The sequence below is a fragment of the Anopheles nili genome, chromosome 2 (genome assembly GCF_943737925.1).
Source record: "Anopheles nili chromosome 2, idAnoNiliSN_F5_01, whole genome shotgun sequence".
In the NCBI taxonomy this organism is placed as follows: domain Eukaryota; kingdom Metazoa; phylum Arthropoda; class Insecta; order Diptera; family Culicidae; genus Anopheles; species Anopheles nili.
In genome coordinates, this window is record NC_071291.1 from 31,082,988 (window position 1) to 31,366,773 (window position 283,786).

General features: G+C 45.0%; 24 protein-coding genes across 26 annotated transcripts; 12 read left to right on the forward strand and 12 right to left on the reverse strand.

Annotated features, from left to right (window-relative positions):
• Window positions 1–22,471: 22,471 nt before the first annotated feature.
• Window positions 22,472–23,788, reverse strand: LOC128731795 (beta carbonic anhydrase 1). Its single transcript, XM_053824936.1, has 3 exons — window positions 23,676–23,788; window positions 23,337–23,609; window positions 22,472–23,244 (listed from the first exon to the last, which is right to left on the reverse strand). Exons 1-3 carry the CDS (start codon window positions 23,766–23,768, stop codon window positions 22,843–22,845), a joined length of 768 nt encoding a protein of 255 aa, XP_053680911.1. The 5' UTR covers window positions 23,769–23,788; the 3' UTR covers window positions 22,472–22,842.
• Window positions 23,789–25,395: 1,607 nt separating this feature from the next.
• Window positions 25,396–27,477, reverse strand: LOC128726887 (ras-related GTP-binding protein A). The gene is made up of 3 exons (XM_053820732.1): window positions 27,466–27,477; window positions 27,263–27,362; window positions 25,396–27,199 (listed from the first exon to the last, which is right to left on the reverse strand). The coding sequence occupies exons 1-3, from the start codon at window positions 27,475–27,477 to the stop codon at window positions 26,178–26,180; spliced, it is 1,134 nt and encodes a 377-aa protein (XP_053676707.1). The 3' UTR covers window positions 25,396–26,177.
• Window positions 27,478–28,458: 981 nt separating this feature from the next.
• Window positions 28,459–29,472, forward strand: LOC128720702 (uncharacterized). Its single transcript, XM_053814395.1, has 4 exons — window positions 28,459–28,510; window positions 28,577–28,887; window positions 28,952–29,135; window positions 29,205–29,472. Exons 2-4 carry the CDS (start codon window positions 28,678–28,680, stop codon window positions 29,207–29,209), a joined length of 399 nt encoding a protein of 132 aa, XP_053670370.1. The 5' UTR covers window positions 28,459–28,510; window positions 28,577–28,677; the 3' UTR covers window positions 29,210–29,472.
• Window positions 29,473–30,186: 714 nt separating this feature from the next.
• LOC128730711 (GILT-like protein 1) lies at window positions 30,187–31,882 on the forward strand. Its single transcript, XM_053823790.1, has 5 exons — window positions 30,187–30,322; window positions 30,403–30,534; window positions 31,240–31,401; window positions 31,470–31,610; window positions 31,689–31,882. The coding sequence occupies exons 1-5, from the start codon at window positions 30,245–30,247 to the stop codon at window positions 31,776–31,778; spliced, it is 603 nt and encodes a 200-aa protein (XP_053679765.1). The 5' UTR covers window positions 30,187–30,244; the 3' UTR covers window positions 31,779–31,882.
• An 8,683-nt stretch (window positions 31,883–40,565) lies between these two features.
• On the forward strand, window positions 40,566–76,476 carry LOC128730543 (serine/threonine-protein kinase Pak). The gene is made up of 9 exons (XM_053823596.1): window positions 40,566–40,725; window positions 41,079–41,233; window positions 52,821–52,832; window positions 66,441–66,612; window positions 72,167–72,435; window positions 74,372–74,609; window positions 75,120–75,955; window positions 76,035–76,253; window positions 76,365–76,476. Exons 1-9 carry the CDS (start codon window positions 40,566–40,568, stop codon window positions 76,446–76,448), a joined length of 2,145 nt encoding a protein of 714 aa, XP_053679571.1. The 3' UTR covers window positions 76,449–76,476.
• A 4,459-nt stretch (window positions 76,477–80,935) lies between these two features.
• Window positions 80,936–84,723, reverse strand: LOC128721937 (structural maintenance of chromosomes protein 6). Its single transcript, XM_053815741.1, has 7 exons — window positions 84,622–84,723; window positions 84,290–84,530; window positions 83,370–84,228; window positions 81,813–83,288; window positions 81,533–81,734; window positions 81,095–81,456; window positions 80,936–81,032 (listed from the first exon to the last, which is right to left on the reverse strand). The coding sequence occupies exons 1-7, from the start codon at window positions 84,721–84,723 to the stop codon at window positions 81,008–81,010; spliced, it is 3,267 nt and encodes a 1,088-aa protein (XP_053671716.1). The 3' UTR covers window positions 80,936–81,007.
• Window positions 84,724–85,050: 327 nt separating this feature from the next.
• Window positions 85,051–92,129, reverse strand: LOC128721939 (methionine-R-sulfoxide reductase B1). Of its 3 annotated transcripts, none has more exons than XM_053815744.1 (3): window positions 92,004–92,129; window positions 88,366–88,665; window positions 85,051–85,791 (listed from the first exon to the last, which is right to left on the reverse strand). In XM_053815744.1, exons 2-3 carry the CDS (start codon window positions 88,616–88,618, stop codon window positions 85,634–85,636), a joined length of 411 nt encoding a protein of 136 aa, XP_053671719.1. In that variant the 5' UTR covers window positions 88,619–88,665; window positions 92,004–92,129; the 3' UTR covers window positions 85,051–85,633. The 3 variants fall into 3 exon arrangements, with proteins under 3 accessions (XP_053671719.1, XP_053671717.1, XP_053671718.1); XM_053815742.1 differs by having other exon boundaries at window positions 85,051–85,824; XM_053815743.1 differs by lacking the exon at window positions 92,004–92,129 and adding an exon at window positions 90,645–90,748 and having other exon boundaries at window positions 85,051–85,824.
• Window positions 92,130–92,545: 416 nt separating this feature from the next.
• Window positions 92,546–95,022, forward strand: LOC128720845 (uncharacterized). The gene is made up of 3 exons (XM_053814544.1): window positions 92,546–93,043; window positions 93,112–94,864; window positions 94,943–95,022. The coding sequence occupies exons 1-3, from the start codon at window positions 92,546–92,548 to the stop codon at window positions 94,996–94,998; spliced, it is 2,307 nt and encodes a 768-aa protein (XP_053670519.1). The 3' UTR covers window positions 94,999–95,022.
• Window positions 95,023–98,036: 3,014 nt separating this feature from the next.
• On the forward strand, window positions 98,037–99,483 carry LOC128721423 (thiamine transporter 2-like). The gene is made up of 2 exons (XM_053815178.1): window positions 98,037–98,162; window positions 98,236–99,483. The coding sequence occupies exons 1-2, from the start codon at window positions 98,037–98,039 to the stop codon at window positions 99,481–99,483; spliced, it is 1,374 nt and encodes a 457-aa protein (XP_053671153.1).
• Window positions 99,484–109,083: 9,600 nt separating this feature from the next.
• Window positions 109,084–118,687, reverse strand: LOC128730694 (E3 SUMO-protein ligase RanBP2). The gene is made up of 7 exons (XM_053823770.1): window positions 118,619–118,687; window positions 116,993–118,171; window positions 111,972–116,885; window positions 111,755–111,897; window positions 110,783–111,678; window positions 109,747–110,709; window positions 109,084–109,669 (listed from the first exon to the last, which is right to left on the reverse strand). Exons 1-7 carry the CDS (start codon window positions 118,685–118,687, stop codon window positions 109,362–109,364), a joined length of 8,472 nt encoding a protein of 2,823 aa, XP_053679745.1. The 3' UTR covers window positions 109,084–109,361.
• Window positions 118,688–119,716: 1,029 nt separating this feature from the next.
• LOC128730740 (BLOC-2 complex member HPS5 homolog) lies at window positions 119,717–122,658 on the forward strand. The gene is made up of 4 exons (XM_053823820.1): window positions 119,717–119,809; window positions 119,893–120,282; window positions 120,351–120,497; window positions 120,574–122,658. The coding sequence occupies exons 1-4, from the start codon at window positions 119,717–119,719 to the stop codon at window positions 122,584–122,586; spliced, it is 2,643 nt and encodes an 880-aa protein (XP_053679795.1). The 3' UTR covers window positions 122,587–122,658.
• Window positions 122,659–122,963: 305 nt separating this feature from the next.
• LOC128730741 (cytochrome c oxidase assembly protein COX16 homolog, mitochondrial) lies at window positions 122,964–123,448 on the reverse strand. The gene is made up of 2 exons (XM_053823821.1): window positions 123,327–123,448; window positions 122,964–123,258 (listed from the first exon to the last, which is right to left on the reverse strand). The coding sequence occupies exons 1-2, from the start codon at window positions 123,446–123,448 to the stop codon at window positions 123,072–123,074; spliced, it is 309 nt and encodes a 102-aa protein (XP_053679796.1). The 3' UTR covers window positions 122,964–123,071.
• Window positions 123,449–125,813: 2,365 nt separating this feature from the next.
• On the forward strand, window positions 125,814–128,956 carry LOC128731084 (protein AF-9). Its single transcript, XM_053824181.1, has 2 exons — window positions 125,814–125,994; window positions 126,075–128,956. Exons 1-2 carry the CDS (start codon window positions 125,814–125,816, stop codon window positions 128,954–128,956), a joined length of 3,063 nt encoding a protein of 1,020 aa, XP_053680156.1.
• Window positions 128,957–131,342: 2,386 nt separating this feature from the next.
• Window positions 131,343–132,917, reverse strand: LOC128730367 (uncharacterized). Its single transcript, XM_053823412.1, has one exon. The coding sequence runs from the start codon at window positions 132,783–132,785 to the stop codon at window positions 131,640–131,642; it is 1,146 nt and encodes a 381-aa protein (XP_053679387.1). The 5' UTR covers window positions 132,786–132,917; the 3' UTR covers window positions 131,343–131,639.
• LOC128730368 (tubulin-specific chaperone A) lies at window positions 132,908–133,454 on the reverse strand. The gene is made up of 3 exons (XM_053823414.1): window positions 133,424–133,454; window positions 133,118–133,337; window positions 132,908–133,043 (listed from the first exon to the last, which is right to left on the reverse strand). Exons 2-3 carry the CDS (start codon window positions 133,324–133,326, stop codon window positions 132,908–132,910), a joined length of 345 nt encoding a protein of 114 aa, XP_053679389.1. The 5' UTR covers window positions 133,327–133,337; window positions 133,424–133,454.
• Window positions 133,455–134,234: 780 nt separating this feature from the next.
• LOC128721432 (dynein light chain roadblock-type 2-like) lies at window positions 134,235–134,670 on the reverse strand. The gene is made up of 2 exons (XM_053815190.1): window positions 134,644–134,670; window positions 134,235–134,588 (listed from the first exon to the last, which is right to left on the reverse strand). Exons 1-2 carry the CDS (start codon window positions 134,668–134,670, stop codon window positions 134,235–134,237), a joined length of 381 nt encoding a protein of 126 aa, XP_053671165.1.
• Window positions 134,671–134,944: 274 nt separating this feature from the next.
• Window positions 134,945–139,535, reverse strand: LOC128721442 (glutaminase liver isoform, mitochondrial). Its single transcript, XM_053815201.1, has 4 exons — window positions 139,360–139,535; window positions 138,920–139,006; window positions 137,137–137,233; window positions 134,945–137,039 (listed from the first exon to the last, which is right to left on the reverse strand). Exons 1-4 carry the CDS (start codon window positions 139,533–139,535, stop codon window positions 135,432–135,434), a joined length of 1,968 nt encoding a protein of 655 aa, XP_053671176.1. The 3' UTR covers window positions 134,945–135,431.
• Window positions 139,536–141,470: 1,935 nt separating this feature from the next.
• Window positions 141,471–142,695, forward strand: LOC128730561 (dynein light chain roadblock-type 2). The gene is made up of 3 exons (XM_053823628.1): window positions 141,471–141,611; window positions 141,706–141,784; window positions 141,901–142,695. Exons 1-3 carry the CDS (start codon window positions 141,609–141,611, stop codon window positions 142,110–142,112), a joined length of 294 nt encoding a protein of 97 aa, XP_053679603.1. The 5' UTR covers window positions 141,471–141,608; the 3' UTR covers window positions 142,113–142,695.
• Window positions 142,696–143,390: 695 nt separating this feature from the next.
• LOC128730979 (AP-1 complex subunit gamma-1-like) lies at window positions 143,391–167,126 on the reverse strand. The gene is made up of 8 exons (XM_053824074.1): window positions 167,071–167,126; window positions 147,123–147,190; window positions 146,676–147,006; window positions 145,223–146,180; window positions 144,956–145,154; window positions 144,438–144,558; window positions 144,116–144,362; window positions 143,391–144,041 (listed from the first exon to the last, which is right to left on the reverse strand). The coding sequence occupies exons 1-8, from the start codon at window positions 167,124–167,126 to the stop codon at window positions 143,391–143,393; spliced, it is 2,631 nt and encodes an 876-aa protein (XP_053680049.1).
• Window positions 167,127–175,682: 8,556 nt separating this feature from the next.
• LOC128720349 (sugar transporter SWEET1-like) lies at window positions 175,683–177,117 on the forward strand. The gene is made up of 4 exons (XM_053814012.1): window positions 175,683–175,869; window positions 175,928–176,213; window positions 176,284–176,403; window positions 176,474–177,117. Exons 1-4 carry the CDS (start codon window positions 175,694–175,696, stop codon window positions 176,570–176,572), a joined length of 681 nt encoding a protein of 226 aa, XP_053669987.1. The 5' UTR covers window positions 175,683–175,693; the 3' UTR covers window positions 176,573–177,117.
• A 596-nt stretch (window positions 177,118–177,713) lies between these two features.
• LOC128720098 (sugar transporter SWEET1-like) lies at window positions 177,714–178,566 on the forward strand. The gene is made up of 3 exons (XM_053813743.1): window positions 177,714–177,883; window positions 177,987–178,392; window positions 178,458–178,566. Exons 1-3 carry the CDS (start codon window positions 177,714–177,716, stop codon window positions 178,554–178,556), a joined length of 675 nt encoding a protein of 224 aa, XP_053669718.1. The 3' UTR covers window positions 178,557–178,566.
• Window positions 178,567–180,790: 2,224 nt separating this feature from the next.
• On the reverse strand, window positions 180,791–182,338 carry LOC128721453 (KH domain-containing, RNA-binding, signal transduction-associated protein 3-like). Its single transcript, XM_053815213.1, has 4 exons — window positions 182,069–182,338; window positions 181,388–181,994; window positions 181,161–181,306; window positions 180,791–180,948 (listed from the first exon to the last, which is right to left on the reverse strand). Exons 1-4 carry the CDS (start codon window positions 182,277–182,279, stop codon window positions 180,791–180,793), a joined length of 1,122 nt encoding a protein of 373 aa, XP_053671188.1. The 5' UTR covers window positions 182,280–182,338.
• Window positions 182,339–241,604: 59,266 nt separating this feature from the next.
• LOC128731002 (uncharacterized) lies at window positions 241,605–262,690 on the forward strand. Its single transcript, XM_053824097.1, has 10 exons — window positions 241,605–241,698; window positions 247,966–248,072; window positions 248,349–248,465; window positions 248,602–248,748; window positions 260,382–260,445; window positions 260,532–260,872; window positions 260,935–261,061; window positions 261,316–261,417; window positions 261,849–261,981; window positions 262,582–262,690. The coding sequence occupies exons 1-10, from the start codon at window positions 241,605–241,607 to the stop codon at window positions 262,688–262,690; spliced, it is 1,341 nt and encodes a 446-aa protein (XP_053680072.1).
• Window positions 262,691–270,659: 7,969 nt separating this feature from the next.
• LOC128721464 (antigen 5 like allergen Cul n 1-like) lies at window positions 270,660–272,414 on the forward strand. The gene is made up of 3 exons (XM_053815224.1): window positions 270,660–270,914; window positions 271,691–271,935; window positions 272,054–272,414. Exons 1-3 carry the CDS (start codon window positions 270,660–270,662, stop codon window positions 272,319–272,321), a joined length of 768 nt encoding a protein of 255 aa, XP_053671199.1. The 3' UTR covers window positions 272,322–272,414.
• The last annotated feature ends 11,372 nt before the right edge of the window (window positions 272,415–283,786 follow it).

The following is a 283,786-nucleotide window of genomic DNA, read 5'->3' on the forward strand; positions in this document are numbered from 1 at the left end:
GTAGGATGTAAAGGTGTAAAGGTAGAGCGCAGCGGTAGCGTAGCGTTAAGGCAAGCGTTTAGTTCCGTAAGTACCCCTTCCGGAAAAAAAACCACAGCTCCCATGGAAAAAGGACTCATCTATATAAATATACGAATGTAGACAAGCATAAAGAAAAAATAAAACATAAATCTTACCTACGATTAGGCGATGCATGTAACTGCGGCACCGGGTGGCGTTCTCTCCGAGGCCGCTATCGAAACACGGTCAGGGCGCAGCGGTAGGCGCGGCATTAGGGGTGGAATTTTCCGGCCCACCCACGCACGGGGCTGAGTTCGCGAGATTAAACCGGAAGGGATCCGCTCGAAGCGGTGCCGTTCGCTCCCTCGATTGGTCTGTTCTGTTTTTCATGCTCGATTGAAATGATTGAATAAACGATCGATCACGCGGAGGATCGTGTTTGATAAAAAATGTACCCACGGTGTGTATGTGTTTCAGTTTTTTTTACAGCATGGCAGCATCGATTTAATCTTTATCGGATGGAAATTTAGGTTTATAACTTTTTCCACAGGGACCCCCGGAAGGAAACTACGGATGCCTCAATTACACCGAACGGCCTACGTGCTCAAAACCCATAATAACAGCGCAAAACGGGCCGCCAATTGGCAACCGCGGAAGTGTTGCGTACTTCAGTTTGTTGCAAAAAAAAACCACCATAGCAACATAAACAGCCCACGATCATTTTCAGCGGGTTTCTCCTAAATCGTTCCGCTAATTTTGCCAATCGCTGGAACTAGTTTCATCCGATTAGGCCGATTTTTTGAACACAAATAATCCTCGATCAGTGATCAGCGCGAGAAAAAAAGGAGCCACAAAACCCGGAAACAGCCACAAAACCCGGCCACAGCCACAAATCGTGCACCGAAATGGTTTTTGCCATTCACGCGTGCCTACCGGGTGGTTTCTTTCCCAACGGAAATTTAAATGCACCACTCTCGGGCGGTCCATCCCGGAAAAAAAAGCAAATTTTAATTAGCTTACGTCGCTAACGTAACGCCACGCGCCGCCCTTCGCATAAAGTGGCCGGTGTGGTAAAAGCAGAAAGAGCGATATAATCCTACGCACGATCGTCGCCAATGAAAATGCAGCGCACTGTAGTCAAAAGCGATCACACCGCATCGATGGGCCGGTCTGTTCCGGATGGGATGCGTACGGTTTGGCGATTAGATACAGCCATCGAAGTTTCGAAGGCCCACCCCGGTTTATTGCGTGTATTATTATTCACTGGTAAGCCACCGCGTCGGGCGCGTTTTGCCACATGGTAGAGGAAAAAAAAGGAGACACAAAAACCCCTTCGATCGCTCAACCACCCAGACCCACGATATTGGTTCGCTGGAATTGGTTTAATTGGAAACGCGCGCGCGATTGAGGCAACCACCTTGCGCGATTCGAAATGTGGCTGCGCGTGGAATGGATGCAAAAGGGAGAAAAATAACAGCTGATCCCAATGCGAAAGCCCTCGCCAACGGTCCACAGATTATTACCATCGAAGCGGTGGGCTGATTATTATGATCGTTGCCAGCAACTTCATGAAGCAACGTCAACCAGCGTGTACCTTTCATTACGGCGGCGTTTCAATTGCGCGCTGGCAGAGCAAACCTCCAAATGCGCGCTCACTGAGGGCGCCAATCCGAGAGCTAATCAGCGCCAACATTAGGGCACATAAATGATTATCACCACAACCGGACCGGTAGACAGGTGAAGCGGCACACCATCGCGACGCACGCCCTATAATCCTGGTCAATCGCTAACTGCGCTTACGTTTCCTTTTTGCAAATTCACCTCACTCGTCACCCGGGGGTGACTTCAATGCGGCGGCAAGTGACGAACCTCGGGCCACGGCTTTCGCTCCGAAAGTAATCAGGTGAAGCAAACGGCCACCGAAGTAACGGCGGTGAAAATGAAGATCTCTGCATCGAATTGGATCGCCTCGAATTACGACCGTATCGAGGGGCCCTTGGCTTTGGGGGGGGGGGGGGTTCGTTCGGACTAAATGATTGGCATTAGATGGTCCGTTTATTGGCCGGGGCGATCGATTTACTTTTCGTTTCGGCAAACCGTGGCTCCACGAAACCACCCGCCAACGGTGGACCCGATTCGATCGGATTCGAATCTCGAGAAAAGTTTCACTTTTACAGAGGGGATTGATTTTTTTTTTTCACTTCTTTCACACACTAAGCTGGGCCCTTCAAAAGCAGTTGCCCTACAGGTGCGGAAGAATGGGAGAAATTAGCCTCCCGCCACCCCTGATCGCCCGGTTCTGATTCGACGGTGACCAATCCGTCACTCACGGACCGCCAATAATGACGGTCGTTATCGAGAGCGTTAGGAAAGTGATTGACAAATTAGTAATTCGGTGGACCGCGCGCAACTCGACCTTGCTGCTGGCTTGCCTGCTGTTGGAGCCTGCGCTTTGTCGATCGTCGCCAAGCCCGCGAGGTGGAGCGTGAAAAAGAGTGAGTGAGAGAGAGAGAGAGAGAGAGAGAGAGAGAGAGAGAGAGGGAGGGAGAAAAAAGTAAAGCGAAATGCGCCACAATCTTTCCAAACGTCGCGATCGCTCAATCTCAATCATCACTTCCCTGTTCGAGCACGCCGATTAACGAGCCAAGCGTCGAGCCGGGAAGTGGGGCAATTTCTAAAAAAGGGGGGAAAAAGAAAAAAATAAGAAGAAAAAAACGCAACTAATAACAACGGGGCGCAAGTGCGAGCGGTGGTGCGCCCCCAAAATGGGTGTGCGGTTTTCTCCTTCCTTCCACTCTTTAATGAGTCGAATCCGATGCGAATCAGTGCGCACCTTACCCGCGTTTAGGTTTTCCTAAATAATCTTAACCCCGTTTTACTTCGCCTCACCCCTACCACCATACGCCGCCTTCTTCCTGCCACCTGTGCAATACGGCGCAGTATTGTTGGTAGTTGTTTTCTTTTTAGTGGCAAATTGACCTTAATTCGCCTATTTCATCCGATTTAGTAATTCATTTACGTCGCCCGGGTTACAACAGAGGTCCGCCGGCTAGATCCCGCTGCGTTTGGAAAGTACACGAATGGAAGGGGTTGGGAAAAATCGCCCATTTCGGACCAGATCGGTGTCTTACCGAAGCGTGCTAGTAAAAGCATGGGAAATGAACGAAATGGTCAGATCGGAAGAAACACAACAGCACCGGAAGTGCCGATTGTGACGATGGCAATACGACGAGATGGAGAGAGAGCGTGAGAGAGAAAGAGACACTATTTTATCTGTTCGATGAGGGAAATGTTACGTATTCAGCTAGTAGCTTTCCTTTGAACTCCTTTATCCTTCAACATCCGATCGAATATAACGTTGTTTATCGCATGATCTATGAAATACAACATTGATCTACCTACTCCAATGGGCGATTTTCTTCATAACATTGCACCTTTTCCAGATCGCGTTGGAGAACTGGATGCAAACTCGAAACACTTGGCAGCACTTCGTAAGATTAGGATTTATTATGTAAATTACACCCCTACTTCATCCGCTTTAGCATGGAACGGTAATTTTGCAACACAATATCGGCAACCCGTTATTAATAGGGCACGGAAAAACGAACAAGCGAGCAAAAAAACGCGACACATTTTATTAACCCACAATAGCTGCGGCTATGGCTACGATTGGTGGAAAGCAACAAAAAAACAAATATCACAATTTTGCACGCATTCGCGCCCACACAAGCGCTCGGTAGGACGTGAGCACGGAAAACGCAACTAAATCAACTCCCTCTCGAGCCCCCGACAGGCAAAACGGAACGTATGTAGAGCTCACTCGAAGCGCAGACGAGGATAGATGAAGCAAAATCACGCACCACGAGCGGTGATCGATATGGAAAATGTTTATTTACCTTCGCGGCGTTAAACATTCTCAAGCCGAGACTCTTTTTCCAGCCTGGAACGTGTCACAAAGCCCTGCAGCAGCGTACCATTGTTCGAAAGCCTCCCTTGACAGTCCTTACTCTACAGGCTCATTCTATTTCACGTACCGCGATCAGTCGTCTTTTTCTGTCGCATGAAACCACAGACTATTCGCTGGCCCACAGGCACCGTAGGCACCTTAGGCAAGCTATTTTCCTTCGCGTGGAAACAATGACTTTATCCCGCGATTTACAGTAGTTCCCGGGACTCTCGCCCCCGTCTACTCAGGCTGTCCTACTTTCTGCCGCCCTGGGTCGTTCGCAAAGAAAGCTCCACCGCCTGGGGTTCGCCGCGGTGCATCATGCAATCGTGGTGTGCCCGCGGGAAAGGCTCACCGAGACGCCCACCAGCAGTCTTGCGAGCCAGCGCGGGCACGCGTGTGCAATCGAATTGCATAAATTGTGTCACTCAATTTAATTGCTAATGCGCAGCTGCGAGGCGCTCGGTGCAGCTCTAGATGCACGTCGGCAGATCGAGTGCATGCGTGCGCATTCCCGCCCGGTCATCAATTTGTTTGCCCGTTTGTTCCTTTCGCCCGGTTCAAGCATTGCCGCTGGGTGAGAGGATTTGCTTGTGAACCCTTGGGTGATTTGGAGGACGTTTGTTTAAGCACAATACTGAATGGAATTTAAATTTCCTTCAAAGGAGAAGCGTGCCAGTTTTTTAAACAAATGACAAATGAGTAATGTTCAACATTTTTATATATAAAAGATTACAAAAACGAATCACGAAATTAATTTTAAGACACCTCCTAATCCTGTTTGAAATAATTGATGCGCATAATGATGTATATAATGGAATCTTTAATGAAATGATCAGCCTAAAGATTTAAAGAACTCAAAATTTTCAAACATTTATTCTATTCGATCTATAGCTATTCAAACAACAACTAGGTATCTCCATTACGTTAGTGACTATGATTTAAGTAATTCACTAAAGCACATTTTCTACGTTCGTCTCCCGAGGGTTGATCGAGCCCACCATCGAGTCCCCGCACGAGCCACGGCCAAGCCCCTTTTTGCTGGCACACAGTCGAAGAAATTCAATAAAAAAAAACCCCCGGGCAGGCAAAGCACCCGCCAACCCCATCGTTCGCCAATCGGTCAGATCTGAGCGCACGAGACCGCACAATGGGAAAACGGCCGTGATAATGAAAATTTCGCGCTCGTAAACCTCCTCCCCACTGTGCGCTGGGGCCGCCTGCCCCGTGTCACGGTCAGTGTCACCACCGACCCCGCACTACCAGGTACCGGTTGCTGGCGATGCTCGTGATGGTGTTGGTGGTGGGTGAACGACTCGACCATCGAGTGAATGACCGGCACGATGCAACAGCTCACACCCCCTAGCTGGGTGACGTGACGGAGCTGGTTGATGCGAATGCACCGCTTGATGCTGCTGGATGCATTTTCGCACCTTTAGAAGCCGTGGCGTGGCACTGAGATACGAGCAGGCGTTAAGGTGGCATACTTGCACGAAGACTCAGTAGACATTAGCGCGCTCGATGACGTATTTTGGTACACCGTTTTGAAGTCAAACAGCATACTGTTGGTTTTTTTATTTCACACGTTTGTTTTTGCTCGTTTCATTTAATTAAAGCTAAAACGTGTTTAATTACATTCTCACCCGACATCGTGGGGCATGTTTCGCTCACCCATCCATCCACTTGCACGCGGTATCTTCTCTGCGGGATGTGGCCGCTTCGTGATCGATGGTTTGGATCCCACCATTTCAGCTCCAGCATCGTCCGGTTTCGTGTCACCGTCCACCGGACCCATTGCCCCGTGCCGAACCCGGGAAACCTTCCCGGAAAAGTACTAACAATTTGCCGCCAAAACACACGACGACTAGGCGACGATGCCAAGGGCCTCACGGTTTCGACGCGTCACGGGCTTTTGGTTGTGTTTACCCAACCATCCGGCAGACCCACTCCATTATGGGAAACTAATCCGCCGTGTCTAATCCCTGCGGTACCGTTAACAAGGGACGGAATATTTGCAGATCACTTCCAAGACGCGTCCCCACCCGTGCCGTCCTTTCGCAGCCTCCCGCAGCCGGGGTGCCCTCGTGGCGAGGGCTCTAGCGATCGTTTCGGGAAGTCGTCGTAATTGAAAAATTGAGGTTACGACAAAGTAGATTTTCGGTCACTTCAGACCCGCTCGCCGATGTGAAGAGTGTTTGCCGGGGCCTGTTTGCAAAACATCACCAATAAGTGCTTCGGGACAAAAGGGAAACATCCCTACCCTGACCGCATGCGCCGTGTTGTCAGGGTTTTCTTGCCGAAAAGGAGAAGCGAAGACAGCAACCCATCCCAGGGGAACGCGGAAAAGAAAACGCACCTTTAACCGAGTGGCTTAGAGGGCTGATTTTTTTCCCTGAGGATGGCAAACGACAAACGCCTAGCCTTCGGGCGAAAAGAGCCTCGAGGCGCAGTGACGTGGACATCGTTTAAAATGGCTCGTAAAGATAAGGCTCTCGGTTTTTGGGGCAGGACGGGAACCTATGCCGCTTTCTGGGACATCTTCATGAGTCGTGAGGCACGCCGCTGGGGCAGAAGTTCAGAGTTGAGTCTGTTTCATCGGGCCCAACAACAAGTGAACCGTTGTTTGCTTCCTACGGGATTGCTTTAGCCTACAGGAGCACAAGGCTGTGCATGGCTCTGAGATATTCTTCCACCTAGTTTGTGATCGAATTTAGGCATCGTGCAAAGTGTCTTTCGTTTTACAAAAGGCACCACAAAAGAGGCGCTTTTCTTACACACAAATGTGGCTCTTCAACCACCGAGTCAGGTGATCGAGTTGAGCAGCAAAAAATAAAATTCCCCACAAGCTCGAGCTCGCTCGGTCGCATGCATTATGCATTAGCGCTCTTTCCCAAGCCGTACACCCATTACCCATCCCGGCAAATCACGCATATCCGTGTGACCTTGATACTCGGCGTCGATTAGTGCGATTATGTTGTGCCGTTTCACCACCACCCGCCATCGGTCCCTCGGCTCACCTGTTTAATTGTGCGCCTAGGCCACAAGCGTGCAGCGGACGCACCCAGGCTCGTCGGATTGATTGCTATCATTTGCGTGCGCCACAACGGCAGCCCAACAGCCACCGGGACCGGGGGTGTATGCTCGATCGGTCGATCGGACGGTTGATCGGACACAAACAGCATGGCGGCCTCCCCTTACGGTGGGCGCCCACGCCCGGTGGCTTCATCTAATGCTTGGTGCAATTATACCGCACAGCATGCAATTACTTCATGTCCGACTTCCACGGCGTGCCAATCGCGAATCGAGCCACGTTCGAAGTGGTTCGCGCTAATAATTAGCATGCGCACTGTTTGACCCGCCGGAGGTGCCTTATTTTGAGGTTATTTCGGTGCGCGATTACCATCCACGCGGCTCGTGAATGTCAGCCACCCCCAAAAGGCTGCGACTGTGGTCCAAGGTGTGAGTGGAATGTTATTTAAAAGCGTTCGGCACTCCGAAAAATTCAGGGTCTCCCTGTGTTGGCTGCCGAAGGTTGCGTTCTGGTGAGTGAGAGGCGTCTGCCATTTGGTTCTGGCATTAGCAACGGGCGTGTTAAACAACTGTAATTTAGCGGATCATTGAAACTGATGATTCATGAGATGTAAACTTTATTAATCATTGACTTTATAAAGCAGATCGCTTCGTTATTCGGACATTCATGAGGCGCTGAAGACAAACTATGCTCACGAGCAAGCTCATCATTTCATGTTCCATGGTCATTTCATTACCATTCTTTTCCACTGGTCAACCTCAATAGAACTGCATTTTCCTTTCTAATCGCACGGATAATATGCAACGTGACATGGCACGTTGCAGGATAAAGAAATACTGTCCGAATAGCTCATGCCAGCTGCCGATCGCTCCATCGCCATCCTTTCTCTAGGCCTAAAATGGGCTGTTAGCTTACCTTTCATTTCCTTTATTCTCGATTTCAATCAAAACCGAATCCGCTAATCAACCCTCCCGGCTGGCATCATGCACCCGGTGGTCGAAACTCTAGGCATTCGCCCTTCTCACAACCCCAGCGAGATGTATTTCCCATTTTCCCATCGTCACACAAGCGGTCCCACGAGAACATGACACCGATGCGACCGGTGCCGGGAAACACTAGACCGCCGGCGTATGCAAAGCCTTCCAGTACCGTAATCGAGCAACAATCTCCAAGCCCTCGATCCTCGATCCTCAACTCTGCCACGCAATAAACCTCAACCGTCGCAAGGAACCCCTTGTATGGGCCCTTTGGTACACCGTGCTCGGCTCGAATGCAGAAACGCATCTTCAACGCCATGCCGGCCAATCGATGGCCCGTCCGAGGTTGATGGCTGTTTTAGGCAAATTACCAGCCCATTCCCAGCGCCACTCGCGTGGTTCCAGGAATGCACGCGAGCAGTTCACGCCTTTTCACACCTTTTTCATCGGTGCCCGGCTCGGTACTCGGCGGTTCATTGGACGATGGTGTTTGGCTTTGGTGCCACGTCGTTGGACGCACGGTGAATTTCAATTCCGACCCATCGTCGATAGTGGGCTTCCACGATCTTCGGCACTGAGTCATACTCATACTTCGGCACTGCACTCATAACCTACATACGGCGCTTATCGGGCGTCCGGGGTCTTATTTTTTGGCTCAATAAAAAGCACCAACCCTGGGACTCTTAAATAAAAACCGCCTCCAGAGCCACCAGTTCGGATCACAACGTGGCGGACACAGGGCACTTTGCTTAACAAAACTCGAAGGAAAAAAGAGCCCTTATCGTTGCCGAGTGCCCACGCACGGTAGAAAGAGTGTGCATGTGTGCTCGAATCTGGACCCGGCCCAGGGAAATGATGTTCAACCGAGTGAAGGATCTCGTACCGTCCCATTCATGCGGCGTGATCGCTCACTATTTCACCAAACACATATCCCACACATATTCCCAGCTCGCTTAAAGCATCCCCATCCTCCTGGCGATCGTTACAGTGAGCAGCAAATGCAAGAGCGAACCCAAACCCTGTGTAATGGGGGCTGTAAAAAGCCGTGATTTTCATGCGTTCCGCCGTCCATGCCGCTAGCGAGGCTGAGACAGCAAGCAATCCAAACGACCCATTATGTACTCATTAAACACCTCGAAACGAACGCACGCTAAGGAGCTCACTTTGATCAATTTTAATTGTTATTCAAAAAAAGTATAATTCCTCCAGTACCAGCCCCAAGCAAGGCACACGAAACATGCGATCGGCTTTTCCCCTGCGGGGCCCAAAAAAGTGGCCAAAGTGTTCTTCCTTTTCTGGTTACCTTTTTACCTTTCTTCCGACCGAAACGCGCATAAAATAATAGTAATAATAAAAGAAAAGCCCGCGCCCAGCCGCCGAACCCGAGAGGGCGAATAAAAAAGCAACGACAAGAAACGCCCCACCCGCCATCGATCGAATACAACGCATACCCAGAGGACCGCGAACGTTTACGATCGCCCACAAACACACGAAAATGATGATAATAAAACCCGAAACAAGGCAAGGGCACGCTGGCCCTCCTCCGGTCTAAACAACGGCTGGCCCGCGGAGGCTGTAATCGGTCGGCCGAAGCTTCACGCGAGCCCTCGGACTGGGGTCAGGAATGTCCGGCCGCCCGGGAAGGCTGCCATTAGTGGTCGGCGTCCAGCGAGAGGGAAACTGTTGCTCCAGCAACCAGCAACAACATCAGCAGCAGTACCACCTCGCGGAAGCCCCAACTCACGCAGGACGACGGCGTCACAGGGGTGACAGTAATGAAGCACGAGAAACCGGCGGTGGCTCACGGCCAGGGCTGCAACCCCTCCCGGGCGACTCTCCTTCACCGCGGGTCAGCAACCAGTTTTGGAGCCACGGCAAGGCACGCGGCCGGTACCTACATCGCCACCGTACCGTACCCGGGCCGGCACGGCGCAAAAGGAAAAAGTGTGCCGTAACCTAAATTTCTTCTTTCCTTCATTTCTCTTTCGAGCCAGCTTTGGTGGAGCTGGTCCGAAGAGGAGGGAGTGGTGAAGAGGGGAACGGAGGGGAGACGACGAGACCTCGCGTACTGCACGGAGGTCTGGGTCTAGGCCATGGCGGCGCAGTCTTGTGCCGATACGCCGCGAGCGTCAACCATCTTTGAACGCGAGCGTATCGAGATGCCGCAGGATATCGGAGAGCCCTCAGGAGGGCTACAGAATCGCACTATGGCTTTTTAAACGCTCTTATGTTGCTGACTTGTGAGTGCTCGTGTACCGTGCATTAGCCGGCATACTCTCGAAGGCATCTACCCCATCAGGCTGCGTTTTAGGCCTCGAGCGCACGAGTTTTCCCAGTCATTCTCACCCGAAAGCACGCAACCAGAGAGTCCTCTCCAATCGTCGAATGGATTGCTCCGAGTTTCGGGGAGAATCCTCCCCAAAAAAGGGGCTCCAGAGGTGGGCCGTAGTGGGGTTGTGATTTGAAAAATGATTCCCCATACCTGCGAGACTCAAATGCCTTCCCAAAAGCCGTGCCAAGCCCGTGACCCTTGCCGGCGGTAATGAAACAGCGCCCGATCCGTGAGGTCGCACCGTTTGTTTTGGGCCAAACGGTCGCCACTCGGTCAGCTCCGTCACAACACGGGCGTCCCTTGGGCCCTTGGGCACCTGGTCGGTAACCACTGTAATCGCGTTCCGGCGATTGGTGGCCGCCCCGAATATGCGCGATCGAGCGGGTCAAAAATAACGCCCCAACCACGACCGGACGATCGCCTTCGTCATCACCCCGCTGACTGGCAGCTTATCATTAGTTCTTGGGCGGCTATCGGGCCCGGAGTCGGAAGTGGGTCAACCGTCAAAACGGCTCGATCTCACCGATGGAAGGGGTCCACCAGGCCGGTTGGGACACCGAGAGGGCCCGAAACATCCGCTGGCCGCTGTCAGCTACGATGGATCGATCGAGTTCTTTGTGCGGTGTGACAGTTTATTAACACCGACAAGTTTGGCACCTTCAGAAGGATCGAGTAGGATGGGGATGTGGAGTGTGCTGCATCCCAATTGGGGAACAGATTTCCGACCAAAACTATCGGACCCTGTCAGATGCTATCGAAGGGTCGTACATCATCACGTTGGGCCGTTTCGCACCTTCGAACGTGCGTTTGGGGAGCTCGGTATTTTTAATCTCGTTTCTAATCGCGTTAATACCTCGCCAGTTGGCTGCACGTTTGTTGGTAGGTGCTTGGTCTACATAGTTGCCTCAGCTTGCGCCACTGCCGATTATTCCGGGTCTTGTCAGACCATTAAGAGGAAAGAGCAATTAATTTACTCTCCAGTTAAAGCGGAAGGTAATGCTATTTATTTTTAAAAAAAGCTCCTTTAGCATTATTATGCATAATACTTATGCTTTAGGGGAATCTTACTACATTTACAGAATTGAGATAGCTAAACTAAATATAATCTGAATCTTTTTCGCGATGAAAAATTTTAATCAATGCTTAAGCCGTTCTCTTAATCCAAGTCCCGCCAAACTGCTCCAACGTTGCAATGTGTCCCTACACAGTTTACTTCGCGTAAATTGTGCATGAACCCATGCAGAAACCCGCACCAACCGGCTCCAAAGTGGCCCCCGTGGGCGCCGGTGAAAATTTTCAACTCAATTCACATTTTCCCCCGGAGAGGCAGACCAATAATCAGATCCAACCGGTGCAAGTTTTGGGCCGCATGCTAATCGCAATCTAACTGCAAACTGAAGCGAATTGACCCGGAAAACAATGGTCGCGTACTAGGGCCAGCGCCACGGCCAGTTCCAGGTGCCTTTTTTTGCAACATTAAAACCAGAACAAGCAACCAAGGTGAGTGAGTGAGAAAGAGACAGTTTTTTTTCTCCCATTGCTTAATTTAAGCTATCAAAAAAAAAAGCTCGCGCCCCCCCGACAGTTACCGCTACGAACAAGAACTGAGAGGGAATTGGAACGAACCCACGCGGACACCGAGCTCGGCCGTGATCCTTCGTTGATTCAAGTTCAAGCCTCGCGTGTCCAGTCCTTGTTTAGCACGGGGCAAATAAACGCAACGCATAACATAGAGACAAAAAAAAACACACACAACAATTCACGAGCACCTCCGAGAGTTTCTCGATTGCGTACAGAGAAAGCATTAGCAATTGAGTTTTTTTTTGCCTGCAATCCGCTCGCGATCGCATTGACAGCCCAATGCCATAATGCGGGAAGCGACGGGCATGAAAAACTGAAAAACTCCATCTTTGCTACTGAAGAGAAAATACGCAATGTAGCAAAAAAAAGCCAACAGCCCGCCCCAATCGTACGGTACGCGTTCATGCGCAACTCATCCACCGATCGGCAATCTTTTCTATCGTCTTCCTGCACTATCGTTGCCGGCTTCCATCGCTTATTGTTTATTTGGGTCTCGACAAATCGGGGTTTCTTATCGTTTTATTCCCTCACCCGTCCGCTCAGCCACCTTGTGCGTCAGATAATTCAGCCTCGATCAGATCGATCGTTCAGTCAGCGAATTTACGTGTGGTGCGCGATTCGATCAACCCGCGCTCGACCTGCTCCGATGGGCGCAAATAGCGCCAGGTGGTGTTTTAAGTGTGCCCGAGCTTTTTCGCCATTTATTTATCCCTCCATCTACCACCTCTCACCCTTCATTACTCGAGCGCACGCAATTTATTTTATTCGAAGCCCACCCCAATCACCCTCAGTGGTACCGAAGGGTGAGCGAATGGAGCCCGTGCTGGCGCCTCGATGCTATTGATTTACGCTGCTGCAATGGAGTTGAATGCATGAGTGTGACAAAATAAATACGAGAAATATATGGGCATTGAGAGGGTGCACACTTTCATATTGATTGTGCCTGAAATAAATTTATAGGCGAATTGATTGACATTATTGGCAGTAACGGATATTTAGAGGCAGAATGTCTGAAACGATCCAAGTACCCAAGCCACACGTATTTAAGCCGCAAGTTTGCTTATGAGTAGCATTTTACTTTTTTCCAAAACAAAAAAAATTACATTTCAAGTTCATCATTCATTCATGTCTATACGCACGTTTTCATGAATGGATTTACATAATCTATCCTCTCACAGTTTTTTGCACCTAGTTTGAGCTAGTTTTAAATGATTTTTTGTCTATTTCTTCAACGCTCATGGATATGAGTTGGCATAATTTATATTTGTGAAGAGCAAAACAGGGTTTCACGACGAAAGACTTCAACGACAGGTAAGCGAGAAACGGTGGAAGAGTCATAATTCGTTTCTCAATTTGATTTGAGAAACACGATACCGGTTTTTAGACCCTTAATATAAAAAATTTCCCTACCAGACACATCGTACCGCCACTGATGCATCAATTGCAATCGCTGTGCGTGTAATACCCCCAACTGGACTAAAACCATTGGTGGTCCCCGGCGAACATCAATTGTTCCATCCCACACTGAGATGTCGTTGTATAAATTGTCGTTGCAAGCACGGGTCCTTGCACAGAACCGACAGCCGCGCACGACGGCCCCCAAGGAATGTTACAATTTTCCAACGGCAACAGATTTATGAGCGCCATCCGGAATGGCGCTTCGGAGCGTGACCGCGACGCCGTCTGAAGTAGTACGCTGGCAGGGACACTCGAACGCGGGGCGATTGGGCGGAACCATTGTTAGCTGTCGGTTTCTGGAACACGTGTAACCAATCGGTTTTGCAGAACCATCTCACCGCGTTGGGCCATCGATTCGATACCGCTGTCGTGGCGCAAATCCGCATTCAGTCGACGCACGCGGGCGACACGATGCACGCTCTCGCCCATTTACATTGTAAGCGCCGTTGTTCGATGCAGTCCGGTTCTTCCCGAGTTCGCGCCACCCAGCCGGGCCATGGGCTGTAATGAGCAGAGAAGTTGCTTAACCCGCGGAAGGATTTTCGAAGCGAGCGGTAGAGGAGACGGATTCGAACATGTTGAAGGCTAATATGCTGACATGGATAGAACCGGTCAGAATATTCAACGCCGACCCCAGCGAGACAGTGCTCGTGTCTGCAACATGAAAAACAAAATATTTATGAGGCCGAGAGTGACAACGGTTTGTTGCCCTCGTTTGTTAATTTGCTTGTTTGCTAACATTTTTGAGTTTTTTTTTATGCTACGCTTCTCGCATTTGATAATATATCTATAATATGCACGAGCTGCATAAAATGTTGCATGATATTCAACTAATCATACGTCCAGAAAAGAATATTACTTTAAATAGCGCACTTGAAACCATCGAAAACAACACGTTTGGACATACATGACTTACATGGCGATGTAATGAGCCCCTTTTTATATTTATATTCCAGTGTTGTTGTAACGGAAGCACAGAAAACTAAAAAAAAATAATAAAAAATACCCACAACAGTCATTACTCAAATTTTTGGTTGACGTGATTTAAACCGAAAGAAAAAATTAGCACATCAGATGTTAGAAAAAGGTGGCCTTTTCTTCCTAACTCGTCGTCACAATTGCAACTAATCAGCACATGTAGCGGTCCGGCCATTTGAAGTAGCTGCCGTGGCTGTGTATATGTGTATGTGGTTGGTTTGATTGGCTTTCTTTCGACTGGCGCAGGCTCGTCTCTGCCCTCTAACGGGCTCTGGACGGTACAAATTTGAATAAAAGAAACCCCGCGGCAAGCGAGCAGGCTTTTGGGGTGGCAGTTTTGCACTTTTCTAATTAATTATGCACGACAATTTATATCGCTTTCGTTGCGCCACTGCGGAAGGGGTTGAAACGCGGGCTCAGCCACCTTTATCTGCCTCTCCGCAGCGATCGTTTGGGTCATTAGTCATTCTTCAATCAGTCCCTGATTGGGAGGCTTCGGGACGCTGGCCGACCGAATGACGGATGGATAAATGAAGCGCGTGAAGGCGCTGCGAAAGATGGGTAAGGTGAAAATGCAAAGAAACCCTCGATACTCCTTGGCATCGATGGCGATCGTTAGACGGCCCCAGATCGCTTGGTACGTGTGGACTACGCTTGTTGAATTTAGAGTGCCCCAAAGCCCGTCCAATCGGCGGACCATTTTCTCGCTGAAAATCCTTCAACACCGATTCCGATCAATGCGCGATGGAAAATTATGTGGATCACATAGCGATTAATCCGCTGGCCCCTCGCACTGTTGACGTGTCGTTACAGCCCTTGAAACGGAGGCTCGTCCGGTTTGGCGGACGCGGGGGAAAAAATTAAGACCACGTGAGGAAAACCACCCGCGAGAGAGGCATCAAATGCAGCACGGGTGGCTTGCTTCGAAAAGCAAAAAAAATGGCTTCGCATTCGCCCGAGAGAATATCCGCTGGCCAATCGGCCTTCATCGGAGGATGTTACCACAGCCATTACCTTGAGTTTTCATGCACGCATACATGCAAACGTGCACCGGGGCGTAGGCGCGGGTGCCGACGGTGAAAGGTTATTCACCGGGCCAAGGTCAATAGACCGAATACGGTCGTTCGAGCAAGGTAAGGATGCTGCTAGCTCAACCGAACGTAGCTGAATTAAGCCCAATCACCCTAATTCCGAAATCCTGTTTGAGCCCCTGGCAGCCTCGCGAAGGAGTAAAAGAATAAAATGAAAAACAATCATTTCATTCCTTTCCTTCTTCATGTAACTATCGAAGGTTCCAGCTCATCACCCTTGAAGGTTCTAGATATTTGTTTGCTAGAATTCTGGCGTGACTTGCGAGCTTGCAGTTTCATCAAATCAAATTAAAACTTTACCAAGGATTCTTTAAATTGTTTTATTTAATTTACAGTTCATACAATCAACATTCAGCGCATGGTAGCAATCCAGCGAAGCGTCACTCTTTACTATGCTTCAAAAAGATTATTACGCACGAGAAGGTGCGTCGTAAATACTTTTTAATAGTCGAAACTGAGAGAACCAGAAATCTCGACCCGACTACGAGATGCTGTCTTGCCCGGACATCCCGAATCGAACTCCGGAAGGGGCCAACGGCGGAATCATTAAAACACACGCATCTATGTTTCTATTAATGCACCTGAGCGACCACGACGTCCGAGCCGATACCCAGGACTCCCATGAACGGACCGCAAACGACGGAAAAACAAGGCTAATAGGACGAGAAAAATTAGAGAGAAAAATTCTAACCAATTCTCGGGGATCTAATCTTCTTTTGGTCCTCCTTTTCCAACATGGTACATCCCGTGGACGCATAAAGCATCGGCTGGGGCCCTAACCTCCATGCGTGCGAGCCCGATTACGATGTTTATCAAGGAGTCAACGTACCTTGCGCCTCCCTACTGACCAAGTTCCATGACCTTTTCGGGACCGGCTCGAGCCTGGACATGTTTGTTGTCGTTCCTTTGCCGCCTTTTTCATCGGGTTCCTTTTTTCTCACTCTTTCCCGGGAATGCTGCAAAAGGCTCTAGATGCGATGGAGCAACAAAAGGGCCCCAGGGCGATTTTGATCCATCCTCTGAATTCCGTGGTCATCACGGCGGCAACAACTGTGAAGATTCGCAGCGTTGTGGGTTGAAATAAATTTATTTCGATAAAAACATTAAACGACCGAAAAGTGACGAACCCGAAAGAAGGAACGAACTATCAATAGTCAATTTCTTATATTGAAACTTCGTTCGTAAAAGCAATTTGCGATATAGTTGCGATTAAAAATCGCCTATCTTAACTCTCAAATGCAGTAAGGAATTTTCCTAATAATATATAAAACTATGTTAACCAAAATTTGTCCTAAAGAGAGTGACTGGTCGTATTTTTCTTTTCAGGCAGCAACTCATAAACCGGTCCGTTTTATTGAACAACGATGGATCTGATCAGTCCCTCCATACCCATCTTTCTGGGCGTACCGGACGAGCAGGAAAAATCGAATCAAAAATAATAACAATAAAACCCGATCCCAGCTTCACGTTGCCATGGGAACGCAACGCGCACGATTCACCTATTAACACATTGCCCTACAGGTTCGGTACAGGTCGTTCTCTTGCCCGGCTGTACGTACACAAGCTGGCAAAGGGAGACGACGATTTCGAAGCTCTGTGCACGGTCGATCGTTGGACCATCTCACCGGCATCCTGGTAGTCACCGTGGGTTCCGGATTGTGCCACAGGAATCGTCAGCGAGCCTGTGCGTTTTTTGTTCGCATCCCCTCCAATTCCATCGTTGGGTCCCTTCGGTCAGCCCCATGTGGTCAGACAAATTGGATGCAGTCCGGTTTTTGGTTAGTTTTGTTTTGTTCCCGAACCACCCGACCCAGCTAGAACCCGATACACCGGCTGGGGCCTGATAGCGTGCCTGGTTGGAATGGGTGAATTAAGTAAATTGATGATCCATCCGTCCGGCGGCCGGAACGGCGATTATGATGGTGAAGACAGCCAGCCGGGTGGAAAAAGGACAACGACGAAAGCCCATGTCCAGTACCGGCCACATCACAACGACCTCACGGAGCCGGTGTGAAGTTGGACCATCACACGAGGATGAAGTGAGAAAAACGCATCCCAGCTTCCGAGCTTCAGTTGAGTGACGGAATTTATTGCTTCGAAATATTTAGGGGCTCCGTAAGCAGGATATTGAACTTAAATGTGTTTAAATCGTGCAACTAAAAGCGATATGCATTGATTCGACTTTGTCATGCTGCATTTGGGCTCTGGAAAATCCTCTAAAACTCGTATGTTGGTAGCACATGCTCTAATCAACTTTCTATCCTATAGATGTTTTATTCCACGATGTGATAGTTAGAAAAATTGCAATATATTCGGATTGTACAAACTGTTAAAAACTTCCATACTAAGTGTTCCTTTGTGCAGATCCTTGTCTTGCTCCCAACCAGATTCCAACCGGTGTATCAGGTGTATCGGAGAGCTCCCCCGTCAACGACTCATCAGGCCATTAATATTCAGGCTCAATTTTGCTCCACATCCACCAACCGTCCTTCAACGACCGCTGTCAATTATTGCCCCGGGGCAATGGCAGTGTCAAAGATATAAAAACCCAAATTCGCTCATGAAACCGCGAAGGCTGGGTGCGGCCTAACGGTATCCCCCAACAACGAGTTCTGCCACCTAATCCGCTTATGACGTGTCTATTTAGGCGACCGCCTTGCCCAAAGCGGCCAAGAACCGAGGAAGAACGCGAAGCGTCCCGTCACGGAGGAACGTTGCACGTTGCGCGGTTTGCACGCAAATTTGGCCCAATTTTTTTCTCCCCACATCGCCCTATTCGGAAGGGTAACTACGCCGCAAGGGTTGTTGGCCGGGTCGGTTCCATCCCCCTTGCCAGCCGGTGACCGCAATTTTTCCCGATACGTCAAACAGATCATCATCGCACACCGCTCGATCATCCGATTGACAGCTTGACGGGCGATCTTGAGGGCGCAAAAGGGGGCGCCGAGTGTTGCCCTGCATTGTTGCGGTTGCTAATTCATGCTATGTTTTGGCTCCGGGGTGGGATGCGGTGGTTTCAGCGAGATTTTGTTTTTATTTTTAGGTATACACCTACCGGTTTTATAGGTTCACAAATTAACATCGGCGCAGGTCCAGGATTTGTATCGGATTTATTTTTTTTGTTCAGTCACGCAAAGTGTACCCAAAAGACTTCCCACTTCAAATTTAAACGCTTTCCTTTTAACACAACGGCTCCCATCCGTGACCTGCCCCGAAAGGACCAAAACGCCCCCCGGAAACGATCAACCAAATCGCAATCATTATCCATCTCCCGATCGACCATCCATCCGAAGGATGTGCGTGTTCGAGCCCTTTTTTTGGCTAGCGGATCGATTCCCGGTGGCGACATCTTCCGCGTACGGAATGTAGGTCACGCAGAATCCATCCCCTTGGTTTTCCTTCCCCGGCCGAACCATGGGACGGGACCAACGGCACCCCCTTTTATTCTACCGCCCGCGGCATCCCACCCCGACTCGTCACCGTCGAAAAACTTCGCGATCGATCCTCGCTCAGGCTCACGCACAATTCGCGCGGCCCCAAGCGGCCGAATCCAATCAAAACGGCATCGGCGTCCCACCCTGCGCGGGGGTATGCTCGATTTATGATTACATTTTTCTTCCTTGCGCCTTGCGCGGTTTCGGCCGGGAGGGTTACCTTTTTGGAGAGCGCGTGTTTTTGTTTTAACCCAACCGCGAAACCAGTTCCTGCCGATGGTGCCAGCACGCACTGCCTGGCTGGGGCAGGTGAATTAGTGGCAGGTTCGTCTTGTTTATCCCGTTGGGTGCGTACGGCAGTTGGGTGGTGTGTGCCTTTTTTTTTCGCCCAAAAATCTATCAGCATAACGAACAAGCGCTTTTGAGGCCGGCTACTAAGGTGGCTGAATTTGGCGTTGAAAACGGGCCACCTCCGAGCGTCGGTGGAATCGCATGGCTTGCGCTCGTATCAGTCGGCACGGCGATCGGGGACTCTCGCCCTGGGGCAGGATTGATGATGTTTTCCACCTCCTGCACACCTCGATCGCGTGCGTAAGCTCAGGAACAATGTCAATGCGTGCGTGTGTTCCCGTTATTGGGTGCGCACGCTTCAAAGGGACAGCCGAGGGCAATGCTGGGATGCTGGAGTCCGCGCTGGCAGCTCGACTGGATCATGTCGCCTGGAGCGATTCCCGAAATCTGGGAGGTGCCATGAAGCAATGGCATTCCAATGGTTTCTCCAAGCACGAGCTAGCCGGATTGGAATAGTGGAGAGTCCTTTTAGCTGTTTGTTCCGACACATACCACAAGCACACAGTGTCAATAAGTGGTAGAGAAATTAATTCCCACGAATTGATTTCGTTTTGTGGATAAAGGTATGGCAAAATTCTTTCATATTGCTGTTTAATTTTAGATGTGCATCCAACATCTGGCTTCTGTGAGAGTCTCATAATGCATGACTTGCTTTAAAAGCGCGCTACGTCTCCGGAAATATACGTAACACCGCTTAGATGAGTCAAGCAAATCGCGTAGCTTGAAATTCACAACCCAGGGAACGCACTTCATTAGCGTTCGTTTTCAACGGTTGGCCTACTTTTGGAAAGCACCGGAACACCTTACCTGGTCGATGGGTAAACAAAAATCGCCTAAACATGAAAAACTTCTATCACCGTCTTTCGTCAAGATTCGATTTTCAAATCTCAACCACCAACCATACTCACCCATTTGCGACACGCACATGAACGCCAACGGTCCGAGGACGAAAAAAAACGGAAACGGGAGCAGCTGAAGGCAACCGACGGCTGATGGCAACGCGGAAAAGAGAAGTGCTAATTCTCTCCCAGCTACCTCCATAAATCACGCCAGCGTCCGGCGGTACGGCACCCAAATCAAGACGGAAAAGAAGAAAGCAACACCATCGTTTAGGCCCACGGCCGAACCACCCAAGGTGGGCCGATTTTGATGGGCCCAAAAACTCCGGGAAGATGCGACGGTGCGTTCGCTGGCGGCGGTTCTGCTGACCTACTTGGATCCGAGCTGGCTCCACCCAATGGGGTGCGGTGACCAACAACCTGCCGGGGAGCCCTGGTTAGCTGGGGGTACCCAGCTAAAGTGTACGAGAAAGGGAAGGGTGTGGGTTAAGGAGAGAGAAAAAAAAAGTAAAACCTATTTCGCAACTAAGCATCACTCTGTGAGTGTCACTAATCGGAAGCACAAACCAGCCCAGTCACTGGCTGATTGACGCACGAGCGAAGGCGAAATTGTACTTTCAATTTTCAGTTATGCATGCTTCAGAATCTTTCATTTTCCACCATTCAAAGCATGGTTTTCCTCAATTCGCATGCAACATGCTTGATGTGTCATTAAATCCTACAGAATTTACTGCTACAACAGTGGCTCCTAAAGCCTGACGGATGTAACCTTTCGTGATGCTTCTAAGCTCCGGTTCCCATCCAGTTGGCGGACAAATGTTTCAAATTTCCGGTTTCCCGAGCCACACCGTAGTACGTATTTCCATGAGCGCCAGCAGCCATGCTCCTGCAGCTTCTTTCGACGCTTTCCTCTTTCCATTCTTCATTCGCGACCGCCATCACGATCGCGACTCTTTTTCCCTACACAGATCGTCTTTTCCTTCTTCGTCAGGCTCTCGCTCCGTTTCTTTCACTCCCTCTTTTCTTTTCTTTCACGGCAGCTTCTCTTTCTCTCTTTCAAGCTCTCGCTTTCTCTCTCTCTCTCTCTGTCTCTCTATCTCTCTTTCTCTCGTTCTTTCCCCTACACCGGTCCAGGCGGCTCCATCGTGCTGGAAAAAGTTGGTCACGAAATCGCAAGTGACCCACTTTGCCCAAGCATGCGAGAGCAGCGCTGTATGTCCGGATTCCGTCCCGAGCATGATCTTCACGCGGTTGTTACCGTTGGCAAGTGGGCAGGGAGGCTTAGGGGGTCTGATCGCGACACGAGAAGCGGTGGAAAAACATGCGGGCCAACCACAAGTGCACGAACGGAGCGAGAGACGAAACCGCTGGTCCGGGCGAATGAACGAGCAGGCAAAAGAAACCGCGGAAAATGCGTTGACAACGCGCGTATGCATCTCGTCTCGCTTGGGCGGGTTGCTCAGTGGAGTGGGAGGCCGTGAGGGAGTAGGGCAGTTCCGATGGGATGGCTTCATTTGGCCATTCCGTCTGCCGTCTGCCAAGACACGGCGTGTTACCGCGCAATGGAGTGTTGCATCGTCACAACATCCTCAACAGCCTGCCACCGTGTGCAGCCTGCATAAATTCCTCTCCCTCCCACTCATTTCCCTCCCACCCCCTATGGATGTTACGGTTGTGCAGTGCGACGTGGCGTAGGGAAGAAAATCGCGGCCCCACCCGTGAGACACAACGAGATGCGAGAAGAAAAACATGCTTTGAAAGGGAGAAAGAGTCGACAACACCTCTGCACAAACCCCCTGGCTGGTGGAGCGTTTTTACAAGTAGCAAAAGAGGCTTCTTCCCGCACCATGTCCGACACAACAGTTTTCCTTGGGGTCTTTCCTGGGGCAATTTTCACGATGCGCACGAAGCAAATCTGCGAACAACATGCCGTCGGGTAGCTTCATGGCGATATCATTTTTAAATGCTCGATTCATCAACAAGCCTGCTGTATGTTCCTGTGGCTCGGTGAGACGTCTACGGTGCGCCTGGGAGTCGGTGGGTCCGTTTTTCCACTCCAATTCCCCTAGTGTAGGGGAGCGATGTAATATTACAACCTGCGGCTCCCACAGTATACTTTTTATGGACGATGACATACTAAGAATGAGCTGCATGCTCTGGTGATACTTTTTTTCTGACGACCATAAAAGGAACAATTACATTATTGACATGACATGACATGATGGGGGTTGATAAATGCACTTTTTTCCATTTGCAGTATGCGCCTAAATATAGGCAACAAGCGTAACACGTATAACAAGATCAAGTTCGACCAACACATGGGTTAATGTTTATTAGATAGATTTTGCTCTTAGTAAAGTGATTAACAACCATCGCTAAACTAAACTAAATTATTTCGATTTTTGTCACTAAGGTTTTTGTCAGTATACACGACTACCTGCTCGACGCTTGCAATGCTTCAATCCACGTTTACTCGCGAACCTTTGAATGGAAAATACAATATTCACCGTTAAAGATCTGAATCGTTTTAAATCATTGTGTTTATTACAAAACAGTGGATTTAACACGTACACAAAGCGACAGTATAAAAGCCGTTTATACGTTCACATAGTTTCTAGTATGCTTCATGATACATTTACGACAATCATATTTACAATAACGGTACACAATTTAATATCTTATACACGTGACTTTTGAAACGATTAAACTGCTACCAGTCAGACAATAAAGCCCTTTACTTTTACCCGTATGTTTCGTACACAGGAGCTTTTAGCTCTACTAAGCTGTATATGGAAACTAAAACAATCCCACAAACGCTCACAAATCACGAATAGTATCGTCGTACCTCATCAAGCAACCGTTCGATCGTACTTTCGTCGATCGCAATAAACCGTTTCGAGTTGCGGCTGAAGAAGTAAATGTCCCCAGTGTAGATGTCGAACCAAAGCGCGTGGATGTGCAAATCATGCGATTCGAGCCGACGTTTAAGGAACCCGTACGAGGCAACGTTCTCGATCTGCTGCAGCGTGTTCACCTGCGACAGTTTATCCTCGATCGCGAAATTATTCTCCGGATCGATGTACGCTACGAATTTACGTAGCGGAGTCTCGGAAGAAAAAATAAGCGGTTTATCTAGCCCTCTCTCCTTCAGATTTTGGAACTTGGACAAGCTCGTGTTAGCGTGCTCGCAAAGCCACGCACGCAACGGTGATATGCGTCGATTTTCCTACGGCGAGAAAACATACCAGTTACAGCACATATAACTGCTACAGTTTGAATTATCACTGTCTGGCCTATGAACCACTCCCAGTTACCAACCAAAGAAGAAAACTCTGGATCTTTCAACTGGTACAGCAAATTCATTGCCTTGCAATCGCTATGCCCGCAGACAATGATGTGCTTGATATTATTCACAACGCAGCCGAGCTCCAATGCCGCTGGTTCGCAGCTAAAGTATTCGTCCTGAAAATGTTCAGCGTGTGGCACGAGATTGCCAGCATTTCGCACCACGAACATATCACCGACGTGCGTTTCCGTGAATCTGGTCGGTATCATTCTGCTGTCCATGCAGGTGAAAAATACAGCTTTAGGCTAGTGACGGGAATGAACGAGCATTAAAAAAGGCAATTATTTAAAAAAAACCATTCTCGAACATACCTGGGGATTGTCGCGGACTTTCCTAAACTCTTGCACCATCTGTTCCCGGGTGGTGTGCCGGTAACGCATTACTCCACGAAGAATTCTTTCCATGACTCACGCCGGAATGAAATCACAGCGTCAAGCGACGATCGGTTAATTGGAAAAGTGTCTTCTAGCTTGATCCTCCCTGCAAGTCAAGAATAGCCGATCGTGCCGGAACACAACACTTGCAAGCACTTTGACACGCAGCGAAGATCAGGTCATCGAGTGCTGACCATGGTGGTCACAATCTATTAGCAGCAGTTACCTTGACCAACAACAAAAACACAACGATCATAAAATTAGCACTTTCCCAGGGCACCTTCGGTCACACTGCTCCAGAAAGCGCTTTGCTGTCGTTTAAGCAAGCATATTTCTGCTCGATTATCCCATACTTTGGCGACGCTACGTCCGATCAATTAAACCCAGCATATAACACTCAAAAATAGCAAGATCATAAACAGTGCCGTCGTCGTCAGCCACGATCACCGATCGCGTCCACGAAAACTATGACGCCAACCGTACGCTCCACTGGCTCCATCAGTTTACGCACACGCTCATATATTGTAGCCCCAACATGTACGTTGGGGATCGAAGGGATAAGAGAAAAAGGAAGGTGGGCTGGTAAACAAACGCTCCACGGCAGGCGTGCGTAGGGTTGCGCACGCACACAAGTTCCTGCACGTGGCGACTCGATGGAGCCGCCTTGTTCGGCTGTCTCTTTCCGATGCACCATCCCGCTGCAGCTGGAAGCCGCACGAACGCGGTTTCTTATCGAGCGAATAACTGCGATGGTCCGTCGCACGCTAAAAGCGATAGTGTGGACCAGTAGAGCGAAGGTCACTCTCGATTTCGAGCATAAAGAATCTATTCATTTATGATTCCGTTGCAAAGAAATGACAATCTTTAGTGAAATTTAAGAGCGTTTGCAACAAGAGCTAATAGCCTTAAGCAAGACAATATTTAAGAGAAGCCACTGAAAGAAGGGCATAAGCAAACACAACATCGTCCTGCAGCCTGCTGACCTGAAGAATATATTGAACGAAAGAATGCACTCTGTTCATCGAAGGTGGACACTTATAAGCCATAAACTGCAGTATGTAATGAATCTCGACAGAAGTAACACCAGATCAAAGAAAAGGACTGGCACAGGAACTATTTTACCACGACTATGCTCGACCCTTATGTGCCCACTCGCAATGCGGCACAAACTGTTGCGATAGTCGGAATAACGTGCTGATAAGATTTGATACAATCAGCGAAACGCTAGCATTGGTAACTCGTACTGTGTCAGCTGTCGGTTAAGCAGAGAGATTGTAAGATGAAAAATGTGCAAGGGGTAAGGCCGAGAAAATAAGAAGAAAATGGTCATCTCCCAACTGTTTCCGCATCGTTTCAACACGTGCCTTGCATTTCGTAGACGTAAACATCGCACTCTCCTTTCATGGTGAGATTTGTTCTGCCCAGGGAGAGATTTGAAATGAGCGATTGAAGCTGCATCAACCAACTAAATACGGCTCCATCATAATTAATGAAAGATTTCAATCATGTTTGTTGCATAATTGCAGTTTGGCTTTATTTCAACAATCTTGCTATTCGCTGCAATACATGATCTGTTTCTGTTCGACTCCTTATATTATTCGTAACATCTGCAGGATACACTCATTTACTTTAGTTCCAGCACAATTGAAACACTTCATCCATTCTCAAATTTATCCTTTTATTCGGTAAGTTTTCTGTATTTTTCGTTCCCTAGTCACAGCTTAGGTATGTATTTTGTTCCACCGACTGTTGTAAATCGTGATGAAAAAAACTGGAGAAAGCCGTTGGTCCATTATTCACATTTCTCAGGAATCCGGATTTAATTCCGGAAAACGTGGATCATATATATTAGCTGTGACTACTGCCATTTTTATTTCCCCAAAGAACTTTTTAAAGAAACGGAAGGCTTCATAGTATTAGAGCTTGCAACGTGCAAATATGATCTAAGCGCTACAAAATATGTGAAAGCTATATGGCGGGAATGAGCGGGAGCATTCAGTGCGCCTATGTACAATTATTGAATCACTCATAATCATTATAAAATAGTATAAAAAATCACCCACCTACAGAATGATATTTCAACAAGAAGAGTTTCAGGAACACATCACTTTATAACAAGAATGAACCGCTCTGCCAAACGACCGTTCGGCCCATAATATGAAGATTGGTTGGGAAATAAACAAAACAAAACAAACCACCAAGCTCCTACCGATATCGCGAATGGAGAATTCATCAAAGTCTGACTTAGTTACGGATTTTGCTCTTCCAATTGGCTATTTGAGGACGACCCAGATCACTAGGATAGCTTGATTATGCTTCCATGACGAAGCGCAGGGAAATGTTGGTGTCGTATCCGGCTACAGGCTACTGGAAGATCACGTCCATGTATTCTTATATATTTGCTTACCGGAAGTAGTAGTACTTCTTCCGGTACAGGTATCAGTGATAAGCGTTCGTTGTTGTGTTATGATGATAAGACTGATATTGCGTTAGATGATGTGCTTGCTGTTGCTGCGGTTGTCCAACGTACTGGTGGTAACCGGCTCCACTTCCGGCGTAGTAGTTAGGATGCGTTGCACCATTAACCAAGCCATGTCCCCCATGGTTAACGGCTGTGTGATGCATATGATGACTGTTGGCACGGTTTCCGCCTGCGCTGCTGGTGTTCATGGTGCTGTTTGGGTTTTCCAACTCCTCAAAGTACTTGCGCGCGTTCCGAATATTGATCAACGTCGCCTCGGATGGTATAGACGGATCGGACATCACGACCATCACGTATGTGTTGCTAGTAAACGTATCTATGAAGGCGGCGAACACACTGTTGCGTACCTCCATCGACGAGAATTTGGCACCAAGCTTCGAGCAGGACAGCTTGAACTGTTTGATTATGTTCGATACCTTCTCAAAGCGATGGCTGTCTCGATGTTGCTTTCGCTGGCAGTGCGAGATCACCAGGAATGTGGCCCGCTCAAATAGCAACACTTCGTCTGCGTCCACGACGTTCGCAAAATAATTCAGCGAATGTTCGAGTGCCTTTACATTCGGTATCAGCTGGTACACGATGCTGCTCCAAGCCCGGTACAGAGTTTCATCCCAGATGCTTGTCCGGAATGCCGTGCACTCTAGCGGCCTTGAGCAGCGCTTAAGATCTTCTTCGCGCTCTTTGAAGATTATGTCACGCTGCTCTTCGGCTACAAGATCCATTTTATGGACGAGGCAAAAAATTTTCGCCTCCGGTGAATTCATAAGCAGCGCCTCCAGGCAGGACTGATAGTAATGCATGTCCTTGTCCAACTCGCGACTTTCAACGTCAAACACGTATATTAAAACTTCTACATTGCGAAAAATGTTATCCTTCTGCGATGCGAAGTACTGCTCCATGAACGACTCCTGTCCACCGCAGTCCCATAAGTTAAGCACAAGATTTCCCAGGAAGCGTACATGAGAATGCTCGACATCGACTGCGGAAATACAGAGTTAGTTTTAGATTACATTTTACTGTAAGCCAATAGTAGAATATTTACTTGTGGCTCCCAGTCTTCGAGTGTCCCTGGCGATGTAGTTGGCGAAAATGATCGATCGCATGCTGGTCTTGCCTGAGCCGCTCTTCCCCATTAGGAGCACCTGTACCCATGGTAAAGTGTGTTAATTAATTAAGCATGATTCATAATTATCCTTGAAACACAATCACGATGGCCGCCCATCATATAGCAGCAAGGTTACAAACCTTTTTCTTCATTGTGTTTAGTTTTGTTTTCGTTATTACGCTGTAGGAATAAGAGAATTGCACAACGCACAGTTTGAGAGAGGCGGAAAAAACACAACCCTCAAAGCACTACCAAAAACGATAGGAAAATGATTATTCTCGAGGCCTACTCCCGATCGTTCTTTTTCGTGTCTATACGCTTATCTTATTCTTTCCAGTTCACTTCGTTTTATTTTCTTTGCCTCTTATCCTTTGCGATTATGCCACGATAGGGCGAAAGAAAAACTGAGTCCTGAATTCCACCTGCCTCATTCGCCTACTTAACGGCAAATAAAAGACCCCGGCGTTGAAAACAATAGTTCAAATTATGTTTATCCACTAAATAGTTGCTTTAATCCAGCAAGAATAAATTATAAAACGTGCAAGCGCCTCGATAATAGAATATGTTTTGACAGTCATATGGTAAACATTTGCGTCTTTACAAACATGTATTCTGTTTATAATATCAGCTTCGATGGTTTACAATTCATAGGTGGGCTGCCCACCTCTAAAAATACACGTCAAAGTTTAAAAATATATAAATTGAAACCATTAAATATTTCGATTTTTCTCTATTTATTAACTCTTCTTGAAACGGTAGATCGTTCCTAGTTTGAATCCCCGGCAAAACGTTAGCTTTATAATATTAAAATCATTGAAACATTTTGAACGCAGATTGTTTGAGACATCAATCACGTGTTTCTAATGGCTGCATAAAACGTGGTACATAAATGTCGCAACAAACTAACTTCGTAAGTATGCAAAACAATAAAACATTCACAATGGCATTTTCTGCATTGCTCAGTTTACAGGTGTTTTTAGTTTTGTTCTAATGATAAATGATAACAAAAAATGGTAATAAATCATTTATCGTTGCGTTACTTACTGCAATCAGAAAAATCCAAATATTTTTAAAGTTAGCTATAAAAGTGGGAAACTTATGTCTACAGTTGATTAGTTTACAAGATGAATTTCTCTTTGAAAGTAGTCATCTGTTATTTACTAGTTTTTGTGTCGATTTGTACATGTAAGCTTAAGAAATATCTATAGTTCTTTAGAGCTTATTTTTCCTCACAAATGATTTTCTATACAGCAAGTTCGTCCAAAATAACGAAATCAACGAATCCAGCCATCCGTAGCATCACCATTGAAGAAGTTCAATGTTTCTTGGAGTTTGACGAATTACTTCTCAACATGTTTGCTAAAGTGATATTTCCGCCGGACCAATCGCCAAATAATCTGTTTAACAAACACGATTATATCAATTCTGAAATACCATCGGCTTATTTGGAAACCGGACCATATAATACGGTTAACTTAATACATGTTTTAGTTCAAAAGCTAGTTTTTTCAAACCAGGATTTCAACAACACACTTTCTACTTTCGCATCTTGCTTGAATCACGTAATTACACAAAATTGAAACATTGTTCAAAATTGATTTGATTAGAAAACTTTCCGTATTCCAGACCTCAACGCAGGAGAACACGCCGGAGCAATTTTTCAAATTTCAACAAGGAATGAAGATGTCTTGCCACGAATTTCCTTTCATTTGTTCCATAATACGATTTTTGTTGAGGGTTAACATAGGACCAGTATATGATCTAACCGAACTAATTATCTGTTGGATGACGACAAACTCATTTTACTGTAGTAAGTATAAAATAAGTAAAATGCTTTATGAGCTAATAAAAAATCATTTTATCCTTCCATTTATTTCAGATTAAATGTCGCTACGTCATCGTAACCAGATGGTTTCAATGGACGTAGAAACGATCCCGACCCCGACAATATTATAACACCTGTTTTGATAAGGATTTATGGTGTCTTATTGTTTTCAGCAACGCTTGATTAGCGTTTTTGATTGATAACTGCAAATAAATGTGCGTAGCTACTCTACGAAAAAAAAAGAAAAGAATTTCTGGTACTGCTCAAATTACCCATATGTACATAAAATTCAATTAAATAAATGGTCATGGAATAAAAACCAGTTATTCATAAATATTCTCTGATGAGTATATCTTATTAGAGCGTAAGGATCAACCAATTATATCACTATAATTGAGCCACTAAGCCTTACAAAATGAGAGGTTTAACGGCTGCTGCAAATGAAAACTCATGTGCATCACATAGCAATTAAAACAAATAATATGCATTTAGAAATTAATGATTATTTGCATTGATACAAGCATAATGCATTAAAATACTACAAAATCTACATTCCTGTATGCATTACATACATAATTTTATTTTATGAATTGGCAGTCCTCGTAACTTTTCAACATGATGATGCCATTCCCACGCATTTTATCTCCCAACGCGATCAGCGAAAGCGATATGTAAACGAACACTCCCATAGCGCTAGCGATCAACATAGCCTAAACTTGCACAACCGCGTCTAGCCTAGCCCACGGAAAGCCGCAGGCTCCCATGCTTAGGCTCTTCTCAGCCACTTGAGCCTAAACAACGCACACCAGTACTCTGCGCCACGTGCTACACGAAGCCCAGCTAGAACGGGCTCAGAGCTCCACTGTGTCGTGGTATCGGCCATAGCGCATTGGTCAGCGACTCCATCGCATAGACGGCTAGAAACCGCTGAAAACCGCTGATCGGTCGCGTTTCGCGAGTGAACAGAAAGGAAAAACGTTACGCACGAAACGATTCGATTGTAGTCGGCTCGAATCTTTCAAACCCAGCGGATCGGAGTTGCACCTTCTCACGTCTGTAGCATTGAACTGCAAGGTTTTTTTTGTAGATTGACCATGAAGCAATCTTTGGCGACGGTTCTGGTTCTGGCGGCGTTCGCCGCTAATGTCGGCCAGCTGCGAGCTAATACTCCGGTAAGGTTATCTGGCGAATAAATGCTGTCGTTGCTTTTAGACTTATTTTATTGTTATTATTATATACGCTCTCGTAACAGGTTTCGGTTGATGTGTACTACGCTCACCTCTGCCCAGACAGTGTACGTTGGGTGCAGGATCAGCTGCTGACATTGAGCCCGACCCTTCTCAACAGCATCACCCTTGACTTCATTCCGTTCGGCAAGGCGCAAGTAAGTAGAGCCTTCCAGATGCAACCCAATTTGCAGTGATTTTCGGGCTCGTGTGGGTAACGCATAACGGCACAAACACGCCGCGGGAAACCTGTTTTGTTTCATTTTTCATCTTCAATTATTCGTGTCGACCGTGTCCGAGTGCCGACGATTTGCCGAGATTTAAATTGAATTAGTGTGACCCCACGCTGGTAGATCGCTCTTATGGTCCCGCGAAGACAGGACACGCAACCAAGAAATCAAGAAACCGGATTAACTCTGCAACCTACCCCCGTTGCACTGGAGCTGAATCAAGTTGTTTGCTCTGCAGCAGCGTTGTGTGCTTAAGTGTTTCCACAGTACCAAGTTCTGAGAGAATATCATTCGTTACGATTACTTGTTCCTCAGCATTGTACCAAAAAACGGTAACGCTCGAACAACAAAAACAGATAAAGCCTCAAAACGCCCTCGACAAACGCTCTTACAGCATCTAAAATTAGTAACGAGTAGATTAGCACAATTAATGAAGTTTCCCACGACCTGCACAAGTCAATGTAAATCACTCGAAACTCTGCAAACCTTCACTGTTCTCTCGTGAAATGTGGCGCAAAACGTCGGTTTCGAAATGGTTGCTTCCGTTGCATTCATGCGCCAAACAATGCGGTTGCGCCAGCATTGGGGAAAATGTGGTCAACTCATCGTCGTTTGAATCTATCGCTTTTCCAGAGTGTCAACAACGGCCAGAGTTTCATTTGCCAGCATGGTCCGGCGGAATGCGAGGGCAACCGAGTGCAGTCTTGCGTTCTCAGCTTGCTGCCTACGCAACAGGCCCAGGTTAATTACGTCGGCTGCCAGATGAGCTTCACGGCTGATCCCCGCGGATGGGAGGTAAGTGAAGTGTTTGTCTCGTTTTTGGCTTTGTGAAACAACTAACACCTAACGACACATCCGCTCAGTGTGCCTTCCGGTCGGGAGTAAACCTAAACGCTGCTGAGGCTTGCGTACAAGGAGCTCAGGGAACGGAGCTACAGTTGGAAGCGGAACGTCGCACTCAGCAGATCGCTCCGGCATTTATCCCAACCATCGTTTTCAATGGAGTAAGCTAGGAAGGAGTTGCTGCTGATATGGAGCACATATTTTAAGTTTCTAACGATATTGCTACTATTCCTTTACAGCAATTCGACCAGGCTCTTCAGGATCGTTCCCTGACGGACTTTGCCGGTATCGTGTGCGAGCTGGCTGGTCTATCTGGCGTGGGCTGCTAACTACCAGTACTTTTGGAGTGTGAACGAATAGCGGTTTACCAGAAATTTTTTTCTATCCGTTATGAAAATGCATGTAACAATTGACGCTTAAAACAAGCTAATAATAAAACGTGATGTTTTAAAGTGATAACAGTTTTGACTTGGAAAGATAAAACCGAAAGAACGCCAGTCAGCCACGCAATGGAAACAGTAATAATGTTCAACCTTTGATATGATTAAGGAGAAACAACTTATTGCTCGCTTAAGCTGCTATCGAATCGGTAGCTATAAAATATTCCTGATAAAGTATCAAACGATTAGTATTTGTTTTTTTTTTTGTTCAACTAGACGGTTAAGTTCAGATAAGCTACAATGTACTTAACAAGCAGCGTTAACGAGCCTGAAGTAAGTAACTAAAGCGCACTCATCAAAATTCAAATCACTGAAATAATGATTGAATAATTCAGGTGCTTGCAGTTAAAATTAATGGTTGATAATTGATAAAAAAAGATTGACAAACAATCAAAAAACAAAATAATGTAGATATTTTCTTACTTTCATAACAGGTTTTATTATTATTCTAACAAAATATGTAATAAGGTGGAAATGTTAAAATAGTATTATAAACTACTAAATTTTACCAAGATTACATACTGTGTGGGCTTATTTCACGCATTGTCGATTTACGAAAATGTGGTTGGGCATTCAGTAGACGACATTAACATAAACCAGAAGATAATAGATTGGTAACAGTCAATTGTTATTTTTATAGATCCACTCTATTTAAAAAAACAGTTATTGTAATATTTTACTCCGTAACGAGTTTATTTTTAATTATATACGATTTAAACCTTCACTGACAACTGAAAAACCGTTGCTCTGTATTCTGTAGAAGTGAAATACTGACAGGTCTAACCTTAAATATATGTTAAATGAATAGATACAATTTTCAAGGGATAAAAAAGTACATTTAAAGACTTTGTTCTTTGTTTGTTGATTGTAATCTTTCAATAAATCAATTCCGTTCAATGTGGAATGTGGATTTAGTTCCGTAGAAATTGGAGAATGTGTCAGCTAGAAGAATTTGGTCCAACCCATATTATATGGTTTGTCTTTACATTAATGTCAAACGCGAGTGTCAAATGGGTATGTCAAAACACGATGAAAAATTGTAATAATTACCGTGTAAAGCTACGAAATTAGTTCAAAAATTATATGTGACGCTATCCAAAAGGTATCGAATACCGTACATTAATCGTAAGGTGGTAAAGTATATAAATTATCTGCGATTCTCGCGGCGTCTCGTAGCATTTTAACTTAGAAGCAAATGGACAAGAACAGTAAGAAGAAGAGCATTGTAACGCAAAGAGCAAGCAGCGGAAGACGCAAGGCGTACGAGTGTAGAAAAATCGAGACATACAGAACGGTACCGAGTCGTGGTATACTTCTTAAAGGGCTGGTCGTTCTTGCTCGAAGAGAAAACGGTACGTTTCGTATTTCGCGATTTTTACAAGTGACAACCTCCGGTTTGGTTCCCATTTTCAATCCTTCCGATGTTAGCTCAGATCTGAGGTGAGGATGAATTCTAAATGGAGTTTAACCCATTGTGGCCAGCGTGGTGACAATGATTGCACAAATCCCCGTGTTCTAGCTGTAACAGCAACGAAATGAGTACCACGAGGTTTCCACATGCCCATTCCAATTTTCCCGAGTGTTTCGCAAATGGTTCAACTCTTCTATGCAACAAAACGGAAAACCATCGTCAGTGGTATTGTGCGTGAGTTTGTGTCAGTAGGTGCTGCTTGCTGCCGAAAGTCTGCTTCGCATCGCATTATCGCTAATCGATGCAATAGCAGCTTCCATTGCACGTCAGCGAGAAAATGTGCAGAATCTGGGAAACAAAAAAGAAATCCACAAAAGAAATTATATTTTGTTCGAATTAGTCGTACGGTCGCATAGTCGACTTATAATTTGTTGACCCGTGCTCTAAAGTAGTTAATTTATGCAAGTTTGCGTAGAATCAAACTAGTGGTCCACTAGAATCGCGACATGCTGCGGTGAGGTGCGAGAAAAAAGAATTGGAAGTGTTGAAACACTGGGGCACGATGGAGGATTTTCCACCGCGGCGCCTCCTTCCACTGGCGTGGATGGAAGACGAGCGCAAGCGTGCATGTGCAGCTGTGTGTGAGTGTGTGCACAACGCACGGAAGGACTGTGTCGCGACCATCGCACGCGAATGGGGTATCGATTTAGAGTGAAATCCGGATCCGGTTGGGGCCAAGCCCTGACGTCGCCAAGGGTCCTCCACTAGTCATCTTAGCTTGGGACGTTCCGTCAGACGCTGAGAGATGGGTTAAAACTCGACCAAGATCCTACCAGGCACGCAGCAACCGCTACAAACGACAGGAGAACCGGACTGGTTTTGCCCTGTGCGAAGGGGGGAAAAGCCACAGCTGCACGGTGTTAAAGCTGGCATGTCAAGGGAGAATAAATCCAGCAGGCACGAGTGGGTGGAGAAAAAAGCGAACTAGAAGGCACCGTGGAGAAAGAACTGCAACGGGACGAGGAAAAAAATGCTCAGTCAGCACCGACTAGATGAAGGTGTGTTTACGGGCAAACTAGAAAATCGGTCTCCTATGATAGTGTGCGTACGGAACGCGGTGTACCTGTGGAAATAGTCAATGTCGATGTCATTCCGCGAAATCATATGCTCACGTCAACCAAGCGAAGTGCACTCCACGGGAAATAAATATACTTTCAGTTAACCGCTAAATGTGAGCTTATTGACGTGCGAGTGTTGCAAGAACCGCCTGATGTGTCACTTCATTGCGAATGTGCTAAACGTTACGGTGCGGTATAAATTCGCGTGTGCATCAGTAACGCCGCGCAGATAATAAAAAAAGAGGCGCGTCGTTGTATCGCGGCATGTTACATTTGGGCGATAAAATTCGGCCGTCGAAAAGTGTAATGGAACACCATGTGCCGCGGCTGATAAATGTGCGATCCCGCGGCGATGCACCGCTATTAGACATCCCAGTCTTTGGGGAGCAATTAGTAGTGTCGGTTTTATAAGAATTTCTGTACCACACGGGGACTAACTGCAGCATCCGGTGCAGACTGGACGGATAAAAATTCCAGCTCAGGGCGTCACAAAACGTGAGCTCCAATGCTCTTCTGAGGTGCCAAGCGTACATGTGGTAAGTGCAATCGTTCAAAGTGTGAGTCATCATTTTATTGCATTTTTGTAGCATAAAGAAAAGAAGCGAAGACCGGTGCAAAACGACACATTCGAGAAGCACTGCAATTTCATTGTGATTAGTTTTTAGGACAATTGTATTTACCATGAAAATCTCGGTAACGAGATTGTGCTTTTGAGAGCACAACTGGCGTGGAATTACAAATGCCATATCCAACTTAGCGTTTGTAAAGAAAATTTGAATATATGATCGGTATTGCTTCAAATAGGAATGCTATATTTTACCCTTAATGATTCATTTGTTATGAACATAAGCCTTAACAGACCGTTGACTCATGGAAAAATGAAGGTTTGAACCTCAACGCATGTCTCGAGACACCTTTCTAGTAACGACATATTTTGGAGCATTTCTAATCCGTTTTTCATGGTACCAGCTCTTAGTCGCCTTGGCCAAAAAGTGAAGGCTTGCCTTCCTAGTATGCGCGTTTTGCAGGCTGTTGCAGGAACCGTTTGCTTCGCATCCGATCTAAAGCCATGTTCTGAAGTGGGCGCAGACTCTCCCTCGCAGCTACCGGCGCTATCGCACGGTCCGTAGTGGTAAGATCTGGTACAGGCTTACTTCTGTTTCAACCATTCATCATGCTCGTTGCGCGCGGGTCGGGTCCGCGCTGTATTCAAGCTACAAAATAGACAGAAAAGGAATAATAAAATTAAATCGCCCAGTGAAAATGCGCGGAGGCGGACACGATGCCGCGAGGGTGCTTGCGCCAACGAACGCAACCGGCGTGATCGAGGGCGCGAACGATGTAAAGAAAACAAGCGTCTTCTTATAAATATAAATACTTCTCTTAAGTGCTTCACCGCAGTGGCGTGCGTCCCCTGTTCGGCGGCGACAAGCTCAAAATATGGTGCTTGGCTGTGATGCATTTCACGGTTGCGTCGCGACTCGCACGCCGTTCTTTGATGCATCGTCCACAGGAACAACGCCTCCCCAGTTGAATGAGGTGGACCTTTCTTTTGGTGTGGCGTTTAGAGTATGGCTTGTGGCCGTCTCTACCACGCTGCAGCGAAAGACGACAGTCGGGACGCCAATGATCACGATGATCACCTCGATGATGATGATGATTCGTTCTAACCGCACACTCACCTAGCCTAGACACTCACATCTAATGGTTGCACTTTAGGTGGATGAAATTAACTTTCAAACGAAACACACACAAGCTGATGTAGACCGACACACGGAACCGGTCTCCGGTGGAGGCAGTAATCCGAGATTATGGCAGGCAATTTTGTGATGGAAAATCACGGCGCAAGCATTATATTGTGCATGCCTTTGGCTTGACGCCATTGTTTCTGACACATTCATGCCCGGTGAGCATGGCCTGCTAAACCGCAAGCAGAACGTATGCTCCTGTCTGATAAAACAAGGTTGATCTAACCGTGTTACGGTGTAACACTTCTTTTGCTTATTTCTCCGGCGACAGAAACGCTTTTCTGTACCTTTATCGTCACCGTATCAAGGACACGGCAGCTTGGAGGTAGAAGCACATCTAGTGCAAATATAGTCCACCAACATTCATCAAACGCAACACATATACCAGTTTGCTTATCAGTAATGTGGCCACCGGCGATGATGACTAATGGTGGTGGATTGTATAAATTGCACGATCCAAGATTGTCTCATCGGCTGTTCGCGAGCAATCGATTTTTGTAATGATATATTTTCCTTGTTTCTCTTTCCGTTCCTACAAATAATAAAAATATTTTCTCTGTGCACTTTATACACGCACAAATAAAAATAATTTTTATCGTTTTACCTACAATATTGTTAAGCTAGTTTTGCCCTTCCAAGAAACTGTTACGTGGATTATATTGAACAGGAATTTCGGGAACTTAGAATGTATTTAAACAAAATGAATTAAAGAAATACTCACGACCACCCGGTTAGCTTTTTCATGGTTCAAGAGGCCGTTCTGCCTTTTTTGACAATTTTGAAAGGACCTTCATCTTCAACACATCTTTCGCTGACTTTTGTTCACGCCGCGGGGCATCATCGATCACGAGCCTGTTAAAATAAAACGGAAAATCATGGAGTGTCAACGGGTGCTGGTTGTGCCATTTTTAGTTTCTTTCGATTTTTTGTTTCGAACGACGCACATCTCGTGGAAAGTGTCGGCCGACCCGGCCACAGCACTAGCAGCAAGACAGTTGGCAGGGTTCGACCGTTATCGTACAAATGGCCCGTTGGTAGCTAGCCGAAAACCAGTATCTTGATACTGGTGGGCACGCAAAAGCTAAGGTCGTAGCAAGGAGAAGACAACGTTAGTTGAGAGAAGTTTAAGGTGGAGACAACCAGCCAGAAGGGCGTCTGTATCCAGCCCATTGCCGGTGTTGTTCGTTCGTGTTACTTACAGAAACGTTGGCAGGATTTTGGCAACACAGGATCGATTTTTGTCTGAACTTACGAAGTTTCTCCATTTGATCACCACCGGTGTGGGTTTTGATGGTGGCCATTTTTCACCCCTGACCCTTGGTAATGAGACGGAAGGTTAATTAAGGGTGCTTCTTTATCGAAACCACCCTTCTGTTGGCCTCCAGTGCTAGCACCAGGGAGCCGTTTTCCAATCGAACAAGATGATTTTTTCGGTACTGTAGCGATTAGTTTGGGTAGGCGTTTTAATTTGCAATTTATCGTTGTTTTTATGGTGGTGTCAGATGTGGAAACATTTTATCTCAAATACGACAGGGGAATTTGAAATGTTTCATTGAAATAAAAGCAAATTGTATAGCATTATATATGTAACATCAATAATTCTATTGATTCATCTGATTAGCAGTTCGCCCTAACAGCCTGGGTAGCTTGAAGCGAACACAGATAGTAAATCATGTGTGATTTTGTCTTCTCTCTGTCGATTGCATTATCATCGTTTCCATCTCCATCAATAGATCATTGTATCGATAGATCAAGACTCGCTTGCACGATTGGAGGAAAGAGAAATTGTGACATAAACTAAATACAAAAGGCACTCTCGCTGCCGATGACAAATATCTGTACGGGTTGCGAAATTTCCGGGTTAGTTGGCGCTTTTTCGATTCCCTTCGCTTATTGGATAACATCGACGAGTGGAGATCGTCTGCATGTTATGAGCTATCTGGCCAGTATCTTCCCGTGCGGTGCTTTCCCAACTCTTCCGATCACTCGGCATGGTCACGGACGAATGACAAATTGAACCCCCCCCGTTACCGATTAGCGATGGTCAGCTCTGGAGGTGGAAAAATGTTTCTGGAATAGGTTTTCCGTTCACCCGCAGTTATAGTTGAACTGGTGGTTGCAAATTTTAATTGCCTCTTGCGTCGTCTGGTAATTGTAAATAATGAATCGGGTACTTAAAAATGTTATGATTTGGTAAAGGCGTTAGTGGAGTACGTTTGACGCAACTTATATCATTATTTCAACTCTTTTCGGTTTCTTTCCTTCCGGCGTAAGTAAAGCTATTTGTTGTACAATGTATGTGCTTGCAGACAAAAAAATACCGCTGAAAATGTTGTTCGTTCGACTAAAAGCTTATTTCGCCACGTTTTCTTCGCCTCGACCGCCTAAATACTTCCGCTGCGTGATCTATTTCCACTCTATCAATCGATCATACTCATGATAATCGATTGCCATTCAAGCTACCAGTTCGATATCGTTTGGTAGAGCTTTTGATTGCCTGTCCAAAAAATGGAGAAAAAAATTTCTCCCATATCAAGCTTCACTCCACCAAATCTTCCCGATCAATGAACGTACCTCGGCATTTTCCTCCGCGAACGTGAACCAAAACCAGGCACACGTATACTATTTGCTTCGGGTTGCGATTTGTCTAAATAAAGAAGAACTTTTGACGTGCGCCGGTAGTGGAATCGATTGGTTGCGCGTGTTGCCGTTAGAGGCTAGAAGCGAATCCCATTTTTGGCGGAGGCCTTTTGTGGCTGTTCTTTATTCTTTCCGCTTCGACTCGACGACCAACGGAAGAAACGATCTTTCCCGCCGATTCTTCACCCAGGCTCTGGTATGAAGCGGTGTCATCGAGTTCCTGCCGGTATCACCCGGAATGGGTCGCTAATATTATTACGCCACCGTTTTCGACGGAAGCGGCACAAAATGTTGACGTTATATTATGGCCATCGCGTCTTGTCGGCCAAATATATAGAAGACGGAAGCCGAGGAAAAAATTTGTTCACAGACAGACATACACCGGAAGGAATGGTCCGGACGTTCTTGGGGACCTTATTTTTGGCAGCCTTAACATTGGCCCGAGGGGAGGATGCAATAGTTAACGTGGCACCTTCCGAGGAGAACGGAATTCACGGATTTACCAAGAATCTTTATGGATTAACGATAATCCTTCCCCTCCTTTTCGGGATGGTGGTGTTTTGTCGAGCGGCCAAATTAGATTGCCTTTTGTGGCGTTCTCAACCGTCGGCTGCGTTAATGATTTTTGTCACGGCACTGTCTCATTTTTGTACAGTAAGATGTCACATTGTTTAAAGCATTCAAAATGTATCTCAAACTTAATATTATTTTTCTTTCTTATCTCATTTTAGGAATACTCCTTCTCTCTCTATTTCAAGTAGTAGAGCAAGTGGCTACTTGTTTTACCTCGTATAATTCAACGATTTTCCCGCGAACGAATGAAAAACGTTAAGTGAATATGGTGGCGCGCTCGTCCTTAATGGGCCTTCCATACGAGTGTGCAAGAAAGGCTCCGAACTAGCGCCATTTAAGTGCTGCCGCTCGTACATACCTCATTAGCTTTATCGAATTTCTCGCGTTCTTTATTACTTATGTACCGTTCGCTCTCTACGTAACCTTTCATTAGGGATGCAATTTTAGTGATTTTTTTCTTCTTTTCGCTTTTCAACGTTGTTTTGTGATTTTTTCTTGCAGCTGGTACCTATTTCTGCGTTCGACATAAGTAAATCGTCCGCTCGATCCCTTCTATAGCGTTCCGTGCTTTCATTCTGCGAACACATAAATGTGCGATGTGAACGCCTCGGTAAAGGACATTCATGGGGTCGTTAATGGCATCATTGAAGATGGAATAAGTGTACATGTGTGTATCTGTGCGTGTGTGTTTCCAGAGCAATTGTTTTGCCCGTAGTTTCGTTTGCTTTTTCTTTATCTTGCTTCTGCGATCCCTGGATCCGTGAGTGCCAACCCTCACTGCTTGATCCTCATCCCGAGTCGTTTACGTGTACGGTGTGTCGATGTTTAAGTGTGTGTTCATGGGTGTGTTTTAAGTGGTTGATTAAGTTTTGCATTTATATGGAAAAGAAGAACGACCACCCGTAGATGAATCGATTATCGATGTGAAAACCGTGCAGCTATATAATTTCTTATGTTAAATTATCACATAAAATTACGAGTGTGAAATATCAGCCCCTTCACGTTAGTGATCTGTGTTCGTAGTACCAGGATTCGTTTGGTGAAATTATTGTTTAGAAAATCGAAAAAAAAGAGTGTGTGTAGTGGGTAAGCAGCATCCTGTTAGCGGAAGTTTCACGAAAGGATTGAGAGGCGTTAGCGAAAGCGGAGGAAGGCAGCGTTCAAACAATCCAAGCTCGGAAATAGCATGTCCAGCGAAGAGGACAAACCTCCGGCGCCGCCCGTCCGATTGACGAGCAATCGGGGCGGCGGTAGTGGGGCCGTTGGTGGAGGTGGCGGGGCCGGTTCCGGAGTTTCCGATCGGATCGATGGTGTTGCCCCGGTCGATATGAAACCGTTGCCTAAAGGTAAGCCGAAACATTTCTCGAAATTATTCACTACGGTTTAAAGGTTGAACATATTTATTTATTTTATTTCTTGTTAAATTTAGGAGTTTCAATTTTTGGTAAAAATGGGACCATATTTTATGTTTTAATTTTCGGATTCTTTTTGTATATTAAAAAATATAACGACATTGAGTCTCTAATTGTAACCATTGAATGCAGCAGTGAAGTTATTGTTAAAGTGATGAATTATAAGAATGCTCAAAAAATTTTTCCAAACGCTGCATTAGAATGGAAAAATCTCGCATAAATACTTAACAGTTCGTCTAATATTATGCACGCTCACTTTTGCATTCTATCCCAACATCCATTCGCAGAACCGGACGATGCCGATCGTAAAAAGAAAACACTCAAGAACAAAATCAAAGTATCGAAAGCGTCGCACAACGACTCGAAGCCGAATATATCCTATCCGACCAACTTCGAGCATACGGTGCACGTGGGTTTTGATGCCGTGACCGGAGAATTTACGGTAAGTGTGATGCCATTGGGTAGCAAAACGTACTTGTGATTTTTTTTCTATTTGACTGGATTTTCCCGGCTGATGTGGGAGCATTTCCCGCCTCGGGTGAGAGAAAACTGAGGCAAGGCCAACATATCCGCACCAACCAGAACGAGTCGGTGTTGATAATTATTTTACCAAACACCATTCACCCCTTGAATTGCAGCTATAACACGCTCTGATGTAGATAAACAACATAAGCATGCTATTAACGCTCTACGCCAACGAGAACGGCGGGAAGATAGGTAGGAATGCACCCGACGTTCGGATGCGAAGGGCTGGGAAACTAGAAACGGGTAATGTTTATATCTGAACCAAAACGATTTTCCAACAGACGGCAGACTTGCGTGTGCCAATCAAAGCCTGTTCACGTAATCACAGGAGCTGGCGGTGTATGAAGAATAAAAAAAAGCTCGTCAGTCCCGTTTTGCGGAACTCTCACTTTCACTAGCCTGCGGAGGAGAGAGGGAGGGAGGTGAATTTCGGTGCCAACGTTTTTCACGGCCCTGACGCAAAATGCGTCTCCGCCCGGCCCCCGAAACTGAAGCACGATTAGTCAACGGAAAAGAGTCTGGAGGGAGGCAAAATCGAACTGTTCTTCGATATGTTTTTTAGTCTATTTCGAAGGTCTATTAAGTTCGGTTCCGCCAGTTTGTTCCACCGGCGATTGGAAATTGTTTTATGAATGTGCAATACGCTACATTTAGATCCGATCAGGTCTTCTGGCCTGCGGTCGGCAGCTGGGCCGTAGCTTTTATGGCGACGGATCTTTCATTTAAGCATTCGCTTATTTTAGCGCATTTGTCTCGTTTTCCGAACGTGCGTCACGTCACGTTGGAGCGATTTATAGTGAGCAGGAGGGTGATCGGTGGGAGACGCGGAGCAACATCTCCCGGTTCGGGTTTCTTCCGTCGAACCACGAACGGCGATTTTCTCCCACCGAAAGGTCCTATTTTTGTTTCCCATTTTTGTGCTGCTTTAATATGGCTCATAATTGCAAAGGATCAGAGCACAACGTGGAATGCGGAGCAGAGAGAAGATTAAAACTATTTTCGAAGCCATGCCTTTGGTGTTTTCTCCCAGCGAAACTGACTTGCAGGTTCCGTCTTGACGCGATCGATACCCACTTTTGAACTTTAATCAACTGCATACCTCCGCTGGAAGCAGGCAAAAACAACGAAACTGTTCCTGCGCGTCCACGGGAATCGATAAAAATGTCTATCGGCGGAGTTGGACAGAGTGTGGTTTATGGATAAAGTTATTGTGGGATTTTAACGGTCCTATTCCCATAGCATGAAGTTTTATAATAACAGCAACCATTTGCCGGACTATTGTTTTGAGTGTATCTTCGTTTTTTTTCTGGATTTAAGGTATGTCATGTCCGATCGTGACTGCAGCTGCAAACGAATGAAGTATTATTATTGTTATTTGCTTTAAGAACGGCCTGGCCGTATTTAGATTTGAATAATTATTTGTGAGCTGAAAGGTATTGAGAGGAAATACAGCCGCAGAGAGCCTTATCCCGGGCTGACTCGGTTAGATTTTGTAATGGGAAACGAACCAATGGAATGTTGCAAAATTTCCTCGCTCAACGATCGGAAACGAAAACCACGATTACAGACAGATTGTCGCAGACGGGCGAAGGCGCCAGCTATGTTGGTGGTTGGTGCTTTTCTGTGAGTGGCGGTTGATTGATTTATCACGATTTACCCGGACACCCTTTCAAAGTAGGGCTGCATTCCCAATCTTCGTTCGCTTGATCTCCGCTAGTACACTTGATGTGCACTTATCGATCTCTTTGCATCTATAGATTAGCAGTCGTTTTTAGGGGCTCGTGCTAGATACTGCACAGCTAGGCATTTCTGTACATCAAGAAAGGACCTTCGGTTAAGCTAAAGAAAAACTTGCAAATCGTAAAACAAATGCGACAAAACAAATGGCGCTCATTCCGGCGCTCGTTTACTGCTGACGAAACACCAGACGAAGAAAAAAGGCATATTGTGGTAAACGAGAGCTTCCGCAGCTGCCGGATAATGAACTGTAACGCGATTGATGGGTGGGCTATAAAATGAACGTGAACGTGACAACATTCCGACAATGCGCAAATACGATTTATGCGATTACCTCTTCGGCGTGCGTGCCTGGTGGAAAATAGTAGATCAAAAGGTCGTTCCGATTGAATGGCACAAATCAACGGACGGGACAAAATTATCACAGATTTTGCCCACGATAGACAGTAATCGTGTGAATTCGATTCGTGACTATTACTCGGAACGAAGTTCGAAAGTGAATAACTATAGCGGAGAAGAGCGCAAGAATAATTAATCATTAAAATTTAAATCAATTTAAACTGTTTGATGCACTGTGCTCGAAATACACGATGTATGTCACGTATTGGGATACCATCGCTGATCAAGTTCTATTCCGTGTTGGTTGGGTTTTGGGCCATATTTTCATAGACTCCACTGTGTTGAACCGAAGTTCAAACGTACGGCCAAGGTCTAAAAATACTCTCCATGCCCTGATCCAGCATCTCGGCTCCCTTACAAGGCCCTGCCTTTTTTTTGGAGGGGAAACTGCTACATTACGGCAATAACGGGCGACTAATTATACCCAGCAGCTGCCAACAGATGTTGGCCGCGGTACCCTTCGATCACCGGGAATCGATAGCGGCCTGGAACTAGAGCAAGTTTTGCATTCACCGGTGAGCAGAGCAGTTTCGCGATCTCTCTGCCGCAAGAATTGGAGGCGAAAACCGCAACTTCGATTGGCAACATCTACCAAATGTTGCAAGGTGCCCAATGGCACAAAAATCGTCGAGCGCTATTCTGGATGTGTTTTTTTCAATCAAAATGTAGGTGGAATGTATTTACCTTCCATTATTGCGCAGTATACTTGTAAACTATGCACCCCGCCAAGCTCAACTTCCGCTTGCGTTTTCAATGGTTCCTATTTGGCTCGGAACCATTATTTAGCCCTTTAGGCTCGATTTCTGGTGGCTGATCGATATTTGACCGAGTGCTCGTGCATGTTTGCCTGTTTAGATATCATAAGGGATTTCATGATTCTGTTCAATGGGTTGCAAAACCTTAGCATTAGTAAGCTTTCCCAAACCGTCACATAAATATGGTACGTTGTTTGCGTTGGAAAGGAAGCCAGATGCAAAACAAAATCAAAAAGTTTATTTTCCGGTGCTACCATTTCTTTTTCTTATATTTAATAGTGCAATTTTCCTCCTTTCATTGTATTTAACTGATGCATATTTTGCATTCATATATTTACAAAAGCAATGCATGGAATGAAATACAAATGAGTTAGAATCATAAATACTTTGCTTTTATGAAGAATGAAAACATCGCCAACAGATAATTACTCTGAAGCAAGATAAATAAAGCACAATTTTTTTTATATTTTTGATGATATTTTAATGATCATAGAACATTTGGTGTTACACTTCCAATCGATTCCGACTCTAATTACTGGTATTGCTTGGAGTATTGGAGCAGTTTTTTGGATTGCATTCCTATTTTGTAATTTTTTGTTAATGTGTTGGTAGAGTACAAGTGTTACTTAAGAAGCACTTTCAGGAAGCATAAATTATCTCTCAATAATTTTATAACAAATATAATGAATTGTTTACCCATTTTCATGCAGCTTTGCGCTATAGATCAGCACTAGTGCCGTAAAAAATACAAAAACACAGCTGCTGTTTGTTATACTTTGAAATTGGCCTTCCTAATAGTCTGAATGTTTTGGGAACCGTTCGGATTTCTGTTTCACTACGGTTAGCACCACGAAATAGCCCCCTAATGTGTCGTTTCGATACGTCCAAATCGAGAATTCGTCGAGAAAGAGTTGTTGGAGCAGCTCATAATAATTGCATACCCAACAGCATAGCACACGAGTATCAATAAATGGGCTCTGCAGGGAGACGTGGTGTCGAGTTCCGGGTACTTTTCAATTTCCACTCCCGAGCTTCCAAACTCCAGCCCGCGAGGGATGAAAGCACTATCGTCGGAATGTGTCGTTTTCTCGTGTGACCGCGCAACATGTGAGTTGGTAAACGTTTACCCGTTGCATATGTACCTGGTGCTGGTGGGGAATGCACATCGTGATTGCATCGAAATCAGTGCACTCTTGGGAGGCACTGGTTCAAGCTGACGTTTCGCCGGTATTGCAACCGCTAGTGTCTCGGGGGTGATTTAACCATTCCCCATTGCAGTGGTGCTGTTTTGGGACTGCTAATTAAGTTGTTTGCTAAATAGATACTTTCAGCAATACCCCGGGACTAGGCATGTGGTCGTAAAGGCAAGTCATGCGGAGTACTTGTCATTGAAATTTAAACGTCATGAAATTGTGCACCCATTAGAACCCATAACAATGTCTGAACTACGATTGGCGGGTAATTAAGGTTCGTATGAGCGAGAGTAAGACGCGCGTGCAAGCCAACACGATATTTAAATTAGCGATGCTGCTTCACAAATAGACAGTAAAAGTATTAATCTTTTCGAACATGGCGCGTACCCTTGAAGGGCGATTCGATGACTAATTACTGTACACCGGTGTCATGTTCGACTACATTGCTTGTTCTGTTTCTTCTCGAGAATGAAATGCTAATGGGCATAATAAATAAATTCGTCCATTCGGTGTGCAAATTAGCTCACGTTCTCGCATTCACGCTTCGGGCGGCATAATTAATTGGATTTCGAATCATAACCGTTTGGAGCAGCAATATTTCTGCCCTTTCTTGTGAATCTTTTTGTGAGTACCTGTTTTAGCATGGTATTTCCAGTCTCGCCGGCAAGGTTCGGCAGGAAATGAATACGCAAATCATTCCCTCGCACTGGGCAGTTGTGCCATTCGGTTGATATTCGTCCGGCATTAGAATTCCAATCGTGACGTCGGAGTGGCAGAAAGGATTATACCGGTGCAACCTGCTGGAAACGAACGAACCTCTATGGGCAAGGAAAGATCCGCCCAGCGATACGGTTCGGGATTGAACAACCGGTCGGCTGGTTTGCCAGACCCCATTTTTACACGGTCTCGTAGGCGTGGAGGAAAAAATTAGATTTCCTGCAAAGGTGACGACTCTTATCGTGGCGACTAAATTAGCTTACTTCCTGGCCGAGCACCCACTGTGCTATTTTGGGCATTCGTTCGATTACCGCTTGAAAGGAAAGATATACTGCTCCTAATGTTGAAACACAAAATATACTCCACTTTTTTGGTTCAGTCATTATGAATCAAACAAAACTACACATCTACTGGGCACGTGCCTGTTTTTGACTGATCTTGTTCAAACAAATCGCAGTCATATGGAAATAAAGAATTCGACGACCACATAGTGACATTTTGGATCATTTTATGCATCCGTCTCCATCCGGCGCCGTGTCATTGCATTTAGGTCCGACTTTAGCCTGTTGAAAGAAAAAATAAAAATTTTCCTGCATTCGTTGACTTGACGTCCAACAAGACGTGACAAACGTTGTGGTGGTGTTCGTATGCATTGCTCGAAGATGTCTAACCTAAAAATAAATCTCACACTTTCCCTGAATCCTCCGACGCGCGGTGGCCGAGTTTCTGGCTACAGTCGTCGCTAAGATGTGCCACTGGAATGGGCAACACACGAGTATTAGGCATGGCAGGAAAATGTTGCGCCTGTCAGTCGACCAACTGTGGCCAACATCGCTATCACCTACGCTTCCTCATTCATTCGATCATCGTACATTTTATGAGTGTCTACTGGCGAAACGGTGAAGTTCAACCCTTGAGTTCCTTTAGTCTTTGTGCGAAAGACTTTGCTATGTAATCATATTTATAGTAAGGTTATAATAAATTCCAACGATAAATATTTTGATACAAATAGTGTATATATAGTTTATAGTTTTTTTCATTTTTAAACGTTGATGAATAATGTGATATTTTTTTGCATTTATCATTATGTAGTTTTATAATTTGTCTATGTAATTTGTTTTTATTTTACTTACCCAAATGTGGTAAAATTTCACACAGTGTTTTACATAATATACTGCTACCGTATCATGATACAGAAAATAAAAGAATTTATATTACATCTAGCCTTGACTTAAATGGATTCAATAATATCAACGATGTAGCAGTGTAGATCAAAATTAGAGAAAGCGAAAAATATTTCATTTGAATGTTTTCAATCAACTATCTTAAGACTATATGTGCAGCATCTAATTCGTTCAGCAAGTGGCTACACCGTTATTCGTTGGAATCGATTTTCAATAAATTTTCCACTCCCTCTAGGAATGTAGCACACCGCGAGTCACATCAATACCTTCATCCATAATCCATGTGACCCTGTGGATGATGATCTTTCTGGGGCCGGTTTGGTGGCAAAAGCTTTGAGTAGATTTCATTCCCATGCGATAAAGCCTCATCTCCAAAACCCATCTCTCCATCGAGGGTCATCATTTAGCTTCCATTGCTGTTTCCTTGTGGGAGCCATAAGCTGTCAAGCGCTATCATAAGCATCGTTTTTATGTCTAGACGGCGAACAAAACCGTTCAACAGCGAAACCACGGTATGGGCTCGCGTTGGTGTCTCGCTGCTGTGGTTGCTTGGACTCACACAAAAGCATGTTTCCGCTTGCTGGAAACGGGTGGCCCAACAACAAGGTGCGCTTATCGCCCTTGGAATGGACAGCCACTGCCCTAACCTGCGGATCTAAACGATCAACCCCCGGACGGCACCTTACCCTTCTACAGTGGCCAAAGTAAAAGCGCCCTCTGTCCTTCTTGCTGCGAAACCTGCGCCCACGGCGGATGACCCCCTTAATCGGCCCTTAATCTGCCCATCAAAGAAAGTAAATAATTCATCCCCTTCACTGCCCCGGTAACTTGCTTTTGCGGTGGGAATTATGGGGCTCGATATAAATATATATGTTTAATGAATGCGTTTTCGATAAAAATCCCCCTTCTTCAGGTTTATTTCCTGCTTGCTCTTAATCTCGAGCTATGTGACCTTTCCGCTCGCGGAGGATGGTTTTGTTGTTTTAATTTCATTTTATGAGTCTTGTTGGGCCACTTTTGCTTTTTTATTTTTTTTATACAGTTCATTGATCTAAATTCCAAATCATAGCGATGTTGCACATTTTGAATATTCAAGTTCAATCTTGGGATCTTCTATTAATTTGAATCAACGTTGTTAACGCTGGATGGCATATCTTCAGCTATTTTGTCCAGTCTCTCATCTCTGCTACATTCCAGGGCTTCTGATCTTAAAATAAGCTCGCTTGTGATCACGCTGTATGTTTCATGATGGGAGGAGTGTCGAGAGCACCCTTCGGAACTTAATTTAGTGCTTCCCGAGCTGAGCGAAGGCGGAAACGCGGCATACCATCGTCGTCTCGGCCGGTGCTCCTTGGAAGGCGATAAAGATGATCTGCCACACCAGGGCGCAGAAGAAAGCATGATTGAGTGGCGTCATTAGGCCGTACAGTTCCCAAGATCGCCCACTTTATCGCTGGACCACGCCAAAGCGCTCCATAAAACCGCTTCCGTTCTCTTAGGTTTTGGATCCACCAGCAAGCAGTAGAAAAACATGAAAATTCTGTCTATGCACGAAACAGAAAGCATTTTCAATTAAAACACGAGGCTCATTTTTATTGTGAAAAGTATAGAATTTTTCATACCCCTCTATTTTGTATGAAATCATATGTTTACTATCAGGCTAGTAAAGTAATAATATAATACTAACACTATGTCAAAAATCATATAAATATGGCAAATACGTTCGAAATGAAAATAAACGTGCAATGGCGACGGGGCCGTTTCTTGCTTTTGTTTTTCCAACTTTCCCTACATCAAATCTCAAGCCCTGGTTCTGTCGGCCTCTAGTCTTCAGACAGCACGGAAAATTCATCCATCCAACTTCCACGATGGCGGCGGTGGTGACTAGGCTGGCAAGCTGGCTACGTTCACCGATTCGCACCGTCACGCAAAGTGCTGCGGCCAAACACTGCGCAAACGTCGTAATAAAATTAGAACGTCCGTGTTAAATCATCGCTCTGACTCTGGCGGTTCGAATGATTCCTTGCGCTCGCACTACTTTCCTCCAGCCGTCCTTTGTGCTTGCGCCACAGGCTTCATAACCCATCACAACGGTGACTAGAACTTCTTTTCGCAGCCATCTCTCCGTCCGCTCGAAGGTGGAAAATTTTTACGGCTGTGTAATGGTTTATTAAAAGCGTTTAGCTCTCGCGGCTGTTAAACCGTTTGCAGCGGCCGACGATCGTGTGCGCCGTGTCGTTCGACGTGGAGGCTTTCCTTTAGAATTTATCACAGCACCCGCTTGTCACCAATGGGGGGATGGTTGTGTATGGCATTTTGTTGGGTGCTCGCGGAAGTGCGAGAGAAAATCGTTCATCCGTTCCTTCTTCTCGATCGGGCACATGCCACACACAGCCGGCTAGCGGAACAACGAGTTGGTTCTTTTTCCAGCAGCCCTTCATCTCCTAGAACGTGGCCTTCCGAAGGTCATGGGGAGCAGCTTTTTGGACGGTTCGTTATTAATACAGTAGTTCGACTGCCGGCAAAGGACCCCTTGGTAGGCGATGCAAGGCGCATCGGGCGCGTCGTCCCAGCAGCGTTTATGCGATCAATTTTACGAAGCCCCGGCACGCACGCACACTGGTGTCATAAATTATGCTCTCAGGAATAATCTTTCGCCTGGCCAGGGTGATGGTGTGGCACGGTGGGTAGATTTAATTGGAAACATTGCCCCCATACGTGTCCTGGAGGTTGAAATAATCTCTAGGCTCTGTAGAAAGAGACATGGAGTGGAATGTAAATGTAGCGATATTTTTACCAACGTAATGCGATCTAATCTATCCTTGGTATTCTCTAGTTCTGTATTGATCATGCGAATCGCGATGAAATTTGCTCAAATAAAATGAACTAAATAAACACAATGGAAACATCTCTGCTGAAATGAAATCCGTTCAATCATGCGGCGCTAACATGAAATTGAATAAATATTGATCAGGATGCGTGGCGGGTCATATTTATGGGGAGTAAAACTCTATAAATGAATAGCGCATAATCGGAAATGCATTTCGTCCTATACCGGAAGCCTGGAGCTCCGTTATTCGTTAGTTAAAATCCATCGACAGCAGTAGCAAACGCAGCATCCGGCTGTCTGCGGAAATAAGCCAATTCGAGCCTCACCACCCGTCATTTGTTTTCGACATCTTTAACAACAAAAACCACTAGAATTTGATGCGGTATTCCCTCTCTCTCTCACTCGTTCCTGGAGCCTTCGAACTTCCTACAATCGCCACTCCTCGCTGCGCTTCTTCACTATCAGCCATGAATTAAAGATGAGATGAAAATAGAACCGAATACGTACAAGTGCTCTTGCGCGTACGTGTGCCATCGTGGAGGCCGTGACCGTGTCCAGCTTTTGGTGAAGAAAAGATAAAAAAATCACATTCATGGTGGAACGGTTTGTAGCAGAAGAGCAGAGAACCATTTCGAAATAATGCGTCCCGCGAATGGCTCACAGTTGCATCCGTTTGTGGATGGAATGGGCGGGAAAAATAGAAGGCAGGAAAAACGACGTGCACAGATCGAGTTAGAAAGAGAGAGAGAGAAGTGGATAAAGCGAGCACGTGCGTATACCGCAAGGGTGGAGCGGAAAAGCGCCGTCACACTTCATTTAACGAAGTTGGTGGAGTTCAACCATTTATGTCGGATTGGCACTCGCTTGAATTTTTTTTGTGTTTTTTACCGGGTTTGGCAGAACAGTGGAAACATTCCACCGTTCTGCTGTCAAGCTCGGTTCAAAGACCTCTCCCGCAGTCACATTCATCCCCTGCCAACACCGCAGAGAGGCTGAGTGAATTTCCACGACTAGGACAAATGGTGCAATATTAAAACTCGTCCAAAAAGGATTCCTCCGTCCGCTGTACGCCAGTCGTGCGAGTGAAGGGAATGCCAACAAAGGCAAAGAATTCAGATTAACCATTTTCAAGGTTAGGTTGGTCGGTCGGATGATGTACCAGGCTTCTGCTAAATTGCTGACACATACACCATCCATAAACGCTTGCCGTACAAATTGTATAACACTTCGTACTAGCGTGTGTACGGTTTATCCTTGACGATGGCTCCATGGCATTAATGTAGTAGTTGCTCCGTGGGCTACGTTCGTCCTTAAATGTGTTTTTCTTTGGTGAATGTTACCACGAATGGGATGCGCAAAATGGAAAATTAGTGCACTGCATGATAACAATTTAAGTTGGCAGATTGACATGGTAAATTTCGATGTAAGTGTGGGGATATGATGCAAACACACTATAGATTTTACATTTGAGTTTCATGTAGCTTGAAAACAAAATGCGCCAGCGGCACAACCCGAATGCTGATAGTATATACTTCATTTGCCTCATTGCTTTGTTCGTGGTACTTGTTAATGTGACCAGGTTTCGAAAAATATATATTATTGTAGAATACATAATTAAATTTTATCACAAACTTTTTTATTTTTATTTTTTTGAACTGTAAGTGCTTAATCGCAACAGGTTGTTGTGAAATGTATTAGAAAGATAAAGATTTTTGATTTTTTTTTGTAAGATATTTTTAATGAAGCTATACATACATATTATACATATTTTAAGTTATACATATTTTAAGTGTAAAAAGTATGACACTAAATGAAGCGTTGAAAAATAATTCACGGCACAACGAGTACACCTGCAATTGGTGCAGCTCATAAAAAAAACATAACGGTGGGCTCCTTATTACAAGCACACATCTGTTGGAAGTAAACACTCGCATGCACCATAAGATCAATTTTATGTGTTAGTGGCTCCGTTGAACTTAGTCAAAAAATACCATGAATAAAACAATAAACATGGCGCATGCAACTTTACATGCATATTCAAAAGTTCTTCTTCGATTCTCAAAAGAAAATCTGGAGCAAAGCCGTTAGTGGTACAGCAAACGGACATTGGATAACAAAATTTCAATTGCTTATAAGCTTTCTCGGCATGGTCCTTGGCGCTGTCTCAAGAAACATGGACGAGAGATTTGTGCTACCTGCACCGTAAGCGGCTAAATCTCGGCGTTTAAAAGAGTTTTTCCAGTGCCAAACATTATTCCTGCTCGCAATGGTACTTAGGAAACTTCGTTTTTAAGAGCTCAGTTTAATATGGTTCAATGTTGAGCCAACTGGCACGAGTGCGGGTGTAAGGGAAATATATTTCACTTTAAGTTTCCAACGGTAAGCTACAGACAAAAAAAATACATATACAGCACAATGCTTGAAAAATTAACAATATTTTCCTCGTTCTAAAATGAAATAAAAATATGTATTGTATGAGATTGAGCGATCTGCTTTTATCAATTAATGCTTTCATAATTATCTCTCTTTAACTGAGTGTGTGTTCGCAAATATTATAACCTGCTGTTGACAGGATACAAGTGCTTTAATATTTTACTTTAACAACTGTGTGTGGTTGTTCCTGTTATATTGGTTTTATATTTTATATCGTCTTATGGTTTTATGGTTTTTCCTCCCTTCGTTCCACAAGCTGCCTTTGAGAGTAAGTATTATATTTGCGCTTTTTTAACTGTTGTGTTTTATATCGGCTAGAGTACACTCTTTCATCTGATCGCTTAAAACGAATGAAATCATTTCCAGAAAGTAATCTCACTTGTTGCTTGCTCTACTGCTTTGTTTGTTTTATGCACTCGGTTTTAATTGCACCAATTGCATTGTGGTCTTGAAATGAATATATCTTTTGTTCTCATAATATACTTCGAAAAAAAAATTGTCTTTCTAAACTATTTGTCGTTTCCAATATAAATTATCGAACTAATTTCATTATCACGTCTATTCATAACAAACGTCTCATCTTGTATAAAACAGGAGAGTTGATTTTGTAGTTGATCCTTCCTGAGTAATGTTGATCTTTAGTATCAAACAGAGATTTTCATTAAATTATTAATCATATTTCGGAAACCGAAAATCCGTTTTCACAAAATGTATTTTCTGGAGTACATACACATTAAAAATGAAATCATTCGCATTAGACAGGCAAGCTGAATGTTTCATCAATTTCAAACGATTTAGACGTCTTTCATCATAACGTCTAGCATATTGGATTTTATGTTTCGATAGGTCATGGGAACACCAGTTGTTTCATTCGGCATTTTTTTTCACAAAGCAATACAACCCTTTAGATACTTTGCAACGCTGAATAGATGTTCGTTAAGATTAGAGAAACATATATTACACATTGTCTACATTACATTCTCCATTACAGAGATTATTTTTCTTTTTTGATGCCTGTTGAGATGATAGAAACTTCTCTAACTAATCCCATTTGTCCCACCACAATCAATCCTGAACGTCTGCAGATATGCTATTGTTTCTTATCTTTTCTTTCAAATATCCCGTATCCTGTTTTTATAAAAGTTAAACTCAAAAATCGCTTGACTAGTGCTTTCTCCTCTCAGGTGCACGGTTCAATTCACTCCACGCCAGAGCATGGAAGTTTGTTGTAAAGCTCTCGCAAAACTAGAAATGCGCCTAGATCCGTTATTCGCGTGCTGCGGATTACGGGGGTTAAACCGAGGCCAATGTCTACCGCACGTTTGTGGCACGTGAGTTTCCCAAACCCCTTAGCGGGGTTTCTTTGACCCGTGCTAGCCACCTTCCCATCTGTTTATTTGCAGACGGAGCGCATTCTCTCGCTCTCTCCTGTCAAAGCAAAAAGATGATGTTAGTGGTAAATGCAATTCCTTAACCCTTCGGTGTTCAACGTATTTTCCAACCTTTCGATTCGCCTTTCCTTTGCCATTGTAAAACGATCTGTGAAGCCCAATTTCGTATTGTTGTTTTTGTGAAAAAACAACTGGAAGGAAAAGCCCTGCTCTGTGAACTGTTCTCACGGCTGGGAAAACTAATACCGTGCAGATAGATGAAATGCGAAAAAAAAACTCCCCTTCTTTCGATCCCAGTGCAACGAGAGAAGGTGGAGAAACTCTTCCGTCATTCACGGAGAGACCGAGCTCGGGCAGATTTGAGTTTGTGTCGGTTGTGAATGGATGGTGGAGTTGGTTTCTTGGCTGTTTTTTGTTTATTACTCTCTCTCAGCAACATCCCTCCCATTCAAGGGACGGTACTGTGGGATAGCAGATGAAAAAAAGGCTGCCCTGCCACTCACACACTGACCACTGTGAAGCCCTCCAAACCACCGTGTTTCAATCCGCGCTGCGTGGGGTGGGGATAGACCCAGACCACCTCGTACGATGGGTTGCGGTTGCGGGATGCATTTTGGAACGGTTTTCCATGGCATTCGGTTGTGTCTGTCGCAGTTGCCGCGCGTCGGTTTTGGCTTCATCTCAATCGTTCGGTTTGTTTATATTTTCTTAGTGCTTTCTCGTTGCAAGTGTCGTGGCCCTTCAGAGCGTCTTGGCCCCGATAAACGGAGCCAAATTTATTCCCCAATCATACGTGTAACAGTGCTCCAAAAGGGGATTTATCCACATATGTGGGGCGACCCGTTTACGTGGTGCTCAATTTACTACCGTCAACGAAGCGATCACGCATCAGATTGGTACAAAAGAACCCCAGCTGTCACCCTCAGTTTCCGTTTGTCTGGCTGGCGTGCGCCCTCCAACGAGTCGACAAAGCGTTTTGGGCGACCAGAGCACTTCTATGCTCGAGGAAACGACGTGGAATCTGTCTGAAAGATCAATGATACCAGCCCGATCGGTACAGCTGACCGACGTTTTACAACCGCCAGTGTGAGGTGTGGTTGGAGATCCGTCGAGTTTCGTGATTGAAACGACGGCAAGCGATTAAATCCCGTTCTGATGTGTCAAAATGGCATCCTTCTGACCGACACGACGCGCATCGCAAAGGGGCATTGTGAGTGAGGCGAAGTATTTCAGTACCGCTTAGTGCAGGAAGTAGTAAACGATTACTCCTCGCTTTTGGTGTCAGCGCTTAAGCACCTCTAGACGCCTATTAAATCCATTCTCGTACTCGTGCGTCGTAAAAGGGTTTGGACGGACCACTTTGGTCTTGACCATTGTTACCATTTTTCCAGCGCTGGTGTGTGATTTCCTGTTTGCTACGCAGCAAACGAACGGACCGTTAACAGTACAACTGCGCTACATTCACCTGTAAAATTCTTCGGTGACATAGTTTCTAACAAGCAACAGCTGATTGATTGGTCCGCTGTACTTCTGCTGTAGGCTAGAACGAGGTTTTGTTTCCTCTGCCATTGGTGCCTTTCGCAAGTTGTTAATTGTTTTACAAATGCGTTTTGTAGTGTGTGTTTTCAAAGCGGTCGTAGCTTGTGACTAACTTCGAGTTTAAATCCCAATCATAAAGAGCACTTAATTGTTTGTGAAAAATGCAGAACTCGATGTAAGAAAAATGAAAATCTGCACCAAGTGATACCGGGTTAATTGCGGACGGTATATAATGTGTAACTGTGGATCTCTTTGAATGTTTCGTCGTACATATTTTCCATACCTGATTCGGGAACGAGCGGTACCAGAAAACGGAAGAATCGATGTTGATTTTTTACTTTGTCGAGGTATGTGAATGATTAATATGGATCAATGGGTTAAGTTGATTTTAAATTCCTGGTATAAGAGCTTTTTTCAGCATCCTCATATCATGTTCTATTATGACCAAGTTTTCATGGGCATGCTGTGAGATTCTTAAGTTATGTTATTCATTAACGGTGTATTTATTGCTGTGTTTTAATATTAAAAGAATAGTGCCATAACTAAGTCTTAATGAGTGGATGATGATATTTTGACTGACAAGAATTGCTTTGTTATAATTGTAAATTGTAATTGAATCTCGTATATCAAGTATTGCATATTTCTTCCATTTGTAGAGAAAAAGATACAGTAATAAATGGCTAAACCATGTTTGGCGGTCATATTTTCATTTTATAATCGGAGAAAATGTATTATGCGAGCGGATTAAACTATTTCTGCGCGTATGACGAAACAGTTAACCGACTAGTGGAAGGGGGCGAAACATATAGCACTGAAGAGAGAATTTTTTTCTCCAAACATCTCTTCCATAAAAACGCAACTCTTGTTAACACGAGCCGAACTTAAAACATTCTATCATTGGCCCACTTTTCTCCGGTGCGCCTGTCGATTACGCCATCTGGACGACGATGCCCGCTCGATCCATTGCAATTTTGAATGTTTACATACGAAATACAGGACTGCGCAAGAAATGACAGCCTCGAGCATGTTGCTCGATGTCAGATTCAGACTGGTAGAGTGATCGCTGTTCTCAGCGCCGATCATCTCATGTTTCTGGCCCTAATATTTCAACTTCCCCGTGAGCCATCGACATCGTGCTACTATTCGCTGTCAAGTTTGACACTTCAGAAACAGAACCGCTCATTCACCGCCAGCTAAAGACAGCACCGATGGCCAATTTGTCATAGAGCCGTATTTGAATTGCAAGCGCGCCTAAACGAGAAGCAGACGAGATTTTTTACTTAGGCAATGCACTTCAAGGGTTTCAAATTTGTCTAATCCCAGCACTGCATCTAGCCATGGTGGCATGCGTTACGACAAATGCAATCAAGCCGTAGTTTGGCTCACGGTGCGTACATTCCTGCGCAACACTTTTGAGCCTTGCGCCATATTTCAATTTGAGGTATGGTTAGGATTTGGTTTCCTCACAAGATTGCTGCTGAAGCAATGGGCTGAGTTTCACTCTCTTTCTCCCTCTCTGTACGTGTTCAAAACTCATAGGATCTCCGTACACTAACCACATTAACGTGTGATCATTTTTTCCCATGCTTACGGTTTTACTACTTTGTGGTTTGTAGTGAACAAAATATATAGAAGTCCCTTTCGCTAAGAGCAGGGCTGAGTGAGTAGTTTGTGGTCTTCTTCTTTTTTTGTCATGTAATAGATATCGTTGATTTCTTCCTCTGATCGTCAGTCTATGGCACCTTTGTTGACTGCAATGGTAAAACTACTAATGTTGCTGGTTTAGAATGGAATAGGTTTCATGCAATGTTCAAGTCTTTTGCATGAATTTCCCGGCGTTTTAAACTATGGCAGTCCAAACATTTGCTGCGTAAATGTTCATCCTGTGAGGTACAATCAGACGGTGTGGTAACAATCTTTAATGTGTTATTTTCACGGATTGAAAATGCGCTATGTTGTTTGACATAAATGTATTTCAATTATGATCCCGTTTTAAAAGACCATGTTTCATTTACAAAAAAGTTGAAAAAACATCTCAATCGCAAAGCCCCTTTCATTTTTAGTAATATTTCTAGTCTAGCCTTTTTCTGCACCAATCTCACGTATCTAGACCGAAATATCTAGGGCGAACGTTGCGCCTGGTAGCGTTTTAGTGAGGCAATTTTATGATGTGAGCCATAAATTGCACCGTCTTTCCTGCATTAGCAGCAGCAGATGAAAGTGGACGAAGCGAAATGAAAGGGTAGCTACGAAATGAATTATGATGGGATGTGTCAAGTGTTTATAGGCTATATGCAAGTCCATCGCCAATCTCTCGCGCAGGCCAGCATTTTTGTTTGGGGCAAACGAAATAACACGACAGCTGAAAACGATCATAATTTACCAAAAATAAAGGAACGTATTCGCGTGCTGTTTCTGCAAAAACTAAACGATGGCCCGTTTAATCTCGCTAAATCGGTAGTATTGTTTTCGCTTTGTTTCCCGAGTACCCCTTTTCAATATTCACGCACTCAGGTACGGTGTATTTTTGCTTCTTAATGTGTGCGAAGATAAATGAGGGTTTTAAAAGCTTACCGTTTTCATATCCAAGCAGCGGAAAACCGGCTCGTATTCTAGGCTGGGTTTCCTTTTCGCAACTGGTCATCGGTATAAATCACATCAATGCTCGGATTTAGAAGGAAAATTTTAAAAATGCTTCTCTTCCGAAATTAATTATTCCCTCGACACTTACCAATGGGTGGTGCAAGCCGAAAACCAACAGTCAACATCTGTCAGCAACAAGACGAGCTCTACCCAGTCACACCCGGTGGAACCGATAAATGTAATGTAACACTCGAGTTCCTCTCAATCTTTGCCGGTTCACGCTTGATTGCTTGGTCAAGGGCAGATCGAGAAGACTCGGTCGGTGTGGCACATTGACAACGAGCGGACACGGTAAACGTCGCGTCTGGGCTCGTGATTTCAAAAGCAACCGCTGAAATTCGACCTTTTGAGTCGAAGTGAAAAGCAGCTCGTACTTCCCGGTCTCCCCACGAGGGGCAACGAATCAGATCACCCATCCATCCGTGAAAAACTGCCACCGGGTGAGCAAGTAACGGTGGTTCGATTTTGATATGTTTCGGTGCGCGTTTGTGTGTGGTTTATTTTTTTTTATTGCCGCAGAACGTTCGATTTTCGAATCGTTTTTATAGCTTCGATCGATCTATTATTGCGTCAAAACTTGACCATTAAGCGTGGCGTCAAACGAAACAAGAAGAAGAGACGTATACGCTGCGTTGTCGTCGAGATTTTTCATTTCTTCCGAATTACCGATAGGTAGAACGGAAGTAGATTTCCCACGAACGACATTTGTTTTTTTCATCGCTGTTTCAAACATGTCCACCTCTGTTACAAGTTACGCAATTCCCGATCTGTCGTCATATCTTGGTTGGATAAAAAATATGGTGTATTCGGTAGATATATCAATCTAGGGAGCGCATTAAATTGCATAACTCTTTCACAATCAAACATACATCAAATAACTTGTTTGTTTATAAAAAAACGGTAAGAATGCAGGACTTTTATAAGAGGATATTATGTGTGACACGTAAATTTTAAAAATTGTGGCATCAATTAATGAAAAATTTTGTTATTTAACTTAAAACAATGAAAATTCTCTTTCTGATATCAGCCACGTGAAAATAGAAATCTTTGAAACCAGCGTACTAACGGATCTCTACGGCGTAAGCAAGCCAACGTAATCGTGATGAGAATGATAATAGATGGTTAAGTTACCGTTCTCTTTCGCTTGTGGGGACAGAATCAACCCCCAATGGCATGTAATATGTATTCCCATAGAGAGGAAGAGAAACAAAAACGGGTGGCTTTATGTTTAGACAGTGATGTTGTCAAGACGCGTTTCTCCATTGCACCACCTCAGAGCCTTTCGCTGCGGCGTTTTAGATCCAAACCGGTAAACCGAAGGCGAGAACTAAGGCTTCCTCGTAATTGAAACTAGAATATGCATAAGAACACGAATCGCTTTTCCGCCACCAACCAACGCTGAATGAAGCGTATTTCCCATACAACGAACTGATGCGTGGCGTTTACATTTCCCAGCCTCCTGCGTGTGGTATCATGAGAAACGCTCAATAGCATGGAAAGGCACAACGAACGCTGTGTGAACGTGTAAACAGAGTACATGTGAAAATTTTTCATTAATATTTGTCAGTAGAATCAGGCTAGAAACCGTTATTACAGAAGTTTAAAATAGTATACAAAAATTCGTTGCAAAATAACAATTCAAACATTATTATGATTTAAAACTTTCCGCCACGATTAAGTGGAATATTAAATGACAATTTTACCTTGTATAAATAGTTGGTAAGTGTGAATAAATTAGCTAATCAGCTTTACACGTACCACAATCGTAACCAGAAACATTGTCGATTCCATTTGTGTGCGAGCTTGGCTAGCCCTTTGCGAGCCCGTTATTAAATAACCACAAAACTAATGTGAATAGTTTATTGTCGTAGTTAGCGATCGTTAGCTGAATTTAACATTTGGAAAATTAATCATCTGCGGTGTGCCCGGACCTTTCGCTGCGCGATTATTTTATTTCCTCGTTAATTCAACACAAAAAAACGAGTTCATCCCACGACGATCGAAGCGACGCAAATCGCTTTCAATTTCACTTTCGATCGAAAGACTTACACCTTCGAAGCCCAGTCAAGCGACGAACGGAAACATATCTATTAGGAACTCGCCTACCCCCGGCACTATGGCCACGATGTACGGGGAAAGGGTTGCATGCTTCATGGAGCAGTGGTTTGGATTTCCATTATTTATTCGCTGCGCTGCGACAATCGAACCGCTGGCTCAACGACCAGAAAAGCCAGGATCATATCGCAGGCAACAAGGAATCTCATACTATGTGTATTGCGTATGAAAACGATCGCACAATTGCATCGTGTATATTGCCTTGATTTAGGAAACTGCGTGTAGTGTTACACTTTTGTAACGTAAATTGGAATCGTTGTATACCTGAAAAAGTAATGCAATGCCCGGGTCCTTGTATTCCTTTTACTGCACGCCACTGATGGGCTTCTACACTGTTATATAAACCGTCAACTTTTTCGCGTTAAAGTTTCGCCGAAAGACCTACGTAAAGCGATTAAGATGCCTAGATCAAGCGTGTGACCGAAACAGGGTGAGCTCTGGAATCCTATAAATCGCCACCCTGCTTAAGTATCACAAACGGTGCTCGCTAAGGACGGGAATCAACATACGAAGAGGAAGCCAACGAGCTGTGCGATGTCAAATGGCAAAGCTCTCTGAAACGTTTCCATTCCCGGTGTGCTCTTTCAACCGACGAGAAATTGGGCGTTTCGCGAGTGCGCACTCGAATGAATTATGGAAATCATAAAAATAAGTACGTTATTAATATTAATCCGGAGAGGAAAAAAATACGGCTCGTATGGGGTAGCAACCCACTCCTTGGGGTTATGGCAAGCAAAGAGTGAAGTGCCCTACGATACTTTGCCCCCCTTTTTAGGGGTAACGACCACAAGGTGTAACGGGTTTGCAAATGTTTGCTCCTACGCACGTGGGAAGTAAAAGCGTCTCGCAAAACTGGAAGAGGAAGAGCTATTTTCCTCGAAAGCCTAATCCGCCTGCGACAGGCATAAACCAACGGTGGAGAGAATCCAGGGAAAGTGGGTGAGTGCGGTCGCGACACTTGCACTTTTCTGCACGCCAACATGCAACAGTGCGGTGGCCGGCTTAGACTTTACGTGTGACAGGTTCCTTCTTTCGTTTCCTCTCTCTATGTGGTTTTGTGGAGGCGTTTATCCCGTTTTATCCAACACGGAAACGGCTTAACCTGCCGGAGGTTTGCCCCGTCAGCTCACGAATGTGTTTGACCGAATCGAGAGCCGCCTTCATCAAGGGCTCGAGTCCCCACGGTTTCACGTTAGGAACACCCATTTTCTATCGCTCGAGTGACGTGAATGTACACTTTTGTAACGATAGAGTCACGTTCTTCCAGTCCTACCATAAGGTTGAGTCGATTTCGACCTCAGGACTATTACTTTTTATCTATCGAAAAATGACCGAAAGATTTCTTGAGTATTATATATTGTGAGGAAGTTGTTATTTCAATCTGCAATTATTTTGCAACTATAACCCATGCACAACATTTCTAACTCTGGATTTCCTAAATCTAAAACAATGTATGCAAATATCTTGACAGTATTGTATGCAAAAATGTTGTTTTGCTGGGGTGTAAGCTCCAATTCCAATTCGAATACGTGCAGCAACAAAACACTCGATTGTATCTGTCCCAATTGATCTGATGTGAAAAGGCTTAGAGGTACAGATCTCACAGCAACTGGCCCAATACATGTGACATAAGGGAAAACGACGAAGTGAAAAATGTTGCAACTCGCAACCGACCTATTTGCAGGATCATTCGAATGGGTTGGTAAGGCAGCACACCCAATTGAACATGGGCAGAGATATATCGCACTTACACGGTGGTGCCATTCAGCACCGATCGAATCGCGATCCTTCACGAGCAAACTAGCAATCCAAATCGTGGAAAATATATATCAAACATAACATCTCTCCTCAAGGCTTGCGCCCTCGCGGAGGGAATGAAACGAAAAAAAAACTAGGAACAAGGTGCTAAATAGACTTAAATGGCCGGTGTTAGAGAGAGGGTGAATTATATGGTAGCAGGAAATTGCTGCAGTGTCTTTCCTTTAGTGTTTCGACGCAATAGGAACGTGTATTTTTTATATTCATCCAAAAATGGCACCCAATCCCATGTGAGAAGAAAAATACCCAATTCCGCACCCACCTAACCTTTGAGGCTACCGTCTAACGCCGGTCAAATTCCATCCGTCCAATCGAAAGGAAGTGAAGGGGCAGTAAGCGCAGAACAGAAATAAAAACTATGCACCCCGGTACCAGCATCTAGATATAGCTGCCCCCGATAGCCAGCCTTTCCGTTGAATTGCTCTCGATCACGATGAATCTGGCTGTGGAACTGATGCTGTCGACGATATGCATGATGTAAACGTTTTCCGATAGCCGCTATTAATACCGCTTCTGCTACATCGGTAAATCGGGGGTCGTTGGAGAAAAAGGACCCGCAAAATAGGTTTGTATTTGGTTCTGCGTTTGGTGCCCCCAAATGCGGCCCTCGAGTCCGCAATGAAGCGGTGTGGAAACGTCCATCAAATTATAGAGAGCAACACCGAAATGAGCGTTGGCCCTACGCTATCGTAGGGCTCCACGTGCGAAGGTCCTGGTAGAAAAACGTGTCTCAACAGCGTACCATTTCGAGTCGTTGCCTCTAAAAGCAGCAATTGAGCCGTAAGCAGAATGAGAGAGCGTAAGCGTGTACTATCAGCTGGGAAAGGATTTCGCCACCGAATTCGAACGTAGCGACGCTGTTTGTAGGTAGCTCATGTTTACGGTTCGTAAATATGATTACGGCATGATTGCGTTAGTCGCCCCCGGCGGTGGTTGTGTTGCTAGCGTTAGCTAGCTGTTCACTATCGCCACCGCGTCAAGGAGCGCTTGATCTCGTGCCCTTGGGCGTTCATCTGAGTGGAAATTAGGCTGACCGGTGGAAAGGTCGTTAGTATATCCTGCGCCAGTTTCGCACATGCTTCTGGAATGTATACCTGTTTATAGCAGGTTATGTTATTTATTTACAGCCAATTGTGCAATTCTATCAAACAAACAAATCAAATCTAAAACACTTCATTCCAATGCCAGCTTTAATGTGGTTTTGTTCAAATCCTTTGCATTTGACTTCAAAGGAAAAAGCAATCAACCGCAGATGTTAATCTTCATCATGCTCAACGTGTTGAGCCTTATATAATTCCTCGATGGCGGCTTACCGAGGATGATCCCCTAAATAACGATTACGCAGCCCTTTCTTTTCGATGTATTTCATGAGTTTTAATTCGATCTGCTCATCCACATGGTCAGAGCGCAAATCTATTTACTGTGAAGCACCGCTGAATAACAGTGCCAGCGAGAGCTGCGACACGAGTTCACAGTAAGGGGTCCGTCTTATGCAATGGGCCACTCCGAACCACGCTCTGGTACTTCTTTCCCAGAGAGCTTGACCACAGAAATCCTCCATATCATGATGGAAATCCTCGTCGACAGGGATTAATGATCATCAAATTGTCATTTAGTGTATCTACGACAAATGTATTTTTCACTACTTTCGCCTTACTGTTCGATCCGATCAAATTTGTCAACGAAGACGAAACCCCCAGCTGATCGTTCCGGTTCGAAGGCCCTACACAATGCCCAGTATTAGTACGAGAAACAGATGAGTCTGTCCCGAATTTCGCCCGCGGGTCCACGAAATTACCGCTTCTTCACGGTGCGATGTACCGTGAAATGGATTTTTAAGATTGAAAACAGCTCTTTCCATCAATAGCAAAACCGGCTAGCTTTCAAAATTAGCGACGAACAGTGAAAAGCTTTTCGGCGCTGTAACGCCTGTTCGTCTGTGCGATTGAAAGTGCATTCTAATGCCTTTCCATGAAAGTGACTTTCAGAGAGGCGTTTTTCAACAACGAGCTCACAAATCTTCTCAGTCATTTGTAACCATATTTGGGATAAGTTTCGTAGCAGATAAAAAATGTCTCTATGGTAAATGCGTTAACAGCATACCAATCTTCACCTGCATCATCCTTAGCTATTTCTCCAGCACACCTAACAGGTTTTCCGATTGTTTCTGCAATAGAAAGTTGAATGAAAAATGATGGTCCTACTAAACAACAAAAATGTTTTGGTACCTCGAATGGCGATAATACGCGGACTTTCCCAGATCCTCCAAATCGTGTAGTGTGTCAAATTGAAATGCAAAAACGATTTTCTTATGCTTGTTTCTCTTTCAAGTTACGATTCTGGTTACTAACTAACTTCTGCTTGCGTCGTAAAGCCACCTATTCAGGGTGGAGTGGGCTGTGTGAGTGTGCAATAATTTTAGTGCTCTCTGGAGTTGCAAACCATTCCGCTGCAATAGAAACCATTCGATACAACACCGTACAAGCCGTGGTAGCAGGCCAGTTTCGAATCATGTTTCAACGAGGCAGGATCCGACTGGAACCAATAGGATGGACGGCGAATTTTGCGTTGGAACGTGGTCATAATGGACCACCCGTTGCGACAGAGAGTCGTAAGCGTGTTTCAGACCCTACGATGGCTTGAGTCGCATGTGCCAAAGGGTAGTAACAAATTAAGTCGTCGCCGCCATCTAGCGTCTTGAAGTGTGGTTTACTTTTCCCGTCCATAGTACCGGACGCAGTTTCCCCCATGTCCTGACTTTCATCTTTTCGTCGCCGGCGGGTCGAGAAAGGCAATCTGCAACCCTTGGAACAGGGGTGCTCAAAAAAATCCTTCCCAAACGGGATCGGTCGTGCCGAAAGCTGCAAAAACCAATTTATGAAAATGTCAAAAATGTCAGCCAAATCGTGACGCTTTATTTGTAGCAATATCAACAGCAAGTGCGCCACTCCCGGCGCTTGAAAGGAGGTGACTGCTGTGCGGCAACCATGCCGATGTAATTATAAACGCATTTCTTAACGTTGGTAATAAGGCGCGAATCGGAGGGATAGTATGATGGTTCGGAAAAGCTTCTCAAAACTCTTACAAAATCCTTCGAAGCATGATAAAAAAGGGACCACTTTCACCGTGTCATTAAGGTTAATATCGTGTCCCGGTTTTTTTTTTCTCGAAAAAGAAAGATACAATTACGGTTTTGCGAATAAAAATACTTTTTGCTGCTATGCGAAAAATTTGAAAATCATTTCACCAGAGGTGTGAAAACATAAGGTAAACAAACGTAAAAACTAGTATTGATATACATTGGAGTCGAATGTTGCCATTTGCTTTTCCGTGTGGCATTTCGTGATTTCCTAACGATCACGCAACGATTTCGATTGTGCCGAGCAACTAATAAACATTTTGGAGGCAGCTTCCATTAGCTGGTGGTAGCAATCTTTATCACTATACTTAACGGAACCAGAAAAATAAAATCAAACTGTTGACATGACAGGATCGTGATATTCGAGATCGCTTGTGTAATGTTGATTTTGCGATATTCAGACTTGTAAGATGTCATTGGTTGTTGTGTGAAATTTACTCCCATAAATTTCGCTTTTACCGCGTCTCTTTTAAAGATACTTACAAGACTCAATTCCGGTCCAATACCCATTTCGTTTGGTACATTTTCATGGAACGCAGCGTTCCAGGAGCAGCTCCATACGGTGAAAAAGTCGAGATAATTTGCGTGTGCGCGTGACGATTACAAATTAATCTTTTTATCTTCATTTTCCCTACCCCACGTTTTGCCTGGTTGTAAAAATTACCTTCCGGCTATTGCGTAACAAGGCTCGTCCTCGTTTACTGCACTAAACTTTGAGGCCTAAGAAAATATAAATACAAAGTTTTCCAATGGAAGGCGTTAACCTGTGGTATAGATTTAATATAGACAAGATTTTGTAACCATTCACAAAAAGATGTAATGAAATAACATTTTTGTTGATCTGCTTTAACGTGCGACACGCAAGATAAAACGCCCACGAACATTATCATTTCCATTTAAACCAGTTTCCTTAGTCTCATTCTTTGTGCATGGATTGTGTTATTTATTTATATGGTATCAAAGCTGTAGCTGATGTTAATGTAACCTAGTTTATTTCATTATGGATTAGTATCGTTTTGCACTCGGATAAGCTGCTCGTGCTACAATCATTTTACTATGCCTTACGCGTATCGCTAGCGACGTTTTATATTACATTTCAATCATTCCTAGTCGTTTGTGGAGCCTCATTGAATTCTACCCACATATATCTCAAGCGTGCTCGCAATCGCAACTAAATAAACATTATAATGTATTTAATTATTGATTTTCTCGATAACCTTTCATTCTACAGGGTATGCCAGAGCAATGGGCGCTGATGCTGAAGAACTCAAACATTAGCAAGCAGGAGCAGAAGAAAAACCCCCAAGCGGTGCTGGATGTGCTCAACTTTTTCGACAACAGCAGCAAACAGCGGCCAAGCTCCAAATATATGACCCATGGTTTGCACACAACGACACACTCGGGTAAGTGTTCCATTTGAGTTTGATTTGAGTGAGTTTTTATCACGTCCTGCATTTCCTTAAAAATACAAAAAAAAATCGAAATGTGCGGTGGCCAAACACTCCATTATATCGTCGGTTTAATTTTTCCTCGCGCATTTTGAACTGTTGCTAGATCAACAGTTTTATTTCGGTGAAATTATTCCGACAAGCTTTTATTATCGTCCCCATCAATCAAAATGGTTCGTTTGAGAATACAATTGTATCCTTTTTCATATAAATCCTCTCTGATCTCAAAACGCGGAGGCGGAACAAGAATCGGCACAAAAATTAGTCTGAACTTCGCCATCATCTTTGTGGTGAAAATTCGAAATCACTTCGTACCGAGTGAAATTGAATGTAACATGCAACCATCGGTGTTGTATAGTACACGTAGAAGCAAAAAATACACCAACCCATCAATTTGCACAAACGTTCCTGGGGGGGAAAAACCAGTAATCACCAACGAAGCAAAGTTGCACGATTTTGCCAACAAGCAAGCAGGAGCATTCATTGAAGTAAACAAATGGTGCACTTGCAGTTGAACTTTGGCGCTTTGGATCCAAACCGCTACCGAGGCTTGATTCAATTAGTTTCCTTTTCTACTATCTCGGGTATTGATAGTGGATACAACGTTTTGTTCTCTATTTTGTATTTATTTAAATTATATTCGATACAACCCGAGTAAACAGAGCCATAGAACTCGTGCCATCGAGTTATTGAGGCAAAGACATCAATTGTGGGGAAAATTTTATAATGAAATTTAATTTTTGGAGTCGAAAAACTTCAATTAAAATGATAAAAGAAAAGTCTGCTTCGCAGATGACGGATGGCGGTTGAGGAGCAAATTGGATCCAAATCAATGTATTGACCAGAGTCTGCGATAAAAATTAATGCAAAAAATTGCTCTTCATATTCATTTTGTTCGCCGAATCGCGAAGAAGCGAATGGAAAAAGAGCAAGGCGGTTTGCTTCATTCCAGCTACGTAAGCAATTGGGATATGATACGGTACCGTAGTTACAGCGACTGACCAATGGATGCTCTCCCATGATCCCGTGCTGATGATATGAAAAAAACAGTGTAAAAATTATTTTTCAATTTCTACACAATCATTTACAGTTGGTTTTTCAAGCTCATGATATTTATCATTTTTGCTTTATGTTGCATGTTTCGTTAAAAACGCTCTCGCTCATATCCCCTTAGGTCACGATTTGCAAAGCAGAGAACCGAAACATTCAATCCAGTGAGCGTTTAAAATCGATGTCCTGAAAATGGTTTCATATTAACATGTCAAAAGGGTCGAAAAAGGGGAATAGGATTATGATGCCTCATTAGATATTGCACAACAGTTTCCCTCACTGTGGCTATGAATTTGAACATGTTTACCATCGCTTCATTTATGCGCTATCCATCGATTGTCGTCGATCGCCTTGTCCTTTCCAATTTTTCGTATTAATGCTGCAACATGTCCAGACTGGTCTGGAGGTTCAATCAATATTTTGCACATTCATGGTCGGCTTTGTTCGTCATAAACGTGCCGTTTATGTCATCCATAGGCTCTCCTAGATGTAGCGTAATTCATAAAAGAGATTGTGTTATTATTTGCCTGTTTCGGGTGCAATCGAAGGTCAAAGCAATTTTGTTACGACCCCACTACTTACTCAGTCACATTCTTTGAAAAAGGTTTAATACTGCTGGTATTTGAATAGTATGAAAGCCTCCGTTAGTCTTTTGAGAACATGTTGCATAATGTTTGTGCAACCGGAGCGAGGGCGTTAACCCTTTCGAAAGAGCACTTTTCCGCATTCCAAGGGTATACATCGATACATCGAGCACCAATTCGTCCGTCCCATTCCCGTGTGCCATAATGAATATCACGCCAACACCTTCACGACAAACCGCAAGATAAACGATCGCACGACTCGACAAGAAGGTCATCATCGAGCAGCCATTCTGGTTGCGCATATGGCACGATTGGTTTTCGAAGCATTATGTAGGTATTCTACGTGGGAAAACATAAGTAGACAAATCATCATCTGTCGGTTGGTGAACGTTTGCCGTAAAGTATCGGTAACCCATACTACAACCGCTTTAAATCACTTTTCATTGTATGACATGTTTTGCATGTCAATTATCGATGAAAATATGCTCCTAATTTTCTTTCGCAGAGGACCATGAAAATTAATGCAATCCACACCCCGGGAAAGATGCCGGTTGCGACGCGCTAATGAGCTTTAACGCCACACCGATATATCCACTGGCATGGCTTTGGCCACCGGTTCAATCCGATACGTTCCCATATCCCCTCATGTGTGCAAAACAGCATGACAAGTCGAAAGTCGCGCTCCTCAGAGTACCTCTCCATCCATGTTGTGCCATTGTTTCTGAGCCGGAGAAAAGCCGGCCGCGCGTGCGAAGTGTTTAGCGGACCAAGCGTATTCCAGCACACGGCGAGAGCGCACGATTTATTAAGACATTGTGCGCGCCAAACATGGTGGCGCCTTCGTCCCAGCCCAAGTCCGGGGCAGACAATGAATGCACACCCGTTTAAATGGCCGTTTGGGTTCGCCGAGGGGAGATCGCGTTGCGAGTGGGCGGTCTACGGTCAAAAGTGGAGGTGACTGGGACGGGGACGCAAGGGAAACGGTCGTTTTCGGAAGATTTCCCTCCCGGCGGGTAGATTTACAGCCAAAGAGGAGACCAAACCATAGTGCTTTTTTTTTCTCCGCCTGGTGCGTGCATATTTGCGAATCCAAGTGAAAGGGATTTCATCACTTTCGTTAACCTTCGTCGGTGGACCGGCGGAGTGGAATCGGCCGCTGTAGCCTTTCAGCTATCCCACGGCGTCTCGCCATCCATTTGCACCCTATTGCCCTTTGGAGTGGCTCACTGGGAATGCCGATTCTCACGAAAAGCATGCAAAATGGATGGTGCCTTAGACAGCTGTATGAAAATGAAGCTAAAAGCTCTGAAATGACGTAAATACACAATTGAACTGAAGAAAATGATGAAAAAACGACATTCTGTATACGGTGGTGAGAGAGAACAGGAACTATCTCCCTGCTGGAATGAACCGACTTTCACAAGAGAACACATACTGAAAGGCAATCCTTAAGAAGCAGCATCCATGCTCATTGAATCAAAGGTCATTCTGAAAGAAATGAATATAAGAGAAAATTAACGGAGAGAAAAGTAGAAATAAACTTTGATAAAAAATCACTCAAAGCTTCTCTATTAGATCATCGTTACCAGTCATCGGAGCATCCCACGATCGCATTCCCCAATTTGAGTGCAAGCGCGAACACAAAAACATAATAGAGATTTGTTGTTTATTCCCAGTTTTTTTAATTACTTTCCGCCTGATACTCTACCACACATAGCTGTGGTGATTTGTTTCGACGAATGTCCAATCGCTCATTTGCTGCTACCCTTTTCCGGGGAAGAGTGATGAGTGCATTGACACTGGCTTCGGTCCAACAAAGCGATTCAAGTGACGCGCGTTTACCACCGGCATCGTTGGAGGTAAACCTATGGAGCACCGGGTATCCTTCCGGTAGGGTTAAAGCCAATTAACGCTCCAACAACATGGGCCTCGGACTCACGAACAACTCTACGAGCTCGAGCTAGCTTCGTACGAGCATTTGCCTTATGGTGTACCCGGTCTGAAAGAATGTACCCGTCCTTCAGATGCTGTGGTTTTCACTTTCCTCTGGTATTTTCCTGGGCCACATGTTGCCGCCCGAAACGTGTCTGCATCATGCCAAATCCATGTTGTTCACACGAACCTTAATTGAGGGCCAATTTTCGGATCCCATGAGTAGGGCTGTGTTCAATCATGCGACAGTTTAGAAGCATGATTGAATGAAACCGAAAGTATCGGATTGAAACAACAAACGGTCATCAATTTTTGTCGCCTTCCAATGCGTCCATATTTTTTTTATAACCGGGACCGTTTTCATTCGTTTTGTTTTGTATGGTTACTTTTCCCGACTCATCGCATCGATATCGATTCGTCACTTCCGCCCAGCGGACAACAGTCTAGCACGTGGATCGGTGGACGTATCTAGCCTGGCTTTTTGATCTTATTAGGCTGCACAATTAGTAGATATTCGTTGCCGATACCTTCCCTTTTCTTCGATTGTGCCTGCACATGGTATCCTTGCCTTCGGACGATACATTTCCCTTTTTTCGCTTGATTGCGACAGAAATCACGTATCAGAGGATGTATGGTTGGATCATGGCGGTGTTCAGTTCAAATTAATTGAGTTATTCAACTGGCAGACGCGCCCGTCCAGGGAATGGGTCTTCCGCTCTCTCGCTCACTTGCATAGCCGCACGATGAAGCAGTCAATGTTGCTGACTGCAATGGGTGGGAATTTTACTCAATTAAACCAACAGCCAGGCGGGTGCCTTCGAACGCTCTCGGATTCCTCGCGCTATATCAGCCTTGGGTCTATTGCTCGAGACCAAGCACAGGCGTCTATCGATTACTTCCTTAACTGCCAAAAGCCATAAGCTCTATACCACCCCACCCAAAACCTTGATTATTGCCCTCCCCCGGCAGATAGAGAGAGGTTGGATTGCCGCGCGAGTCGCCAATTTCGGTATAATTTCCCGGCACCCGGGAAGACAAGGCGAAAGGTGTTACCATTGTAACCTCCGGGATCGCGGAGGATTGGGTTGGGCATGGGAAAGAAAACGGAAACTTGCGACCACGGGCGGGACTTTCCTCCGGATAAGAAGGTGGGAAAATGGCCGATCCAATAAAGCACGGGAATGGAAACTTTTAGGTCGTACGATTGCATAATGCGCCGGGTCGATCACCCGGTTGCGTAAGAACGGGTTCAATTATTTTCTGTCCAAAGCAATCGTGCTTTAATAGGACGCATTCATTATTAGGCAATTTGGTACATAAAATTCTTTAAATAAATAAAATTTCAGGGCGTGAATTTTGTCTCCTAGTGCTGCTAACTGAGCTCGAAAAAAAACAGATTTGCCTATATAGATGAATACGAAAGTTGCATTCCGTCAGTTTTAAGTATATACTGAATATCGATAATTCAAAAATTAGTATACACGGAAAAGTAGTCCAAAATAATTTATTCAATGTTTCTTCAATGTTATCAGTGCAACTGTGCGTGTTGTAGCATAGCGTTTAATTGATACGTCCACTACATATGCAAATGTTTGATGGTGTCAAACACAAGATCGATGGGTCAATCGAATCATAGACCTCACTTGATTGACCCAATGTTGGAACGCGACCGAAGGGCACATTTCTGCTGTCCGAACGAAAGTCCGGCGGTGGAAATTGATCCCATTCAAATCACTGACGGTTAGTTAACCGGTCACATCGGAAACCGACAATTATCGTCGTTTATTTCGCTTTGAGCGGGTTCGCGAGCATGATTTATCGATTTGTTTTTGACGACGATAATAAACGGTCTCGAACGAAAAGCTTTTCCTCCCCGCATACATCGCAATCCTAACCCACCCGACAAGACAACGAACTATTGCGCTATTAATGCTCAACTGCAGCATCTTCCATAGGGTCGTCGCTGAGCCGGGTGAGCAGCAGCAGTCCGAGCAGCACGCCGACGGACTCGGAATCACACGGTGGCCCCGGGGCGCAGATCATCTCGAGCAGCCATTCGCAGGCCTACAGCCTTGGCCTATCGTCGCACAACTCTGCCGGTGACCACGACAGCGACGAACTGGGTGTCCTCAGCGGTAGCGCCAGCGGCAGCATCAGCGGCAACGGCATTCCACCGCCCATCGCCAGCCGCCCGGAGCGGACCAAATCGATCGTAAGTAGCCTGTTTGCATCGTTGAATTTTACCAAAAGTTCGCATGAAGTGGTGCCTGTACGATGCGTTTCTACAAACCGGGGCGCCACTTGGGCGCAGCTGCCACCAGGATACCAACATTTTTCGCCTTTTGGGCTCGATGGCTCTCCCGAGTGCGTTATTTTGCACGCCTGTGGCATGCTATGAAAATGAAGGACTTTTGATTTATTGTTTTATTGTAGAGTGGTACTAAAACGCTCGAAACGTGACGTCCCAGGTGAGAGTGGATGGCCGAAGGTTCGGCAATGGTGTTTTCTTTTCGGTTGTCCCAGCGTTTACGACCGTACGGACGCGGGTAGTGTCCTAAACGCGATGGCTTGATCCTATCCGATCCGCTTTAGGCTGCAATGGAAGGAACGTTCTGGGCTGTAATTTAGCTGGAATGTAGCTAACATTGACTAATTCACGTTTCAATGGATGATCCATTTTTCAAGGTTGCTTAAGAGATTGTTTCTCCACGTTGCTTCGATCGATCTTACTGGATCGAGTTAACCAGACATTCCTCGCTTGTGCCTTGACGATTATTGCTGAAGAAGGAAAAAAATATCAAATAGTATGCTTCCTCATGCTATTACATATTCTACCTTCTCGGTATAATTGATTGTTTCTAGATTAGACACGAAATAAAATGCGTGAGCGCGATTAAATTGAGAGCAGGTAGTTTTTTTTACCAATAAATTAATATTTGCCTATTGGCGGCGGCTCGAATCCGCAATTTCTTATGTGCAGTGGAATGTACGTTTTACCTTGCCATTAAAGGAAGGAGGGTTTTTTTTTACCAACTATCTACATACCATTGTATTTTTCTGCTCAAGCACGTTTTGCTATCGAAAGCTTTAGAGAAAGTGTGATGAAAAGGAGAGCATTGGAATGCGAATGCTCAGTCAAACCGACGAGAAAAGCTAATATTTTCATACCAGCAATGATGAAAAAATTTGAAAAATTTTCCCCGATTGATAAGCATGCATTTCGCTCTTATCTGCCCATGATGATGCCATGAAAAAGCCTACACCCTCTCTGCTCAAAGAGGTCGGAATGTTTGTGTCGTGCTAATTGACCGGTGATTGCCGAAAATTCCCCACGTTCATTCGGACTTCCATCCAATGTTTACCCGTCCTCGTGTATTCGCTCTTCTTCATTTCGAGCTAGCTTCGAGCCGCCCGACGCACAATTATTCGCCTACCTTAAGGGACGGATCGCTTATGGTGACCCTGCCCTAAACCGCCTCCAAAACCAAGCCACCCCGAGGCCCAAGACATTGCCGCGAGCGTGTGTTGTAAAATACCCTCTGGTCCTCTGGTAGTAATTTCGCCCCGTGTGCCATATGATTTGGGCTTTATGGGAACGCCGCAGAAAGAGGCAGGAATGCGGAAATACCGGATAACGCAAAACAAGCGAAGGGCCGCTGGAAAAGAAAGTGGGATGGCAATAGGGATCGCGGAACAAACTAGCCGCCTATCGGCTGCACATCAACTCGAACCCCATTTTCCACACCTCCTACTCTCGACAGCGCCTGATCCTGGCTCAGTTGCTTTTCTTCGATCGTCCTGAACGCACCATAGGTGTAGGAAGGAGGTAGTGCGCAATGTGATTTCGCTCTATCTGTAGTTATTTATTATCCAAAGAATCGTTCCGTAGCAATAAGTTGTTGACAGCTTGTGTTTTTTTACGTAGTGTAACATGTTTCAAGAAATTTATAATATTTATCACGTAACATTCCGCTCTACTGTGACGAGCATAATCGATCGATTGTCGTTGCTTTTACTGGTAAATTACCGTCCACTGTACTACATGGCGTTTGCTTGTCTTTGTATCCTTATACAATCTACGTAACTCCACACTAATGCTCTGTTCTGCTCTCCATTTCATTGGTGCAACAACACAAAAACGGAAACAGTACACAAGACCGATCGATGATCCGATCTCACCGCCAATACCTCCTCATTTGAGCGCGGGCGCCACGCATCCATCGGCGGCTGGTCCTGGCGCGATCCGTAGTCCAACGCACTTCGACAAGAACAAGAACTCGGTCAGTGTTGCATCCGCACAAACGATCAGCAGCCTAGCTGCGGCCTCGTCGCCGCCCAGCCAGCAGCAGCTGTCTCATCTGCATCATCACCACCAGCAGCACCAAGGTAACATCTCCGCTTCCGCTTCCGACCATCTCGCTTTTACGCCACTAACCGAACAACTACGCTCATTGCAATCGCAACCGTCCCAACTACAACCACCGCAACCAACAACTAACAACCAACTAACAACCATAACCACAGTAACGCTAACCGTAAACAGTAGGACGACGACCGCTACAGTCGCCCCTGCGCTGGCGGCGCGTCCCGCGATCGTTGCCCCGCTGGCACGGTCCGACGACGATCCCGACGACTTGGACGACTTCCTGCCGGAGCGCACCGACAACGTTCCGACCGACGCAAACGACGACCATCACCAGCCGCCGCTTCCGCTCGTGGCGCCGGAAACGGAGGCAACTCCGGCGGCGGCTGCTACCACGCCGGACGCTGATGAGTCTGCGCCGCCTGTGACTCCCACCGGCATCACCGGCTCCACCACGACTACTACCACTACTTCGACTGCTAGCAATAGTTGTTCCATAACTACATCGCTTACCGCTACCACTACTCCAACAGGGGCAGCCCCACGGGGGGCCGATTCCGGTGTCACTGTCCTGTCCTGTCGTGCATCTTCCAACGCAGCAGTCGCGAACAATGGCCTCAGCGGAGCGGCACCAACCGACGGCAGCACGGTGGCGCCCGCGGTGGTTCCGGCTGGCGTGGCCACCGTCCCCATCAGCGTCAACAATGGTTCCAACCTCAACAACAGCACGACTGGTGCGACGACGCAGCAGCGGGCGGCCAACCTCAAGAAGAAGAAGATGTCTGACGAGGAGATCCTGGAGAAGCTGCGCACGATCGTGAGCGTCGGTGATCCAAAGCGGAAGTACAACAAGATGGAGAAGATCGGTCAGGGCGCGTCCGGTACGGTGTACACGGCGATTGAAAGCTCGACCGGTATGGAGGTCGCGATCAAGCAGATGAACCTCAGCCAGCAGCCGAAGAAGGAGCTGATCATCAACGAAATCCTCGTGATGCGGGAGAACAAGCACCCGAACGTGGTGAACTACCTGGACAGCTATCTCGTGTCCGAGGAGCTGTGGGTGGTGATGGAGTATCTACCGGGCGGTTCGCTGACGGACGTCGTGACGGAAACGTGCATGGACGAGGGTCAGATAGCGGCGGTGTGCCGGGAGGTGCTGCAGGCGCTCGAGTTCCTGCACAGCAACCAGGTGATCCATCGGGACATCAAGAGCGACAACATCCTGCTCGGGCTGGACGGTAGCGTGAAGCTGACGGATTTCGGTTTCTGCGCGCAGATCTCGCCCGAGCAGTCGAAGCGCACGACGATGGTTGGCACACCGTACTGGATGGCACCGGAGGTGGTCACGCGGAAGCAGTACGGACCGAAGGTAGGCAGACGGGAGTCCGATCGCCCGGAGCTCGATGTGTCCGGTCGCAAAATCTCACACTTGCTCCCTCTTTCCGCAGGTCGATCTCTGGTCACTGGGCATCATGGCGATCGAGATGATCGAGGGTGAACCGCCGTACCTGAACGAAAACCCGCTCAGGGCACTCTACCTGATCGCGACGCACGGCAAACCGGAGATCAAGGAGAAGCTCAAGCTTAGCACCGTCTTTCAGGACTTTCTCGACCAGTGCCTCGAGGTGGACGTCGATCAGCGCGCTACGGCCTACGAACTTCTAAGGGTAAGCGCACATTTTGGGGGGTGTCCGTAACAAGGGTTAAACATTAACCGTTTCTCGATTTGCTCTCTGTTTCTGTCTCTTTCCCTTTTGCGTTTTTTGACCATCTCGTAGCATCCCTTCCTGAAGCTGGCACGGCCACTCGCTAGCCTAACGCCTCTCATCATGGCCGCGAAAGAAGCCACGAAGGGCCACTGAAAGCGGGAGGACGTCGTTTCACCATCGGCCACCGTTGGGACCGACGATACTGATGGACCTTCTTGCAGTGCTGCCGCTGCCAGTATTCTATCGCACCTTCCCTCCGGCTGCGTTGCAAACGAAATCAGCAACAGCAGCGGAAGCAGCAGCTGCGAATCACAACGTGATAACCCCGGTATGGTCACCGTACTATCGCCGTCCATCGATAACAGCTGCTAGTTCTGCATTATGCCGCTACGCGGCCGTTGCACGAACCGGATCTCTTGCCGCAGCAAGAAACCTTTGTGGCATAGGCTAAAAAATAGTGAAAACGAAAATCCACGCCCGGTTAATAGTGTAAGTATTAAAGTGCGAACGGCGGTCGTTGTAAGAACTGCCTTCTTAATCGTCGATGTCAAACGGAGGGAGCAAGCAATGTCTCGTGTCACGTGAGAGGATGTGGAAAAGCAGCGCGGACCGGTACAGAGGGCAAGCGCGGCAAGCAGAACGAATGGGGAAGAGTAAACGAGTAGGCAACAAATTGATTGGTAACCCCAAATAAAATCGCGAAATAAGTGCATCAAGGTGAACGAAAATCGAGAAGAAATATTTAAGCTATAAGAAAGGACACGTGAAAACGCAAAAGGGTGAACAAAGTAAACCTGCGTAGTCAAAACCAATACTTTTACGTTTGCGGTAAGAAATACAGAAGACTAATATTTAATATGTAGAACGAATTATGAATTAAAGAAAAAAAACTAAAACGACCGAATGAAACAGATACACACACAACAGGTCACAGTTTTCTTCGGTAGTAGTAGGTTCGAGAAAAGTAGGTAATTTTCAGGACAGGATTATAAGGCAATTTAAATCAACTATGGTAAAACCACAACGGTAACGTGCACCACCTTAGACGTTACAGTTTGCGTGAAAATTTGGAAGAAAACAACGCACCGATAGAAGAGAACGTTGAGTTATGTTGCAAGAACAGAAACACCATAGCTACAACCACCTACTGCTTTATAGCATAGTGTCGATAGTACAGTGGTGGGAATGGATAAACTTATACCGCACATGTGACGCATCTGCGGTGGGACTAGTACACTAGCAAAGCAAACGTGTAATCAAGCAACAAACCATTGTATAGTGTATATAAATAGTACAAAATATGGGCGAAATATCGAGCTACAGCGAGGAAAACGAAGCTGCACCCCCGGTTGGGCGATGGCTCAAGCATGGCTTAATATAAGTAAAAAATGCATGCAACAAGATAACAAAAAAAAATAACTAAACTATTAAAATGCACAGAATGCACGCTAGTAAAATGGACTGATAAGCTCGGCAACGTGCTCATTCATTCAAGCGTATTTTGTTCGATACAGAGAGGTAAAGCGTTGGAAACAAAAAATAACAAAGGAGATTAAACGGTAAACGATGACAAATTTCTTCTTCCAAATTGAGCAAAAAACCAACAGATTGATTACATAACTTTTATTATAAAACAAAACTGTCAACGAATTCGCGCACAGAAATACACTCACAAAACATACATTTTTCCGGACATATAAATTAAACAAAAATAAGTTTAGTAAAATCATTACCAAGGAAACAGAGAATAACAAAAAATTAAACATGAAATGAAGCAAAAAAATTAACAGAAACACAAATAAAATGAAACAACAAAAGCAACGTACATAAGTGAAAAGTGCCTACAGTGGAGGAAGCGAAACGTAAGCTAATTGATGGTTACGTTGGTGTTGCGACTACACGTGCATACATTTCAATCGGACGCTTCTATACTTTTTGCAGCAAGCTTCCAAACAGCATGGATACGATAGGATAAAATGACTTTCGTTTTAGCGCCCCTAAAGTCGTTCAATTTTCGAATCGCTTTCTCGCACATATGAATTAAGCACACCCACCACTAAACCAAACCACAGCAGAACAAATAAGCAATCAATCAATCAAACGAATGGAAGTTGTCCTTTTTCTTTTTGTCCTGGCCCACTGGGAATGATTAAACCCTTGCTATTAGATAGACGTTTTGCCATTCTCGTTCGTTAATATATGTGCTCCTGCTTGATCGGTTGTAGGAATGTTTAGATAAAAGAAGACACCTCAAACAGAATCATCACTGTTACACAGACTTATCCATTCGTTTTATGTAGAAACCGCTTTTTCGCTTACTTTCAATCTACTGTTAATCCTGCAAGAGAACAATATTGTTTAACGATCCTTCGACCAAGACGATAAAGTATTATGACAGCACTGCTAGCAAAATCGAAACTATCTTGGAAGAAACAGCTATCTTCTACTAATCGCTAACAGCTGAGATATGTTTGGGTGCATAAATAAAGCAGAAACGAATAATAGGAATCGTAACTCACTCGGAATGAACGGCTTAAAGTTACGTTTGTTTGCTGGTGTATCACTTGTGCGGTTAATCTTTTTGCATTATTATCATTATATCATCATGCTAATTAAATCATATTCTGCGAAAGCGTATGTAAATTGTAGTCAGTTAGGAAAAGAGTGAGATGGGAGCCATTGGTAATAGCATGATTTGCATTTCATCATAGGTAGGTTGTGTCCTTTGTACGTACCATCCATATCGTGAAGCAGCTTTTCGTTGGAAACTTAAGCAGAAAATCGAGGGAAAGAGTTTCGATGATTGATATTATTCACTGGCAGGTCTGCGATAGTTGCTGCTCTAAATCGATTTTCTAAATGCGTTCCGTTTGCCTGGCGTTTTTGCGCTTAAAAAGAATTCTCGTCAGTAATTCTCACCTGTATTCCGTTGGCAACGGAAGAATGCGTTTTTAAGTGTCCAATTGCTCGACAATAAAAGAGGGGGTTTGATCGTTACGTGGTAGATGACTATGGACAGTAGGAAGAAATGCATTTATTGAACAACAGGTCATGTTGCAACGCAAATTCAATGAGAATTGCGAAACGAGTAGCAAACTCCGGTTCCTTGTGCTGAGGGGTGATTTTATTTTCTTTCGATTCAGTTTCGTTCTTGCAACAGTGGGTAAAACATGTGCAAATTACTCGGTGCATAAGCCCATCTCGAACAGGCGTCATGGTTATAACGAAACAAGACACATAAATGGAACTATTTGCACTGTAAGCAATAAGAAAACTCTTCTAGATCAATAGTTGGAACGGAACCAACGCAGCTGCAGTGATTGAACGTTTTTTTCTCTCTTTAGACACCCTACGTTGGTTTACTTTTCAGACGAAAGTGTATTTTAAGCTAAAGCTTAACATATTAGGTTCAATGCGAGTGCAGTGATAAGGACTCGGCTGACGGCTTCATAGGAAAACCTGACTTAGTGACGAACGATATGAATGAAAGCAAAACATTTATTGAGATATATTTATCCTCACACAAAGAAATCCTTTCATTGAGAAAAACAGCATATAATCCTCGTTCTATACATGAATACATAAAGAAAATGAAGCATATAAATGTGTAATGCATAAACTCTAGTATCTTTTCATTTACCGTTTGGTAGGCAACGGAAAACAAAACAAAATGAAAAGAAAGTAGTACCCCCCCGATATGGGTGAGACGATACTTCCTGGATCTAGATTCCATAGAGAGAAAAAAAAAACACACTGAAGAGTGTGATGAGTTATGTAGTAACGTCGAGATTAAATAAAAACACGAGAAAGCAACAAACCCGTACGCTTTTGGTGCAGTAGAACGGCAGGATATGAATGTTAGACACGGTATAATTACAGCGGAAGAAAGAGAAAGGAACAAGAAAGTGTAAAATTATGTATAATGAGGAAAGCAACGCAGGCGGCTAGGATAGAAATGAATCCGATGGGAATGAACGGAATGAAAAGGGCAGAACAATACAACAGAGATGCAATGAAACAAAGCAAAATAAAGAAAACATTTTATACGACATGCGGCAGCCGTTATATGTGATTTTCCGAAACCCACTAAATCTAACGCGTGAAGTGATTTTTTAGCTCTGCTAAAAATTGCAAACAAAAGTAACATGGTAGGTATAATACAAGGCTTCTCTTGTGATTTTTTAGCTATATATCGAAAACTTCTTCTGTTCGAGGCGTTATGCGACATATCTTTTCGAAGAGTCGAAATTTCGATTTTCATGATGTTACTTGGGACGGATCAGGTCGGCAAAAGTGCTACCTCTGCCTAGTATGCTCTCCTGTTACTTTGGTGGCGAAATTTTGTGCTTCGGCGGCTTCTGTTTTCGTTGTCGTCTACACGGGTCGAATCTAATGCAATGTTTACATTTCCGATATTATGCTCTCCTATTACTTTTTTAAGGCATTTTCGTGAAATGAAGAAAGTTTTATTTTTCTCTGCTTTCTTTTTCTCAACTTAAAGCTCCAAAACAAAGAAAATGCATCTCCAGCTGATAATTAAATGCGAATTTCGACAAAGACAACGTACAAATAAGTTAGGTGAAACTGAGATTCCGCATAACAATGCGCATACAATTTATTCTTTATATCTTAATGCATCGGTTAGTAGATAAAATGCTTAACAAAATAGAGTGCAGTTAGCTTCAACAGTTCTGTGCGTGAGGGCAGTCGGATCAACATCGCTCTGGATCTTCCATGCTGCAACGAGAAAAAGAGCAGTTGTAGTTACTTTCGAAACACGAGGCTTACCGCTCCCGTACCGGTGGATGGTCAGATCAGGTGTTGCCTGCACCTCGCTCATGTCCTGCGGCGTCAGGAAGCAAAACTGCCGGTCCGGTTTCTTGTTGGCCTCATTCAACAGCAGCCTGGTCATTGTGTGACGGTTCACCTGGTCGGTGAACACGTCGTACTCGTCCAGAAAGAAGAACGGCGTATCGACGCACGACCAAAGGGAGATTAGAAACGCAACAGTGGCGTACGAACGTTCGCCGCCTGAAAGTGATTTCGTGGTCGAAACGGCATTCTGAATGTTGCCGTCCCGTGGCACAACCGAGAGCGCTAGCTTGCCTTGCTCCCGGTCGATTCGAATCGTGCCGACGTAGTTACGGATCTGCATAATGCTCTATAGGAACACCGAAAAGAAAAGGAAAGAATCAACGTATCGGACCCGACGATTCTGAAGCATGAACGAGTCCTACCTTGAACTTGTGCTTCACACGGAGCGACATGTGGGAGGTCAGCTTGAACAGATAGGCGAAACGCGACTTCCGGGTGTTGTTCATCAGTGTCGTGATGCTGCGCAGCGACGAAGCATACCGAACCAGCTCGTCCCGTTCCCGTGTCTTGGTCTCTAGTTCCTGTCTGACGTCCTCGAGGTTTTCCTGTGTCGCATTCACTTGCCTATCGTGGAGACGGGCGAAGAGACAGGTGTTAGAGAAGATGTGGCCTATGAGATTTGTCCTGTTCACTGCCGCTTACCTGATGCGCTTTTCGGTGGAATGAATTTTTTTCTTCAACTGTTCTACCGTTTCGATTGCTTCGCTCGCGTCCGGTCGATTGCCCTTGGAGATAGCTTCCTGACGGGCTTGTTCAACCCCCTCGTGCAGCGCGGTTCGAATGCCCATCCGTTCGCGCAAACTATCCTTGCAACGTTGCAGCTCCTGCACCTTCACTTTGCGGTTCGTTTGCAGGTCGTGACGCTTCTGGTTCTCTTCGTCGATGCGCCTCTGAATGTTGGCGATTTCTGCCTCGATCGTCGCCATTGCGTCTTTTCGCTCTTGTGCTGTTCGTTCCTCCGATTGGACACCTTGGTGCATGTCAGTCAGCTTCGTTTGATGCTGCTCGATCGCTTCCTGCAGCTTGTCCCGCATAGTGTGGAGCTGCTCCAGTTCGGCCCGGAGCGTAGTCTCTTCCGTTTCCTCGACAAATACGACGGTGGCAAGCTGCTGGAGCCGTTGTTCGATGGTTAGCAGTTCCTGTTGGAGCCGCTTGAGTTGCTCTTGCCGCTGGTGTAGCTGGCGTGACTTCTCCTGCAGCCGACCGTTCTCCTCCTCGACCACTCGGTTAAGCTCCACCAACTCGCATTGCAGCTGCTCCTTGCGGTGCTGCGTCTGGCGCTTCAGCTCGTCCATGCTTACTTGAAGGTAACGGGGCGGTTTTTGCTGCAGCCCGTACGAGCGGTATTTTGGTTGCGGGTAAAACTCCGAACACGGCTCAGCCACAATCACCTTGCTCAGATTCCGCGGTACGTTCTCGGTTTCGCTCGTAAGCTGAATGGCAACGCTCTGGTGCTCTGTAACCAGGATTGTGTCGATAGCAGCGCTATCGATCAGACGGTTCATAACGACGGGATCGTTCACCTTAATTAAATTCATCAGCAAGTGTGTTCCATCTTGCTCCTGTACGCAACCCTGACGCACGTCGTATAATTCCTTCACGAAGCGACCCGTGTATATGGTGCGGTTTTGCAGGTCGGGAAAATCGCGCCTCAGCAACCCATCGAGCGTGCTCCAGTCCTCCTGTGTCGCGACATAGAACGCCGACAGGCATCCACCGAGTGCCGTTTCTACGATACCGCTCCACTTCTTGTTCCGCACCTCGATATACTGACCGAGCGGACCTCGCGGCAACTCGGAGAACTTGCCCTGTTGGTGCAGCTGGCGGATTCGCGCGTCCAGGGCCGGCATGTTTGCACCATAGACCGCCAACTTGCTTCGTGGTGCCGATTGAAACTGCTCAAGCTGCTTGTTGATGCGCGTTGCCTCGCTTTGCTTGGCCAGGCGCGCGTGGTGTTTTTCCTCGCGTACATCCTTCAGCTGGCTTAGCGTATTGTGCATCATTTCCACATCACGCTGCGCGTTCGCTATCATTGCGTCCAGCTCCGTTTTGCGCTCATCGAGCTGAGCCTTCTCGGTTTCTATTTTCTGCTTTTCCTGTTCGATCTGACTCAAACCGCTATTCGAGAAAAGAGAATGAGAGCGACCAAAAACGTACAGTATTCCGTTCATGAACCTACTAACGCGACGGCACACTTACTCTTTATTGCGTTCCTGCAACGCCTGCTCGATGTGTCGCATTTCCTCCTCTAGCCTTGCTTTTCGATCATTTGCCTTCCGCACAGTACGTTCAATATCGGCTTGCTTGGTTTGTGCTTCCTGTAACTTCCGACGAACCTCGGCGTAGGTCTCTTTCAGCGCGACGTATTCCGTCTTTTTTCCTTCGATATCGGCACGATGCGTCTGGATGGTTCGCTCCGTGTCCGCAACCAGCGATTCGCGGTTGGCAATACGATTCTCCTGCTCCTCGATCGACGATCGCAGCTTCTTCAGTTGCTCATCCACTACCGCCAGCTGTTGCTCGAGGTCTAGCACGTTTCGCCACACCAGATTCGTCTGCAGTTCCTGCAATACCTCATTCAACCGACCAGCCGATTCGAGGGTTCGTTGCTTCTCCTCCAGTACGTCAATCTCGCTCGTTAAAATTTCCAGGCTCTGCTCCTTTACTGATAACACGTTGCGCGCTTGCTCGGCGACGTTAACGCACTCATTCAGTTTCTGCTTTATCGAATCGATCTGAGTCGCCTTTGTGAAAAACGTGTACTGCTTGCTTTCGTCCGAGTCTTTTAGCAGCGACCGGGCTAGATCTTGATTCAGCACACAGATCGGATTGTCCACTTGGATGTTGAAGGCAAGAAGAATTTTCTGCAGTTCCGCTCGACTAGTCGAGACGACTTGTCCGTGCTCGTTTTTCAGCTTGTACGATCCTCCACTGGTGGCGCTGATCATGCGTTCGCAAATAATGCGACTACCATACCGTTCCTTATCATACGCGTCGAAACCAGCGTTCTCCAGATGTATTTCAATTACGGCCTGAGTTTCCCCATGTTTAATAAGATCTACAACGAAGATGCGGAAACCGTAAGCAGCTATGCCCGAAGCCGGTACATTTTGTCTTACCTTTTAAACTATTGCACCGGTTCGTTTGGGTTGCACTGCAACCAAGTCCGACGGTCATGGCAGCTAGAATGGCACTTTTTCCGCTACCGTTCTTACCAACTAGGAGATTGGCCCGCTTATTGAACTCAACCGCCAGGTGGGGATGGCACATGAAATTTTTGAGCACAACCTTTAGTACCTTACCATTGCGTACTATTACTGCCCCTAGTTGAGAACTATCCGGTATCCTAGTATCGTCCTGCTGCGGTTAATACGAAAACAAATACATTATGCATTTGTTGTCATTAATCTCGGCAATGATACGTAAAAGTTACGATACATACGCTGGCCACAGCCGTTGCATTGTTGTTTCCATCGTCTGCGCGGTGGCGTTTAGCGTGAGAGATACTGGCAACATCAGCGGATTGATGATTTCTTTTACGGGTTTCGTTCATGACTGCAAATACTTAACAAGGCATCGATACACGAAAACTGCACTGAAAGCAGTCAACAAATATACACAAAAACAAAGCGACGCCTCGCCAGTGGAGCACTCAGCTAAATCCGTTTTCCGTTTGTGTTCAGTTACGGCGGGATTTCTTTCTCATACAAAAATGACATTTCTTCCATGATGACGTTTAGAAACCAGATCCAGTACTACATCGCTTGTGATCGGTTCGTGCGCAGGTAACAGCATGCCTGATCATCAGCGAACACGTGACTTGTTTTAAAATCGTTTTCATTTCGGTATAAAAAAACATCCTAAAACGCGAAAATTTCATCTCAGCAATGGGAGCGACATTTGTCGAAACATTAGACTCTTTATTTGTACCAGGAACGTAAGTCGTTGTGCAATTTTGTGATGAGTAAGTCACGTTGCTTGCACAAAGGCAAAAGGGCTCTTTATTCTGTTAGTAATATCTGCAGAGCATTATCGAACTTGAATAGCACAAAATTCACGCAAAAACATACGGAAATAAAAAAAATAAATTGGAAAACAAAAGAGAAAGAAGGACACATTCTCAGACAGCTTTTAACAAAATATAAACAAAACATAGCACTGGAGGAGATGTCGTTTTCGTTATCAGTTAAACTAATTCGCAAATAAATAACATTCCAGTAGGCACACATTGCTCAAACTGTATCTGTTTGCATTTTACTGCATTTCTTGCTCGAACAGTAATATCGTTTGTGTAATATATCTGCTTCTGGCACAATCGTTTCGCCTGCTCTCACTTATCCGCAGCGGTACCTGCTTCACGCATCCGCTAAGCTCGCCATAACCAGTCCAGCGGTGTCCCCACTTCGGTTGACTGCCGTTTGCTGCACCCTAGAAGGAATGCCACATCTCACCCTTGGCGGGATCTAGCTAGATCCGTCCTTTCGTTCTGAGCCAGCCGGCATAAACTCGATCGCCGCCGAATTGATGCAATAACGTTTACGCGTCGGTGGCGGACCGTCCTCGAACACGTGGCCCATGTGGGCGGCACATTTCGAACACCGTACCTCCGTCCTCACGCGGCCTGGTTGTGTGATCAACAATAGGATATTACCCCCTTTTAGTGGTGGTGTTTATGTGAAGTGATCGCAGGAAGTAGGAAGTGTTTTGCGGAGTTGAGAAAATCCGCCAAGGGATAAGGAAGTCGCAGTGGAGATGGCAGTGTTCGTTTAGTTACAATAAAAACAAACCCGGAAGATTGATACGAACGGATAAACATATAAAAATTTAAAATTCAAATGCATTGAAATTTGAAACGCAATAAAAAAGAGAAAACATTTAAACACAAAACGAAATCATGTCATATTGCAGATATATGGGACAATTTTCCATAGGTCAACCAATCGAAAAGTTTAGAAACATATAATATCAATACAAAACAGAAGAGAATAAATGATTGGAACAAATCATAACGAATGTATGGGAGTAAGAACAGCAGGAATGGGCCGATATGAATAAGAACGTTACATAAAATGAAGAACCGACAGACAGGAGCAAATTCAGCAGATGAAAATGTATACATAATTCCGGCCAAACCAAAACGTATATCCGATATCGCCATAAAACATTCGATTGATATTACGATCGATGAACCCCAGAAATGAGCACCGTTGCGAACGAAGTGATGTTTTCCACATATTTTAGTGTATGTTTATGGTTGTGTTTTTTGTTGTAGATATGTGATAAATGAATCGTGATCGACACAGCACGGTTGTTTTTTCGTGTTTAGTTCATGAAAATAGTTATCGTGTTGATATTGCGAATCGATTGCAGAAGTGAAGTTCGAAATATATAAAGAGAAAGAGAAAAAAGGAAGAGAAAAGAGAATAAAGATACCATTAGAACCGTCACCGGAAATCCGGCAGAGCTGGTGAAAAAAGACGCAGGCGGTGTACAATGCCGGGGGAAACAATTTGAGAAAACGTATAGCATATTGTATGCTCCTTCCCACATGGAAACGCAAAAGCAACACAAGCAAAAGCTGCGATATACCTATAGGAATGTGTGGTAAAAAAAAGGGCAGTACACAATGACTTTGAAAAAGAACAACCTGAAAACAGCTAATTAAACAGTTGAAACACATTTTTTGATGAACGTAAATAAAACGAACACAACAATTTATACTCAAGCTATACGTACAATGCCAATAAAAATTAACGTGAAAAGCATTTAGCGTTTACCAAAAATCTGATAACTAATAATATAAACGAGGTTTTTTAAATGCAAAACACGAAGCGGATAAGCAAAAATAAAATGGAGAAATCATTGGAAAGAAAGGGGGAACCCAAAGTTGAAAATAGCAATTTCAAATTGAATCAATCATGTTCTTAATCTGTCCATTCCATGAAGTTGTGAATGTTGATCAAACGTAAACGTAATGAAGCAGTGACGTGAATGAGTAGCAGTGGTATTATTCTTTCCATTGTTTGGTTAGGATTGTGATAAACGATTGTTAAAGATCGACAGGTGAAACGATCGGAGGACAGCAGAGACACCAAACCAAAGTGGATTGTTTCGTAGCGCACATGCCAAATATATTACACACCCATCATTCAGAAGCGAACATGTGCGTGACATGACGGAAGCATGGCATGGCCGAGATAGAATAATTGTCGTTTGATGTTAAACACATTTCGTTTCGTTTAAAAGGTCTACATGAAAGGGTGTATGGCTTATGGAATAAAAAAATTAAAAAAATCTGCACAACATATTAGAAACATAGCATGGGAAAATGGATTTTTCGATCAACATACATGTTTTTCTTGTAACAAAACGAATCTGCACTCCACCATCAATTTGATTATTTTTGTTGAAAAAGCACGGCTGTAAAAAATGTATTATAATTTTCATTTATGGCTACCGTATCGCTAGTAACGTATAGTTTAAGTTTTTTTAACTGATAATATATTGAATTGATCCAATAAAAGATTAATCGTTGGGATATCCTCCCATCACAAATTCTGTTAATTGCAAAGTTATTAGCTGCATGAAGTACATGATGTTAGCACAATGTTAATAACAAAACACATTTAACTCATCAACTATGCTTGAACATATTTCGATTGCTTTAACAAGTAGTTTTTTTCGTACTTGATTGGTATTTTTTTCTAAACTGTGCAACAATCAATGCCATGAGTTAGTTTCTTCAATTCGACGTTCTCAACGCATGATCATTTAACTTAAGACAGCAATTTTGCAATAAACAAGATAAAAATAAAAGAATAAAAATAAAAGAATAAAATCAAACGCACAGAATACAAAATATCAACATTAATAAAAGAAAAATGAGATAGTTGAAAAACTAAAGAAATAAATAATCTTCAAACTAAATGCAACCATGCGACAAACATTCAGATCAAAACGTACAAAATAGAGAACTCAATTCCATTGTGATAGATTTGTTAGATCAATCAGTGACCAGGGTGGAGGAAGATGTCCACAATTCAACAGCCAAACAAATCAACAGCTCTGGTAGACTAGCGCATCTGATTAAAAGACCATGTCACTATCACTACCCAGTTAGTTGCCTAGCACGCAAAATAGATCGTACGCTTTATCTTGTCCGATGCCAGACAATTCTGTTTGCCTGCATACTTACCGGGGATGCTGGGATCTTTGTGCAGTGTCACCTTGCCCTGGTCGAGGACGTCGTTGAACGCCGGCCAACCACAACCGGAGTCATACTTTGTTTCGGAACTGAAAAGCTCCTGGCAACACACCACACATACGTAGGTGCCTTTTTCATAGAATTTGTTGTACTTTCCGGTAAAGGGCCGCTCAGTGCCGGCTTCCTGCGTCACGTGGAACTGCAGCGGTGTTAGTTTTGAAACCAGCTCCTCCTTCTTTTCCATCGTCAATGGGCGCCCTAGATGTTCCGCTTCACCGCTGGATGATTTTTCTTATGGGAATACAAAAAGTAGCTGATTTTAAAAACGATGTCAGTTGCGTATTTAACGATAAAGATGGATAAAATCTATGAAAACGTGGCAAATATAACACCAAAACATTCCGGTCCAACGTGACGTTATAGATCAGGATGCAGGACAACATAGTGCTTTGATGGAAAATGGTGCACACACTAAATAATTGCACTGCCTTGTTCTGCTAGTTGCCTTGTTGCAAATGGAAAAGTACACCTCATTCGCCTAGAAAACAATGAATCTAAATGGTCACGGTCAATAGCGCACCGTTGCAAACAGTATCGTATCGATCGCTCTTGATCAGGATTAGCTTTAGCCGGAACTAAACATGCTGGTCATTTTTTTTACTTTTGCGCTTCACTTAATCGTTCATTTATGAAGCACTCAATCCATTGAAATGACCACACTTATCCAGCGCCATTATATGCTTTAAAAATACACGCCTGGTATGGCATTTACTAATATATTATACATAGATTTTATAGAAAGTAAAAGCAATTTTTGAAACGATGCCCACTTAAAACCTCTCCTGATGTCTCTACGTGCAAAACAGATCTGAGCGAATTCAAAATTCATATCCGCTATCTTATCAGCCGCGCATAATTGTTACGTCCTTCACAGTTATCTTGCCGAAGCTAAGGATAGCTCATTCTTCGTTTGAAATCATACCGATGATCGGCGTTGGTAATCATCTAATCAATCTTCGACGAGCGCCTGTTTTTCTCTTGGATGCGCATTTTTATCATCTACACGTCTACCTGCAAAAGACCCCATTCGCACCCATTTTTTCGATTTAAGCAGAACCTCCCTTACCCTACGCCCGTGGAATGTGTTCGTATGCGTATTTGTGCCAAAGCCCAACCCTGGTGTACACGCACCCCTCGATTTTCCAACATTTGTACAGTCCAATGCAACCTTATTTTGGAACATCACAACCTAATATGCCGTTCCGGTTTTAAGCGTATCCGGCCCTGTAAAAGGCCTACTAAGAGAAGTGCGCCTATTGGTGACAAAACGAACGTTTTTCGAAGGCTTCGCAGTTGCTTCGCATTACAGCTATTGTTTGTAAGTTACGTCTTCATCGCTGCTTCCTATCCTGCTCGCTCGGCGTCGACAGTAATTGGTCCATTAAGAAAAGCAAACAAGGGGGCATATATATATTTTATTATGGTTCCATATCCGTTGGTTCCTGGTGCACTAAATCGTTCATCGAGTATTATAGCTTCATTCCAGACTAGCACATGCGCACTACGTGCGGGCAGTTTAAATTACCCGTGAAGGCAACGAGATGAGGAGAAATGATGCCAAACAGTCAAACATGATTTTGCATACATTCCATGTAACGGTTGGCGTCCTCCGGTGCGTTTTTGTGTATCAGCCTCAGTCGGTGAAATGAAGCAACAGCTGTTCTGCAAGGCAATCTGGTGCACATTATAACGACTCGGCTAGTCATCTATGGTCCATGGACTTCACACACTAACCCTGAACGAAAGCGAAGTGCAAACACATTGCAGTTTGCAAACGTTTCGATGCATGCTTGAGTGCATTCTGTGTTAGCTCAACTCATTAAGCAGAAGGTACGGCCTCCCCGAATTTTCGACCACCTTACGTTACACGATTCTCTCGCATACGCATCTTTACATCTCTATGGTCAATGCAAAGTTATTTTTAACCCAACTTTCAACACACAACTTTTGCTGTTCACGTTGCCACTCGAAAGAACGCCACACAGTTTCTTTTCCTCACGTCTATCGCTCTCTGTACTGTTGGGGGACAAATTATCGGACCAACAGCATCGTACGAACCTACACACCTGACCTCTGGCTACCTGTCCTATACGCACATACGCAAGCATACGCACAAAAAGTGCAAAGATCGCAAGGACTCAATGTCTCGATGCACCACGTTGATGTTTTACTGTAAAACGCGTCGCTGGCACTGGTAATTAGACACAAACCTTCGGGTGCTACGAATGGCTGCTTGGATCGTGAAACGCGCACCACGATTACAATTATGGGCACGTTTCGTTGGTGCCACGAGCACAGTTATCGCTATATTAGGATACCACGAGATTGAGACACACGCGGCGTGGTCCGCAGTACTAGACAGATGCGGTGTTCAAAATCTGATACGGAGCGTATTTCCGCGGTATAAATTGCTGTTAAAGAATTGCGCAAGTGGCGCCCACGAGTGTAGACGTTCTCTTTACGTATCTTGCGCGAGACTGCGCTTGGACCATACGGACTACACGCGACTATTAAAGTGCACAGTATGTCCAATGTCTGGTGGATGGTCAAGCCAGACTAATGTTGTGGTGGCGAACCAGCATCCTCATTCTCATAAGTATGTCATTTTATGCTCACTTTTATAGAGTATCAAGGAGAAAATCCAATGGCCAATAGCACACGAAGTTGATCATATTACATAATTATAAAAATTATTCGATCACAAGATGTACTTGCATTTATATTTTGACCTGAAAAGTTTGCCATCCCTGCTCTTAGCCCTACGATCAGTGGACTTGGACCTGCGTACGCATGCGCACAAGAGCAAATGTTTTATGCGATGACTTAATGAATGATATCAACGTTGCAATTATCGATTTGATCGGGTTTTGTCATCAAAACGTTAAAATTTTCGCTTGATGCGTTATTTACTCGAGCGAGGTGTGAAATGAATCAAATTCGCACTGTTTTACACGTTGTGCTAACACGCTATCAAATGCGCATAGGTAATTACACCACAACGCGAAATGAGTTGTTTTCGAAGATTTTCACTATGACGGCCGAGCTTCGTAACGTACCTCGGCTGGAGTTCCAGATTACACTTTTGGGTAACACACTGCCGCTAGAACCCATCACTGAACTCACAACTCTGATCGGTCGTTCCCAGTTGCTTCGATCGACTGTGCCTCTATTGCAATACGTTGCCGTAAAGAAATTTACGGACCCGTTTACTTTCGCTTTTTGCAACGCGTCCCGGCAAAGAAGCGCCGTGACGGTCAGGGTAACACGTCTTACACCGGAACTAATAATTCCAACCATTTCTGCGCAACACTAGCACGCTGTAAGGAAACTTTCACCGAAAGCAGCAGATAACACGAAACCTATCTGTCTGCCGGCAGAGCCGTTGGTAGTAGCTTCGGGTGTGTGATATAATGACCCTTCACCGAACCAGCTGCGATATGAGTGTTGATAAACAAACTGCGAATAGCTGGCACAATTTCCTACCGGATCAATACGATGCACACTGACAGCCACCGGAAAGGTCACCGCAATAGACGACGACAATATGCATTTAGATTTCGCACACTTACTATCGCTGCGCTCCGAAACTGCACCAGTAGATAAATCAGTTGGCCTACGAAACTGTTCATAAGATGCCTACACGAAACACTGCAGCACAGCAAGTCCGGATCGATTTTTTTCCGGTGCCACTTCCCTTGCTGCTTCTTGAATGAATGCAGCTTTTGTTTTGACAGCAGCTGATCTGCTTCCCACCCCACTCCGAATTTCATTGACAGCTTATGGTGACGTTTGGGGCGCGTTCAACAATTTAACAACAACGCAAACAATACTCGCACAAGAAAACAGATAGATCGTCTCCGAATGCAAGCTTTCTGTTGACGTTTCAAAGAGTTATTTGCCGCTTCTAGTGATCGTCTGAAAAATACTCAGCTTCCTCATGAAGTAAACGCTAGTTTCCACTTCTTGTCTTCAGCAACAACACGGGTGCGTGTACTTCCTGGAGCGTGCGTCCGTGCATGCGTGAGTACGTGCGTATGTGTATACAGCAAGTGTACGAAGTCAACAACATCAGGATAGGAACGGAGCATCTGTAGCTGGCAGCGGGATCACAATGGTTGCACGTGCAGGACGAAGCCGTTTCTTCGCATGCCTCGGACTGCTGATTCTGATGGTGGGTTTCGTGACGATGTTCCACAACTCGCAGCAACAGCTGGATGAGCTGCGACAGCTGGGGTTGCGCTGCGAGCAGCAGCAAAAGTCCGTTCAAGCACAGATGGAAGTCCTCGTCGACCAGAAGCTGCGGCTGGAGAACTCGCTCGAGTCAGAGCGCATGATAAACGAGGCCAACAGAAAGGAATCGAAGCAGAAAGCAAAAGAGGAACAGGAGGAGCACAGCAAATCGTCGATGGAGGCCAACATTCGCTACGCCTCCTTGCAGCAGCAATGCAACCTTGTCAAGAGCCAGCTCGGAGATCTCACGGAAGAGTGTAGTCGTAGCAAGAAACAGCAATCGGAAGAAATAAATTCGCTTCGGCTGAAAACGTCGGAGCTTCAAGGCAAAGTACAACGGTTCAAACAGGAATCGGCTAATGATGTGGAACATTTGAAGGTAATACTTTTTGGTGAACGAATCATCAATTCAACGAATTTTCACTCGCCTGCACTTTCTTTTTTCAGGCTCTAATAGAGCAGCTAAAAAGCGACAAGTATAACCTCGAGGCTTCGCTACGACGGCAGCTAGGAGAAAAGGACCATGTGATTGAAAAAATACGCGATCTCGCGACAAAGATGGAAAAAGAGAATGCATTCTACCTCGAGCGATGCAAGTTACCTGCGGACCAGCGTCCGAAACAGCACCACCGCTATCAAGACGTTTTGGAGGCACTGTCCTTGGTAGCGGCCAAGGCAAACGCTGCTAAGGCATCTGTGCACAATTTCAACGAGCAACTATCCGTGAGTGAAGATTTGTACCGCATACCGGTAGCGTTGAAACACCGCTCCGTTGCTAACTTGGCCACAAGCTCTACTACGGTGTCTATCGGTCTGTCGCCCTCAACCTCCTCTTCCTCTTCCGCCACTAACAATCGATCCGCGGGGAGAATTTCTCGTGCCTCGGAGGAACAGGAAACGCGCGTTATTGCCAATCCGTTCGAGTTGCTCCCCCGAGCGAACCCATACGTCGAACGTAACCCAGCAGGGGCATCTGAAGACTCCAAGATTAACCTCGTTGGCGGTGGCGGTGACACGGCTTCCCGGCTACATCCGGCACTCGATGGTGGTATTATTAATTCTGTGGAAAATTTTCAGATCATACCCAAACCATTACCCGCGGTTGCTGCCCCGGACGGTTCACAGGCGAACAATGTGCTGCAGGAACCACGACTGCTGAAAACCTCTACATCGGTATCGACAAACGGAAAGCGGTACGCATCTTCTGACCGCAACTTACAAGTTCCGATTCTAGCAGCACCAACCATGCTGCCTGGACCGTCGGTAGAACATTCAAGCAAACGCAGCAATAGTGGTGTAGATGGTGGCGGAGGCACCGTGTCCGGAAGCAGAAGCAGTACCACATCCACTACAACCAGCCCGTCGGTGTCTCGGGGTGCTGGGGTTGCTCCAAATCGGTCATCGAGCTCCGTCGCTCGGAAACCTTTAAGCAACAGGCACACGAAGCCAGTGCCGGTTGGTATCGTACCGTTCCCTGACATGATGCCTGAGCTAGAGGAAAATATTAGTGAAAACATTTTGGATAACCGGTACGCTAACGTGGCCGCAGCAGTCGCTGGAATGGCAACCGGTGGCTTCAATGGCGCTGGTGCTGCTAGCAACTCGCTGGGTGTGGCGAAAAAAGGTCGGTCCGATAAGCAGCGAGCCGGTGCCGGTGGAGTGGCAGCTGATTTAAACTTCCTTAATGGCGGTACCAATCTGGACACTGATAATGGTGCCCATGAAGTGCAGGACGGTGAAACGGGAGTAAAGCGAACAGCAGCTGGCGGCGTTGGAGGTCAGGGAGGTGAAGGAGTGGCACCAGCTGGTGACGATGATCAGCTAGCGATGGGCAACGAGAACAATCTGAATGCAGCCGAAGAGGATACAAACCTGTACGACAACGGCAACGAAGCCGCCGGAGGCAATAAACCGCAGTTTGGAGGCAATCCGTTGCTCGATCAGCAGATAGACTATAATGACGTCATAGTTCCAGGACACGGTGTGGGACGCAGTGGCGATCAGAACCGTCGAGTTGCAGCTAAAAGGCGTGAAGGAGGCGCAGTCGGTGGAATCGAGAGTAAAGGTGGTGTGATCATCGACCGGATGGGGGATAAGTTGATTAACGAAATAGCCCATGATCATGGGAAGGAAGGGGACAACTACCCGAACGAGATGGAAGATCTACATCTTGTAGGAAACGAAGCCGAAGAAGAGGACGGTACGTGAGATATCGCTTAAGCGGTTACGTTAGCGGAACGTTACGAAATTATCATTATTTTTCCATTTGTTCTTGCAGTGAGTGATTATGACGATCCGACGGCACTAAAGCAAGGACATGCCGAGCGTAATTAGGCTACGTTTGTGAAAGCTCATACCGATCCTGGCAACAGAATTAGATTGACCAGACTGAAAGCAAAATGGGTCGTACACGGCTATATAATCTTTCCCAAGAACGTCTTGCGAAATTTGTAGGATGGCATAGCAATTCTACGGCATTTTCGGCTGGAGTAGAATAATACAATACCGGTCGTACTACTAAGTTGGACCTTTAGGATACCCCGTACGCGTTGCGATTCGATGCGATATCGTATCTTAAAAACACACAAAAAATGCTCAGCACAAACCTCCAGAGTAAGGCGCGGATAGCAATCCACAAGAAAAACGATTAATATTCATTCATGCTCATAAGTTGTACTTGTTGAATGTTTGCACCATCATTACTATTATTCGTTTGTTCTCGTTCTTCGTTCTATGATCGTATGTATGTTTATCATAAGATTTCGAATGTAGGCTCATAGATATAATGGAAGCGCAGACCCCTCGTAGCTCGTAAACTCGGTTCGTATAACTTTTCCTCGATGCTAAACGAAAAGACAGTATGAATTTAGTTCAACAAAAAGGAACTTAATTCCACTTGGCCGCAAATATTAGCTAGGATTAATGTAGGTGATGATTTTGCTTATTCTACCCAATACCGATCGCGCTCGAATATCTTTCTAATCAGAAAACCATTCGTCCACTTATAGATCTCTGAAGTTTTCTTAATTTAAATCTCTTATTTGTCTATTTGTAAAGCTCATGGGTGATTGATTTCCCACCAACTTAAGTTCACCTATCTGTAAAGTTATAGCTATTTGTCTATGCACACGTCGCTAACAAATGCCATATTTGTTCCTTTTATTTATTTTTAACTAATTTCTAATCTTCCATCTTGCTATCGCCTCTAAGATTCAAATGCTGGAGATTGTGCACTGAAGCAAGAAGCATGTTACCTTAAAGTTTAGGTCCAAAATGAGACAAAGAACTCACACAATAAGCACATTACGAAAGCATCACCACCCCAGTGTTAGGACCTCGGAGATTGTTTTTCCTTTACCTCGGTACAGTGAATCTACGCAAAGCAAAGGAAACACTTGACTGTTCAAATTAAAAAGAAATCTCTCTGTCGTTTATGTTATAATGGAACTGTGCGCAGTTTACTAGAGTAAGGAATCCTGGCGGATATTATGTGATCGCGATAATTCTTTTCAAAGTAAGGCAAACTCAGGTCACGTTTCCTGAGCGAGCCAGATTAATTCTGGCTACGTGGTTATTAGCAGTGTAGTTTTAAGAGGAAGAAGAAGGGAAAACCAGCAAATATATACTAATTATAACATGTTGGGTGAACTGTCGTAACAACAAAAACATGGTAATAAAAAGAAACATTCATTGGAAGCTCTGCAATATCTGCAACTTATTGCTCAGATACAATGCGATGGTTATTCGCCAGACAATAGCATGTTATCGGGTGCGATAAGCAAAAACTCAACGGCCCAGACCAAAAGGCTCACCCAAAAGGATTCTCTTTCCCTCTTGAGCAGCGATGACATTGAAAAACAAATGCTTAAGCATGAGCATCGTAAACAAACCCCTTTCCCTCCTGTCTTTCCTTATTCCATCACTTACTGGTGTGTGCACGTGTGTGACATAGCGACGGCGTGCATCAAAGGCATGACAGAGGGTTCTATTTTTTTTTCATTATCGACCATACACTCTCCGAGCTGGCTCCTCGTACGGTCAAGGGAGCTAGCTGTCAAACGTGTGTTGTCTCGCGAGCTCTCGTAATCGAATCTGCCGGTGAAACCATCAGCTGATGCGAAGGAGGTAAGCACCGCGACACATTTATGAGACGAAGCAAACTGGGAAAGGGCGTCAGTACCTTTGCTGGTTTCTTGTGCGGTGCAAGAGTGGATAACGGTCGTCATCTACTATCAACCGGTGGGTTCGTGCAGCTCCAGAAGAACACGACAATAAAAAAGTTCAAGCGTAGTGCTATCGCTGCAATTGCCAGCGGTACCAATCACGCTGCAATACACGAGCTTCACAGCAATTATTTACCTTAACCTTCGGCCGAGGTGAGTCGTTCAGATAGTAGCTCTCAAAATTTGTAATCTTTTGTTTCGATTTTGTTTTTGCGTACAATGCCGGCCTGGTCTATTGTTCCGTAATTGAATTTCGTAATTTGTAAATGCTACAATGTATCCGATGATATAGCAGTTTCAAGTATTTTTTCACATCGTGGTACCAGTCATAATAGGGAAGTTGCATGTAGTCACTACGGACGTTTAATATATGGCAAGAATCTGAACACTTCAGATCAACGCATTCCTAACGGACCGCATTGGAGTGTGAACAACTTCAAACAAGCACACGTTCTATTCATGCTGATACATGATTGATTACATCCACAAGCAGCAAACCTCTTCCAAGTGGCTCGTAGACGGTGCAGACTGAAATTTGCATTGATTTAAATCAATTAATTTTCCTTGGATCAATTTGAGCACCTTCTTCTTTAGTGGCACAACAACCGTTGTCGGTCATGGCCTGCCCTGTTGGAACTTGCTTTGATTTGGGATTTCACATAAGCGAATAGTCAGTCCTTCGTACAATTAGGGCAAATACATCATAATGGACGGTTACGTACTATCTTGCTATAAAAGGAAGTCTAGACATGCCTTGCTAAGCTAAGCTAAGGCTTTCTTTGACTTAGAATTTCACGAAAGTTTGATTAGTCAGTCCAGCGTACGGGGGCAGCTCAGTCGAGATTCGAACCCGATACTATCTCGTATGTTTATGCCGCACGCTAACGCTTCGGCTTTTGGCGCTTTGAATCGTATCCAGCTGATAAGTAATGGGTGGAAAGCCTTTGCAAGGAATTATTGCATATTTAACGTTGATAAAATTATTTCGCACACGATCAGGGTTAATATATTATCTCTACAAACCATCAGACAGATACCAAATAGACATTTACAGATTATCTCAATTACCTTAATTGTGAAGGTCAATCATCATCGAATCATGTGTTATTTTTTCACGGTACATGTTAAATTTTCATCCTTAGAGCGATCATGCAACCATGGCTAAAAATATCACTACTGCTTTGTACGTTCGGGTTTCTCAAAGAAATTCGTCCCAGCGAACCGTTCATTGTCGACTACTTGGCTGGACCTTGGCGCAACCTTACGATGGATCAGGTACGTCGCGTCCGTGAAACGTAACTGAGTTTGGCCAATGTTCATATGCTCTCTTTTCCTTTCCTGGTCATAGATCATACAAGAGGCATTCCCGATCGGAACTTACTCGTATCTGGCGCAGTTAGCCGTGATCTTTCTTGTCACGGATTTACTGCGCTACAAACCGATTATCATCGTTAACGGTGCTGCCGGTATCGTCGTGTGGAGCATGCTGACGTGGACCACGTCGCTGAGCGCTTTAAAGGTGTTAGAAATATTTTACGGCACGTACTGCGCAGCGGAGGTAGCCTACTTCAGCTACATCTACGCCAAGGTTGATCGCGAGCACTACCAGAAAGTGACGTCCCACACTCGAGCTGCCATCTACAGTGGCCGATTCCTGGCTGCTAGTACGGCGCAACTACTAGTGTACTTCGAAGCTATGGACTATCGTCAGCTCAATTATCTGTCACTGGGCGCACAGATCAGTGCCACCGCGTGGGCGCTGTTTCTCCCGTCGGTACCAACGAGCATGTACTTCAACCGTCGGAACATAACTAATGATATACAGGCACGATCCGATGCGAATAAGCGTAAAATGATCGTTACGGTGCCCGACGATGACCGCTCGGACGATGGCAAACAAACGCCCACTGCTCAGGCGTGTGAAACAAAGGTGCCATTCCGTACTCGCATGAAAGATGCCTTCATCCTGCTTTGGACACACTTTAGAACATCGTTTACAAATCGTAACGTGCTCCAATGGAGCGTCTGGTACGCACTGGCAATGGCAGGTTATATCCAGATTCTGGCTTATGTTCAAGCTCTGTGGAGCTCGATCGATGAAACTCAACCTGCCGAATGGAACGGTGCAGTCGAAGCGGCATTGACGCTTCTCGGTGCCATCGTATCCCTACTGGCCGGGTACGTGCACAGTGGTTTCTTGAAGCCTCGCACCAGCCTACTGGCCCTTGCCACGCTCGCGTTTGCTGCAGGCGGAGCGATGCTGCTCGCTACTAAAACAAGCACTCTGGTTGTGTCCTACGTCGGGTACATGATTTTCTGTGTCCTGTACGCTTTCGCCATCACTGTGGTTAGCGCTGAAATAGCAAAAAACATATCAGACGACTGTTTTGGACTTGTGTTTGGTTTCAACACTCTAGTGGCGTTATCGCTACAAACGCTGCTTACCTTCTCCGTTACGGACTCGGATGGTTGGTTTGCGCTGGACGTTTTCGGGCAGTTCACCGTGTTCAGCTCCTACTTCCTAGTGCTTGGTGGTATTTATACATTGTTTCTGCTAGTAGACATACTCAGTAGTGTGATACGTCGTTCGGAGTAATTCGCTTCGTTACATCCTTGTTCGCGTCACATTAAACTATATCATGAACTGATTAAAAGGCTGACAATGCAACGAGTAGTACAAAAATTTCTTCCCATCGACCTACTCCACATCGATGCCAACAAGAGTACTTAGGGACAATGCCCAATAGCGTAATGCTAGATACATCGTCATGACACTTGGTGCGTTGCATTGTATATTTTATCATGATCAGGCTACCAACATGCTGCACATCAATTTCTACTGTAGATATAAACTGCATTTGCTTTTTATGAGCAAACTGAATAATAAAACAAGGAAAAGGGCGCCTCCCATTTCTGGCCTTATCCCGGGCGCACTCGGTTATAGAAAGCGTTCATTTTTTATCATTAAGGCATAGTATAATTTATAGTACAATAGCAGCACAGCCCGAATTCATCTATTTTAAAATAAATGTTTATTAAAAAAGTTTGAGATATTAATTATTATTTATGCTTTTCATTAAATTATGCAACTTACATTTCTGTTAAAGGTATCTGATACAACTGCCCTTTTACAAATCAAGAGCTCGCTATCATCTGATTCTGATTAAATTTACACTATAAAAATAAACATTTAAATGTATTTACACTATACATAATTAGCTTATAATATCCGTGGATGTGAATTGACCATTCTCAGATAAATTTTAAAAAATATTTCGAAATGCTTTCAAGCGTTTACTTAATTCATTGACTCCAAATGAATATTCTGCAAAATGTAAAAATATTATTTTTATCAAATGAATTTCAACCGATAACAAATATGCACACGATACACGTACTTTAATATATCAAATATGATTTAACTTTTAATTTACGTTATTTTAGAAATAATTTCTTATTCATTGTACAAATTTACATGAGACAAGTTAGGATAGAAAGTGTGTGCAAAGAACATATGAAAAAGTAACCCTCATGAATTTGTCAAGGCTTCTTCCTCTAGTAACGCTGATGACTGTTGATCGCACTACAAATTTCAACATTAATTGAAGTTTCCTTCAAGTGAATCTCTCCCTTTTTGTTCGCTTACCCTACTCTACTCATCACAGCATTTCCATTTCCCTTTATTACTTACATCCAAATAAGCAAACATTATTATGTTTACTAAACATGGATCAATTCTCATTCCGTTTATGGAAGATATTCTTCCATTTTATTCGCGTTCACAATAATCATCATGGATGCCGTATCATACCCTTCGACGTCCCTTGCTGTTGCTGCATAGTAGGAACAACGACAGCATGGTTGGATTGAGATTGTATGCCGTTCATCACTCCAGTCGCATTTATCTGTTCCTTCTCACATCCATCAACAGTCGTTGGCGGGTTTGGTGGAATAGTATGGATACTAATAGGTGCGCCCACCATACACCTAGATGACTGTGAAGCAATCTGGTTCCACACACTCGTTGGTATGCTGCTGACGGAAACGTCACCTCCAGCTGTAACAATTGTGTACGTCGGTCTTATCGGAGCCGTTGTCGCTGTTGGACTGCTTTTATTAGCGCTTCGAAACGGGTGCGACACAAGCGTCGTTGACGAAACGTCGTTTAAATGTTTTGGTAAGGTTCCCTGCAGAACATGTAAATTGTCGCCAATCGAGAGAACAATCGCGAATAGTAAACACGTGTATGTTAGAAATATGTTTCAGCTTACTAGAAAAAACATCCTCAATATCAAATTGTACACATGTTGTGCAAATACAACAAAATAATATGATGAAAGGAACAAATACGATGCAATATATGATTGGTAATTTCATCTTTTATCAAGATTTAAAACAACTTAATGCAATTATAAACATGTGATAATCTATGTAATTTGTAAAGAATCTACCTTACTCGAAGCATTATTTATGCTTTCTCCTGAATTACTCCAGCTAGGCTTTCCACGTGAAACTGGTCTGCTTTGATGCGGTTGTGGCATATTTGTCACCTTAACAGTTGTGGTCGAAGCAGTCACTACAGTTGGATAGGTGTGTTGTGGATAGCTTACAGGAATATTGTCCCTTCCATGAACAGCATGGATTATGGGTGTCTTGTATGATGAACGACTCCCTAACGCATTGTTTGGAATCAAGCGATTTGAATATGTAGAAGATGGTTGAACTCTATTCAGCGAAGCCGTTGTTATCGTAGAGAGATCTAATCCTCTGGCTAAAGGAGATATATTCGACGTTCGTCCTTTACGTACATTGGCGGAATGGGTAGCATAGGTACTTGATGCAGAAGGTAGTACCTTGGTTGCTGGAGCCATGTTGAAATTCATCGCATTCGCTTTCTGGCAATGGTTATGTTCATGCTCGTGTTCGGACCAGTCTTTTTGCTGGCAAGTTCTATTACAATAAGATGTGTTCCAGCAGCAATAAAAGAGAGCTTCACTGAAACATTTCTTACACCACTGCTGTTTTTTCGCGTTTAGTACCTCACGATCTTTTTCTCGTAACAATTTTTGACGCTGTAATATAAATTTGCGACTGTATTCTTCCTCCAGAGTCCGACGCAGTTCCGTAATTTCCCTTTCGTGCGTTTTTTTCATTTCTTCAACAGTATGCAAAAGCTGCTGGTTCTGCTTTTGACAGCGCTCCAATTTGATTTCGAGGATTTTTGATGCTGCCTCGCTTGACCCTTTATCGGCCATATTGGACAGCGTTTCCTCGAGCATGTTGCAGAACTGACTAGCCAGCTGAAACATCATTATCACGTCTATTAGAAATATCATATTGCATAGAAAATTATAGTAACAAACTCACCGTGACGGAGCAATCTTCCAAAAGCTCACGCGTTGGCTGCTGCAAAGGATGGCAAGATTTGTTATGCAAATCAATGCCTTGTGGTTTAGGCTGCAGCGGGGGAAGCTGTTGATTGTTTTGCATGCGTTTTCGCCCACTAGTCAATGTTGCATGAGATGTACAAGGCGTTTCTTCTTCTACAATCACCACATCATCACAGTCGATAACATCAGCATTAATACTATTGTCGTTGTTATGTTTGTTATCGCAGGATAACGTAATAGACGTAGAAAAAGGAACCAGGTCTTTCGGTAGAGTTGAAGGGCTCAAATGCGCCTGTGAGCTTGGTTCATTATTTTCACTGATACTATTGCTATGTTTATTGGTTGAGTTAAACGGCTGAGATGCGCCAGAAACATTATTTGAAACTACAACCATCGGTGGTTGGGGAGGGGCAGCCAATAAAACTGACGATAGTGCAGGTACTGTCATCGAAGGAGTGTGGTTCGAAGCAATCCCGACTCTTGCAGGTTGCGCATTTAAGGCTCCCCCCGGAAAAGACTTCCTGGCTTTTTGCTTCTTTTGAACTGTTACTACATTGGTTTTCGGACTATTAGTTTTGGCTATCGGAATAATCGGCAACATAGGGGATACTTCTCGCACATGTTGATCACCGTTCGTTGCAATGACAGATGTAATATTCTTTTTTCCAATATCAGACGCAGGCGATGCGGTACTGATACTGCTGATCGATTGGGAAAGTTCAACTGTTTCCTGCTCTTCGGAAGCAGATTCATCGTTGGAATTCGGTTCTTCTTTAATCACAACGTCAATAATAGGCATCGTTTTCGGGACATTGCCAACCACAAATGTGTCTTTTGGTAAGGCGGTATTTGCTGATTCTCCGACAACACTAGAAGGAACGATAGATTGTGGAGTAGTTTTTGCAAGATCCTTGTTAGACGTAGCATTAGACACAGTAGAATTTAAATTAACAACGTTTGACGACGAAATGGAAACTACATCCGTAGACGAGAGAACGGGAACGGAGCCTTCAATTTCAATTGAATTTATCTGCGTATTCTTTGAGGCCAATTTCGTTACAGCACCCGTAATCATCGCATCAGTATTATCAACTGATACCGATGCTGTTACAGCTAGTTCATTTGATGTGGTTACCGTTGTCTCTGGGCAATTAGTAGGCGCTATCGTTTTCTGTTGAATGGCATTCGTACACGTAGCAGAAAGGGTTTTATCGTTCGAATGCAATACAACAAGTGGTTGTACGAAAGTCGATTCTTTAACGACATTGTTATCCAATGTATCTTTCTCTGCCACGCTGGAAGGTGATGTAGAGTTTGTCGAAGAAACCTTTTTCTTAGTTTGCTTTTCATTCTGAGGAGATAATCCTTCAAGTCGACGATTGTCAACAATCGATTTACGACGTTTTGAAAGCGGTTCGGTTTCCCATGACTCCGAATTTCGGCGAATTAAGAGGGAAAGCTTCTTAGCATCACCATCAAGTTTACGTTTCTTATGATCTCCAGCTTTGCTACTATGGTTGCTTTCAGCAATTGTTTCTTCACTTGAATGGTCGGGGTTCTTCGGAATATAACTTACATTTTGAGTTACATCATGATCATCTTTCTCTGCAATATTGGACGAAGTTGATGGTTCAATCATTTCATCTTCAGATTTAGGATATCTTGACATGCGACGAGTCATCCGTTTAAAAAGAGTTTTAGTGGAAGCTTGTCCCGAAAAATCTGCATCTGGATTTTGCTGATTTAAAGTTTCATTACTAATGTTAGCTATCTTATTTTTCACAACTAACTCATCTGGTTTAGGTGAACCCACAGTAGAAGATGATGCGACAGCAACCATAGTACCTTCGTTTCGTGTTATTTTCACCATCACCTTTTTATTAAAAGCACCAGGAATCATAGCACGTAGTTGCTCCTCGATTCTTCTTGGGTCGAGAGGTTGTAGGTATTCAGCGTAATGAAAGGATCCAAACCGTTCCATAATAATATTGATGTGTTCTCCAGCCTCTTTAAGACTTTTGAACAGATCTGATCGTTTTACAGATTTGGACTTAGGTTGGACTTTGCTAAAAAGATAGCAGTCTTTAAGAGGGCACCAAGCTCTATCATGACCACCAAAAAAACGCACATTAGCTTGATTATTTCCATTTACTGCCAACAACTTTCCCGGCCAATGGGGATATCCTTTCAGCTTAGCCCAAACCAGAAGATGCGGCTTGGTGCATGCTAATGTGAACCAGGACACACCCTTTGTAATAGAATTTATGAAACATTCATGACAATCCTCGATATCACTTATGTGCTGTTTACATATTTTGTATATTGCCCTGGCAGATTTTAGTAGATCTGGTTTGCCTGCGAAAGTATAAAACATTTAATCAAATATCAAATGATAATTTTTATGAACATAGCATTTTTCAATTTAGAAAGACGACATAGTCGAATTATCATATATATTATATCAATTGAAATTATAATAGTAATTTACTATAATAATGTTATGTTAAATAATGGTATTTGTTGTAGTCCAGCTTTACGATTTTTGTCAACTTACGTGGATATATTTGCATGTTGTGCACAATCCAGCCCAAATCGGACAGAAACGATGCAGTGCATTTGTACATTCCACTCGCCAGATACATCTGCATCACCGTTAAATCCATATGATGCGTAATATATTTATCATACAACGGTAAATTTTCTTTGACGATGGGATTAAATATTATGCCCTGCAATAAATATTGACAGTTTTGAATTAGGAAAGTTAATAAAATTTGATTTTTTCTGCTTCGTTAAACAATCTTTTTAAAAATTAACATGAATCTTCCTGTTTAAATTTTCATGAAAAAAATACAACATTTTGATACAACGATTGATGATCCAGCAATTGAAGAAGAAAATTGGACAGAACCAAAAACTTACATCATCTAGATACATGATGGCTTTTAAAGCATAGTCTAAACACTCTTCCAATTGTTTGACCTCCTTCTGATAGATAACTACTTTGCAATCCGCACATGACCAATCCTTATCATGGACGCTGTAACGTACACAGCTTTTGTGATAGCTACGAGCGCAGTTGTTACACGCTAAATCAACGTGACTTTTTTTACAGCGCCAACAGAAAAGGTCCGATCCGGGCTGTTAGGAAAAATGAAAAACGTGTAAGATTATTAACTGTTTCAGTAGAGCAGTCTTTGGTTTCATACCTTTGGAGCATCACCTGGCAGTGGCGTTGCTAGATCTACTAGTGAAAATGTCGACAATTCTTGTGTCAAACTCACGTTGGACATGTTCAACTCATCATCGGTTGGCGTATCTATGGTGTCAATGTTGTATGTTCCCTTCAGTGATTTCTTATTTTGGGGGGATATTTCAGTGTTGACTGGCCGCATACGTTTGGCCCTACCGGATAGTAAGCCGGAAGGTTCGAGGCTCGGCAAACTGGAGCTAGAATATGCTTCTTCTCTGTTTGGATCGGTTTCGCTTGTACTTGTTATTGTGTAATATATCGAACGACTCCGATGTCGTCTTCGTCCTACCGGAGATCTAATAGCCGGCGAAAGACCTATTTCAGAACGTACGGCACCAACCGCACTACTTAAACGCCTTTTTCGAAACTTCCCTTCGCGAGAAGCATCGTGTATGAACTCGGTCAGTACTTTAGATTTTGAGTGCATCTCTTGCAGTTGTCGAATTTCACGAGACGGTTTTTCACTAGGTGCAGAAAATTCTTGAACTGATGAATTCAGGTTTTCTTCACTGACCGCGAAAATTTCGTTTGAGCTATTCTCTTCGGTGTTGGGTGGCATCGAAAAAGGCAATGCTTGCTTTGATTTCGTACTATCAATCACTTCTTCAGTCATAACCATAGAAGGCTCTGTTGCAATGCCAACTACAGACGAGTTTTTTAATTCATTTTTTACACAGTCACCATCGTTACCCATCGGCACGTCATTTTTTTTACTTTCCGACGTTTTAGCTACAGAAGTTAGTTTCGTTACTGACGTTATTTCCTCTATTACTTTATCACTATTGCATCGTGGTGCATCAACTATCATTTTTTCCATAAATGTATTGGAAGCTGGTATTACGCACGCTGCAACGCTTGCCTTGGAACCACTATCTATCAATAGAGTGGTTTGGGGTGATTGTACAGTAGCAGGAAGTTCTACTTTGTCGGAAGATATTTTCATAACAACTTGCATCTTCTGATCTTGGTTCGTTGTCTGTAAATCTATCTTTTTCGACGATGCCTGCTGTTCCGACATTCGAATGTTGACGGCGTTCAATTTCAATGGTCCTACGTTTTTATGTTTATCGCCAGAACTAAACGTATCTAATGCCGATATTGGTGGCTTCGAATTGTCTACAGCTTGCGCTAAACGCACTGTAGTTGTTGTAACAGCTTGCTGCGAGAGAACAGAGAGTTCTGCGCGGGCTGGCACAGGTTCAGAGATCTGTTTTAGTCTAATTACCTGTGCTCCACTAACCGAAGCCCCATTACGGCCAATATCATCACCAGTAACCTTTACACGCATCTCGCCAGTACGGTCTTCAATAGCAATGGATCCTGCTGATTGCACCTGTCTAGTATGTTGCCCAGAGCAAATGGCATTCGATAAACTAGCCAATTTCACAGGCACGACTATACCTTTGCTATTTACATACTCCGCTTTCGATGTGTAATGTACTTTGGGCAGCTTATACCCAGTATCGTTCTGTCCTGCTGCAACTGTAGACGTCGAAGATACGCCGATCTTGCTTTTATCTATGAGGATTTTGATACCACCTCCCGCCTTGACCAAGGATGGTAGAATGTTGGAATTATTAGATTTTTCTGCTGCTACTGCTACTTCTCTCTTGCCACTTCCGGACGACATGCCCGGATAGTAAAAACTTCTATAAAGGTACAGCTATATTTACTGCAAAGACAGAAAGATCATGAAAACGATAAGGTTTATACTTTATCTAAAATGCATAATTTATGAAAAACACAATGATGCATCACGTATTCAACCGTCGTACAAAATTGACAAAAACATACTCAATTTGAGGTCTTAGGTCAAGACACGGATCGCTACACCGACTCGTTGAACTCTAAAATGTGGATCCTTTAACAAAGTTAACTTTAATGCAAGATATTTCACTTTAAACTCGTGATATATGATAGAATTTACTATTTAACTGTAAATGATTGCAGAAGTCGTTAATAGTAACATTCCTTATACGTTTTTACAATAAAATATATTGGCCGATATAGATTGCTGCAAAATTTTAAACTATAAACACTATTGTATCATAGTATCAATAGAAATTGTCCTGAGCTTAAATTCTCCATAGCGGAGAGTACTTTTCATGCCAAACAAACCAAGACGCATAGAAAGCTGATAGAATCATTAGGTAAGCTCGCGGGATAATTCATAAAACAGCTGTAATAACAACCCCAAAATGTAGAGTTTTGCATTCAATACTGAACCAATTACGCCGAAGTTAAACGAAGCATCCAACACGAACTGGTCCTCGTCATTTAGTAATACGACCAAGGAGCAATTGCTTCTACATTGTATCGATCATTTTTGCTTGGGCGACCGATCACCCATACTCACCCAGTCACGATTGTATCTGATGCGATGTAACACTCGTGCTGAAGATCCCACCGATGTGTTCTGCCTCGTCCCTTTCTGCTAGCTTGCAATTCAATTCAGGAGGTGATCATCACACTCTTTCCTAAAATTAAAAAAAAAACAATAAAGTAAACTTTGCCTGCGGTACGCAAGATTAAAATACGCCGCACGATCAAACCAGGAGCGGCAGCTTCGGTTTGCGCTGAACAATCGGTACTGTGTCACTCCTACTAGTACCAGCATTCGTGCATCATCCACCCAACACTGTCGCGTAATGGTAGGTCTTACAGGGATTGTTTCACGTATAGCACGAAGGAACTCTCATGATTTACATTGCTGAAACAATCACTACACAAACCAGGCTTATTCCAAAAACTTAGCAAAAGGATTACTACATCATCCAATTGGTGCATGAATACGACGGCTTATCATCATCGTTTCTGGATGGCTGGACCAGGATGGCGGAGTATACAATGAACGAAGACTTGGGCTAATGATACGGATACCGTGATCATCGTCCATCAAGCCATTCACGGAGCAGTTTGCCATTTAAGACGATGCCGTAAGCTTAATTACCTGTTAAGTTGATGTTGTTTGTGAGCCGGCTGAATTCCTTTCCAGGTACTTCCATTCACATCCGGTACTATTCCCTAAAAATCTAATTCAAGCGCCTCGAACCACTAGACGCGCCTGGACCTGTGCCGCTATTGATGCTCGCGAAGAAAGTAAAAAAAAGCCGTACTGCGTTCGACTTTCTGCACTTGGTCTTTGTTGCGCTGGTAGTGGTGGAATCGGCTACCTGCTTTTGGTAAAAAATGTCTTCTTTTTGGGCACAAACAGAGGAAATATAGCTCGACTGTACGCTGACTGACTGTCTTCTTCCGTTTCTGCGGAAAGCGTGCATGTGTGCATGACAGAAGGGGCCGCTGAGTCGTCGGTATTGGTATTGTTTTGACGTTTCCCCGCACGAGGCACGGTCCATACGAAACGCGCAGGAATCAGCTAACTCGCACCTTTCTCCTACCTTTGCCGAGGGATTTCGAAGCGCCATCTGTAGGGGAAGGAAAAGTCCTCAAAAGAGCGTACGAACTCGACTCCTAAACCGTTCGTTTAGATTCTAAGCCCTTCATATGAAGCACTCTGGGACGGATTGATGCATGATTTTATTAATACGCTTTGAACATGCAGCGCTCGCAACCATCGTAGTAATAAAATATAAATGATATAGGCTTTATTTATTTTCTGTTCCTCGCTTCATAATATCCTCTAACACTATTTCGACACAGGTTCTACCAACGCACTCACGTATGTACCAAGATAACAAAGAGTACTAGTAAGGAGTTGAAAAACAATACACCTACGCGTTGGAGTTGATCATGTAGGAGTGACCAAGTGTATCAAAAATAAAACGTAACCAACTTACACAAAAAAGCATATCAATTACATATCAACTAATATTAATCCTGATCCGGTTCCAGATCCGGTCGCGAGCGCAGATTCTCTTGGCAATTCTCCACTACGGTGCGGAATTCGGACGCGATAGCTTCGTTTTTGAATCGGGTAGCCAGAGACTCCAGCTGACCGGGTGCCTCGGCATGGTTCATTCCGGCCCACGTGAACGCTTTTTCCGAGCCATTCAGTGGCGTGATGGACATGTCAACCGTGATGGCTTGATTCAGCACGAGCTTGTGGATTTGCTCACGGCGCAGCAGGAATCGGTAGGTGTTTCGCACCGGATGGTGCAGTATCTTCAACTCGCCGACACCTGCGAAGATAAGAAATATGGTTAAGTATCACCGATCCACCTGCACTTAGCGGTCGTCATTAGCAAAGCACACCTACCTCGTTCCTTCCACTCTTTCGTATCGGTATCGAAACGATACAACTTTGCTCGCTCGCCAAACATTTTCGATTCCTCTTCCTCGCCCGTGCGTACCTCTATTTCATCAGGCAGTTGAATGACGGGAGCGTAGTACGGGTCGTAATTTTCATCCGTCCCCACACCGGCACCACCGCCATCTTCCTCATTACCGTTGTTTTTATCCGCACTGATGGCACCACCTGTATTGTTGTTCAATTTCCCCGATGCTGAGCGCGAAAAGAAGTCTTCCTTCACGACCAGCCCGACGTAACCACCGGATGATTTATCCTGACCTTCTACGGGTTTCTTCATAATGTTGCTGAAATCCGGACTATTGCTGCTGGCGATGGTGGCGAAGCTTATATTTTCGGCCATATTGAACACCGATGGCGCATCGACGTTGTTCTTTGCGCTAGCAGCGTCTGATTTCATCGCCGCCAACTGAGTTTGTTTCGCCAGGCTGCCGAAAGTAAAGCCATCGCCCAAGGCACCGAAACTCAGTGGCGACTTTATTGTATCGCCGCCAGCGACGCTGCCAAACAGGGTTGCATTACTACCGGACGATGGTGTACTACTCGGAACCGTTGTTGTGGCGCTTGAGGCAGCACTGAACAATCCAGCAGTGCCACCGAATATATTTGTGGCCGGATTTCCAACAGTAGCAGGGGCGCTGAACCCACCACTACCAAAACTCACCGAACTGAACAGATTTCCTCCTTCGACTGGTTTAGCTGCGGATAAAGAGGATGGCTGCAACAACGGGCTGCTAGTGATAGGTTTAGCACTCCCGCCTCCCGATTGTTGTTCTTTCTTGCTGTCGGTCTCACCGGAAATGACCGAAACAACACCAGCGGGTGGTGAAATAAATGAGTTTTTCGGTGTGGTGTTGAGCGAGGCGGAAAATATGGAACCAACAGTAGATGCGGACCCGATCCCGGCAGAACCTGAAAGAATTCGAACCGAAAATTAGCAAAATACGATAACAGAACACTGACGGTAGTTAAAACTTAAACTTACTTCCAAAATTAAACTTATTGCTGGCACCAATTGTGCCGGCCGTTTGTTCCGGTACGGACGAAGTTTGTAATCCACCAAATATCGAGCTTGCTGCTGGTGTGAACGACGACAAGGATGACTTTTGTTCCGTCGAAAGAAAGCTGGCAGTTGTACTGGCAGCAGTTCCTCCAACACTCAAAGGTGCACCCATTGAGAGTCCCGAAATTAACCCACCCCCTGAAGTTATAGTTGTATGCATTGGCCCACTAGATGAGGTAGCAGCATTAGCAGCAGGTCCAAACGAAAACGGTGACGATATGCCACCAGTTGCTGTACCGAACGATAGTTTTGCCGGAGCGAAATTATTAGCGACCACCGGTGGCAGCGGTTTCACATTCTTAAGGTTGAGTGGCAACGGTGCATCATCACCTTCGATAGTGTCATTTACAATGAGCTGCTTTACGTCGACGACCGGAAACACGAAGGTATCTGAATCGCAACCTCGACAACCTGGGCATGGGTTGGCCGGAACCTCAAAAAAGTTTTCCGGCAGCTTCAGCTGTTGTGCCATTTCACGATCGTTTAGCGAAATGTCACTCAATTTGGAGAAGTTTAGGTCTCCAATCGGTGAGGTGGTGGACGTTACCGTGCTATCATGCGTGAAAGCACCAGAGCCCTCCGAGGGCTTTGTTGCTGAAAGCTTTCCACTCAATGCTGCCGCGATCGCATCACGGAACTCCTGCGCTATGTCGGACGATTTGAAGCGAAGACTAAAGTTCATGATCTCAAAATTGCCTTCGGAAAAGTCGTTTGCCACGAACTGCCACGATTTGTCATCCTTTTTCGTATAGCAAATGTCCTCGGTAAGAACGTGGTTAAGGCAAATTTTTAGGACCTGCTCACGGCGCATCACCACCCTGGAAGTAAGTACAAGTGAGATATCAAATGAATTATGTGGCCCAAGTTAATGAACAAGCCATTAGCAAAGCATACCTCAGTTGGCCTGAGGCCTTGTGCTTCAATATCTTCACATCACCAATGCCGCGTTCCTTCCATTCTGAGCTGATGAACCGATACAGCTTGGCTCGGTGAACGTACAGCACGTCTTCGTCCTCTTCGCCGGTTTTTACATCAACCTACGTCATGGAATAAAATATAAAGAACGCCTTGAAGCCAGCTATCTTAAACCAAACTCCTTAATTAAACGTACCTTGTCCGGCAGCGGAATAACGGGCGCAAAGTACGTATTATTTTCTTCCTCCATCACGCTGCTTTCGTCTGCAGCACCATCATCGCCTTCGGCCGCGTCCCCACCATCCCCACTGAGGGTACGGCCGGGCGATTTAGGCTTGAAAACGAATCCGAAAGTCGCTTTTTCCGGAGGATCCAGCCTGTTAAGTGCAGGCGACCCGGCAGTTTGAAGATTGTTCGCTCCGTTACCCGTACCCGCCGGAACGCTAGACGTCAATTTCGAACCAAATGAGAGTCCTCCTGCGGGTGTGGGTAATTCGAATTTGAAAACGGGTTTCTCTGGCGTTACGGCTGTCGACTTCGGTTTATCAGTTGTCGAAAGAAGCGGTTTCACCGAGCTGTCGAACGTGAATCCACCCCCAAAAGCTGGTTGTTGCTGCGATGCGGTACTAGTAACCGTCGGTGTTACCGCCGAGGCCGCTGGAGCAACCGATGCCGATGATGGCATACCAAATGTGAACCCACCACCGGCAGCAAAATTAAATTTGGGCGCAGTGTCGGCAACTTTTAACAAGCCAGACACTGCACTGTCCGTGCTAGCGGATTTCTTTGGAACCGTATCGTCTTTCGGGCTTTCGCAGCTCATGCAGAACAAAGAGTCAGCTCCATTCGGCAGATAACATCCGTTGCAGGTCCAAGACCCTGGTTTGGGTTTGAATTGGTCACCAAATCCAACGGTTGTTCCGGTGCTTTTAGCCGGAGTTGATGTAACTTTTGGAGGTTCTTGAGGTTTTTTAGAGGTGGCAGCGCTAGTACCACTCCCGAAGGTAATAGGCGCAGCCGAACCACTCGAAGAAGGCATACCGAAGGTGAACTTATTACTGCCTTCCGCGGGCGGAGCAAGACTACCGAATAGTCCCCCAGATGCTTGGTTTGGCTTGCCAGCTGTGTCATCCTTCTTCGAAGGATCACGTGGTTCGTTGCATGCGCGGCATAGGATATCATCCGTTTTATTGTTCAAATAGCACGCCTGGCAATCCCAGCTTCCCGTTTTTGGTTTAAAGAGATCGCCGAAACCATCGGCGGCCGCCTTTGTAGGAACAGCGGATTCACCGGAACCCAACACTTTTTGAACAGCTGCCACAAACCGATCGCGGTCGTCTGAGGTTTTAAAGTAGGCCATACAATTCATCGATCCACTTCCGGTAACGATGGCATCTTGCTGAGCGTTCCAACTGCACCCATTCTTTTCGGTTGGTTTCATACGAGTGTCTTTGTCCAGCACGTGGCTGAGACACACGGCGGAATTTGTATCGCATTCACGACGCAACAACAGCCGCACAGCGGTCGCAGATGTTAACAGACGTAACCGACCGTTGACCACTCCGTCATCCGTCCACGCGGTGCCGTGTTGATCTTTATGCTTCAGACTTGTAATGATCGCCTCGTGGATGCACTTGAAGTCCTTCTCGTCGAATCCGAGCGCCGGTGGACCACCGAGGGCAAGTCCTCCGAAAATGTTGCCAAATGGTGCGGCCGATCCACCTTGCTGTTGAGCTTTAAAGGCGAAGGACGCGAACGGACTCGGTTTACTGTTTGCAGCAGCTGCGTCCGTGGCTTTCGGAGTTGCATTCGCTTTCGTGCCGACCGACGGTGGCGTATAGTTTTTGGCGAATGTAAACTCACCAAACGGTTTCGCGCCTCCCTGCGGCTGGGCTGGCGTGATCGTCGCTGTCGTTTTCGGTGTACTGCTAAATGAGAAGCTGCCTGTCGTTATAGGTGGTGGACCGGTTGGTGTCTGTTGTGCGTTGCCTGACCCATCACTAGCGCGTAGTCGAGCCACTTCATCCCGGGCTTTTACGAACGCGTGGTAAAACTCGTCCGCCAGACTAGCGGTGCCGAAGCGCGCACAAAACGACTCCTTGCGCGGTTCCTCATCAGCAAAGTCCACCGCCGCCCAGATGTAGCACTGCTTTAGCTTCTCCATCGGTTTGATGATCAACTCTGGTGTGATGTAATGGTTGGCACAGATCTTATGCACCTGTTCTCGTCGCATTACGATCCGGTACTTGCTCAGGTCCGCTTTCGACCGCAGTATCTTAAGCTCACCAAGCCCACGCTCCTTCCATTCGCGATCTACCAGACGCAACAGCTTCGACCGGCCGGTAAAGATTTGCTCCTCATCCTCTTCACCGGTGCGCACCTCTATCTCGTCTGGTAGCGGTATGATTGGCTGGAAATCAGGACGCGGATCGTATTCTGCACCTCCCGACACGTTCCTACTATTGTCATCATCGTCGTCGTGTTCCACGTGATTCGCATCGCCAGCTTCTTTTGCCGGTGACACCACGTTAGCAAAGAAGGAAGGCGTCAAGGCAGCAGGAACCACTGGTACTGGGGTTGATATTTGCGGTTTGACACCCATCCCGGCAGGCACGTTCGATTGCATCGGGAACTTAGTGTTTGCGGTAGCGGGAGATATCGTCTCCAGTTTAGACGTGCTTGTTAGCCCACCTGTACCTTGGCCAATGCTGGCACCCGTTGTGCTGTGTTTGATGTGCTGCGGTGGAATTGTCACACTATAAGTTGGTTGGACACCGAGCCCGCTGGCAAAAGTGGAACTGTTCACATTCGGTTGAGGCGGAAGTGGATCCGAGCTCGTAATGACCACGTTCACCGGGGCACCTCCTTTGGCATCCGTTGTGTTGGATAAGTGCGACGGCATGCTGCCGACAACTGTAGGCGTTGCCACTGAGGGCATATTGAATGAATTGTTGTACGTGCTGTTCCAGCTGCTCAAAAGGGTAGGCGTTTGCAGCGATTGTTCAATGGAAAGGTTTCCGGCGATTCCTGCTGGTTTCGCGATCGTAGGCGTTGGTGTTGAAATTTGGTGCAAATTTCCACCAGTATGCATTGTAGGAACCGCGTCCGCTTGGGGTTGCGCCGGTGGCGGAACTGCTGGTTGGAATGCCGGATGGTGATACACACCGGCGGCAGGCGATCCAGCCGCCGACACTAGCAAATTGTCCGCATGGTGTGGATAGCCGGTGTGCATGGGCGAAGCACCCATTGGTCCTGTCGGATGTCCGCGCGTCGTTAGCATTTGCTGGTGTTGCGTGATGGGATACAGTGCGTGATAAGGTATGGCCCCTGTGGCCTGTTGTGGTGCTGCCATTCCTACACCTCCCATGACGGGCGCACGTGCGGCAGCTGCCGCAGCGATGGCAGCTTGCTGGTAGGCCAGTGCAGAACTTTGCAGATCATCCAGCATATAGATATCATTCATGGCCTGCATGGCGGCCGCTGCGGCAGCCGTTGATACTGACGCGGGATCGTTCACTGCTGGGCCAGCGGCACTACCGCCAACGGTTCCCGAACTTCGCGGCTTCGGCTCTGTCGACTTGCGGAAAATGTTTTCCTCGATCTTCACCAAACGATCTTGCATGTCTCCGACGTCGTTTCGGATCCCCAAAACGTCCTCTTTCACGAAGGTGAGCGTCTCCATCATCTGCCGGATGAGTCCCTCAAGATCGTTCGTTTTCGCCAAACATACGGAAGCGGCAGCCGTTGCTGCGGCCGTGGCCGTTTCGCGGTCTGACATGCGCGCCATAGAAACAGTACCACCGATGCCACCGCTCACGTGTGCCGCATTCGTCATCGATGACGTGAAAGACTGGAAATGATCACTATCATCGGCGCTAGCGCACGCTCCGCCATTGGCCGATGTGTTGAGCGTCCCATCAAACGAATCGTTCGCAAACGAGAGACGCTTTATTTCACTCTGGACCACATAGTTAAGAGGATGATTCGATTCGATATACGGCAGCACCAGGTAGCGCTGCGTCTGTCGGATACATTCGCGGGCCCGCTCGGAATAGAACTTTTTCGCTTTGAGGGGTGTTTTGGCCGATTCGTCCAGCTTCTTGAATGCCTCGGCTCGAAAATAGGCCGCGAAGGGCAGCGGGATGCCTCCAAAATCTAGCGTGAACTGTTCATGGCGGCCGTGCTTAAAGTAAACACCCGCTAGGAACGTGATGGCAGATTCGGCTAGTTTAACCGCTTCCTGTTGACAATCGTACGGCTTGATGCCATACTTGAACAACACTTCGGACCCGTAACCACTCGTCACCAAACCAGACGATTCTATACCGCCTGTGTAAGTCGACTCATTATGCATTTTCCACAGCAGTACACCGGCCCGGTAGACCGCCTCGGCACGACTCTCGCAGTAGCGGCGTTCTTCGGGCACCACCGTCACCGACTCGGACGCCCGTTTAGCGAGCACCTGACCCAGCTTGAGCAACACAATCGCATCACAGAGAGGTATCCCAGTACTGCGGATCGCTTGCAATCCGTGCTGCAGAAGCTGACGCTGATCGGCCACACTGGCTGCGGCGTCTTTTGCTGTGCTGCTCTTGATCAGATGATATGCAGCACTCCACCAGTTGATCTTGTTATCCTCGCACAGCCCTGGAATGAGATTTGCCGCCGGTAGAAAAGCGGGGCGTCCTTGTTGCTGCATGCTTATTTGGCGGTCGTGATCCATATTACTCTTGGCCACCACAATTGAACAATACAAAAACGAGTCCATATCGAGTTGGTTCAACGTTTCTAAATTACAATTGTTCAGATTGTTGGTAGAAAAGTTCAGCCGCGGAAAAGCTTTGCAACGAAAAGTTGCTAGATTTTCGATGCCCAACGCGAGTCCCAGGTATACGAGGTGAGGCAACGAGGAAGGATAGAGTGACTGTGCCAGTTCAAGATACGGTTCAAGTTGCTCTCGCGTTGGAAGCACATATTTCGGCTTTTGAAATGCGGCACTTTCATGCACGAAGTACGAATTGCCAACTGCCTTCGAAGAAATGTCTCGAGCAGGATATAACGAGCGGGCTACATTCTGACGCCATTCAGGGTCGGAACATAGCTGCCGAATCTGTGTCAAAAAACGAAGACATAAAACGATAAAACACAAAGATTTAATATTTTTTGATCTATTTGCAGATATTAATATTGTAAAGACACGAGAAAGGTAAAACATACCTGATTAATCAGATCATCCGCCGTAGTCCAAACCTTCGTCTCGGTGACACTTTGAATTTGAACCAGTACCTGCGATGTATCCACACCTTCTTCAACACAAGACAGGAGCGTGCTACCGGCTTGACAACACCGAAACGCGGCCTGTTTGTGCCAGAACGCTAGCAACTGACGGGCCATTTCGCTGCCCTGTTTCAACCACTGCCCATCCGGATCCGGAACACCGCACTGGTATGCTAGGAGCAGCAATGCGTAGCACTTTTTGTTATTTTCGCGAGAACGTCCAGCACCTGACTGTTCTTGGGCGCTTTTGAACAACAGAGCCGCAGAGTGTAGCAGAAGCTGTCCTCTATAGTGCTGAAGATACGAATCAGCCATTTGTTTCTGTGGAGCCGCATTTAAACCTCTCTCAGAAACTTCACGTAACGTTTCGTCCAGCTTTAACAGTTTAAACGCTATTTCCTTCAGATTGCTGCGTCGCATAGCTTCCATCGTGGAGTCAACCAACAAATTCAAATAAATCTGCCGATCGAGCACGATCGCCTGCAACAAGTAGTAGTTCCAGTTTTTTTGTTGCCCACCTCCCGGCGATTTTGTATAAGTGGCTAGCATATTTGCAATCGCATTGGTCCACTCGATGGATTGCATGAATGGTTCGCAAAATTTCATCTCCAGTTCGAAGCAGTACTTGAAAGCTTCATCTAATTTTTTTTCTTCTAAAAAGAGATCCACCAATCGGACGCGTAACGCCGGATCTAGCGGTCTCGCGAGAATTTCCTTCAGTATGATGTCCTTTACTAATTTGTTGTCAGTGGTGGTGCCTTTGTTCGCTACCTTCAACTTCAAATTAAGCACCGCCTCATGGTTGATGCGCTCTGATTCTGCCAAGTCACACCAGTGCTTTGCCTTCGACAAATGCTTGGTGAGATTGTCGTCCATTAGCAAAAGCTTGCACACATCCGTTATCAGCCCCGTTTGCTTTGAATCGAGCTGGAGCGATCGTTGGTAAGACGTGATGGCTCGATCGAATTTTTGCTGTTTTTCGTAGCATTGTCCAAGAAGTTTGTGAGCCGGAGCGCTGTCTTCCTGAACCGATAGGTAACAAGAAAGCCAATGCTCCGCACTAGCGTATTCGTTCAGCTTGAAGTACTGCCTTGCAATAGCCAACCCCCGGAGGTAGCGCTGAAGTAATTAAGAAAAAAATGCATAAATAAATCATATATAGACTACGATTTTAAAAGCACCTATAGTTCCATAAATCACGGTTCATTACATTCCAGAGTTTCACTCACAGAAGGAAAGATCTAATCAGATATAAAACGAGCATAAATTTAATTTGCCTCCAGACGCAACTAACCTAACCTCAAAATCTTAGTTTCGCGGTAATGCGTCCAATTGCAATACTCTCTGCTGTTTCCCTATTGAATTCTCGAAAGATCACATGCACCATTTATAATTAACCACCAGTGTGCTTCTACAACCATAGCTTCTTGAAAAAAGCTTGTGAAAACAATTTCATGCGTTGTATCTTACACAAAAAGAAACCCAAACTCTTTTCCCATCAATGCGGTTTTATCAATCGATAACGGAAAACTTGGCACCAATCATGACCTTGCATTAGCAACTTACCTCATTTTCCGGCAGCTTGTTAAGCGATGTTTTTACGTGTCGGTCAATATCCTTTTTAGTGGAGAACATTTTGAAATCGATTTTCCACTGCACCGTTTCAGAAGATTGGCATTAAACCGTGCAAAATATTACGGCGTCGACAAGACGCAAAATAAGACAGCTGTCCGAGTGCTGGCTCAATGAATCAATGTTTGTAAAAAATTTAATTTTACGATGTAATACACACTTTTTTGAGCTTAAACCACACGATGTTTGCTTACTGCAATAGCATCAGGCAAGAATTTATAATTTATTATCAGTTTTAACAATTATATTAGGCGCCGGGTGCTGTTGGAGATGTAAGGAAAAGAACGCACCAAGTGCAGAATGGACGGTGGCAGGTAAGATCATGTCAATTTTCTCTTCGCCATATTGGGTAATACTTTGACGGTAGAAGTCTAGAACCACTTGGAAATATTTTAAAAGATACACTCATGTATCAATATATTATAAAATTTCATTATGGGTTTTTTTCAAATACAGCAACGGCCAGGTGATCAGTATCTAAATTATCAACTTATCATCTGCTTACTAAAATAATTTAAACTTGCTTGAGCTAGTACTGTCAACCCACGACATGACAATCTCAATAGTCCAGCCTGTTTTTGGATATAAGTGAACGATAACAGTTTGACAGTGACGATTTTTTCTTTTCATAGAATGATTCCTACTATTCGTGATTTTTAATATTTAGTTACATTATTCCTCCACGAAACAATGTTTTTGTGAAGGAAGCTGTTAAATGCAACATTCCAATTAGGGTAGACTATTTGTTTATTACTATCACTTGTTCTGCACGTGTTTCGAAATAATATCACCGAACAGGGTGCATAAATTCGTATCAGTTTCATGGTGATCACAAAAAGCTAGAGTTAAATACTGTCCTACAATAATGGTAACGATTTGGTGGATGAGGAACAGTACAAACACTGCCGTCAGCCGGGTCGGATGAACTGCTGCGATCGTTTCCGATTGCACACTATCTGTTATCAAATCCTCAATAACAGGGAAGTTCAAGGCAGTGTCGAAGGCGCGTGAATCTGGTAAACGATCTTCACGATGGATGTCACAAACAAGAAATATGCCCTGCGAAACAGGGCGGAATTATCCGCCTTTGTTAATCAACCGCTACGAAACAACAGTCGCATTAAGGTACTTGTATTCCGCCTAAGATTGCTATGCCAACAGGCATTATGACTCAGTTGTAAAATTCTCCCTTATCTATGAATTTTCAGTTCACTTGTTTTGACTGTTCGCCGAAGTACTTTGTGTTCGGGGCCAATTCTGGTAGTCTTTACCTGTACAGCCGTATGACGGAGAACTTTTTGGCGATATTTCCTAGTCAACTCGGCACCATTGGGAAGGTGTCTATTTCGCACAACGAAAAGCAGATCGCTGTTGGTAACCAAACCGGATCGATCGGTGTCCTTCTGGAGCTGGAGCCACCAAATGTAAAGGAAATTCTGAGTACAAGTCTGGTCCCTGCTGCCGATTCCGATGGCCAACCATTTGACGCAGCTAGAGCTCCGTTCGTGACGAGCTTTTGCTGGACAGAAGATGACAAGGAACTGTATTGTGGTGACTCTCGTGGAATAGTTTCGTTGATACAATTTTCGCTGTTTATGGTAAGCTATGAAACGAGAAACATTTTAACTTGGTTGACACTAGCATTTTGTCCTTTTGCTTACATTAGGGTCGCAACATTCTCAACATTAGCTTACATCCAGTGCTTTTGCTAGAAAATCGTATAGTACAAATAGATCGATACAAAGACCTACTACTGGTGTCAACTCTGTCGAAATGTGTGCTTTGCAACACTGCTAGAGAAGAGTTTAAACAGGTGACTATCATCACGACGTGATGCAGGGCAGTGGAGACGGTTGAAGTACAACTTCCTACTTTTTTCCACTTTCCAGATCGGTAATCGACCAAGAGATGGACAATATGGTGCTTCGTTCGTCATCGCACAACCGAACGGCAACGTTGGTTCAATACCCGTTTCTCCGCCACTAATGATTGTGGACGAAGAGGATGTGCGAATATTTTGCTCCCGCCCCGGAAGCCGCCTGTGGGAAGCTGATCTCGAAGGAAACGTGATACGCACGCATCAGTTCAAGCAGACGGTGACGAATCATCGTCGAAAAGCGTCTCAGTGTATCCCGGACTCCGAACTACATCAGAGTGTACCTGCGCTGACCGATGGCACCATGATGGTCGTACCCTTTCAAGTTCTCTACTCAATTCGTCGCCAGTTGTTGCTAGTGCACGATCGATGCCAGTTGTTGATAATTGATCCTCTGCACTCGAAAATCGTCCTACGGACCGACGAGTTTACCGATATTACGCACGTAGCAGTAGTTGATGAATGGATTTATCTGCTGACCGGGGAAAATCGCTTTTTTCAAGTTTGCGTCGAAATCGAGGGAGAGGAAGATCGAACTCTATCTCCTAATTCGAATGATCATGGATCTCAAAATTCGTCTCCCTTACAGTCTATGCATGAGACGCGAAGACAAAAGCAGGGCGTGTATATTTTGGATAATGTTCTAAACAACAACAGCAATAAGCTCCTGAACGGGAAGGAAAATCCTCTGCTGCTATCCACCGAAGCGACAATAAAAGAAGCTCTTGTATCGGTAGTACGTGGTAAATACGGGCGTAATATCAAACAAATGTTTATGGGATACGAACAGCTACAACAGCAGCAGCAGCATATACAAAGTCCGTATGCTCCACAACGCCCAAAGACGCTAAATTTAACAAAAATTTATGAACCAAGCCGAACGAATGGCTTGGTAAACGGTAACGGTCATGCCCTTCTCGCCGAATTTGGCATCGAAGTTGAACCCGAAGATCTGCAATGTGACGATATGGTTGAAGAGCTCGTAAGGACTCGAACCGGACAGGCCCTTGTCAGTACCGTGCCAAATAGTGTCGGATTAAAGATGCAGGGAAAGAAGAAATTTTCCACCTCACTGTTGGACGGATACGAAACTTCCGAAGATGATGCCACGGTCCGTAATCTCTATCTTATCTTTCGATCTTCGGTCATTAGCAATCTAAATTTTGCCGATCGATATGCTAAGATCTTTGACGATTACGATACGGAAACGATCGTGCGCTTACTGCGCAAACTAGAAACCTTAATGGAGGAGAACGAGGAAGCCAACGCGCGGGTCAAGTGCATGCGAATATATTTCAACTATCTGAAACCTGAGCTGCTGTGGGAAATAGATTCTGACTCCCGCCAATTCATCAAGGATGGCTTCATCGTATGCAATACGTCGGATCCATCGGATCGTACTTTGCTGGAGCGTTTAGCTTCCTGCGCGCACTGTGGTTACTATCTTCAAGCGACTGCGTCGTGTCACTATCGGGAGATTGGAACGAGCTTGATGCAGTTCTATTGGTCGCGCAAGGAATACGAAGAGTGTTTTACATTGCTTAAACAAGTCCCGTACTTATGGCGTACCGTAACTCGTTACTACATCCAAGATCGCCGGTATGACAAAGTTGTGGCCTGTGTGTGGAATTTGGCCGACCCTGAACTGCTCGGACGGGCTGCTGCTGAGCTTCCGTTCGATTTGCACCACTGGAAGGAACTGTTTGAGCTAGTTATGTCCTACCATCAACGTCATGAAATGATCTGCTTAAACTGTGATAAACTGTGCTCCGGTCTAGATGGAAATAATATCAAACGCAATATCGACAATACAGTGGCGACCGTCGATGACGGGAATTCTGAGATGTCAAGTACGAATGGCGAACGAATGTTTCGCCAATGGAACTACCTTTTAGGGGTCGCACTCGAACATCTTGATTCTCCTGCGGAACTGTTGAGCCTCTTGCGTGGTTATGCGGATAACATTCCTAAGGGTGCAATTGCTCCCAGCTTCTACATTCGATGTTTGCTTTTAGAAGCAAAGTAAGATAATGGCGAATATCATACGCTTAGACAAATATGATACAAAGCAGGAAGCGTAACGGGAATATTGTTCTATCCTGCGCTCATCGGTGATGCTTGGATTTCGTGTTAGCACGACGCTTCGTACGGCGGTCCCGTTTTGTACAAGTAACGCTGGCGTTATTCGTACTAGTATTGCTGCTTGCTACATACCCGACGAATTACTGCTTCCTGCTAATGTATGTTAAGTGTTCAGTGTTAGCTTAGCGAAAAACTACGGCCTTCTGCTTGTGTGAACGTCGTTAACCATCATTACGTAGGGTATTATGCTAAAAAGGGCTAAACAGAGGATGTTAGAATCTTCTCACACGCGCGTAAATGATAAGTAGGAACTCATTTTCACAAATCAATAATGCCAAATATTTTATTGGACTAAAAAAGAAGCATAATAAACAAGAAAAGTAAACTGTATTTTCTATTGAAATGATCTAACAGTATCAACCATCCCGATCAGGCTGAGGGTGGACTTCCTTCTTCCCATGGTCGGGGCCCACGAACATTTTCCCAATGTTCGATATCGAGTTGTTTAATCTTGTCGTACTCCCCTTCTAAAGTAACTTCTTCCTGTTGTTTCATATTAAGCCCATATTTCTCTGCTTCCTGTCTAGTTAGGGAAGTTTTCTTGGAAAATGTGTATCTAAAAAGGAGCAAAGCGAATGTGTTCAGTTTTAAAATTGACTATGTGTGTCGTTACACAAAACGTACCGCAATTGCGCAAATTGTTGCAAACCAAAGGAACCACCAACCATTAGCAACAAAAACGGTACACCATATCGGAACGATTTACGCTTGCTGTAGAACAGCAGTTTTTGCTGTAACGCGTTCATGTTTCTGATGTGTTTGGTAACAGAACTTTTGTTTACTGTCGAGCGATGAAACGACGAGTTTTGTTGCCTTTTCATTCGATTGTCGGCATGATTTTGTAATCATGTTTTTCACTATTCGTTTTTGACATTTTTCAGTGTCATAACAAGATATGTTATGACCGTTTAAGATCTATGTTGAAGTTCTACGTTAAAAAATATAGGGTGAGAAATATATAAACATATCTCCCAATATTGTTCAGAACATCGGTTACATTACAGATACTACGGTTTAAAACATGGGCCTAGGTTTGCAAAAGAAATAACAAATCATCTTAACGCATATATTGAAATATATGTATATATAATATGCATTATATTTTATTAAAGATCTTCAGTTTATCTTACCTTTTTTAACATTCCTTTAAATTTTTGAATAAACTTTGGCTCATACTCACGTTATGAATGCATCCTTTTCATCTGCTATCAAGAGCTGTTTTTCTTAGCTGATGAGCGTTTACTTGAAAAGTTTATTGTTGAAAATGCAATGTAGAGTAAATATTTATAATTTTTTAAATTTCACACAAATGCAATCGTGTGTTTCTTATTTTCCGAGAAAGTATTTTATGTTTTTCCTATCGTACTGATTTCAACTTTATTGTCATTTATGAAAAGCCAGAATGTCACTGTCACACTGCGTTTGCTCCTCCACTTTCCTTGGTCTTGGCAACCATGATAATGTAGACAGTTTTGACCGACGGAAAAAGGGAAGAAAAAAGGGGTAACATATTCGCGCAAACCGACTCGCAAAATAAACTGTAAAAATGTAAAATATGTTGCATCTTTCGATTGAGTGTACTACTAGCAACTGTTAAGTGAAGTGAAGAAACCATTTGGTTTCCAGAAAGTTGTAAGATATTTTCTACTTGAGATCAAGGAGTATCAGTTCATCGCAGAACGTACCTATCCAGGGGACGTCTTCGTATTTCGACGCTGCGTGAGGTCGATGACAATTTTTTTTATATGTTTGAACTAGAAACCAAAGCCTCCTTCGGAAGGACGGCACTGTAGCGGTGGGGACAGATTGTAATAATATTTAGTAAAATAAGTGGCTTAGGAGCAAACCTAAGTGCTGAAAAGAAAAGTTTCCACTAGAAGGCAAACTTCATTGAGTAAAGTTCGGTGAATTGCTAGCAAAACAAACGACGAATTAACCAGTTTACTGGCAGGCGAGCCCCTTTCCTATCAACTTAAGGTTTCAGGTGTTGCTCTTATAAGGGCTTCAGTTCAAAAAGCCTACGGTAAGTACTTCTCATGTTCATGTTATCGGCATTGACAACCATTCTGGCTTGGCATCATTTGCATCCGTAACCCCAAGGCTTTCTTAGGCAACATTTTGTCAAACTATTGTGGTCAATTATCTTACTAATCAAATATGAAAAAAAAATGTATGCTGCTAATCTAACTGCTTTTTCGGATTCATGTTTCCCTTTTGATCCATTCCCCATCATCAAAACTCTTGCGCTTCTCAGTCTGTATTGGAAATGTATACCATAATATCGTACTTATGATAAGTCAGGTGTTCAAACTGCATTGCACTTCATGCGGGGAGAGCAGTTTAGAAGGAAATATCTGCATTAAGCTACTGGGTAATGAAAAACTATTTAGAAACAGTACGCACAGTAATGAGCCAACGCAACGCAATTCGTTATTGGATGTGTTTCTATCAACTGCATACGTTTTTTTACGAATAACAATACTAAAAAAAGTAATAGAAATTATGATAAGGAGGCGCTAATTTAGAAGTTCTGCTATTCGGTCCATATGTGACACTATCGGCAGTATGTTGAATGCATTCTTCGTATTGATGCGAGGAAGATCGTGCGAGAAGCATGGTACACACAAGAGTATTTACCGTCACTTCGGAATGCAGACGGAATAAGCTTCTCGCCGCTGCTCGCTAGAATATCGATTTTTTCATTTGAAAGCAAAATGTGCCGTTTCTTCACGACGGGCAACTGCAAGTACACACAGGGATACATGAAAAAGCGTGTCCTTTTCCTGAAGGCATGAGTGGAAACATACACAACCACACTTCTCGTACACGCTCTTGGGATGCGTTTTAATTACCGTGTCGGATTGTAGATGGTGTTTGGATTTCATATCTTAATTTGATATGGTTTGTACGGTTGTCGATGGTTTCAGTTCTATAAGAAGGGAATTATGTGCAAGACAGGAAAGAGTTCTTTTTTTTACACATGTACTGTATTTTCAAGTCAAAGCTTCATAAACATGTTCTCTCACCCAAACAGCGTTTCGTGTTGAGAGTACAAGAATCTCAATTCTCACTTCAAATTGAAAGGCCGGCAATAACAGTGCTGCAGTTATAATGTCGGTAAAAGTCAGCTTTGAAATCGGTCACGTGGCCGCTCTAAAAAGCCGGCCAACAGCAGAAGGATACACTCACGATTGGGAGCTGTTTGTGCGCGGCGTAGATGGCAGCGATATTGGTCATTTCGTCGACAAAGTCGTCTTTAACCTACACGAATCCTTCCCGAAACCGAAGCGAGGTAAGTAAATGGAGGCACTGTTAGAAACATGACTTACAGAAGTAACATTTCCGCTTCTTGTTTTGCATCTCTTATTGTAGTGTTCAAGGAACCTCCCTACTTGTTGAAAGAAGCCGGTTATGCTGGATTCATCCTGCCCGTAGAGATATACTTCAAGAACCGGGACGATCCAAAAAAGGCAGTATTCAATTATGATCTCGATTTGACGCCGGTAAAAAATCAACGTCAGGAGTATGTCTTTCATAATCCCTCCGATGAGTTTCGACGCAAACTACTGAAAGGCGGTGGTCTAATCACATCGAGCGGATCAGGTAGCTCCGGCAACAACGCCGTTAACGATTATAAAAGCAACCGAGGTGGTGGTCATGGAACGAGCAGTGGAGCAGAAAGGTCTCTATCGTCCAGCGGCTCGTCACAGGAGAAGAAATCGAAATCGAAGTCTTCTACCTCAGTCGATGATACCAAGGGACAGTTTGCGGAATTATTTGGGTCGCCTTTTTCCCACAAATCCAGTGGAAGTGGCGGCGGCAGTGGAACTAGTAAAGTATCACCGGACCCCAAACAAACATCTGGCAGTAAGACGTCTCCACTTGTATCCGCAACCGGTAGCAGCAAGGCGCAATCTGGACAAAAATCGGCATCAGATTCAAGAGCTCTGTCGAACTCCTCCTCATCGGCGACAAACTCTTCTTCCACCGTGTCCAAGGAGAAGGACAAATCGTCCTCCTCGAAGCACAAACATTCGAGCCCGAACAAGGAGAGCAAGAAATCTTCCAACTCCACATCTATAGCAACAGCAAGCGGGAATGGACCAACGGAGGAGAAGCACAGTAAAGATAAAAAGGACAAAAGTCACGCAAAGGAACGTGACAAAAGTAGCAAGGACAAAGGTGCAACTAGTAATAGCTCGGGGGCCGGGTCCCTGGCTGGAGGCGGCAGTTTACAATTACTTTCTGGATCTGTTGCTTCTTCTACTGCCGCTTCCACAAAGCGGCCTATTTCGGCCAGTCCAAAACGCTCGAGCACAAGCAGCAATAATAGCAATAATAGTGGTAGCATAAGCAATAGCACTAGTAATCCTACAGTTCCTAATAGCAGTACTGGCCTACCATCGGGACTATCGGGGGCTGTCGGTACGCACTCCATAAGTAAAGGCTCCGACATCAAACGGAGTACTAGTGAGAAGGAGAAAAAGAGCAGCAAAAAAGAAAAGAAAAGTTACGAAAAGGATAGGGATCGATCGGATTCCTCCAACCAACGTAAGGGTGACCGAAACGTTGAGCATCAACCACAGCAAAAGACACAAACGAACTCTTCCGGACAGTCAATGCTCTCCTCATCAGGGTCTTCGAAGGGCGGAGATGGTGCCCCTACTTCTGCAAGTTCGAAATCTTCGTCAGGGTTCACCTCTGGTAGCAAAACAAATAATACTATTCCACCCTCCACGCTCGACGGAACCAAAGATGGAGTAAACGCTAAAGCGTCTGCTTCGTCTATAGCAGCAAGCTCGAACGTAAACTCTTCTGCAGCCAGTGGCGGTAACTCTCGGGACAAAAAGCAACAGTATAATTCTAGCGAATCCATATCCACGAAATCAGACCCTGCGGTGGCTTCGACTAAGGGAATGGACAGAAATGAGAAAGACCGGGAGAAAGACGATGCCCGGAAACACAAACATAAGAAGAAGGATAAATCGAAAGAAAAAGAAAAGGATCGATCTTCAGCTGGGAAAGAGAAAAAGGATCGTAAAGACAAAGAGAAACCCGTCGGAGGCGATGTTGGTCCCGGAAAGGGAGCTTACTCAACCCCAACACGCGATCTTGGTGTGGATGGTGCCGTGCAATCGTCTAAGTCAAAAACTCACAGCACCAATAGTGATTCTTCTGGTAAACCGGCCGGTCCCGATCGCGACAAGGCTCCGCCCATGATGACACATCAACTGGCGACGGGAGCAAGGCATGGTACACACCAGCAGCAGTCGCACCAAAAGTCGGTCACTCCAATCGAGACTCTTCTCGGGCAGATCAGCGGAGAGGAAAACTCGAACGATACCGATGGAGTAGCAGGCGGAGATAATAGCCGAGCGCCATCAACCTTGCCGAACGAGAAGGATTCCGAAGCGTCAAATAGTAGCATCGCAGATTTACTACCAACCGTTGGCAACGTTTCCTCGTCGTCATCCCATCAGCATAGACCGCCCTCAGCCACCAACTCGGGAGTCGCCAGCCGTGGGGCAGTAACGGAAACGAACGACAAATATCATCATCATAAGAGCAAAAAGGACAAAACCGCTAAAGGACAGCTTGCTTCCACTCCACCGATGGAGTCAAAGGACGTATCGAATGAGCCAGTTAAAAAACGAAAGCGAAAGAACAAAGACACCGAATCGGATAAGGTGAAAGATACTACGATAAGCCAAGGGGTCTCAGCGAACGATTCTACATTATCGGGATCAAAGGATCGTCGCAGCCCCTCGCCACCCTCTCCGCCTACATCGTCAAACAGCCTTATGGAACCTCCAGCAAAGGTGCCGAAGAAAGACGAACACGCGCATGTCTCTGCGGGCGGGGGAGTTAGCAAAGGAGTGGCCGACTCAATAGACCATACGATAAATAATAATAATAACAACAACAATTTCAAACAATCGAGCACAGCGCCTGAAAATAATGGTAGTAGCTCGTACTTTGCTGCAGGAGCCAGTACAACAGGGCCCACTGTCGGAAATGTTGGTAGTGCAACTAGTGGAACAGGGGTCTCGCTTACTGGCGACTACATGTTGGAGCTGAAGGATCTTCAACAAAAGATCATGACGCTTCAGGACAACACGGAGCTGCAGCGGGTCGTGGAGATGATTGCGGCTACGGGGTGTTACGAAATTACGAGCGCCACCTTCGACTTCGATCTGTGTGCACTAGATCGTGTGACGGTGCAACGGTTGCAGGAATTTTTCGCAACATCCTGACAGTAGAGTACCGAAATGAAGCCTTTTCGTGGACATAGAAATGAGACGTTCTGTAAAGAAAACGTTACAGACACGCGATTATATGAGCTTCTTTTTAGCAATGGACCCACACGGTACGTGCTTGCTACAGCCTTCTGTTCTGAGCTAAACGGGTCCTGTTACCGGAAAGCCATGAAATGCGGCGGAAGCATTCAGGAAAAAAACGGCTTATATAGCGAGGTTACTAAGCGAGGTTATGACTGGCTGTAGGTTAGATAAATGTACGCGTATTAGCATCAAGTTGCAGGTACACGTCTGCCATTTTGGTTAAAGTATCTTTATTTGCTCGTTTGAATTGACTGAATGTGAGAGATCTGGGAAGATAACGCTCATAATGCTTGCAAACAAAAGTCATGAGCTGAAAACACAAGTGAACCGGTTTTTGCTTCCCTCACAGACGGTTTCCGTTCTTTTCAACATCAGACCGTGCTGAGACGTTTCTTGTCACCTAAGTTAAGTCGTATGAAACAGATGAGACTGCATTTGGTATTGGCTTACGCACCCATGAGAACAGAGACCAAGTGACACAATGAACACCCGCAGAGTAATATCAAAAGGAACTAGATTTAGGCAATGATAGGGAATTCCGGTTTCAATTTTGGAACTGGAATCAAAAGCGAATGTTCCAGTAAGCTAACTTTTTGCAATTGTGTGCATTATTTGTTGTCAAGGGCCATTTCTTTGACAATTTACCACATGTGCTTGGTAATAGAGCGAGAAGTGATAAGTACAAAAATGTTGGTTGTAATTACACAAAACATAGCATTCGCATTTGCGCACAAGAATGTAAGGCTCTTCAAAAGATTGCAGAAAAATAGAGCAACATTCATCTGCCCTTTTCGCGGTGTATGCAATTTTTGTCTTTTAGTGAATTTTGTTTACGCGTAACAACAGCTGATCGAGTAACCAAGTAACCACAGCATTGAGATTCATATCTATTTTAAAGGGCTACCCTGCCAATAAATTCTCTTGTAGCTTAAAATATTGCAAGCAACACATTACGCTGCTAAAGAGACATTAGACCCGATCTCGATATATGCTCCATCCTGCTATGAACGCGCCGGACTTCACTAGCTCCAGTTGCTTGCATTGATAGTTCAGTATAAACACGTGTCCTTGTTAAAAAATCACTTTTAATATACGTAAAAGAAAGACAAAGGAACACCGAAAGGCCCCAGCGTCTCGTATGTCATACAAAAGTGGGATTTCGGTCAATCAATCAACGGTGCATCATTATCAGGATCAGATATTAATATGTAACTTATTTAAAAACAAAATGGAAGCCCTTGTCGTTCTTCTGGAAGGCATGCATATATAAGTAATATGAAAATTAGGGCTTACGAAAGGCACAGTGCAGATCGGCCAGTACAAGACGTTTAGGTTTTTATTCTTTTTACATTTTTTCTATCGAATTCATCCTATCTTACATCAAGCTACAAAAAGTAAAACTTGATAAAAATACTCGTATGCTGTAAGGAGCTAGCCGACGTTAGCGATAGAAAAACAACTATTGTGTTTCCTTTTTAGAAACTGATTTTGCTTTTTTATAATCTGTATATTCTGATTTGTTTTTATATGATTATGTTACCAGATTAGCAGTGTGGAAATTATTGTAACGGGCAGATGATAAAATGGACCAGGTGGCAGCGCCAAGGATAATAGGCGTCACTTGTGTGTGAATTAATTAGAAAACCTCTCATTTGTTGTAGGTGTGATTAAAATGGCGACATCACGAAATGGAAAGTTATTGTAAATAGGTACATAAAGCATAAGAAATTGCAGACCTACATTATATACATAAATATGTATATAAAATATATTAGTAATTTGTACGTTATAAAGCCCAAGTTGTAAGGAACGTAGTATAAATGAAATAAAAAAATAAAATAGATACTGTCACTTAATGCTCGATAAACTATAATGCACGCCAACGATGTAGCTGTTTGATCGCATTTTGTCTATGCATTTGACGTTGATAAAAGAACTCATAAAACTGGTAAGATGTGTTTTTTGAACTCGATGTTCTTGAAGATTAAGTTTTGCTGCTACAGTATATCTGGTATATAACCTGGCTTATCATTCGCCATAATCATTAAGCGATCTTTGCAGGAGAAATCGGAACAGCCGTCTTCAACCAATGCCACTGTTCATTCCTTTTAGCAGATGCATCTACACATCACCCCATCTCAATTCGGGGCTTGAAACCCTGTTCTGTCTATGTGGACAGCCTAAAAGGACTTAACATTCGGAGACATCATAAGGGTTAAGGACATTTAAAAGGCTTTCGTTAGTATTGAACAGACTCCATATATAGATGGAGTATATGAACATTGGAACGACAGCACCGATCGTCGCGACATATATTTTTTATTGAATAAGTTTCCGATGATTTAAGAATGATTGATTAGCTGCTAGCAACGAAACGCATACCGTATATTTTCTTTTAACGAAAGAAAGACCAGGATATTATGAAATTGGTACAGATGCGTAGATGACAAATTTAAATTCAGATAGCGCTAATAGCGTTCGACATATTTGTCTCTAGTCCTTTCATGACCCAACAGTGATAAGTGATTCATTCAGGATAAGTGTAACAATGGTTTATTGATATAGAAATAATCAAATGTTTGCTCAAATCTGTATTTTAAGTTCGTGAATTATCCTGAATGAATGTACATTTTTTTCTTTTTTTAGTCTTTTCCACCTCCTGGTACACCGCCCACTCGGCTGTCGGGAACTCAGGTGGCAAATTCCAAGCAGAAGGAACAACACTGGAGCATCCATGCAGATCCTCACCGGTTGGTACGGCAAACTGATCCCAGGCCCAACGCGTTGCGAACATGTTTCGCCAACGATCTTTCTTGGATTGGTCGCTACTAGACAGCTTAGCCATCGCTGCGCTGCCAAATAGTGCCTTACGCCAGCGGTTTTGACGTCGGCGACACTCGTTACCAACAGACCGACGGGCCAACGCGTCCTTCAGATGTTTTTCTTCTTTAATGCATAAGTCAAGTTTTTCTTTCCACTGGGTGATGAGGGATGTTATTTTGTTACGGAATTTATGTTCTATTCGATGATCGTCTCCCTCTTCTTTTGCATCGTATCGCTGTTGATATAACTGAAGAGTTTTTTCAAACCTCTGTAGAAAGCGTTTTGCTTTGGCCTTACGACGTCGTACGTTGTTTAGTATGAGCGCTTGGGTCTCAGAGTCTTTACGGGCGATTCGTTCCTGTTCCAACCGTTCTTTCCACTGCGTTTCCCACATGGATATTTCTAACAGCCGTTGCACCCGTGCAGCCTGCTCCGCTGCTTGATTCTCTCTAAGACGGGCGTTTCGTCGTTTCTGCCAGGCTCGTTTTTTTCTACGATTCGCTAATTTGTTGGTTAGATGATGCATCCTATCGGTATCCTCCAGTCGATCTAGCATGCTCAACAGCATACCCTGTAATTGTTCCGTTCGAGCTAACTCGTCATTCCACTCTGTATTTAGGCTATTTTCTGCTTGCGATAGCGCCTTCAGAACCATATGAGAATGTTCAAGATTTTTCAGCACTTCTAGCGCCGTGCAAAGCTCCTGCCGGTACGCGGGTATGACCATGGGAGCGATCGTAGAACGCGCCCTACCATCATCTGATGCATTTTTAGCGGCTAACGTCGACAAAAAATGTCGTACAAGGCATTCGTCGGCGAGGCGCAGCTGTTCCAAAAGCTTAGGATGTGGAAAAGAATCATCCACTGGTGGAGGTGGTTTTGTTATGTCTATCTCATTGAATGTGTGGTCAATAGACATGTTAATTTTGGTTAAGCAAAAGGATAGTTCAAGGAAGATATTTGACGATAGATACTCTCGGTAGTTGTGTTAGTATAAATACGTAAAAGGGAATGCTTAAAACCTAAGTCTTGCAGTAATGTCTATGCTGTTAGTTTTTGCGGCAAGTTTACTTTCGCATCCTCCAGCACTCCCTGCGCGGCTTGGTATTGTTCTGTTTCTTTCAGCTCCTCTTCATTTCTTATCATTTCCGAGAGATCTGCATACGCTTTGGCCAAACTGTTCGGAAAACAATAAAATACGGAGCATCAACGGTACGGAAGCCCAAGAACGTAAGTAGTTTGTTGACTTACCGTCGCTGACAATCCGGAACCATCATCATAGATTCCTGCAGCACCTCTTCTTGTTTTCGCAACACATGGTCATCCGAGCCGGCTGCTTTCAACTTCTCGATGCGGTTTTGCTGAGTAACGACTTCCTTTTCGTACACTGTTTTTTCCTTAGAAAGGCGCTTCACAACACCTGTTTTAATGGTTAGTTGGCGCAGGCGAGGATCGGACATTGCAGATGAATCTGAACAAAGTTGAGACACAAACTCGTGAGAAATCGGTATTTTGTATAAGCCGGTCAAACGGGAATCTTAAATTTTACTAGTTTACCGTTTACTTTGTCGAGCCAAGTATTCCTCAAGCGTTATTACTTCTTCGCGAGAATGAATAGATGAAACTAAAACAGTACGCAGCAGCCCTTCGGAAACGTCAAAATACATGAAATTGTAACGATGTTACACAATGTACAAAAGATAGGACATAAATATAAACAATAAATAAATATGTTTACAATTAAGGACATAAATAAATAAAACAAAATGTAAGACATAATGCAACATAAATATATAAGTAAAAGTTCACGGAGGGGCACTGAAAATGAATCATAAATTATTAAAGAGAGGAAAATCAACAGCTGGATAAGGTAGGTCGTAAAGTGCTGCAACGGAAAAGTTAGAGAAAAATCAAACAAAGGATAATGTGTGTTTATACTCCTAATGCAATAATTTGGAAAACATATTCAATGTTGAAAAAAAAAAGAAAATCTCCCAGAAGTGTTCCAGAGTTACCTCCAGAATTTTCTCGTTTTTTCGAGTTTCCGAACCAAAACCAAAAAATCCAGAAACCCTCCAGAACCGTTTTAAAATCCTTGTTAAGAATTTCTGTTAATTAAAATTTTTACGTAGCCGGATTATTAGTCCTACGTACGGGGGAAATTCAATCGAGATTTGAACTCGAAATAATTTATGTGTTTGTGACTCACGCTAACGCATTCAGCTATCAAGCCACCACGTGTTTTGTAGGAGTCATTTGTATTGGAAAAAATCTAGGACATTTTCTATTACGCTAGGTTATTCAATTATAAGACACTCTAACTACACTTTGAACAATTTATTAAAAAATCGTTTAAAAGGGTACTTTTTCACTCTGGAACTTGCACAGCGATGTGCAGCAAACCATGATTAGGATCGGTGCTGATGATGGCTTCATTGTTGCGTGTTTTAATCCGCAACATGAGAAAGTCGTCCTCGGGATCGATCATTTTCAAGTAATAGCAAGCCTTATCTTTCAAACTAGCATACAACCCGGCAGTCGTGATCGTTTCGGTCTCGTCGTTGATCGTACTGCGAACAGGATGTCCGTTTTCGCTTATCACAATAACCTGCTTCACCAGTCGTACCTGGCGGAGACACTCGAAGCAATGGTCGATGTACTTTTCGTGCAAATTTTCTGGTTCTGGCTCGGGTTCGGGAGGAGGAACACTCGGGGGCTTTTCCTACCGACGATTATTGAATATTGTACATATTATTTGTTACTGTAAATCAGCTCACTCTTAAGCCGACGATTCGACAGCCCATATCAATTTTGATACAAACCATATCATTAGTTCCGCTGTTGGCTGATTCTAAACGACTGATGGTCGCGTCCAAGCTCACCCAGTCCACGGTCGCTCTCCTCGGATGGACTATGATCGATTAAAGACTGGGACGCTTTTACCCTTTTGCATAGTCCTGATGCGTATCTAGGAGGGCTAGAAAATAGACAAAACGAACATCTAGGGGGAACGTGGTATGCTAATGTAACCCTTTCACAAATGGTGTGCCTCGACATATGTCACTCGCCTAGAAACACTAGAAATGAATGTTTGTTTTTCACCTTCGCTAATGGGACGTTGAACGTTTCCTTTTTTGTATGGGCTAGTCGGTGATACATTTGGGGGCTAAGACTAGACAAAAGCGCCATTAGCAATCAAAAGGAACCATTCGTTTTCTCTCTCTCTCTCTCTCTCTCTCTCTCTCTCTCTCTCTTTCTCTTTCTCTCATTATCTCACTTTGGTTGATACAGTCTCATTTGAGGTTTTTATTGATTTATGTAATTCGTTACAGATTCGACGCGCATTGACTTGAATTAACCGCAATCGTTGCAGTTCAATTGACACGCAGTTATGTTGATAATATACACACAGATATTTATAGCAGTTACATGGAGATGATTAAACTACGTCATATGGTAGGTGACGTTACACTAACCTAGCTGATGGAGGTGAATGATCCGCTCCACGAATCGCAGGATAATTATTGTCGCAGTTTTCGAAATTCCTAAGGCGCCCCAGGACGGCTTACGGTAGCATGGTGGACCCGTCAGGTGTCTTAGTCTGGTTGGTGCCTCTCCCGCTCGAGCCTTCGCTATCCTGGTCGGAATTGTAGCCCGTTTCCCCGGTGCTGCAGGTTTGCGCCTTGAGCACCTTCTCCTCCCACTGACGCAGCAGCGCTACGACATCCTCGTGGCCAAACGTTTCCGCCTCATCGATCGGCCGATTGCCCCAACGGTCCTTCGGATCATGTGGCACCCCACAGTGCTCGAGCAGGAACCGGACACACTCGTAGTGACCCTCAGCGCTCGCCAGATGCAGCGCCGTGCGACCGTCGTAGTCCGACAGCGTGATGTCCATCCCAGACAGCTTGTGACGTCGGAGAGCGGTGACGTCACCGATCGCGGCCGAGAACAGCAGATTCACCACGGACAAGCCTTTGGTTTCGTACCGATGGCGCCGTGGGTCCTTCTTGTTCGAGCCGTGCTTGATGTTATCGTACAGGTGGAAGTTGAACACCTCCACCAGCTCCTTGCAGAACTGCACCCCCCGGCAGCTGTTACCCAGCGGGTCGAGTGGAGGTGACCACATGAACATACCCATAACGTTCGGGATGACAAGCATCACACCACCGCACACACCCGATTTGGCCGGCAGTCCGACCTTAAACGCGAACTGTCCACTGAAGTCGTACATGCCGCACGAGTGCATCAGCGACAGGACATCGCGCACGTTCTCCGACTGCAGGACGCGTTCCTCCGTGAGCGGGCAGATGCCTCCGTTGGCGAGTGTGGCCGCGACCACGGACAGGGTATCGCAGGTGGCCTCCATGGAGCAGATCTGGAAGTAGAAGTCCATGCACTCGCGCAGGTTCGCCTTTTCTGGGTAGCATTTGTGCTCGCGCATGTAGAACCCAAGTGCGTAATTTCGGTCGGCAGCCTCGCGCTCCGACAGGAACACCGCATTGTTGAACCCCAGCGGTTCGTTACCCGCCATCCGGCTGAAGCAGGTCTGCGCGTAGTCGAACTTCTCCGCGAGCGTCATTTCCGGGTGGACGAGTGTCTTCAGCAGCGAGCAGGTGAGGATGGCGCCCGCGTTGATCATCGGATTGTGCGGCTTCTTCTCGTAGTCAAGCACGAGTTCGTTGAAGTTCCGCCCACTGGGTTCCTGGCCGATGTACTGATGCACAACCTGTGCGCCTAGCTTCTCGAGGGCGATCGCGTACGTAAGCGGTTTGCTGCAGCTTTGCAGCGTAAATGGCACCGAGTGGTCACCGATCGAAAAACGCTGTCCGTCGATCGTGCACACACTCACGCCCCAGTAGTCTGGGTTGACGCGTGACAGCTGTGGGATGTAGTTGGCCACCTTGCCGTCCGCGTTGCTCTTGCACTTCCAGTAGATCTCCTCGATGTCCTTCGTGAAGCCCTGGAAGTCGGGTATGACGAACTGATGGCGGAAGGCACGCGCAATCAGCACGATGTTGGGGGCGATCACTGCCTTGAACGTTTCCTCGTTCAGGTGCTGCGTGTGGGGTGATCCGTGCTCGTAGTTGTTGAGCTTGTGCACGCGTTTCAGATTTTCCATCATCTCCTGGATGCGGGGATCCGTCCGGCGAATGCCGATCGTGCGGAGCTCCTGTGGAAAGGAAAAAGCAACGCGTGTGTCGCTCAACTCACTCTACCGACTTTGGAAAGACGTGACGGCACGAGCACGTTTCGAAGGTTCAACTTACCGCCAGAAATTTGCCCATGTTGACCGTGTTCGTTTCCTTGTTCTTGAACATTTGAAACAACTGATCTTCGGAGTGTTTCTTGTCCGAGTCGCGTTGCCTGCGAAGGATGAGAAACATGACAACATTGCTTTAGTGATGAAGCTAAACCATTCAGTGGTGGTTTGGGGTTCGTTGCTTATGCGAGAATCAAAAGACTTCACTAAGTGCCAATGCACAGTATTGTTGAGCTTCTTCTTTTTTGACCAAAAAGCCTTAAAAGTGTCGAAAGAAAGTTTCCTTAAGTACATTCGCAACGCTAGCACTGAGTACAGCGATTCATTTGCTTAGTACCTCACGAAATTGGCCAACAACTTCACGAATGCTTCCCGCTGCTGGGCTGTAACTTCATTGCTCTTCGTACGATTCAGTTGCTGAATAGTTTGTTCGCACAGATCCTGCCGTTCACTATCGTCATCTTGCGCCATTAGGTTTTCCATTGTTTTGACGGTTTAGGGCACTGATCTTTTTTTCGCGTATGGGCTGGTTGTGGTTCCACGGTTCTGGTAAGGACACTTAACCCGTGTTGCATGCACAGGACATAAATGAAACACTACACTCTCTGAAAACCTCAGGTCGACCGTTCGTGTTGAGTACCAATTGTTCACTATCCGAAACTCTAGCACCGTAATGGGCCTTTTATTCATGTGCCCCTGTTCGTCCTATCAAGGAGTGTGAGAAGGTGCGATAAAAAGATGCGATCGCAGATCGATTCCAGATCAAAAGGCACATTAGCAGCTTTTCTTCTCCAGCCTTTTCCCGTCGATCGTTTCTCAATGTGATTCTCATTGCGGGCAGTTGATCGATTTTACAATCCACCCCCTTGTGCGGGTGACAGGTGATCGTGAAGCGAATGTTACCACAAACGGATATCAATCGCGTGCGACTACTGTTACCAACAGAGGGCAGAGAAATGCTCGCAAAATTGCGCATGTTTTGGGCATGTGTTTTGGATCGGAGGTGTGGCGTGATAGGATCTATGGAATCATGTTTTTTTTTGTCATAGCTGTGATTACCGAGGGTGCCGTCTTTAGTCGTGGTGTGTTTGGTAGGCAACATATGCCACCCTATTAAACGGCAACAGGCCGCTAACAACTGGAGATCAATATTTGGATCATCACTTAGCACGTGTTTTGCTTCGTGTACGAAATGGAGACGCCCGAGGGAAGGAAGATTTGCGTAGTTTTGGGACGAATCGTAATAAGCAAGTTGTTTGCACGAGAGACATTAACATTCTTTCCTCTTCGTCGTTCCAATGGGCTCGTCTAAAGGTCCATTGGGTTGGGTAGAGAAATACGATGCGCCAACGCGATACATTAATAAACCCATGTTTTCACGTTCGAAAAACGTCACTCATAATATTACGTCATCGTCTGGGAAGATCAGAGGTGTTAATGAATCTCCAGCCTCTATGAATTATTCCATGACGTAGATTCTATCGTACTGAAGCTTGTTTACGATTTTGCTTCGCAGGGGAGTTGAGCATTCAGTAACGGAACGGGTGAGAGTTTGGCGTTATCCTACGACACTCCGTCTAATCTTGGATGCTGGACAAACATCGTGTCAGCCCGCCAAGCACACGATACGGTCCCATGGCAAGGTGGCGGAGTAAACAGCAGCGTTACACAAATGAGTATCTAAGGCAAATTCACATGGAACCAGATCAAAGCTGTTACAGGCGCGTGATTCTGACGAATTTAGATGTGGAAAAGCTTGAAGTTGTAGATGAAATTACAGAACTACTTACTCATCTGCCTGCGGCGGAGGTCGTTTGCGATCCACATTGTAAAAATGAGCTTTTTGGCTGTATGTTCGCACCGAGGGTATGCAGATTCTATTATGTTTGGACACGATTAAAGAAAAAGCATAACAAAATTATTTTGATACATTAGATAAAAGAATTGGATGTTGATTTAATATGGAAAGAGATTAAAATAAACAAAATACTGTTCATTGTTAGGCGTATATTGAGTGTAACATAAATATTGGTCTAATATGATTCATCTTCACTGGAGGCGCTCATAGTAACAGCTGACAGCGTCATGCTTTCTGGCAGCACACGCCTTTAATGTTTGTCTTAATTTTGGCTCATCCAATGTGCTAAACGGATCCAGATAATAGCAGTTAAATGATACGAAGTTGTTTTGTTTCGTGGTTTCCTTTTTTCCCTTTCGTCTCCCAAATTACCTGTGGCCACTTCTGGAGGTTAACGAAATACGAGAAGATGGCACTTCGCAGCCACCAGTGCCATGGATGGTCAAGAACGACCTACATCCCTGGCCTTTGAAGCTCGCTGCAGCAGCACCACACTGGAGGTGATGTGTAAAGTTTTGTAAATTTGCACATACGCGAGAGATGTTCATTGTAAGGTCCGCTTAAGCTTAAGTGTTACTAATTGAAGTTTGTTTAAAATTGACACACCACTAGCCAGGACGGATATTACATTAAGAAAGAGCGTATTTAACACGATACCCGCAAGGTTACTGTCCTCAGCGGAGGACGAAATTTTCGTGCAAAAGTAAAAATCGATTGCTATTTGAGCGAAAATTTGACTGACACTGCTTTCGATTTCGTTGGTACCGCCTCACTTTGCGTCCAGCTATTCGTGTGGTCTTTAGTCTATACTGTACAAACGCTGCAAGTAAAATCGATTAATATCACGTGTCGCATGCAGTAAATGTCCTGCGTCTATCACTTGTTAAATCCTTCACGAAAGCACTTTAACTAGTGTCGAGCTGATGTCAATCACATTGGTGAAGCAATCAACTGACTAGTCGCTGATAACGAAGAGCAAGGACTCGCGATTTTCTCTCCAGGACTCGTTACACGATTTTCCTCTTACACACGATATTGCCATCTCGTTTGTTCGCACACTGGAGCAATAGAGTTGATTCAGATTCACTTGGGCGTCTCTTTTTGTTGCCGACATGCAGTCTGGGGGAGACGCCGGGCCTGCGCTTGGGCGATGGTAGTCCTTTCCCTGGCTATTTCGGCAGTGAACTGAATCGGTCTAATCTATGGAATGAAAAGCTCTGTGCTCTATTACATCATCATGCGAGTTGTGGTATGCGTAGTAGTAATATAAAAAAACGTAAGGAATTTGCTCAGACAGCAGGTAAATTGTTGTTGGTTGTGTTCGTTATGGAGAAGCGAAGTGCTTGTGTTTTCTACTCAATATAAGATAAACATGTGAAGAATGGAGAAAAAAGATATCCGGAAGCCCAAGGGAGCATGGGACGGCGCTAGAGACCAAAATGCAGAGGCCGAGTTATCATGCTCATGGTAAACAACGTTCCGAGAGGTGTTCGATGAAGGAAATGAGCAGCATCTAACGCCGGCTAAATTGTGTGTTCTCTCTTGACATACTAACTGACTGACTCACATTAGAAGTGGATTTAATGAATCATGCTGAAAGAATTAAGAACAATTGTGTCTCTAGTTACACGATGATGCACACGTGTTTTGCCTATTTGAATAAAATTCCATAGCAACAAAGAATTTCATCCAAGCATGGTGCAATACCAACAGGAGTTGCGTCCCATACATGAAATGGAAAGCATTTACAATGAATTTTATCTTATTCAAACAGAAGAAGCAGGTGCCAGATGACGCATTGAGATTATGTTTGAATCTGTTGCAAAGGTAGCACGTGTTTTTGAAAACATGCGGTTTTACGCAAACTGATAAATGTAATCATAACTCTTGTTTTTTTTGTTGTATTTAAAATTGATTTATTTTATTTAGAGAAGGCTTTGTATTTTAAAAAATAAGATAATAATAAGATTTATTATCTCAAACGATTACAAATAAGGTCAGTTTTTTTTATTTTGTAAAAATATGTAGAGCTACATCAAAATGAATTAAAACAATATTTAACTGAAGCCATAACTATAAATAGAATAAACGAAAATATTACTAGTTACGATGTAATTTTTAAATTTTACTCACTCACGAGTAACACGTGGCGGGGTTACCAGGCCCTGTTTTCATACTTATTTACCAATTCACCAATTCACCTCAGATGTTTCAAATCTTTGTGCAATATCAACTAGAATCATGAAACATAATATGTAGCCAACCAAATGGTAGATATTTTGATAATTAGGGATACAAAATTGAGTTTTTGCTTCGGGTTGCCTTTTTTTGGAATCTATTTGAAACTGTTTTATTCTTATTCACCATTTTACTCCGCTTTGTAATTTTCGGATCATTTGCCATCTCCAGCGCTAGGAGCTGTCAACATGACAACATATCGGTTGCCAAACAACAAAACAAATCAAAGCTGGCGACGGGGAAAATACGGAAAATATTTTATACGTAAACTATTCGAAGAATTTTACGGTCTCCGTTTCTATTAAAACTGCAAAAAGTAGATATATACCTAATCTCTCAGTGGATCAAAAGCTCAAGCTTTAAAACTCTTGTTACAGTTAGCAATGGTAAATATAGCCGCCATGTATCAACACGAATCATAATGGCACTACATTTTCACTGGTTTTACATATTTTCTCTTCCAACACCACATCTATGCAGTCTCAAGAAGTTGAAGAAACACTAAAGCGTATCCAGTCGCACAAGGGCGTTGCGGGGACGATTGTGGTTAACAATGAAGGTACATCTGATTTAGATTCTAACGGTGCCTTGATGATGTCATCGAACGTCGTCATTCCGATATTAGAGCGATATTGTGCGACTAACCATCTCTTTAAATTCGTTCATTTGTTGTAGGCATTCCAGTGAAAAGCACTCTTGATAACACGTCCACCGTGCAGTATGCCGGTCTGATGAGCCAGCTGGCTGACAAGGCTCGGTCAGTAGTACGCGATTTGGATCCTTCGAATGACCTATCCTTCCTTCGGGTGCGGTCGAAGAAACACGAAATCATGGTGGCTCCCGATAAGGACTTTCTATTGATCGTCATTCAAAATCCAACGGATTGAACTGGTCGTGTTCCAGTATGATGCACTGAGACAATAGGATATGTGTCTCTTCTCATGCGTATTCTTTTAAAATTTATCGTTCGTTCCGGCAGCCTTTCATACGTTGTTTTGTGATATTCCATCTGGAATTTGTGCCTAATTTATGGTTCTGTTGCATTATAAATTCCTTTCAAATAACAACATAATCCAACTCCATTATTCGAAGATGTTTTTACTCAGCGATTTTATTGATAGATTTTCTATAAAATCAAACATTAGAAATATTGTTACAATTCACAAACGTTTTCCTTAAATCCCACGGCATTAAAATTCAAAGCCACGAATTGTACTTCTCGTCTGTCGCTGATATTTTCTGTTCCTTTTAAATCTTCAATATCGTTCACTACTCGTCACGTAACAATAAATTACCCTGGAGAAGATTGTTCTTATGGGTTTGAATGATTGTGTCATTTTTTTTTTTAATTTACCCCAAGTGAGTTTTAAAAAGATGACAAATAACGTTATACGATGACAAATATATTAGAAATCATAAATGACTGTTTTGAATGAGGAATGATTATTAATACACAAAAAGAAACATTCGTATTTCTGTGACTGTAAAATTTTTGCGCGATTGCATAAGTAATTGGCTCAGTCATTTACTTTTCAGTTACTAGAAGAAAGAAATTAGCTAAACTATATATATCCACATTTGGTTCTAACCAGTGTTTAAGGTTCCTTTTGGTTTGATGCTCTACAATGCTTCATAATGTCAGAGGCCGAAAATGTTGGAATTATTTTTTTTACATTTCATACATATTGTGGTCTACAACTTGGTCCAATTTAAGCATTAAAGATGGGTAGTGAGGTGGGTGCTGTTTTCTGTTAAAATAGTTATTTATCACTTTGACTTGACGGGTTTGTATAAGTAGAACCGTTAGGGGATAGAGTACACCATGCACTAACTTTTTACTAGCCTTTTTATCATTTTTACCTTTCCTTCTTTATCTACTGATTTTTTTTAAAGTTTTTCAAGATAAAATTGGCAATCCCGCAACGTCCAGTAATTGCACCATATTTTTAAACGGAATTGTTCGCATCACAACTTTCAGCTCCCCTAGCTGATGCCCTCGCTCGGCTTAGCGTCACTTGTTTTGTACCATCGGTCACGTTTATTAGCCATCAAAGAATTTAGAATTTGACCATCGGGATTATCCCCCAATTTATATACTATTGCGCTAAATGTTCAAATTCTGACTACCCTCGGATCACCAGCGCGCCTCTTCCGTCGTCTAAACGCTAGCGAAGAAACCCATCCGGAAACTCGTTCACATCGATCTGCTCCATCATGGAGTAGTTTTCGATTTCGTACGAAAAGCGAACCTTCATGCGCAATCCGGCGGTTGCCTGCTGGCTGGACGGCGTTTGCCGAGCAATCAGCAAATCCTGCATTATAGTTCCACCCGGTGGCATCACGGTGCTGGATGGTTCACGCAGCGTTAGCACAAAGGACTTCGGAACGGCAGCCTGGAACAGAAACTTTTCGATCGTCGTATGGGTTCCGTTGACCGTCTGCACGGTGATGCGGGCTGATGGCATTGACGCTTGATACTGCTCAGCATCAGTGCCTGGGCATATGAAGAAACGGATGTGAATGTCGTCTTTGTCGTATACGCTAATCGAAGGTATCGCGGAGGTTGGCGATACTTGATGAATTGCCTGGTATGGTCCGTTCGGTGGTGATGTAAGACCTAGGATATCGATTGCATTGGTAGTCCCCGTTGCCATCGGTCCATTGTTGTTCGTGGCCAGTTGGTTTTCAGTAAAGCTCGTTGAAAAATATGATGGTATTGGACCTGCTTGTGGCGAGGGCATGATCGCAAGCGCGTTGTTTCCGTTACCGTCACTGGTAAAGCAATCCCCAAGAAGATCCAGCAGGATATCCTGATTCTGCAGCAAACGAAAAAGAAACATGTATTTGACGGAAAATTGACGTTATATAGTCTGCGTCTGCTTGAACCTACCGAAGGTTCCGCGGGAGCTGACGTGTCCTCTTGTTCCTGTTCCTCAACATCCGATGATTCCGGTGCTGTAAAATCAGCATTGTATTCTGATGTGGTCAGCTCGGAGATCTTCAGCTTCGGCATTTTTTCTAGGAGCGAGTTCCGAAGGTGTTTGTAATTCGTGAATAGCTGCGAAAATTCGTTCGCACGCTGCTGCAAATCGATGTTCATGTGCACCCGGAACGAGTTGATGATGTTTTGTATATCCCTACAGAAAATGCACGCCAACAAGAATTCATACCGTGAAACATCGCTTACAAGCGCAGTTTAACGTCTAACTTACGGTGTGCAGCCATCAATCCGAACGCTGATTTTTGCCAACGACACGATGATGTACTGTTTGGTAGAGATCGAAAGCTGAGGTGCCCAGAGCAATTGCCGATAGTGTTCAATTAACTCGTACGCTGCAGATAGTAGCGAAGGAAATAATATCAAGATATTATTTTATAATGGCTTTATTACCCAAAGCTAACTAATCGATAGTACCAGTCCAACCAAAGAATTTAGCTTATCGATCCAATTCGGAAATGTATTCGGAACGACCGTCTTTTGATAATGCCAGTTCGATTTTCCTTCTAGAGCGAACAACGTTGGAAACGTTATTATTAATGCATATACGAGTTACTGTTAATTGATACTGGCATCTGTTGCGAAGCTTTCAAAGCGCTATCGATTAGTAGAAATCGATTAGCCGAGCTGGGCAAAAGATTGTAATACTCTCTAACTTTTGTGTGTGTGTTTTGTTCTTCGCCTAATATTTTATCCTTAACTCCCCTAACCTCCAGAACGCCTTCTACATACCGTCAAACCCTCCCGATTCGCCGTACTCGCCGATCGTCCATACGGCCACCTGCACCAATGGTTGCCGGTTCTCGAGTTGGTTCATGTTCATGATGGCTTCCCACATTTTACCGGTGATGAAACGTTGCTCGTGCTGCGGGCTGTTCGAGATGAGTTGAATGGTGGACGCGATCACGTCATCACGGATATTGTTTCCAGCCTGGAGAGTATCAGATACGATATACGTTTGCAGCCAACGTAGTCATCTTTTGCCCCATCGATACTTACGATCGTGAGGATCTTCAGCAGCACGTCCAGATGCCAGTGGATCGAGGGTGAGTAGGTTTCGGCGGCGAGCACAATTTTACTGCTGCAGAGCGCTTTCATTTCAGCATCGGTCGACTCGAGGTATCGTAACAACTCTCGCACAACCATCTCGATATTTTGCGTGTTGATGAGGGTGAAGGACAGCTCCATGGCGCAGCGCTGTATCGATGGATCACCATCCGAAAGGCACTCGAGGATCGTAATGCGATGCCGCTGCACTGCGGTCATGTCCTTGTGCACGGTTTTAACCAATGTCAGCAGCCCGATGAAGCGGATATTTTTGTCGTTGTTCAGCAGAAACCGCCCGAGTATGTTGACCGCCAGCACGCGCAAGCTGTTCTCCGACTCAACGTTCATGATCGTAAGGACCGTCTCGTACAGGATCGCATTGCCGGCGTTCTTACTCGTCTCGGTGCTGGTGGCGACCTGTGCCAGCACATCGTTCATGATCTCCGACTGGGTCGAGTCGCCGTGGCCGAGTACTCGCAGCAACCGCAGGATCTTGACTTGCAGGAACGGATCGCTTACTCCACTGACGAGGTGTTCGGGAGAGTATCCGGTGACTGTGAGCGTCTTAAGCATGCGTACTAGCGTCGGGATGATGGATTTGAAGTAACGCAGCACGGGGGCACTCTGTTCGCACATTTCGGTGATGAGCGTGATGGTGGCGATCAGGATACCGTGGTTCTTGTCGGCCAGGAACACCTCGCACTTGGGCAGGTAGTCCTCCATCAGCTCCGGCACTCGGCGCACGAAACGGAAGGCACAAAGGATCGCTTTTTTGCGCAGGAACGCGTTGGATGAGACGATCAGCCGCTCGACGTCGTTGCACAGATCACGTGCCATCTCCGGGGAAGCGATGGCGGCTAGTGTGCACAGTGCGGTACCGACGATGAATTGCGTAGGGCTGTTTAGATCGCTGTAACGTTATAATACGAGATATAACATTGTGTAGTCACAAGCAAACATAAATATCCACCAAAGGAAGGAATGAACCTAATGGCTTACAAATCACTTTTCATGCTAAAACGTCCTGAAAATAATTTCATGACAGGCCAAAAAACCATCTAGGGTACTGTATTTTAATTCAAAGTTTTGCTGTTTTATGTACTTTTGGACTCCGATAAGGGATTAATTACAATTGTAGGATGGTATCGGAAAAGTTTTTTGGATCATGCGGCAAAGGATTCGATCGGAGCGGAAAGGAGCAATGGAAAATGAATCTAGATTCGCCCGAGTAGATTGCCGGGTGGAGGTTTTTATGAGTGAACTGCGTTTGGCAGCAACGTAGTACGAGCTCGCGACCGACTCTAGTTCTGGTCCTTACCTCGAGCGATGACGCCGGAAAAGGATGCTTTATTAACTCAAGTTTTAATTTGTATGGTACGCTCGATCCCCTCTCGCGATAACTTACTTCTTAAGGCAGTTTGTGAGCAGCACGTGTACGTCGGCCCGTTCGTCCAGCAACAGCATTGCGCCCAGGTATCCTATCCGTTTGTCGGTGAACTTGGCGCTCGCGGCCAGCTTGAGGCACTCGACCTGCCCGAAGTGGGCCGGATAGCCGAGCATGTGGATGTACAGGAGCTTGGCCATGTTGCGGCACTTCCAGATGCAGTCCGTCTCGCGGAACGTGCTTCGGATGTAGGCACATTCTGTGTTGACTACCGCGCGTTCCTCGGTTGCCGTCCGGCAGGCTCGTATCTGTCGGATCAGTTCCCGCAGACGCGTTGGCGCGGGCTTTCGTACTGTGTGATGACAACCGTGTGAGGAAGCCAAGTGAAACGATATACAACAATGATATTGAAAATAATATTAAATCCTTGTGTAGAGAATGTGCCAGTTCCCGGCGCTGAATACCTACAGATGTTTGTTTCGATGGTTTCATTGATCACTTGCTTGATGTTGTTTATCGTAAGTCCTGGGCTATACCTGTATAGTAACAGAAGAATAATTAAATAGTGGTAAGTTTGTCGCACAGCCCATTAATTATCGTACAAGGGATCGTTAGTAGGTGGTCTCATTGCTTCCTTTGTAAACGATGCGTAGCGCTGGGTGCGGTTAATTTATTCAACCATGGCTATGTTCAACCGAACAAACAAGATTGCAGAATAAAAAACCCAAAATTCATTTACGCTCCAACCAACCACGTGCTAGCATCCACGTGGAAGGCTGGTGGCAGCGTAACGGTGTTTTACGGGCCAGGTGATTTGTTGGTGCGATATTTTTCACCTTCATTAGGTGGGAAAGGTGTTGAGCAATCGCCCGGCACCTTTTTCGCCCAGGTACCGACCTTGGTACTTTCGGTGTTGATCTTTCTTTACAGGACGTGCCAGAGCCATTATCTTTTACATGGTTTGTTTTAAAGGAAAAAAAAGGAATTATACTATCAGAAGAATGTTCATTTGGGATTGAGCGGCAATGTATTTTAATTAAATTTTACATGGCACAGCGGCTTTGCTTGATGCTTTATTTCTTAGCGGATTTTAGAAACGGCAATTGTTTTTAGATTACATACATGTAAGTAAATATCGAAAGGATCCGGCATAAAAAAAATGATGCTGTATTTTCGTTACATCTTGATTTACTTATCACATTCCCATTATCGGCACACGTGTACGTCGTTAATAAGTGCAAACTTATTGCCGCTACCGGTCAAAGCGATGTAGCTTTTCGAAATCCTCCCGGACCGGGATCGTAAACGGGCCACGAATCAAAGCATCTAGCGCTCATTTACGGCAGGCCTCAATTCCGTAATCAGTTTATGCGTCGATGCGAACGCACGAAAGGAAGCAAAGCAACTGGGGGCCACCGAGTAAATCCCACAAGCCGTAATTTTGTGCAACCACCGGTTCGTCCTTTTCCTGCTCCGCCTTCCAGTGGACGCGTAAGAAGGAGCGAAACCAAAAAGGACATTTAATAGGAGAGGGTGAGCAAAAAAAAATAAGGGAGTGAAATAGCACTCAAATGCGCCCGGTTAGCTGGTCAGTATCGAGAGTGTGCCTGTGGCGACCCAACGGGAGTGAGATGTGAGCTTTATTTGATTAAAGCACAGCTGCCGGCCGGTAGTAAAAGCGGCACGGTGCCAAACGTGCCTCGGATCGTAAACCGCAAAATGATTATCCATAAATGATTTCTGTAAACTTCCAGCCAGGGCTATCCCATCTGTTTTAATGAATAAATCAAATATTCACACTTGGAACCGGAAACCGAATAAACGGTGGAATAACGTTGTCAAATCCATTATAGCGACATTAGGAGGAGTGGAATTTCAATATCGTTATCATCGTAGACCAAAAGTGGCGCAAAACCAAGGCCAACCCTACCCACCCTTGGTGGGGTGTGAACGAGTGCGAGGTGTCTCCTGCTTTCCCACAGGGTGTTCGTCAAATTTCACTAAATCAACCATCTGCTGAACCGCACACGGGATGTGCGCAAGAATTTAATAACTGTCAATAGTGATAAAGTACCGTCCTGCCGGGGTCGCGGCTCTATTATTTCGTCATCGTCGTGCAAGACGATAAGCCGCTTTAGCCGCACCGATTCTAGCTAGTGTACGTGCGCGCATCGCTGTAAAGTCGGTGGCGTGAGTACAACAGATGGTTTTGTTTCATTTATTTATTTTTTTTTTCGTTCCATCGGCCAGTTTCTTCCCGGTCGGGACGGTTTGATTGATGGTTGCCGTCCGAACGTGACTCGCTTCCGTGCGGCCCTTCCAAGTGACACTGTGGTGGTGGTGGGAAAACTCGCGGAAAAACTCAACACGAATACGTGCCGGGCATTGGATCCAAGCAGGCTGTGGGTTGGTGGTGTCACCGATTTTTTTTTCTACATCACTACCCTCTGGGTAGAGACTGAATGAACTGTTCCGTGGCATCCAGCATAAAAAAAGGGGAGCGACACTTTAGTAGCCATGGTGTTGTGGATGATTTTGTTTGATGTTCCGTTGAAAGTTTTTTTTTTTTTCAAACTGAGTGTTACATGCACTTTTTTTAACCTCCGAGCAAACAAACATACCACCCGTTCAGACGCCCCGATCACAGGAGTTCGTTTGACATGCTATTCATGCGAACACTGGCTTTGATACCCGGATTGTGGTGGAGTGTGTTGGGATGCCCAAAATGGGACACAAAAAATAGGTGGCAAATGTGATTGAAGTCGACCCTCGGATTTGTAACCGCACGGTTTTTTTGTCAACCACAGTGTGAACCATTTGTTGTTTTTTTGTAGGTTTCGTCTCAAATCTCACAGCCTCGTCCGCGTGCCATTTGCCATGGAATGTGCAATGGAGCAAAGTTTCCTCTTTCGGTAGGATACAATATCCTCGCGAAGAGGAAGCGTGATATGGCGCTGCTGAGTAAGTACCCTTTGATGATGCGACGTGCAGATCTGACTTTTAAGCTACGTAAATTGCAGCCTAAGTTATTACATTTATAGCGCTGCAAACAACGCAAGAATTCGATAAATTTGTTTAATTTCAATTTTGTGATAAAAATAATGTTCAACCACACGTTGGGTTTTTGAAATTGAAAACACACTAACCGTGCCCGGTGTTCTCAAACCGAGCTTTTCGCCCGTTTCACTACGAACGTGGTTCGTTTTCCAAAAAGAAAAATAAAATACACCCATTTTACACTTCCCCGCCATTTTATCGGAGGAATCGGAGGGCAATACATTGAGCTGCGGAAAATTGCTCAACCATTGGGATGGTGTGGGCTTTTCGGTTCGCCTTCGGAACACCACAGCTGTTGCACGTCGAACTAGGACCACGAGAGGGATGAACATGAGCGAAACGGTTCCATTTGGTATCATCTCATATCGCCGACCTCGGAACTGCGTTTACGTGGCTGTGCTTTCGCTCTTTTTTCGGAGGCGGATTCGTCAAATATTCATACAGTGTTTACCCTGCCGAATCAGGCCAGCTGCAAGTGAGGCCATCAATTTGCAGAGCGCTCGCCCAGTGTCGGCACCGCCGGAAGGTGGTATCGTGCCCTAGCGACCCCCTGCCTAACCCGTTCGAGTGGGGCGGTTTTTCTTCTGTCGATTATCTCTCGCTTCGTGGTCCTTTTTCCTTTTCTCAGTGAGCTTTTGCTCGTGTGCCTTCGCCAGCTGGTCCGTTTGGGGGTGACTTTTCTCCGAACGGACGTGCCTGCGGAACGGGATTTGAGCTTCGCTTGGGTCGTACCTTCTGTGCCCGCTGCGCAACTGCCTTTTTTCCCGGCATATTGGGCAAGATAAATAGGAATAATTACCGATGAACACCCGGGGAATGCGATCGCTCGTGATTCGAAAATTAGTGCGAAGAATTTCTCGCGCCAGTTGGCGTACGACGGCAAAAAGCTACTCCGGGAGGATGGGAATGATCCGAATTCTCGTAATGGTGGAAAATTGCGCCCTCTAGGAAGATTTGTGTGGGAACGTATTTCGCTTACGAACGACCAAAGGAACACGGGATGGATGAGAGAAACGACTTGTGGATGGAATGGAAGTAGAATCCTTCCGACGGAAGATTAGCTGGTTTGAAAATAAAACCTTTTGAGCGCTAGGTCCTAGCGACATTGATGCCCTCATGCTAGATGGAAAGGATGCAGCTATTTTTTTTTGACGACATCGTGGGCGGTTTCTATGTATGAGTTTATCATCGTTCGTACGAAGGACTAGCTTGGCGTTGCGCTAACTGGGTATGTCGCCGAATGTCTAAAGCAAACGTTGAAAGATCATAATAATACGATTGACTAACGAGAGCTTCATCATTCATCATGTTAAAGAAAGCTCTGGTTTTGGTTTAACAACTCCTGCAGGATCAAGAGCTTTAGAAGCGGCCATATTTGAAGCGATTGCTGCATCATTTTGGTGGGAAATTGCGAAAATAAATCAATCTTTCCATTCATCTTTCGCGTAGATCATATTTCATCTGGATTCAAAGTTTTTTATTGAATTAATTTCCATGCTGCCACGGTGGAATGGGATCGCTACACGGCATTTTTCACCGTTTGCCTTCTTGCCGAGTTTTCAGGTGCATTTAACTGCTATGAGGTAGCTTCAACCGATCCGAAATGTGCGTTGTTTTGATTAGGTTCACAACTTTAAACCCCATTATACGAGCCTCGGGAGAAGAGGCGCGGTTCGGGTAACTTCTCCACCGGATAATGGCTTGGTCCGGATTTTGGGTTCCTACATTTAAGTGCCACCACGGTAGAACTTCACCGTCGTGTCTAACATGAAAGCATGATCGAAACTGCCTCCAGCTGCGTTGCCGAATGTTTTTATCACGCTCAAATGATGGCTCGATTTGGAGTTTTGAAGTGAAATTTTAAAAGTTACTCGAGAGCTGAAAGATTCCAACCGCTCATTGTGAGCCAAGCGATTCAATTAGCTTTCTTGGTGGTTTCCATTCGTAGCGCTTTTGTGCGAGTATACAGCTTGCTATAAACCATACGATGGAGGGTTTTATTATTTTAGACGCTTCGAAAACAAACAACCCAACAGCTGCACAGATCTTTTAAGCTTTAAAGGCGCTTTTATCCATCATAAGAGCGTTTTCCTACGCACTTATCCACCTATGCGTACATACAAGCATGCTTATCCGTGCTTAAAATGTGCGCAAACATGAGCGGTACAATATTTGATTTCACCTTGTTACAAAACCGGCAAAAGTAATTTGATGGCAAACACAACAGCTCACGGCAATCGTGGCATACGTATCCGGGATTTATCCCACAAGCTAAAATATATCAGCGGGATCACAAATTAATTCACAAACGGGGAATAAATTTCAATTTCCCAGCAAACCAACAACCGGCCCCTTAAACCTAATCCCTGGCGCACCTCTTCGCCAAACGTTCATTATTTTCTATCACCTTCTCCGGGGCGCACAATCGCGGCAGCTAAATTCGATGATATTTTGTACAATTTCCACAAAGCCACCGGTAACGAGGGCCGCAGGCTGTGCCATTTCGTGTTATCATCTTTCACTCTTCGGTGTGTCTTCCCACGGGCGCTAGACCAAGCACGGCCACGTGGGGGAAAGGAATATGGGCAAAATATATAGGAGTAGCATTTTCCAACGCTTATTAACTTGACATGCTGCCTCGTTTGGCGCGTGTTCCCGTGGGCCGTGGAAAATGCGGGCAATGGTACCGACCTACGGTTGTTGGGATCAGAGGAGCAGCAACATAACGACGCAACTGGACCGTCGACAACGAAGGCGAATGACAACTTCGAATCGTCAAACATTTTCGAGCGCGTACAGCCCCCAATCGGGAGCCGGGTTGCTACGGAGGTACGATTATTGATCGTCACGGTATGGCCACGGTACCCGGTGGCATGCATGGCTTTTGTTTCGGATTGTCTCCACCAAAACCGTTGTCCCTCACGAACCCGTGCTTCAGCCGTTACACATCCGCTCGTTCAATAATATCGATCTATCATGTTCAGTGACAATATTTACCGGCATTCATGTTGCTGCTGGTTGGCAACATTATTTCGAACGATCGCCTACTCGTGGCAAATGTGTGATGGTACCGTAGAAGAGGTTGAAGTTATATTTTTACCCAGTATTAGCCGGTTGCTCATTAGTTGAACCCTGGAAGAGGCATAACTATTCGCACAATCCAAACAAAAAGAGAAACTTTTCTCTCGATTTTCGCTGCGTTCAAACATGCAAAGGTTTTTGCCAATCAGCTCAATCCTGTGACGTTTTTGTAAAGGCCAACAGTTCGACCGTATCCTATCGATGCCTTCGAGGAAAATGCTGTACCGCCTGGAAAACGACGAAACATGCAAACGAAAGGTTCGTTGTTTTTCTTGTGTGTATGTTTCACTATCCAGCAGCCTTTTGACCACACGAGGCTAGCCAAGTTGACGGGTGTATTTATTTTTTGGTGTCTTTTGGACCCGCACCCGCACAACCACAAGCTAATGAAAGCAAACAACGAAACCCGGTGCCGTTGAATGACGAACGACACTAACGTGCACAAGCACACACACGCAGCCACAGTTCGAAATGCTCGAAAAGGTGCTGGGGCGGAAAATGGGTGGAACTCTCTCTCTCTCTCTTTCTCCTCCCCCTACTAGGTTCCGTTCAACTGGGATCGTGTTATGCTTATCTTATATTTTTTACCCATTTCCCTCCCAGCGGAGAAGAACGTCGGAAAACGAGAAGTAAAGCTTCAGAGAAACGATCAAAAGCAGTCACACCAGGGTTCCCTTGGGCGTTGGAGGCGAACAAATCGAGTGGGGGGAGGGGACAACGGTGCGAGACCCCAGCACAGCGGACCGAGAATGTGGGTGGACGTGTGGGCATGTTTTACCTTTGATGAGCCTGTCATGTCGAGGCGGTACCCAACAGTTGTGCTGCTGCTCTGTGCACGATTGGAATATTCGCCTGCCTTCGGGAAATTCCAGAGCCGGGACAAGGATCGAGGTGAAGGAGATCGAGCCATCGGAATGAAGAGTAAATAAATCTCACAAACAGACGGGGTTCTCGGTGAACGAATCGCTTAGATAGTGTAGGAAATTGGGTGAATGTGAGCGATGAAAAAGAGTAAAAAAAAAATCTAACACCCTCACCTGGCAGGGGGTGTGTTTCGTGCTTTTTTTTGTTGCTTTCTCTCGTTCGACCCACAAATCACTGGCCTCATGGAAATGGCAGGTAATGAATACGACCTAATTTAGTGTAAGCATTCGCCCCCATTCGCAGCGGAATGAAACGGTGCGATGCGGTTGACATTGATAGGGGTAAATGTAGTGTCGACGTGTCTTTCCTTCATCACCCTCGGGGGCGTTGGAAACATGCACGCAAATCCAGGTGATAGTTGCTTCCAGCTTGATTGGTCAGTTGAAACATTGCTTTTGGAAGAAAGAAAAAAAAAACACCTAAACCGATCCCCGTTCCGATGACCGTAAAGTCGGCTTGTTTTTCAAACGAACCGTTTCCTATTGCTTGTTGTCTTGTCCGCGAAGGACATCTGTAATTAAATATATTTCCATTACGTGGCCTCGTAACGGTGTCACGTTTTGCGTGTCAGTTCATCAATTAAAACGCTTCCGGCGAATCTTCACAACGAGTGATTTTGAGCAGATTTTAGATTAAAAAATTCGAACTTTATGCTCAGCAGTGGGGCAACCTCGACGGGTTCGGTGTTGGAAAGACGTGAATTGCGAAAATGAAGGGAAGAAACGACAACTGCAAGAAAATCCATGTCGAGGAAATGAACGTCCTGAAATGAAAGGCGCTAGAGCGCGGAGCAGGAAGCGCTCGTCCACGGGTTGTGAGATTGGAATCGGAATGAACTAATGATAAGTGCTTTCGCGTCAGCCCTTCGAGCAGGATTCCGACGCCATCTCCATTCGAAGGGCTCTTGATCGATGAGCCATGGTGTTGCCGTGTGCGCCACGCCGATTCCGGCCGTGTAAACAAGGCGGGAAACGTGGACCGGGCTTCCATCACGCTTTCCATTTCCTTTAACGCCCGCTCCGGGAAAAAGCGAAAGCGTGCGCGTCCTTACGGGCACCGGGGGTGGTTACGGGCCATCAACAGGAAATTTTCAACACCAAACTCGGCCCGTTTGAGGGGCAACGTGGGGTTTGCTGACGGTGGCAAAGGTAGGTCGCTGGCGTTTGGCAATTACACGCCAGAAACAGAGGAAACGCGAGTGAGCGACCGGGCGGAGCGGGTTGATTTAAATGAACGAATCTAATTTGCAACAGATTTCCCCACCGATGGCTTCCGTGCGTCGCACGAAGAAATCGAACGTTCGATGTTCTTCGATCGCGCTTTCGAACGACGTCTTGGGAAAGTTTGAGCAAAGTTGCTAACTGGTTTTGCGCAAAACTTTTCCACAACAATGGAGTATCGGCTTGTGCTGGGAACCATGCTACCGAATGTGGTCCCCCTGGGAAAGAAGAGCTTGAGTGCTTTTGCGGAAGCTTTTTGCTGCTAGTTCTTATTTACCTGAGACCTGGTAGCAATGGCTCATCGAAAGGAAAGCGCGAAAGGTAAGTGAGTGCCTTATGGAAACTATAACGAAACTACCGGTCGTTAATAAGACCGTTTCGGGGGTTTAAAGTTGCTCGAAAGTGCATACGAACCGGGGACGGTTTCTAAACACAACGCTAACGAACGACGCTGGACTTGTTTTTTTTTCTCCGAAGTATTTTTTAACGCAATTACTCTGAGTTCGGTATCAATTTAGCTAACAATACGCGTGCTATCATCGCAAAATAAATTATCCCTCGCGGGAATCCATTTCCACCGGGTGTAGCGGAAGCGACCGTCAAGTGTCTATCGCTTTATCTAAGCAGCTGATAAACGATTTGCTTTGGAAACAGCTCACCATCGCCGTTTTCCTCGAAACCTGCCTGCGTTCAATGCTGCTTTCCATTGACTTTAGCTGCACACACCGCTCCCATTTTCCCCACGATAAACTTTCACTTGTTTACGGTCACTCCGATAAGCATCTTAAGTGGTTTTCGTGAGATTTGGCCCGCTCCAGCACGCCAACCATCCACCTCCACCAAGCGAGCTTGAGCCTCCTCAGGGACTGGGATTGGTCCGTTTGATGGGGAATCCAAACGCGAGTAGGTGACTTAAGCCGGAGGGAAAAAAATCATTACCAAAGCGGCTGAAGGTCGAACCACGTGGCCTACAACCATCCGGAGGGACGCATCGAAAAGTGTCAAAACGATTAAAAGCAATGCTGGCCGATACCTGGCAGGGCAGCGGGCGACAACGCCGGCAAGGGCGGGAGTTATGGTTGATTGGGATTCGGGGATGGGCAAAACTTTGTGCCATGTGGTTTTCCATTCGCCGGGGGAGGCAGAAAGAAGAAAAAAAAACCCGTAAATGAAGGTCCAATTAAGGGACGAAGTTTATTTTCCGTTTTAGCCCGATACGTTATTGCTGCGTATGCTGAACGGTGTTATCTGGTGTTATTTTGGTCAGGGTTTTTTTTTGCACAAGCATTGAACAAATACAGCGCCAATGTTTTCCTTTGCAGTTGGGTGTTTTTTTATTATCTCCTCCCTTTTGGGAAGGTTGATGGGTCTTAGCAGCTATTAACTTTAATTAATTTCTTGAACCGCACCTTATACCTGAGAGGTGGTTTATTTTTAATCATCTCAGAATGAAAAGTTTCTCTTATTGATTACGGTACCAAATGTAAATATGTATATTTTAGCATAGTGGGTGCACGTGATCGTGAGACATTTTCCATCTCGGCGTTGGTCAAAGCAAGCTTTGGAGCTGCCCACACGCACGCAAACCCGAAGTGTTGTTTTTCGTCAATATTTTCCTACGCCTGCTTAGGCGCAGAAGGATCGAAGTTCGGGGTCCATTAACGGATCAAGGATCGTGCATTTTGTGGAGCGAGTGGGAGGTTGAGTACTATGGATTACAGACATCTAAACCTGCCTGGGCTGGTTCGTTCATCAGCATCCTCAAACCACAGGAATGGTTGGGGTGAATGGCCAAGGCTGCAAAAACCATCTGCACGACACATTTGCGCATTATTCGAAAACTTTGCCTTCGTTCGTAAACTACTCAGGGCTGAAGTGGGTAGAGTAAATGTGCATAGCAGTGTTCGGTTTGGGCAGCAGCTGGCAGGCATTTGAAATTAATACAAATACTTTTTTCGAGCGCTGTTGTTTGCTGCAGGGGCAGACAATGCATTTCTAATCATAGTACACGGTTTTATGCTTAAAAATAAATGCTCTATTTTAGCAGGATTTGGTTGGTAATAGAGTTAAATTTATTACATACGAAGAAATGGATTTAGTATGACTTTTAAACATTGTTTATTGTTTAACTGTTTTGTTTTACTGGTGGAATAGTATTTGAAGTGTTGGCAAACGTTTAAACATTCAAAAATAATTAATCTACCGTTGTTGGAATAAATCGTCATTCATCTGAATTGCGGCTGGGCGTGTGTGAGTAATGCTAACGATATGTTTTCCCTTGGGAAATCGATTTACTGCCATTGAGTTTCGTTCGATCGACAATATGCCTGGAACAGCGAGGAAAAAGATAACGGCACACATCGACGGAAGCGATAATTTCACCAGCTCAGCAAAAAATTGGTACACGGTGTGGTTACGTATGTGTTGAAGCAAGCGAAATATGTTTACCTCAAATCCTCCTGCTATTTCTTCGTGCAAGGGTGCTGTTTGTTTTCATTCCTATTTCTAAAACCGACCCCTAACGAAAATGGAAAGATTTCCACGGAATTATCTCCACACCATCCTGATTGTGAAGAAGAAAATGAGACTCACGCACACACTCATTCCCAGTACTTTTACGTCCGCTTTATCCCATCGGGAAAACGAGTGTTTGTTAAACGTGGAACGCACGAATTGTGGCAAAATTTCCATTTCGTGATAATCATGCGCCAACAAACGAACCGAACCAGAACGATTGCTTTTGCCGTAAGCTGTAAAACGTAAGCCGTTTGCTGCTGCATCCGTTTCTTGCTACGGGTGCGATTCATTAAATCGGATCCTAACGTGCCCGATCGCCGTTTGGGGTCCTTAAGGTGTTCCGTACTGCTTCCAGCCGGAAGGTTTTTTCGTGGCACTGCAAACATGCTGGAAAAGCAGCAATATTCGAAAAAGAATTTCGGCAATCGGTTTTTGTGATGGCGGTACTCACAACACAACTAAGATAAAAGAAAAAGTGTGCCATAAACCGGGAATGAGGTTCATGAAGTCGGGCAAAGTGGTGATAAAAGAAGCGTTTGGTAAAATTGGTGGATAAGCACCACTAGCAAGTGAAGAGAAAGAAACAAAAAATAATAAAAACAGAGCTCCAAAACGCAAACCAATGCAGCTTAGTTTGAACCCGTATCTGTGTGTATTTTGCCTTTTATTTCGAAAAGCACACGCTTGCACAAGAGCTCACTGCGCAACAGATAGCAACAGGGCACGAGGACAAGATATGGCGTGTCTCTCATGCTTTCGCCACCACCGAGCATCGTTATCGGTTGATAACTGCCGAGCTACGCTGGCCTCCATCGTACATGGCATGGAAGCTTCGTTTCGAGCAGTTGTGGCACATCTCGCTGCCCAAGCTGCACTTTCTACTGCGTTTGTTCCGTGCCAGCGCCTCGGGGAGCAATAACCGAACGAAAGCGTTTTGATGAAAAATTGAACACGAATCTCAGCGCAAAGTCAAATAATCTGTCATCATTTGTCTGCCTTTGCGGCTGTGCGCGTGGGTGTGTGGGTGTTTTCGGGCAGTTTGTGTTATGAGATAAGATGATAACACCACAAAAGGGTGGATGGTTTCCCGAACAGTGCCACCCGGATTACGGATCGCCACAAGTTGGCCCCCGGGCTGCTTTGGGGGCCACCGAAGGGTGCACAAAATGCTACTAAATCCAGATTAAGATACCACTGGCCTGCTTGACGAGGTCTGAGGTGATAAAAACGCGCCTTGATGTCAGTTTTCGTGAACCTAGTGGTCGTAAATTTTGAATAGCTGTAACCTGGTATGAAATTTGTAGTAAAATTCGCTCAAAATAACACCATCGCTGTATTGTGCTGTTTTAAGCAAATACAAAAAATCCACCATAGAAAGGGCGTAATTGCGATGTCATTGTAATTGTGGTACGTTCTTGAAGATGGTTTGTCGGATTTGTCTTATCGGTGCGCGAGAAAAGTGGCACGCCTGAAGTCACGTACTGTTTGCGTTGTAAAACTTAAAGGCACGGAAAATGGCAAACACATCAAAAGATAAATCAAAAGGTTCGCGGCGGTGCCCTCATCGGCATCGTTAATTCCGCCCTGTTCCCGAGCAACCGGCCACGGCAAGTGTGGACAGGAAGCAGTAAAGGAGGAAAAAGAAAAAAAAGTAATTAATTCCAAACGAGATGCCGACCCGGTACCGTTAATCCTTTGGCATTTATCTCACTCATCGAGCCGTTTTCTGGTGCGAAAACAAAAAATAACGGGGACGCCACGTTGTGTAATTTAACTTTCGCTTCAAAAAGGAAGTTTTCCAAAAGAAAGCGGGCGGCTGCTCGTGGTTGCATGGCTCGGAGTGTGACATTTTCGAGCTTCCTTTGTTTGTGTGGGTTTTTGGTCCTTTTGCTTCTGCTCTTTCTTGCTGTTTGCGTTTGTTTCTCGCCGATTAAGCGCCCGCTAATATGTGCACCCTTCGCTCGCGATCGTGGGTGGAACAGAGTTGACAAATGGTTTTTCCAGCAGACCTTACTGTCGGAGATTTTGCTTTCGTCTGCTAGCCCCGGTTACGCGTGCCACCCTATTTATCACGCCGATTCGGACTCCGGCTGGTTCGCCGCCGTAAAGTGAAGTGTTAATGTTGGTATAAAAATAAAATACGGTTGCATTTACCGGGCTCTGTGTCTCTGCCGGGCCAGCAGCCCAACCGGCTAGTTCCCGTTACGGTTCGATACGCCCGAGAGTGAATCCCAGGGCCGGGAACGAGACAGGATGGTAATGAGCTTCCGCCACGGTTGGCCGATGGTTTCGTTTTCCGGTGCTTTTTTCCTCTCCCGGTTCTGATAGAGGCGCCTCACGCTCGCTGGTGAACCGTGGGTCGGGTGGGTCATAGAAATTTATTACCTAAATTCGGCTAGTCCTTTGGCTGGTGAACCCGTCCTGAGTGTTCCGTTTTTCGTCCGACATATTTCATCGACTCCACCCACCCTCGGGCACAAATCGACCGTTCAAGGGCGGTTCGGACGAATGAATAGTGATCGTTCCACGGGTTTCACGTTAGGATCTGTTTTTTCGCTTCCGTTTTGCTTTCATGCGTTGCTTCCGTTACGAGTGAAGGAAATTATGCATAAATCACAGGTGGATCAAAATGTGCTGGGTGAGTTGAACGAAGATCGTGCATGCCGGACGAATACCGATGCCGAGTGCCATTCTATAAGTCCTCGTTCAACGCTAGCGGTAGAGTTCCGGGAAGGGACCCTAATAGCAATAAACACATTAGGGTCTGAAGACACTAATAGGGGGGGGCTTCGTCAGATGGATCTACGCACAGAAATCCTCAACGAGCCAACGAGTAGCATAGATGGGCATCGTGCGGCTACGTTTACTTTCATCACCGAAAGAAAGCTCATTACCCATTTGTTCCGTTTAGGAAACGAATCATCACCACCGCGACCTTCTCCCGGGATGGAATTGGCTTTGCCTTTTACGTTTCAATGTTAATTTCCCAAATCGAGGCATCAATGGCGTTAAATAAGCTTTGGGAGTTTATCCTCCATAGTGCCGTTAGTGTTAACCTTTTTTTTTTCGTTCTCCGACCTGACCATCTCGTACGATGGAGGCGCCTGGTGGTTCACGTGAGCGAAGCAAAACGCAAATCGGTACGGCCTTTGACCTTTTCTTGCCTTCTCCTCGTAAAACGTACAAATCGGTTTGTTTTTCGCTCTCTCGTTTGTATAAGGTTTACAGTGATAGCACGGCCCAGAGCGAACATCGTAAAACTTTTGCCCCAACGAGAACGGTTCGAGGGGCTTCAGATTTGTTGCACGAGCACGAGCTAGATCGAGTCAAGTTGAACCTATTTTATGCTTAAGAAACCCCGAAAAGCTAGCTCGAATGATTTAGGTTGAAAGTAGCAGATACTAGCAAAGATACCAAACAGATGCTATAAAAGACTGCTGAAACTCGCGCCGCAGCTGCGAGCGTAGATTAATTGATCCCTCGCTGGTGCTCGTTTGTGACGTGGTTAGGTGAAATAGAGAGGTGAAAAATGGTGGTGAAATTGAAGGAATTGAAAACTTCCTAGCACCAAGTGACGACAGCAAACACTTTAATTAGAGGGCTAGCAGTTGACACACGCTCACGTTCGCTTCTGTTGAAACCACTGAATGGTGCTGGTGTGCTTGGGTACCATTCCGTCATCGATCGCCGGTAAGTACGAGGATCTCGGTGCCAGTTCAACGACGGTATGGAAGCCGCAGATGAGCTTCCTCCTGAGAATGGAGAACACCATCCGACCACAACCGATGACACCTTCCGGTTGCGCACTTGAAGCGAGTTTCGCTGTTAGTTGTGGTTTTTTGACGTACGTTCGACCCTGATTAAGCCGTTCGAACCAACACCTGCGAAAAACACTAACGCGCTCGGTATATAGGATCGTTGAAAGGGTTTTACGCTGTTAAGTGACGTAGCAGACAGCTTCCGAGATTCGCTTTACGAGCAATAAAACATTCATGCATTTAATTATGTTACAGTATTATATAATTAACATTTTTCGGGCTTGCACGGTGAGCAGAAGCCCGCTTAATATCGCACAAAAATAGCCAGCGCTGTAGCAACGCTCGTCCTTGCCGGTCAAATTTCCCATTGACGTCAGCGCCGTCCACAAGGCGTTTTCGTGCTTCTTCCCGAAGCCCTTCCGGCAGTGGCCATCTTTTACCCGTGGGCAATCTTCACACCGGAACCTCGGCCGCCGGCGCGATGGTGATGGGATTTCCGCGTTCGATCATTAACCACGGCACACGTACTTAGTCCTCGCCCGGTTGGGCCGTCGTGCGTCTCGTTTGTGCCAGTGCCGCGTGTTAATAGGCCAACCGCTCAGCGGGTGTCTTCTTGAAGGGCTTTGAAGGTCCGGACACGAGCCTCAAGGCGCCGAGCAGAACGGATCGCACCCGCAATCAACTAGTGCCAGAATCCTAATGGTCTGACCACCGGCAGCACCGGATGGCCGGGGGTTTGGGTTAATATTTCATGCAGCTACATCCGCTTCTCGTCCCACCAGCACGCGTCTCCATCCGATGCTCTCCTCGTGCCACTATCGCAACAAGCGCCTTTTCGAGTGCGAGACTTAATGGGTATTATTTTTCCACCACGTCGGCTACACGAAAACGGATCGGAAATCGTGCGAGTCGTGCCCCTTTTTGCAGTGGACATATGTTTGCGGTCCTCCGCGAAACGGGTGTTGCGCTGGCAGACTAAAGCAAACGATTAATTACGTTCCGGTGGTTTCGGAATCTGTGCAGACGTCGCCACCGTGATGTCCTTTGGCGTTTGACATACCGTGTCGTGGTTTCGTGGAGCGAGTCAAACCACGCTCGTGTGCACGTGTGAAAGGCATCCCAACTGGGGCGGGCAGATTAATGCATTTGAAACCGATTGGGATTTTGATAAATCGCTCCCATGAATGAGATACTCGAAGCGTGCGCCCGTCACGTGGGCATTTTGGGCATGGCTCGAAGGCTGAAGCAATCCAAATTGTCTTTTCCGTGCCCTCGGGATTCGACCGAGTGTCGCTATTACGGTGAGGGTTAGAGAGCACTCTTTGGAGACGTTCCATCGCTGGGGACGAAAAAATGGTACGTGTTCTAATTTCGTACGCAAACAGCATGCCCCAGTTTGGGCGGGCTGCCCTCGTGAGTCAATATTGAGAGTGATTCTTCTGTTTGCCGTACGAATTGTCTCCGAAAGATGAGGGTGTACCGTGTCCATACCGCATGCTGCCCGGCCAATCGCAGGGATTCACATTCTACCCACCCATTGTCCCTGGAACGCAGGGCATTGTTTCATTTCGGAGAAGATTGTGCTGATCTTTTTTGTGCTCTTTCGTCCATGTCCGGGGACGCACTTAATCCTTCCCGCTGGAGCGTGTCCATCGGTCGCCGGTTTTCCGGCCCGGAAAGCCCGTACGCCGGCAGGGCAATTGGACTATCGCTCACTTTCCCGGCGGCCGGAGATGGCGGCGCGAGCAGTGACGGCCTACCCGTGCTATTAAACGTTACCTAATCAGCTGGAAAAGATTGACCGTATATTGTTTCACGCCTACCCTGCAGTCAACAGCTCGGGGGTTTCCCTTTTCGGCCAAAAACCGTTTGGTCTGGGCCGTTCCGATGTCGGTACATATTTGACCAGCAAATTGCCATTGGAAGCGGAGATATGATATGAGCCTGCGGATCGCATAAAGCGAATCATCTGATGGCGGTTTGCTTCGTTTTCGATGCGATTAGCCTTCGAAATGTCACCGCAGTTTAATGCTTCCATCTCGCAGGACATTCGCGTGGTGACGTAATTGAAAGTAGGGAAAATTTTGCATGCACAAAATACCGTCCTCTTCCAGGGTTTAATGTTATCGCATTTTGTGATTCACACGCGACCAGCTTTATTGCCATTCGTGATGGTCTTCCACTCTGGTGCAATGGGCGCGATTGATTCCCACGACAGGTGAAAGATGCCTTCGACAAGTGAAATGTCTTCGACTGTCGAATGTCGTGGCCAACCGCATGGCTTCTCGGTGTGGCCAGAGCGCACGTTTCCAATCGCTCTCACGGAGCTATCGCCTTCTCTTCCGCACGACAGCCCGCACCGGAAGTAGCGGGAGTTTTCCACCGAAGCACACCAACCGACGGAGATTGGTGGGAAGGAATTTTATTTAAAAATTTCATCTCGTTTGCTGACGTGATTGAGTTTGGAATACGACCGGGAACGATCCGAAGCGAGGTGCTCTTTCACCTCCATCTCACCCACCAAGTGGGAACGATTTGCGCATCAAATAGGGGCACTTTGTGCCGTTGCTTTCTCGCGCGAGCGATGTCATCCGATCGGAATCGGAAATGGAAAACGGTGTAGCCAACTACGCCGCCGTGGTGTCGATATCGACCGAAAATGTACCGGGCCGGGCGGTCGGGACCGTTGGCGAAGCGGGCCGCAAGACACGCGAACAAAATGGTGCCAGGATGGTGATTGTTTTACCAAAACCCACCGACATTGGAGCGACATTACATGGCTTGCGAACGGAGCCCGTCACCGGTCGTGGCTCCGCGGTCTTTATTCAAATTGCGATCGCGATAGTGACGACGATGATGGATTTTATTTCAAAATGCATGAAAGTGGGACCGAACGAGACAGAGGAAATGTGAATGAACTGAACGGCAGACGCAATCAAGTATCGGGGGGGTGACGTTTTAAAACGCAGCACGTTAATAATTAGCATTTCCGCTCGAGCCACGGAATCCCCTTTTTGTCCTGACGAACTGAAAAGCCGTTCGTCACCGACCGTCACCGTTTCTACGTACAACAGTGCAAGCAATCGGGCGCTGCTCATGCGGCTAAAGTTTCGGTCTGAATTCACTTACGCAGCCCTCGAGCTAGGGGTATGGCACGAACGTCGACAAAACTTCCTTGACGGGATCCATTGGCGGAGGTATTTAACCCGCGGCAAATTATTTGTGCAAGATCTAAGGGTAGCGCGCGCCAAATTGGGTTAAATAATTTAACACTCCTGCAGCGAACGGGTTTACGAAAAGTGGAACCTGCCCATTAATATTCATAGCCGGGTACGTTTAATACCCAGAGGAGTGGCAACTTTGGCTTCGTTTTGGCTGCACAGTTTTTGTGGAGCCTCAAGCATCCGATTGCTGCAGAGTTTATAAGTGCCGTTGGAGTGCTTGAATTCACTTTAAATTGTTGAAGTAAGCGGCAGGTTGGTTCGCCTAATGAATTAGGCTTACAGAAAGCACAAACGCACTCCAGGTTTGTGCTTCGGCTTCGACAGCAAATGGTTGCGGGAAAAATTACTGCCTCCCTCGATGGGTTAGCCACCCATCAGCCACTGCTTTCCGGTGGATAAAGTTCGCCCTTGTGGAGTTTATTCCGGATGCGCGATTCCGCACGGCGGGAATCAATAAGAAAACGAAAATATATATGGATAAATACCGGGGCGCAGCCGGTTCCCTGCTTCGTTGGCTTTTTTATTAATATTTCTTCGCCGAATCACACCAAATGGCCTCTTGGTTTTGCTGAAGATTTCGCGAACCGTTGGGATCGGAATCCACTCCGGAAACGAAACGGAAGGCGGACCCGCGCGGCAAGGACTTACGATTTTTTTTTCTTCTGCCCCATACCCGTGGCTAACACGAGAGCGATAAAAGCAAACAATTTCCGTCAACATTTACTTCCCATCCTCAAAGCCGTCCACCTTGCTGCTGCTGACTCGCATACACAGACGTTTGAAACAAAAACGACGAAAGGAAAATTCTCCTCCTCTTCCTTCCAAAAAAAAAAAAAAAACAGTTGCTCCACACACTTTCCAAATCTACCGCAAATCGCGCGGGAAGTTAAACACGGATCTCAGCGAGAGAGAGAGAGAGAGAGAGAGAGAGAGAGAGAAGATGAGAGAAAAACACATAATACTTCAATGGCTTTTGTTTGAAAGCGGTAAGTTGTTCCTGCGGGATCGTTTTTCCGCGTTCGTGCGGTTGCGACTGGTGGCGGCCATGCGGTGGTGGGACCTGACACACCTGATGTCCGTACCGCTCTAGTTCGATTGATGGAACCAAAAAGCGAAACAGTTCGCCTGCGAAAGAGCCCTCGAGCTGTCAGTAACGTCCCACGTTCAATCAAATCGACCTCAGGATTCGAGTGTTACACTTTTATTTTCTTTTCTGCTGTTCACATTTCTTCCCTCACTCACGATGTGAACGTTTCGATGATACAAAAACCGAACGGTGCTCGTGAATATTTGCCCCAGCATCCTGAAGGTAAAAGCGCGCAAATAAAAACTAACCAAAAAGTCTTTATGATTCTGCCATATAAGCAGCGAACAGCTGACCGGAACGTCTGCACTTTCTCGCAATCGGAATCGTTTTCGATAAATGGGGGGAAAAAGTTAGCGCCCCGACCCTACGACGCAGTGAATGGTATTGATTTTTCTACACGAGCATCGAGCGTGGAAAGCAATCTGGCCTGAAAGCGTAATATGAATGCTAAGCGAGTTATGGTTGGCGTTCGGTGGAACTGCTCCGTTGGGCCAGATGGGGCTCTTGTGGAATGGAAAAAAAATAGTCACTTATTGAAACATTAATCACACGGATCGTCTAATGTTGCAAATGAAGTGGAGCCTCAAATGCTACGTTCTGTGTAAAAATGTGTATGCGTATTTGTGAGCTTCGATGGATATAAAAAATTAAAGCAATCTTGAATCAGGCCGATTTCAGTGCTACAATACCCGTGAACGGGAGCTTTCATTAAAATTTATGATCCTTTCCGAAAGCGATCCCACTCGTGCACGCGTCCCAATCGTTCCAGAAACGCCGAACAGAGGGAATATCGAAAAATTTCCCATTTTCCGTGGATCGGAAAAGCTCTACTGTGTCGTGTGATGCGCTTCCCTTTCCGGTGGCGCACTGCAATCGTTAGGTCATCGAAAGCAAAGAAAAAAGAAGCAAAATTCGAATTCGCTGTTGCATATTTCAACAGCTTACAAACGGCCGCTACACGGTGACCTTCCTTCGAGTGGCCTTTACGAGAGGGCCATGCGTCGTCGGCTGAAGTGGCTGATAAAATATTGAGCCGCATAGTGCACACGCGACGCGCAATGCACCTAACCCGTAGCGGTGCATATGTGTTTTGGTTGCTTTTTAGTTCCACTTTTCCTTCCTATCCATGCAAACGGATTCAAACCTATGCCAAGCCACAGAAATCGATCGTTTCCGGTGGAACCGGCTACCATGCAACTGCAACTACCAGACCCACCAACTTCAACCTCGAGGACTCAAGCTAATACACTAGCGTAAACAAGAAGAAGAAGAAGAAAAATCCTCCCCCGAGTGCAGGTCAACATCGCGTACAGAATAAAATTAAAGAGTTAACAGGCAAACCCTACCTTCCGTTAGGGTGGCGAATGAGCGATGCTACAAAACGACCCGGAAAAACGCCACTGGGAAAAGTTTTCCCACGCGTCAGCAAAGTTTTTTTTATCCCGTGCCCCGTGGTGTACCAGGAGGCTGGTTGTCGTGACTTTAAAATGGCACTGTTCTCATGGCGACCATGGTGACCAGGTTGCCACTCATCACAATCATACGTACCTTCGGTTGTGATCCGGCGGCAGAATGCTCCAGTCGGTCTCGTAGTACGGGTACATATCGGTGCAGTGTCGCGCTGGCAGCCCGAATGCCGGATGGAAAAGCCACGATCGAACACACTACGCCACTTCAACCAGCCACTGTGCACGGTTTTTCCACGTCAGCCCGTCCCGCTGGCAGGCCGGTTCGCATATGCCGACTGCGAAAGTGTGTCTCGACAATGTTTACGTTTTTCACTAGCGAAAACTGCTGCGGGGAGGGAAGCACTCGACGCGAGGCGGAAAATGAAATGGAAAAGAAAAACGAGGGGGTGGACAATGTTTTAGCGTAACGTTATGGACACACTTCGGGCAACATTTTTGCAATGCCATCTTGTTTGTCTACACCACTTTAAAAGAGAGACCTCTTTTCATTCCACATCTTAATGGCGCCGCGTGAAGGGCGTCCTTTTTTTCCAAACGGGCTTTTCTTAATTAAATTTTAACCACCTGCGAGGGTACGCGCGCGCGCTCAATTATGTGATTCCTGGCACGGCTTGGGAGAGGGAAAATCTGGAGCCAAAGCATGGCACCTGTGCTGTGATGCAGGTGAGACCTCAACGAGTCCTTCGCGACGCGTCCCGGTGAACGGTGGATGAAACGTCACTCAAGTGGCCGGAAGAATGAAAATGTGTCCATACTAACGGTAACGAATGGTAAAACGAGCTCAAACCGACCAACCACCCTCGAGGGAAATAGTGAACCGAGCTCGTGGTTTTTCACCCCTCGTACAAGGAGTAACAAGGCGCCTAAAGGACCTCAAACCGAGAGGGTCCGGGGAAAATTATTACCAGTGTCTTTACCCTACGACCACGCCGCAGAAGCATGTATAATGAATTGTGCCCCTCGGGCGCGTTTCCCGGCACTGGCCACGCGCACCCGCAGCAAAACACCCACGCACACACATACACACGCGGACACCCACACACGTGAGAAAAACGCCCGCTATCACACGCGGTACGCGGTTGGCCACTGCCACGTTGCCGGTTTCGAGGCGCGCGAGCAAACGCAACCAGGTGTATCGGGCTGGTCGCGTGGAGGAGTCAAATCGAATTGGCGACCGCAACCTGTGCGGGTGAATTACTTTCCATTCGCTCCGGCCCGCAGGCCGGTGGGTGAGTGGGTTTTTCTTTTCACTCCGCAAACAGGATGCAATGGGACGCCCGGTACTTGAGGCGGGCGAATGAAAGCTGCCGGCGCAACAATACTTGAATGCATAAATAAAATAAACCAGAATTAATTCTTTCACTTTCGCACACGGGCGGACACACACACACACACACATACACAGATTTTCCCACTCTTTCGCTTTTCCCGGGGCGGCAATGGGGGCGCCACAACGCCGTGGAAGGAATTGTGTTACACACAAAAACACTCTCCAGCAGCCACGCCGAGTCGTGGTGGCGCACAAAGACGACCAAGATCGCCGCCGGCACCGGAAGGCGGACTCAGCAGCGTCAACCCCCGCAAAGCAGCAATGCACTGCCACGTGTTTAAGTCCCGCGAGATCGACGTCCTTTTGGGTTTTGCGTTGCTTGCGAAAGGAATTCCGACCATGTGGAGGCTGGAGTTTTGTTTGTATGTGTGTGTATGCGTGGGTGAAGGAGCTTGCATTTCCACCAATTCTCCAAGTTGTTCACACCATGGTGGCATGTTGCCGCACGAAACTAGTCAAGGGTGGGAGGGAGGGAAGGGCGCTTTTCTATCTCCACCCACACGATTTTCCGGCCAGGCTGCACGTTAAGCGTCGCGTAATTATTCCACTTTAAATTGGTTTTTGGTTGCTAATTTACATGCCGAAGCGGCGAAGGACCGGTTTCTTCCAGCGTCGTTCGCTGGTTTTGGCGCGATTTGCATAAGATTGCACTTGTACGGTCGTGTGAATCATCACTTTTTTTTTATTCCACCATGCCCCGTACTCAACCGCCCGTACTCAGTGCAGAAAAACAACCCTTTAAGCCCTTGGGCTGGGGCAGATAACGATGGCACACTGGAACGGGACGCACTCGGAACGCGATGGCTCCACCGATGGATCCGTACCCGTAAGAAGCTCACGGTTGGAGTCGTTTCGCCGATGGCGCAGGTCCTGTCGGTACGACGCTTTTCGCTAGACTGGTTCCGAAGCTTAGCAGCGCGTGCGGTGAATGCGCGATAGCAGCTGTTCCCCGGTCGGACCGGGTGGTTCATCGGGAAAAGTCCCAAACAAACCGAAGCCATGGTGATAAGTGCGGTGCAAGTGTGTCGCAAGAGTCGGATACCCGGAGTCATGTTTCTACACTAGATTCCAGCTATAGCCGTGTGTATTTAATTGTTGTTTGTATAAAAAAAAGCATTGTAAACCGATCCGGTTCTGTTCTAACGTCAGATGATTTTCAAAGGCAAGATTCTGAAACAAAAGAGTAAAAAACTGATGATAATACTGTTCTACTCCACTAGTCAAAACTTTAATAATTCTCCTCATGCATGCTGGTACTGGATAGGTAATAAAATCATTTGTTGCGTGTGCCATCATTCCTGTATTTTGTCGGTATTCGGAAAATTCGTCTGAAAAACGCACTTCGACACCCTTGACATGAATGAACTGGACGAAAAAGGTTCGTCGTACGCGAAGACGCGATGAACTCCTCTCGTCCGTGGCTCCAAACGTGTGAGCTTATCTGTTGCGTGCCCTCCGGTGGGTCGGCTCAGAGCCAAACTAACCCACCCAAATGGGTCGTGAAGGTTGGGCATATTTACCACCCATCGCCCGAAACCCGGTGACACCTTGCTGGGGGAATGAACGCTCGGGAAATTTCGGTCGACTTCACGCGCCACCGTTCCGTTATCAGCTGTGCAAACAGGTTTTATCTGGGCTCAAAAAAAAAGGGGTCGAAACGGTTGCACCAGCTCGCGCGGTGTTCTTTTCGGGGGCTTTGTACATGTGCCTACGCTCCTCATTTCCTTCTCGCGATGGTGCCAACCCGCAGACGGCACGCTGAGTCGGAATGCACATTTGCACATTTGAAGCCACCGTCCACCTGCGTCATCGATCGGGCGTGAAAGTCATGCCCTTCCGGCAGCCGTACGACTCCGGTGAGGCGCATTATGCAAGCAAATACATGTAAATTTACGCCACCGTGTATCTTACGGCCTGCTTTCGTCGGTTGATTTGGGAAATTCATTCAAGCACCATTTGTCTTCGGTTGGTTCGGTTCGGGAAACAACGCGGGAAAGCATTACCATTAGCGATTGAAATCGTCAAATCACACGGGGGCTTTTGAGGTTGTAAGTTTGTTTTATTAGCCATGCATCGATGCTGCTACCCTGTGCTATAAATAAAGAAAATCAATCCAGAACACACGTCAACGCGAGCACATATGCGAGTATTTATTAAGGAAGTGAATAGTGCTGTTATTCCTTTTCCACCCTGGATGCAATCAGTGCAGCGAGATTGATTCATTCGCTACAATCGTACACACACACACACACACACACACACGGTGATGTCGTTCAATCAATTCCACCAAATCGGATCCGAGCAGGAAAGCGTAATGGAATCAGCATCAACCAAGCTAACGTGCTCGATCAAGCGTGGGAAAATTGGAAAGTGACATCGGTGCGATGGCTGTCGGTGTGGAATCTTGCTTCATTGACGGATTCCGCCCTAAAAGGATTTGCTCGATAATTCGTGGGACAAAATTGAACCCCATCAAAGACGAAAGCGCACGCTGTCAGGCTGCCGATAAATGCGATCGATTATAGTTTACCGCAAGCGCTGCAAAATTGAAGCTAATTTGCGGGTTTTATCATCGCCCCTGAACGGCTCCTCAGGGAGTGGCGCAAAAACAACGCGTTGATTGCGTTGGATAATAATTTGCGCCCGATGGCAGGTGTGAGAATTTTTTAATCTCGACGACAGGACGTAAATTTTAATGGCGTTTTGTGCGTTTCGCACGTAAAACAAAACACACAAACTAAAACAACCGCCGAGTCAAATTTCCATCCAAATCCCGGTGAATCCGGCCGGTATGTAATTTTCCCGCACCGGAACCAGATCCTGGGATGGTCCTGCCGCGAGGTCGCGCATCGGGTCGTTCCGGTGGATGGTAATTAATGGCATGTCAGTCAAATTTGCATATTAATTTACGGCCTCGACGTTGGCGTGCGTCATGCCTCTTATCGATGGGGTCATTCGATTGGAGTCGAATGTTAACCCGTCGGCGCAGATTGTCAATCTTCTTCAGCTCGGTCTACCACGTCCACCATGGGATGTGCGTAATTTGAGTAAGTCACTTACCGCCTGCCTGCTGGCGCCAGGACGGGTGCGAAGATGAATGGATGGATATTAGGAAGTCGGGCTCGATTGAATGCCACCGGATAGTCGAAATCAGTTGACGGCGAATCGACAGCGGATATTCGAAGCCGCACATGATTAATGAACACCACCACCAGCAGCCAGTTAGCGTCGCGTCGTGGTGCCTTTCGCGGGAAAAATGATCCTCGTTAGCTAGCGTGGAGGGAAAACCCGCAAATTTACGTGCCAAACAGCGTGCCGTTTTGTAGCCAATGCTGCCTAAGACGATAAACCCGTCCACCACTGTCACGTGGGGTGATTTAGCTGGAAAGGATACGGCTCCCGTGGGTGGGTACGGTGTGCGATTACATTACGCCTTTTCAACCGTTACACCACCCAAGCCGAAGCGACGGGAGTCGGGAATAATCCGCTCCGCGAAAAAGGGTTCCGGTTGCAGACGAATGGATTCGCGCGCCAATCTCCCGTTAAGCCGGTTATTCACGTTCAAAAGTGCGTTTGAAGGCTGAAATGGAGCGGAAAAGGCACTGCACTGAATGTTTCCCGTCCATATTGAATGGCGTGCGAATATTGAAACGAACACATCGCGTCCAGTCGGTTTTCGTTTCCTGCCAATTGCTCATCTGACGCCGGTTCGTTCCTCAGTCCTCAGCATTTCTTGCTCTCTCTGTCTTTGTTTGACTCCTTTGATAGTTTGGCGTTGGTATGGTAACACCAATGAGCACGTGATGGAGCAGTCGGCGTGCAAAATGGTCGATTTCCAGTTCGAGCGCTGCAAACCGACCGAATACGGTGTACCCTTCGAAAGATTGACCATCCGGAGCGTGATGGTACCGGCGACGCTAATTGGGAACTGTCATGCCTCCGTACGCTGAATCAGACCTTTTTACTTCACTCCACGCTTGTGCCAACGTGTACTCGTCGCGACGAAAACCCGTCGTAGGGGTGTGTCACGGTGTCGATGATTGCCTCGTGGAATGGTTTCGTTTTCCGTAAGCAAGGCTTTTACAACCCTGTGCGTTGTAACTTACAATCGTTTGCTGATGGGGCTCGCCGTTGGAAGAGAAGGGTAAAACAAATGACACCAAACTGGGTTTGGAAAAGGCAACAGCACGCGGATACGTTGCGTACTAAATTAAATGGATCCAGTGCAATCAAACCAAATGGCGTGGAGTTGCATTTTCATGCAAATTGTACAGCATTGACGTTTCACCCCCGTTGTTATCGGTTCGTACGGTGCGTAACCTGTGCAGGGTAGATTGACTTTAACCCAAATTTCCACGACCCGATTCTGCGGACACACGCGCGCACCGGAAGGCACGTCCATAATCAGGACGAGGATTTATACGCATTTTCTGTCCCATGCAGGGTGATAGTATAAAAAAGAACGTACAAAAGCCCAGGAAGCGGCATTCCGGGAAAAGTGGAACATCCAAAGAGACGTACGACGGGAAGAGTGCAGCAATTTGGATGAAGATCGAACCAGGTCAAGCCAATATGAACTAATATCGTAATATCAGCAGGACGGCCGCTGATTGAGACCGAAACGTGCCAGGGCAGCAGCAGCAGCAGGGGACAAATGCTGGCTAACGGCAACCAGACCGGAAACACCTGCCAGGACGACAGTACATTATCGAATGTTACGATGAGGCACTTTCGCGTGGTAAAAGTTTTCGATGTCGATGGTTGTGGGGGCACGATTCCCTAACTTGCTAATCATTATTAATTACGCACGCTCTCGTTAGCAGCTTGATATGAGCAGCATAGTGCTTTTTTTTTTGCTTCTCTCCGTTGGTGGCTGTGATCGGGATAACAATTTGACTGCCTCTTATTAGTAAAAGGGGAAATCTTAAGCAGCTTCATCCGGTGCTATTCCAACGGAATGAATAGGAATCTAGCTAGCTTCGGACAGGTTGAAAAAGGCAGCGCCGATGACGCACCTTAGACCATGTGGGTCACGTCTAAAGCTACTACAGCTACGTCCATCAAGTTGTGGTGTGGTGTGTCGCTGTTGAAACCCTTATCAAATTTGTTTCGCCACCCAGCGGCAATCCAATGATAAGTGTAAATGCACGATAACAAGGTGCGAGTGTTGGTAGCAAAACGAAGGTTTTACGCCGTTTCTAAATGGGTAGCTCTTGTAAGCCTTTGCAACGCCGCACAGGTGGGTTACGAGCGAGCATTTGCCACGGATAGCCATTCAATTTTATGCTCAATTTGCCTGGCATGGTTTACCAGCACAAAATTGCACCGATAGCGTTCAATGTCAGCGAAATGTGGTGTTGAACCACTGCTTGAATCGGGAACGTTTTTTTTTCTTATCCGCATTTATGCTACAGTTTTCCAAAATGACTTGGGTGGGGCATGAAAACGAAAGCAACAAAAAAGTTGGAGAATTTGGTAGCCAGTGCCTTAAGATAAATGAGATATTCAGCACCGTTGAAAGAAAATATGATCCTGCACACACTACGGCGAAGACTTTACTTTTACTATTTCATATCCGCCACATGAAAGAAAGACATGACGCAGTCATGATGACGGGGAAGATTTTTTTACACCCTTGGCACTCTACCCTGAATTCAGCCAAAAGAAAAATATCATCACATTGACCCACTACCCTTATGCAATAAGGGTACGTTCGTACGAGCTTCTCTTCGTAGTTGCGACGATGCGATTTGACAAAGCATGGATTACGCGCTGGCAGGCACCTAGTCAGTACTAAGGTTGAAACTATTGCACTTTCTGCATTTTTTTCCCAACGTCCCACAATACTCTCCCATGCACGGTGACATGTCTTATTCAGTGAGTCTCAAATTTCGCTCCACGTAACGGTCACCACCGGGAGAGCAAGGACGCGAACTAGCATTAGGTGTGACAGCAAAGGCGGAAAAAGTTCCGGACAGGCACGACAGCGGGAGTACATTTCCACAGTTGACTTTTTTCCCTTTATGTCGCGACATGGGATCGTAAATTTGAAACTCAAACGGAGCACTCGTCCGGTGGCTCATACATGCTCGGGTAACTTTCTCTTGATTAAACTGCAACATCTCCAACCATGTGAGCATAACTATCAACTCGGATAGAATGTGATACGCAACAGCCTTCGTACCTCGCCGGGCAGTACGTGGGTTGGCACGAATTTCAAATGAATGAAGCAATTTCTCGCCCTTATCGCAGGACACCTGTTGTGGTTGTGGCACGCTGCCATTTTCCTGACAAGTGCAGCACATTTTGGATGATTCTGTGAAGGTAGCTTAGGGAAGACAAAATGCTCGTGCTACGATTTGCCTCAAGTGCATTCAAGTGCATTCGCCTGTTTCTGCTCTATTGCAAAATTGCATGCTAATGGGCCGCTTCCACAGTTTCCACCGCACACGGCAACACCTGGCGAAAGGTGCCTGGCATGCATTTTCGTTTTCGTTCGTCCTGGTTAGTTCCACTGTTCAGCGTGTCATCGTAGCTAAGCGATTGCAAAATTCCATCTAAAAGCTCACATCCGCATCCTTCAAGCTGGAGTGTGTTGCTCAGGAATGATATCACGCAAGTGGAAGGAAAATAGCACCTTTCCGACTGCAGGAGAACAAAGCGAACCACTTGCGTACTGGTACGTTGCGCTGCCAGTACATTGTTGTGTAGTTTGCTTTCCAAAAGTGAGCAGTTTGGGTTGTGGAATGCGAGTAGAACAAAATGGCGAATGGAGGAAATTCAATCATCTAACGGCGGATGCTGTATTGTGAGAGAGGCAAATAAAGAAAAACGGGAAAATGCAAGGTACAGCCCTTTTTGGATAATTTACTGCACTTCCATATTCAGCTGCAACTGTTCCGTGCTGATCCTCAAGACTGCATATTCCCTTTGATATGAGCGTCATGTTATTGGTACATCTTGAATGATTGTTTGTATCACAATCGAACATTTCGCAAATGCAGATTGAAAGGGGAGCATTTCGCGTGAAAAAACGCCATGAGATGCGGACCCTGCAAACACCATGGTGTTAATCCCAAATGCAAACACGCCGTTGAAAAATTCACCCCATTCTTCTAAACGCACTCAAGATCGACCACCGTTTGGGGTGGCTTTATGCGAGCGATTAACTTCGGCACAGGCTCCGTCGTTCGTCATTGCTAAGACGCGATTTACAAGGCACTCAGATTAGGTCTCCGCGTGGCAACCTCACTGCGAGATGAGCGCTTTCGCGTGACCGTGTTCATTGCTCTCGAGAGGCTGCGATCGCGCAACCACCGTCCATTTCCAGTCTGTGTGTAGCTGCCCGAGAACGCGGCGTTTGTAAAGCGAAATGGCCATCGCGGCAATGCTGACCGAGCTCGAACCATATCGGGAGCGCATCGGGCAGGCCGCCGGATTGCTTACGGTGGTCCAGTACTTAGCGGGATGGTTCATCTGCTCCGAGATCCGTCGTCGTGGAACATCTGCTGGTGTTTCTCCGTTGCGCTTCATCGGCGGATGTGGTCTGTAAGTGGCGTGCCGTTCGACGATCGAGGATTTCTTTTCATTGTTTGCTCCATTGCAGCTCCATCCTTCAGCTGCAGTACTCGCAAAAGCTGCAGGCACCGGCACTGATCTGGACGAGCATTTTTACGCTTTCCTTTTCGGTGTTATACACCCTGTGGTACTGGTGGTACACGCCGATTGGTCGGCGAAGGCCATTCTATCGGCTCGCGTTTGGAATGGGCGCTATCACGATCGGCTTGCTGGCGTATGGCGCACAGGGTAATAGTCCCGAAATTATGCATCGCCTTGGGATGGTCCTGACGGTGTTGGCTCTTGGTTTCATCGCGCTCCCGTTGGCACAACTGGTAAGTACGATGGCACTGATGGTTGATGGTCACGCCTCTTTGTACATTGTGTGCCTTTCATTCACCACAGGGCTCGGTAATTAGCGCTAAGAGCAGCGCCGGACTGCCACTGCCAGCGATTCTGGCCTCAACTGGGGCAACCATCCTTTGGCTCGTGTACGGGCTGCTCATCAACAACACGTTCATCGTGGTAAGTGAACACCGGTTGTCGGTTGATGCGAGCAACCCTTTCCTGACGGTCGTTATCGTTCGGTTTGCAGGTCCAGAAAATCATCGCCATGGGGCTGTGCACCGCTCAGCTATCGCTGTTTGTCATTTATCCAGCATCCGGGACCGTTGAGCGGAAAAAGAAACAATAATAATCTCCCCATCGTCCTCCGCGCCGGAAAGCAGCCGTTTCGGTTCACTGCTCGCCAACTGTGGCCATCGTCTGGCGGGTGGTTGATAAGGAATCCCCACTCGAAGCGGATCTGACGCACACTGGCCAGTTTGAGGCATGGATTCGGTTTTCGGTGGCTTCCCTGGCGTTTTTAAATTTATTATCTGTGCCCTTTATTTTGTTTGCTGTTGTGCTGTTTAAAGAAGTACGTGATTCGTGCGTTTCATCGAAGGCAGTTCAAAAAATATATATGTTAGTACCACGAATAAGCAGTTTTGGGGCTTGTTCCGATCGGTGCAGGGATGGGAAAACGTTTGTGATGTACACTGACTGTATTCGACTGATGTAATGATAATGTTATCACCGCAGTTTGGCAGGTGACTGGTTTTAGTATTTCAGAGTTTTAACTGCTACAATAGAAAGTTCAAACGAACTCGAAGGGCGCTGAGAATTTGCTAATTACATTGCAAATTAATGTCATATAACTTGATACGCCAAGAACACAATCTCACACCGAAAAGCAAAACAACCTCCACTTTTATACGTAAGTTGATATAAGCAACGTAAAAGATAAGATAAAATATACAGCGTGTGTGTGGACACGCTTCGACGACATGCTCGTTTTCTTCATACGGGAGGGCACTTTCTGCTGCTGGGAGGTTCTGATGCAGCTGTGGTTTTAAATTGTCATCTTCAACCACGTGGTGATGGATCGCTGAGCGTGTGAGTTTGCGCACGACATGCTGAAGCGTTGTTGAATGAGTTCCACTGCGAGACATCGCACCCCCGGAACGCGAAACGAGCTCTAGCGCATGCGATAGAGAAACGTGCTAAGTCACTATCTGTTACGCGATGGTAATCGATCGTACTCGCAGGGGATGAAACGTTGCCGGAGGGATGAAGATGGCGGTTTGACCTCGAACCAGTCGTCGCAGCGTCACACAAATACAGCGTCAACCCGAGCGTTGATTGTCATCAGCTGGAGCATGGGGGTTGTTCGATCCCGCGTACCGGTAGGGACGCTGGACCGGTTAGTATCTGTGCCGGAACAATCGCGGTAACATCGTAGTGTTTCGGGAGGGAAGTAAGCGAATTTTAGCGCGGTTAGTTCACGAGCAAAAATGGAGGCATTGTCGGAAAGCTTGCAGCCGTACAAGGAGATTGTCGGTACGGGGGCCGCCGTCTTAACGGTGGGGCAAATGTTTAGCGGCTGCTTCGTCTGCAATGACATCCGGAAAAAGGGCACGACGGACGGATTTTCACCGATGCCATTCGTCGGTGGCTGTGGACTGTAAGCATCCGGCCGTTGGGAGATAATTGGTTCCCGAAATAGTGGCATATAACTTGTCGTTCGACTGCGTACTTCCTCGAAAGTTTGTTTTTGTCTTCTGCAGTACCATCCTCTTCCTGCAGCACGGTATGCTGATGGGCGATTCTGCCATGACCAACGCTAATATGGTTGGTCTCGCGATCAGCCTTGTGTATGCGACCTTTTTCCTCCTATATACGCCTACGGGTGAGCGGGCGAGCTTCTGGCGGCAAGTTGGCTGGACAGCACTGTTCACGATCACTCTGCTCGGGTACGTCAAGATCGAGAACCCTTCCGTGGTCGAGGATCGCTTCGGCATGATCATCACCGTGCTGATGCTGTGTCTTATCGGGCAACCCTTGATTGGGCTGCCAGATATCATCCGGCGGAAGAGCACCGAGGGGCTACCATTCGCGATGATCCTATCCGGTACGATCGTGGGGCTGAGCTGGTTACTGTACGGGGTGATCCTGAATAATGTCTTTGTTGTGGTAAGTGATCGAATCGGTTATAGCATGTCGAGATATGTTTACGTGTAAGAACTTTTCCTTTTTAGCTGCAAAATTTGGCAGCCGTTACGCTGAGCGGGATTCAGTTGGCTCTGTTTGCCATTTACCCATCAACATCGGCACCAACGGTTAAGAAAAGGGATTGAAAAAACCATGTAAATACTAGATCATATCTCTTCCTATTGTCGTACAAAGATATGTTAGAGATCATTTTGTATAAGAAGATTGTTATCGGGAATATGAACCAACATAGCTAGACGTCAACATATAAAAGCATAACATATATCCAACATAGACGATCGACGTAGTAGATCGTCGTACATTCTTTATTTGTATCATTTTTTAGACCACAGATAGAGTGTTTGCTTGGCAACAGTATCACTTTAATTCGCTCAGTTCTATGGTTCACATCACAACTGTGGGGCTGTGTGTGTTTTCATCTTTCAAAGATCGAAATTGCAATTGATTCCAATCACCTAATGTGTCCCAATCATCCTCTGCTTCCACACGGATAGTAGAAAGATCGTTCCGGAATGCTATTAATAATGAATAAACGAGAGAAGTATTATTAAAAATTATAAAATGTATTTCATGTATAGTCTTGTTTGTTAAACTCACCTTAAAGACGTATTCGGTGCTAGCCGACTTATCTTTCCTTACCACTGCTTCCGCGCAACCCTTGGAGCACGTGTACTAGAGCGTAGGAAAATGGAAATAAAATAAACAAATCAATATAAAGTCAAGTTGCCTCGACACCGAATCGAGCGGAGGGACGTACGAGGGGAAACGAGTGTCACTGGTATCGGTGCTCGCTGGCTGGTGCATGCCATCATTCGAAAGGGAACAATTGATTCGCAATGATTGGTCGATTGTTGTTACAGGAGAGTGCAGTACTGAGATGCCTCTCGTATGCGGCGCCACGTTCGGCTGTTTCAGCTGAGAAGAAACGTACATAAATTTCAGCGATGCGTATGTTTAATTTAAACTGGAACCTTTCTTCGATTTGCTGGACAAGTCAACTAACATTTTTTGCAAAAAACTTGTTCCTATGCTTGGTTTATTGCGCACTCATGTTTAAATAATTTATTTCCATGTTAAATTAGAAGGATAAACGTTTATTATATGCTTCAAACGGGTTTTTTTTATCAAGACGAATATTTGTAGATTTCTTTTACAATCACCTAGCATTTAAAATAAAAATAACTCGTGTTTTTCATAGAAATAATTTACTACTTATGACACAGCTCATCCCAACACTAACCAAGAATCACATTTCAATAATGAACATATCGATAATCGTTAAAACAAGAGCACTCTAGTAGCCGATGTTAAATTATTTTATATTACTTTCAACATTATCTGGTATCGATCCTATTAGTTCCAACTTGCAAAGATGCACGAATAATTGTTTGATAGATATTATTCTTGTTGTTGTTTTTTTTTTATTTTGTACTATTAAACTACGGTCTTCTCGAATGAATTTATGTATATATAACATTATTTGCTGTTACATTTTTCATTTGCTGCAGAATTATAGGATTGTTGTTTATTGTAACATACGTTTGTAGTTTTATTTGCGTAAGTTAGTTAATGACGAGCAATTTACTTTAAGGGAATTTGAATTATTTTGTTGATCGTTTTGTGATAGAAAGTCTATTCATAATTTATTTCTTTGGATAGCAATGCTATTTATCGTCTTTTTGTTTGATCGTAAATTGATCCGTAAATTGAAATGAATTTTAAAAGTGACTATGCTGATCTTTTAAATACAGATTTTAACCCACTGCCATACACACAGCGTTGGTAGATGTTTTATTGTGGTTTTCGGTAGTAATTATTCAATTACTTTTACTATGGTAGATCAAATTTATGATTAGGAAGAATGCTGGTTGAACTTATGGTTAATAAAATTTTTCAGCATATTCTATCGAGGAAAAAAGAAATCAAAATCTAAATCAAGTTAAGCCACTTGCCTATAAACGCAACCTCACGTAAATTTGTTTGGAACCGTTGTTTTGAATTAAAGACAAAGTTGGTTCGTGGCTAAAGCGCTAATCGGTAGGCGAGGAGTGAAACTAACATGTGAAAGAGATTTCATTCAAATTGCATTCTATTAATGCACTATTCATATGCATGTTTGCATACGTCTTATCGCTACGAGTATGTAATAAAAAATCAGGAAGGATAATCTTTGGAATCATTCATTACTTGGCTAGCGGCAATGTGCTAGTAAACTTCGAAAACTTTAACGTGTTATGATGTTTTCAGAACAAAATTATATAAAATATATTTACAGCTTGTTGTAAGCTGAAGAGATGCCGCGTGAAAAAATGTACTTAGCGTAGTAGTGTTTCGCGTTTTAAAGCAAAGAGACGTCGTTTTACTTCGACTGGCGAGCATACGGTGTATGTCGATACGAATGAAGATCTCGTGTAGCGTGATGCTTGGGATTGATTGCCTCACGCGATGAAGTCCCACCGTACGCCGATGGCTTCCAGGATCGACCGCCCATCGATGGTGTGGTCGGTTTCGAAGGAGCTGATGAGGATTTAGGATAAGAATTTAAGTTTGCGTTTAGCAGTGTATTTTTAAGATATTTTTATTTTAACGGATGGTGTGTTTAATGGCCGTTTGTTGAACAGGATTTGCTGTGATTGATTTCGCTATAACAGACTACCATCTCGAAATCGGTTCTAATAAAATATCAAACGACTGCATTGGACGTAGATGTGGCCAATTAAAAGACTTACCATCGTATGAGCTCGACTCACGGTAGTAACTTCTCCGGTATTCTGGATCGTAAGTATTGGGATCATATTTAGCCCTTGCTGGTGGCGGGGGATGAAAGTGATACGATGGTTCATAATGACTTTGTTCGTACCGCGTGTCCTCATAGCTAAATGTTGTGGAAATCCAACAAAAAATCGATTACTCAAGGAGACCGTTTGTGTGTTGGTTTTTGTTTAGCTAAACAAACCGAGACATATGCGTATCTTCCAGTGCTGAACGAGCCTTGTCGAGTATTGAGAGCACTTTCTTTTGTGGAGGTAGCGACCGCGTGGGTGAGCTGGATAAGGGCTCACTGTCGTGAACGGAAGGATGTGATATCGTTTTTTTGTATACCTTTTTTAACGGTATATCACATTCGGGATCTTCCAACATTTCACGCATCTGCTCCTGGCGAATGAAATCGTTACTGTCCGGGATCAGGAACTTTCGCACCTCTGCCAAAGCGTAGGCAATGCGTGCGTGTGCCTCGGCCGGAGGTCCTAGTGCATTTATTTCGACATGCAGATCATCGTTCAAATGGGCGTATTTGGGATCCATCGCTAATCGTAGCTCTTCTTCTCGCTTTCGATCTTTCATTGACCCTCTTCCTAGGATAGCCATCTTGCACATGGTTTCTTCTTGCAGTCGCTTCAATGAGTTTCCCTTTGGCCCGAGTAGCTTGCCCACAAAGTTGAACTTCGGATGTTCTTTCACGGGCACGATAACCTTCACCTGCACCTTGATGGGCTTTTCACGGTATATATCGATATAACGCCGGGCAGGTGGTTTACCATTTTTCTGTGCCGATTCCACCTCTATATGAAATGCAACAGTATGAACACATGCAAGACATAAATATGAGTATGGAAATCTATTGGCGACAACTTACCAGACTCCAATAGCCGGTCAGCAATGGGAAATTTCCGATCCAAGGCTACCCGTTCGCTAAGTATATTCCGAATATATTCCTGTACTTTTTCTGATTGTTGGATCGTTTCTTCACCATCATCTTCCTGTTCAATAGCTCGGAGACTAGCATTACTTTTTCGTTTAAAGTCACTCGCTTCGTCGTTATAACCGTTTACTTCCTGGTCAGCCATTTGTATGGAGATGATGACCGTTTTAAGCTCTTTTGCAGGGATTTATTTACCGCACTATAATTTTTATTTCCGGAAGGAACATGCAACGCAAAGGCACGGAACGCGTTTTTATTATTTATTCTATGCTCCAAATAGATGCTCCGAAATGGAAAAAGCCGATCGATTTATGCACACACCATTGTTAGCCGAGTTTGTATAAGCATTATTTAACTACATCCACGAAAAAGGGCTTTTTCATCACTTTTCATTGAGTAACGCAAAATTTCGTATTCAGAACGTAAAACATAAACAGTCTCTTCTTTGCGAAATGGGATGTATAATTCTATATTTGAATTCTCCAAAGAGTTACTACTAATATATTCAAAGATTGGCCACTTCTTTATAGGCTCGACTATCTAGAGTTATATGCCTTACAGTGAAAAACACCTGATACAACCATCCACTTCTTGAAACAACGATTTTATGATGAAGTCTTACAAACGCATAACAACCATGTATCGCAAATGTACTGTCAATCAAATGTCAAAATACCACTCTCATAATAATATAGAGGTGTTCAAACAACAGGCAAAATAATAAACGAGTTCCAATTTTACGTAATTTCATAGAAAAAAGGGTTACTTAATTAAGGATAAAATACAGTTTGCAATAAATTTTTTTCTGCTATCGAATAACAAAATAAAATTGATTAAAAAACAATGAAAGAATCAGCTTGCTTTATTCAGCTAAATGAGCTATAGCTCAACATGCCTCAACAGCCCTTTGGAAACGTACATCCATAATATTCCACAGTGTATGGTAGTTTGGTGGTAATATAATAATATATATTTGGTAATATAATAATATAATAATATATCTTTAAATATTTGATAATATAATAAATCACTATCTTAATGATATTAAGTAAAATTAAGTTAGCATTTTTGTGTTGAATAGTATAAGCGAATGTAGAATATACGTCTATTCAAAATTATTTCCAGTAATGGATTCTGAAGTGATGGGTTTACTTGTTTGTTTTTCACTGGTTTGATATGTACAACTTCTGAATATGAACTAATTTTGCAACAACAGTTTTGGTTAAATAAAGGATTCACATTCTATATGCTTAGTCAAGGATAAATGGTACCTTGATATTTTGCAACCAATTGTAGTTTTTTTAAGTGAAAGGATACTGCATGAACAGAAATACCCTATTTTGTTGAATTATTCTGGACTACTTTTCAATGAAAAAAAATCCTGTTGAGAATTTAATATCAATGGTGATTTAGATCTCTATGGTGAAACAAAAAAAAAACAATGTTTAAATATCTGTGGTTCTTTATATACTGGTATGTATTAAAATCCCAAGAATAACTATCATCGGAAAAATTAATACCTCAGAGTTTGAAATATAATCTGTATCATCTAAAAGAGATTGATCACAAATGCAGCTGTAGCGATAGATGCTGAGTGCATTTTTAAAGAATTTCAAGCATTGCAATATGGTGCTTTCTAGCACCATATATCACTCACTCCATGTATCCAAAATTGGAATGGAAGTGATCTTGCCCCCCAAAGTTCGGCAGTAATGACGGCAATAGTCTGTAATTTGTCTGGTTGCCTTTAATGCTACGTTTCTAACTTTTTGATGATGATGGCCTCGGCCGTCTGTGAGCAGTTTTTGTTGCAGCAGGGTTATAAATTTTCTTTCCTATCGGTCTGCGCGATGGCACCATGGAAAGAGCGCAACTTTTGCACTTCAGTGCCACTTCAAAACAATCCACCACTCACCGGTGTTTGGCTAGAGCTGGCCCACTGCGAGGACGAGCTGGTCAAAAAGGAGCAAGTCCGCTCACCAACAAGCTCTGGTATTCAAAACCTTCAACGGACATGCCAATTACGGGATGGTTCAAGTTTCTAATTAAACAAGAAAGATGATTGCAACGTGCAGCGGTTTGTGAATTCTTCGGGAGGAAACGATCAGGCCAACCTGCATGTAATAATTTGAAAATAAATCGCTTGTTGGAGGCGTGCTTTCTGCTAGTTAAATTCAACGTGTAGCCATCACTGAAGGAAAAAAGATGCATAATTTCATGCCCTCAAACGCCTCGATTAAAGAGAGCATTAATGCATGATGTTTCATTCGTTGACTGCCCACTGTTAACGGCTTGTTTAAAATAGTGTATGCAATCTGGTGAACAGCATGCAGCACGGTGACTTGACGATTCATAACACCACCTACGGCTTCAAATAGTACCCGTTCGTTCACTTTAATTGGAAAGCTGTATGATTTTAATTTCGACTCCATTCACTTCCTACCAGTAGCAACCAATTGTTACAGCCCGGTGATCAATTTGTAATATTTATGCTTCCACCTTTACCGCTTACCTTCAGTGTCCTTTTTACTATCAACAAACACTGGTGCACCAAACATGCACACGCACTTCAGTGGTGTGCTGTAAGCGAGCGGCACGGATACACGACTCGGAAATATGACTCTCGTTTGAGTGAACAATACTTTTTATCGTTGAAATAAGAAATTATCCACCATAATCGTGTCATGATTTTCCTCTCACTGCTCCCACCCGGGTTCATTTGCAAACTTCCTGTTAACTGTGGTGGAAAAGTGCTTGCCATTTTTCGATCATATCGTTGCGTTATCGGGTAAGGTGATGTCCGTTGCACGTGTTTTATTTATTTCTGTACCACGTGGTGTTTACACGTGTGCACGATTGGACGCGTAACAGATTTTCTGCAATCCCTGCACGCAGCAGAATTCAGGGTAGTTTTGTTGTCGTTGTAGACAGCATGAAAAAAGTGCTGTTTTTTTAGCTTTGATCTCTTAGAGTTGCCACGTTTGAAGGGTTGTGGGTGGAATTCATGTGACATGTTGTAGTTAGTGTTTGCATGTTCGAATCTCGCACCTGAATAGATTTATGTCAGGCATTCCTTCAAAGAGAATTTTTCTGCGGAGCATTTTTATTGCATTTCGTCTGTTTTATTTCATGGCTGTGTAGTAATACCATCTTGTTTTAAGAATACAAAGCAGATTTTTTTGCACGTTGAAGGCTTGATGAGGTAAAGCTTACAGCAGTGGTTCATACCGATCGAACGTACAATATTTTCTCAGCTTACTAGTAAACATGGAACCACGGCTGGCGGTTCGAGAGAAAACCCCTTCAGCGAAGTTGGTTCACCGATATGTTAAGGCATAACGCACGGACCTTTCGCCAGAAGCAAACGCAAATCGTTATCATCCCAAACGCCTCCGGGGCTTTCACTCTTGTGAAATAAACCAAAAAACAAAAAAAACAGCAGAAGCCCGTCAGAGCGCCTTGTGATGGAGGCCGAAGCCGGGAAGCAAATGGTGCGGTTTTGGTTAAGACAGGCCAGGTTTTAGACATTATTATTAGCGCTTGCTTTGCCCCGGCGTGTACTTGTAATCTGGGGGTATTTGTCGAGATCACCGTGATCACCGTGTATGCTCTTCGCCGCACGGCGCACGGCAAAGTTTTCGCCATAGTACGAGATTTTCATTTCATAAAAGGTGAATTTTTGATTACTTTGCTACGCGCGCGTACCACCGAATCGTCGAAAAGAGCCGTCCGAAGGAAGGATGGTTTCCACAGGCTTACAAGCGCTCGCAAGAAGCTTAAAGTGCACGAAGGTAGTCGAATCTGTTTTCCTTACTTTCCGAGACGATTAAGTTTGTAGGACGGGGTTTTTTTCCCTCTCGTTTATTTGCGTGCTGTTGTTTCGTTCCGCTAAACGCCGCTTCCATGTGGTGGGTTAAAGTTTCGCAGTTAACGTGGCTCCAACGGGCTCGCAGACCAATGGTGGAGGCGCCCGGAAATATTCATAGCCACAAACGGGATGCAGGTAACTCGTGGAATGCAGCCAATATTGTCTCGGGCCGCGTTAGCGCACAGAACCGTACGCTGAAGGTCTCATCGGTAAGTGTCTCAAGATGGCTGTTGATGGCGCTTCAAAAGCGAGACTTTACCCTGTTCTGCTGCAAAGGGCCCTTGCGTATGTTTTCGACCGTGCTTGACCGCACACAAGGGCCTTTACATGCACGGCCTGAGAAGTGATGACACGTTGCACTTTTTGCCGTGAATCGTTTGCGCGATCGGTGAACATTCGCGGGAGAAAACCACGTCCTAGTGACAGACTTTAATCGGTTTGAGGGGAAAGCATCGTCCGGGAAGGAGTCCAAGATGCTTTCCGAAAGATAATGCCACTCGAGACCAGGGTCGTCTGGGCTTTTCCACCTCCGTTACGATTGGGGAGCCGTTTCCTGGAGCTTCGTCGTATGCGGAATCTTGTTTTCATCTACAGCCACCCTTTGGACAAATGTCGACGAGGACGAGCGGAGGCTGTGAAATAATTTCAACAAAAGTGTGCTCGGTACTTCAAGTGCAGAATATTAAATTTACGTCTCACAGGATGCTCTCACAGCGTGACGAGTGAGACCAGCAGCTTGTGAGAACGAGCGATGGAAAGTCGCTCGAGAAGTTCGCCATGAAATCTAGGCTCTCTCTCTCGTTCTCTAGGAAAAATTTATTCTCCATCCGAATTCTCACTTTCTCTTTCTTTCAAGCAGGCACACTTCCAGCTCGCTTCCCGGTGGAAGCTTTCCAGTGTGGAGCTTTTGGTATCAGGCGTACCATCCGAGCCCATTCGCTGCCATTAGATGAGAGTTTCGCTTCGGCTCGAAGAAAAACAAAGCATCGCTTTAGTGCGATTGCGGTGTTTCGGCCGAGATGTTGGTCCTTTTCGCCGGCACAGTACGCTGGCAGTAAGCTCACGATCGTTAAAAATGTAAACATCAACGGGTGCTATCGTTACTTGTTTCGTGTACAGCAAATATGATTGAATACCGTCAACCAGGGATGGAAACTTCTTTTTTTTTCCTATTGCTCAACTCTATAAAAAAGGACAGCTTGGATGGATGCTTAAGCGGCAACCAAGAAAAGCCAACAAAAAATAGTACTTCCTTGAAATGAAGCGTTAATTACGATTAATTACCGTTCGATCCGGCACACCGCTCCAAGGCCGTGGTCTTGATGAGCGGTCATAATTTTTGACAACGAAATAAACGACGAAATGAGTTTGGGGCAAATTTGCGACGCCTTCTTCTTCAGGGATGGGTTCAGGAGAGGACACACTCCGAGTCCCTTAGATACCCTCTGCTCGATCACGCGATGCGTTCGATGATGAATGGGTTCTACCGTTCCTGCGGAGGGTGACACTTGTTTATTCGTTATTAGCAGTCTTCATTATTCAAACCAGTGGCGAACGTTCTCTCGAACAGCATAGTTTTGATGCGTCACTGGGCCATCATCATTTGGTGCCATCATCGCTTTTGCAAAACGGATCCGTCCAACATTCGGGCACGTTCACCGCAAGGAGAGTTTACTCGGCGACGTTAATTTAAGATGCCATCTATCATCCTCTAATTAATAAAGGTTGCTTGTTAAGGATCACACATTGTACGTAGGAAGACAGATGCTGGCACGCTCTTCAACACCTCGCATCGACAGCACGGTGTGGGCGTCAATTTAAAATCAATCGATAAACAACTATCATCAACCCCATGCGAAATGTTTTCCCGTGGGAAGTCAAACTGCTCTCAAAGCAGAGGGCACACACCAAACGGCATGTGTTTGTTGCAGATGAAGCCAACCGAGGCCCCTTTTTGAGGGTCTGTTTGCCGGCGTTCAATTTGGGGCCAACGCAACGGGCCAGTTTGTTCATTTTGTTGAATGTTTTCGAAAGGTTTGGTTTCAGTGCGGTGCCCCAAGCGACCTGCCAGCAAAGTACCGGTCGCTCTTCACCGGGTCGGGTATGATACCCTCGAGACCCTTGGGCTTGGCACCGGTACACGTGCGCCTCACTCACTCTCTCTCTGTCTCGAGTCCAAGAGGCTGACGAGGTTGTGTATTCTGGCGTGATTCTTGTTTACATTAAGCCACGGCAACCAGTTCGAAGCACACTCCGAACCATCACCGTCGGCTGACTCGTCACTCGGACCGATGATCACACAGGGACCGGCTTGGAAAGGATTTGGCGACATTATTTAGACAGATACAGGTCCGATCACGCTCGCGGGCAGATGACCGAACTGTGTTCGCTGGCGCATTAGGTAGCGCTCGAAGACGCAACATACGGGGAAAATCAAAACAATGTACTCGCTCAAAGCCAGCAAATACGCTGGTGGCTAAGGGGATGGAGCAAAGGTAGAGAAAAAAAAGAATCGTCACTGAAACCGGCCCCAGCGGGTGAGGTTCAGGTTTGAGGAATGTAATACGCCCCGCATTACAAGCCTATGGCCTATGGTAGACGTTTCGTGGCACGTTATAGCCGGCTTTATGAAGCAACTGCGAAGTGCTCGTACGTTGGCTTCGTTCGGTTCAAACAGGCGGCAGTTGCCGCTCGTCAATATTTATTCTATTATCTGCTTCGAACGCAGCATGCAAATACGTCTGCCGGCGAACGGGGGTTTTGGTATGCGTTACCTTTGCTCTACCCCCTGGGGGAGTTTGTTGGAAAATGCAGGATGTTTTCGCTTACTACTGGCCACGAAACCGCTTTCAATAACGCAAAGGTCTAGCACGGTTCGGGATTACGGAAAGTTATTTTGCTATCGTTATCGGAGTGGTTTTTGTGGTGATTATCGTAATGAAATGAACGCTTTTTAATCCACCCAAAAACTAACGTCCCAACGCGCAACAGCTGGGAGGGAAATTTGAATATATTCTCCCCTTTGGTTGCCACTTCGAGTGCCTTACCGTGCAGTGGATCACCTTGCATGTACGAGAAGCAGTTACGAACGTTGTTTATCGCATGCTGGTTGCGCCGTAAACCTATTTGCGGGGCTCAGCTGGAACTGATTACATGGTTTTGGGTGGGAGGCAAAGTGATGGTATTTTTCAACCACCGACACGAAAGCGCCAAATAACAACTGACGCTGTCAGATTTCTCGCACCCGGCAGCGAGATCGTTACCGATCCGATTCATCTCGATTCGACGAGCAGGCTTTTAATGGCGTTTATGCAAACTCGATGGCTCACCGGTGAACGCATGTGAAACCTGCTCCATCGTCAGCTTCCCCTCGAAAAGTCGCCATCAATCATACGCACCAAGACAGGCCTCGCGCTGCCAGTCTGCTGTCATTGTTCGCGCGAATGGTTGAACCGACACCCGCGCCAGAAAATGGCCACGGTGCGGGTGTCGAGGTTTTTGCCGTGCGAAATGCTAATCGACTCACCTTCCGTTCGGTCATACCGTTTCGATGAACTAATAGCAGGCGCAGGTTACCACGGCCACGTTCCGTTTTTCGTCCCACGCATCGTGGCGTTGGGTGGCAATGTTTTTGCAATTTATGAAAATTCCTCAAACCTCACACACACACAGCTCTGGCCTCCGATCCGGGATGGAGACGACCCGTAAAGCCAACCGGAACGCGAGTATTTTTTTTTGCCCTTCGCAGGCCGGAACGCTTGGTTACATTTTTGCGAACGGCTGCTCACCCGTATCGAGGACTGCACTCGGGTATAGGCGTCGAGGAGAGCCACGGTTGTGTCATTTGTGCCTAAGCCGGGGGAAAATTGAGGCGAAATGTGCGGCAACGAGCTTTCACCGATGCGAAGGATACGGTTAGGGCTTAGTTTCGTAGGCTGAAGAGGTTCGAGGACGGTTGACGGTGAGACCGTGGGTGGGTTAGGGTAATTAGAGCAAGGTATTTCACACGTGATTTGCTCAATCATTGCTAATGATGATGAATAGCGGTGTGATCAATGGAATGAAATTACTTGTTCCATGTCGGTGGAAAATCAATCATTTCCCACCACGCTGAAGCGCGCCGTAAAAATATGTGTGTCCTTCATAATGGGGTCCTGGGTTTTTACTTTTCCACGCTCCACCAGCCTCGGATCAGACCGATGTCGCAATCAGTTAAATCTCGCTCTCTTTTAATGGCAAATACCAAGCAGCTGGCGCGGTACGATCGTGGCCGAGTCTGTCTTTCTATTTCTGAGCCCGCTTATTATTTCCATTGTCTTTCGTGGGGCGGACGAGCGCTAAATGGAGTTCATCACTGGTGGCGACCGTGGCGAGAGAGAGCTTTGCCAGAAAGATAGAACAAAAGTGTAAAAACCCCATTATATCCAGACAAACCTCGAAGCGGACAGAGCCGGTGGTAGATTATGCTATCCGTAGGTGCGCTACCTTTCTGCAGAAGTTAAACGGAAAATGGAAAAAGAAAGTGACTCAAATAGACCGCTAGAAAGAGGCAGCACAATGCTAACGTTTGCTTAATGCATTTCGGCATTCTGCAGCTTGAAGGACCTGTGGATCTGTGGACAGATGGCAGCAAGGGTACTGAACAAATCACTGCCTAGCAAACGCAAACGTCGAAGATGCTGTGCCAGAATGGTCGCGTATCTTATCACACCTGGGCTGGGACGAACTGTCGACGTATGTGCACGAGATATGCAAATCACACCTAGCGGCTGCTTTCTTAATGCTCTGCCAGTGCCTGGATGGATGGGGGGGGATTTCAGTCTGCTGAAGACAGATTTAACCTGAACCCCGGGGATCACACGATGGCAGATAGTGCTGCGATTAAAATTCGTGCGCTGATTATCTCCGGCACTGGCTCCCATGCGGTCCGAGCGGAACGATTGATTCGACCGTTTGACACCCACCGCACAGCCCGATTAAGGAAGCAAAATGAGATTTTCCACCCGACCTCGGAAGTGGATTGATTTTCTCCCACGCCAACCGCGACCAGAGCCACCCTCTCCCCGGATGCCTTAATTATAATCACCTTCGCCGTTGTCGCCTTTGTTCCGGAAATCTATTCTGCGCGCTCATCGAACACGTCGTGCCCACCGTAGCAAAACGAATGTCTTCTACACCGAACCGAACGGCCGTCACTTAACCCGTTTGAATTCTTTCCGACCGAGCTACCGAGTTCGCCACTCGGTGCTAGGTGAAAATGAAGATTAATTCGAAATAATTAGACGCGCGCGCAAGGGCAGGCCAGGAAAGCGAGAGTTCATGAAGGTTCCGGGAATAATGAAGAAGACGGTGTATATTTCACTTTGGGACACTTTGCTGGCACACCGTGCGGATGGTACGGGATGATACGGTGGCCTGGCTTGGGTTTCCGTTAGAATAGAGTAATTGGATCGTACGTTCCCGGGACCGGGTTGGCTTGACGTTTGGTCGCATCTACAAGGCTGCTCGCTGGGTTGGGGCTGAAGGTGGATAATTATTTCTGAGAATCGTTTTTTAGCGGCCCTGCCACCTGGCCACTGCAAACGAACGTGGAAAGGGGGCAGCTAGGGCGGCTTGTAGTGGTTCCGTTCGATTAGACGCCGAGCGAGTGCCGATTAAGCGAGGGTGTTTAGCGGCGTGAGCCTGTTGAATGACGAGCGAATTAATATCTGAAGTTTTTACAGCTCACAAACGATTTCATAAGCAACGAGACAGTAGGCGCGGGAATTACGCGACATGATGTCATGATTGTGAGCAATAATTGGAATTTATTATGCCATGTTGGAGGAGTTACTTTAGCACCGGATAGATTAACCGGATTACATTTCCTAATTCATGCTCCCTCAAGAGAAGCTCGTTTGTACGATTAAGCTCTCGATTCAACTAAGGAAGGAATCTGAGCTTACGGTCAGTTTGGCGTTCGTTTCGATGTCTGTTAAGTTGTGTAGTCGGCAGTGTAAACACTTAGTAGATGAGCAAGCAGGAAGCCTTTGCCTCCGGGAATAGTGTCCTGGCGTGCATCTGAGGTGCTTTGTATTCCAATAGTGACTTCGAATCGGCGTTGGTCAAAGATATGACACCCGAGAGTCACAGCTTCGTTCCAGCACGGGCAATGGGACGTGATTTAGTTTTTCCTTACGTCCCCAGTGGGTCGGTTGCGAATAAAATTTCCTGCTACCACACCACACGCCATAGATGGTAGTAATTAATGCTTTGAATAATTAATTGAGCAATATTTACAGAGTGCAGCTCGGCCAGTGCCGATGGGCCGTGCAGAATCTTTGGATGGCGGTGAGTGCTGGAAATCAGGGTGTGAGTGAAAGTAGCAGAAAGTGCAGAAAAATGTGAGAAATAAAACCACGCTAATGTCTAGTGTGTAAGAGCGAAATAGAGAAGATAGAGCGCGGATAACAATGGCCGGCAGGAGTTCCGCGCGAGAGCCTTCGATGGAAGAATTATAGCATCCATCAGCAATACACAATCACATTCTGCGCAGGAGGAGTAGGAGGGATAATGTATCTGCGCCCGATTTATTGCCCTCCACGGATAAATGGAATCAATTTTTCTCTTCTTTCTTCGGTGCCGGTCTGGGTGTCGGGCCAGCGTTTGTGTCATCTGAGGTGTTTCATTGATAAAATTATGGATTTGCAAGCCATGAAAAAAATGGCTCTCGCTCTTTGTTCCTTACGATGGAATGAGTAAATTGAATTGCCATGAAGAGGAAAGATCCGATGGAAAACCAAAAAGCTCTTGCGAGATATACAAAAGTGTGTATCAGTGTGGGTGTAGAAATAATGGTGAAAATTGAGGAAAAAAGTCTTAAAGATCACGACTTTCTTTTGTACCGTAATGGAACGTCCGAGCTGGTTCAGACGCATAAGAGATGAAGCAGAAAAATGATAAACAATTCATTAACTCGAAAAGGTTCACCGCAAAAAGCCGAAACTCGCTGCTGGTAACCTTTTTTTTTCTCACCGCCTAGGTCCTTCGTTTGCGTTGTTGGAGTGGGGCCGATTAAACATGAACCAGAACCATTTTGCCTGCCCTAAATGGGGCGGGTGGTGGTGGTTAATTAAAAATTTCATCACTGATGGCAACTTACCCGCGATTTATCAGCGTAACACTCATTGTGGGCAGTGAATGTCGAATCGTACTGTACAAGGATCTCAAGGTGGCATTAAATGAAGTGAAAATTGCATATATAAACTCCGTTGTGATTTTTCGAATCAAGCTATAATTTTGTTGCTATTAACTTTATTATATTAAGTGTTTCGTTTTCATCATCATCTAGGGCAGAATCATCATCAGCTGGGCCAGAAAAAAGAGTTTTAGCAATTTAACAAATTTGTCATATTGGAATAATCTGTTTAATGGAAAGCTGCATTCAACGATTAAAGAATTGATTCCACATCTAAAGTAATCCTAGTGCAACGAAGAACTAGTGGGCTATAGGGGTAACACAAACTTTATCGTAAAGTAAAGTGCTATGCGTGTTTTGGATAGAAAAGTTTCAGTCAGTTTGAAAGTTTCATTCTATGTAGCGGAACGTAACATACTCCCTGTGAGGCCGTACATCTTGCAAACTTGGAATGGAAAGAAATATTATTTTGCAATATGTATGCTTTAGAAACGTTGAACACTGAAAAATTTATCCACTATTTGCAAACTTCTGTTAGACTTTACTTACAAATCATCATATTTTCGTGTAATACGAACTTGTTTTATCTCTAGCTGTTCGAATTTGTGTTGATAATAGATTCGCCAAGGGTTTGGAAATCATTTTATCTGATAGAAAATGAATGAACAAGTTGAATTTTTGATGCAGGATTGAATACCCAAGCTAAAAAGGACAGGTAAAAAGATAAATGACGCTTTTGCCCACGATTCGCCTTTTTTCCCTTGCACCCTCACATGCCTGTCAGCATGGAGTTGTATCTTCCAGAGCAGGTGCATCAGCACGCTACCACAGCACGTCCATCGCCATGGGAATTTCTGTAATGGAAATATAATGAAAGCGAAGCATTTGCCGTGGATGTCCGAATCTGGGCAGTGCAATCCGGGCGACGCAGAGAACCGTGCGAACGGTGACGTTAAGAGGAACTATCGGTGGCTCGCGGTGGCCTTTTACTCATTCATCACTGACTAACGCGGCAGCTGCTGCCACGGGAGACAGTGCGACATGGAATTCACAGCAGCGAGCTGCAACGAGTGAAAAGGCAGGCAAATGATGTTGGAAAACGCTGGTCGGTCGGTTTTTCTTTTGCTCGATGAGAAAAGCTTATCCGTTTGTGTTTTTCATCGCACCCGAAATCCACATGCCTAGGTCAGGTTGGCTGCGAGTGTCCCGAAGAAGCAGGGCGCATCTTTCTACAGCTAACCGGAAAGCCGTTCAGCGGTGAGGTATCGCCCGTTTCCTCTCGAGACAACGCCACCCGAATCGCAAGGTTCTCGCTGCAACGGGAGAAGCAGCAGAGTGAGTTGCAGCTGAGTCCGAGTGGAGGGGAAATATATAAAATGGCAATTTTCAATTTATATCAATTCACTTTCATTCCCACCGGTGCCTCATCCTTCTGCGCGATTGCCATTTTGTTGGTCATCCTTTTGTGCCTTCGTGCCGCTCTACCGGTAGGAAGAGATTCCGTTGGCTGGGTGATCTTTTCCAGCCCAGTGAGAACAATTTCTATTACATTTTTTGATGACCTTCGCCATTAGTTGTGTACCGGAATTTTTTCTCTTTTTTCCGGAGTGTCTTTTGAACTAATTCGATGTAGAAATATTGTATCCGAAGTGAGTGAGGTGAACTGGAGTTTCGCAGCTCGATGTCTGAAAATTCAAGCGTGGGCAGATAAAGCGTCGGCTGTCGGAGATGTTTCTCCCTCCAGATTTAACTTACCCACGGGATGTCGAGTGGACCGTTCGACATGCACTGTGTGTTCCGGCAGGAAAGTTTGACGGAGATTTACTTCCACCGATTGGTCGGAGGTATTTTCGCTTTTGGATTCATTTACTTTTGCATCGACGTTCAAAGTCTCGTGGGAAATTTGATTTGCTTCCATAGAGATTCAAATAAAACTTTGATGGAAAACGGCACGACGTCCGAGTGCCACATTCACTTTAAGGTTAAATTCTATCGCAAATAGGTATTCATTGCAGAATTGTAGGTGTTTTCAGGTTTGCCAATTATAGGTCACCATCTGAGATAGTTCGGTTGGTAACGTGTAAATGAAACAATAAAGTTCAATAAATGTTGAGGGTTAGAAAGTAAAGGTTCATAAACCTTGCAAATCATGTGTTGCGAGCAAGCACGTCAATCGCTTTCCAATCGCATTTTTCCTGATCTTTATTTATGGCATCATGGACTAGCAAAATATCTGTCGTTTCCAGCTTGAGATTCTGTAGCGAGTGCTTCTACAAATCTGTTACCCTGCCAAACCAACCACAAACATCGAATCACAGTAAAGTGGCGAAAACAAAAAAGCTTGTCGGTCGTAATGTCGGACGAAATTTTATTACAATAGACGCACCCAGCTCTAGAGCGTGGTTATCTGCCACATTAAGGCAGTGATATATGGATAGTCACTATCGGCGACCGATAGCACCGAACGGTAAGAATGGTTCTGGGCAATACGAACGCTCACATCGGATAACGGAAATTCCCGATCTTATCCCGAGCATTTTGGGAGCGCTCCAACTGTGAAATGGTGGAAGCGTATGATGCTTGAGTCAGCAGAAAATGCACGTGTGGTGCTTAGCGTGACGTGGAATTTTGTTGAGATCGGCTTTGAATGGCTGTTGACCGTAGATTCTTAGTATCAAGAGAAACCAGCAAGCTCGGCAATTCAATTGTCTTTTATCGTTGAAAATTATTTCCTGCGTAGTCTGATTTTTAGATCAAATTTTACTTTCAAATTTGAGCAAATATGCTTGCTCGTTTTGAAGAGTTTCAAATTGTACTAAAAACCAACATCAAAAAGGTAGTAAAACTTCAATACAATAAAATATTACAAGATGTCTGTGGTACAATTTATGACATGTAATAAGAATTTTCCATTAAACTACATCAATTTACGTACGTTACGTTATCCCTAACAGCTTTGGCATTCCTGGGGGGATCAGTCTTTCCATGCTGCTTATCCATAACACAAATTATGTCAGGCTTTTAAAACAATTTGTAATACATTACGATCAACCAAATGCTGGTTAGCCAGCTTAGAAATCTGTGCGTGTGGTACCCAAAGTCGAACAACAGCAGGAAACGTGCATTACATTAAACAAAAGTAAATTCTTCCCCCCTAAAATCGCTGATCGTGCAACCCATCATTGGTTTTGCGTCCAGTATCGGTTTTGTTGCACAGGGAGTTGCATTGGTCTACCAGGTCTCCAGTCGTTTGATCAGAACTGATTAGCTTTCCATGCTGGGGAGTTGGCAATAGGGCGAAACTGGGCTACACGTGAAGCTGTTTGCATTGGCACGGCAAATGGAAAACTAATGAATGAGTTTGACCCAAAACAGCAGCACCTTTTCGGATTTTGGAACGAAACCATTGAAATCGTGCATAAAACACGTCCGATGGAGGCGCCTGGTGTGTTGTGACGGTCGCAAAAAGCACCAGGCGCCTCCATCACGAGGTGATGGTACCAAAAGCACCAGGCGCCTCCATCTACCTAGACCGGCTCGGACACTCGAGGCTCGATGGGTGGTAACCGTCGAATGCATTGCTTGTTGGTTTTCGGTGTAATTTTAGGCACGGGAAGGGTACGCTAAATGTTTTCCCACGGTTTTATCCGTAGCGGACCGCCGCATGGAGCACTCACAGATGGTGCACACTTCTCGCGTACGGATTGGAATTGGATTTTTCGGTTCTGTGAAAAACACTAGCTTTTCATACCATGTAGACCATTGCAAAAGAATCTCATGCTTGCTAACGGTAGCGTGGATGTAGCAAAAACACATACACACCCTGACTCGCATTGTACGCATACCTTAACATTTATGAGGCCGGCTGTCAAACGGGGCAGCTGTTGGTTGTAATGTTGGTGCACGAAAGTTTACGATATCTAACCCACGGCTGTCCTACGGTTGATGATATGACTTGTTTCTCGGGCAAAAGTTTATCGGCAGTCCCGCGGGCGATAAAGTTGGAGGATATATATATTTTTTATTCATTTCCACCAGCACCTCGAGACACCTGCCGGTGTCGGGAAATGCCGACTGGTCACCGGTACAGATTTCGGTTGCAGCAGCAATAGTGCCACGGCTAGTTTTATCTTTCGATTTCGGTGCGAAACTTTGACGTGACACGGACAGCAGGTACCAACGTCAGCAGGCAAAGCGTGTACGTGCGCTGTACGTGTACGTTTATGCGCGAAATGCAACACGGGTGCGATGTTTGAGGGGATTTATGTTGGCAAAACTAATTCGAGCACGTTAACCGCAGCGGTCAGATCGCTCGTGATGAGCCTATGTGCGTTGGTTTCAGTTTGCTACATCACTAGCGTGTTTTCTCTGTTTTGTACTATTCACACATGAATGTAATTTTCCTTTTTGGTATTTCTCTCTCGCTTTTTCTTTCACGTTTGTTTACTCTTTCCTTCAAACGTTACGAGAATTTCACCTGTACAAACCTAACGCTACTAATTGAATTTCGAGGCCAAACCCGTTGTGGTATTTGAACTGCAAGCTGGAACCGCAGACGCAAAGTGCATGGATAGTGTACAAAAACGGTATTTGAGCTATTTGGCAAGCTGCATCGGCTTATGGGTAACACGTGCTCACCACACGGATTCGATCACGGCTTGGCGCGTTTCGTGAATGATGTTGCATAATTTGATAATCGGTTGCAGGAAACCCTTGGGCGTGGAATGCTGCAAACGGAGTGCATATGATGCAGTTTGATTCTGGTGGGTCTTTTATGTTTGTCGCTTTTGTTTTTCGGCAGGCTGTTGGAAGTTGATCTGGTCACCTGTGGCAATAAGCTGCTTTCAGTGAACGATGCCTCCGGCAAAATGGTTTTCAAAATGGTACTTCGTTGCAATCGACTGTTTGCAACCATGGCGATGGTGGAACTCATCAACTCAGGTGTCAAATGTGGGTTTCATGGTCGTCAGATGCGATGAAAAAACATGACAATATATATGACGGTAACGGTGCCGTTTGGTTACAGGTTGTGGTTTCATGCATATGGCATGAATGAGAGAACAAGGTTTGCAGTCATCGGTTTTTGTAATTTGCTGATTCAAAACGCGTTGATAATTAAAATAATTTCGGCTTAAAACTACGCAAAAAAAACCACATGATATTGTAAATCAAAAATGCAGCAAAAACTAAGAGCCTGTGTGTGAAAATATTTGAAATGTAAATCAAATTCATGTATGTGATGAATCTGTCAGTGTTGAGTGAAAAACGCTTAATCGTTAGAAAAAAAGTTTAAAGAACCATAACGAAAGCTGGTATACAGAGAAATTTAAAAAAGTTTCCGTCCCAAGAAGGAATGAGTAATGAGGTATCGTATGATAGAACTAGTTCAGCAGTCTCGAAGCGCTTGCGAAGAGTCAATAGGCAGTGCCCAACGAACCGGTATCTTCCTGAAGAATACTTGGGTGAAGTAATTTTCAATGTAGAGTGATTATTTTCTTAAGCAACCTATGCATATGGAACTAGTTCTACCGTGAAAGTCTTAATGTGGATCGTGGGCGAGCGTCTCGGCTAAGCTGCGAAGGCATCGTCAGTGTTATGATTATAGTTACCGAAACGGGCCAGAATAAATAAATAAGTAATCATAGTTGGCTGGAGCGGCCCGAAACTTGATGGTCATGGGAAATTGACAGCGTCTTGGGTTGAGATAGCCTTTTCCGGGAACGGTAGGATTGAAAGTGTTCCAAAACCAGCAAACGTGAGACGAGCGAACGGGCACGGTACATATTTTGATTTACATTCAAGCCTAGCTCAAATTAGCATACTCATGTTTAAATGATGAGATGTTTCCGCGCTTGTGATCCAATGCGCTGTTACAGTCAGTTTGTATGTTGCTGGTAAAATGCTGGAAAGTATAAAAGGCGACCAAGTGCATATGTCGTGTATGCGATCTCAAGCAGCGTTAGAGTCTGTTGGGTAAAAATTATGGTGCAAGATAATCGAAATAAGAACCGGCAAGAGATGTGATAAATAGGTTAGGGCCTTAAATAAAATTAATTATCAAAGTGGTGCAAGCTTCTCGTACCTCATTGATCAATTAATCATTCGCAGGCACGCACAGTGCCACATTTCGATGGTCTTTTTAGCAGGCCAGGTGCGCCATACAGTTGCACAAAAAAGAGATAAGTAATTTTGCACAGTGGTTGCGAAGGAAGAGCAAAAAACTGGATGACACTACCCAGTCTTAATTCAGCTTCAGCTGCTATTTTATCGCCATTTCATTTCTTATGACTCACAACAAACAGCAGTGTGCGAAGGACGAGTCTAGGACCGACAGTTAAGGAAGTGTGAAAAAAACGTGCTTATTTTCGGCATTTGAGGTAATGACTATGAGAACCATACAAGAGAAAAGGTTTTTTTTAATATTATTTTAGTTTAATACTAGCAATTTTTTAAAAATATATTCACTATTTTTTCTAAAACAGATGTAAATCTGTTTGTGAGTCAAACACCCATCTCCACTCTCGATATACTAGCAACGAAAGTACAGCAATCTTTTGCGCAAGCATTTCCACACTGCGATGAACGAAGATAAACATAGCAAGATAATAAAAACTTTCACCTCAGCTTCAGTTTGCACCGGTGGGAATATTATCCTTGGTTTGTTGTTTATCCTGCCGAATCGCTGAACTCGAAGGCCACCAGTGTCGGAAGAGTAGTGAAAGTTTATTATATTATTGCAAAGTATGATCAAATCAGACATGGTTGACCCTTCCTAGTCTCCCGACCGGTGCCGGGTGTGCCGTGACGGCCAGCAGACCTTGTGTACTTTTGTTTCATTCTTACGGCACGAAAGAAACTACCGTTGAAGGCGGCGGTCTGTGCCGGCACGGAAGACGTTATTTATTTTAGTCTCATTCCCGCCGAAGGCCGGCTTGCTCGGGTGGACATTGTCACCAGGGCCACAACGTGCCGTACGTGATCGGAGCAAGTTTGACCGGAAGAGAACCACGAACCTCGCCGGGGTGAAGACAGTTGATCACGTTAGCGCCAAAGTGTCTCAGGTTTGCTTCGGAGACAGTACACGCGCGTACACTGAAGTGCAACTCCTGCAGGCGGAATTTTTTCGATTTACTATTCCGGATGGAAAATCATGCTTCGCGCGGACGAAATGGATGGGAAAAGTTTTGATAAACATAATTGGATATTTCACGATGATTTCGTTCGAGCACAAATTCGTCCAGCCGCAAGCCGTCAGTGGAATTGATATTTCCTGCCTCGCTATGAAGAAAGAATCCGGGTGTATTTCATTTCTGTATGATTGAAACATGGTGTAGCAAAATGAGCGCTTTGAGTGGAACGTCGAAAATTAAATGAGGCATCTGGTATGGTCGAAAAGTGATTCCCTTGGGTTGAAGGTACATAAAGCTAGCAAGTGGGTAGGATGTTATTCAACCAGCGGACACATAGCCAGATGCAACTCAATTTGTCTCAAACTATAAAATCCCCAGCGAAAAATGCTCCTAACTGGCTTCACTACAGTAAGCCTGAAATCCCACCCAAAAGTAGGGCACCGTTTTTCTAGTAAATTTCCGGAAAACTCCGAACGGTACTACAATCGTTACACGTGCCTACCATTCCTTGCAACGTTGCTGCGTAGCAGTACATCGAATGAATTTGTTCGTGAAAATTTCCATCGCTAGAGCAAGTGCTACAAATAGGTGGCCACAGCTACAACTCGAACGACTACCACCGAACGAAAGTTCATCTGCACCTGCATGCGCTTACGCCGTGCTGGCGAGGACATACAATTTCGCAGCGTTTCCCGCAAGCTGTGGCTGGCAGCGCGAAGAGCCATTCCACCTATACTCTGGCGAGATGCAGAGGTATATTTGTGGTGCGGCTTTCGGTTTGGGTTTGGCTGGAAACGGTTTCCGCCACTATTGTTGTACGAACCGGCCGGAGAAGCTTTCTGGTTATGTATTCGGTTTTGTTAGTGTCATATTCGTTCCGCGGAACGAAAAGAAGCACCTCTAAGGGTTGTGTGCGAAACGCGAGAAAGGATTTATTCCGTACGCCATGGCGTCCTTCCTTTTTGAATGGTTTCAAAAACGACCGGGGATGCTCTTCTGGTCGAGAGGAAAGAAAGTTAGTCGTACAATTTTAATTACGGAGCAATTACGAAGTGTCACCTGTGGACCACTGGAAGCGCTGCACCAAACGGTATTTGATCGCCGGTTATTCGAACAGCAAATGATAACAGACGATTAGGGGAGGAGCATAGCTGGACAAATAGCACAATGTCAGGAATGTTGTATGTGTACAGGAATTCTATCATTGGTACGAAGGTTTATTCTGAATTTTACATGGAGTAAATGTTCGCACCACTCCTTAAAGCTTTTTAAAGAGAACGAAATTACGCTAGACATCAATATTAAACATGATTTAACGTGTATAACAGATTGAGGTTCGAAAATGTATCAATTATTATAATGTGGCTTCAACATTGGTTTTGAATGTACTTATTTTGTCGTTAATTTAAACTTTTCCCTTACACATAGCAAAATTTCTTTTGCACGTAACTACATCATCCATGTGATATGTATACACTTCAGTGTAATTTTTTGGCAGAGATAACTCTTAAAACATAGGTTACATGAGAGGTTCAATTATGTTTTGCTGTGAAAAATTTCTTTATCCCACGTTCTGCTACGTTCAAACCCATTCGTCCTTTCACGTGTGTACATTGTAAACATCCAGCCTGCTCACATGAAATGACAATTTGATTAAACTTGATTTGACAGCTTGACGGCTGGGACGACACCGGTTGACCGGAGGTGGAAGGGATTTTTCACCGTCAACATGTTCCTTTGTCGTTGCTTGACGAACGGCGATGAAGCAACGCTTTTCTTCGAAAGGTGGCTATCGGACTTCGGTTGAAATTGCAATGCTGTTACAGAAAAGACGACTGGGCTGATGCAGGAATTTGCCGGTGGTGTTGGAAAAAGGATAAAAGATGTATTAATAAATTCCGGTTAGAGCAAAAACATCTGCCGTAACAACCATGCTACATACGTTACATGGGTAACGAGAAGCTCCTTCCTTGCTACGAATAATATTGAATTGCGTTTTTGTTAGAGTCATATCAGATCCATGTACAGCGAAGAAGTTCCACGGGATTGACTAGGAAATAAAAGATATAATTGGCATAAGGTACCGTTTCCCGATGATCGGAAATGCTTTATAATGAATTTAAGAAAGTGTCTAACAGTTATGCTGTTTATCACAGGCAGGCTTGTCAAAAAACTACGTTATTTGTTAAATTGTATTGAAGAGGAACAATAAAAACATATGGTTTGCAAATCAAACTACTTTAAAGAAGATTTCTTTTTGAATATCCATAGATCTATTTGCAATCCCTTAGAAAAGAGCCAAACATCATTTGTAAAATAGATATTTGATCATTGTAGCCCTAACAAAAATCATGCCCTTACCTTTATATCGCATACATTTAGTAGTACAAGTCATGGTATATTTACTGTATGGTATAATATTCTTCTATAAGTACCAGTCATCAAAACCTTTCCGTCATCTATGAAGTAGCGCTACGCAAACACCATTGCTTGTGTTGATCGGTAAAAAGTGCCATATAATACCACCAGCCACTTACCAAAGGAATTACCAGATTTATTATCAAAACGTATGAGTGCAAGTGACCACAGTAAGCCAGCACAGCCAGGATGTGAACGTTGGTTGGAAGCAGCCATAGACGGTGCTCCGTTGCGTAACTACGGACGGTTTGCTAAATTGCCTATCCCATGGGACAAACATAATCTCTCACTTCCACTTATTGCACTTGTGTTGTGATTCCAAAAATCTAATCTTCCCAAGTTTACTCGCAGGTGAACTTGAGACTTTGTTAGGAGACGACCACAAGTTGAAGGGCTGAGTTTCCATTGAAGGGTACTTCATTCAGCTGAGAAACGTCCGCCCAAGGCGTCAGTGCTTGCAGCATAAGCTGTGCCACCATACAATCTCAAAATGACGGACACAAAACCGCAGCAGCTGTAAAAGCTTGACCATCATTTGTTGAACGTATGTTCTCGATTCTGAGGAGAAGCTTTTGTCCACTTATTACAACTTTTAATATGGTCCGTCCAATTGAATGCAGCATTACATTTCATTGATGGACGAGAAATTTAATTTGCAGCAATAACGGCGCCTCGTGATGTATTATACGCCGTCGCTTAAGGTATGTTTGAAAATACAATTAGTTCAGTTAACCATACATCACGCTTGATATTCATATTAGGTTTAGTTTGAGTAGGACTTAGTCATATTAGGTTTAGTTTGTTTAGTTAGTCGCTTGATATTCATATTAGGTTTAGTTTGAGTAGGACTTAGTATAAAATTTGTCAGAATATTTTTTTGTTGTGAACAGTTGTTTCAATCCTTTACCTGATTGACATGGATCTGTGGAGTACGGCCAACAACCCACTTAAATGCACTCACTTCGTCATGGGTTAGCGGCGTAGTCATCCGTGACAGACTTTTTGATGTATTCGACTACAATAGACGGTGGAGTACTAGAGAAACGATTTGCGTTATCCTATATCAACTAGACAGGCATGATACGCTCTGGTAGAGACAATCAATCGCACGAGATGAAGATTGAGGTTTTGAAGTGGGGTAGATTACCGGCATGGTTTTAAAGGAGCGTAGAATTGGTGCCATTTTTTCAATCTAGATGAAAATTATTCCTTGGTGGCATTCTAGATGGTTTAATAATTTATAGATATACTTACAATTACAATTACAAGTATAACAAGTATTACAAGTATAATACAATACAGCGGTAGAGGATAAACAAATGACTTGCAAAAACATTCCACGTAGATCTTGTACCTCATTTTAACGAACGTTCATCGAAATTTCATAGGCACAACATCTGCATTGAAATAATCTTCGAAACTTTAGTTATATTAAAAATGTGATAAATAAAAAAATGATTTTGCAAAATGAAAAATGAATGCATCAAAGAATTCATGCATGTGATGTCGTACATGCAGCTTGTTATATGCGTTAGCAATCGAAAAATTCCGGTAAGATATGCAATTTGAGTGACCCTCAAAAGAGTTTTTTTTGATGATCTGCTTTGAATGTAACACATTGAATTATATGACCCCTTCAAACAACGCAACAGTATTGCACGTAAAATCAATCCGTCCATATTTTTGACATTTTTTACTTTACGCTGTCGACTGCCTTCCGGCCACTATTGGATGTTACGTTGGATGTATTCTCTCATCGTCAAATCCAATTTAATTAACGGCGCTCCACTTCGACAAGGACCCATCTGTGAGCGTGATCGATCAAAAAGGCCAAACCAATCGGCATACGTCTGTAACGAAATAAGTGAGTAAACGCCCGGGTTCTGTTTCGGTAGAGGCAACCATGTGATTGAAAAAGGGAGCGCTGAAAACGTGCGCTTAAAGTGAAGTTGAATCGCATCATCGCTTTGATTTTTTCACTTTCCATCTCCACGCAGAACCGCGAACCGGTTCGACGATCACATATGGGCATGCACCGTGGTAGTTGCATACAATTGCGCTCCACTGCGTTAGAAAAAAAAAGAGGGAAAATCTCGCTGAAACGAAAACTTGCCCGTGAGCCGTTCAATTTCCGCGAATCGTGTTACCGATTGTGCTTCACGCGTTCTACGTTGGGCCATACGTTTTGGTTCACATGCAGTTGAGTGGAAATTTTGTTCGTGATGGTTCGATTTAGTATACGGACGCGAAATAGAAATGCATTGCAGCGGTGCCTTTAGTAAAGAATAAAAATTGCCTTACTATTAAGCCGCCTATTGCTGCAACCAACGAGCAACCGATTGGACACGCATATGCTCCCAAGAAACATTACAAAACAATGTACAAAATTGCTTTTCCATTACCCTTAGAAACGTGTTGAGTTGGAGGTGTTATGGGTTGGTATGCCATAGTCTTTAGATTTAAATTTCTTAGTTATTTTTATCACAGATGAAAAATATAGCTTATATAAAAATGCTCCACTACTACACAGCGTACTTTGACGGAAAAGGCGGTTACGGCATCAGATCTTCCAAAACCTCTTAGAAACTTTACGAAACTTTCTTCGCAAACACAAGAAGCGGAATGTATTTAGCGATCCTTTCGGTATGCTTATTGGCCGTTTTTGTAGCGCTTTGTAAATACGAACTATGATGAAACTATGCAGACGTTTTTTAAGCTCTCGTTTTTTCTTCTTTTCGTAATACATCTTCTTTGGCTGTTTTGGTCCTATCGTTCATGTTATTCACGAGAAAAAAGGACGAAAAAATGGTGCAGTAATCCATCATCACCACGAATGGCAGAAGTTATGAAGGAAACACGAATAGATGATTGCGGAGCAGCTGACACCATCTGTTGAAAGTTTGGCGCGCAAAATTACTGTTATCATGTTCCATTTCCATCTTACGGAAGAAGCGATCGCTTGGAGGTTGAATTGTGCCAGGGTTTTCCTCGTTACGTTCCTTGCGCCCAAAGCGGTTCGAACGTTTGAGATGAAACGTGATTCAAATCATACATCATAGCAGGCAATGAAACGAGCTGCGTTGCTATGGAAAATTACACCCCGGACACAAATATAAAACCACGATAATCTGGAGTAGATAACAAGCATACAATAAAGCCGGAGCAGCTGCCATCTTGAAGGAGGATGTTTTTGGTGAGACTCACGATGACAGGAAATATGATTGGACACTTGTTTAGGGTGCTATCGTCATGTGTTGGCTGGCAATCTACCCTGTCCTCGTACTCCATACGATCCTAAGGAGCTTGATTCCCTTTCTATCGTTAGATGATTTTATGGCCCATCTTAAAATTAACACCACTCTGCTGAGAAGTGGTCTGAAAAGGAAGCCACCATTTCGGATCATCACTGGCCTTCAAGAGGATCATTATGGCCCCGAGGGTGAACTTGACGAGAAGCACCAAAGAAGCTTTCAGATGGTGCGTCCGGTGTTTAACGAGATCATCCAATCATAAATCGATGGCACAAATCGCCCATCAGATTAGTGGGACGAAAAATGCTGCTCTTTGGGTGTTTTTTTTCATAAAAATGTTTATCGCTTACTTTATCACGCTTCGATCCAAAAAAAGTTGATGGAAGACTTACTGTTTCTGATGGACAAAAAACGCCAGCATGTTTAACAAAAGCGAGCATGCTTTTTTAAAGTGGATCGTTTCAAGATAAAAAGACAAGAAAAAATCGTTACCCTAGGAAAAATATTACAAATTTGTAAAATCAGCTGTGAGATGATTCGCAAAGAGACAAATGCCAAGAGAAAACGATTCAATTTGCTTGTGAAAAAATGCCAGTAAGAATAGTGAAAAAATGTCAGTAAGAATGTTTTTTATGCAATGAATTGTTTTTGCACTACATTCTTCAAATTAATTTTTGCACATGTAGAACTGGTAAGTTATACATAACCGTTGTTGATTCGTAAACTTGAGCTTTTTAAGACTTTCGATTGATTCGATTGAAGCTTTATTGGAATGACCAAAAGCATAGAATAAGATATATCTTCATAAACTCAAAATGCCGAATGCAACCTATGCTCGATGTCAACACGTACATTACTGAGGCGACAATCTGTGTGGTTTGTGCCGGTTTTATTCGAATGTACGCGTTATAGCCTCACCTAATTCCAGTCAGTTAGTGATGTGGAAATATCAGCTTAACAGCTTTCCATGCATGCACTCAGGTGCTGTTCTGGATACTAAACAACGAAGGTTTTTCGTGTTTCACGATTCTCAAACATCTAACATTTAAATGCCAAATCCCACGCGCCACCGCTTTGATGTTGTTGATTATGGGGTGAAATGTTTCTTGCTCGTCGTTCTTGCTCGTTCTTAATCTTGGAGGAGATATTGTCGTGCTGTCGGGCGCGGGATAACAAGTAGTTTAGTTGTGTGCGTTTTTTTCATCCGCGGTTTTATCCTTTCGAACTCGTGGCCTAACGGCTGACATGTGATGAATAATCAATTTTAATCTATGCCAGTGGTGTTTAAAATTGTAGGAAGCTTAAAATCGGCATGGGATAAATGCAAAAATGTTGATATTATACCCAAAAACATTGTAGATAATGTTTAGAGATTGAAATAACCATAAAAAAGAAATACATCTCTTAATGGCGAAGAATGGTTAAGAGACCTTAACATACGCTCTTTGCTTATCTAACCTCTGCTACAAGGTTGATATTGGATAAAATAACACGAGATATCTGTAAAAGGTAAAGGTAAAAAAAAAATCTGTAAAAGGTGGTGTTTTTAAAAGAAATATTCATGCAAATTCGACATTCACACTTGAGTCAACTGATATTGCTAGTGCTGGATTTACTATTCTGGGAAGTCATCTGAATGTCATGCTGCCACTATACTGCACACCACCGCCTACTGCTCGCTTCGTTAAAATAACACCAAAAGCTGATATTTTGCTCGGGGAATGTTTTATTGTGTTTCCAAAGAAGTGCTCTATCAACATGTAGCTGAACATTTTCACTGCACACTCTACACGCCAATGGCGGATAAAAGTGGTTGACATCGATCAAACAAACATCGAAAAGTATCAATTTCAATAGCAGGCGGAACCGGTTTTTGGAACGCCATCTCTCGTTTGTCAATTGGACTTCATTTAAGCTCTATCTTTTGCAGTTCCGGTGCAATTTGGGCGCTAGCAAGCGTTCACTAACGAGCGTTCAACAGTTCTGAGGATCGTGTGGTAGTTTTCGAACCGAAAACGGTACGTTTCAGAATTTTCGTATTGCGATGGCAGGGAAAAACACGTACCGTGTCGTGTTTTGTGACATTATGCTATCGTTATTTTAATCTATTCGCTCCAAGCATATCTTCATCGTTAGACAGAATATGGTCAGTGAGCTCGTAAGCTCGCTACAGTTTATTGCTTGAGAAGACTACTCCGTAAAATTGAGTCGGTGTCGAGTTCTTTGAGAATTTTATGTTTAGATAGAAGACAGAGACACATTTCAGGCGTAGGATGTGTTCGCATAGGCGTTACCAGCTACTGAAAACACCATACGCGCTACCGGTAATTGACGATAAATTGGCTTTTGCGGTTTGCACGTTCGCTGGCGGTTTGTGGATTCGGTTTTTTAGGCAAACAGGCGCGGTTTTTTCGTCACCCCACGTTATTCGAAAAACATCCAGAGTATCGGGTGCACGTTGAAAACGAACGCCATTAACGATTTCGCTAACTATTTCGAGCGTGTTTTATGACTCCTCCCGGTTTTACGCCGGTTTTGCAACCGCTTTTCAATGATCTTGCCGAGTTATCGACACCTAAGCTTCCATTTTTTTTTCAAGCCCACTGTAACCGTCGTAAATTTCGCACTGAAACCGCTCCGTTCGACCAAAGCCAGGATCGTCGAATTAGAGCGTTTTTTTCTCGTTCAAGCAACCCATTCGGAATTGAGTTGTCATGCGTACTCAGCCCACAGAGAGCTTAACGAGGGCCGCGCGAAACACGATGCGGAGCGTTTAAATGGAAATTTTAGTGACCATTTGTTGGGCAAACAGGTTCCGCGAAGTGCAGAGTAAAAAAAAAACATTATTTTCAAGAGGATTTAAGTGGGCTCTTGGCAACGCGTGTGTATCTGTACGGTTTTTTGTTCTTCCACCGACAAACACGTAGAGCAATGGAAACAGCTTTTATAATGCAAACAAGCATCGCCCACAGCGAGAATGCTTTATTATTACATCTGGTATCTGGTAACAGGTAACAATAAAACCCACCATCTGAACGCTCAAAAAGGTTGATGCTACACCGCTGTGAGCAGCGCACGGTAGCCTTTTGTGACGGTAAACATTTGATAGCGCCAAAGGAAAACCATCCGTGTGGGTGGCACATTGTGGGTGGCGAAACAATTATAATTGTTCGTGACGAAACCAACAGTCACATCCGGGCGTAAAATAAACGACAACTGAGCATCAATTCGGGTCGCAGATGGCGCCATGCATTTTTAACATCCGCCGCTGAGTGTCAGCTCCGACGTGTTTGTATTCGAGCACCATTGCATTAGCATTTAACATTACGGTGCATTTTAGTTTTATTTTCTATTTTAATTCTCCGTAAAATTTTGATGCTGATTGATGCAGCTCTCTGAAGCCTCTGATCGTTGGCCAATCAAGAAATGAATAATCGTTGCTTTGGTAGGCGATTTGAGTTGTCTCACGTTGCCTTACGGGTGTAATTCTATTGCCAAACATTTCGAGTAACACTTCCGCTAACGCAATTATTGTTCCCGGCAAATGTGTGTAATAATAACTTTTTAATGGAATTTTCTGTGCCATCCTTGCGGTCGGAACTTTTTCGTTAGCTTTCCAAGTACATGCATTTGCGGTGCCTACGCACAATTGAAGCTCATGAGCAGCAGATGTTACATAAAAGTTTAAATAATGTGTGGTGTAAACATTTCGTACCCCGCAGTTCCATCCAAGGAAGCTGTGTTACTAAATTAACGTATTTCTCGGCTTGAATGTGTTCATCTACACCCACGTGTGTTGATTGAGAATAATTCAAACTCATGGTGCGTTTTTTTTGCGTTCGAGGGGCGTTTTGAGAAACCTCAATCGAACCCGGAACTGTGACTGAAAAGTACAACACAACTTATGTGCGCATGTTCCTGCGTTCCAGTTAGCGCGAAATTTGCCGGATTGGAAGCGAAGATGAAGGTAAACACACTTGATTCAAATTTAATTCGTCTCCGCTTCGCGAAAGCGCGCACGATCGAGGGGTTTGCTGTGACACGCGAGTTGAAGGAAATTTGCTCGCACTCATAGCCCGAGGAACGAAGCCATCCATTTCGGAAAATGGCACATTTACCCATCGATCGATGGCGTCCGTTGGAGGGAAATCTTCGATTCTTGTGCCGTCGGCCCGTCGTGTATACGTGATTAGATTGAGCGATAAATGAACAGTAATCATTTCGTTTTGACGGTCGTTCTCTTTCACTCTTTCTTCCAACTCGTTCTCGTACCGTTCGAGGGCCCCTCTTTTGGGGCTGTTTTTCCGCGGCAAACGCACCGAAAACGTGCGAACCTGGTCGCTCGGGAGGATTAGGGACGGAAAACCGTCCCGTTTGTTTGTGTAGCAACAAGTTTGATGTGATTTTATTTCAGCGAAATCCGGCGAGATTTGACGGCGTCAAAAAAAAAGGGCAAACAGACGAATGACTGAACTTATCACTTAGCACGAACCGTTCGACAGATGTTCAGCTCGCGTGCACGTATTACTACCTGCGAGGGCACATGAGTGTTCACAAGGTTCCGTTTTTGGCACAGCTGGATGGATAAGCGCTATAGGCTTTGATCTAATATTGCTGGTGCTTTTTGCTTTCGCGATATGGGAGATTATTGGCAAAAATATTCGTCGTTTAAAAGATAAAAGAGCACCCGGCTGCTGGCAACCAAAATTGTTTCCCATTACCCTTTACGATGGGTGGAAAGGCTATTGTGTGGTTCTTTGCTTTAGCGTACAGTTCTTTGAATTCATAATTGAAATAGGACTGCCTTTGGAAAACCCCATATGACGCACGATAGGCATGTGGGAAAGCTTCCATGGCGCTTCAGTACATCAAAGATTTGGTCGAGCTGCGCAAAATTTTCCCTGATGTTGGTAGGTAATATGTTTCATCGTTCGTTTGAAAGCGGGTTCCACGTTGGCCCGATCTAAGCCATATTGTCCAATCAGAATGGCATGGGAGAATTATTCCATTTCTCTAGAATTATGGTACCGTACGCTGGTTTAGGGTTTGTTTTTAGTTGCCGTACAATCGTCAATGTAATTGGTCTCGGTTCGTAACGCTTTTCGCGAGCAACGAGAGAGTTCTACAAATTTGTACAATGTAATGAACAGAATGGAAACCGTCGGTAAGGAATTTCTAGTGAAAAGTGTGCCAAGGTGCATCACAATCCAAAGTCCAACTACATCCCGATGGAGCGATTCAATGGCTCAATGTTTCATCGTATGCTCCGTCATTGCATCGTTCCCGGACATATATGAACCGAACACGCACACGAAACACACATGAGTGCGTGCGTTCAGATAACCCTCATCTGTGCTTCACAACCGATCGAATGGACGATTCACGGCATTCACTAATTTGGTAGAATGTCGAGAAAAAGTGTACGCCTGGACGAGTGGAATATGCAATGGGTCAGAGATGAGAGTTTCGGCTCCGTCGGAAGGGTGTGAGCAGGACCGTGCCTTTGGCTTCCTGGCAAGGCTCTACCACACAACGCAAGTCAATTACCAGCCATCATCACCAACGGCACCGATTGCATAATTCATGGCGGTTACTGAGGTTCAGATCGCCGCGGGATGACCGGCTGGACGGTATCGTACCGATACGAACCGATTCCGTGGCCATTTCTGTAATGCCTTCGTCCACGAATCTCGGACCGGCTCTTCATGTCTGATTGATTGTTTGGTCGGTGAATTTGTTAACTTACGGGCAGTGCTAATGGCGGGCAGTTGGGAAACCCGAAGACGTGACCGCGGTGCAGAAGATTGATTAACTCGGGGGCTTTGTCAACTCGATCTGCCCTGCGTGCAGCGTCTCAAGTTGGGCCCAACAAGACGGTACAATGCGACCGAAGCCGAAGGTAAATCAAGTAAGAGAGAGAGAGATTGCCGGTTGTCGTGTATTGTGGTTTAATTTATCTGTACGCTACGCTGTAAACGATGGACAATAGGAAGATTCTACCTCTCGATGTGGCACAGTTGTGGCTTGCAACACAAGTTGTCCCAGTGTATGATTAGCTGCACAAACTGACCAGTTGTGGTTGTGTGAGTAGCTTTTTATTATGCCGTAGCGGCCGTTCCCGAGCTGACGATGCAATCCACAGTTGGACGCCACAAAATTCAATTACACGGCAAGCGGGAGATGAATGTTTCCCTAAATCGTCGAATGATGTGGTTGAACAAGATGCAGCATATCGTGCCTAAAGAAATGCCCTGAGTAAACAGGTTGCGGCCTAGCTTAACGAGGCTTTTGTCTGGAGTTGTAGTTGTAGGTAACCTTTGTATTCCTTTGGTATCTTTTGAACAGTGACGACTGAATGTCCAAGCACATCAATAATTCAAAATGTGCATAACTGTCAAAGTGAGGTTACTTAATTTCTGACAAGAGATTATGTGTTTATTTGAGAACACAAAAATTAAAGTATTTTAACTTTAAAACTACTTCATCCATGAGCTACTAAATTTAAACAGAAATTACAAGTAGCTGGTATCGAATGCAACCTTAGCGCTGCTTAGTTGTTTTAACAAAGATCTTTTTTTTCTACTAGAACTTCCCAAAAGATCCGTAAAAAAGCTCTGTGACACATCCGATGAGTGATGCCAGGTATTAATTTTTTATGCCTTGACATATGAGACTCGCCACCGTTCTGCAGGGGCGCTCGAAACAGGAACCACAACCAACAATGGTTCACGTAATGCATAATGAAAACACTGCATCGCACGGATGTTTTATTAACCAGCTCAACAAACCACCATCCACTCTGACGACTAATCCGCTCAAATCCACTAAACTTGCCACTCAATGTCGCACAGCCGGAAGGATTGGGTTTCGAAAAGCTTCTGTAAACTTTCACCGCCAACGCCTGGATCGTGTTTTACCGTTTGCTCGGCAGTTCAACCCGTCAAATGGTATCGACAGTAAAGTTTAGCATATCGAAACACTGCAACTATCCGGTGGTAAGAAATGAAGCGGAAAGCTGAAAGTTGGAATAAAATTCGGCCTCTTTATGTTTTCTTTGCGGGCTCCACTCATCCCGTCTAAGATTTACACATTTGTTGGAGGCACAAGAAAAGGAAGGAATGAGATACGAGAAATGGCTTGCCTTGCTGTAGAGCGCAACCGTTTCGTAAAGCGATACGTTTCACACCACTGCAACGCAACACTGACTTTCGATCCGGCAATCCGGCATCCCAAGCCACCGTGGTGGTGTCGAGCAAAGTGGAGCATCTTGGAAGGCAACCAAGGTGAGACATAAATTTTCCTAAGAAAACAGCTTTATCCTTTACATGGCTCGGGATATTCTCCTTCAGCACCCGTCGCTTGTTGGAACGGAGCGCATGACAGGCGTTTGAAAGAGCGCAACCAAATCGATGGTAGCCTTTCAATTTTCAGATTTCCACGTCGCTACAGATACCGAACGGCTTAGGAAGAGTGAGATCTGTTTCCAGCACTAGCTTTGGTTTAAAGTTTTTGCTGCTTTTGTGGAGACGTGCCACGATGCTATCCACTCAGGTGCTGGAGTGGATCACTCGAATCAACCGATCACTCGTAAGGAAATAGAAGATGCATATCTTACCGCAAAATATTTTCTGATTAGTTTTTGTGCTCATCCCTGCCGATACTCGTACATGGTAGGTATCTCTTAAAAACTAGCATCATCCATTTTCCTGTAACTTCTGTATAACATGAAACCCTCATCGTATACAGAAACACAAAATCTGAGATAAAGGCATTTACTAGATTTGATATCAGCCACAGCCGCCTGATCAAATTTATTTACTAACTTATCGTAACTAACTAAATTAAAAAGAACAAGTTGAATCACTATACCACATTTTAATACACAATACAAGACATTTTTAACAAACTTAAGCTAAAAAAACTATTTCAAACTATTAACTAACACATTGATTAAATTGCAGCTCCTTTGGAAGAGGCACAAAAATGTTTAAGATCCAACAGATGATATTCCAGATTTATCGCTTTGAATTTCCATAACGATGATGAAATTTTCAATCTTTTTTTACCCTTAATTTTGAGAACTCATGGACTTTTACCATGTTCTTAGTCGATGGTTGATGAATGTGTAACGGTTTACTTTTTATAAGTGGTAATTATGTTCATGTGCAAGTTTGCAAACCTCTCCATATGCACGTCAAGTTGCATTTACTTCGACATGTTTCGTTTTTTTAGATTCACTGTTGAAGGTCATTAGAAATTTTGTTTGGAGCGTAATAGTGGTGTTCATAGTGGTGGAAATTATGTAAAGCACTTACATTTCATGTTAAATTATGTCTGGCGATGGAACGGCCTAGGAGTTTATGTTTCCGTGATTCCTTAAGCTACATGCTGTACATGCTGCCATAAAAATAACATTTGCGTCACGAATAGTAACATTTATCATTTGCATTAATGCTTTACGTGATGCCATCCAAGCAGTCCGACGATTAATCGTATAATTTTCAACGTATTTTTCCATTACGCATATTCTGACGATGTTCGCACCATTTCGCATGTGAAGGACGTGCTTCCTTGTTGTTTGTTGAATCCCACGAGATATTTATCGTCTTCAAACGAACCCACGTAATGAGCCCACGTAAAGGCTTGAACCAGTAAAATCTTAATCAACCGAAACAACGTCTCGCGAGGATGCAAAATCATCAGCTCCTTAAACATGCCTAAACCTTGCCCTTCTTCCGAAAGTACCTGCAGCCACTAGCTGCTCTCTCACACCAAAGCAGCTCTTCGATTACCAGAAAGCAAAAAGGAGAATGTCCTCAGGGTTGAATAAATTAGACGCTACATTTACCTACACTCTAAATTCAACAGCCCAAGCAACGTCGCGGCTTAAGCGCAGTGGCTTTCCCCGGGTGATTCATGTTCCCGTTGCCCCCAGAGGCAGACAAAGAAAGTGAAAGAGAAAGAAACCACGAGCGAAAGAGTTGGGAGTTGTGTCCTTCTTGGGTCGGTACTCTACGACACGGCTTCCGGTTTTTCGTGAGCTCGCCAGACAACGTCGGCCTGGCTCGAGAAGTACTAAACGTCGGATGATTTCGGACCGGTGTAAGACGATTGGAGATTACTAATGGGTCAATGAGCCGGAGCGAAGATCCGCTTCAAAGCCGTTAGCCCCGGGAGGAGGATGCTGTTAGCATCGAGGGGCTAAGTTTGCGCAGGATGGCCTAACGGTCCGTCATGCATGGCACCCAGGCGCGCTCGAGCTCCTAGTGCCGATCTGCTACTAGGACCAGGTCGCTTCAAAGGGCAGCTCAGGATGATCTCGGCACCGCCAGCAGGTAGCAGCATTTTACCGAAACCACAAGCGACTTCACGGTGAATAATAAGTCATAGCCGGGCAGCAATGCATGGCCATGGCCAGGCAGTGCAGTCACGCGCCAAGAAAACCGTCTCGGGCCAGCACTCGGGTGCGGACTGCGGGGAAGTTAATCGAGCCGAGTCACACACTCGAGTGGGCAGAGATAAAGCGTGTTCGTGCCGTCTGCTGGCTCTGCCAGTGAAGAAAGAGAAGGCGAGAAGCTCCTGGCTGAAGTAATGGGCGTGGATGGCTTCATCCGTTTGAGGGACGACCTGGAGAGCTTCCCACAATTCACGGAAGATTTATAGTTTAAAGCAGTTTTTATGCTTGAGCTCGAATTCACGAAAGGCTCCTCGATTTTGTGCTTGGTAAAGCTTTAATGATCGAAAAGCTACACTGTTAAAGAGGTAATCATCGGACTCGTGCTTTGTTTCGGCAAAGAACATGTGCACAAAAGCGTAGCAAAGCTCAGAGACTTCAGACCCCTAAACCTTTATCTTTAAACTTAAGAACTAAGTCAGTGCATCTTTAGCATGTTAAAAAAAGAAGCAAAAAGGCAATTGCAGCAAATGCATTTTTTGTTTTCACCGTCCCTAGAAATAGTAGATCAAATTGCCACCAGTTTACACGCCACTCACGTAAAACCCATGCCAAAAAACACCGTAAACGTAATTTATTAAGAGCAGTTCACCTACACAATCACGTGTCTAATTGTAGGTAGTAGCGAGCGCATCAGGCCGTGTTCGCTTTTCCATCGGTAATCCGCCGTCGCGGACCATGATGTACCTCGGGCATGCTCGGAGTAATTCATTAGATAAGAAAATCGTCCGACATTTGCCGCGAATGGTGCACACTTTCGGTACACAGTGCCGTTGCCAGGCTGACGTTGTGTCTGCGCATTCGTACGAATCGGTTCTGGGTAGCATTGTACGCCCGCTTCAGCCTCCGGTGTGCAGTGAGAAAGCGAGCTTTTCTGGACATGGATAAGCTCCTGCGGTACAAATTACATCTTCCCAATTCTTGTGGCGGTCGTTCGCGATAAGTAGCAAGCCATGTCTGGTTCGCTTCCGGGGAGGACTGGCGGTTTCTAATGCTGCCAGTACGATGTGAGGCGGTGTAGCAGAAAAACTAAACATACCCATCGGCGCCTTGTGCCAACCACACAGACGCTACCACAGGATGGCAGGTCTTGCTGGGGGAGAGTCTTTCGTTAAATCATTTATCATCCAACTTTCGGCTGCCCGGCTGAGGCAAGAGTGATGCAAGTGCTCGATCGCTGAAGCCCGTGTCCGTGTGTTACCCGACTCGTTCGCGTTCGTTTAATCCGTTTCCAAAAAGCGCGCCCGCGTGGAGCCCCACGATGGTTTTTGTGGGTTCCCAAATGACCGCGGCACACGTACGTCTGGTGCGATACATTGAATACCGCAGACGCGTGCTCCTGGAAAGACGGAAATCGGGCAAATAAAACCCACCGCCAGCAGCGCACCAGCGCTCCCGGAGCAAGTTTAGTTACGACGGTAAAAATAAGCCACATAAAAATAGAATCGTTATCGTGGCGCGGAGTGAAGACGCGCGATGGCCATCGGAAATCCCGGCTCCCGGTCTCGAATGTGATTCGGGGAACAATGTCGGAATGGGTTGGATGTGTTTTGCAGGCTTCCGTTCCCGTGTACCGTTTGAACGGTGGCTCGTGGCTGCACAATTGCTTGCAGGTTCGTGTCGACGAGAGGGAAAATCGGAACATCCTAGTTGTGCGGGCGCTCGGGAAAATGGGGAATTAAATCGCATCAGTTTAATGGGATTGAGGCTGCTAAGCGATGGGTGCGCGTCGAAGCGTATTTCACCGATGCACTAAATCCGGACCGCGCGTTCTTCCGGCCCGAGGAAAAGCGTATAGATGGGTATCATGCGAAGCAACAATTGTTGCACTGCGTGAAGAAATCGTTCGTCTGTGGTCGCTTGCTTGCTGGCCATCGCGGTGAAGGGTTTATGGGAAAAGAAGTGCTCGATAAGCAACGACCGGCAGCCAACAGGTAGGGCAGACGGCCCAATCCTGTGAGCAGTTTTCCGTTATCCTTGGACCGAGAGACTGCGTAAACACGAATGCACTTTGCCTGATTTGTTAAATTGTTTAGAAAATTCTTTGCGCCGTGGGACACCGAGATTGAACACTCGCGGCGTAGGCGATTTTTGCACCCATTTCAACCAAACCATTTATTACTTCCACCAAGATGGTGTACAAATTGCACTACAAATCGCTACTCTTTTCCCCGAAACGCGTGATTCCACCAGCTATCGGGCCAGGAAGCACCGGAAGGACACGCACCGATCGACACTGATCGCGACCGGGCTCAATGAGCCATGTTCGTCACCCGGTCAGGACATTCCGCATCATTCTTCATTAGGAATTCTTTTTTCCCACGCTTTTCGCCGTAAAATATTGCCTCCATTTTCGCTGGGCCATTTCGAAAGTCATTCCCGGAATGGCGGTTCGGTGATGGAGGCGGATTTTTTTTTCTCTCGCTCCCATCCACCGTCTTGCCTGCGCTGGTTTGTCATTTGAAACCCGAACCCCGTGACCGGGGGTTGAACGATGGCGTAGAGTAATTTACTTCCCACCCGCCGGGTGTTCGAGGTAGCCGAAGAATGCGGACGTCGCAGTTGAACCGGGTCGCACGAGCCGCTGTCGAGAAACCACTCAATCAAGCCGGTCCCAAAGCCACCCCGCGGAGGGCGTGAGGTTGACAAGGAACGTTCGATAAAATGATGATGAGTTCATAAAGCGTTATCAATGTTCATGCATCGCATCAGGGTTCATTTTTTACACCCCGCCGCATGGCCCGCTCATTCCCTGATTTACAATTCACCCAGCTTCCGGACGGGTGGCGTGTGGCGAGGGCGTCGAAAGGGTCATTCCGAGTGCTTGCGGAAGGATATTTCATGCCTCACGGTTCGCGTAGGAGCCCTCCAGCGTGCGTGTCTACTTTTTCGAGCGCCCATTCTCACACGATGCCGGGCTAGCGAACAAGTGGGAATTTATGGTCCACCGGGGGCGTGTGTCTGTGTGAGTGTGTGTGTCGGTGCGTTAGCACCGTGTCATCTATGGCCAGGCTTTGGATTCCGGGCGAGCAAACACAACCGAGCACAACGCGAGGACATATCAGCCTGTTGATGATGGTGACGCTGATGATGGCTCGAAGGAATGTTAATGCTATGCGTCATGGTCGCGCGAAAGGATGCGATGGATTGAGCCCGGAAATCGGGGATGCAGGGTGGTGCTCATGACAGAATCATAAATGCCCGTCAAGGATTGAAGGGATTCGCTCCTATTTTTTCTTTCTCTCTCTCTATCTCTCTCTCTCTCACACGCACACACACACACCTCCACCAGGACGATGAAAACTGTGCGGATTGTCGAAAACATGCGTCAAAATTTCACTTTCATTTTCCGCCGCGCGATGTGGGCCGGGTGAATTCTTTGTGTGGGCGGGAGCAGCTTGAATGGAATGTATAAGCACATTTTGGTGTGAGCACGAGCGAGTGTGGATGGACGTGATCGCGTTTCCGTTCGCTGGTGCCGTTCCGTTGAATCCCTACCCAAAAAATAAAACCGGGCCTAGGGATTTACATATTTTGAGCTTTTTCAAGCACCCATTCGAGCGGCCCTGACAAGGCGCTGAGCCGGATGGCCCTAGAGTCGCACTAGATGATATTGCCACTGAGCGAGCTAAGGGAAAGCAATAGGCTTTATATTAATAGTAACGCGAAGCATTTCAGCAACATGTGAATAATGCACACAATGCTTATGCCATCGTTTCGCATTAGTGTAATGAAATATAAAAATGGAAACTTAATCCGATCTAGAGTAAGAAAATAAGATCAATGATCCTACCATTTGACCCCACGGTGCACGTGTGCATTTGTGAAACGAAATTTAAATATTCATAAATCACCCGAAATGACTAGTGCACACCAAGCGCTCGTCAATCACAATCATTGCTTCGGATGTAATATTTAAACTAGAGCTCTACCAGGGGGTGGCCACGACGGGTCAATATTTTTGATTTCCCTACTGCTTTCCTAACTAGTCGAACGGGTTTTCTCGGCTGCCATTCGTGCGTGTGTCGCTGGACCTTCGAGATGTTCACCTGTGGCCGGGGGGAAGGCGTTGGATTTATTAAAATTTACACCTCATTAATACTAACGATCGCTTATGAATGATAGAGCTATTACAGCATGCTTCGGCGGACCAAAGCCAACAAGCCGGCCCACCGAGTCCATTGGCCCGTCGTTGACAGTGACGCACAGGAGGAGGTAAGGTTGAAGATGAAGAACCGAACTCGGTGCCTTTCGAACGGCATGAAAGGGCTGCACTGGCCAAGAAAGATTCCCCCAGGTGCACGAAGGATTTGCATGAATTTATGAACCATGAATTTATACGATCTTTCGACTCGGTCCAGCTTATGAGCGTTGGCATCGGAAGGCAACGAGCTTCGGCTGGGTTGATAGGATTCTGCCGGTGGGTCGATGAGCAGGGAACCAACGTTGGCTGATATTCGTTGCATAAATTGGCGTGGCTCATCACATTAGGCTACCGGTGCCGTTCGTTTGATTCGCCACTTCAAGCGAGCTTTCTGCCTATTAGTTATGCACTCTGGTTAAACCATTAGACACATTCAAATGCTGGTGATTGCAATGGTGCCTTCCTGCACTTATATTACGCTTAAATTTTACAATATGAAAACATGGCATGCAAGATAACAATGTTAATAAATGTTGAACGAATTATATTGTACCTGCCTGGTAACGAGTGATTTACCGACACTTTTAAAAAGAAAACCACTCTGTCTCATACACTACCGCAACCGTCTGGACCAAATAGCTGCGGGAGGATATCCTGCATAACTTGCAGCAAGTTGTGCCTGTAACTTTTTTCTTCGCTTCCCCATCTGCTTCGCTGCGGCTTCGCTGGCTTAACATAGTTGTGTAGTAGTAGTTTTTTGCCTGCTCTGTTGTTTTGCCCCTCGAATGTGTTCGATACATCCCCACAGATTGGTCAACCAGGGCGTACAGTTCTGGCATAAATTGACTTTTAAACACTTTCCTCACAGCCTTAGGGACAGTCGTTACTTGGAAAAACCGTTCGCTGTGTTGCTATCGATACGAAGGCTACCATGGGGACACTCGGTGATTAATATTTATGATACGCCCCATGCCCCGCTGCCAGAGCGTCAGATGAAACAACAGAATGATAAATGGAATGATCCGACCGCTGGCTAATGGCCGGCAGCGGGGCGATAGGCAAAACAGCTGCCCTCGGTCACAAAGAACTTGTGCGCGCTTGTGAAGTGTCTTGCTTCCGGTGGGCTCCGGTTTTTCACGGTATTGTTTTGTTTTTTTTTCGGTCCGCACCCCGCGGGAGGTTTTGTTTTTGCGATTGTGATTAGATAGTTACGATTCCGGGCGAGAGAAGAAAGCACCTAGCCGCCAGGACGGGGATCTGTCTGAGAAAATGAAGTAATGGCGGCCGTGAAGGCACTTCAGGTCCAAACCGTCCAACCGTCATTGCGGAGAATTATCTACTCAAAGGTCTTCAACGGCTGGATGGTTGCGGAAGCCGTTGCCGTTGTGGACAATACCGGCAGGAAAGTAAAACACAACAGCTCGCAGGCGCACTTGGGTGGCCTTTTGGCCGCAAAGTGTTCCATCTTGCTGGTTAGTGCCACAAACGGGTCGAATTGGACGAAAGAAGGAGAATTTGGCAGATGGTGAGTCGTCTTTAGCTCCCAGTAGGTGGTTATCTGCGAGAGGTAGTTTCAAGGCGCCAACACTACATAATTAGCTAATTTCATTCCTACCGAGAACGGAACGGTGTCGTAATTTCAGTAACGGAAGATTTTAGCCTTCATTGCACCATCGGGCGGTATGGTGGATGAAGATGAATTGTGTTGTTTTGAGCTATGGTCTAAAAAAAATCAAGCTCAGAAGCGGATGATGAATAGAGCCTTAAGTTTTGCAAAACAGCTCATCTCTCTGCAACTGACAGAAATGAAGCTTTGGATTTTTCATATTGGAATGACTAATAACAACATACAATCATAGCGATATTGCTCAAAATGATCAGCATTAGTTCAAAAGTGATCTCATTCAACTGGCAGCTGGATGAGTGTCTGATAATTACTCAAAAGTAATACTTTTATTAGAAAGTTAATTACATTTTTATTGTTTTAATTGGCTCAACAACCGTTGTACGTTCAAGGCCTACCTTGTTAAAGCTTTGTAATATTCGATATTTTTCTGCGTACGGGGTAGGCTCAACCATTTGACCAAATTTGAACTTGAGAATATTTTTTTGTCAATTGGATACTGTATTACCGTTTCTCAAAAGTGCACTTTTTTATACATCTTGAAATTAAAATAACATAAAACAAACTTTTGTTCACTCTCAATTGTGTGACGGGGACGGAGGCGGGTTAAATATTTTCGCTCTGAATCCCAGAATACAACATAACCTGAGTTTAATTGTCCATTATATGTAGCGTAGCATTTGATGAGCTTAAACATAAGTTTTTTTCTGCATTTCCAAACTTCCCCTTTGTACTGAAGAACTGACAACTGTTTGAGCACCTGTGATCATCCCGAAAGCCCCACAGAAAGCATCATAATAATCCTTCCACGACGGTTCCAAATTGCCGGAAAATGCCAATCCCCCAGCCGACCGTTTGCCGAAGTTAATCTTCATTTTCGTTCAATGGACCGTCCATTCACGCCGGAAGGCATGCGAAATAATAATGTCGGTAAAAACGAACTGCCCACCTGCAGCGAGAGTGTGGTGGCGCTCACGCTTCAGGAATGGAAATGAAATGGGATTGGTTTGGACAGGAAGAATGGCCATGAATGAAAACGGTAATGCAAAGGCGTGTACACCGTTCATTAGAATTTACCACCCAATTGAAATAAAAGCCGACAAGAGGAAGAAGACAAAGAATGAATAGAAAGAAAAAAACACAGGACATCCCCGGTCAGAAAAAGGACCGCGGCTAATGATTACGCTTCGTCGAGGCAAAATGGCCCGGGTCATAACTTAACATGGTCCGCTTTTCTCCAGAGACACTCGTTGGATTCAATTAACAGATCGTTTCCGGGGCCGGGCCCCAGCCGGAACAAGGCGAATGGCGAAAAGGGTGAGATAAAAATATGTCACCAAAGGGTTTAAGCGTCGGTCTGGCCAGACCCCATGCAAATGGTTCGGCTGGATTAATAGGCTCTGGCTTATGCGGCCGACGACCGGGACAGCAGCCGTGCAGTTGTCGCTCTTCCGGACACGGTTCGGCGGCCCGTCAGGCCATTAACGGTGCCGTGAAAATCACGATACGGCTGCTGCCCTAATCCGGGCTGATGCCGTCAGTCGCGGGCCCACCGGTCGGGTTTATGACACGTCCCACCCGTCGGTCGAGATGCGGTTCATTCGATCGCAGCGAAGACCCAACTTTTCCGTCACGTACTGTCCCAGTCGGATTGCTGCTGCCGGGTTGATCCTTGCGCATCCTTACGGGTGTCCATTTTTTTTCCCGTAGCGATGGCAACGATAGGATGGGGGATTTTCACCCGCGTAGACGATGGCATCCTCAAAGGAACCATTTGGAATCCAGTTCGACCAAAAACCATAACATCACGACGGGTGGATGGGCCTGTTCGGGTCTGGTCGACAATAAAATTATGATCCCCGGACGAAACTTCACACAAAAACACAAACCCACACTGGCACACATTAAAGCAATGGAATAGTGTGTCAGCGAATGGTTGCATGAGATGGCGCAGCCCAAGGAAGATTCCCGCGATGACCCAAAAAAGGTGTCGGTTATCGTCCCGCTGGGAAAGGTGAACCGGTGAAGCCTCAGACCAACGGCCGAAGCATCATCGTTATCGGTGGGCAGGCCGTTGTTGAATTTTTGTGCCGTCGCCTTTTCAGCTCACGCGCACCGGAACACTGTGCCTGGACAGAAAAACACTTAGCCTCGGGAGATGGGCCGCTTTTGTGTGTCGGTCTGTTCATTTGTTTGTAGTTTTTTTTTCCAGTCCACTGTGCACGATAAGCGCCCTTGGCGATAGTAAGCGGAGATTCGCGTGGTCCGTTCGAGATACAAATGGGTCTCGCTTACCCAGAAACCCTTTCCCCGTTTCGTAAGGATAAATGATGACGGAATGGTGACAAAATGGCTACCCGCCGCGTGGAATGTCACCCGAGGGAGTGATGGAGAGGCGGCACACCGATTGTGCCGATGTTGGGCAAAGTTTGGCCAACGGATCTATGCGCCGTTCTTGGTGGTCGAGGAAGCAGGAGTTGTGCATATTTCCTTATGCCGATGGTACTGGGACCGTAAGAAAACTGTTGCGGGTTCGTGCGCTAAAGCTGCAATTTTAACGGCGCTCGTTGCTGATTTCATCATGAGTATTGCGAATGGATGGAATAAAATCGTATCTATCTCCATTGCTGGGGTGTATTGTACGAGCAGCACGTAAAACAAACACGAAGTGTTCTTCTCAAAGCTTAAGGGCATACTGCAATGAAGGACGGTATGTACGATTTGAAAAATTATTACCAATCTCGCAGGCTTGTAAATGGGGCTCTTAAATTTGTACTGCTTTATTTCATTGCATATTTTTTACGAGCAAACTGTTGATTTTTTGTGTATCGTATTTATGGCGCTACCTGTCAAAAGGGAAAGGTCAAAGGGCATATCAGCGCATGCTTTTGGATTTGCCAGATTGCCTGTCAGAAATAAGATTGTGATTGTTTTTTTAATGGCCATATCAAACTATAATGACGAAACATCACACAGCTTTGCCATGTCACACAATCCGCAGCAATACATTGCTGGTTCGATTCACTTGGATGTAAAAATCAGTATCCTAAATGTTGGTTCTTCTTTCAAAAATTGCTAACCTAGCTATCAAATTCATATTCCGACCCTCACCGTGGTGTCCGAGCTTTTCCTGAAAAAATCCGATGTGAGAGAGAGAGAGAAAGAGCCGGCTGAAGTTTACAGCTTTTATTCAGCGATGCCTAAATAATGCAATTGAGCTGTGATGCGCGCCAATCAAAGTACCGTTCGATGAGTTGCGCTCGATTTCACTTGCGAGCTGGGATGAAAAAGAAAACCAACGGCGGCAGGAAAAAGCCCCACATAAATCAATGCACCGACCGTTTGCCGACGATGTGGATAATTTATGGGAAAAGTTGTGTTTTGGCTGTGGCGCGGTTCCCACATCCTCGGGCCGCGTTCCGATGGCGCTACTTGTTGTTTCATTTACCACGACTCATTACCACCGCGAACGCGACCCAGTGGAGCCAGCATGGGCACATGGGCAGTACGGCGGGGTGGGTTTGGGATAATTTTTAGCAAAATTCAGCCGAAATGAGCGACCGACCAGACGTAGCGGTTCGACCAAGCGCACACGAATTTCGCTCAACAACGGCAGAACAAGAGGCAAAAAAAAAGAACAACATAAAACGCAACCAAAAGCTGCGCAAACTTTAGCGACGGAACAGACAAACGGTACACGAAAAAAAGCTCCCATTGCCGGTGGTTAGACGCTAGGTAGGTTGGTTTTGTTTCGTTGTTGGCTGCTATTCGTTGAATCTTGCAGCAAACTTCGATGCGGTGGGATGCGGTTTTTAAATGGTTTTTTATCCAGCGAAATTGCGATGCAAAATTTTTACCTCAAAAAGTTTGGTACGCTTCCGGTAAATGGTTTTATTGGATGGAAAATGCGTTTGTAAATATTTAATCTCCATTACTGCGCAGCCCAATCGGCTTGTGGATAAATTAATAAACGATGGTTTGCAGAGAGCGATGAAAACAATCCTGAACAGCACGCAAGCCGTAGGAAATCGGTCGCACAAGCATTTATTGGCATTCCGTTGGCATATGATTGACAGTGCGAGTGTTCTCAAAATGGCTAGGTACTCCAGTGAATCAATCTTAAAGCCAGCTTACTTATACCACGTAGACGAGCATGCAATTTATGGGCACCAGTTGGGCTGTGATGAGAATGGACTAGCAAGTGGCAAAGACCAAACCATCGAGGCCGCAGAAAGGTGGTATGCTTGACGAAGGCAAACTGTGTTACCCACGGGTAGCACCTTCTAATCCTATTAGATGTTCACCCGCCGAAGCAACTAAACTTAATCAAACAGTACACTGTACACCGACGCGTGTGCATTCGTCGGCGGCTTTCCGGAGACACGAAGATCGATGGCGCAGGCAACCAGCTACCAGCGATGAACGACGGAACAATTTGAAACAGTTGCACCGCGCGAAACCAATGGAGCCGAACAGGACAGACCCGAGTCGGGGTTGACAGTGCAACCGCCGGTGCACATGCATAACGAATTATAATCGAATTGTGATTGGTTTCCTCGAGAAAGTTATGCATTCATGCACGGGGGCGTACAATGGCGCTCGAAATGCCACCCAAGTTTGCGTCACACGGAGCGAAGGGATGCAAATTGGAAGTCGGTTGGCGGTGATTGGTTGAGCGTGAAGACCGAAAACAACATGCTAATTACAGCTGCGTGGGATGAGATTGTGTTACTTGTTTGACGTGGTTTCCATTCTGTAGCGGGTGCTGACTACGCAACGTGCGTGGGGAAACCCAAGACGACTCATTCTTTAGCGACAATTCATACTCGAAATAACTGACGGGCTTTATTAAGCCTGCTCGAAACAGCAGAATTAGGAACGCTTGTATTCGCACAAAATGGTTCGCTTTAACAACACGGGCACATCTTCTTGGACCATTCTCGATCCACATGGCAACGGTACACTGTTCCATGGGGCATTTCATTAGGTGATTAGGCGTGGGTGAAAAAAAAAACCACGCAAATACCACGCATAGAATACCGATCATTATGTTAAGCGAATAAAAAATTACTCATCGTAATCGCCTTAGGAACAGCGGACAAACAAAAACAATTTGCAACATGCTAGCCTGTAGTCGCAATGCAAACCAGTGCGCGTGTGAGCCTACTGCATCTTCCATTTTGTGTAGGTTTTTTTCTGTCGTGGAAGAGCGAAGAGCTGTTGTAGCGGCAGCCGGCGTGTAACGAATTTTTTATGTCGTGCTGAGGCTTGTTTGTTGCTCAAGCACAGTTCATATTTGTGTTTGGTTTTGAACCATTATTGCTTGCCGATTCCCTATAAAAGGCTTTACTATAGTCACGAAGGGCCCCACTGGCCGCGGTGCTTGTCGCAGTAGCATTATTGATGCTAGCGTTGTAGAAAATCGAATTGAATACATGGCAGGATGGGAGCACGAACAATGTACGATGATGAATGTAGGTTTGATTGGCAATACTATGCGCTGCTGATCGTGATAGCTCCTGACAACATTTATCTACAAAGTACACATTTTTCTCTAACCCCACGCCTACGCACCCGCCCAGCTCAGGAGATAGTGCAGCTCGAGAGGTAATGCATTAATTACGACATCAATGCCGGTGGCCCATTATAAATGGAATGATTGTAAAAGGATTCCCGCGCTGCTCGGCAGGACCGGAACTCGAGAAGGACCGGATTCGATAGTTATGACCATAGGCGGTTCGCTAACAACGGGAAGCCCGGCAACAGGGTGCACCGAACCGATCATCAACGGTGGTTGGGTGGAGGCGTACGTTGAAAGCTCCCCAAGAGCACTTGCGATAATTAAAGGGCCGTTTGGAGTGGCACGTTCGGGTGGCAACTGGGCGGCTCTTGGCTAGCGTCCAAGCGTCTGGTCGGTTCAGCGCTCGGCAAGTGCCTCCGGGGCGGCTGCTTTATGCTTCCTGTTTCCTGTGAGCCCGGTAGGTTGATGTATCTGTACGGTTGCGCCAACCCAAACCGTTATCGCCTATGAGAAAACCATTCGATACGTATCATTTCCATGGTGCTATTGCAACGCGACGACGGTTCCGTTGATGAGAAATTATATGAAGGCGTTTGGATGACGGCCGGGTGGCCATTGAAGAATGATAGCGCCAGTGTGGGTGTTTAATTGGAGCTTTTAAGTTTATTTGCTCGTGTCTGTTCGCTTTCTTCGGCGTTTGGTTGTTTCAGTAATTCATTACAGAGCAAACTTCGTGACGGAGATGCCAAACAGTATGAAAAGTGAAGGCTTCCGAGTTGTACGTGATGCAGCATAAAATTTATTCTATGCTATCTTACCTTGTAGCTCTAGTTGTGAGCTTTGGGACTGAGAGTATGTGTTTAAATTTACGATTGATTATAATTACTACGGGGAGCTTTTTAGCACCACTGTCCGACTGGAAACGTGTGTTACCAAAAATGAAACGTGCACCGTTTGGAGCTGCAGTTGATGTGTATCAATTATTTGTTTTAATCCAGACATTATTGATAACCACTCTGCTCGCGATGATTGTTGAGTTCAATTCAGACTGAGCTAATGAATGCTAGCGAAGCGAAAGCACGAGAATGAATGCAGCCGTCACGTGTTAATACCAGGTGTCATGACATAAAAACTATATAATTTCATTATAATTAATCCCTTGCGCGGGTGCACAACGCACGCTTCAGATGATTTAATCTCTTCGACTGTCACATACTAGTGAGCGATGTAGATGAAGAAAAAAAAAAACAATGCGTTTAAATGGCTTTAGCCAACTTGATGTTCGTGATGAAAACTTATTGTTATGTAATAAAGCTGTAGTGTCCCTAGATACGGGTTGTATTGGTGACTATTTGCAATTCGTTAGCTTGATCACCAAGCATATTAAAACAAATTAAAAAGCACAACCTGCCTGAAACCATCTTACCGACCCTGAAATGTGTTTCATATGCCAAATTTCCCATCGGCACAGTCACGGGCGAAACTGTTGCGGCGCTGTGTTCGTTGTCATGGATGCAGTAACTGATCGAATCGACCGGCGTGAGCCACACTGAGCCTGGGAGAACCTGCTGAGAGCAGACGGCTGCATAAAGCTCGCTGTTGGTTTTCTTCGTGAGCGAGATGTGAGTGGGCTGGAATGCTTGGCCGATGGCTCACCACGCGCCGAACCGAACGCGAACGGGAGCTTTCGGTGGCCGAAGATGGTACAGCCTCCCTTCGTCGGATGCTGGAGCCCACGCAACGCGATAGTCATTTCAGCTCGCACCGAGCGCCGGTGTCAGTTCTACGAGATCCTTTCGGCAGTTCGGACGCGCACTTTCATCGTACTCGCGCTTTTCGTATAAGTTGACCCGGTGTTTGTGGCTGGTGCCGTGGGCAGTGTGTGAGTTTTCTCTTGCGCCAGCGGGTAACGGGTCGCGAAGTCCCCAAAGGGTTGCTACACGGGAGCATTTGGGTTGCCAGCGAGGCAACAAGCGTGCAGTTTAAATCATCCTCGCGATCGCAACAGGCTGTCAAGGGAGTGAAAGCGAGAGAGGCTGCGCAGCTAGACGCAAAGTGTACGTACCGGTGGTTGGTGTCGCCCAGCAGTTCTCCAGTGCGCGTGTGTGCGTGTTAGCATTTGTGCGGGCCTCCCGGCAACCACAGTAACGGTGGGACGGCAGGCTGCGTCTGATTTGGCCCGGGGCCCGGATGTTGTGTGCGAAGCACGTGCGCGGAAGAAAATTCTCGCTCTCCGCCGTTTTCTTTTCCCACTCACGCGGCGGTTCGTTTTTATTTTCTTTTGATCTATTTTAGCTGTCTTTTCAGTTTCACACATGTATGCTTCGCTATTGTTTCGCTTCAGTGGCTATTCTTATGGTTCCTTGACTAGCGACAGGCGTGTTGATGTGTGCAGACGCGCATGTAGATGTTTACGAACCAGTTCATTGCTAAAATTGGTTTATAATAACATTGTGGTATCGTGTTACCTGATCGAAACCCAAGTGACAGTGGAAAGACAACAGGCTATGAATTTGTGATTGTACGCATGCACATTATTACGCTGTTTGATCACATGGACTGTCATTGCTTTCTCTTGAGATATCGCTTACGTATGGTTGAGTTCCAATGAAATTTCACTCATAATGTATAGTAGCGATATAGTCTTCTAAATAACCAACGTTGAGTTTAAATTCGGACAGGGATTAAGAAGTGCTGAGTCAAAAAGATGAACGTGAGTCACTGTTCGCGATTAAAAAGACAATCAGCAGATCAAGCATTGTTATCCACAGGTAGGTTTGAACACTTATGCATTTAAATGTAGTTAGATATTGATTTCTTGTAAAATTTTATTGAAATATTCACGGTTACAAGCTTGTACATTATTTTTAGAAATGCGAAATGTATGATTTTATCATTTTGATTTCATTTTATAAATCTGATATTTGCGCAGCTGTGTCCCGACAAAGAAACTAATCCTTTCAGCTGTTGGCGTATGAGTAGGAAACAAAATCCAACAGAGGGCGTTCGAAGAGAATTTGCTATGATCGAGAAACTCTTCACTTTCTAAGAATAACAAACCAATATCAGCAAATCGTTATTCGAACAGACGTCACCAAAAATCATGCTACTTGCACTTGAACAGGATATTCCCAACGATAACTTGGTCCCCATGTCATGGCTCTGGGATTACTCCACCGTCGTTGGTGATATAATTTACGCCATCATATACCGTTACCGATTGAGCCGATGGCAATGGAAAATGAAATTAAATTGCTCCATTTTCGTCGCAAGCCACCGTTAACGAATTTTCGAGCCTTCACTCTTCGTCCGTGGGTCGTGTAAAAATGTCCGTCTCGTGTTGGCTCTCTCTTCTGCTTTGCATATAGCATCCTTGGGCAACCTTTCATCAACACGCTTACCGTGCCCAAATTTGCGGCTGATGTTTACTAAATGAGATGAATTTGTAACGAAGTAGATCGAAGTCGAATTAATTTATTTTCATTAAAAAATAAATTACTTCCAAGCTGATTCTACGAAAACGGCGCGTTGCTGAGGTCCACCACGCGCTTATCCTTCAACGAGGAAAATTGAGTATTTAAAATATAAATTAAATAGCACAGGGGGCTTGCATCATCGCAGGAAGGCAATTGTTAATTCTGTTACTGAATGCTGGAATAAACACAGCAGTCATTTTTTATCTGACCCAGTAACGATGAAGGGGGATATGAATGTGCTTTGTTGCAATCAGCCATATACAAATGATAATAAAATTAAATGGTTTAATACTGGAATTTAACAAACTTCACATTTGATATACTTATATCAAAAACTTTATATCAATTGAGCTTTACAGAGGCTCTCATTGAATTGTAAATCAATGAAAGACTTCTGTACGTTTAAACGATACATTTGCTGAACAATTCGCTAGAGCTCACTAATTCGGAGCGTTTTATGATCGATATAACCGAAAGGACAATAATCGGCTTTTCATGAATCCATCAGCAACTTTCGGACCGACCATCAACCCAGCTAACAAGTGACACAATCCTGAATCGATTACTTAAAGAGAATTATTTATCGCTAGATGGCTGAAAGTTTATTCGGATTTGTAAGAATTTTTGTGATTTTTCGGATCGTGCCTCAATTTCTACAGATATTTTACCTTTTTTTGACTGATGTGGATAAAGCATGTTGGTAAAGAAATGTTGGTTGAGCAAAATCCGTATCCGTTTCATATTTTATTCGCTCACCATTAGACATATTTGTTTGTGAGCATGCTTGTTTGTCCAACTAAACACCTTGCACAGCCGACACTGCGAAATGCTGTTTTAACCTGCATTTTAGTTATGGCTTGTTAGCCCATTGAATCAGAAAATCTTTTAAACGCATGAAGCTCAAAGTGAGCATTCAAATTAATTGATTTTAATCGTCGTCACCTAAGACCCCCAAGGTTAGATGATTCATTATTTTTCACAGTCCTTTTCTGAATGGTTGCATGGAGCTGAAAAAGAACGTGCGATGTGAAATGTCTCCTTGCAGCCAAAAGGAAAATACCTGAATAATGGCTTAAGCAGCAGATAGCAACCGTAACCATCCGAAATGGATAGTCAGCTTTATGTTGGTCCCGACTGAAATGCCATAATTACTCAGACACGAAGATAAGTTCTCACCGTTTGGGATACGCTGGTCTGCTACCAAGCATTGGTTTCATCGGGAACGGTGAGCAGCGTTTTGTGCTACTTAATCTATCATTTGTTTTATGACGTACGCTGGAACCGGCTGTCCGTGTCCGCCATTAATTCCATGGTAAACGGTTTCAGGTGGAATTAATTTGACGCAGGTTGTTGCTTAAGGAATAGTGGTGGTTACGCATTGTTTGGCAAGCATTTTTGCAGACGAAGGACAACGAGAACAACCGCAGGGCACCGGACAAGCATTGGCCAGTGCGTGTTTCGTTTGTAATAAAAGGTGCGTCCAAATTGTCTTTGCCGGCCAGAGTAGTTTCACAGGCATGCTAATCCTAAGTGAGGAGATTAAATTACCATCCCAAACTCCCTAGACCCCTGACATCACGAAACGAGGTCACGAGGATTTCCCATTTGATGGATTCATGGTTGTACACTTTCACTCGTTGTCCACCGTCAAGGTGAAGCAGGAGGAGGTAAACGGAAAACACGGGATGGCGCGTGGAATTACCGTGGAAGCGAAGAGAATCATTATTCCTCTTGAACGAAGCGTAACGAGTGGACGAACCTACACTCGAGCGTTGGAGTGTGGAGAAACGAACCGCAAGGAAATCAAGTGCTTGGCCTCCGGAAAAGCACTTAGCAGCGGCGAATCGGCTGGGGGATTAATTTCTTCTTTGCGGGCACCTTTGCACAATGGCCTTTCGTTGACTGCGTCTATTTGGCGAGTGTACCGTGCATTACTCGAGAAACAATGCGAGGTGAAGGATGTTAAAGATGGTTGATACAATGTGGTACAGATTTTCAGTTGAACGGATGCTGTGACTATTAGATAAAGATTTTAGGAAAAAACAGCCAAAAGCAATTCTGAGAAGTTTATGCAAACGCATTAAAATTTGAAAGAATATTAACTTCATGCTTATTTAAAAAGCAATTTTTTGGAGGGTCAAACAGTTGATAAAGTTGGTCTATATTTTGTATCTTAAATATTGGTTAACTGAATATTGTCAATGCCTACTCTGATGAAAACATTGTTATTTTTAAGAATAAAAAGGTTCCGAACTTGACCAAATAGAAATCGATAGAAAAAGCAAAGGTTTTGATAAAAAGTGTTGTAATAAGATGCCATTGGAAGCAGCTGCTTTTGACTGGAGTTGGTTTTAATTTAACCCTGCTGTTGTTTGAAGCTGATTGCCATCGCAAAACCTATCTGCATCCAGTGTCAATAAGCCAAATGCTGGAAGAAAAAAAGAAAGAACCAGAGAAGAAAGAAGAAAAAACCAATGCTCATGACAGCCGATCGCGTAGAATCGGTAATATGACCGAAGAGCGGTGAAGATGGAGGATGTAATTTATTCAACGATTATCATTAATATGGCGCAAATTAATCACAAGCGAAGGCAGTTGAGATAAAGAAACCCTCCGACAGCACAGCAATTTAAAACACGTACTATACCCGTGGATCGCGGCAGGATGGAGGCGCCTGGTGGTTTGTTGATGTTTTTCGCCGTCGACCGAAACGGTGAGTTGTTGATGCTGCCAACAAATTTCAATACTGATTAATATTCCTGATGGATTGGTGGCAGCTGGAGTAGCTGGATGGTAAGCTACTGTGTCTTGTACCAGAGCACGCTGCCACAAGAAGCTTACAACGCTCAAATATAAACTGTAGCTTTTTGAACAAATCTGCTACTCCTTGCGCTCATGGGCATGGAAAGTCGAATCGCATCGTAACTTAAGCAACGTGTTTCTAAATTTACAACCAGTCTTACAGTGTTACAGACCTTATCTCAACAGATCTCAGTTTTTTTGCTATCGTCGAGAAAAACAGGCTTTATTTATTTGCCGCTTGCTTGTTGACAGGAAAGATCAATTGATTCGTTTGCTGCGGCGTCTTTGAGGCTCGTTTTGAGCTTAGTTGCTTTGATCCTTGAATTCAATAGAACCTACCTAAAGACCAACCCTTCTATGGTCGGCGCGACATCCGTTTAGCTCACGAAGCGAGACACCAGGTGCGATGGAGCAAAACTTGTGTGTGGGAGTTTTACTTCTCGAATATGGGATTAGAAAACCGAACAGCGCGGAGCGGTGGAAAGCAAAAATCCGCAGGACACGTCAATCAGCAGTACAATGATGGTGGGTTGTTCCGGACCCATTTTAGGGTTGGTTTGAGGCTAGTAAAGCTTATTGGTTGACATCGAGCCACATCAATATATCGGAAAATGACGTATTTCTCTAGATAATGACTATGTAATCGTGGGAAATGTTGTTGAGGTAAGGGTTTTTTATTGGTTCCTGGGAAAAAATTTCCAGTCACCAAGTTAAAACTATAAGCAATTGGTTCAATCAAACCAAATGTATTTTGCACCAAACGTTATTATATTGATGAATCTTAAATGTTGTGAATATTATGTGTAATTTGTCTACTAAAAAAAGATTTTATATTATTTTTTCCTAACGACATTTAAAAAACTTTACAAAAAAAGACATACTCATAATTTGTTGCTAACGCATTCATAAACAACTTGATATGCATTAAAACATAATAAAATAGAACATATTTTTAATTTTGTGTTAGTTTTTTCCCTAAGCATCGGAATCGGGTAAAGAGCATAGAGTTTGAACAAGAAAAAGGACCCCCAGTAACAACAAACAAGACCTGAAACACAAATCGAATCAGCTATGCAAATATTGCCACGTACTGGGTAGTGACTATTACATGCGACATTTTACTCTACTTTTATACAGCATGTAGGAAAGAAGATTGGAACATAGTCCCTAAGGTATATGATACGAATATGAAGAAATGTGAAGCAAATATAGTTAATAATTTTATAACAATCTTTTGAACTAAGTCAATAGAATACTCTTCTGTTATAGAGTGTAATAGCTAGAAAAATCTCTCATTTTCGTAAAAACACAATGAAAATATTGAAATTTAGTGATAATACTTCAATTTCGCTTTAAATCTGCTTAAAACCACGCTGTATTTTGCCAGACGAACGAACAGCCGCATGGTTTTAAGTGGCTGTTTTGAAACGGTAATCCAATATTTTTGTCGGATGTCAAAAGTCTACAAGCTGTTACGTTGAAGTGGGCAACCATCAGCTACAGTGACTGGTGGGGGAAGAATGAGATTTCTTGCTCACATCGAATGCTTTCGCTTCTGACCTTGTTTTGTTGCCTGAAAAGAAAAAATCGCCTCATGCTTTCTTGGTGATTTTTCGTTGAAAAAACTCTCCAAGTAGACGGGAATAAATAACAGTCTTCTCTACAACACGAACCTGCAGCACGAACCATCGGCTGACATGGGCAAGGATAGAACCGGATGGATTATGGGTATGGAATATGGATTGTTTATGTAGCAGAGGCAGTGCGTGGGTAATTGTTTACCACCTGGGAACGAGAGAAGGTTAATGGAACGCGTTGGGATAATTTAATGGAGAATTATTTTTGACGTCGCTCCTGAAACAGAAGCATTTGATGTGCTCTGGTAATGGTATTAGCTTGCAAAGACGAGCTTTCACCATTGATTGATTGAGCTCGAACCCTATGGGATGGTATGTATTGGGAGAAGAAAACTATGATGTATGTTGTGTGGTCTATCATTGCCGTGATTCACAGATGCTTTGAAATGAGAAACCTTTTCAGGTAAATATCATTTGAACATTAGACGCAAACACTATGAGATGAGAAATATTTCCAGGAAGCTGTTATTTAATCATGAGAGCAAATAATTAGTTAGAAATAAATAGTGAATATTATTCTTCATCATGGGGCCAGTTTAATTATTATCTAATATTTAAATCCATTTGACACTTTCGTTATTTAACATCATTATCGTGAGAATGTAAAATAGATGGTGGATTGTTTAAGAATCAACATTTTTTTCAACAAATTATCATATTTCATAAAATGATTCAAAAATGGATCAATAATACTGCAGTGTGTAGTTTACTGTGATACAGTTGAGTTCTCTAATCAATAATAGTGTAGTATTATGAAAATGTTATCGCCGGCAGCCTGTCATTTCATATTAGAATATCCTTCATCAACTGCTTTAACCTTGCACTATAGACCATAGTGTCTACTTATCAAGCACTTATCACCTAGTTAAGTTCATTCGTGAAGCACTTTTAGCTGGACCATTTGATTTGAATTGGTATTGGCAAAATTTGGTATGTATGTTTGAGGCTCACCATCGATCGGAAATGAGCGCTAACGAGTATACCGGAACCATATCTACGGTGAAAGCGTGCTCCATCCGTTTCCTGAATCCCGTGGCAGCCAGCAGCGCTTTGGCTCATTGACGTACGACTTTCGAAAAACCCTTCACCAACGACGAACGATACCAGTGGAGCTGGTGTATGATTATTGGATTTTCTTGATTGGAATAATTATCTACGTTGATCGGATGTTTCCCCGCCGGACGGATTCTGCCCGCAAACCCCTGTGGGACGGAATCAACCCCGTATGGTTTGATAATTTCGCTTGTTCGAGGATAGCCTCGACTACACGGCTGTCGGCCCTTTCTGAGTCCCTTCCAAATAGTTACTATCATAACGGGCATGTTTGGGAAACCCTCTTTCGCATATTCTCCCACACTGAAACCAGTCCCACATGGAGCCAATTTACCCGGCAGATATGGGTAAGAGTGTGTTGGGAATGTACACGGATCTAGATAGAAATTATTTCATCGTTCGTTCTTTCGTTTATCGTTGTTGATTGGTGGAAAATTAGATTTCGATTTGTCAACGTGCCACCGACGCCGCTGGGGAGATGTTTAATGAAACGAAGCTGCAACTTATAACGGCGTACATTTTCATGAACTTATAAGTCTATATCAAAGAATAAATTGAAGCTAATTTCAATTCAAAAACAAGACCTTTTCTTTTTATATTTAAAATATGTGAAAAAAAATTTTTTACGAAATTTATAACTTTGTTTTGCTTTATCGAAAGCAACATAAATGCATAATTAGAACAGAAAAACTTTCCTTGTGTTCGCAGCCAAGAATAAGTTTCGTGACACTCTCACCCAAAGCACTGTTTAATGTCACGTTGAGTTTAAAAACCCCTCAAGACTCGAATTCATACATGCGTATCCTAATCTGACAAAAACATCTGCCTGAAAAAATACAAATCGCTTTAGTGAGACCCGGACCGGGCAAAAAGAACCTGTAAACCACAAAATCCACAAAAGGATTGATTGTGGTTGTGTCCCTAGTCAAGCGATCCCGCCTTGTTATGGGTTGAGTGAAATGAACAGGAAAAAAAGTCGTCAGTACCTTTGTCTGAGCTGGGTGGCCCAACGCATTATTGTATCTCTCACATGTCGCAGATGTCTGGAAATAAGGACTCGAAATGTGGCTTCAAAAGGTGAACCGAAAAAAAAACACAGAAGCATACTTTCTTCAACGAAACACAACATCACCCGGCACAATAGATAGACCCACCGTACGAAACAAAATTAATTAGCCCGTTCCGTTTTCCCACATCCGAAACACAAAGCCCGGCCGAGGTCGTTTCTCACAGGGGCTCGGCACGATGGTCTCGAGTGGATGAAACCCGGTACGTGAAGGGCTATCGGTGGCTCAAAAATGTTACCGGCACAAAATTTGCGGAAATGGTTGACATCCGGGGATGATTGAGCGCTCCTGAGGAGCGTCCGGAAAAAAGGGCACATCCGACATATCGGTCCCCAGAGGGAGAATTACATTTACCCGCTCATGTGGCTGGCGTAAAAGAGGCAGACGTAGGGAGCGCACCGAATGCATCCATGAAGATCGGATGTAAATTGAGAACGAGCGAAAACGAGCCGTGGTTGGGGCGGATGAGTTTTCGGTGTTTTTCTAATTTGGTGGCCGAAAGGGAGTTTTGCTCCGAGGGTTGTTCAGTTGGGCTTGGTTGTTTTACCGGCTCGAAGGGACAACAACGGAGGGTCGGTTTGTGCGGCCCGGCAAGGAAGCTGGGCGAAATGCTTTGTGGTTTTGCGAGAGATTAATTTTAACAATTAGACACAAAAGTACGTCCCAGTGCATTATGTTCATTAGGGGTTCCATTAAAAGCGTAAAAGCGAAAGAGAACCGTTGCCTTTGCCTCCAGGTCATAGTTGGCGAACGCGTTTGGTAAAATATTTCCCATTGGCCAGACGAAACGCAACCAAACTCGATGGTGAACATGGAAACCCTTAACAAGGTTCCTACATCAAACTTCTGCGCTCAAAAGGTTTAACCGACTAAAGTGTGCGGGCTTCCTGCACGAATGGCGATGGAAGTGTTTCGCGTCGCGTGACATACCTTCGCACCACAAATTACGCCACGTTGCCATGCCGACGGAACGTAATTTAGCAGCTGTCAATGCAAGGTTTATTAGTACTCACAACACTTCCCCTTGCCAGAAGAGCAAGTGACATGGTGTGAAGCAGCTGCTCTATCGATGCACTCATCTCGCGCGTGAATAGCCAAACGATAGCGGACGAAACATCGGCTCATTCATCGCAGCAATCACTGACGGGGCAACCGCGAGACACTGCGCGAGATTGGCGTAGTAATGAAGGCGAAAAAAAAATGGAAGCCGATACCCTTCCGAACCGGCTGCGGTTGCGATAAAATGTTGTCCTTCTGCAACAACCGAAACGCTCAGCGCGCGCAAACGCGATAACTCATTTATCGTTGCAGAAAAGCTTCCAACCTCGGCCACGGGCTGATGCGGAATTTCAGCATCTTCTCACCACTCGTCCTCGTTTTAAAGCGCCAGCAAAAACGATTATCTGTAAGGGCAGTTTGGTGCGAGGTGGAATTTTTGCTCGATGCGCTGGCTTGCCACTGTTTTTCGTCCCACAGTTTGTGCCAGCATGGTTGCATTTGACGTCGCTTCGGCTACGGTCCGTTGCCGGTGCATACTGCATCCATCCCCGACGGGTGGTGTGATCGTCCGGCTGCGAGGATGTTTAAACTGATCGAGCGGAAATTCATCACACCGCTCGGCAGGATCCGGCCGCGGCTAGTACCCTGTTGGGGCGGAGCAAGAGAAAACTGTCCAACGCTTTGACAGCACTCGGTAGTGCGGTTGGGTGAGCGGAGATGGGTGTACGAGGTTTAAAATTGATATAAATTGAAAATTGCTATTTTATACCTTTCCGAGCTGCTACATCAGCCATCGGTTCTGGGTCGGTTCCGCGGCTAGGTGTCGGTGTCTCTGTGTTGGGATTTACTGCACGCTGGTCGAGCCCAACACGAAGCGTGAACTGCATGAGTGCAGGGTGGTTCTCGGCTAAGGCACGCGGGAGAGCATTGACAGGCGAAGACCAAGCTTAAAAACAACCGAGTGGGATCGGGTTTCATTTATTCCCCACCGGCAGCTACTGGACAGAACTGGGTCGGGAAAATGATCATGGGGCGATGGGTGCGTGGCCTCGTGATTGATGAGATTTTCCGAGGTGGGTTTAGCGAAAGATAGCATCGTGCTGGTGGGTTTTATTACACTTACTGATGAAAGGAAATCGCCTGTTTTCCTCGACAATCACTGACAGCGAAGGAGGAATGGTAGATGATACCCATACCAGCACGATTATGGATAATGACAATTCTGCTGTTAGTTTTGGTGATGGTTAATGAATAAAAAAGAAAAAAAATCAATGAATACGATATTTTAGAAATTGAAACATACTTTTGAAAGCAATTTTACTCATGTTAAACGACTGAAACTCATGTTAAACTCTGAACTCCAAACTAGCAGTAATTTATACATGGAAATTCAACCATGGCAGTTATTTCTATACGATGCGTAAAAAATAATTCAAGTCGTTCACATAAATTGTTCGATTCGAGTTTTTTGCAGTGTTTGCTCATAACTGACATCAAGCTTATTTTTTATTCGTGTTACCGTTTCACCGCACCGTTGAACGATGAGATCACGAATATGCGATGAGTTTGTCACACAGCTCCTCCACAGGATCCTGCAGTTTTCGACCCCTTCCGGGCTCGTTGTGCAATGTTTGCACGACCACAGAATGCATAAAATAGTGCTTCGTTGTTCATAATTCCCTTCGGGGATGCTGATCGTGTACAACGCAACATCACATTGACGCACGCTGGACGGTGCAATATGAATGCAATTTGCGTCGTTTCATCGATGAACAACCGAAAGATTACGCACCGTGTGGATGTGTCGCTGGCAGCAAGCTGCAACCCAGTTGTTGGTGAACGTAACACGAAAGCAACGACAAATGATACCCCAATGCATTTCGACCGAAATCAAGCTACACGTGGCAAGCACAATAAATAAACAGTAAACCCTGGCGGAATCCGGAGAAAAAACCAACGCGAACAAATGACAACTTCATGCAAATTCTGGTAATGAATTCCCATGTCAACGGTGTGATGCAATTTCCAGAACACGCTCTCCTGCACATGGCTTGGATGAAAACGTTGGGGGAAAAAAACTTCGACGTTTAATGGAGTGAAAGCTGACTGCAAATTGGATTGCTGGCTTTTTTGCTTCTTCGCCATTCTTCCTCAGTTTCCAGGAAGGTGCAATATATGGCTCGTGCCAGGATTTCATCATTTGTTATGAATTAAGCAATGAGCGAACAATGCTATCGTCGGTAGAAATGCAACCATTTTCGGGTTTGAATTCGTTTTTTTTATTGTTATTCTCCCACGTCAGGTTCACCGTAAATTTGATATCATCAAGTAAATTAATGGTGTTTTAACATTGCACAACATTTTCAAAAAAGAAGTAGAAATGCATAATTTTGTGCATTTGACTTGTGCTTTTACAAACTTTGTTATCATACGTATTTTTTTATATTCATGTGCTGAAATGTTTATTTCATGGACAGTTGTTTTTACTCGGTGTCTATCCGTTGTAACGAAATTTAGTAATAATACAAATGCTAATAATGAAAATATTCAAATTTTAATATGATTGTTCTTTGCATCTGGAAAATGCATTATTTTCCACTACGCTTCATTGCATAGAAGTTGCGCGGTTTGGTTGTTATCTTGCGATGAATGATTTCGCTCCGTTAGTCGTTTTAGATGGTGTAACTATTAGCAAAATTCACACTGAACTACCAGTACACTACGTACGGCAATACCCGTCTCCGGAATGTGAAGTTGAGAACGGCGTAATTTAAACTTTCAACGTAACTTCCCTTACTGATGGTCGGGTGTTGCTGCTGCAGCTGCCAGTTGCTGCAAGTTGATAACAAAGTTGACGAAGTTCATGCTTCCTCATTGATAAATTGAATCATCAGTACTGCCAACGCAAAACGATAACTTTGCCGCTTGGGGTTTTTAAATAATTTACATTTCTACCTACCCATTCCAACGACCATCGTTGCGTCCAGTCGTTGCTAAACGGGTGGTGAATCTAAACGGTGCTAGTGGATGGTTTGGAGGTGCCGCAAGGATGGTAACAAATAACTTTTTCCTGAAACTATTCGAAACAGAGTGTGCATGCTGGATGCTTGCGCGAGTCGTCCAATCGTTTTTCTAAAATGGATATCCAGTTTAGAACTTAGCCTTCTATATATGTTGAATTCAGAAGATAATGGTTAATGATTTCACTGTCCTCCTAGATATCACAAAATCACATTTAACTCGGCGTCGTTATAAACATTCAGTATAAAATAACAAACAGCTCATACACGTACCGTGATTTGAGGATCTTAATGTTGTAAACATTATAGATGAGTATAGTATTATTAATATAGCGCTAATAGTTTTACAATATTGTTTATTTACAGATAAACGCGATGATAAAATAACAGGATAAGCTAAATAGTACAAATAAGCCACAACTAAGCCCCATGGTGTAATATGAAATCAAATCAATAATATACTTAAGAATTCAAACATTTCATTTCAAATCAATTCAAACAGCATTTGAAGAAATTGCAGTTTAATGCGGTCAGTTTGAGGAGTGGGAATTAGTCAAAACTAGTTCTTTGCGAGTTCGCAGAAGTAAATAAGTTCGTTTTCTTGTCAAAATTGTCTAAAATAGCAGCAATGGATCCAAAATTTGAATTCTAGTGTACACACAGTGAGCGTAGTTAAACATATCCTTTATACGGTCCTGCGAGAGGCAACCTACGTCTCGAAACATTGGAGCGTCCCAGAAGTGTGCAATCTGTTTCCCGAGTGTCCAGATTACACACCTGGAGACGCCATCACCAGTGAAGTGCATGTGTTACGCTGAAAGTGTGTAGTATGGAAATAGCCAGCGTGATGGATAACATGATGAAAAACAGCATGGGACTTCACGATGACCGGTCGTCACGGAACAGCAACAGCAGCAGTTCCGGTAAGTGCAATTATCACGAGAAAAATAGCTCTACATAACCATGGCCCACCGAGAACATTGAAGTGGACCTACAGCAGTTTGTTTTCGTTCAACTAATGCTGTGGCACGGGAGACTAGGCGCTGTAAAAGGAATTTGCGTACTTCTTCTCGACCTTTCCGAACGCAGCGTCTTACAAGGCATCGACGCTTTCCAACATGCATAATGAGAAGCGGGGTGTAAATTTGCCTTCATTACTTCTTTCCCACCAAGACAAGAGACTGCTCGAAAGCAAACAATGACGCTGAACGACTATGCCTGCACCTGGACGGGAAACCTAATGAAGTCATCGTGCCGGCAGGGTGTCAGGCAGCGAAGGGTTAATGCACATGGTGTCTCGTCCCTCCCGGTGGTGTTCTCGAAGGTAGCATGGTGACACTCCAATTTGGAGCTCATTCAAAATGTAGTAAGCTCACTGTGTAAGGTGCCCGTGCCTGTGCAGGAAGTTTTGGAAGCCTGGCACCATAACAATTCGCTCGCACCAAACGCCTGGGACACCGTGATGCATCTCCGGACTAGCTGGGTGAAAGCCATTGTGCCGCCTCGATTGCACCCGACAAGCGATGGGGCTGCACCTGGTCGAGTTTGGCAGCACTCGGTTGTGCTGCAAATTGGGAGAAATTCATGTGCTGAGTGCACTACCATATCGTGCACTTCCAGGGAGAAGCATGCATTTCGAAGGTTTACGATCTGTTATGGTAGTGTTCGAACCGTTGTGGCTGCTGGAGGGACAATTTTAAATTAACGAATCCAGGTGTTCTGATACGACAAACTACTTAGTGTAGATTAAGCGCCAATTATGCAGCTAACTTGTATTAATTATTTAATTTTTGGCTACCATTTTCTCTCGTAATGCGGCAACATTTCATGGCGTGATAGGTGTAGATATAAAGGAAGATGGGAGAAACAGCGCTTCCGGGATTCATTGAGAATGCGGCTACAATTGTTCTGCAGGGCTGCGTTAATTTAAATGCAGAAGCGTAAATGTAAACCGTAAGAGACATTGATATTAGCGTCTGCTGTGCAGAGTGTGAGTTAGTATCTCAGTATTGAAGTTACTGTTACAGCTCTATGAGTGTTTGATTTCAAATATATACTTGACTTTGAAATCTTTGTGCATGAACCAATAATAAAAATTCAGAATTTTTGGCTCATGTCCAACAGAACATGATGGCTGTACTCAATTCGCTGTATATGAGCTGTGTGTTAGCGCTTTATAAAATTACCGTGGCGTAATTTATGGCCGTCTTTCTCAGTATGAGTAGCAATCTAATTTATCCCGATGACATGTAATTACACCACCGGGGTGGTATTTTAGCATAATCCAATAAAACTTATCGCCGAACTCGTAATAATGGCGATAATGTTTATGGCCCGTCGGAAGATGAATTATTCCAATCAGATCCATCAACGCTCGTGTAATCGTAAAACCGTTAGATGGAGGTTGCTTTCGGCTTCGCACGCACCTCAAATCATCCCAACATAGAAGGACGATGGAAGGGGCGATAAAAATTTGGACCCAAAACCGTCGACTAAACTACAGCTCACGCGGCTCGCTCTCCCGGCACGAACCATGCCCTCGTTTTGGGATCAATTTGAAGCCAATAAAAGAAGTATTTTTATGGCTGAGTAGTTCGCCCCGGAAGTTATTTTGCGAAAGCGGATCAACGAGATGGAAGCAAAAATAAGCGGCACGATGGGAGAGGTCCCTCTGCGTCAGCCCGGGAAAAAAATATACCGCCCAAGCGGTAGTAGAAGAAAAAATCAGAGGGCCAAGTGGGGGATTTAATGCACAGAATATACATACTTATGCAGCACGGACCCTCATCCGGTGATGCTACAGCGCTCTGGAGGTTTATAAAGTTTGAAGAAGAGGGAAAAGTTACCGGGATACCCCTGCCCTCGGTCGGTCATGTGCGAAGGACGACAGATAACCATCCTTGATTAATCCAATAACGGAATTCCTGTGCTGGACCTTTCTACGTCATGCCCGAACCTTTTGGCCTCTGGGATGTCCCGGTCCACCTCGGTTTTTTTTTTCATCGGGAAAGAATTATCTGCCTCTTCTTGATCCTAATCCTACGTGTCGACGAATCCGAGTAGGCTTGGTGGTCACCAGCATGACTAAACGAGTGCCTCCTCTTACGAAAGGATTCGCAGTCCTTAAAATCGATCGCTTCCATACGTTTGAGTAGTGCATGAGAGTTTAGAGACATTATATTCATCGTTTTTAAAGTCTCACTAAATGCGTTCGTGGATTACTCCAGGCAGCTCATACTTGCTCTTCAATGTGTCGATCCTACATATATGACAAAAGTTTAAATAAGAGTACTTGTAACTTTCTTAACTGCATTCAAATTGATGGTTACTCAACGACCATACTTTGCATCCAAATATCCGATTGTTGTTTTTGTGCATTTATTTTTTTAATTCGTCCAACATTAATTTATTCAGACATACGTTCAGCATTTGAGTTCGATCAGCATGCTCGCTTTTCAATGGTCCCCTGGCTAGAAGTTTTCCTAGAAATGTTGAAATAAACAATCAACCTTATGTGCTATGGATATGGATGTGTGGATGGTGTGTAGTTTCTCCGGTTACCATCTGTCATTGTATTTTATTTGAAAAAAAAAATGTATAACACGACCGTTGGGGTTGTCTGGACGCTGCTGATATCAAACTCACAACCCTTTTTTGATAGTCATTTTACAACAAACTAAAACTAATTTTCGAGTTAGGCTACGGGAAAATACAATGCGAAGTATTATTAATGGATTTTTGTTTACATATTAAAATTTTCCATACGAAACCAGCCTCATCTGCATAACTGTGCTCGACCAGCTCTACCCTTGTGAAAAGAATCGGAGCAATACAGCTGTGATTACAGGACCGTTAAAAATCAAATGTGAGAGAAGGCTGTTACGATATGCGTTAGAATATCCGTACATACGGCCCGGAAAGCGTACAAATACCATTATGTAACGTATAGCAGCCCCCGTGACTTCTCATTTGCTGTGTTTTTAACGAATTTTGCACAACCGAGAGCACACCGTTTTTTTTGCTACACCGAAGCTGGTTAGCTCACTTACAACATTCGATGTTTTCGATAACCCAGCGTAGAGTTTGGCGCCCTTTCGAAATTCATTGTTTCCATATCAGGTTAAGCTCGTTTACGTCCGTATGTCAAACCCCGGAAATTAAATTTTTCCTCTATGACGAAAAGCACTTCGCCATCGGCACGACCTGAAGGCAGCAAAGAATAGCTCCCCAGCTGTTTGATGTATGCTGATTGATTCACCGAGCCTGCGGGGCGCCGTTTATGTGTGCAATATTCTCTCTCCCAACCGATGAGGTTAAACATATGCAGCAGATGCTCATTGAAGTTTACTGCCGGCTCGTGCGAACAGTGTACCCATCCGTCATGGAAGCGCTTTGCAGCAGCTTACGGCAGAATGTCTTATCGCTGCTGCTGTGCAGAAGGCTCGATTTATGTGTACGCTCTCCATGGTTTCGGCATGGAATTAAAACACGCTGAAATTGAATAACTTTCAAGGCGTCATTCCTAGCACAAGGCAGTCGACGTGTGGAATTCGATTTCCACCGCCGGTGGCAGCATCTAACTCATGGCATCGAAAATATCATAACTTTATCAGCACAAGCGTACATTATGGAACCGTACCGAAACGAGAAGCAGCCTCGGTGGCGCCATGAACGATAAAACCACACCTCCGCATGCGTGAGATAGCACCGGTTTATATACGGTCTCGCGTTCTACACCCAGCGCAGTGCAGTTCCTTTCCCAGCCGGCTCGTCCATTGATTCAGTTATCGAGGGAGGCGTTCTTTAATGACGTCCCTTCCTGCCGGCACATGTTTTCGCGTGAGCCTTACCACGCAAAGTGGCACGTTTCACCGGCTTCCGGAGCTTGAACCGGGTGACGACAATTTGTTTGATTTTACCGATGTATAAATCTTCGTTCGACCCACCCCTGGCTGGGACGATGGGTGGGCACATGGGGGCTATTATCCTTGTGCCTCAAAACAGGTGAGCACCGGCTTTGGCGCCAATGGTCGTAAATTTAGTTCGCATGGTCTCGCACACCCACGTGCTTTGGCGTTGTGGTTTGCGTACGCTTGATGTGACTAAATTTTGAATTTGCCGTGCGATAGCAAACGTCGATGACATCTTGCCCTGTCGCACCAGCTCTTCGCCAGCAAATCAATATTCTACGGTACTCGATTCGAGTTAGCAAGGACGCGAGTAGAACGCACTGCTTAAAAGAAGAGGAAAATGCCAAAGCTACCCAGTTTGTACAGTTCATTCTAGGGCTCGTACATTTAGGAAGTCACACTGGCAGCCGGTTACGAATGAAACATCTCGAAGCAACTTTGAGCATACCGTTTACTCGTACAGAATTGTAGAAACTCTCACCAATCTGCGGTCAAGATGCGCGAGTGACAGCAAAAAATAAAAATTAAATCCAAAAGCACATCGCCAGACTGCGCCGTCAAGCCGGGGTGTTTTTGTTGTATTTTAAACTGTCTTTGCACGCCCGACGAGAAGGAAGTTAAATTTCCACACTGCAATCGTTGCTTCCGTAACGGATACGGCACGGTTATTCGTCCTTGGTAACATAAGCGGGAAAGAGAGAAAGAGAGCAAGCGAGAGCGAGAAAAAGAGAGATGGAAAATGCGAAGAACCTGCTCGCTTATCACAGCGCAAACCTGTCAAAAGCAGATGATGTTTCAGGGTATCTTTCACAAGGTTGATGCTGCTGCATTAGGTTGTTTTCTCTCGGCATCTCTTCATTCCCAAGAAACGTTGCCTGGGAGGCAAAACGAGCTGGTTTTAAATCATATATTCCAAACCAATGATCTTCCCGTGACATGCTGTCGCGAGATAAAACGAGATTTAAATCGTACCACTGCGGTCCCGAACCTGTCCAACTCTGTCGGCCTTGTAAATCTATAAACATGAGCGCGGCTTCATTCGGTACGGTACGTTATGTTCGGTAATTCTCGCACATATCGACCCGGAATGATGGCGAAATGGTTCCCCCCGGAAGACGGATTCGGGAGCAAGTAAATCCTTCGAAATGTTAGCGGAAACAACGCAGTACTGTGTGCCACGGCATGATATATTCTGGCGACGTGCTGGATGGGCTGGCAGGCTTTTGAAAAGTGCACGTAAGCGGCAAGGCACTCACTACGCCACAAATGGAGGCGCCTGGTTGATGGTGATGATTTCGGAAAGAAAGATGTTATTTGAATTTATTGATACAGTTTTTCTTTTCTGCTTCGTGGGTTTCCTTCCGGTCGCCCAAAAACGGATGGACCCACCGCACTCATTGTAGATGCAAAACAAACCAAACCCGTGATTTTTTGTCTCCATTTGCTTCCACCATGCATTAGCGGTGGGCGGTAGCCGTGTTTTTCTATCTTTTTCGCTGATTTTTTGCGCTCACATTTGCTTTCCATCCACGTTACGTAAATTAACGACGACTATTTTTCATCGGCCCTCGTTATCGGAAGGGCTTAGCCTGGTAACGGTCATGACCGTGGTGGTGTTGATGGAACGGGGAGGCGTGAGCGAAGGAAAAGAAAAACATCCGTTTTCACCATGCCTCATGCCGTGGAGAGTGAAGTGATGAATATCAATCAGTGGCAGCATCAAGCTTTCCGCGGGTGGTTTCGGTCTTCTAGGTTTTTGTTTTTTTTTTGTGTTTGCTTTTTTTCTGTTGCTATTGCACTCCTTCGTTCGTTGGCTTGGCCGAGTAGCATTTTCACATCGCCACATCGAGTAGGCCATGCAAAAATGGGGTATTCTAATCAGAAAGGATGTGAAAATTATCCCGCATCCATTAGGGGGTAGCTCGGTCCCTGGAGGTGGTCCAATTGCCCAGCGTAATGGTGGCCCGAGCACGTAAAAGGATAACGACTTCGAGCGCACGAAAGCACCGTCTAATGAAGCATGACGATGCGGCGGGACGAAGCTCCCGGGGTCGGGCGCATGGTGATGGCTTTAAATCGAAAGACCGTCGGGTACGAAAGACGGAAAATAGCACAAACCAGCCGGGAAGGGTTTATTCCGTCCAACCCGTCGTACCTAATGAAATTCACTGAGGGAAATAAATTCAATCAGCGCAGCTTGGCCGTGGTTGAGGATCGAAATGGCAGACAATCAATTATCATACATCTTTTAACCATTGTTTTTCTTGCATTTCCTCCTAGGCTCACCAACGGTCGTACATGAAAAGAAAAAAATGCTAGACATTACGCGGGACCGACCTATCAAAATAGCCGTTCGGGTTCAAGTTCCGGTACGGGACCATCCAAAGGTAAGTGTTCTTGCGAGGGTTTGGCCTGCTGCATTTTACTGCCATTTGTATGACCGCCTTGAAATGTCCAGCGCACAGTTATGCAAATTCCTAGGCAACAACAGCCGTTAACAAGCTGCCGTTAGCGTAGCACACCCATTCCTGTTATTGTTCTAACGTTCCCGAGATGTTTCTCGGGAAACGGTATGACGACAGTGCGAAAGCTCAGTATCGTCCGCAAGACCTCACTCACAGTGTTCCTCTTTGTGTTTCGCATGAAAAAATTAAACTCCACAGTTCAACTTTGTCGGCAAACTGCTCGGCCCAAAGGGCAACTCGCTCAAGCGCCTGCAGGAAGAAACGATGTGCAAAATGGCCGTCCTAGGTAAAGGGTCGATGCGCGACCGAAAGAAGGTAAGTTTGACCGTCTCCAGCTTGCTATGAGCGCTTTTGCTAGGGCACAGCAAACACCGTATTGCATCGATTATGATCGTCCTGTCTGTCTGCCCATCTTCCTTACTCCTCTTTTCGACCACCTGATCGCATTCAGGAAGAGGAACTACGGCTCAGCGGTGATCCACGGTACGCGCATCTCTCCGAGGACCTGCACGTGGAAATTTCCACCTACACGGCGCCGGCGGAAGCGCACGCCCGCATCGCGTACGCCCTGGCGGAAGTGCGCCGGTTTCTGGTTCCGGTAAGTGTGAACACAGCAAACAATAGCGGAACGACCGCGGGTGCGCTCGGCGCGCCAAACTTTCTCGCACTAACGGTCGCAGCTCGCGTGATCGTACCGCATCCTGTAGCGCGTCCCGACGCGAACACTGGTGGACTTTCGCGAACTATTTTTACATCTCCTCCGAGCTGCTTGCGATGGCTTTCACTTCAGCTCCGGCTTTTCCACCACAACGGGTATTACTTGACCTGCCGATGCGGGAACGCTCCGGCACCGTAGCGAATGCTTTTAGTGGCAAACACAGGCTAATAAAGCTTTAAAAGCACACTTAACTCTTAAAGCCGTTCGGTTGGGATTACGGGAGAGCTTGCGGAAGTGTGGCCTGAGCTATACTTCGGATGGCGTTGGGTGGCACCTTAACGACTAGGTGTGCGTTGTCACTGGTGCACCCACCGCCCGGTCGATCTTGTTAAGTTAATGTCCAGTGTGACGGTGGAATCTTCCGGGAAAATCCAATGAAAACAGTATTATTACATCAGCAGACGGTGGCTTTTGGCGCACCAAGGCAGTAAAACGAGCGGTAGATGAAGCGCACGTTAAAGCTGTAGCTTGTAAGTATGGCCGGGTGGAATGAAACGTACTGAGCGAGTAGTGGAAACACTGCCGTAACGTTCACGGACAATAAAACTTTCCATTTCCTCACTCTTGTTACTTGTCACGCTTTCGACGCGCCACGCCGCATTAGAGGTTCAGTTTACTGCTGCATTCTTGGATGCTGTTGGCCAACTGACGAAACAATAAAAATTACGTACGGTAGCTCACGCGAATAGAACTTACAAAGCAATGGATGGCTTGTAATAGATGTGCTATTCTTCAGAAATTCAATATATATATATTCGAGTATATCTCCCATTTGGAAGCAAATGAAATCGTTCAGCTTTATCAACTTCATTAGCCGTAATGGTCAATAAAGCGCATAACAATTTAAACAGCCCTAATGGTTGTAACAAGTTTATTAATATCTATCTGTGTGCTACATTCTTCCCACTTTCATCATTCAATGTTCAACGTTCAGCTATTGACCAACAAAGTTTGAGTGAAAGTTTTTTAATAACATCCATCGATCGATGCTAAGGAAGCCTCACGTTCTCTTCTCTCATTTTAAGATCTAAATCAATGGTCTGCTTCATTCTGTCAAACTGCAACCAAGCCAAAATTTGAAATAATTTTCCATTCTCATGTCGAAAAGCTTAAATAAACGGCTAGTAAAAAAACTGCTTTTTTTAATTTACAATAAATCATCACAGCATTGACCATACTATTACAAACTGTTCTTGTTACATCGCGTTGAGCTAAAGTGGGTGTTCTTTCGATCCATTAGTATTTCTTCCTACACTCCAACCATTTCTGTCTACTTCTCTTATTTCTCTATTTGTTAAGTTTTTTCTATGAATGATGTTCCTCGGTAGCTTTTTCCATCAATTGAGCGATCATCATTGCTTGTGGACTTGTGGGAAATGTCTATACTCTATGCTTTTGTTCGTACGAAGCTTCATGGATATAAAACATCTGCAAAACGAAACAATTCATTGTTCATTATTCTCTAAACTGCACCACAAACTCATGATGTTCCTAACTTTTCTGATCCCAAACATCCAGCACAGCCACTATTCGGAAAATGGCAAAAAAAAACTCTGGCAGGATGCTACAACAGTTTTGAGCGCTACACCGTGATGAATTTAATTTTTTTTTAAAGCTAATAATTATTACCATCCTGGGGTAGGGAGAAGCTAAAATAGCTCGTAATTTACGATCAATTAAGTTTTGCAACGCCAGGTTACATGTTCCTGCGAATTTGCTGATGGCTATTTCCTCTGAAAAATGTTGCTACGAGTGGTCAAATGATGAGAAGATAAATTGCGATATAATTACCACCATTAGTGGAATTAAACTTTTATTTTGTTTTTCTTTCGCTTTTGGCACATTTGGCGACAAAGATGCTTTATGTGCGTAAATGCTTAATTCTATTGGAGCAAGCAAATCCAACTTTGTTTCACCGTGAGCCCTTAAACGTAACAAAAGTCTCCAAAGATACGATTTAAAAGCACAAATAAAAAAACATCAGTAATGATGATATGAATAGAAGTGACACTTGTGATCGCTGGTATTACTTGTACTGTTTCACACCTGCTATCCGTTTTGTGATAATAGAACCGAATGCCGTTGTCTGTGAATTGCTACATGTGAATAAATTTAGCACTTGATTTTGCAACATGTTGTTAGGTTTTCAATCTGAGATATGAGATGAATAATAAAAAAAACGCAAACAAATCACACAATATAGATGCGAAATTTTGCCCTTTTGTCAAAAATTCAGCAAAAAAGGTACTTCTTTGCCACCGGTTCGCAAACGGTACAAAATGGCCGATCAATAGTCATTAAAATCAATGTAACAGCACAAAATTTGCTCTGTTCGTCAAAACCGGTGACCTATCGGAATTTCGATTACAATCGATACCGAAAACAGTAATAATGTTTTGACGGTACGGTCCCGAAGAAAAGCATACGAAAGCAAGAAAAAGCATCTATGCGGGCGTTCGGCGGGGAGAAAAAGAAAATAGCACAATCGGGTGAAATGCGGGCGAAGGCATCGAATCGTCGCAACATTGACCGGTTCTTATTGAAAAACGTTGGGCCGCCAGTTGACGTTCTCCCATCTTTTATTCTTTCCAACCCCCGCTGGCATTATTGGTCTGTTTCAAAGGAATCCATTTAAATTGTAGCTCAGAATCGCGCAAAGAATCGCCCCTGCGAATCACCACTCTCACCGGGGAATGCTGGGATGCTACGATTGTTTGTCACCGTCTGTAGCAGGGAGGTTGCCTTTCTTATCGGCGCCAAAGGTTACACGCCAAAGGAACGGGAGAGAAGCGGTTGGCGTCCTTGTCGACGGCAGGAGTGCGAGAATTACCAGGAAGGTGGGACTGGATTCCGAAAATGAAATTTGCCGAGTAGGCACTTCACATTCTTTGTTCCGGCAGGGGACGTCCGCCTGCCGGGTGTCCCAAAACGAGCAGGGCAACTGGCACTATTGTGGCGGAACGAGAGAATAGCTTCCAAGCGGCTGTTCATGATTGAAATGAATTCCGGGCTGTCCGTACGGCCCTCCGGCCAAGTGGTACCTTCGGGCGGTGGTGATACACCGACAGCAGAAATTGAAATCGGGAAGAAGCTCCCCGAGCGTCTGGAGAGGATGATACATCCTAATCGCAACTGCTAAACGGCTTCCCTGTGCGGCCCATTATGAACGGGTCAGCGAACATGGTAAACAAGAATGTTACATATAACGCAACGATGGGCCACACGGACGCCCATGGGATCCACCTTCGTCTTAGGTATTCAGGGAGGGAAATTAGACTTGTTTTTCGTTTCCAATTAATTCTCGCACAAAATTAACGGCACAGTTTTCCCGCAAAAAGGATCGAAACACGAAAACAATTCAAGGAAACCAATCAGCCAATCCTTTATTGATTGAGGCTTTGGAGGAAATTTGCAGCCCACTAGCCGTACCGCTCGAAAGCATCGTGCTCTGCAAAACGGCACCACCCCAAAACCAATTAGTTCGAGCGAATTTCTTAGCTCGAAGGGTCAACTTCGACGAGCCAACCCTACGCAGCCGATGGGTGCCTCGAGGCCAACCAGCACATGCTCTTGGCGTGGGTTCGACGAAGTCAACGCTTTGATGTTTACGGCGCGTTGACTGACGCGAAAACCTCGCAATTCATTGCCATTTCTTCGGCACTTGGCTGTGATTACGAAATCAAAGCAAGAGCCAAGCAGTTGATTTATCGGGTGAAAGCCCGCACCAACGCGAGGGTGGGCGCAACAACCCTTGTCTACGTGGAATAACAACACATACGGGATAGTTTTCAGCTTGAACGAGCGTCCCATACGCAAGGACCGTGTTTGGGGTTTTTGAGTTATTTCCTTTCTCGTATGCCTTAGGTACACCCGACATGATTGCTCACGCGGGTGAAGTAACGTGCGAACAAGGCAACTTTTGAAAATAGCACTTTAGTGCGCCTCACGTCACTGTGGTTGACATGACATTTTCCAAAAGCCTCGATGTCCCGTTTGCCATCGATGCGTTTCGTCACGTTGCGCAGAGTGAAGAGCTTTGCAAAAGCATAGAGCTGTTTTTTTCTTTCAACTGGTAGCTCAACGATACCCAGCGACAGAAGCCGGTGGAATCGAGCTGCGCATATTAATGCACCACGAGTAGTGCGCGCGTTCTTCGGCGTTGAGTAAGAATCAAATCGCACTGGAGACGTGATGTGCGGAAAACAATGAGCAAACGTTCCCGAGCTGCACAGCCATGCAAGCTAGGATCGTGCGGCTAGCAATGCACCGTAGCTACCGTTAGCTAAATCGTATTTCCACCTCATAAATTACGCCGCATGTCACCGAGCGTCAGGATGGAAAAACACCCCAACGGCGGTTGCCGTGCGGTTTGACGGTTTGAAATGAACGTAGCATCTATATTCCGTGAGGTTCGTTCAATGTGTAGTTTTGTTTCAGCCCCACTCAACCCGCCAAACCAATAGAATTGCATTCCATAGCGCACGTTGAAGCTGCGTTCGTTTGACAAACAAAAGCCATTCGCCAAGATTGCGAACCATTCGGAAACCGGGACCAAAGATTGTCGTAACACGTTTTATTTATTCTTTTCATTGTCATTTAACGACGCCCCTGCATGGCAGCTGCTCATTACTAATTGCGGCACAAACGTCATTTACGTGCATTATTTAGTGAGCATGTGCTTTCTCCCATCGCTCAAACAACCAAACCACAGTCGCCCCACAGCGATGCCGTTTTAATGGACGCCGACATCTCAACCAAATCCGAAGCACTTCAGTTTCTTCGGAACCATTTTCGGTGCTGAAATTAATGTCCGTTCTACAGCTTCGCTCGGGCATCCGGTCGCCAGGGATGTCACATAAATTCCAATTAACTGGATTAGCTGCCAGCCGGCCATTCCGTGCCACTCACCATAATCTCGACATCGCCGTGCAAGGTGCTCGATACCGACGGTAGCTCCTGGGAGCCGGCGGAATCACGGCCATTAGTCTACAGTTAATTAATTTAGCTATAAATTCATCATCAACTGCTGCCAAAATAGCGGCACCTGCGTGCTGGGGACACGCGCGCTCCCGAGACCAGTCACGAATGCGCCAATCGGCGAATAGCGTGGACGTTAAAGATTTGGACACTTGTTGCAACCGTGGACCTCCAAAGGCGTTTTCCGATAAGAGCGGATTTAAAGGCGAAAAGAAAACGCGCTGCAAAACATGGCACCTGGTGGCACAATCGCACAACACAACGGACGGCTCTAAGGGCGCGACCCCACGGGAACCACAGTGAAGTCACGGTCAAAAGAGCAAGTCATAAAGCCCCGACCGACAGGAGACGAACAAGAGTTTGGGGCTCGTCGCGGGATCAGAGTAGACGGGCACGGGGCAACTTCAACGGCTCCCCTGAAGCGTACGGGCCGATGTCCATGACGTGATGGATGCATGTTGCTACCGCTAATAAAACGGTTCAGGTGGTTTGATAAATGGCTTCCCCGGCCAACGTGGAAGGACGACGTGAAGCCCGACCAAGCCGCCAGACGACGACCGTGGTGGGGCTGAAAGTTGAAAGCGACTAATCGGCTGGCTACGGTAGCGCCATCTTTATCGTCTCTCGACTTGCCATCAAAGCTCGGGTGGGGCGGGCGTTCCAACGGTGTTGTTTAAGTTGCCGTCCGTAGAGGCTCAAGACTAATCATGCCAACACAAAGGCGCATGAAGATGTCATTTTTCATCAGCTCGTTCTCGTGCTCTTGGGCAGCGGACTAAATCGAAGTTAAGTACGTTCGCTGGCATCATAATGCCGGCAGACAACGGTGTGATGATGAATGAACGCTGCCCAGTCGGGTGGATTTGGAAGGAAAATAAATTTGCAACGGTACTATTTTTGCATGTCCAAACGAAGTGAGCGTTTGGAAAGGAACCTGCCACGAGACGGATACTCAGCTGCAATATTCATGACTCAGTTAGGTTTAGCGCAATGGAGCGATTGGAGATGTTTTCATTTCCGTTTCGTTTCGAAATGAGGGGATTTTAAACACGGGCAAACTCGTTATATTGTAATGCACCACCAGGCTGAAGCGTCGCGAATTGTCGACGGGATTTAAGATGTAGATGCTCTCATCCGTTGCGGCTCGATCCCGGCACGAGCTCCTTTCAAACGTCTGCCGGAGGTATCAACTACTCAGATTGGTCTACAATCCCAAGCAGGCACCAAATCGAACAAATGGAATCCGTTCAGATGTAGAACCGCCGGAGGCCGTTCGATTGGTTCGCCCGACCTAGCTTACCATTCGGCACGAACCTGCCCACGGAAGTGGTCCGCCCGGGTGGAATGAGCTACGAAAATGAGGTGAGATATGCTGCCTCTCGTCTTGCTCGAGTGTCCTCGAGGGTAGCTTTCAATTGATGAACCCCGGGCGGAAGTCCTGGGCGTAGTGCCGCGATCGAAAAGTACCGATCGAACCGGAGCGACTCTCCCACGGCACGTGACATTCGAATGAACGAACGTGCCGAAATGCCTTCAAGTCGTTGCAAGGCGAGAACGGATCGCTTTGGCTCGCTCCGTGAGGTAGTGCGAACTGAAGGACCTTCTTTGCCGGTTTTTCGGTGGTCGGTTCGGGCTTGGAACAAGCGCTGGTTGGCCTTCTTTCCGCGTTCGTGACCGGGCGCCGTAAGACAGAGTTTACTTTCCGATCAAGATGAGCGTTGGCTGGCTGGGCCGATTTATCGGAAAATCCAATTCCAGAGCGCTCTTGCGTTCCGTTACCCGGCGTTCTCGTTCGCCGGGTGACTATGAGGTGTCTTTTCGCCAGTCGATTCCTTGGGTGAGAAAGAACAAGAAAAGAAGCACCCCGGAACTTGCTGATATAATATTAATTCTCTGGCTCGCCATCCCATCGCTCCATTCGCGTTTCCAATGGCTTTATCACTTGGGCGGAATCGCTACTTCGAATTGCAACGTTCGAATTTCAATATTTGCAGCTCTTCGGACGCGGTTCAATTTGCAACGCTGACAGTTGCGATCGACAATCGCACGGTGAGGTGGAAATTGTACACACACCCACACATATCTTATCGAGCAAATTGCAATCACTGGCTGGTGGGTCCGCTCGTACGGTGAACGAAAACACGAGTAAATTAGGGAAATGAGAGACAACAATCTCGCGCGCGTTTGTGTGCACAATCGTCATCCGTTTGTATATTCCGGGGTTTCAGCAGCAAACGCAACCGTTGGTAGGGCTTGTTCCGAAAGAAAAACGTCCACACTCAGCTTGATCTGTGTCACCGTTCCCGGAAACGCCAACCTTATCCTATTTTGCGCTCTGTTCGTCGTGATTTGGGGTGGGTCTTTTTTTGTTCATCCAAATAGCGAGCTCTTGGAAACCGATTTTTAGCTACCACCAGAAGCCAATGATCTACGGTGCAAAAAATCATTTGTGTGGGTTTTCGTTCACATTGATACAGATGCTGCAAATAAATATCGTAGTGTTTTTGTCCACCATCCTTGGTTATGTTCCGTTTCGTATTGTTCCGAACTGCTAGATTGAGTGGTTGGGTGGGGGAAGTTGGTGAGGGAGCAAGGGGAGAATACGAGAGTTCAAATAGAAGGCAATATATTACTCTCACATCAGGTCGGAAGGAAACTCCAACCCCTAGCATTGTTTTCGGATATACAGTTATTCACTGAGGATGAAACACTGGACTGCAAAAACAAACAAACCGGATGTACTAGATTTATATTGCTCGTCTCTTATGCATCAGATTTGAGATTATTTATGTAACAAACGTAAATACCGTTTGCCAAACACGAAACAAAATTTTGATTAATGCTTCATCTAAGCTATATAATCATTTGATTTTATATACCATTTGAATGAAAATCAGATGCACCTAATATGATCAACATTACGACTGAAGAAACATGTTGGTACTTTGTATCTTTAATCGTGCCTTCAAGCAAATGGCACAACAATTGAGAAAGTTTGTCATTCCAAGCGGTGCCTGCATGCCACCACATGTCGGAGCTGCCTCGGTGCAGCATTTCCGCCACAAAATCAGTTCGCTTTCGGCCAGCAAACTGCCATGTCAGACTCTAGGGGATACTCCACCGTCGTATCACTAACCGGTTGGCGCTGTTGATGAGATGCAGCGACGAGCACAGAATCGTGAACGGGCTCGTCAACCAATAGAACACAATTATCTCTCGTAATGGGGCGGTAAAGCGGTTGCTCGTCTAGCCCTTGCCTCGCCGGATGAAGTTTTGTCACTTTTCCGGTTTACTAATCCCACCAGGAGCACTTCCGTTGGCCAGCCGTTCCCAGCGCGGCGCAGTTTGTTGAAACGAGAGGAAATATGCGCCGCCGGCATGGTGGGACGTTAATTAAACAGCTCTATGGTAACGTAAGGACGGGATTGATTTTCTGTGGCTTCTAGGGTTGCAAATCCTCCACGAAACTCACCAACTGGTATGGTTCCGGAGTCGTTTGATGATGATAAAATATTCACCAGATAGGAGAACTATTTGGCAGTGTGATTGGAAGAAAGAGAAATAGCAGAATAGAGATGAAGCGTTCATTTGTTGCTTATTAGATGCTAATTAAATTCTACAAGTACTCAATGAAATGATATGCGTAACACTGGATATCGATTTCTTCAATTGAAAGTGATATGCTTCAAATACATTTAATCAAGGATAACTTCACTGATCGGTACATTATCGCACTACTTGCTCATAGAATAATATAAATCAGTTTAATAAACATTGTGTTGTTATATTTTTGGAATAAGTTGAACCGGCAACATACTTAAAACCAGGAATAACCGGCAAATTAGACATTACTACGATTGATATTTAACTTCAATATTTCGTTTCTGAGCTCTCCACGTTGATATTAAAGCTCAGTCAACATTCTGGAAAAAAAATCTCCTTCAACTCAAATCCCAACTTATGCGAACGAATGTCTAAAGCAAATGTGAATATTTTGCTATAATATATCTTCTCAATTGCCTCTTAACACTTCATTAGCTTCGGGCGTTGCAGTTGATCACCAGCAATAATCATCTGCCAAACTTTTCCTGCTCGTTGAAAGTAGGGCCACAATTTGCCACAACCCACACCTTTTGCGGTGGGGCTTTCTAGGCTATTATTTATTCATATTTCTATATCGGCAACCGTCAGAACCGTGAAGGTAATTGCTTTCCGGTAACTTTGCAGTTTACTGGAATATTCCTTGTCTATTGGAGTGCGCCTGAAGCCATTGGCCTTGAGTAAGCGAGGCTCATGTTTGTATTGTTCATTTAAGTACAAACGATCTTCTTAAGAAGTTACGACGTGGGCCTTTGATCTGGTTGTACTCACACAAGGATAAAATATTTCCAACCCTAATGAATATTAATAATATATTGACTGGTGGAACAACTTAAAACCTTTAACCAGGTGGTGAAGTATGTACAATGCCAAATCACTGATACATAATAGAGAAAAGCAAAAAGACGTACCAAAGGTGCTTAAAAGTATGCTCTTTGACAGTTTTTTGTTACGTTTCCTTGCCACAGGCTCATGCTGAAATCTTGATGAAAATCCTTCACTGAACCGTGGTTTTTAAGCCTTTCTTTAGCGCCGAGAAGCTGTGGAATTCTGCTCTGCTGCCATATGACTCCAAGGTCCTTCAAATACTCCCGTTTGCTAAGCGGATTACTGGGCAGCAAGAGGATTGCAAAATCACTTTCTTAGTTGCCCGAGCGGCCTTGGCCCGGTGGGAACAGTTCTCCTGCTGGCGGCATCTTTCACGGTACCGATGCAAGTGCGCGGAAAGTGCACTTTGAACAAAACGATTGCCCCAGCTGACCGGTACCTTTTCTCACGCTTAAGCAGATAGAGTCGCTTAAACCGTTCGTATCATAATCCGATTTTAACAAGCGAGAGGGTTTTGGAATGTCTTAGTTTGAATTAATTTCAGCAGAACGGAAGCATCTGTTGCAGCAACGAGCTCTGTTTATCTGAGCGCTTGTGACATTCTAATTATAACGAATTATCGGTTCATTGGCTATTATCACTTGTTTTCACTCATTAGGCAATTAACAAATCTCGTTGAAAGTATAATGTAGTATAATGCAACGTTGATTCGCCAAACAAAACAATTGCTTACCTGATATGTTAAATTCTTGTACTGAAGCTAGTTGGTTGTAAATTTGAGCTTAAATTGAATTGCGAAGCCGATTCAAATTGGTCTTGATCCATAGCTCAATTGATCCATAGCTTGATCCGATTGATTGGTCTTGATCCATAGCTCAACTACCAAAGTTTACTGTTTGCAACTCACGTTCACGAGTTTTTTATTTAGTAATGCGTATCTAAAGATGATTTTCTGAATCATCTAACTGAATCTAACTGTTTGTTTGGTGTATGCTCTTTATATGTTTGTGATTTGCTAAAAAAAACTGTTCATTAACAACCAATGATAATTTACCAATGGGAGAGCTTTTAACAGATTTTGGTAACGCTCGAAATGGATATCAACATTCAAAATATCAAATACACACAAGCTCTACGTTCAGTTGTTGCTTTTTGGTTGTCTGCCGAGTTGTAAAGGGCAGCTTCTCTTGGCTGGAAAAAAATCCTATCATAGCACAGGCAGTATAGCATGCAGCCAGGACAATTGCTGGCATCGTGATTCGCGTTGCAATGTTCATCATAAACTGTAAAAGAGTGCGAGGCACAAATAGCAGCCATGCACCACACCAAGAGTCGCTACATGTCGCGTGGATTGCTGATTGTGGCGCTTTTTCCCGACGGTATTGCAATGGTTTCAACTTGTCACAAAAACTGGCACAATTCATTTGCATATTTTATAGAAATATGCCATCGTAAAGGTACCCGGGTGCCGGGTGAGCCAGCATAAAGCAACAACGCAGATCGTTCAGCCACACTCGCCTTTCTTTCGAAGCGTAGAAGTGTTTTGTGACATTTGCATGATGATATGCTGTCCCAGGACACTACCCGCGTCTGTATTGGCTGTGCGTTGGTGGAGGCAACCTTCTTGCATGGTCGAGGCAGACATGAAACACAAAAAATGCATCATCTCTGGTTGTCCTGCGATGGCTGCGATAGTAGCTACTCTTTCCATTTGTGACCGGATCGTGTGGCGCAGTGAGGCTCCCTGCCGATAGAGTAGCTTCAACGGAGCAGCGCTGCTTTGTGTGTGAAAAATGAATCCTAATCAGACAAATTGTCTCCAAGTGGGTGTTTGCATTCCGCTCGACCCGTCAAATGCAAGATGATTTAATGCGATTCTCCTTATGGCAATTGCTATGGCACCGGGTGCAGACGGAATGATGAGCTTTGATACAGGAGGAAACTTCTAAAGGACCTGTTATTTTACCTAGAGTGCCAAGAGAGGCTGCAGCGTAGTAAAAAACAAAACAAATAGAATCAAAACCAAATAACGATGAGTTAATTATGCTGCTTTTCGCCTTGAAGAGAAACGATTTAATCGTTTGTTTATGTGTGCTTTTATAATTTAGGACTACCACGATGACATCCGGCAGGAACAAATGTGGGAAATGCAAGCGCTAAATTCACAGACGGGTAAGTCATCGTGAACATACTCAAATCCCATCCAAAAATTTCAACCTTCATTTGTTGCTACTCGTACGCGATATGCGTCCCACCAGCGTCCAGTAATCTCACCTCAGCCCACGAAACCGCCCTCAACGGAGCCTGCGGAAACGGGCTCGCCACCGCCAATGGCATGAGCCTCAGCAGCAGCGGAAGCAGTTGTAGCACCGGCAGCACCGGAAGCACCACCAACGGAACGCTGCCATCAAACGGCACCCTCAGCAACGGAACGGCTCTCAACGGTGTGGTCAACGTGGCGCAAGTCATCTCAAACGGAAGCAACGGTCCCTCGGCGGCGGTCGTCGTTGGATCAGAACTTAACAGCAGCACCAGCAATGGCACCACGCAAGGCTCATCCACCGTTTCCGACCTGCAGCACGTGGCGAACTCGCTCACGGTAAGGAAGCAGCCCATCAACGCAACCCGTGCCGAAAGGTGACTTGTTTTGTTATCCCACAGCACCACCAACAACACCACCACCAGCAACACCAATCGCAGAACCAGTTCCTGTCGAGCGACGCAGACATGAGCAGCCTCCTGCAGCCGATGGACGTGAACATGCCGTCGACAAATCATTTCGTGAATTGTAAGTTGCCCTCATGTGGCGCTGCGCTGAACGTGCCCCAAAGCTCGTGCATTGGCGTTAGGTTAATGAAAGTTAAACAAAACGCCTAAACACGCCTTCGCTTAGCAACGCTCTAAACGCACGGCTTAACGAAAGTTTAATTTGTTTCATATCACGAACGATGCGGCGCACAGTGAATCTATATCGTGAATTTTCACATCGCGCCAAGTTTCGTTGGTTAATCAAAGCACTTTTTCGCTTTGTTGCTCCCACAGCCCTACCAACGAGTGACCTGGAAGCGCAAACGCTCGCGTTCGTTGAATCGGCCAACGCTTTCCTGCATCCGGCGTTGCGCGGCGTGAAAGCCGTTAGCTTAGGTAAGTACCTCGTTGCACCACTGCAATGCACTGCGGTATAAAATGAAAACTGGAGTGAAAACAAAGCTCACAAGCGAAAGATGACCGAGCACGGTTGGCGCCTAAAAAACGTTAAATCAAATTTCCCAACTGACTCCAGACCGGTTGCACTTCCCGATAGGCCACTAGTGCCCTCGGTTGCGGAAGCCCATTTACGCGTCGATCTCGTTCTCGCTCGAGGCCCGCTGCCGCTGGATATCGTTTAATTTTCCCCATAGCGTTAAGAAAAAAAAATCCCATAGTTAGAGTGTTTTTCCTTCCGGCCATTGCCCGGTCACCAAAAGCCGTGGGATTAGCGGGAAAGCACCACCAGCTGGGAGAACCGTACGCGGCAGCGAAAAAAAAAACTCATCCACGTGTGCTTTTCATTTTCATGCTACCGCTCGGTACAGCACGCAAACGGCCCCTGCTGGGCGGACCACGATCGACCATGAACCCCACCAAGCGCACCGTGATGACGCTGATTGCACGGGCACGCACAGCCCAGGCCCTGCACGGCTCACGGACGGCCCAACCGATCGGCGAGTAAGTTCACGAACAAACCCTCACCAGCTTCAACAAACCCTTTCCGTCGAAGTTGGTAGCCGGGTTTGTTTTTTGTCTGTTAGTTTTACATCTATTATGGTCGATTATTCAATGCTGGGCGCTGTTCGGCTCTGGAATTTCCGCGTGTTGCACGAGATAATGGTAGAAGTTGTGTGTGCCGATTTTTGTTTGTTTTTTTTTTCACGCTATTGTTTTGTGTTTTGCGATTTCCGTTTTGCTGATTTCCGAGCCAGTATGAAAGCCATCCCCGCCTGCACTAATTACACACGTGAGCTAATTGGACGGGAGGACCAGGACGCACGATGGGGCGGGAAAATGAAAAATCGCACACCCCGACCAGGACCAGCGAACTAGCATTATTTTCCGGTTTTTTTTTCGTCCTTTCTTTGCACACGTCCTGATGCAGGATGGCGCCTGCACGAGTCTGCAGGTGGGAAATGAGTTTCATGTACACCCGCTATTGGACGCTTTTATTTCGTTCTCTATTTTTCCTCCTGTTTTGTGTTCTCTCGCATTACACTAAAACCCAGCGTTGGCCCTGACCGCATGGCACCCTACTAATATCGTGTCTTTGTGCAGACCCATACAGGTGATCACCTCGCCGTTAATTCTGCAACCGCCTCTGGATTTACTACAGCCAAACGCGAGCGCTGGAGTGGCCAAAGAAAACATTCTCCAGGGCGCCTAAGGACAACACTGCGACGGTAAGGCGCTCGCGGTGACGTAGAAGGTGTGTGTCGATGTGTGTAGCTTATACCGTGTGGTTGAAGAGTACAACCAACAAAAACAACTTTTTGTACACAGTAATTTTCAAATACTAAGTGGTTCCAATGGAACGTTGGTGGCTTGTGGAATCGTTATTAACTAGTTATTTTCAACCTTCGTTTCAACTAAAGAATTGAAAGTGTGCTGCCGATTTTATGTCATTTCAACAATCAACCAATGCTTATCCAAACCAGATTGGTGCATGGATGATTTCAAAATACATATGGAAATTATTTTCATCGCAATTATTTAATTTGAATGTTCTGCAATAAATTCGTTTCCATTTAAAAGTCAAGGTGAGTCTAAAGACCGATTGAAAGAGATGGATGGTTTGCAAGATTTTTTTTATATTTCAGACACATGCATCATGTCAAGTGCTGCAAAGTTTATGTCATGTTATTTTTTACATTATACTTTAGCAATATAAGTTTATGCTGGAACATTTACGATCTGTAGACTCGCAAAAGTTGTTTATTGTTCGTAGCATTTTGTTTTAAATTGTGAACATGTTATCCTTGCGACCTCTGCTTGAAGCATGCAGATAACAAAGCTCTGAAGAGATAACATACTAACAGGTTACGCAATAAGCGCATTTAAGATCCCTTTTTGCAAAGAATATTCTGATACCTCTTCCAGCGTCTTACTTTAATGAACTTCAATTCATAAATTGAATCAAATTTTCCTGTCTATGTATTGAAAACCTCGTGGATGAAAAATATCTCTACATCATTGCTATGATCGGAGGAATCAATTCAATCGCTCTCAGCTGTGACGATGGGATATGAATTGGTTTCATTTTTCCGCCGAATTTGGATGAAAAGTGGAGCATCTAGGAAAACGCTCTCACACCCGTTGTCCTCGTAGTCGTGAGCATATCGTCCAATCAATCGCCGAGTACGGCGAGCGGACGGCTTCCAGACAGTCACGTGGCATCGCAGACAGATGAGTACATTCCCAGCTGACAAATCAGCCCCGCACGTGATGTGCTTGATTTTTTTGCTATAGGTTCATGTACGTGACGCTGAATGCTGTACATGCATTTGTATTTGCATGAGTTTGTGTGTGTGTGTGCCATTTGTTAGAGGAAACGAATCGATCGATCGGCGCCATTTCAATTCAAGCTAGCACAAATCATCATCCTACTACTTCGGGGCGTAAGCCTGCTGGCATCGGTTTTCCTTGGGGTAGATTTTCAATTTCGATTCGAACAACGCCATGCTTGGTTGTACTTTAGCTAGATGCGGTTTTTTTTGTTAGCGAAAAAATCCCGTTGACTCGGTTCTTGCGTCGTAGTTGAGAAGGAAGCTAATGTGCATCAAGCGAATGTAAATCAAACTGCCCTGATTAAGTTGTTTGTGGTACATATTTTTTATGTTTTTCGAATCAATTCCGCTATTTGCCTGTACATTGAAACATGTTTGCTAGAGATGGTCTCAATGCTCATTGCTGATATTTTTCATTTATTTCACAGTTTCCAATATCCTTTGAAAGAGGCTTTCCTAAAGAAACCATACGAAAGTCTAGAACCGTCAAGCATCATCATACGCAGTACTCCAACAAAACATTGCCATCATCCAGGAAAACATGTACCAGAACGACGACACTGAGGTTTCACATTATGAATACACAAATTGAGAAGAAATTACAGACTCGTAAGTAAATATATAAAAAAACGGAAAGCTTAACAAGGTTACAAGTCGGTTTTGTCAGTTTCTGTAATCGACATGTTACATTACGTTCTAAAGTCGCATCTAAATTGCAATCATATCTATACAAGCACCGAAAAAATTACCGCGATTTTTTTTATGAAATATTGTTAAGATACATTTTTTAACCACGAAGATGAAGTCAAACATAACACAAACGTGATTAGACATGGATAAATATCTACCATAAGCTCAACGATACGACCATAATGATGCACCGAGAATTTTACCCACAAATACCCAAAAACAGTATCATACCGTAGCTCTTTGCAAATCATTAGCGTTTCGAGTGATATACATTCTGTTGTGAATATTGTTAGCTACAGTGGAAATGTTACTACTTCCCATTTATTGACTCGTTGAAATATTTTTTACGGCTTACAGTTTTGTATAACATGTTTTTTAAACGATAGAATTGAATGAAATAAATGTAGCACATACGCAAGGGCTAAAGATATAACAAATCAGGAAATAATGAAACGTTTAAAACCCATTTGATGAGATCAGCACGACACTAACAAATTTTCTACGTTCGTGAAATATTATGAAGAAATCAATGCATGTAGATTAAATAAAATTCTTTATTAAATTAAAAATATTAGATAATCTCAACACTAGAGCTGGTTTGAGCACTTTCAAATAAGAGCATGAAAACACTCCTTTTTACAATCAAATTTTCCATGCAATGTGAATAAAATGATTTTTATACGTTTATTTTTATTACCAGCGCGCCAAATTAACTGCAACATAAAATGTAAAACGAGATGGTTAAAAAATATCGAAACATTTATTTTAAACTAAGTCAGTAAATCTCATCATATTTTACCCAATGTTATGCTTTGCCTATAATTCACTGATGTAGCCCCACATACAACACCCCACCCTAAGACCCACCTTTATATCTATGAAAAACAATCATTTATTAAATATAGCAATGAGTCGTAATTGTTGGAGTACGAACTTCAATATCTCAACACTAAAGAGTTGATTTTCATGATAAAGGAAAAAGGCAGAAGAACCGTGAAAATTTAAAAATTATACCTTATGCATTCATGTACCTCATTTTTCTCCAGTTATACCAATGGATGCAGTTCAACCAATGGATTTTTTCACTCTTTCGTTGACCACTTCTGTATGGTTTCTTTTTACGTAATATCGTTTATCGATTTTGTTCGCTTTATTTCAATTATTTGGAGCCCTACTTATACTGATTCTTTTCAATGTATGAGTTTATTGGTTTCGAGATTATCATAGTAATGAACACAACATGCTCATTTCAGCATTGTCAATAAAACTTGAAACACATTTATACATGATTTAAATGTTGCATTTATGAAAAAATGCATATAAAAGCAACATAGCCGGTATATTTAGTGATAATAAATGAACACCTCACACATCTGCTTAATGCATCAACTAACTTAAACTGAAATGCGATTAACACAAAACACCTAATAACACGAATTTTACTAGAAGCTTACGCGAATGGTATGGTTTGAAACATAATTAAAGTATTTGTAAAAAGTAACATGGATAATCTTTCACAAGAATGTTAGTGTTATTATGGATGGAACTGTCGTAGTAGTTTAATTAAAAATTCATACCTGTCGTTTAAAAGATGTCTTGAATAAACGAAACACGTAAACTATAGTCTATGTAAACAAAACTAAGGTAACTAATAAATGCGATAATAGCTGATTTAAATTCAAACCTGCAAAATTCTTTGTTTTAAATGAAACTTGCTAAAATTGCATTAAGAAGCTTGCCGTAAAAGTACATTTTTTTACAATTGAACATGCTCATATAAATAAAAGTGAAAAATAAAAAAATCTCTCAGTGTTACAACAATAAACCAAAGAAAATGCTAAATTTAAAACTAAGATAATGAATATACCATACCAAGCAATGAATACCAAAAACTAGCACATGCACTCAAATGCACGACAAAATATTAGAAAATAAAAAAAACTTCGATGGGGCGAATTTGGGTTACTAAATCAAGACTAAATTGAAATGAAAACAAAATAAAACAGAAAAGCAAACAAATCGCAAATATGTAATTCCAACGTTTAAAGTAGCAACATAAATATTTAAATTTAAATGTCAATTACGATTAAGAGATCAGAACAGTATCTTACATCATCATGCAACGATCAACATCTTTAGGTGTGTAGCAATAATGAAGAAAGGAGCATCCAAAAAATGACCACATTAAGTGCAAAATAACAAAGTATGCGAATAATGTGCACTTTTATTACATTGATAAGCACACCCTCTTGAAAACCTTTGCTTTCGGCATGAGGCAGACGCGAGGGGATGCGCGAAAATGCTGGAAAATCTAGCTGCACTTGCCAAAATGAGCAGCTGCACCAAAGCAACCACTAAGCTACTAAATTACATTAAATAAAAAAAATTCTTAATATATGTGTACGTGTACGTGTATGTGTACTACGTGTAAGCATTATAATTAAAACACCCATCGCTACTAATAAATTGAGCATCAACAAGAACGCTAAAAAAATTAACTATTTACCCTCTATTAAACTGCAGCGAGCTAACATCCATAATCTAAGAACGTAGTAACAAGAAGATAACACGTCGATCAAATCAAATCAACCCAGCCAGTGTGTGAAATGCTTTCAGTACGTTCTTCTTTGGATATTGTTGATATGAAATTTTGGATGGTTTTATTATTAGAAGAGTAGGCGGGATTTGTCCGGGGAGCTGTCAAACGGTAAGCCGTTCGGGAAAGACAGAAGCAATGGCCGCCCAGATGGCAATCGGGCGGTGTAGGATAACGGGAATGGAGTGGCTAGCGAAGGCGGGCAGCGGATATGTGTGGGAACACTGAATTTCGTAGATGATTTTCCGCAATCCACCCAGATGTTTTCCCACGCTTGGCCGTACGTGGGTCGTTAGGAGCCATAGGTAAAGCTAAACGCTTGGTCTGTAGGGCATGTTTAGCTTCTTACGGCAGAGCGCTAGGACGAGTGATGTGAAGAAAAACAATCACACACATACGCACACTGATACCATGTACGCTAAAACTGACTGTTGAGGCGGAATTGAATTTCCCAAATAAACGAAGCACTTTTGAACGAGAAAAGCAAGTAGCAGTAATGCTTTTATCTTTTATTTTATCTTTTGTCTCCCACTGAAATGTATCCGAAATATTGAACACAACGTTACGTTATCAGGTGCTTTTACAGCACCAGCTATCAGCGTTAAAAATGCATTTCACTTGTCGAGGCACGTGCGATGCAGTGCTACGCATTTGCATGATTTACTTTTCATCGCCCACCAAGCCCATTTCACGATTATTTGCTTCGGATTAGTCCGAGGCTTTTGGCTTGGCGCCTGGTGGATGTACTTATCCATTATGCAGTAAACAAGGCGCTGGTGCTTTGAGGATGTGTTCGGGGAATTCTTTACGTGCGCTCCCGTGCCCTGTCCCAGCCAGGCACGCAACACCCGCACACGATGCTTTCGGTTGAAAATGTGTGTAATTTAGTCAAATAAAATTACTTTCATTCCATTCATCTAATCCATCATCACGGCGGTATTCAATCAGCATCGTTCCTTTCATTCGCAGACGCCGTAATCGTGTAAACAAAAACGTTGAAGCAGAGAAATAAATTGGTAATGCCAGCCTTGGGTGGGAGGCATGAAGGATGGAGGAGCAGTGCAAGGGAGGAGCAGAGTTGCTGGAGCAAAGAGAAAATAATGCTCAAAAGCGCCGGAATCATACACGCAAAACAAATGAATGAAAATTAAATTCATTCCGCATGCTTGTGTCAGTTCGCGGGTCCGCTTTGCTCCCGTGCCCGGAAGCGCCCTCACCGACAAGTGCTGAGTGCTTCTCCGTTTCGAGAAGCTTCCCAGCAGCACGCGCAGAGGTTGAAAGGAACCGCTGTACCACGGCGTGTAAGTACTACAACATTTATGCATTTCCATTTGAAAAATTGCAAAGAATTATGCCCCACCCCCGGGGCACCGTGTGCCGTGTGAGTGCCACTCCACATTCGTCATTCTTAATTCATTACGAGCGGCTAAGGGAAGGAGAAAAACTTTTCGGCAGCACTCGTCAGGCGTGGAAAAAGATGAAGCCCTGCAAAGACGAGGTCGCGGATGTCACGAGAGCTCGCCACGCGGGGCAGATCCTTTTGCGACAAGCCGTGCTTTTGGAGGGTGCTGATGGATTGCTGCTGACTGCGCCCCGGAATGCATATCGTATTTATTTTTGAGCGCACATGAAACCCTTGCCCTTCTTCGAACGTATGTGTATGTTTCCTCTCTGTACGAGGAAACGACTCGAGGGCACGCTGAGAGCCGCATCGACAGGATACAAGCTATCGTCAGGGAAATCCCTCAACGATTCCCCGGCCGTCGTTGAGGGCAACTGTGCAGTGTAATGGAAATTGAGTTAACCATCTCGGGGACATTAAAACCTACAGCTCACTCCTTCAATTCCGTTTTCCGGTTCGTTCCGTCCGTCCACAGCACCGTGCGCCACAATTCGAGCGCGCACACCACCGCACTGGAGCCATGGTAATCACGTTGCCAAATGGCGGCGGTGTCGGTTTTGCGCTGTCGTCACCCTAGACCTCGTGAGGAAATGCGTCACCATGTTCAGCTTCTCGTGGGCTCGAGTTTGTTTACATTTTCATAACCTCATTTGAATAATTGTCAAATGCAACGCTCGAGTGCTCCGCGCGTCAAAAGCCCTCGGTCGGCGCGACAGGGAAAATGGCCACCCGTGGTCTGCAGACCTCTCATTCATGCACGCCCACGCGTTTTCATCCATGTCAAGAAAGTCAACTGCAGCCAGCGGGCTAGGGGACTCGCCATAACCAACCGCAGGTTGCAGTAGCGCAACCATTTGCGAGGAAACAGTGTGTGGATGTTCTGTTTGTTCATTTGAGCTTGATCTCAGCGTCGGGGCGGAAGAATCTGCACGATTATGCTGATTGATCGTCGAAAATGCCTGCCTGAATCGCCGTCTGGCTGATCGGTGGCTTCGTCCGCCATTGCGTGTGTCTTCATAATTGGTAGTCAAACACCGTGCATAACTCACATACCCAGTGGCCCAGTCGGCGCTGTCCGGTGTAGGACGAGATAGCCGAGTTCGTCTTATCGTCCTTCGTTGATTCCGACCACACCACGTGGTTCATTGTTCAATTAAAATCAATTTACTTTCCCATTTCTAATCAAGTGTGAGCAAAATTTAACACCTCACACGGCTATCGGGTAACGCAATGTCCGAACAACTGTAGAAGTTTGTCTCGATCTTAGCAGCTGCTCGTTGCCATGCCTACGCAAGTAGAAGCAGGGGAGAAGCTTACACCACCATTGTTAGCCATCTTTTCCGCGTTTTGCACGCATTGCACGTGGTGGGAATATTCGCCGCGGCATGATAGCGAAAACAACACAAACACGAAACGCAACAAGTGGCACCGTGTGATTGATGTGCTTCATCGATGAATCATCATATCCGTGTTCGAAACGTAGAGGGTTTATGAGGCAAGCCCACATAAAGGGCTGCGTGGAACGCGCGATATTTCGCTCCATTACAGGGCACGTGAGCTTTTATACTATCGGCACACATGTATCGCTTGACATTTCGTTCACATTGATTAAACATTGCTTGACACGCCGCTAGAAATGTCTTTAAGGGTGGATATCGAGAATTCGCTGCTTAACGGAAACAATACGCAGTCTAGACCGACCGTGCATGACGAGCGGTAATTAACTCAAGGATGCCCCAGCGAGATTATCTGCCCCATCCGTTTATCGCACACGGTTTTTCTTGAAGAGTGCAAGTGTACAAATAGCACGATGAGAAAATCGCTCGCTCGTTGAGCAAATTATGATAATTTAAAAATAACTTTATTTCTACCGACAGCGAAACCCGTCAGCGAGGCTACCGGGTGGTTTCGAGTTCAATTGGTTGGCGTGAGAAAAAATGGCGCCCTACCTACCGAGCGATTGATGCGCCAATCGGATTACATTCAGCGTCTGTCGGGGGCTTATAAATATGACCGCGCTAAGCGGATCGCTTAGTTACACTGGGATCCACCGTGCACGGATAAGCTTGATCGGAGAAAAATGAACCACTGCACCACAGGCTCACCCATCGTTCGGTGGCACCGCATCCTAGCCACCCGAGTGCTTGTGGCGGTTGTCCTGATGACCCTTGGCAGTGCTGCCAACACGAACGCTGCCGATTACTGTGATCCAGCGCTGTGCAAACCAAATCATGCCCACATTGGGTGCAACGCTACGGGGCAGTTCGGCGAACTTTGTCCCCCCGGGGCGGCACAGCTCGTGGACATGACCAAACCCCTGCAGGAGATTATCCTGAAGCTGCATAACGGCCTGCGGAGCGAGCTGGCAAGCGGAAAAATGGATGGTTTTTCTGCGGCTGAACGGATGGCGGTGCTGGTAAGTGGGAACGTGATGGCGTGGGAGAACGTAAACGATTGACGGTATCGCGCGTTCAGTGAATGGTTTTGCGGTGCAGTTCTTGGAATACTTCAACGATTCCACGAAAGCGGAAATTGTGTGGCGCAGCGGTGACGTGCTCAAAGCGGCGGAAAAAGAAACACAAATTCGTAGTGCAATCATACCAAGCGCAATCAGGATAAATCAGTGTCAATCGAGATGTGGTACAGCGATATGTTTGATGTTTGCCGTTGATGATGCCATTTGCGTGCCATTTTCTAGGGGTTGCTTTAAGGCAAAGTGTGGGGTTGAACCAGGAGAAAGACGTACAAAAAAATGCTCCATGATATCGCTTGGCGGAGTCACATTTGCATTACACCATTCGTTTTTAGAACGTTGATAAATGTCGTCCAATCGACGGCAGATTGGCCTCTATTGAGCCTTCAATTCAACGAATGACCTTTGCTGGTAGTTAAACGTACCCCTAAAGTTCGGTTATTTAAACAACGCAGTCAAATTGGAGATTTTTTTTCCCCTTTTCGGCACCAACGCGTATCTTGACCACTGCGAGCTGACCGCTCGGGATCGGGATCGGGAACCGAGTCACACTCGCCGTCAAATGCAATTTACCACCGGTCCATCAACGGGACGGATGCGTCGGTGGATGACACTTTTCAAATGACTTTTCCCGTGTGCCCATCATCCCGTGTGCGCCGAAACATCGCACGGTCAATTTCATGCCTCATCAGCTGTCGCTTCTTTCCCTCATCGGTCAGGCGTGGGACGACGAGTTGGCCTCGCTGGCCGAGTATAACGCCCGGACGTGCCAGTACCTGCACGACGAGTGCCGCAGCACCGAACGTTACCGGAACGCGGGCCAGAATATCGGGCGGAAGTCGCGCACCGGCAATGTCACCATCGACCTGGAGCGAGCCATCACCGATCTGACCAACAAGTGGTGGCAGGAGTACGTCGAAACCAATCAGACCGTCATGGACGAGTACCGGCCCGTCGGTGAAGGGTAAGCTAGCTCAAAAAACCCACGAGCCCGGACGTTGCGGCTACCGCTCGCTTAAATCTACATTTACCGGTTCACTTTTTTTTCTTTTTGTGCCCGCCTCCATTTTGTCCATCGCCAGCGTGGATGTCAGCCATTTCGCGCAGATGGCCAGCGACCGCGTCACGAGAATCGGTTGTGGTGTCACGCGCTACTACAACGACACGCAGAAACGCTCGTACGTGTATCTCGTCTGCAACTACTCGCACAGCAACGCCCAGGGCCAACCCGTCTACCAAAAGGGCGCGAAGTGCGCCAAATGTGAAGGTGCCGACTCGACCGCCAAATGCAGCACGACCTTCTCGGGTCTGTGCGAAGGCATCGGTGACGCGATCGATAAGGAGCTGTAGAAGGTGTAAGAGGTCGTAGAAGGCTCCTGGAGCACTTGGAGGGTGCCACATTTGTTCCCTTCAGCTGCGGCAAACGCGTCTACGCGTCTACACGTCGAACCGGCTCGGTTGCATATATGGCTTAATAAAAAGTGACACTATTTATTCCGACACGAAACGGCGACGAGCGCCAGATCTGGCGCCGATGTAGTCCCACATAGTCGAACCGGTCGGTTTTTGTGCTGGCTGTGTGTTGCTTTCGAAGCGTCGTCATCGGCTCGCTGAAACGGTTCGAATTGCCCCAGGGAGTGACACTCAGCCCTCCCGGAACATGTCGGTTGTCAGGAGCAGACGGCCGGGTGAAAGTTGGCTGAGTTTGTTTTGCCTATGCCACCGATAATGTTTTGTCTTGCGTTGCTACGACACGAATCAAATTCGGCATCTCCACCCGCTGCAGGAGTGGGAGTTGTGCAAGGACACGGATCGCTAGTCGCAAACTATGCGAACGCTTTCCACGAAGGGTGATAGCGAAGTTAACCGCACCGATAAACACAATCACTCTGATTAATGATTGTTTGCGTAGGGAACTAGTTTCGAGTCGAAGTTTTTGATTGGCCCGGGGAATGATAGCGTATCTGCACGCGGTATATGACGATTGCCAGCGTTCGAGCAACCGTGGCTTGGACGGGCAGACAATTGGAAAGAACCCAGGTAAGTGGGCAGATGGGATGGCTGCCACGAACACTGATCGATGGCAGAAGGAGAGTTTATCATGTTGATTTCAAAAACATCCGACTGTCACGAGCAGGTACCTCTTGGAGAAGGCAACGATCGTGTCATTCATGCTGTCATGGTTTCATTAACTTATTGTGGATCTGATTTTGACATAACAACAATTGAAAATACCGGGGTTGTATAAGGCACTTGCATACTGAAAATTGCGTATTAAGAGCGTACGAAGAGGCATTTTTTTCTAAGAAAAACTAGCATGCCCTTCCAGTTCCCCTAAAAGTTCGATATTAAGAGTATGGTCACATTGTGTCTATTGAATCAACTTTAAAAAAAATGGGAAACGCTAGGAGAGCTGAATACGAACCCTAGCTGGCATCATGAACCTGAAAACCGTAAAACGGAAAATAGGAGGAAAAAACCGGTTGACTCGATTTATGTTCACAATTTTCCAATTGATATTTTATTCATATACTGGCCGTGCATAAGGGAGGGTAAAAAGCAACCAAGGAAAGGAACTGACCGCAAACGACCACTCGCGAGTTCCTTCGCTAAGAGCAAACGACCCACGTAGCGGCCCATGTGATCTAAATTTCGTTTTGCTTCACTACACTCGCTTACCGGCGTCTTGGCAAGGGATTGCAGTCCAAAAAAACCTGCTACCAGTTGCATCCGATTGGGTTGGATGACCGGTCGCCGGTTGTTGCTACTTATCGTGACTCCGATTGCAAAGGCTGTCTTCATGCCAAGCGCATGTTAACGAGCACCGATATGCATTTCGAAGCCATCGGCTACATTTGCCCGAGATATGGATTGGTTTTTTTTCTTCTTTTATCTCGACGTGTAGGACCTGCGCTGTGGCAACACATTCACCTGCACTGTGATGTTGCTAGCAACCGAAGCAACCTTGGTAGTGTGGCCCTACCGGATGGCACGGGCTTACATTGCTTGAGGGTACGAAATTCTGAGTCCAGCCCACGTTCGTGTTGGCGAACGAGCTCGAAAATCGATCCTACACCCACGGGCTGCTGCGTTTCGATATCGCTACCGGTACCACGAAGGTGCTTTGCTGGTCACAATTTTGTGCAGTGACATTTTTCACTCCACCACCTCACCGAAGCTACCGGCGATGGCTACCGGAGAAGAAATCGAACGCGCCCTTTCGTACGGTTCGCGATCGATCGCTTGCCTGGTGGATGGTGTTTTTTGTTGTGTAGCTGCTTCGTTTACTGCACATTTTTCAATTCCATCGGCTCCTTTTTCCGTCTAATTGCCCATCAATCAACCCCCGGACTCGTGTTCTTTGCCATCGTTGTAGCCTCCGGTGCTCGCGGACCGGCTGCGATAAGACGCGGACATTACACCGTACCTGGCACCGAGCAATAAAAGAGGAATCAAATGCAAAGTTATTACAGCGACTCGAAGACGCATCCGTAATGGATTGGAAAACGAAGCTTGTACACACCGGTTGGCTGGAGGCGTTTGCTACAATGTATTGCCGGCAGCGTAGAGCGAAAGGGCCGTGAACGGCTGAACGCATTTCGTTTCCAACCGATGCATTCGATTATGCGCGCGACGAATGGAAATTTCTCACATAATTTGAGCCGATCGTCCGTGTGCTGTTGAAGGCGAATGGATCTGCCGGTTACAATGTTGTTACGTAGAGCCACTTTCAAAGTATCAATTACTTCGAGAAACAAGAGTGCACATTACTTTGACGCAATTGTAGATTTAGTTTTGCGTGGTTGAAACGTGTGTGTTTTTTTTAGGTCATGTGATTGAATGCCAAATGAATTGAGCACATGTTTAAGAATGGATACTTTATTTATTCTGACACCTGGTATCAATACATTACATTTTAATTCAAGCTAATTGCTAAAGAAAATCTGAAATTTCTGCTCATACTTCAATCAAAACAAAGTTTTTTCCCGGAACCGTTTTTCATTTTGCCTCAAACTGCTCACTATGTTGCCGTACCTTACTGCTACATACTAATTTACAGTTCATGAAACCCAGGAATTCGTACGACATCGTTCCACAATTTATAGCAACACTTACCAACTTCAAAGGCGGGCTGGGAAAAGAATCCTTGCGCAAAATTTGCATGCAAATTTGCGAATTTATGAGCTCATTATGGCCACTCGACACATACCGTTCTGGGCAGTTTCCCATCGGCACATGCATCACAGGGCGGTGAATTTTTGGTATCATTAATTGAAGCAATAAATAACGACATGGGTGCGAACAGGCGACGGTATCTAATTTCAAGGATCCCTTTCAGAAGTAGAAAGTGGTTGGAAGAACAACAGCAATTTGGAAAGCTTTCCTCAGAAAGGAGAGACATTCTTTTTTCATTCTTAATGGTTCGGTATCGCCAAAGATTGTTGGATCGACCGACATAAATTGAATGCAGCTTTTCATTCCAACCCTTCCCAGTGGAGTGGTTGGTACGTCCGAGCCATGTCCAACGGTGCTCTGTGTCATACAAATTCTGGTAAAGGGTTTTACCATGATTTAAGCGTGGCCCGAGAGGTGCGTTGACTACCAACTACTTCGATGTTCATTGCAAGCTGGTGCCATCGAACTCGAGCCATTTCTTCTCAAGGATTTGCTCATCCCGCGGAGCACGAGTGGACGAGATTGCGAGCTCCAAATTACTACCTTCACCCAGTGTCACTGTAGCCGGCTTGGGTTTATCAACCTTCACATCGCATCGCACTCCGATGGCGGCATCCTTTGCTTCGAGGAGCATCCCAGAAAGACACCGGTGATTTATGATATCAATATATGAGAGTAAGTTTGGTCTTAAGCCCTTTAGGTCGGATGTCGTACGGAACGCACTGGTCCATGCTAAAAACCCAGAATAAATTCGTTCAATTTCGCTCTGCTTCATGTGTTGAGGAACACACAAGATTGACATGCCTTTCCATCGAACTGCTCATAATGGCTTACAATGTGCTGAAATGGGCAACGCTTCGGTTCACTCGACCAAACCGCATACATAAGTTATCGTACAGAGAAAACCCACCAGCGCACCAATTTCTGTTTGAGTGGAATTGGCAAAATAAGGTTCCTCTTGAAATAACAATTCGAACGCGACCAACATGGCATCTATCACCGGTTTTAGAAAGCACCTGACCTCCGCCATTTATACGCTCTCCTTTGGTATTAAACATCATAATTCGCACATTCTTCTGCTTCTAGTCTATAGTGGGTAGCAGGAGATGCTCAAATTAATCTACCAAAGATCAGCCACCAGGCGCCTCCATCGGTGACCATCACACACGACCCGTTGTCGGGATAATTAAGGCCGCACGCAGAAGCTACGTGAACGTTGAGTAACGACCCACCAGAGTTTCAGGAGTGGTTGTAATTTAGCCGTAGTTGCCAAGGCAACCGGGGATTTGTGGTTAGACCCTTCCATCCATCTTCGCCACGTTGGCGTGGTGCTGTCACGTGTCCCTCCAGATTGTGCCGTATGGCTCATACGGATTTCTAGCGCTCTTCCGAACGCCCTGCCAAACGCAGTGGTTGTGTAATGATAAGGTGGTATTCGATTCAAGACGATGAACCACCCGTTGCTACAGCTCGGTTTTGTCTATGTAACCTCGAGCACCAGCTGATGAAACCGACTCATGAGGTGAACTGTTGGTAAAAAGCACACTTAAACTTGGTCGATTGAATTTCGACCCTCAACCACCCGAACGGTGTGCGTTCAGGCTCGGCATGGGTTTCTATTCAAACACGATCCCACTCAAATGTGAACGTGAATGCTTACCGAAAAAGGGAAAGAACCTGCGATGGGTGAAAAACCCGGTACGATAATCCAGCGGTACGGTAGCTCGCATCGTACCCTTTTGCCAATATTGAAATAGCATGCATAATTGGATAGTTTTTGCGGGTCTTTACGTAATTTGTCAGCCGCTAGCTTCATGGCCCACCGAGATAGGGCTCGATTTGTATCGGCAACCATGGAGCAGTTCGTGAAGCCACCGACGGTCGTTTGCCGCGCAATACAACCTGTTCAATCGGTTCAATTTGGCCGCTCCGTAACGACGCAATGCTAATCGCGATGCTTTAATTGGCAGCTGTTTCTTTTCTTTTTCGTTCATTTTTTTCATTTCTCCTACCGATCGGTGTAGCATCAGTTCCCACACCGAGCGAAAGACACACTGTCTCCGGACGGATATTGTCGTTTTCCAGCAAACTTTTCCCTGCTTATGCTCTACCATGTCTGCCAGATCGCAGACCCATACGTAGCGCCATGCCAGCGCACAGTGAGCATTCCCATACAAATACCGGGATGAAAATCTAGCGCCATTATTTGCTGAAGAATTTGATTGAAACGTACAAATTGGTATTATTGAAAACGATACCTGATCAGTTATGAGTATTTGTCTTACTTTTTGTATTAAAGTGACGGCCTGGCAGTATTGTTTTGTAAACTACGTTATTCATAATACAAAATACAATACATAATATATAATTCATTCCACAGTTAACAATTTTGAAATTTCGAATTTTAAAATTAAAATTTTACAAATTCCATAGCTCGTGGGCATTTCCTTGTATCAACTTACGGAGATATTGTCAAAAATGGCGCCTTTGAGCGGCCCCCTTTTGGTAAAAAGATCTGTATTCTCATTGCCGGGAAATTCGATCTTTTCAGCTATATAATCGATGTTATTCTTTGGTACTGGAAAAACCGTTTCCAACAATGCATGCATGTGCACGCAGAATATGTAACATTTTTTAAAAGGATCACCGGAATTCATATGGAAAGACCCACAGACGACGACGCTCGCTGTCGTAAACCGAGAGGATTTCGACGACGGATTTTGAACGCCAAAATCGCCACATTTGAATTCGTTAGTAACGAGAGATCATGCGTCAAAGAGGATGCATGTACCAGCTGGATTTCAATCCGAACATCAATTGTCACTCAAGGGTTACCAAATTTAATAGATTTCCCCTCCTTTCGTTATCAGTACATATCGTCGATCTTTTCTTCGCATGATAATCATCATCCCATCTCGTTTGCTCTCGTTTGCTATCGATCACAACGTTCTACGCACACTGTAGCATCTTATTGAGCGTCCTATCTTGCTGGTCATAATTCGGTCGCAGTATTTTGTCGGTCATAATATATTGTCTGGCTGCTTACATAAAATCCTTTTTCGATACAGATCAAAGCACAGAAATGCATACCATTAGTTTCTGTGGTATTAACAACTGTTCGCCATATCATTGAGCATCTTTTTACCACAAAACTATATGAAATTAGCGGGTTAATCAAACACGGTGTCCAACTAGCACGCTTCACTCCATAGTGCACCAATGGTCACCTTCTGAGCTCGCCTGGTACAAAAATATAGTATCTTGTCCTTGTTGCGCTCACGTGCTGCTTCCGTTATCCGAAATAGTAATCTTTAAGCCCATGGCGCACGATTTTTATCATCAGTGCCAAATCTGGCGTCGTTTCGCATCGTTTTTGCGCTCGTAGATTTCAGATTACGTGGCGCACGCGGCCATCGGGAATTTCGACGACGGATTTTGAACGCCAAAAGCGACAAATTTCATATCGTGAGTAACAAGAGATCATGCGTCGAAGAGGTTGCAGGCTAAATATTATGGATTTCCCCACCTAATGTTATCAGTACATATAGTTGATCTTTCCGGCGCATCATAATCAGCATCCCATCTCGTTTGCTCTCGTTTGCTATCGATCACATCGTTCTAAGCACACTGTAGCATCTTATTGAGCGTCTTATCTTGCTGGTCAAAATTCGGTCGCAGTATTTTGCCGGTTATAATAAATTATTAAGCTGCATGAATTAAATCCTTTTTCGATACAGATCAAAGCACAGAAATGCATACCATTAGTTTCTGTGGTATTAACAACTGTTCGTCAAATCACTGAGCATCTTTTCACCACAAAACTATATGAAATTAGCGGATTAATCAAACACGGTGTCCAACTAGCACGCTTCACTCCATAGTGCACCAATGGTCACCTTCTGAGCTCGCCTGGTACAAAAATATAGTATCTTGTCCTTGTTGCGCTCACGTGCTGCTTCCGTTATCCGAAATAGTAATCTTTAAGCCCATGGCGCACGATTTTTATCATCAGTGCCAAATCTGGCGTCGTTTCGCATCGTTTTTGCGCTCGTAGATTTCAGATTACGTGGCGCACGCGGCCATCGGGAATTTCGACGACGGATTTTGAACGCCAAAAGCGACAAATTTCATATCGTGAGTAACAAGAGATCATGCGTCGAAGAGGTTGCAGGCTAAATATTATGGATTTCCCCACCTAATGTTATCAGTACATATAGTTGATCTTTCCGGCGCATCATAATCAGCATCCCATCTCGTTTGCTCTCGTTTGCTATCGATCACATCGTTCTAAGCACACTGTAGCATCTTATTGAGCGTCTTATCTTGCTGGTCAAAATTCGGTCGCAGTATTTTGCCGGTTATAATAAATTATTAAGCTGCATGAATTAAATCCTTTTTCGATACAGATCAAAGCACAGAAATGCATACCATTAGTTTCTGTGGTATTAACAACTGTTCGTCAAATCACTGAGCATCTTTTCACCACAAAACTATATGAAATTAGCGGATTAATCAAACACGGTGTCCAACTAGCACGCTTCACTCCATAGTGCACCAATGGTCACCTTCTGAGCTCGCCTGGTACAAAAATATAGTATCTTGTCCTTGTTGCGCTCACGTGCTGCTTCCGTTATCCGAAATAGTAATCTTTAAGCCCATGGCGCACGATTTTTATCATCAGTGCCAAATCTGGCGTCGTTTCGCATCGTTTTTGCGCTCGTAGATTTCAGATTACGTGGCGCACGCGGCCATCGGGAATTTCGACGACGGATTTTGAACGCCAAAAGCGACAAATTTCATATCGTGAGTAACAAGAGATCATGCGTCGAAGAGGTTGCAGGCTAAATATTATGGATTTCCACACCTAATGTTATCAGTACATATAGTTGATCTTTCCGGCGCATCATAATCAGCATCCCATCTCGTTTGCTCTCGTTTGCTATCGATCACATCGTTCTAAGCACACTGTAGCATCTTATTGAGCGTCTTATCTTGCTGGTCAAAATTCGGTCGCAGTATTTTGCCGGTTATAATAAATTATTAAGCTGCATGAATTAAATCCTTTTTCGATACAGATCAAAGCACAGAAATGCATACCATTAGTTTCTGTGGTATTAACAACTGTTCGCCATATCATTGAGCATCTTTTTACCACAAAACTATATGAAATTAGCGGGTTAATCAAACACGGTGTCCAACTAGCACGCTTCACTCCATAGTGCACCAATGGTCACCTTCTGAGCTCGCCTGGTACAAAAATATAGTATCTTGTCCTTGTTGCGCTCACGTGCTGCTTCCGTTATCCGAAATAGTAATCTTTAAGCCCATGGCGCACGATTTTTATCATCAGTGCCAAATCTGGCGTCGTTTCGCATCGTTTTTGCGCTCGTAGATTTCAGATTACGTGGCGCACGCGGCCATCGGGAATTTCGACGACGGATTTTGAACGCCAAAAGCGACAAATTTCATATCGTGAGTAACAAGAGATCATGCGTCGAAGAGGTTGCAGGCTAAATATTATGGATTTCCCCACCTAATGTTATCAGTACATATAGTTGATCTTTCCGGCGCATCATAATCAGCATCCCATCTCGTTTGCTCTCGTTTGCTATCGATCACATCGTTCTAAGCACACTGTAGCATCTTATTGAGCGTCTTATCTTGCTGGTCAAAATTCGGTCGCAGTATTTTGCCGGTTATAATAAATTATTAAGCTGCATGAATTAAATCCTTTTTCGATACAGATCAAAGCACAGAAATGCATACCATTAGTTTCTGTGGTATTAACAACTGTTCGTCAAATCACTGAGCATCTTTTCACCACAAAACTATATGAAATTAGCGGATTAATCAAACACGGTGTCCAACTAGCACGCTTCACTCCATAGTGCACCAATGGTCACCTTCTGAGCTCGCCTGGTACAAAAATATAGTATCTTGTCCTTGTTGCGCTCACGTGCTGCTTCCGTTATCCGAAATAGTAATCTTTAAGCCCATGGCGCACGATTTTTATCATCAGTGCCAAATCTGGCGTCGTTTCGCATCGTTTTTGCGCTCGTAGATTTCAGATTACGTGGCGCACGCGGCCATCGGGAATTTCGACGACGGATTTTGAACGCCAAAAGCGACAAATTTCATATCGTGAGTAACAAGAGATCATGCGTCGAAGAGGTTGCAGGCTAAATATTATGGATTTCCACACCTAATGTTATCAGTACATATAGTTGATCTTTCCGGCGCATCATAATCAGCATCCCATCTCGTTTGCTCTCGTTTGCTATCGATCACATCGTTCTAAGCACACTGTAGCATCTTATTGAGCGTCTTATCTTGCTGGTCAAAATTCGGTCGCAGTATTTTGCCGGTTATAATAAATTATTAAGCTGCATGAATTAAATCCTTTTTCGATACAGATCAAAGCACAGAAATGCATACCATTAGTTTCTGTGGTATTAACAACTGTTCGTCAAATCACTGAGCATCTTTTCACCACAAAACTATATGAAATTAGCGGATTAATCAAACACGGTGTCCAACTAGCACGCTTCACTCCATAGTGCACCAATGGTCACCTTCTGAGCTCGCCTGGTACAAAAATATAGTATCTTGTCCTTGTTGCGCTCACGTGCTGCTTCCGTTATCCGAAATAGTAATCTTTAAGCCCATGGCGCACGATTTTTATCATCAGTGCCAAATCTGGCGTCGTTTCGCATCGTTTTTGCGCTCGTAGATTTCAGATTACGTGGCGCACGCGGCCATCGGGAATTTCGACGACGGATTTTGAACGCCAAAAGCGACAAATTTCATATCGTGAGTAACAAGAGATCATGCGTCGAAGAGGTTGCAGGCTAAATATTATGGATTTCCACACCTAATGTTATCAGTACATATAGTTGATCTTTCCGGCGCATCATAATCAGCATCCCATCTCGTTTGCTCTCGTTTGCTATCGATCACATCGTTCTAAGCACACTGTAGCATCTTATTGAGCGTCTTATCTTGCTGGTCAAAATTCGGTCGCAGTATTTTGCCGGTTATAATAAATTATTAAGCTGCATGAATTAAATCCTTTTTCGATACAGATCAAAGCACAGAAATGCATACCATTAGTTTCTGTGGTATTAACAACTGTTCGTCAAATCACTGAGCATCTTTTCACCACAAAACTATATGAAATTAGCGGATTAATCAAACACGGTGTCCAACTAGCACGCTTCACTCCATAGTGCACCAATGGTCACCTTCTGAGCTCGCCTGGTACAAAAATATAGTATCTTGTCCTTGTTGCGCTCACGTGCTGCTTCCGTTATCCGAAATAGTAATCTTTAAGCCCATGGCGCACGATTTTTATCATCAGTGCCAAATCTGGCGTCGTTTCGCATCGTTTTTGCGCTCGTAGATTTCAGATTACGTGGCGCACGCGGCCATCGGGAATTTCGACGACGGATTTTGAACGCCAAAAGCGACAAATTTCATATCGTGAGTAACAAGAGATCATGCGTCGAAGAGGTTGCAGGCTAAATATTATGGATTTCCCCACCTAATGTTATCAGTACATATAGTTGATCTTTCCGGCGCATCATAATCAGCATCCCATCTCGTTTGCTCTCGTTTGCTATCGATCACATCGTTCTAAGCACACTGTAGCATCTTATTGAGCGTCTTATCTTGCTGGTCAAAATTCGGTCGCAGTATTTTGCCGGTTATAATAAATTATTAAGCTGCATGAATTAAATCCTTTTTCGATACAGATCAAAGCACAGAAATGCATACCATTAGTTTCTGTGGTATTAACAACTGTTCGTCAAATCACTGAGCATCTTTTCACCACAAAACTATATGAAATTAGCGGATTAATCAAACACGGTGTCCAACTAGCACGCTTCACTCCATAGTGCACCAATGGTCACCTTCTGAGCTCGCCTGGTACAAAAATATAGTATCTTGTCCTTGTTGCGCTCACGTGCTGCTTCCGTTATCCGAAATAGTAATCTTTAAGCCCATGGCGCACGATTTTTATCATCAGTGCCAAATCTGGCGTCGTTTCGCATCGTTTTTGCGCTCGTAGATTTCAGATTACGTGGCGCACGCGGCCATCGGGAATTTCGACGACGGATTTTGAACGCCAAAAGCGACAAATTTCATATCGTGAGTAACAAGAGATCATGCGTCGAAGAGGTTGCAGGCTAAATATTATGGATTTCCCCACCTAATGTTATCAGTACATATAGTTGATCTTTCCGGCGCATCATAATCAGCATCCCATCTCGTTTGCTCTCGTTTGCTATCGATCACATCGTTCTAAGCACACTGTAGCATCTTATTGAGCGTCTTATCTTGCTGGTCAAAATTCGGTCGCAGTATTTTGCCGGTTATAATAAATTATTAAGCTGCATGAATTAAATCCTTTTTCGATACAGATCAAAGCACAGAAATGCATACCATTAGTTTCTGTGATATTAACAACTGTTCGCCATATCATTGAGCATCTTTTTACCACAAAACTATATGAAATTAGCGGGTTAATCAAACACGGTGTCCAACTAGCACGCATCACTCCATAGTGCACCAATGGTCACCTTCTGAGCTCGCCTGGTACAAAAATATAGTATCTTGTCCTTGTTGCGCTCACGTGCTGC

What these genes read in the sequence shown, in the direction of transcription:
- LOC128731795 (XM_053824936.1), bottom strand. Translation starts at nt 23,768, where the DNA reads ATGGAAAGAATTCTTCGTGGAGTAATGCGTTACCGGCACACCACCCGG. An exon ending in AAGTCCGCGACAATCCCCAG is followed by an intron (nt 23,610 to 23,675) that starts GTATGTTCGAGA and finishes TCCCGTCACTAG; the next exon opens with CCTAAAGCTGTATTTTTCAC. An exon ending in ATCCAGAGTTTTCTTCTTTG is followed by an intron (nt 23,245 to 23,336) that starts GTTGGTAACTGG and finishes TTCTCGCCGTAG; the next exon opens with GAAAATCGACGCATATCACC.
- LOC128726887 (XM_053820732.1), bottom strand. An exon ending in TCGAAGACTGGGAGCCACAA is followed by an intron (nt 27,200 to 27,262) that starts GTAAATATTCTA and finishes GTATTTCCGCAG; the next exon opens with TCGATGTCGAGCATTCTCAT.
- LOC128720702 (XM_053814395.1), top strand. Translation starts at nt 28,678, where the DNA reads ATGTTTGCTAAAGTGATATTTCCGCCGGACCAATCGCCAAATAATCTG. An exon ending in TCGCATCTTGCTTGAATCAC is followed by an intron (nt 28,888 to 28,951) that starts GTAATTACACAA and finishes TCCGTATTCCAG; the next exon opens with ACCTCAACGCAGGAGAACAC.
- LOC128730711 (XM_053823790.1), top strand. Translation starts at nt 30,245, where the DNA reads ATGAAGCAATCTTTGGCGACGGTTCTGGTTCTGGCGGCGTTCGCCGCT. An exon ending in CTGATCCCCGCGGATGGGAG is followed by an intron (nt 31,402 to 31,469) that starts GTAAGTGAAGTG and finishes ACATCCGCTCAG; the next exon opens with TGTGCCTTCCGGTCGGGAGT. An exon ending in CAACCATCGTTTTCAATGGA is followed by an intron (nt 31,611 to 31,688) that starts GTAAGCTAGGAA and finishes ATTCCTTTACAG; the next exon opens with CAATTCGACCAGGCTCTTCA.
- LOC128730543 (XM_053823596.1), top strand. Translation starts at nt 40,566, where the DNA reads ATGTCCAGCGAAGAGGACAAACCTCCGGCGCCGCCCGTCCGATTGACG. An exon ending in CGGAGCGGACCAAATCGATC is followed by an intron (nt 72,436 to 74,371) that starts GTAAGTAGCCTG and finishes AAACGGAAACAG; the next exon opens with TACACAAGACCGATCGATGA. An exon ending in TCACCACCAGCAGCACCAAG is followed by an intron (nt 74,610 to 75,119) that starts GTAACATCTCCG and finishes CTACTCCAACAG; the next exon opens with GGGCAGCCCCACGGGGGGCC.
- LOC128721937 (XM_053815741.1), bottom strand. Translation starts at nt 84,723, where the DNA reads ATGAACGAAACCCGTAAAAGAAATCATCAATCCGCTGATGTTGCCAGT. An exon ending in GAAACAACAATGCAACGGCT is followed by an intron (nt 84,531 to 84,621) that starts GTGGCCAGCGTA and finishes TATTAACCGCAG; the next exon opens with CAGGACGATACTAGGATACC. An exon ending in TCCACCGAAAAGCGCATCAG is followed by an intron (nt 81,735 to 81,812) that starts GTAAGCGGCAGT and finishes TCTCCACGATAG; the next exon opens with GCAAGTGAATGCGACACAGG.
- LOC128721939 (XM_053815742.1), bottom strand. Translation starts at nt 88,618, where the DNA reads ATGGAAAAGAAGGAGGAGCTGGTTTCAAAACTAACACCGCTGCAGTTC. An exon ending in CAAAGATCCCAGCATCCCCG is followed by an intron (nt 85,825 to 88,365) that starts GTAAGTATGCAG and finishes CACCACTAAAAG; the next exon opens with GGGGTAATATCCTATTGTTG.
- LOC128720845 (XM_053814544.1), top strand. Translation starts at nt 92,546, where the DNA reads ATGGTTGCACGTGCAGGACGAAGCCGTTTCTTCGCATGCCTCGGACTG. An exon ending in ATGATGTGGAACATTTGAAG is followed by an intron (nt 93,044 to 93,111) that starts GTAATACTTTTT and finishes TTCTTTTTTCAG; the next exon opens with GCTCTAATAGAGCAGCTAAA. An exon ending in CGAAGCCGAAGAAGAGGACG is followed by an intron (nt 94,865 to 94,942) that starts GTACGTGAGATA and finishes TTGTTCTTGCAG; the next exon opens with TGAGTGATTATGACGATCCG.
- LOC128721423 (XM_053815178.1), top strand. Translation starts at nt 98,037, where the DNA reads ATGCAACCATGGCTAAAAATATCACTACTGCTTTGTACGTTCGGGTTT. An exon ending in GCAACCTTACGATGGATCAG is followed by an intron (nt 98,163 to 98,235) that starts GTACGTCGCGTC and finishes TCCTGGTCATAG; the next exon opens with ATCATACAAGAGGCATTCCC.
- LOC128730694 (XM_053823770.1), bottom strand. Translation starts at nt 118,687, where the DNA reads ATGTTCTCCACTAAAAAGGATATTGACCGACACGTAAAAACATCGCTT. An exon ending in ACAAGCTGCCGGAAAATGAG is followed by an intron (nt 118,172 to 118,618) that starts GTAAGTTGCTAA and finishes TAATTACTTCAG; the next exon opens with CGCTACCTCCGGGGGTTGGC. An exon ending in GAAAGAGTGGAAGGAACGAG is followed by an intron (nt 109,670 to 109,746) that starts GTAGGTGTGCTT and finishes TTATCTTCGCAG; the next exon opens with GTGTCGGCGAGTTGAAGATA.
- LOC128730740 (XM_053823820.1), top strand. Translation starts at nt 119,717, where the DNA reads ATGGATGTCACAAACAAGAAATATGCCCTGCGAAACAGGGCGGAATTA. An exon ending in TACAATTTTCGCTGTTTATG is followed by an intron (nt 120,283 to 120,350) that starts GTAAGCTATGAA and finishes TGCTTACATTAG; the next exon opens with GGTCGCAACATTCTCAACAT. An exon ending in CTAGAGAAGAGTTTAAACAG is followed by an intron (nt 120,498 to 120,573) that starts GTGACTATCATC and finishes TCCACTTTCCAG; the next exon opens with ATCGGTAATCGACCAAGAGA.
- LOC128730741 (XM_053823821.1), bottom strand. Translation starts at nt 123,448, where the DNA reads ATGAACGCGTTACAGCAAAAACTGCTGTTCTACAGCAAGCGTAAATCG. An exon ending in CAACAATTTGCGCAATTGCG is followed by an intron (nt 123,259 to 123,326) that starts GTACGTTTTGTG and finishes GCTCCTTTTTAG; the next exon opens with ATACACATTTTCCAAGAAAA.
- LOC128731084 (XM_053824181.1), top strand. Translation starts at nt 125,814, where the DNA reads ATGTCGGTAAAAGTCAGCTTTGAAATCGGTCACGTGGCCGCTCTAAAA. An exon ending in CTTCCCGAAACCGAAGCGAG is followed by an intron (nt 125,995 to 126,074) that starts GTAAGTAAATGG and finishes CTCTTATTGTAG; the next exon opens with TGTTCAAGGAACCTCCCTAC.
- LOC128730367 (XM_053823412.1), bottom strand. Translation starts at nt 132,785, where the DNA reads ATGTCTATTGACCACACATTCAATGAGATAGACATAACAAAACCACCT.
- LOC128730368 (XM_053823414.1), bottom strand. Translation starts at nt 133,326, where the DNA reads ATGTCCGATCCTCGCCTGCGCCAACTAACCATTAAAACAGGTGTTGTG. An exon ending in GTTCCGGATTGTCAGCGACG is followed by an intron (nt 133,044 to 133,117) that starts GTAAGTCAACAA and finishes TTTTCCGAACAG; the next exon opens with TTTGGCCAAAGCGTATGCAG.
- LOC128721432 (XM_053815190.1), bottom strand. Translation starts at nt 134,670, where the DNA reads ATGGGCTGTCGAATCGTCGGCTTAAGA. An exon ending in GTCGAATCGTCGGCTTAAGA is followed by an intron (nt 134,589 to 134,643) that starts GTGAGCTGATTT and finishes AATCGTCGGTAG; the next exon opens with GAAAAGCCCCCGAGTGTTCC.
- LOC128721442 (XM_053815201.1), bottom strand. Translation starts at nt 139,535, where the DNA reads ATGAACATCTCTCGCGTATGTGCAAATTTACAAAACTTTACACATCAC. An exon ending in ACCTCCAGAAGTGGCCACAG is followed by an intron (nt 139,007 to 139,359) that starts GTAATTTGGGAG and finishes CAAACATAATAG; the next exon opens with AATCTGCATACCCTCGGTGC. An exon ending in CCTCCGCCGCAGGCAGATGA is followed by an intron (nt 137,234 to 138,919) that starts GTAAGTAGTTCT and finishes CATCCTTCGCAG; the next exon opens with GCAACGCGACTCGGACAAGA.
- LOC128730561 (XM_053823628.1), top strand. An exon ending in GATTGTGGTTAACAATGAAG is followed by an intron (nt 141,785 to 141,900) that starts GTACATCTGATT and finishes CATTTGTTGTAG; the next exon opens with GCATTCCAGTGAAAAGCACT.
- LOC128730979 (XM_053824074.1), bottom strand. Translation starts at nt 167,126, where the DNA reads ATGTACCCGTACTACGAGACCGACTGGAGCATTCTGCCGCCGGATCAC. An exon ending in AACCATCGAAACAAACATCT is followed by an intron (nt 147,007 to 147,122) that starts GTAGGTATTCAG and finishes GTCATCACACAG; the next exon opens with TACGAAAGCCCGCGCCAACG. An exon ending in CTCACAAACTGCCTTAAGAA is followed by an intron (nt 146,181 to 146,675) that starts GTAAGTTATCGC and finishes ATAACGTTACAG; the next exon opens with CGATCTAAACAGCCCTACGC.
- LOC128720349 (XM_053814012.1), top strand. Translation starts at nt 175,694, where the DNA reads ATGGCCATCGCGGCAATGCTGACCGAGCTCGAACCATATCGGGAGCGC. An exon ending in TTCATCGGCGGATGTGGTCT is followed by an intron (nt 175,870 to 175,927) that starts GTAAGTGGCGTG and finishes GCTCCATTGCAG; the next exon opens with CTCCATCCTTCAGCTGCAGT. An exon ending in CGCTCCCGTTGGCACAACTG is followed by an intron (nt 176,214 to 176,283) that starts GTAAGTACGATG and finishes CATTCACCACAG; the next exon opens with GGCTCGGTAATTAGCGCTAA.
- LOC128720098 (XM_053813743.1), top strand. Translation starts at nt 177,714, where the DNA reads ATGGAGGCATTGTCGGAAAGCTTGCAGCCGTACAAGGAGATTGTCGGT. An exon ending in TTCGTCGGTGGCTGTGGACT is followed by an intron (nt 177,884 to 177,986) that starts GTAAGCATCCGG and finishes TGTCTTCTGCAG; the next exon opens with TACCATCCTCTTCCTGCAGC. An exon ending in TGAATAATGTCTTTGTTGTG is followed by an intron (nt 178,393 to 178,457) that starts GTAAGTGATCGA and finishes TTTCCTTTTTAG; the next exon opens with CTGCAAAATTTGGCAGCCGT.
- LOC128721453 (XM_053815213.1), bottom strand. Translation starts at nt 182,279, where the DNA reads ATGGCTGACCAGGAAGTAAACGGTTATAACGACGAAGCGAGTGACTTT. An exon ending in GAAGATACGCATATGTCTCG is followed by an intron (nt 181,307 to 181,387) that starts GTTTGTTTAGCT and finishes CACAACATTTAG; the next exon opens with CTATGAGGACACGCGGTACG. An exon ending in TGAGTCGAGCTCATACGATG is followed by an intron (nt 180,949 to 181,160) that starts GTAAGTCTTTTA and finishes AATCCTCATCAG; the next exon opens with CTCCTTCGAAACCGACCACA.
- LOC128731002 (XM_053824097.1), top strand. Translation starts at nt 241,605, where the DNA reads ATGGAAATAGCCAGCGTGATGGATAACATGATGAAAAACAGCATGGGA. An exon ending in CAGCAACAGCAGCAGTTCCG is followed by an intron (nt 241,699 to 247,965) that starts GTAAGTGCAATT and finishes ATTTCCTCCTAG; the next exon opens with GCTCACCAACGGTCGTACAT. An exon ending in ACGTGGCGAACTCGCTCACG is followed by an intron (nt 260,873 to 260,934) that starts GTAAGGAAGCAG and finishes GTTATCCCACAG; the next exon opens with CACCACCAACAACACCACCA.
- LOC128721464 (XM_053815224.1), top strand. Translation starts at nt 270,660, where the DNA reads ATGACCCTTGGCAGTGCTGCCAACACGAACGCTGCCGATTACTGTGAT. An exon ending in CTGAACGGATGGCGGTGCTG is followed by an intron (nt 270,915 to 271,690) that starts GTAAGTGGGAAC and finishes CTCATCGGTCAG; the next exon opens with GCGTGGGACGACGAGTTGGC. An exon ending in TACCGGCCCGTCGGTGAAGG is followed by an intron (nt 271,936 to 272,053) that starts GTAAGCTAGCTC and finishes GTCCATCGCCAG; the next exon opens with CGTGGATGTCAGCCATTTCG.